The following is a 288358-nucleotide window of genomic DNA, read 5'->3' on the forward strand; positions in this document are numbered from 1 at the left end:
ACAGAAAATATTGAGGATATTCAGAAGGTGAAGAAGCACCTTGTATGATTGAAGAAATATTGTGAATGCATCAGGATGATATCATCCCAAAACATTGACTTTGTTTCACTCTTCACAGATGCAGCCTAACCTGGTCATTATTTCCAACACTTGTTTTGATCCTTTAAGATACTTTTATACTTTTAGTTTGAAGCAGGGAAATTCAGAAGAGTTAAAGGTGGAGAGGAATGTTAGCTTATCATAGTTTCAGTTCTGACTATGCAATAACTTCCTTATTTTGTGAAGTAACTTGTACTTCAAGGGACATATTTTTGTAAGTAAATTAAATTTATCTTATGCCTTACAACATGGATAAAACAGCAGTTCTCATCCAAGAATCTCCTACAATCGAGCAATTGATTAAACACAGTAAAAATGACGACTGTAAAACTGACTGAGCTCACATGCTCCAGACATTCATTTGCTGTTAGTGTCCCAGGCCAATACTGTAAATTACAATTTTGCTTGTTTTTATAAATGCCTCTAGCAATACTGTTTTGTGTTAGGTCAACTGTGCATTTTGTATATAATGAACTGGTCTTTAAATAAAAGTTTTTGTTTATAGTTTATACAAAGATGCAAGTAGCTTTTAAAAATTACAGATTAATTGGACATGTATAAGTCAGAAAAAAAATCAAACTACCCATCACAAGTACTAAAAGCATAAAGAGACCAAGGAAAACATTACTCAAAAATTACCAACAAATACGTCATAATGAGTGACAATTGGAAACTCAAGGCAACTAAATACTCACCAACAGTGGTAATATAGTCCCAGGTTTTCCATTCCCAGAGACCGTACGTCCCCTGAAAAATGTGGAAGGAATCCTGACACCAATGTAATCGTTTGGGAAGGTTAAATTCTCGTGGGCAATTGGCAGTCACCTGAATACTCTGAAAATTTGCCAACCGGGAGTTACAAATCTCACAGCAACAGCTTCATTAGTTTACTGACAGTTCTGCATTTGTACATCATTTAATTTCTTTCCTCTCATAACACTGATAACATTTTTGTAATTTGAAGGCTTAACATCCTTTGTTAGTAACACGATGTTGCAATGTATTTTTGCGTCAGCACATTTACTATGAGAGAACTTCACAGAACGAAAACAACTTGAAAACTTCTCATTTGGCTATGAGATCTATTTTGCAGTGCTATTAAACTACTTGGCTCCTTTAATAAAAAAAGGAGTACGTCAATTCAAAGTACAACATATTTTGTTAAATTTGTAGATTACACCCAAGGACACAGATCACTGACAATCAGGTGATTAAATAAGCACTTAGACTGAAACATTTTTGACACCGGTATCTGTTATGAAGTACAGGAATGTCACACAATCCATTGCTGTTTATTTATGTTTGATTTTTATGACATCAAGTAATTTTATCAAACAAAACAGGGGCTGTTTCCCATAGAAAATACCCAACTCTGAAAATCTTCCTACACTTCGCACAATCATGTCCTGAACTGATGAGTCTACTTATCCAGTTGTAAAGTTGCGTTTTGCATATTTACTCCCCTGAAACTTATGCTTTCCTGGTGCTTTGTCAATTATAAGGCAAAAGCTTGGAGACTCAGTATAAAAGTCTCCATCTGCAGTACATTCATTTTAATGAGCAGCAAATGTTTAATATGGTATCTCCTAATTACATTTCTAACAAAGCTGTTCGTAACGGCTTTCAAATATACAGTACTTCAGAAAAATTAATTTGGAATTTCTGATACATTGAGCATTTTTGATGTAATACCCCTCTCCTGTCCCATAATCAGCATCACTTGAGCAAAAGAAGGTGGAACTTTTAAACACAGATTGTGCCCAGGACACTTTGTCTTAAAGTGCATGGAGTTGGAATCTGGCTGAGCCTGCAGGTGAATGTGACAAGATTGAGTTCCCACTAGTTGCACTCATCTGTTAGCCTTTGAGACAATTTGAAAAATTAAGCTGGGGTTTTGGCAGTGATGATAGTAATGGCTATGTTTTAAAATAATTTTTATGATTTGTAAAGATCACACTACTGTATCCCAATTTATCCAGAAAATGTTTCTACATTGCAAAAAATATATTTGCAGTCACTTAAAATATTACTCACAGGAAACATATTGAAATGGTTTTAAAACGCTCATTTTGTTCTTAGATAAACAGCTGCACTGATTAATCTTTAGCAAGTTACCCCTCTTAAATACATTAAGAAATATGTGAAGTAAAATTTATTCTAAAAGTTTTTAAATGTTGCTAAATGTAGCATTCATTGGAATTTTTTCCTTTGTTAACATGCAAACAAGTTTGAGTGCAAACTTAGAAGTGAAAAAAACTTCAAGAAAACGTCATGATATGCACAGAAATTATCAATTGTAATCAAAACTTAAAATTGTTTCTGTATTATTGTTTTTCTGTCCCGCTCCATGAAAAAGAGGAACAGACCAACTCTAAGTATTAAATAAATAAAACAAAGAACTGTGAATGCTCGAAATCAGAGACAAAAACAGAAATTGCTTGAGAAACTCAGCAGATCTGTAAACGTGGAGAGGGTACAAAGTTAATATTTCAGGTCGAGTCACCCTTCTTCAGAACTAATGCATTACGTAAAAATTCCAGGATATCAAACTGTATTCAGCTGCTCCATCACGTCGAATAAGTAAATCATATATGCACTGTGAAAGTGACTCAATCCAGAAAATGAATATGATTTAGGCAATTTTTTTTCCCCTAAGTTAGGCTCCATCCACTTCCCTGCCACCATCAATTATTATTTCCTAATTTCACAAATTACTTTGCTAATTTTAGCAAATCAGCTTTGAATGAACTCTCAACAGATATGGAAAAATTGCAAATGAAACAAATTCCAAATCTTCAGAGCAGGTTTGAATTATAAAAATATCACCACCTCTGAAATAACATGATAAACATCTCCAAAGGAAAGATAAAACACAAAGTTCAGCTCTATCATAACCAATTAAAGTTTGGGAAATATCACCACCTCTGAAATAACATGATAAACATCTCCAAAGGAAAGATAAAACACAAAGTTCAGCTCTATCATAACCAATTAAAGTTTGGGAATTGTGTCTGCAAGCAGACCACTAGACAACCATCAGGGTAATAATACACATGCAACCTTATCTTTTGGCTGATTATCATTTATTGGCCTTCCCCAGTGCCAGAGATTGGGGAACATGATCTTCACTTGAGACAGTAAAACATCATAAAAATCATTCTGAATCCCACTGGGCTTTCAACCAAATCCCAGAGAGTTGCAGATAAACACATTATTGTCAGAATTCATCATTCTTCCTTTCCAAATGCCACAATTGCTTATTTTCTAGAAATCTAATAATATCTTCATGAAAGATTAGAATAACTTAGTTTCTGATACACATTTCAAAATTTTGTCCCATAAGTTAATTACCTCTGTGAAATGTAAAATGTTAACATGTGCGACCTAATCCCTCTACTTCCTCCAAATTTACATAGCATAGTTTGTTCTACCTGAACTCAATCACTTGGAACACTATTCACGGTTTTAGTCATTGTTGTATTCTATCAAACATTATATTACAGAATCCACATTACGCCAGATTTGTATCTCTGATCTTAGGTAACAGATCATCTTTGTCAACCTTCCTGCCAGTTCTTGAGTCAAACTCTTTAGCTGATATAAAAGTAAATACAATACTTCAAATAAGGGTTGTAGCACTGCCTTTTACAACCTTATTGTGATCCCAGTTTTACAATGAACCACCATTTGAATGTTGCCTAATGCTGCAGCAAACTTGCTGCTGAAACTTCAGAACACATTGAATGATCACACCTAAATCTCACCCACCCATTTAACATTCACCTACATCTTAATCGTTGTTGCCCAAGAATAGTAGAACTTTCAACCTAGTAACCTGTGCCAGCGTTGTCACCCCATTATAGTGGTTCAAAAGACAGGACATTAACACACTCTCATGTTCAAGTAAGGTTGGGCATTAAATTGCTTGTAATACCTACATGTCAAATATTAATTATTAAAAAGCCTGTTTCATTTCGTTAGGACATTTGGAAGTACTTTGCAATCCAAAAACAAATCTGAAATCTTTTTGTATTCAGCAAATATGAAAGTCAATCTATGAAAGTTGATTCAAATCACTGAAGTACAATACCCAAATTCCATGCAATAGTGTACTATGTAAAAGTATTAATGTGCTGCATATGAAAGTTGTAATAACTGTGGTACAGAACATTAACAAATAGATCAATTAGATTAGATTAGATTAGATTCCCTACAGTATAGAAACAGGTCATTTGGCCCAACAAGACCACAACGACCTTCTTAAAATGTAACCCACCCAGACCCATTCCTCTACCCTATATTTACCCCTGACTAATGTACCTAACACTATGGGCAATTTAGCACGGCTAATTCACCTGACCTGCACATCTTTGGATTGTGGCAGGAAACTGGACTACATGGAGGAAACCCACACAGACAGGGGGAGAATGTGCAAACCCCAGGCTGACAGTCGCCCGAGACAGGAATTGAACCCAGGTCACTGGAGCTATGAGACAACAATGCTACCCACTGAGCCACCATGCTGCCCATTAAATGGGATTTGAACCCAGGCCCTCCCTTGCACACTTGTTATCTCTTCTCCCAAGCAAGAATCATACCCTAAGATCAACAAGCCAGCCAATGTAAGGCAATGCTGCACTTAAAGACTCAACAATTACTTATGATACACTGCAGCACAGTACAATGCACCTGTCTGGCACTGGTCAGCATCAGTCATTCTGCACAATCCTGCTGACGTTCAATTTAAATATAACAAGGTACACCATAAACGGTACCCCCCAATGAACACTTCTCCCTCATTTTCTATCCTGGCAAATATGGCTCCCCCACACATCTGTCAACTGATGGAAAAACCAGCAGTTTGTTGAACCCTGCTGAGTTGCACTTTACTTACCTACTGCATGATGACCCGTTCAATCTACAAACTGCCCACCTTCTATCTTGCCCGATATGGAGAAACCTTTCTCAGCAAGATCTATTTTTAAGCATCCTTTGTATCAAGAACGGAAAACAAAGTCACTAACAGGTCCTTGTGACAAACCCTATCTATTCAATGTGTACAGATAGAAACAATTCTGCACACTCCTGAGACGTGTAAAATATACAGACTAAGTAACGGACTAATCACCAGAACATATGTACTTGGGGTAGGAGTATCAATTCAGCCCCTCAGTACTGCTTTGCCTTTTGATACAACCATGGCTGGTCTCACCTGGGCTTCAACTCCACTTACCTGCCCAGTCTCCATAACCCTTCAACTCCTTATTAACTAACAATCTGTCTATCTCCCACTTAAACTCACTCAATGCCCCAGTACTATCACACTTTGGGGTAGTGAATTCCACAGATTCATGACCCTTTGAGAGAAGTAATTTCTCCTCATCTATGTTTTGAATTTGCTACCACTTATCCAAAACCTACGACCTTTCATTCTTTCATACCCCACAAGGAAACATCAGTTAATGAGTCTTGACTTTGTGGATTTGCATTCCTTAAAGAAATAAACATTATTAATAATTTGTATGAAATATATGGAATCTCAAAAACTATAGTAACACACACACACACTAATTTTACTGTATGAATTTTCAATACAAATGAAGGCTTGTAAAGGATAAAAGTTCAAGATTCTTATGTCTTGACTGATCAACATACCAAAATTAAGGAAGATCAAAACAAACTAACAACCCAAAATAAAAAGTAATTTTGTAATACATTTAGAGGTCTTATTTTTAAATATTCAACTGGTAATTAAGGAAGGTCAAAACAAACTGACAAATCGAAAAAAAAGTAATTTTTAATACATTTAGCCAGTCTCATTTTTACATATTAACTTCAACTGGTATAAATCCACACACTCACCATAATTCAAAATGTCTGAAATGGGGCAACTGCGTAAGAAACCCAAAAGCAAATCTAGAAATGGCACATTGTGTGGAAACGGTGGATTAAAGGGATGGTTGGGATAAGGGGGAAAGGAGAATGGGGATTGGTGGGCGGAGGAGGAGAAAGAGCTGATCAGATCATCTTGGAGAGCTCTAGAACTTCAGACTGTGTAGAGCAAACACAAACTTGTTGGTCTCCAACGCTGGGATGTCATCATTTTCTGAAGCCAACCTCATTTCTCACAGTGAGGAATGCCAAAGTTAGTCAGACAACCTTATCTGAACATTTTCTGCATTTCATTACTTTCCATTGGCCAGGCTGAATATAAAATAAATTTCTCAGTTCAATTTAAATGTGTTCATTTGAGTATTTAAATTATTTAGTCCACTTTTGCTTCATTTCCTTGTTCATCTTCATCCGTTTCTTCTGAAAATGGAGGCCAACTTTCTCTCTGGAATCTTGTTTTCTTTTGGCACTGAAGCACAAAAAATGTATATATTGGCCATGTGCTTTCAATTACGAACTACAATTCCTACAAAATAACTTATATTTTGAAATTGGAGGATACCTCACTGAGGTTGAGTTACTAAGGAGCTAGGTTAACCTTCCAGGCAAAGCTTGTTTCCATTTTGAACTGAGAATTGCCATACAACCCTCAATTCAGTTCCTTACATAATCAAAAACAGATTTCTACACTTCCTAAATTGTTTTCTCAAAGAATCAAAGATGCTTTTTTTGGTCATCGTATCTCACATCACTCAGGTTCATTCAATGAACATTGTAATGGTCCAAAGCAAAAGTAATCCAACAAACAGCACATGGGTACGTCTCACCTCTGAATGCTGATAACTGTGGCATTCTGTCCTGCTGTCTTTAACACGTCACTCCATTCATCCTCATTTCCACGGATCGCATACCTAGATTAAAGAAAGGTCAGAAAATACAAATCCTGAATAAACATTACCTCATTATTCAATAGTATGAGGAAAAGCAGCATAAGGAAATATACAATAATCAATTTTCACGTACAATTTACCACAATCCATAATATACAAGTAGCAAACCAAAATTCATGGTACTGGAAAGGCATCTTAAACTTTTTCCGAAGGTCTTCCACGTTCACACAAGGTGAACAATTGAGAGTAAATAATTTATATTTGGATTCGCATATTCTGTAGACAATTACATCCATTTATTCTTCAGTGCTATAATGAACCAATTTGCTACAGAGTACTTTCCAACAATTTGAAATATTTAAGGAATCAAAGAATCTACTTCCAAGGCGCTTTGTTGGCCATGGTGTCGAAAATTGTTCAATCATTAAACTTTTTGTGCAGCCAAATTATCCTTTAAAAAACACAAAATTAATCCTGCATGCCTCTCCAGGTTCAGGAAGTTTAATTGCATCATGTAAATTAGTTATTCCAACTGAGCAAATACACTGCTAGGGATGCCATAACTGTCACAAATACTCATGGGTTAGAGATGAACAACTGGCCAGGACTCCCTCTCCTGATACCCAGCGACCTCTGCTGGAAGAGTGAGGACAGGATTGACTTGGTAGCCACATTTGCGTGCAGCTAAGGGTCATAAACTTAGGATAAGGAATTATCCATCTGAGATACAGATGAGCAAAAATCTCTTAACTCAGAGGGTTGAGAGTCACTAGTATTTTCTACCACTGAGAGCTGTAAATTTTCAGTTACTGTGTGTACTCAAGGGTGAGGATGGAATGCTTTTGAACAGTAAGGGAATATTGAGATGTAGGGATAAGGTGGAAAAGTGGACTGGATCCATGATCTTCATGGAGATGACTTTAAGAATTGTATATCCTCCTATTTCTCATGTCCCAAAGTAAAAACTCCTTTGCTATTTACTATTATGAAGCCTCAAGAAAACTAACTACTTGGTCAATTTCTTTTACATGCTGCGATAGATTCCGATTCCATTACCATTTTCAGCATAGCTGTCAAATATTACAAGAGACAGAAGAATCTCTTAGCCTTGTCCACTATTCTTTTACAAAAGGCTTTACAATACAGATAATCTTGTTTTATTTACATGATGAAACCCCAAATATAATTTTGAATAGCTCTTTCAGACTCTTCTAATGAAAAGATTGTCAGCTGGTACAGAAACTAGCTTCCACTGTTTTTTGCAACTATATACTAACATGCCCACTATTCTGTCTCAGTAACAAGATTTAAAACGATCATTTGAAGAGCACTCAACTCAAACAGTTGAGTGAAGAACTAGATTGAGATAATCCAGCTTACTTTCCACAGGAACCTTGCACCAAATAATTGGAATTATTCGAACTGGATTCAAACATGGATCCCGAAAATGAAAGCAAATATCATTCCTTTTATCAGGTATTTAAGGCACCAGATTCAAGATTGCAGATGCCCTTCCATCTGACAATCCAAGTCAATACATTAAATTTTACTCCTTTTAACTAAAGTATCAACAAGGATGTCATGCACTATGCTTTTCCTGGAGTAGCTCAATCAGTAGTTCAATTCCGTAACTAACTGTAATCTGTAACTTGCATCACATAGTCCATTAACAGCATCTTACTGGGTTAGATCCATTCCTTTCAATTTTTCAACCTCCTGTTTGTGTTTGTCTTGGAATTCCTTTGCTGCTTCCTCCTAGATTAAAAACACAACAGCAACAAACATTATTGTCAAAAGAGTGCTGCATTGACACTGTTCTTCACATCTGTTGCAACAGACTTGTGTATTTTTCAAAGAAGTGCCAGAAATGAATTAATGGAAAATTCCACCTCTCAGTAAGAAAAGTGCTTAATTCTTCAAAAATATTTACTTGAAGTAGTCATCAATTAATGAGTCCCTGAACAGATTTCTCATTCTGGGCATTCACTGTGCGATACCGGTGTTCATGAGTGGTCACTTGTTTATCCTTGTGCAGGGCGACTGGTCACCACGCATCACAGTTGCTGATACGGTCAGTGCTTCAGCCCCAGTTGCTCTCAATCTACATGAACAATTTGGATGCGAGGACCAAATATAATACTTCAAAGTTTACTGATGATACAAAACTAGGTTAAAATCAGAGCTACGCGCAGACTGAACAGAGGTTTCAAAGGGATTTAGACAGTTTATGAGGGTGGGAAAGAACTGCTCAGATCAAATATAATGTGAAAATCTGTCAAGTTAGTAAGAAAAATAGAATGACAGTGTGCTTTTTAAAAGGTAAAAATTTGAACAGTGTTGATATCTAAAGGACATGGATGTGTCACTGTTCATGAGTCAATAAACACTGATATGCAGCTGCAGCAAGCAATCAGGAAACCAGAGTGCTTGCCTTAAAGGAGAAAGTGAGGACTGCAGATGCTGGAGATCAGAGCTGAAAATGTGTTGCTGGAAAAGCGCAGCAGGTCAGGCAGCATCCAAGGAACAGGAGAATCGACGTTTCGGGCATGAGCCCTTCTTCAGGAATCTTAAGGCCAGAGTGCTTGACTTAAATGCAAGCGTTTTTAAGTACAGAAGTAAAAAGAAAGTCTTGCTGAGAAGTTTTGGTGAAATGGCATTTGAATATCGTGATGGTTTGGGATGGCATTTGAATATCATGAAGCAGATCAACCATCATCTAGCTCAATGGTGGAGCAGGCTTCAGGGGCTGAAAGATCTACTTCTGCTCATATTTCCTCAGTGCCTTTTCTTACAATTCCTTCCTGTTGGATTAATCAGCTAACCCAACGTACTTTAGGAATGAACAACCAGTTCATTCTAATGGCTTCTAATGAAAACAGGCAGTCAGCATCAAAAGGTGAAAGGCGGTAGTTCTAAAAGACTTAGACAAATATGACGAACTTGGCATGATGTTGCAAGAACTAGTTCCATGGACAAACAATGATCTTAAAATACAAGCTACTTCTGCAATTAGATAAAAAGCAGACAAAGTACAAATGTTCTTTGCTGCCTGGATGACACTATTTGCATATGCTTATGCCATATTTCAAAGTAAATAATTAATAGTCTAATGAAAGAGTTCACCCATACCAGATCCTCAGAAAGTGATTTGATCGTAGGTTCCATGACTACCGCCTTTGTGGTAATCATCTGTTCTTCCACAGATTTTTCCAGAATCTTGTTAAAGAGCTAACAACACAAGAACGAATAGTAAACTGTAAATTTTCCCAAAGGATTTTTCAAGCTTAAAGTCAGTACCATAATAAAATCATTTTGCTTGATATCTTTTTGTATTCTTTCACAACTTATTTTAGGTAGAATACTTGCCATTTTTGGGCAGATACTGAACAGACATAATGCCATAAATTGGGCTAATGGTCGGATACTTGGTAGTGTGGATGAGCAGAGGGATCTTGGTGTCCATGTACACAGATCTCTGAAAGTTGCCACCCAGGTAAATAGTGCGGTGAGGTAGGCATATGGCATACTGGCTTTTATTGGTAGAGGAATTGAGATCCGGAGTCCTGAGGTCATGATGCAGTTGTATAAGACTCTGGTGCGGCCGCATCTGGAATATTGTGTGCAGTTTTGGTCGCCATACTATAGGAAGAATGTGGAGGCACTGGAACGGGTGCAGAGGAGGTTTACCAGGATGTTGCCTGGTATGGAAGGAAGATCGTATGAGGAAAGACTGAGACACTTGGGGCTGTTTTCATTAGAGAAAAGAAGGTTTAGGGGTGACTTGATTGAGGTGTACAAGATGATTAGGGGTTTAGATAGGGTTGACAGTGTGAACCTTTTCCCACGTATGGAGTCGGGTATTACAAGGGGGCATAGCTTTAAATTAAGGGGGGGTAGATATAGGACTGAAGTTAGGGGTAGGTTCTTCACTCAGCGAGTCGTAAGTTCATGGAATGCCCTGCCAGTAGCAGTGGTGGACTCTCCCTCTTTATGGGCATTTAAGCGGGCATTGGATAGGTATATGGAGGATAGTGGGTTAGTATAGGTTAGGTGGGCTTGGATCGGCGCAACATCGAGGGCCAAAGGGCCTGTACTGCGCTGTATTCTTCTATGTTCTATGTTCTAAATATGCTGAAGATATTAAATAAGCTAACAAATTTAGCAAGTACCAATATATTTGATGCATCAATTTCTTAGGGCTTCCCAACTCTGTACTACAGATACAACTGCAGTTAAACAATGGATTACAGGGAACAGAAACACAAATGTTGTTTTCAGAGTCACATCAGCAACTCTGTCTTGTAGCTCTTATGCTATTGAGAAATCATTAATAACTCAATGTCTGGACAGCAATCATTTGACACTTCAAATGTATCAAATGCACATACAAGCAAGCAAGCTTCAAGTCTGACACATTTTACAATTTCCCAATATCGCTACAATATACAAGATCCATTGTTATATACTGTATAACCATTTGGTCGACTTCAATGCTGTTCCATGGATTCAGTTTACCAAGTTCCTCCTATTTTTAAACAGAAAGAGCACCATGTTACAGAAGATTTAAGTCACATATTACCTGAACAACTTTGCGGATTATCTTGTTGAAAAAGGCTAACAATTGGCTTACTGGAAGAGCAATTTCTTTCTCAAGTTGGTCGATTGACTTGTGCTGAAGTCCAATACCCAACAGCAGTGCCTTGAAACAGGACAAAGATATTGTGAAACTAAAGTTACATTAAAATTACATTTTCAGCAGAGAAAACTTAAATACTTCATAAAATGCTCTAAAGGAACTTCAGGTAATGCTTTCACAAGTCTATTTGGAAAAGTGTTGTATTATTTATAATTCATTTAGAGCTCAAGTAAGTCTTTATTCATAATAAAATACATCCTAAAATCATTTTGTAAAAGACGTAAAATGCCATCTAACAAAGGGTCTCCCCTAATTACGCAGGCAGTGTGTTATTAAGATCAAAGTCTAAATTTGGGCTCTGATTTATGCAGAATTATGTCAAAATTGCTCTCAACAATGATAAAATAAAAAAAGGTAAGCATACTGCCTTTAATGAGACAACTGTTAGAAATATTCCGGTATTTTTGAACTGTCTTTGCAATTCCAGATAGAATGACTAAATTAAAATTGTTGTGTAATGTACGCTAAAATTTTACCTGACAACAAATATGGGTTAACAAGACAGGGCAGGGACAGGGGCAGTGGGGAGTTGAGGCTGACTTACTGAAAATATCCAAGATATTCACACTAGTGGTGAATGGTAAGAGCAATTGCACTGACCGTAGGAAACTGTTAGCCTCCAAGTCTCACAGGGAAGTGATAGGGATGTCAGACTTTACGAATGATTATATTTTAAACTGCCAGTTTAATTCCAAGATAGACTCTGTGTGTGTGTGCGCGTGTCTGTGTGTGCGCGTATGTTGGGGGGGGTGGTTTCTAGAAATACTTTTTAAACACCCCTAAAGTTGACAAGTCTACTACTGTTGCAGGCAGTGCATTCCATGCCCCTACCACTCTGTCAGTAAAGAAACTACCTCTGATATCTGTCCTATATCTATCACCCCTTAATTTAAAGCTATGACGCCTTGTGTGAGCCATCACCATCAAGGAAAAAGGCTCTCACCGTCCACTCGATCTAACCCTGATTATCTTATATGTTTCAATTAAGTCACCTCTCAACCACCTTCTTTCTGAGGAAAACAGCCTCAAGTCCCTCAACCTTTCATGATAAGGCTTTCCCTTCATTCCAGGCAATATCCTTGTAAATCTCCTCTGAACCCTTTCTAGAGTTTCCATATCCTTCCTCTCATGTGGTGACCAGAACTGCATGCAATACACTAAGTGTGACCACACCAGAGTTTTGTACGGATGCAGCATGATCTCATGGTTCCGAAACTCGATCCCTCTACTAATAAAGCTAACACACTGTATGCGTTCTTAACAACCCTATCATATGTGTTGAAAGATAAATAGGAACTTTTCTTCTAGTTTATAGCATACATTGCCTACTGAATATAAATATCTTATAAAATTTGAAATCTTGTCATGTGATCCTTTCAGTTGGTCACGAAAACTTGAAATATCTTAAAAGGTATTGGTCTTCAAGAGATCCTAATCCAACAAATGTCTTCAAACACCTATGGAAAATATTCTCTCATAGAACGGAGTACTTTGACAGTGTGGAGCATTGTGCGAGGGCAGACGATCCCAATTCAAATCCAACCACTGAAAAATTTATATTCTCAACAGTTTCATGCAAGTTCCTATTACAGTTGTACGTTATATTTGCATAGGAAGAAAAGGGGCTCCAGACTGCACAAAGGTGTTATGTAAAACACAAACAATTTTGGGCATCCATTAAAAAAAATTAATAACATTGTGTGGAGAAAGTGACATCTTTATGTCAATGCCTTGTTCACAATCTAAAGCTTGAAAACTATTAGAATACCCACAGACTGTGCAGCAGTTAATGAAATCCCACCAAGTTGATTCAAGAAGTACAGTTGAGAAATACTAGGTATCAAATCCATGATCAGGTGGTAGTCGGCCATGTTTCTCGAGTACATATCCAATCGTTTTAAATCGTATGGTGTAAATTTAGCTTCCAGCTCAGACTTGCAAAGTGCTGAGAGAATAAAGCAGAGAAACAAAATCAACAATGCTGACAGAACATACATATATGTATCCTGGATCCTTAAGCAAATGAAAGGTTCATTTTTATTTGTTGGTCACAGAACATCAATTGTTCAAGAACCATAATAAAAGTGACCTAAACACATGCTTTGTACTCTTGAAAGCCCTTTTGATATGCACCAGGTCAGTTTCAGGTGTCTTTAAAATTCAATCTGGCACTATTAGCAGCTGTCAATGCAAGTGAAGCTACACTCCTTATTATGAAGTTTAGACATGTATAGTAATAATTGCACAGAAACTAAGATTTGCCATCAACATAAACAGGTTTTCACAATCCGAAAACACTTCAGTTAGATTGTAGTCACTGTTATGTTGGCAACATTTCACAATATGGATTTACAGGTTTTGGCTTCAACATGCACGAGAATTCCTAGAGGTCTGGCATTCTAACCGGAACTCCATTGATAAACACATGGATTTAGATCCCATCTATCTTCCCTTACAAAAAAAACAGAAATGACATCACCCACCTGAAGAAACCAAGCCCCATAAATAGAGAAGTGGGACATACCACCAACGCTTCACCACAAACTCTCACTAATGATGTTAACTAGTCATGGTGACAAAACGTCTGAAAACAAACCATCCAGCTCAGCGAGCTAACTTACATCCATACCATCAACCTGAGCTACAAATCTTCTCAAAAATTGCTAACATTTCACAATCTCCAAATAAAATGAAATGCCAGTTAGGTTATTGTGTTGGGCTTACTTGATGGACAAATATTGGTCAGGCTTTGCAATGAGATCACTGGGGTACCTTGCTACAATTGATCACCACATACCAATCATGACGATGGGCATAAGTGATATTTGAATGTGCAAAGTGCCAATTGGAGGTAATATTTTCCAAAATACTGTGGCTACAGAGGCTAAAACAGTAAGTGGGTAAAAGCTGTTAGTATCTTTTCTTCAAAATAATTTTTCAAAAACTTCTGTTAAAAAAAACATTTTTGGAAATGTTTGTATTAATTGTTGAAATAATAAGAAGGCCCACCACTCAGATGTTAAAAGGGCTCAACTGTGAAATAATTTAAACCACAATTTAATAACGTAACCAACTTTTGTCTTCAAGTTGCATTTGTGCTCATTTTAGCCGAGAATCTGTGACTGTGAAGGACTTAAATAAAGACAGGTAATAGGAGAAGGACATTCTCTGCATCATCCCTTTCGTCGCCCAACTATTGTTATCAACTTGAAACTGCACTTACTCAACCTAAAAGATCCATTAAATTTTAAAAAAGTAGTTCATTTTCTCATTTATTTCCATTCATTTACATACTGACTTTAAGTTCTAACTTAGCAAGAAATAAATATTCTGTGTTTCTGAGAATTGCTACAAAAATGGCAGATTTTGTTGTAGCTTTTCACTTGAACACATCAAGACATTTCAACAAACTCAACATTTACATGACAGGAGAGGAAAATGGTGAATGGCTCACAGGTGGATTCTGACAGTTCAAGACATAGCCTTGGAAAAATATACTTATCAATGGCAATCGACAGTTCACAGCCAGGTTTTCTTTGCATTTTTAAAACAGGTAGACTGACTGTGATTGGTCATGACATTACTCTAAGAAATGAACCAGCAAATAATCAATACTTATCATAATATCTGAGTAAACTGTTGAATCGTTTAACATTAAGTGAAAAAATTATGTTCATAAATTGACTATGTCAATGCTCAGCAATTGTAACATGTAACAGTATTTTATCCCTCACCGATTCCAAGGGTGTTTACAAAGTTTATGAAGTTAGCTTCAACTATGATTCTCTATCCTTCCTAATGTGCACAATTATATATCTTTTGGCTCTGAATCTTTCATGCCTTTTTGTTAACCCTTATAACTATTAATGACTATCAACACCTCCTTTACTTATACTGTAGGAAGTCTTCAGGTTTTTGCGATTTTGTTGAGTCTATCTGCCTCTGCAATGATTTGAAATGCACACACCATTACTTAAATAACATATCAACCAAAGATTGTGTCATTAGAAAGTAAATTGGTCACTCACGTGGCTTCAAATCATGTTTTATGTTTTTATTCTGCAAAATATTTTGTGCGACTGACGGAGGGAAACTACTGAACTGGAAAGATAGGAGAGACAGGAATCGTCTTCGGAAATCTGCAAACAGATTTATACATTTATTTGCATGTTAAAGCCAGAATGCTAAGCAATGTTTTTACTTAAAATTGATAGAATTTTATACGCTTAAATAAAATCACCTGTCAGGCATATAAACGCTAGAGAAAATAAGCCCAGTCTCCTCAATGTTAAGTCATTGACCAATCTCTCCATCCCCACAAATTAATCTGGTGAACTTTTGTTGAATTCCTTCCATGTCAGGTATATCTTTTCTTAGGTAAGAGGACCAAACTGTACATAAAACTTCGGGTGTGGTTCTCACAAAGGGTCTAGGCAATTACAGTAAAAACATCTTTACTTAGGTACTCAGATCCTCTTACAAGAAATGTTCCTATGTAACCAGTTCCAAGTATGGCACAAGGAAGTGGAGGAATGCAGATATTGGCTGGGATTCAATAGTTAGGAAGACAGACGTTTTCACAATTGCTGATGTAAGTCCCTTGAGATATCCCCACCTTGGTGCACGAATAACTGGCAGTGAGGGGTTGCAGAACATTTTGTGCGTTTGGTGATGATGATGGGGTGATGGGGGGGGCAGGGAATATTGGTGGCAGGAAGAATGTGGTGCAAAACCATGGTCCATGCAGAATCCACTCACTCAGGGGGAAAGAGGTTGATGTTTTGCAATCAAAGCTTTATATTAGGATTTATTTTTTGAAAATGAATAAGGGTTTAAAATATTACTACTATTTGGAAACTCGGGTTTTAAAGTGGAAAGCACCATACATCTGCTTTAAGTTTGATTTGTATTACTGTATTGAGAGTGTTAAATTTACAGAGTGGAACAAGGTCTCTGGAAATGCATTTAAATTAAGATTTTATTTTTAAAAATCCTTAAGGTGAATAGTGGAGTGCTTTGCGAAAAAAAAAACTTTTATAAAACTGCAGCTGAGGGCTCAGGCCTTCTTACTGGGAAGCAGGTGGATGTGGGGCACAGAGCAGCGAGTGTAAAGCAGCAGCGCAGTAAGACCAGACCCAGAGCACCAGAGACTGGAGAGAGCGCTTCCTGGTGGAGAACAATGCTGCAGAAATAGTTTCAGAGCAGCAGGAGAGACACAGAATACCATTGACCAGATACTGTGCATCTCAGGTGGGGAGCAGAGCAACAGGAATAGTTGCAATATAGTTGTTCTTTTTTTAAAAACACAACAATGCTGCAACTTCGGATCAAAGAACACCAGAGAGAGTCTATCTGGTGAGAACAGCACAGCAGATCAGCAGGATTAGTTTGAACGCAGCAGTGACATCAGAGATTGGGTAAAGAGTATAACAGGAGGGGAGCATTAGAGTCACCAGAAACTGAGAACAGCAGAGATTGGAGAGGCAGCATGCCTGGTAGTGAGTAGCCTCAGAAATTCCTGGAGGCGCCTTCACTTACAATCCTTCTACCTCAGCCACTGGGTCTCATGACCAAAGGCAGCCATGAGTTCTGATAGTAAGAGAGTCATACAGCGCAGAAACAGACCCTTCAGTCCAACCAGCCCATGCTGAACATAATCCCAGACTAACTAGTCCCACCTGCCTGCTCCTGGCCCATATCCCTCCGAGCCTTTCCTATTCATATATTCATCATAGAGTCTTGTAAATGTTGTAAGTCTACCCACAACCAGCATTTTCTCAGGAAGTTCATTCCTCGCATAACCCATCCTCTGTGAAAACTTTGCCCATGTCTTTTTAAAATCTTTCTTCTCTCAGCTTAAAAATGTGCTGCTTAGTGCTGAAATTTCCCCCATCCGGGAAAAGACAACTACCATTAACTCTATCTATATCCCTCATTATTTTATTATCTTCTATAAGGTCTCCTCTCAACCTCCTAAGCTCCAGTGAAAGAAATCCAACCTATCCAGCCTTTCTTGTTGAAAAAGGCAAGAGTGAAATCACAGAAATGCTCTATATACATTGGCTGATGTTGGAAAGGGAGGATTTACAGGCAAGAGGATAAAACCAAACATCAGATCAAGACCTTATCAGGAAGCACTGGAGAGAGTGCAAACGTGGGAGGGAGCAGCACAGGAGAGTAGCGGGAATAGTTTCAAAACAGCAGAGACACAAAGAACATCACAGACTGGATAGAGAGCATACCCGGTGAGGACCAGTATAGCAGAGCAGTGGGAATAGATTAGAAGCAGCAGCACAACACACTATCAGCTCAAAACATCAGAGATCAGTGAGAGAGCGCATACCTGGTGAGCAATAGCGCAGAATAGTGGGAACAGTCTGAAAGCAGAAGAAGTGAGATGAGAGACAGAGCACTCCAGAGACTAGAGAGAGTGTGTACTTGCTGCGCAGCAGTGCAGGGGAATAGTTTAAAAGCAGTGCAATGAAGCCAGACATACAGAGTGCCAGAGGTTAGTTAGGGAAACAGACAATCATTTCTGCAGCTGCAGACGTGACACAACATTGGTGCATTGCCTCCCAGATTTTATTCAAGTAAGGCAGGATTTGTCCAAAGTAGACTAGGAACAGCTGTTAGACGGTAAATCTATAGAACAGTGATCAAAAAAAGTACTGGGAACAGTACCAACAAGTTACCTTTAGGGTTAAATGTAGGAGTGACAAGCCCAGATTATCCTGGCTATCTAGGATTATTCAGGACTAGATAAAAAGGAAAAGAGAGACATATAACAGGCACAAAGGGAGCAAATCAACAGAGGCCGAGAGAAGTGTAGAAAATGTAAAGGGGATCTCAACAAAGCAATGAGCAGAGCACAGAGGAAGCAAGAGAAAATGCTGGTGGGTGAGGTTTGATTAGGGATAGTCAGCATGGCTTTGTCAGAGGACATGTAGAACAATTTTGGGTGAACTTTTCAAGGTGTTGGATAAGTTTTAATTAAAGATAGTGCAGTTGATTTAGTTTACAGAGGAACCTCGATTTTCCGAAGGACACGGACGGGGAGTATTTTGCTCAGTTAATCAAATGCCAGGTAACATAGTTTAAGTTAAGCATTTGGACCTTGTGATCTTGTTCAGATAATTCGAAATTCAGATAATCGAATGCTGGATAATCGAGGTTCCTCTGTATATTGATTTCAGCAAAGCCTTTCATAAAGTCCCACATGAGAAACTGATGAAAAAGATAAAAACTCATGGGATCCAGGTCAACTAGTAAGTTGGATCCAAAATTGACTTAGTGGTAAGGGGAAAAGAGTGGTAGTAGAAGGCTGTGAGACTGGAAGCTGGTGTTCAATAGCATAACACAGGGATCAGTGCTGGATCCCTTACCGTTTGTGGGATTTACAAATGATGTAGGTGAGAATATTGGAGAGATGAGAAGTAAATTGACAGAAGAACAGAGATTGGCCAAGTGGTTGAGAAGGGAGGGAGTAGATTATAGGATATAAACAGATTGGTCAGATGAGCAGATCAGTGGCAGATAGAACTTAACCATGATAGATGTGACATCATTTACTTCGGAAGAACTAACAAGATCAGAGAATATTCAATGAATGGCAGGACAATAAGAAGCTCAAGCAGGACAGAATGACACTGGGGTGCCTGTCTATGGATCCCTGAAGGTGGTAGGCCAGGTTAATAGGGTAGTTAAGAAAGCATATTGGATGTTTGTCAATTAAGGCATAGATCATAACAGCAATGTTTTTATGTTGGAGCTTTATAGAACTTTAGTTAGACCACAGTTGGAGTACTGCGAGAAGTTCTGGTAACCATACTTTAGGAGGGATGTGGTTACATCAGAGAGGGAGTAGAGGAGGTTCAACAGTATGTTGTTTATGATGGACCTTTTCAGCAATGAAGAGGGAGTCCTGACAGAGATGTATAAGATTGAGGGGCACAGACAGAGTAAATAGAAAGTTGCTGTTCTCCTTGGTGGAAAGTTCAATATCAAGAAGGCTGGAGATTTAGAGGGGATTTGAGGAAATTTGTATTTTTTTCCCATTCAGAGATAGCACAGACTTGAACTATATGATTCTATGAGGGGGTAGTGGGAGTCTGGAATGCACTGCCTAAGATGGTAATTGACATGGGAAATCTCTCAATCTTTAACAAATACTTGGTTGAGCATATAAAGCGCATAACATTCAAGGCAATGGGAAAGTGGGATGGTAGAGGTGATGGTAGATTTTTGGCAGTGTAGACTTGATGGGCTGAAGACCCTCTTCTATACTGTATGATTCTAAGAGTAGGAGAAAGAAAAAATGGGCTGGCTCAGTACCAAGGTGCCCTATGACACATTGGTGCAGAAACAGAGACTTCTTTTTTGAAAGAGAGAACAATTCAGAAGGTCAGTAAGTGTGCATATTTCTTTCAGGTAGAAGCAGGTCATTCAGGGTGATAAGCCTATCAATGAAGCAGTGCTGTTTTGCAGTCTCCAAGACAATCAGGGCAGAAGAAAAGAAATCTTGAGTACTTTAATGTCAGTAAGAGAAAGCTTCAGAATCAGAAGGCCCTGGAAGTTGTGTTTAAGGACTCCGTATTAAGAAATGAGTGCACTGTGTTAGCAGTTTGTTTAAGGATCTCATGAAGAGACATTAACTAAGGACATTAGTATTGAGTGAATGCAGACATTTGCCAAATAGCATTAGAATACAGCTGTTAACTGAAGAAGGAGCATTGAGGTACGAAAGGTTGATCTTTCACTGAAGTTTGAGTATGTGTAAGGCTGGTGTTGACAGTAAACGGTTTGAAAGTTTATTTCTGATTTTTGTAAGATAACAGTTTCTGGATAAGGTAAAATACCTTGTTTTTTTTTCCATTTTGTGTGTAATAACCTTTCATAGTCCATTTTTTAAAAAAGGATGTTGCCAGTTTCTTGTGAATGCATTCAGTGATTAGTTTCCATGAAAACCAAATTGCAAAACTTATCATTTTTCAAGCCAGGTCTTCTCTGGATCAGACTCATCCAGTATTACCATTAGCTGGGGTCATAACTATGGGGAGTAACTTCTGGATTACTGGGGAACTACAGGAATAGCTAAATAACTGAGACTTCATGCAAGGCTGAAGAAAGAGTGTAGGAGGGAGACTTCAAAGTCCTGAAGCATCAGGGCTAGATGGATAGGTTAGAGTTAAGATTAGAGTGGTGCTGGAAAAGCACAGCAGGTCAGGCAGCATCAGAGGAGCAGGAAAAGCTTGAGGACTGCAGATGGGGCTAGCACAAGGAAACAACAGAGATGAGAAACAAGACTGGGAGAGAGAAACATTACAACATTAAAGAATAATTCAAGTTTGTTGTCTATGCAGGTAACTGCACATGGCATATTTAATAAAGGCACTGAGCTATAGTTAACCCTAACCCTGTCACAGTTGCCAAAATAGGACTATCAGCTGGAACAGTAGCAGAACTGCCTCAAAGTAGAAGATCAGAAATTTCGTATTGTTGGCTACATGGTGTTCAGCAAAGATTGAGAACTAAAGGTTGAGGGCAATGGCGGTTTTGATTGAAGAAATTATTATAGCATTAGAGAGGGAAAACGTAATATGGAGCCGAAAACAGAATTCATTTAAATAGAATTATGCAATAGAGGAACTATTAAGATAATGGCCTCCTGTTGCGTTGTGCCATACATGATCATAGCTAATAAAAATAACGGGAAACACAGGTGTGCAAAAGGGTCTTCATTTTGAATGCGTTGTTTCACAGGGCTGGATTATACCTGACCAGAAGGCAGACAGCCAATTTTCCTCTGTAGATTCCACATCCTCCTCTGCATTCAGTCTCTTCAACATGATACAGGAATGTTCACCAGTGAGCTCATTCTGCAGTTAACACAAGGCTTTAGTCCAAGCTAATTAATGCACTGAAACAGATACAACATAGATTACTTCACCTGAAAAATCAAATACAAATCTAGCACAGTCTTCTTTACTAATACATAGGAACTTCTTGGAAAATTGAGAGGGCTGACACAGAGAAAAAAAAAACTGCAGATGCTGGAATCCAAAATAGACTGGCAGGAGGCCGCAAGAACACAGCAAGCCAGGCAGCATCAGGACAGAGTCAAACCAAGTAACAGCCCCACATTGACATATTCCTCTGGGCTGGTCAGGACAACCACAACCTTGACATCTATCTGATAATGTAGAAAATCATCTGTCCATGTCCAGTCCACACAAAACAAGGCAAATTCAATTTGGCTGATTACTCGTCCATCAGTTTACTCTTGAGCAACCAAGTGATGTAATATGTAATTAACAGTGCTATCAAGTATTCCCAACACAGAAATAATTTGCTCATTAATGCTGAGTTCAGTTTCTATCACAACCACTCAGCTGCAGACTTCATTGTAACCTTTTCTGAGGAATTCCTACAGAGATCTCCTGAAGGTGAAATAATTAGTCTCCAAACATCCAGTGAAGAATGATCCCCTGAACATTCTAGGAGTTATCATTGATAGTAACCTTGGTCAAGACATTGAGGTGAAACTGAATGCTGTTGAAATCAAGACAACACAGCAAATGTTTTATTAACCGGCACTTATGGGATCAGGAACATACTGGTTGATCAAATATTCTGGTTCATCAAGCAGTCCACATAATCAATGTAAAAACACACACTAATTAACAGAAACCTAATGCAGGGGGTATACAAATCATTATTTTACTTTATTCACAGCATAAATCATAAATAAAAATGCAACTTTGCCTTAAATAAAAATTACCATCAGAGAATATTGTCACTCACACCCTCAAATAACCACTCAGTATTGCGAAGATCGCAACAATACAGTGAACTTCCAATATTTGAGGCATATAACTTTTGCCATTTTATTGAATGTGCCGGTTAAAACAAAGTTTGCTATATTTGAGACAAAAATAGAAATGGATGGAAAAGCTCAGCAGGTCTGAAAGCATCTGTGAAGAGAAATCAGAGTTAATGTTTCAGGCCAAGTGACCCTTCCTCAGAACCGATGGGAGCTAGGAAAATGTTGGTTTATGTGAGGAAGATAGGGTGGGGAATGGGGGTAAAGATTAACTAGGTGGGGATAGAGTCCAAAGAGACAGAAGAACAGTTGGACAGACAAAGGAATAGGTAACGATCTGGCAAGGAGGGTGAATGGCTATTAATGGGGACTGTTCGTGGCGAATAACGGGTTGTGTGTAATAGTAGACCATGTGACAAGAAGGCCGGGTTCATAGGAGTTAGGGTAAAGACATGGAAGACTTCAATTCTAAAGTTAATGAACTCAATATTGAGTCCAAAAGGCTGCAGGATCCTCAAACAGAAAATGAGACACGGTTCTTCCAGCTTGCGCTGAGCTTCGCTAGAGCACTGCAACAAACCGAAGACCATGTTGGCCAGGGAACGTGGAGGTATGTCGACTTGACAGGCAACAGCAAGGTCAGGGTCTTTTTTGCTGTGTTTGCTTGAGAAAGCCATCGAGGAGTGCTCCCAAAATGGAAATGAATAGAAATCCAAGAAACAATTCTTCACAAGTTGAATGACACCTAGCACAAAAAAAGGTGGTTGGGCACTAATTATCTCAGCTCCAGGACATCTCGATTGAAGTTTCTCAAAATACTGTTAAAGGCCTAACAATTTTCAACTGCTTCATCTCAAGGGTGTTCCCTGTATCATAAAGTCAGAGCGGGGACTTTCACCAATTGCACAATATTTAGCACCATTCATGATTCCTCAAGTACTGAGGCAGCTCAAGTTCATAATCAGCAAAACTTGGAGATATTTTCCTGTTTAGAGATGTTATTACACATCTCCAGAATGGGTGGAACCACACCTATGCTTGTGCCGTTGTTGCAAGTAAAGCAAATTCAAAGCAATGACAAACTCCAACATCAGAGAATCTATTTTCTCAGACACTCAACATCAAAGTCCCATGCTCTCAAAATCCTGACAATGTCAATTGAAAGAAACGGAACTGGATTAAATACTGGAAATTCTGTGGCATGTAAAGCACTGATTCCCCAAAGCCAGTCCACTACCTCCAAAGCACAAAAAAAGAATGTGACGGAATCGAGTCCTTTTGCCTAGGTGTTTGCAGCCATCACAATTCTCGAGAAACTCAATTCCACTCAGCACAAAGTAGCTCTCTCGATTGACACCCTATCCATCCTCTTCAACATTCACTCCCCTTCACCATAGATACAGTGGCAGTTGTGTGCACCACAAAAAAGATATATTGCAGCCACATCGCCTTCAATAACATTTTCCAAACCTGCAACCGTACCAACTTCGGCAAGGCAGACATATAGGGATACAGACATCTGTAAGTTCCCTTCAAGCTACACACCATTTTGACTTGAAATATATTATCAGTTCAACATCCCTGGTGGAGTGGACTCGATGGGCCGAATGGCCTTACTTCCACTCCTATGTCTTATGGTCTTATGGTCTAAAATCCTGGAAACGGTGCCTGAACAGCACCCTGGCTTATTTTTACCACATGGACTGTAGCAGTTTTGGTCTCCTCATCTTGCTATCGAGTCTAGCCAAGGTTTACCAGACTGATTCTCAGGATCAGGACTGACATATGAGCAAAGACTGGATCGACTGGGCTTGTACTTGCTGGAACTTGGAAGGATGAAGGGGGGATCTCATAGAAACATAAAATCCTGATGGGACGGGACTGGACAGGCTAGATGCGGGAAGAATGTTCCCAATATTAGGAAAGTCCAGAACAAGGGGTCACAGTCCAAGCATAGGTAAGCCATTCAGGACTGAGATGACGAAGAAATTCTTGACTCGGAGCTATGGATCTGTGGAATTCTCGTCCACAGGAAGCTGTTGGACCCAGTTTATTCAATATATTCAAGAAGGAGCTGGACGTAGTCCTTGCAGCAAAAAGGATCAAGGGGCATGAGGAGAGGGTAGGAATAGGATATTGAGATTACATGATCAGCCATGATCGTATTGAATGGTGGTGTCAGCTCGAAGGGCCAAATGGCCTACTCCTGCACCCCATTTTCTATGTTTCTCTGTTTTCACCACCACCTTAAGGGCGACTAAGATGAGTAATAATTGCTCTCACCAACAGCATTCACATCTTAAAAAAGATTTTTCACAGTTTCAATCCTTTCAAATGCTGGATTTGAAATGTCCAATGGCTTCTGAAAGCATGAAAAGCAGCAGAGTGTTTCCCCCCAGCATACACATTGTTTGGCTAATAATTGATGCAAGATGAGGCAATTACAGTCTGTCAATTGTGATAATGTTGTAATGTCTGAGGAGATTTTTCCTTTGGGGGTTTATGTAATTATTGTTGGGTTATAGCCAGTCAAAAAAAAATCCAGAACAACTGACTAACAACTATTACCCATATTTTGGGACTTGCTTACATCTCCACCTCCTAATTTAAGTCAACCTCCAATCTTTTCCTTCTCCCTGGACAAGACATCATTATTCAATAATTAGACTTTCTCTTTTGGCAAGGCTTTGCTTCATGTTTGCCTTTTGGTTATCCAAAGAGGGGGGAAAAAACCCAATAAAGTTATCCCCACCCCCCAAGTATCACGACCTTCTGCTCTCAGTCTGTATTTTCAAAGTTCTGTTACATCACAATCACTTCCATCGTATCAACAACTCTTTCAGTAATGTCATTCATAATTTAAAGCCATGTCTGTCACAAACTATCTCACTCCAAACCCCAGATTCTCAAATTCTTCCACAGTCTCTTACACTGGTACTTATGATCTCTCATTCTTTTAGCTCTCTCCTTCCCCTCAAGTTGAATATGTCCTCACATTCCCTCATCATGGACATTTGCCTGACTCCTGCTCCTGGGAGACTTTAGAAGATACTTGAATGAAGAGCAAGTATTAATTTCCTTTTCTACTAAGCTTTAACGATGGATGCAATTGTTATTGGAGAGAATTAATATCTATGGAACGTCAAAGATACATGATTATTTATGGAACCACACATGGGTATTATGAATATTACTGTGTTGGTGTGTGATATAGACACATATTTAAACATATATCTTTCGTATGTCAGCTCTACAGCTTTTAATAATGAATGGTAAATTGCCAAAATAATTTTAGCAGATTACAAATCAACAAACTAATTGATGAAGGTGATTAACCATATCAAATCTAGGATGCCCACTTGCCAAACTCAGTCATCTCAACCTCCTGAAGTACACCTTCATTTGAAACGAAGGTTCATTAAGATCTGACACATATTACCATAAAAACAGTATTGCCTACAAGACTTGCTTTTGCAAACTATTAGCATTGTTTTTAAATATTAATAAAGCTTTCATTCTGGTCAGATACTTGGCTTCCCCTGGTTAAAACAAACTTTATTCATTACGAGTACAATTTCTGATTTAATCAGTGCTGCTGATTATAGGAAGTTACTTTTCCAATGAAATAGTTCTCGGAATTGGTAAATACTACCTCTTCCAAAAGTGAACTGTGGTGAGGAGGATTTGCTTTGCGATCTTCACTACATACAAATCTAATGTGACCACATGAGGGCAGTCGTTTATTTTAAAGATCAGCAATCTCAAAAACATCTTTCTCACACCCATCATTGAGTAGAAAATCTCCATACCATTTCTTTGGATCAGGTGGGACTTCAACCTGGGTCTTCGATCTCATAGACAGGGACTCTTCCACTGCCCCACAAGAGTCCCATCCAATCACAGTATACTAGATTACCACTAGTCCAAACCAGCAAGGAGCCAACACCCCTGAAACCAGGGATTTACCATGAAATGAATTTGGTCGAGATATACACCAAATCAACATGTTTTTGCTTCGGTGCTGTTCCAATTGGACAATACAGTGCAGTGCAATTTGCTTAGACAGTAATTCGCTCGATGTATTGTATATTTAGTCAAATACAACCTAAAACATTCTCTTCTCCACCTTGATTACTTTGTACAGACTAAAAGCATTCAAATCCATTGATTATACTAAAAATTGTGAAATTAAGTAACTTACAGATGTCTGTCTTAGATATACTGGAACATATCCAGCTTTCTTCCAGAACCTTAAAAAAAAAACAAAAGTGCAGCTTTGAGAATGGGTTTGCAGGGAAATCACTTTGGTAGAAAAAGTTTAAATCCACTTCAGACCCGTTCCTGAGGACATTTTGGTACTTTAATTTGATAAAAAAAGATTACTTCAGTACACATCAGTAACAATGACACCTTGCAACAGTAGCCAGGTGGACAAAACTTTCACGGTGGACAGCCTAAATGCTCAGCTATTCGCTACAGACGTGATTTACAAGTTGGGTCTACATGATATCTGGAAGATTGAGTCACTGTCACATTTCAAACAGCAGAATTGGAGCCACAGATAACTATTTCAACAATCCAAACAATCCTTTAATTCTGATATATTCTCTGGGATAGGAATAGCGCTACTTTCCCTCTCCATCCAAAATGCCAGGTTTCAGTTATTCAAACATAGAACATTACAGCGCAGTACAGGACCTTTGGCCCTTGACGTTTCGCCGACCTGACGCTCAACCAATCTGAAGCCTGTCTTCACCCATATGGAAAGCTAAAGTCTGGGATTCCTCAAGAGGCCACATGGTCTAGAGGCATGAGACTAGCAATAGACAATTTTATGTGATTATGCAGAATAAACTCTGCAATGTACAAACAGCAATCAAATGTCAATCCATTTGAAACCATTTAAAAATTGGAAGCCTTTAAGTTCCTCTAGTTCAGAGGACATGAGCCCTATGTTGGATAAACTCAAAATTCTATTTATTTTATTAGTTCAACATAATTATACTGATGAGATACTTACAATGTTCTTTAGGAATATGACCTGGGTCATTAGCACTATTGTCTAACAAATACCAAATCTCAAGAAGTGATAGCCTCCAAAACAAACTTGTCCTCATAACCCAGCCTTTGAATAATAATTGAAAAGCATTTGCAGATTTTGAAAGCTGAAAATTAGTGTGCCCAAGAGAGTTGGTTGGAGTACTTACTGTGTTAACTGTTCAGGTCTGGTAACAGACAGCTTTGGAGCAGCAGCTTAATAGTCAGTCTAAATGCCAAGTTTTCCAGATGGGACCTATTTCTGTACAAACTGTAAATACTTTAGCCACAGCATTACTACAAGGCAACAGGGGATCTGCCTTTCATTTCGCAACACCTGCAATTACAAATATTCTAAGCTCTACCCAGAACCTTAAGTTAAACATGCCAGGAAAGTTGAATAAACAACGGAAATTTTTGGAAGGATTTACATCAGTTTCTTCGGCGTTTGAAAAAAGACTAACGTCTCAAAACTTAATTCTGTCAAGGGTTTCTGTGATATTTTCCGAGACGACTTCTCCTCGTACCCTTTGGCATTCTACCTCTGTATATGTGGTACTAGCTAACAGTTGTTTGGGGTAGCTTACTACCAGTAGTCCTCCTTTATCTTTGGCCTGTCTAATGATTAGTGGTAGATAATATGCCAGAGTAGGGTATTACAGAAAACCACTTCTTCAATAACATAAAGGTTTACTGCATAGTAACAATAAGTACAACTCCTAAGACCGTAGAAAGTTGTACAAATTCATCAGCTCCAGCATTTCCTCTCAGTTTCTTTGTGGCTGGGCAGGTCTGACAGGCTCGTGCATCGTCCAGAAGTCAATGCCATGATCAGTGTGCCAATGCTGATTGCCATATGCACAGGGGACATTGATCAGCTTGCTCTGAAAGCTAGAAGAGAGCTCTTGTCTCCACCCTCAAAGATATTTTCTAATTATCTTGTTTAGAGATGTTATTACACTGCAACAGGTCGGACTTGAAATTGGGCCTCCTGGCTACCACTGTGCAAAAAGAGCCCCCTCCACCAACAGATTGAGAGGGGCATTGATAGAGTGGGTGCAGCCAATGTGATATGAAGATTAATCCCTTCAAAAACATTACTTACAGAATAGTTTCTTCCCAAAATAGTATTCCTTTGCTTTTACTAATTCTAGCAGATCAGTCTCCATCTACCAGCAGTTATCACCTTAAATCATTTTATATCTATTTTCATATCTTCGATTCCGCAATAACACATATGATCAAATTAACAGAGGACTTCAAATACTTGCTCAATGATTCCCAAGAGCAGGTTCCAGATTATGCCCGTGCTCAACTGAATATAGTCCAGAGTCGAAAAATGCGGCACCGGAAAAACACAGCAGGCCAGGCAGCATCCGAGGAGAAGGCGAATCGACGTTTCAGGCATGAAGAAGGGCTTATGCCCGAAACGTCGATTCTCCTGCGCCTCCGGTGCTGCCTGGCCTGCTGCGTTTCCGGCGCCGCATTTTTCGACTCTGGTACTCTGGCATCTGCAGTCCTCACTTTCTCCTAACTGAATACAGTCCAGAGAAAGCAAGCAGTTTTCTCTAGCAAAGATGACTCTGTATGCAAGGTTATGACTGTACAAGAAAATTTGGGAAGATTTCAATGAACAATTATTAAGAGAAGTATAGCTTATGCTGGAACAAGTTTGTAATTCCTAGACGAATTGAAGATCAAACAGGAAACATTCTTCTATTTTGGAAAGTTCAATTCCTTAATCACCCAAAAAACATTCACCACCATTAATAAAATACAACCAGTAATTGATTAGTCATAAAATATTTTAAAACATTGAACAAGCATTGTAACTTACTTGAGAAGCTGGGATGTGAGGCCATATGATACTCCAAGATAGTCAAGCTTTTCTGGAGGGCGTTCACTGAGTTTCAGCAGCAACGGTGGCAAGTCTTTGCGTGGAGCCAACACCTCATCTAGTAAACCTACAGCCTGAACAAAAGAGGTATTTTACTACACGAGAAATCAGGGGATTTTATCCTTCATACCCATTCAGAAAACAACATTGCTATGGAGCATATGGTTACACAGCCTGAAAGAAAAATACATATCCCAGCAGTTTAAATAAGTCTCCTTGTGTAAAATCAATCGTGAACATAAATATCTTACAAATCAACATCTTTATCTAAATCATGATGTTTTGAATGAGAGTCAAAATGCCCACACAACAGGGTGAACAAAAACAGAATTAAAAATAGAAATTGCTGGAAAATCTCAGCCAGTCTGGCAACATGTGTGAGAAAAGCAGAGGTAATGTTTCGGGTCCAGTGACTCTTCTTCAGAACTGCAAGATGACAAGACATCATGGTGCTTCACTGATCAATGTCAGGAACATGATCTGAAGTCAGTAGGAAATTGCCCACAACTAAGAAACAAGGCTTGCTTGTGGCGCCAAAGAAGATTTACCTGGGAAAAAATAAATTAGTTATTTTTCTGTTCCAGAATTTAACAAATTTGTTATATAAAGGAACAGGACCAGGAATAGGCCATTCACTCTGCAGTATGTTAGTGGTGATCTTCCTAAACTCCACGTTCCCACACTATCTACCAAACTCTTAATTCCCTCAGTACCCAAAAAAAAGTCAATTTCTGACAAACATATTCAATGACTGAACACTCTCAGCTTTCTGCTGTGAACAAAGATTTCCAACTCTTTGGGTAAAGAAATATCCCCTCAAATAGTCATAAATAGTCACTTTTTTATTCCAAAACTGTGGAATTCTAGACTCCATCATGAGGGGAAACATCTTCCCTTGGTCAAATCTCCCAAAACTATTACTGTGCTTCAATTAAATAACCTCTCATTCTTGCAATGCAAAGGATGATTTTTCTCACAACTGCGTAAGATAATTTGCTTCTGCCAGGAATCTTTCCAGTGAAATTTTGCTTCACATTAAGTTCATAGATATGGTCTCAGGAATACCTATACAATTGTCCTGAGGCTTATTTATTATATTTCAATGCCTTTGCAATAAAGACTGACATCCCATTTGCTTTTCTAATTGTTTGATGTCCTCAATGGTCCTTCGGAATGCCAACATTCTCTATTTTATCTATGTAAGTAGGAAGTTATACACTTTTCCACAAAAATATCATCTGACAAGTCCATTTCACCTGTATCACCCTTCTAAGTTAGAGATAGATCATTTCACCATCAGTAACTTACACTGATTCATGCACTTAACAGCCTGCTAATTCTAAAGTCCTGCTTATTCCTATTTGCTGTTTTCTATCCATTTCCCAATCCTAAATCATGAATGCTAATTTTGGGTAATGAACTCTTGGTCAATTTAATTCCAGCAACTCAGAGAATTCCTCTGCCCTCTTCATAGCATCAGAACTTCTTCCCTCCTGCTTGTCAATTCTTCTGCTCAATACTTCACTCCTTGAACCCTTGCTGTCGCTTTGCTCACAGCCTTCCTCCCATTCGTCACCTCCCTCCTTGACCCTGATGCACATTGACACCCAGTCCCTGTCGTCTCCGTCCTCGTTCCTACTGCTGGCTTCCCCCACTCACTTCCCTCCCAATTTGCTAATTCCATAGAATCACAGAAAAGTTACAGCACAGAAAGACCTCATTCATCCATCATGTCTGCGCCAGCTGAATAAAATCGCAGGAACATAAGGAGGCCATTTGGCCCTCAGGTGTTCAATGAGATCATGACCACCTGTGGTTTAACTCTATATACCTGTGTTTGGCCCATAAATCTCATTACCTTCGCTAAAAAATATTTACCTAACTCAGATTTAAAAACTTAACAACTGATCCAGCAACCATTATCATGAGTGAGAGAGTTTTCCAAACATCTACCACCCTTTGGGGCGGCACAGTGGTTAGCACGGCTGCCTCACAGCACCAGGAACCTGGATTCGATTTCGTCCTCAGGCTACAGCGTGGCGTTTGCACATTCTGCAAGAGTCTGTGTGGAAGTCCTCCGGGCGCTCCACTTTCCTTCCACAGTCCAAAGATGAGCAGGTTAGGTGGATTAGCCATGGTCCATAGCCTTGCTGGTGCAGGTACACGCTTCTTTTACATGGGTTTTCTGTCTCAACCAAACAAAGCATCGAAACCCAAACACACACACCTTCAGTGAAAAAGACTTTCTTCATATCCGCTCTAATTCTTCTACCAATTACATTAAATCTGTATCGCCTCATAACTGACCTCTTCTTATCCACTCGATCCAAACCCCTCATAATTTTGAGTACTTCAATGAAGTCGCACTTGGCCTGCTCTGTTCTAAGCTAAACAACCCTACCCAAAACCCTTTCCTCTTGCCTGCAAATTCCAAGGCCTGGCAACATTGTCGTAAACCTCTTCTGCACTCTCTCCAGAGCAATTATGTTCTTCTAGAACCGTACATGAAACTCGAAGTATTTGGTGTGGATTGGAAAATTACCCTCAGAATATCCCATGAAATCCTCCCTAGTTTCTTCTAGCAACCTAGGATCTAATTCATCCAGTCTGGTGAATTGTCCACTTTAAAAAAAGTTAACCCCTCTAGTATTTCCCTTTTCATTATGCTTATCTAATCTATTTTTTCATACTCCTCCTCATTAATTGGTGCATCTGAATCATCCTTTCCCTTGGTGAAGACAGAGAGGAAATACAAAATAAGAACCCTGTTCACATCCTCTGCACCGATACGTCAGGTTATTCCTTTGCTTAGTTATCTTCTTGCAGTTTGGATAATTTTCAAGTCAACCATTCAGAGATGTTATCATACACCCGGAGAGCTAGTGGGACTTGAATCCAGCCTCCTGGGTCACGATACCACCACTGCACCACAAGAGCTCCTACTGATGAAATATCTTAGGGTTTTGTTACTTTTGATCAATTGATATTTTTCATAGCTTCTTCTTGCCATCCCAATTTCCTTTTTCACTTTAAGCCCGTACTTTCCAGACTTCTTTAAGCTTTGGAAAATAGGATTTTTGAGATGTCATAAGCTTTTATTTTGCATTTCCTGTTCTGTATGCTTCTGGATAACCAGGGGCCTCCAGATTTGGCAGTATCACCCTTTTCCTTTGTGGAGACACTGTGCCCTTGGAATCTCACTTTTGAACGATTTCCATTCATCTCCAATTGAATTTCTTCAAGCAACCAGTTCACTTCTACCAGATCATCTCTCCACTTCGTAAAGTTTGCCTTCTCCCAATTTAAAACTTGTATCTCTATTCCATCTTTGCTCCTTTCCGCAATGATACTAAATCTACTAAATGGTCGGTATGCTAGACCTGAGCTTGGGATCCCGAGAAGTGCTTAGGTTCTCTCTACAGCTTTGCTGCTTTGGCCTCTCGTTTATCTTATTCAGCTTTAGCTTCTTTATGATCACTACCTCCAAAATGATCACCCACTTCTATCTCATCCACCTGTTTCATTTCCAAAGTCTAAACCTAGAATTGCACCCTTTTCTGGGCTTACTGACTGACTACAAAGTTTGCTTGAATGCAGTTCAAGAATATTATGTCTCCTGTGCTTTCATACTGTTTGTATCCCAATTGATATTTAGGTATTTGAAGTCCCCAACTATTACTATCTACAGTTTTTCCACTCAGACATCTACCAATACCTTTACACCTACAAATCTTGCCTACTATCTGGAAGTCTGCAGTACAGACTTGGCAATGTTTGTTTTTTTTTGTTTTAGAGCTTGACCTGCACAGTATAATTTGATGGTACTTTCAGTATTTCATCCCCCTTTTAAATTCTTGAATCAATTACACTACCTTCTGGCATTTCTTTAATTCAGCTTCTTAATGCTGCCTGAAAGCCACAATCTAGAAATGCTGAGCTGACATTCAAGAACTATGTTGTGCCAAGTTAGCAATGATACAATTGCAAACAAAGGCTTAGGAGAGATATAGCAAGCGAGTTGCAAGGAAAGCCTGAGAGAAGCCAAGTGGATACCAGGGGATCACATTCAGGCAGAAAAATGGAGGCTGGTTCAAACACATCCCACAATACTGAGAGACACACTTGCGACAGAGCATAGCATTCTAATTCCATTGCAGGAATATGGTTTGGGCCATGATTCATGCCCTCATTATTGACTCATCAGAGGAGAGCTTGTGACTCAAGTTATTCATTCTGCAGCTCCATTGGTGTACCAACCCATGGTTTGGAAATCTCAGATTTAATGTCAGAATACAGTTAGAGCACACTGATTGGCTCGCAGCAATGACTCTCCTATACATTGCATTAGTCCACAGTAATTTCTCTAACATTCTACACAATCTGGACAAAATGGGATGGGGTCTACGCTAATGGAGCTGCTGCAATGCTAGAAAGAATAATTAAATTCCACTGCGCCTCTCACCACTTGAACATGGATGCTGCCAAAAACAGCTGATCTTTCTGGCCTTAAAAAAAAATTCATTTACAAGAACATATGATGGAACAGTTCATTTCATGTCTAGGGATGAGAAACTTGTTTGCGATTGTCACTGAAGAGCCTCCCTCTATCCTACAAAAAACTATTATGAGCATTCATCAGCATTTCATAGGCAGTTACAATTCTCTAGCCATCTGCAATAGTAAATTCAAACATTGCATACCTCACTGCCAACGGTGGTTATCTCTGTGGGCTTATGGCTTTCTTGCTCCTCTAGACAAGGGAATTTCCCTTCATAGTACATTTGCAGCAACTGCACTGCCCGGCTTCCATATCCCATCTAGCCACAAACAAAAAAGGAAGGAACAACAGACTTTGATGGATTATTATATATAGTACTTAAAATTTGATTGCAATTGATGCTTAGAAGTTTTTTGCCCACCACAGTATATCAAAAACTGTATCATTTACACTTGCATTAAATTTGAACAGTCAATTAAAATGAGTTCTTCTGTTTTACTGCTGAAAGTTTTAATTTAATTGAATATCTGAAGGCTCAACACAATTATTGAAGGCACACTTTCCTAATATAAATGAACCGGTAACTCTTGTGGAAGAAGTCCTCCTCTGGCTGTATGGGTTCAAAACCATGACTGTGAATCGTGGTGGGTTATACGTACCAGTTTAAATACCACCCTTACAACCACAAGGAAAACAGGTGACTGTAACTTTGAGGTCAGCAGTAAATCAACCATGCTTGTCAATGACTTCAAAGAAAGCTACAAGAGAGATCTGGCAACTTCACTTTGGAAGGTCAAATTTGAATGCAGATCACAGTATTCTTGGCAGTGTGGAGGAATAGTGGGATCTTGGGTTCCACATTCAGAAATCCCTTAAAGTTGCCATCCAAGGTGATAAGGTTGTTGGGAAGGCGTATGGTGCGTTGGTTTTCATTAGCAAGGGGATTGAGTTTAACAGCCGTGAGGTTATGCTTCAGCTCTATAAAACCCTGGTTAGACCACACTTGGAATACTGTGTTCAGTTCTGGTTGCCTCATTCTCTGAAGGATGTGGAAACTTTAGAGAAGACGCAGAGGAGATTTACCAGAATACTGCCTGGATTGGAGGGCAAGTCTTATGAAGAAAGGCTGAGAAAAGCCCTAGCTCCCTCATTGGAGCAAAAATGATGAGAGGTGACTTGATAGAGGTTTACAAGATGATGAGAGGCATAGATAGTGGATAGGCAGAGACTTTTTCCCAAGGTGGAAATAGCTATCACAAGAGGTCATAATTGTAAGGTGATTGGAGAAAGGTTTAGGAGATGTCATTGGTAGGTTCTTTACACAGAGAATGCATGGAATGCACTGCTAGCAGTGGTGGAAGAGCCGAATACATTAGGGACATTTAAGCAACTCTTGGATACACACATGGATGATAGTAAAATGAAGGGTATGTAGGTTATCTTGATCTTAGGGTAGGATAAAAGGTCAGCACAGCATCGAGGGCCTGTACTGTCCTATGTTCTATGAATCTCCAGGTATTCAACAACAAAATCTCAGAACGAGAAGCCAATCACATTGTAATGTTCTCACAGTCTGCACAATTAAAAACCACAACTGTTTAACTTTTTTAAATACAAACAGTGAAATAAATGATTAGGACATGTGTATAGAATTAAGGAAGAGGCTGAAACAAAAGCATTATTTGCCAAATAATTTTTAAAAATTAAATTTCAAAATTTATGAAAAATTTAATTTTTCATAATCACTTTTTAAAAAACATATGGACAAACCATACTTTGCACAAACACAAATTAGTTCTTTTTTTCCACATCTATAAAGCATTTTCAGCTGTAATCATAATTATAGCTTTAAAAAAAACACAGATACACTTCAATAAAGCACAACTCTTCCCAAGTTTTCTAAAACTGAAGGAAGACAATGTTAGATGAAGTTCTTGCCACTGCAATGGGTTCCAATTGATGGCACTCTTCAGGAGAACCTCAAAAGTGTATCCTATGAAAAAATATTGAATTACTAATTATACTTCCAGGATTTCCATATTCAACTGCACATGTGCAAATACCAGAAATTCTCAGCAATTTGGTTGTCATTGCTACTGCAAATTTGGCCACTCACTCTGATCTCTGTAAAGAGACTGGGACAAATTTGAACTTAGCAACATAAAACTAACCAGGGATGTAGAAATCATTTGAATTTCAGAATCTATGCAGTGTGACAGAAGCACAAACATAATTATTTATAAATATTAAATTACATGATAAGAACTACAGAGAGAAGTGTACTTTACGCTCTGCGAGCATAATACTTGATTTTGAAAGAGAGACAAAACAAGTGATTTGCCAAGAAGACAAGTGGACACTGGTGGAACAAATTCAAGGCAGAGAATTGGAGGCTGTTTCCATCACATCCCACGATACCAAGATATACTCTTGTAGCAGAATATGCCTGGATAGTTTTACGTTGCTAAGTCAAAATCTGTCCTCGTCTCTATAGAGATCAGTGAGAGTGGCCAGATTTGCAGTAGCAATGACAACCAAATTGCAGAGAATTTCCATCTTTGCATATGTGCAGTTAAACATGGAAATCTAGGAAGTATGATTAGTAATTCAATAGTTTTCCAGCTCGCTCACAAGAATGTGGTTTGGGCCATGATTCAGTCCCACATCATTGACTGCTAATAGGGTGAACTCTTAACTCTCATTATCTGTTCTGCAGCTCTGTTGTGTTAATAAGGGTTAAATTTAAACAGTTCTGATAGTTGACAGTATGTATAACCCACTATGATGCTCAATCATGTTTCTGATATTGCAATTAACCCCATCCTGCCAAAAGCAAAACCCCAAACTCAATTTCCAGGTAGCAACTTTTCAGCACAAAAGCAAATTTACTTTCAAAAATAAATGTTGCATTCATATTCAGTCAGCATCGCTTATTAGTTATTACATAGCCGCAGATTTGAGAGTAGCGCATGACTATATAAATCAGCATATTTTAATATTCTTCCTTTAAAGGTCAAAGACTTTTTGTTTTACCCTTTGGCAATCTGGGTGGACTGCAATTCGGACAATGCGCCCTCCAGACAAGCTTCCAAAGTCTGGATCCTGAAACTAGATTTGAAAAAAGTACTCAGTTAATTACAACAACTAAGAGATCCACAGAGAAGATGAATCAGTTAATTAAAGTTAAAATTACCTCCATTTTGAATATCACAATTACATCTTCTAATAGATAACACAAGTTTCAAAATAAATTAATGGGTAAAGACAATATGTTGCCAGAGCAAAATGTCTATCCCCTCCCCAACTGCTGTACCAAGGCCAACATGAAAACTGCTCGTTTGTTAATGCAGAACAAAATCAGGACTAGCTTGACTGAGATAATCTCCATGTTAACATATCTGCAACCTGCGAAGGATATGGGGGGGATCAGTGCTGGATCATCAGCCACAATTGTGATCAATTTATTAATGAGGAACTGTATAATTTGTCCACGTATGCTTACAATATAAAATTAGAAAGAAAAATAACAGTCAGTGCAAGAAGGTTGCAAAATAGTTCAAATAGGTTAAGTGAGTCGGCAAGGACATAACAGATGAATCTACCGTGAAGAAATGAAGTGTTCTCCCCACTGGGAGAAAAAGCAGATTAAAAAAAGATTAAACTCTGGCATTAGAATTCAAAGGAATCTGTGTTAATGGCATATAACTTGCATGTTAATTGTATTAATGGGATTGGTATTAATTGGGGACTCCCCTGTGCTTAAATATAAAGAAGCAAATTGAAAGGCAAGTTGTTGGGAGGCATAGAATAATATAATCCATGTCTCAATAAATAAAAGCTTTAAATCCATGAAGTGGGTGGGTTGCTGAGAGATCAATGAGATTTGTTTTGATCACAGTTCCCATTTGATATGTTGTAAGGTGTTTGACCACATTTAGATCTATCGCATGGTATTCCTGGATGTTAGAGTATTAGTTGGAGAATATGTGTTGCTGTTCTAACATAGTGTAGTAAGGTTTAGTTTGTTCAATAACCAAAACTCTGGAACCTTGTGACTTAACTCTGAGAAAGTAGTAGGGATCTCAAACTATCTCTACTTGAAACAAAATAAAAGGTCTGACTCTTAGCCAGACCAAGAAATAAATTTGGCCCCTCATTAGTAATCATACTTAAGATAGACAAAAATGTACAAAAGCACAAAAGTCCAATGCATGCAAAAATGTAAAAAACAACACAAGCATGAAAGCAGAACGGCAAATAAATTCTGTGTTATTACGACGGGTTCTAACCTAACTGTGGTGGCTCTTACTAAGATTGTATGCAGTCTTGGTGAAATTATATCTGCAGTACTGCACATGGTTTTGCCCTCAAAGGAAGTAAGGAAGCCACATGCTGTTCATCAATGGTCACAAGGTTCATGAGACATATTCCTGGGGTGAAGAATGGTGTTTGAGTGGTTGATTACAGTAGGCCTACATTCTTTTTAGTTCAGAAGAATGACAGGTAATCTCATTGAAAAGGAGATAACTCTTAAGGGTTTTACACAGCAGAAGTTGCAATGATGTTCCCTTGACTGTGGTGTCAGAAACTTGGAGTCTGAGGAAACTTTTCTTTCTTTTAAGGTCTGGGCTGAAGAGAAGTGTTTTCAAAGAGTGGTCAGTTTGGAATTCTGTACAATAGAGAATTGTGGATTTTCAGTTTTATGTATTCAAGTGCAAGAGACTGACAATCTTCGATTATTAAAGCAATCAAACAAGTGAGACAGAGGTCAGGAAGGTGTAGCAGAATTTGAAGATAGGTTTTGTCCAACTGAGTGGCAGAGGAGGCTTGAGGGGCCAAACGGCATATTTCTGTTTCTATCGAAAATGTCCTTGATATTCTGACTTTTTTGAAAACAGTAAGCCATGATGCATATCTGCTCGGAATAGACAAGCATCACACACACCGTATCACTATCCTACCTGTTCTGACACAATCCATGGAATCAGATCTCCAAATGCTTTCTTCCCACGAGAGAGGCTGTTCATAACAGACTGACGCGAGATCTCTCCTTCAAGGGCCACCTGACAAGGTCAAAGAAAAGATGGCTTACACTTCCATTATCAGCTCCTGAGAAGGATCTTTAGAAGGCGAGTTTTACAGTATTTCTCAAAATACCAACATGCACTCCTCTTTGAAGTGCTTCACATCAGTTAATTGAAACCACGCAGAGGTGAAGCAGTCTTTTAGAAATCACACTTAATGCTTCCAAAGCTGAAATCACGGTTATCCGTATTTTATACGGTCAACAAAAGACAACATGGTCAATGCAAGATGACACCTCAGACAGATAACCAAACAATTGAATCAGATTGCAAATAATATCTGCAGCAGGCCAAAAAGGACGATGTTCCACCTACCCTCCTTTTTAATGTTTCACATCCCAATTAACTTTCGTAAAATAATTCAAATTCTATTCATTACTATTTCTTGATCCCGCATAGAAGTTGTATCTATAAAGAATATAAATTAAGTAAATGCATCCCTTTAAACCTTTGCGCCAGCTTCCCAAGGAACCCCGAAAGGTATATTCTCCTGTTATCAACTGAACTGGGCAATTAATGCAAATGCTATGAGCTTATTTCATTTACAAATCTTTAACATCCTGAAAAAAAAATCCTTACCTTTGCCATGTCCTTTTGACTGAAAAATAATGACTGAGGTCAAATTGCATTTGTTGTACAAATGCTTAACATGTCTGCATGAACTTTAGTGTCAGTGAAAATCACAGCTAAAAAATTCTACACATGACTTCCAGCATATCAGAAAATCATTTTCACACCGTCAATTATCTAAGATAATCAAAAGACTGAAACTGAATGAAAATTTGTCCCTGCAGCTTTTAGTTGGATATCCTTAACTTGTAGGTATGTTATTCAACAGCTCTCATCTTACTTACCTGTATGACAGCAAGTACTTCTGGCAGTGAATTCTGAGTAGGTTGCACAGGGGGCAACAGGCAGAAAAGATGGTGAGCAGGAGCATCGGAAAGTATCTGAAGGTCATTGGGGCTATTCTGTGAAGATTTAATTTTGTAAAAATAACAAAACTTTTTATCACAATGGACTCACATGCAGTGAACAATTAAAAAGGTGTTTTAAATGTAGTGAAACCCTTGGCAACCTTTTTTTTTTTACAGCAAATACATTGTTCGGTAATCATATAGAAAATGTTTACTTTGGACACAATGTTTACGACTCAAAGTACATACCCAAGCTTTGCAGGATTTTTTTTAAAACAATGCTCACTTTTGTGATTGTAATTGGTTAGAATAATCATAAGAAAAAAAACAAAATTGTTACAAAAATATAGCTTCAGCAATTATATTTAAACATGCATTTCCTTGATGCAAACAAAAGCATTATTAAAACTTTTATTGTTGTAAGAGTTAGAACATCAGGTTACAACGCACAGCCTCACCTTGTAATGGGATGCCACATAGAGAGACATCAATCTGTGCAGAAAGGTCTCAGATGCTTTATGGTAACAGAACAACGTGTCCCTTTTCACGTAGTAGCTGTATCAGCAGTTAAGGTAAGAAACTATGAACTTTCAAATCTTAGTTTTAGTAAAGGTTACAACTTGTCCCAGTGATTTATCAAGGATCCACTTCCAGGTGTTAAAACTAGTGGTAGTTTTAGAATCCAAAGGAGGCCAACAGATCCAACCCACAAAATTAGAACAAATCAATTCTCAGCATACACTGTCTTACCCTATTTGAATTTAAAACATCTGAAAACTTAAAATACATTGCAAAGCACTATCACCACAAGCAGGAACAAGCCTTCAAAGTGAAGTTTAAGCGATAATAACATTGGTAACTTCCAGATATGCAAATGCACAAGCACATTGACTCAATTTTGTCTGCTGCTACTTGGATTTTCCATTTCAAGTTCTGGATCCAAGTGGACAAAAACAATTCACTATGTAGCATGCTTAGTTTCAAGGTCTCTTGTGTATCTATTCTAACAATCTTTGTATGCTGGCAGAATTGATGACAGAAAGTCAGCAATCCTCAGGATAATGTCATATTATAAAAGTGGAATTCTTGTAAATTTCCCTTATTAAAATACAGAAGTTCCCTTTAAAGAAAAGAAAGGCAACTAGGGATGGGCAAAAAAAGACTTTCCCAGCTAGTGACACTCATCTCATGAATGAACTTCTTAAATTTCATCTTGTTAAATTTTAAATTTAATATTTAATAGTTTTAGGTAGCATTTGGCACTAGATCCAAAAATAGTCCTGGGATGAGACATTTATTTGCAAGTCATTACCACTAACAAACACAGTTTTCATGTGCCTCATCTAGAATATCCATGATGCCTCAAAATCAAAACCTTCAAGAATAAGTATTCGCGCTTAGATGACCAGAAAACCCAGCTCACTCAGCAGCTTGGACGTAAATGCAGCAGATATATTTAAACATACTTCAGAGAAATTTGAGAAAATTAATTCCAGAGATTACCATGCTGATTAATCCTGAAGTTTAACTATCAAGGGTATTGGTACTCGAACCGTGCAAATATTTACAGGCTGGTGGATACAGATCACACAACTCTGGGAGAGGGTAGCCTGAAATGATTCGACTAATGTTCAGACAGTCTAAGCACAGCAGATCATTCAACCACTTCTCCACTGGATCTCCAGGAGCATATCGAATTGCCTCATGCAAAGAAACTTCATGCAGGGTCCGTACTGTAGTAAAAAAAAGATGGCCTCGTTAACATGTGACTAACTCGCCGCACCGGAAATGCATGCTTCATATCATGTAGTTTCCATCACATCTCATGGAAGAGCTTTAAGCAAACCAGTAATTACAGTTTCGAAGTTGTTGCATTTGAATCTATCACCAGCTACATTGCAACTTTGCTCAACAATGGCCAAATGCAAGCAAATGGGACTTGTTTACTTTGGGAACATGGTCGATATGGACTTGTTGGACCGAAGCATCTGTTTCCTTGCTGTATAACTGTATGACTCTAATAGTGCAGCTCTAGGAATATCCAGCTCACCTCAGCATAAATGCACTTCGTAATCACAATAATACATCACTAGCTATCGTTGTGCTGCATTGCAGCAATGTGTGGTCAGTTTGTCGAATTTAGCAAGCCATAAAAATACACAAAAAATTCAGAACTCAGCATGCTCAGAAAATAAAATCGGCAAACCTACAGGTTTTGCAACAAAACCAGCAATATTAAGCCTAGTTACGAAAAAAAATAGATGTGCTACAAATACCTCAAAGCAGGTCTGCTTTTCTCCATGTAATATAATAGATTAATTACCAAGTTCCTTCAAAGCACTCAACACAGGATTTTATTTTAAGAATAAATTCACAGGTTAAAACTCTCTACACAAAATTTGCCGGTCCAACTTAATAAAGCAAGATTACTTGGGAGAAGCAGGCCATTCGGTCCATCATGTTTTCTCCACCATTCAATGAGATCATAGCAGAACTGATAATCCTTCACTCCACTTTCTTGCCTTATCCCCATGTAATCCTCAATTCCCTTACTGATTAAAAGTCCATGTATCTCAACCCTGAATGTTAACAACTCAACTTTGACAGCCCTAAAAGGTGGAGTATTCAACAGATCCACTACCCTCTGAGAATAATATCCCCTTCACCTCTGTCTGAAATGGGCATATCTTTACTCAGGTTATATTCTCTGGTCTGAGACTCTCCCAAAGGGAAATAACTTTACCACATCCACCCTGTCAAGCCGTCTAAGAATCTTGCATATTTCAATAAAGATCATTAATACATTTGTAATGAGTTGTAGAATAACTGGACTTTGTTCCCAGCATACTCTTTCCATCGGGGTGGAGACACAAACAAAATTAGAAAAATAACAAATTAGACTATTCATGCAAGGCACTGCAATAACCCAAAGATTAGTTCCTTTTATTAATGGAAATGAATGCTAGATGAAATGATTAAGAGCTACGAAACAGGCAAAGACAGCTTCAATACCTGTGCTGAGTTTCGCGGTGGAAGTGACTTTATTCTCTGCAGTCATGGTGATTTGGCTCTGATCATTTTGTTGGCGCAGTTGCTGGATCAGTTTTAAAGACAGTGAACGACCTGTCCCTTCATACCTGAAACAGACAGAATTCAAAATTCAGGGTAAGATAGTTTTACAATACTCGAACATGAAATAAAGAGTCTTGCTGGAGTTTATTATGAATCGTTCAGCCTTTCAGTAAACTTTGAAATTCTAGGTTTTAAGAAATTAACAAAGCAAACTAAACCAGGACATCCTAGTAGTTTGCTATCAATCTTCAGTGATTACAATATTGGCTGAGTAACAGGGTAACAGAGTATATTAACTGATGCATTTCTGTCGACTCGGAAAAAGATTTGTCGTGGAGTTCACCAGGGGTCAGTACTGGCACCCTTATTTTCCTTGATGCATATCAAAGACGTGGACCCTGGAGTGTCAGGATCAATGTTATGGAACTCGGAAGCATTGTAATTTAAGAGTTTTGAAGTGTCAAACTTCAAAATGACACAGACAAGTTAGGGGAGTAGGCAGCTAGGCGGTACATCAAGTTCAATGCAGAGAAGTACAAGGTAATGCTCGTTAGTGATAAGAACATGGATCGACAACATGAAATCAGGGATTCAATACTTCAGGGAATGCAGGAGTAGACAGACCTGGGTGTATATGTGCAAAAGAAAATCACTGAAGGTGACAGGACAGGTGGAGAGAATGGTTAATAAAGCATACAGTATCCTGGTCTTTATTAACACACAGTCGAAGAGCAAGTGCTTATGCTGATATGATACTAGTTAGGTCTCAGATAGAATATCATATACAGTTCTGGGTATCACACATTGTCGATTAGGAAGGATTACAGTGGAGAATGTGGAGAAAAGATTTACAAAAATGGTTTCATGAGAAATTTTGGTTGAGAGAATAAATTGGAGGAGGGTACTGTACTCCTTATATAAAATAAGGCTATGAGGAAATTAGATATGAGTTTTCAAAATCATGAGAGGTCTTGTCAGAATAGATGGGGGAAATAGTTTATTCTTATAAAAGGATTGACAATAGTTGGGTGCAGATTCAAAATCATTTGCAAATGTTGCAAATGTTAAATGAAAAAAATACTTTGTGACGTAAGTGGTTCAGATCAGCAGTGCATTCCCTGGAAGTGTGCAGGATGCAGAATCAATTGAGATGTTAAAGAGGGAAATAGATGATTATTTGAATAGAAGGAAGGGGACAGAAGAACGCTAATAGGTCATAGTATTCTTTGAGCAGCCAGTGCCAGCATGATGGACCAAATGACCTCCATCAGCTTCATAACAATTCTGTGATTTCCTGACACAAACATTGCTAAACTCCGAGACTACACATTACTGGCAGGATGGAAAGCCAAGACAATCCCACTTTGGCTTTTTAAAATCTCAAAACCATATGAAATGCCATTTAAAGCTACCCTACTATTCAATAAGATCATGATTGCTGTCCTTGTGGGCTTGAACTATGTTCCCCTGCCACACACCCTGACTCATCTGTTGACCAAAAACCTACCTAACTTTGTTTTTGCAGACTCCCAGAGAGATTTTGTAGCCTTTGGGAAAATTTATCTATTTGCTGCAGGAGTCCCAGTCCAGACAGCTGCCAGCCAATTGAAGGGCCAGCAGCTCAGCACTGCCACAATGCCCTTGTAGGCATAGAAATCATGTTTGGCAGACTCTTGGGGGGGGGGGGGGGGGGGAGGGGAGAGAAGAGGTGAGCCCAGGGTTTAGGGGTGCCTTCTGTAGTGAGGACTCGGTCATAGAGTTACACAGCACGAAAACAGACCCTTCGTCGAACTTGTTCATGCTGAACAGATATCCAAAATTAATCTAGTCTCATTTGCCAGCATTTGGCCCATATCCCTCCAAATCCTCCATATCCCTTCCTATTCATTTACCCACCCAGGTGCCTTTTACATGTTGTAATTGTACCAGCCTCTACCACTTTCTCTGGCAGCTCATTTTTTTACAAGCACATTGCAAGAAAAAGTCACCCTCAGGTCCCTTTTAAATCTTTCCCCTCTCACCTTAAACCTTTCTTCTGTAGCTTAGGAGTGCCCTACCCTGGGAAAAAGACGTTGACTATTCACCCTATTCATGCCCTGCATGATTTTATAAATCTCTATACAGTCACCCCTCAGCCTCTAATGTTCGAAGGAAAACGCCCCAGCCTATTCAACCTCTCCCAATAGCTCAAACCCTCCAACCCTGGTAACATCCTTGTAAATCTTTTATGTACCCTTTCAAGTTTAACAAAATCTTTCCTGTAGCAGGGAGACCAGAACTGAACACAATATTCTAAAGTGGCCTAACCAATGTCCTGTTCAGCTACAACTTGACATCCCAACTTCGATAGGAGAAAGTGAGGACTGCAGATGCTGGAGATCAGAGTCGAGAGTGCAGTGCTGGAAAAGCACAGCAGACCATGCAGCCTGCTATGCTTTTCCAGCACCACATCCCAACTCCTATACTCAATGCACTAACCAAGAAAGGGAAGTGTACCACAGTCTTCTTCACTATTCTGTCTACCTGCAATTCTACTTTCAAGGAACGATGAACCAGCACTCCAAGGTCTCTTCGATCGGCAATACTGCCCATTAAGTGTATAACTTCAGCCCTGATTTGCCTTACTTCTGTGAACTACAGTTTCTGGGTCTAATTATGAGCTTCAGGGAGAATAGCATCACCAGAAGGATTCCCCACGATTCCACTCACTCCACTCTCAACTCAGAGATTGTAAACACAGGAAAGTGGCGTGTATTCCAACATCAGATCCTCTTCCCCAGCCCCAGTAACACCGTTCCCCTAGAAATAGGGAGGATGGAATGGGACTAAGAACAAAAGGGTAGCTCTCTGATAGTGTGAAGAGCAGGAAAATGAAATGACTGAAGGTGGCATAGTCCTAGCCAAAGGGAAGGATAATGGAACAATTAAATGAGAATTGAAACAAAGTAAAAGCCAAAATGAAACAAAACTGAGACAGATATTGAGGTTTAAAATTGTTGTACTCAATTTTGCCTCTGAAGGCTGTAAAGCACACAATAAAATGACCAGCTGTTCCTCCAGCTTCCACTGGACTTCAGTCTGAATTGTAACCACGTACCCATTAATGGTAGAGGCCATGAAGACAAGATATGGGCCCAGCAGTTTCTTCACCAATGGGAGGGGAATGGCAGCTGCCTCATCAATTACCATCAGCTCAGCCTGGCCCAGTTTAACTGCATCTGCAGGGTGGATGTACTGACAAGGGAGAAGAGAAACGCGAGGCGGCATTATTTCACTCGACATATTCACGTTCAACAAACAGAACTACATAGACGTTCATTCCCCAGTTATGTTTACAGCACAATAAGGAGTAACATTTGAGAAGTACCATTTTACCTGGATGGTTTGCCTGTGCTCCTTGTAGATATTAACGCGAACCACAGCTTTGTTGAATTCCGGATTTAAGGACTGAACTATTTCATAGTCTAAATGTTCCTGAAAGACCCAAGAAATGTTAAACATGCCCTCATGGAGAAAAATTAACTTTCTTTTAAGCAATATAAATGGTTGATCACTTGACAACTGCAATGAACAAATCAAATACATATCATGGAAAAGGAACAGGACCTATTTTCAAACATCACTCAATGATACATATGCAAGTATTATACTGTACATATATACTATTAGCGACTTAAGAGAAAAAATGATTAATTTTTCAGGTACGTTTACTCTCTTACCTGATACTGTAATGCATCAAATCCTTTAAAAACAAATTCAAACAGGGTGTTTAAGTTGTCCGGACTTGGTGAGGTGACAAAGATATTAGAATATCTACAAAGATAGCAAACACATGCATAAGACATATTCATTTCCAATAGCTAAAATAATCTGAAAATTTCCAACTTAAAAGTTGTTTTGCATTCTTTTTCCAAGTTACAGCAAGTTTTGTTTTAACTGGCACCTTACAGACATAAACATGAGGATTAGCAGCAGGACGAGGCCATCGGCCCTTCAAGCCTCCTTCGCCATTTACTAAGATCATCGCTGATCTTTTTGTGGCTTCAGATCCACTAAGCCGTGCTCTCACCGTATCGCTGAATTCCTTTATTGTTCAAAAGCAAATCTACCTTAGCTTTAAAAACATTTTCTGAAGTTCAAAATTTGTGAGAAGATTTGTAGCTCGGGTGCTCATTGTTGTGGTTCAGTTCGCCGAGCTGGGAATTTGTGTCGCAGACGTTTTGTCCCCTGTCCAGGCGACATCCTTAGTACTTGGGAGCCTCCTGTGAAGCGCTTCTGTGATCTTTCCTCTGGCATTTGTAGTGGTTTGAATCTGCCGCTTCCGGTTGTCAATTCCAGCTATCCGTTGCAGTGGTCGGTATATAGGGTCCAGGTCAATGAGCTTATTGATTGAATCTGTGGATGAGTGCCATGCCTCTAGGAAATCCCTGGCTGTTCTCGGTTTGGCTTGTCCTATAATAGTAGTGTTGTCCCAGTTGAATTCATGTTGCTTGTCATCTGCATGTGTGGCTACTAAGGATAGCTGGTCATGTCGTTTCGTGTCTAGTTGGTGTTCATGGATGCGGATTGTTAGCTGTCTTCCTGTTTGTCCTATGTAGTGTTTTGTGCAGTCCTTGCATGGGATTTTGTACACTACATTGGTTTTGCTCATGCTGGGTATCGGGTCCTTCGTTCTGGTGAGTTGTTGTCTGAGAGTGGCTGTTGGTTTGTGTGCTGTTATGATTCCTAGTGATTGTAGTAGTCTGGTTGTCAGTTCGGAAATGCTCTTGATGTATGGTAGTGTAGCTAGTCCTTTGGGTTGCGGCATGTCCTCGTTCCGTTGTCTTTCCTTTAGGCCTCTGTTGATGAAATTGCGCAGGTATCTGTTTTTGGCAAATACATTGTATAGGTTTTCTTCCTCTTTTTGCAGTTCTGGTGTACTGCAGTGTGTTGTGGCCCTTTTGAATAGTACCTTGATGCAACTTCTTTTGTGTGTGTTGGGGTGGTTGTTTTCATAGTTCAGGACTTGGTCTGTGTGTGTGGCTTTCCTGTATACCTTTGTGGTGAATTCTCCGTTAGGTGTTCTCTGTACCATCATGTCTCGGAATGGGAGTTGGTTGTCCTTTTCTTCCTCTCTAGTGAATCGGATTCCTGTGAGCGTGGCGTTGATGATCCGGTGTGTGTTCTCTATTTCTGTGTTTTTAATGATTATAAAGGTGTCATGCACATATCTGACCCAAAGTTTGGGTTGAATTTGCGGTAAGACTGTTTGTTCTAATCTTTGCATTACCACTTCTGCTATGAGTACAGAGATGGGTGAGCCCATGGGTGTGCCGTTGATTTGTTCATATATTTGGTTGTTGAATGTGAAGTGTGTTGTGAGGCACAGGTCCAGTAGTTGGAGTATGCAGTCTTTGTTGACAGGTTCAATGTCCTGTTGTCTGTTCTGTATGTCCAGCAGGTTGGCTATTGTTTCTCTGGCTAGGGTTTTGTTGATAGAGGTGAACAGTGCCATTACATCAAATGAGACCAGGGTTTCTTCCTTGTCTATGTGTATGAGCAAAACCAATGTAGTGTACAAAATCCCATGCAAGGACTGCACAAAACACTACATAGGACAAACAGGAAGACAGCTAACGATCCGCATCCATGAACACCAACTAGCCATGAAACGACATGACCAGCTATCCTTAGTAGCCACACACGCAGATTACAAGCAACATGAATTTGACTGGGACAACACTACCATTATAGGACAAGCCAAACAGAGAAGAGCCAGGGAATTCCTAGAGGCATGGCACTCATCCACAGATTCAATCAATAAGCACATTGACCTGGACCCAATATACCGACCACTGCAACGGACAGCTGGAACTGACAACCGGAAGCGGCAGATTCAAACCACTACAAATGCCGGAGGAAAGATCACAGAAGCGCTTCACAGGAGGCTCCCAAGCACGGAGGATGTCACCTAGACAGGGGACGAAACGTCTGCGACACAAATTCCCAGCTCGGCGAACAGAACCACAACATTTTTTGAAGTAGCATCAACTACCTCAGTGGGCAAGGAATTCCATAGATTAACAACCCACTGGTTGAAGAGGTTCCTTCTCAATTCAGTCCTAAATCAATTCAGTCCCTCTATCAACAGGCACTTTTGATAAATGAGCAAAAATTATATATCTCAAATACCATGATCTATCACGATGTTTGAGCATTTATGCTGCAAATAAAGTATAACAGTTATGTGCATACCCCTGCTTTACATTTCTATTACTGACTGGGTATTTTTGTATTGATTTTAGGTGGTGTGTTGATATTTTTATACAGATTTTTTGAGGGATGTGGAAGTCTTCAAACTTTGCTTGGTCATGGTTTACTGGAATTATGCATATCTCGAATATCTGGAATATTTGATCAATTGATACACTCTTGGTCGCATAGATGCCACTTAATAAAAAGTTGTTATATATTTTATATTAAAATAATTAAGTAGCATCAGAGTACAACATTTTAAAAAAGTAATTAAATGTACAATACACAGGTTTCACATATTAGAAACAGTAGCTTCGATATTCAACCCTCAAGATTTCAATGGTCTCCATGATCCAGAAACATGACAGCAGAATAAGCATTGACAGTTGGAAAGTTATAAAAATACTAACTGTCAAGCTTTGCTTGAGATATGTAGCAAGACAATGGAGAGATTTGTGAAGCTTCCACTCCCAATTACTTGATTAGTTAGTTTCATGACCAGGTGTGGCATGACTTTGGTGACATCTGATCACTTGGTTATGAGATCATTTGGGCCTGGCTACCACATGGCACTTCTGCTGTCTGGAAACAAAGTCGCCCTATCTTATAGCTTTGTCTGGTTAACTCCTCATTTTTAACTATGCCTGGGGTTGCTTGGTTGCTCCCTCAACTGGATTGCAATGATAGAGTGAGGGATATGTAGAGCTACGAATTAAATACTTACCCAAATGCCACAGCTCCTGCAATAGCGAGTCCCAATGCAGCAGATTTACCACGGCCTCTGGCAGCAGTTAGTGTAACCGTGCACCGAAGCGTCTTCTCCGAAATAGCTTCAATGAATTTCAGTACTGCTTTTGCCTAAAAGGGTGAAACCATTTCATTTGCAGACAAAAGTTAACATGGCAATACAGAGACATCCATACCCATAACTTTTTGCAAAGTGGTAAATTTGCTGGTCAAAATAAACAAGATATTCCTCACTGAGAAATATGGAGGTTACAATGAAGTGTCAGCAGACTTGAAACTTTAACTCTGCTTTGTTTGCCAGGGTTGGAAGATTTGGCTAAAGAGAGAGCTTGAACAGGCTTGTTTTCGCTGGAGTGTCAGAGGATGAGGGGTGACCTTATAGAGATGTATAAAATCATGAGGGGTATGGATAAGGTAAATAGACATGCTCTTTTCCTCAGGGTGGGGGAGTTCAGAACTAGAGGGCATAGGCTTAGGATGAGAGGGGAAAGATTTAAAAGGGACCTAAGGGGCAGCTTTTTCAAGCAGAGGGTGATGCGTGTATGCAATGAGCTGCCAGAGGAAGTTGTGAAGGCTGGTACAATTACAACATTTAAAAAGCATCTGGATGGGTATATGAATTGGAAGGGTTTAGTGCTGATAAATGGGACTAGGTTAAGTTGGGATATCTGGTCAGCATGGATGAGTTGGACCAAAGGCTCTGTTTCCATGCTGTATATCTCTATAACTCTGTGCTGCCAGACCTCCTGAGTCTCATCTGCAATATAGTGTTTTTGGTTCAGATCTACAGCATCCACTGTACTTTAAGGCATTTCTCACTGTTATGGCTATTTAAAATTACTTGAGGCAGTACAAGTTCAATGGACATACTGTAAACGATAAATAAAGCAGCTCAGATTTATTACGGAACAGGCAGATAGTTTTAAAGTTACCGAAGTATGGGCTCATTATTTCTGAAAATTACACCGTTCAAGTGTACGCGCACACCACGAAAACTGTTTCAAGAAGGACTGCAAAAACATTGCAGAGAAAGAAAGCCAAGACTTAAATAAATCCTTAGAATTTAACTGTAAGCGACTCATTGATAGGCAAATGGATGATAGTAAATTGAAGGGTATGCAGGTTAGCTTCATCTTGGAGTAGGATAAAAGGTCGACACAACATCAAGGGCAAAAGGGACTGCACTGTTCTGTTGTTCTTCCACTGGACTGGGTTTGATGCTTTTAAAATCAAGATTAATCTATGAATATCTAATGATACATAATGATACAGATTTTGAGAGTCAGCCAGTAAAAGACCACCTGCATTTTGTACATGTTCTACCTCATGGTGCATGAACATGCTTTGAACTGATGTTGTGATCACTTCTATGCTAACGCATTGTTTATCTTGATCTAAGCAGTTTGCAGTTTAACATACAGACTGATGATATTTTCAACATTTATCAGGAGCGAATTAAGAGGAAAGGCTCATCAGATTCTACACATTTTAAATCATGCACTTCAATCAAATATTCCAGAGTACACAATATTTCAGAAAAGCAGATAGATGACATGGAGGAAGGGCAGTCCTGAAAGTAAAGGAATGACATAAGGACATTAGTGAGAAATGATCTAGCCTCAGATGATGACAAAATGAAATCTATATGGGTGGAAATTAGGAATTGCAAGACATTCACTAGCTGTGATTTTCCAAAATGCTATTGATTAAAAACTGGTCACATCAGATTGGAAGTTGGCAAATGTTACACTTCTCTCCACAAAAGAGAGGAGAGAAAAGTGTCAACTACAAGCTAGGTAATCTAACATCAGTTGTTGGGAAAACAGAACATGTTATTAAAGCAGACTAACAGCCCTTAACAAACAACAATTAAAACAAGTCAACATAGTTCTACAACAGCCAAATTAGTTCATCAATATTTTTGCGTCATTTGTCACTAACAGGTTAGATGAAGATATTTTCGAAACTATCTGTTCAGAGATGTTACTACCCATGTCTGGAGCAGTTGGATCTTCAATCTGGGCCGCAGTACCACTGTGCCACAAAAGCCCTTACTGGTTTAAAGGTATGGGAATCAGCACAATACAGTACAGTTGAATTTCCTCGAAGCATTTAATGAGATTGTTATGCTGATCAGGGAATCTAAAACAAGGAAGTCACAGTCCTCTGATAGTGGACCAGACAAAATCCTACCTGGCTCGCAGGCAGGGCAGACTTTAATCCCGCTTAAAAACTGATTTTGGGCGGCACGGTGGCACAGTGGTTAGCACTGCTGCCTCACAGCTCCAGAGACCTGGGTTCAATTCCCGCCTCAGGCGACTGACTGTGTGGAGTTTGCACGTTCTCCCCGTGTCTGCGTGGGTTTCCTCCGGGTGCTCCGGTTTCCTCCCACAGTCCAAAGATGTGCAGGTCAGGTGAATTGGCCATGCTAAATTGCCCGTAGTGTTAGGTAAAGGGTAAATGTAGGGGGTATGGGTGGGTTGCGCTTCGGCGGGGCAGTGTGGACTTGTTGGGCCGAAGGGCCTGTTTCCACACTATAAGTAATCTAATCTAATCTAATCTAATTTAGGACTTTGTTAAAAAAAATTACTTCACTCGAAGAGATGCGAATCTTTGATATTCCTAACTGTGGAGTTCTGGGCACGGTAAAAGGAAATATAGAGTAAGCAGATTTTTGGTGTCTCCAGGAATTAAGAGATATTGGTAGTAAGCAGGAAGGTCGACTTAAAGCTTATGATTTAGTCATGATTGTACTAAATGACAAAGCAAGTTTAACAAGGCATATGATCCTCTCAAACTATTTCCTGTTATGTGTTCTTAAAACAGCCCTACAAAATTAAAATCATGTCTTAAAAATGTATAAAATAAAACATAAGTGTCAGTTTGTATCCAACAGAAATATTCTACTTTTCTATACAGCAGGTCTATTGGAGTCTTCTGTATTACCTGATCGAGTGTTTTACAGCCATCAACAAGCACTCCGACTGGTTGTGTATCATGTAGAGATTCTTTAAGTTCTTTCAGTTCAACCTCATGAGGCATTAGTCTTTCATCCTGAAAAGAATTAGACAAATGCATGACAGATTTGAATGATAATGAGAAGCTTAATTTCAAGACACAACTAAAATTCTCCACATAAATGAACTGATGAAGTAACGAGGGAAATTGACAAATCAGCATTACAAATGCACAGAAATCATCAGGAAGTGAATGTAAGGTCCAGCAGTTTTGGGACGAGATCTCAGAGTTTTGAATTGTTGGACCTGAAGGTTTCAGAAATAATGGAACAAGGCTCAGGATCACAGGGAAAGCAATCAGTAATTTCTGGAGTCAGGAAGCACGAGAAGTCAAATCTCAAACTTTACAAGAATTGAAATAACTCCAAAGTTGCTGGGAGAGGTTCTGGAGTATTGGACATGATGGTTGTTGAGAGAATTTTAATACAGGATATGCTAAAGAGAAATAAACACCATTCCCACCTCAGGTAAAATTTCAAATCTATAGCAAACCTATGAGATCTCATGTTATTAACTACAGGAATAATACGTAATTAACAATAACAACCACCTACATCATGGCACTCTGATCTCTAAAACTCACCATAGATTTTGGTGGAATAGGTTTGATGTTGGAAATGTGGCTAGAAAGTGGTAGTATGTCCAGCTGATCATTTATCACAACACAATTCTTGCAGGATGCCAGGGAAAGTATGAATCTGAAAAAAAAAGTTAACAAACAAGACTGACTGAGACTAATAAACCAGTTCAACAGACAAATATTTAGACTGAGGCCAACAAATAAGAGCAATGTGTCAAGAACTACCTCCTCTTCATCCAGCCTGACGTATTTCACACCTTGTACATTTAACAAACTTCAAACATTCATCTTTTTAATAACTCAATGTTACGTGTATCATTCTGATGCTGTACTTCTGCTGCCCAGGTAGATTTTTTACCCTCACCATGAATTCTATCCTGGTAACAAGCCACTACATAGTTTAGTCAGTTGTTCAAATTTCAGCATACTTTTTGACGCCAAGCTAGTCAATGCCATTTCCTCTTTCTCAAAAAGACCTCCGATGATCAAGTCCACGACATTATCAATTTCTATATCTGTCTCAACGCACCTGTTGCTGAAACCTTTTCCTATACTATCAACATCAGTTCGACTAATCTGGTGCTCTCAGGCCAGTCTCCTATGTTGCTTCAACTATAGTCACAAGTCACAGGACATCAGGTTATAGTCTAACCTTGTGCACTCTTTGCTCCTTTCTTTCTCCAGCCCCCTCCCATCCACATGATCCTCTGTCCTGTACTTGATGACAACTATCAGGGCTTTCACCATCGAAGGCCTATGTTGAATAATTCACACTAGAGCCCTCTGGTTCCTCAACTCTAGATACTCTTTTATGACACTCTTTAAAATTCACTTATTTGGTCAAACCTCTTATGATTCCCTACTTTAATTCAATGTCCATTTTTAGCTGACTATTCCTCTGAAAAACTTATGGACAGTTTCCTACATTAAACATATTGCATAAATCTGATGATTGTAGGACCCTCGCAGGAAAGATTTGTTCCCTCTATGAAAATAAAGGATATTTAACTAAAACTCAAACCTTCCAATGTAGATTCTGCAAAGAAGCACTGAAAATAGTACAGGCAGAGGTCATTTGGCCCTCTGAACTGGCTTCACCAATCAATGTGATCATGGCTGATCCTCTATCTTAAGGTCATAGTCCAACTCTCTCCCATGTCCCTCAACATTTTTAGCCTTAGGAAATAAATTTCCTGAGTTAAACCTATTCAAGGACATGGCCGCCACAATGTTTTTTGGGAGAGAATTCCCACAGGATCAACCATCGAGTGAAAAATTTCTCATCTCAGACCAAAATGACCTATCGCAAATCCTTAAGATTGAGTCCCCTTGTTCTGGACCCACTGAACAGGGAGAACATCATCCCTGCATACAGTCTGCCCAACCTTGTCAAAATTTTACATGTTTCAAGAAGATCCCTTCCCGTTCTTTGAAAAATTTACAACTGATCTATAAAGAGATCCAACTTTGGCAGCAAAGATGGCCCATAGACTTATTACTTGTGTTCAAATTGTTAGGAAGTCCTACGCTTGAGTCCTATGTTAAATTAAGTTATACAGTTTCAAGATGATGTAGACTTCAATCATTGTTATTCTAATATCATAACACAATGGATGACAAAAATAAAACAATATATTATATTATGAAGTGCCAAGATTGCGACTTGAGGTTAAATACATTGCTTCATCAGTGGCTTAAGATAGACTTTATGCTGAGCTGAACTTACAAACATATACTGAGTCCAACATGGCAGCGAGAGAGGTTCCCTGTGTCGATCGCAGCGAGACCGGCCATGAGAGCAGGAACATACAGCCCAAGGCAGCTGGCAGTGCAGGCAGGAACAAGCAAAGCAAGGCAGCCAGCAGTGCGGGCAGGAACAAACAAAGCAAGGCAGCCGGCAGCGAGAGCAGGAAGCTTCACCTGAGATGGTGGCAGCAGGTGCAAGGTCAAGCCCGGAACAGGGGAGGTCGAACCCTTGTGATGAATGTGAGCCCAGCACAGCCAGGTGCTTATAGTCTGTGGTGTTGAACTGTTAACTGTTTTTTTTGGGTTTGTCTGCCTTTAGTAATAATCACTGCAATGTTTAACTTTGCAACTTAATTTTCTTTATTTTACTGCTTTGTGCGAAGATTCAGTACTTAGGTACCTAAGATGGCGCTGTAAGTAGTGACTTGTAACTTTTCACTGCAGTCACATGAGTACATGTCACAATTACCCTAGTTCAATTCAAAATAGAAAATTGTTCCTTTTACCAGCACATTATTTAAAATATCATGGTTATGATGATAACCACATAAATTAGTCAAAATAATTAAAGCTGCACAGGCGAGAACCAATTTAGAAAGTTAAGAAAGAGGAGGAGGATCAGTGTTTTGGTCCTTTGAGCCTGCTCTACCATTCAATATTATCTTGGCTAATTGGTTTACGGTCTCAGCTCCATTTTGCTGCCCTTACGTACGAGGGAAGAGAATCTCAAGATCAATTTTCATTCTTCTCAAATCCAACCCAGGTCTAAACTCCAAGTCTAAACTGTTCAGTCTTTCTTCATAACCACTATAAGTGGATTCACAACATCTTGTATTAAGGCAATAAAAATTCATGACTTTTATATTCCATTGTCCTTGGAATAAACAATTCCTTCTTCATCACTTATTGTTCCTACACACAAAACTTCGTGATTCATGATCCAGGTCGTTCAGGACCACTCAGTCCGAAATCTCTCCCATTAAATTCAAATCTCGGTTACTCCTCCAAACTTCGATTAGCCCAAATCCTGTCCGGAGCTCAGTTAACAAAACATATCCTCATCAAACACCACATACATGTTGTGTACAAGCAAAAGAAAAATCATGATTGTCATCAATTTCGAAAGCTTTTATCCAGCTCAATTAAATTTCTGTTATAATTTCAACAAAACTTGGTACAAATGGGGAATGGGCAAGGAACTACTAATTCATTTTTGATCAAGCTCAGGATCCTGATTTTTGTTTGAAGAATACACAGAGATGGGGTAAATTGACTTTTTCCTTTTGAATTTGTTGGTAGTTTTATTCAGAATGTTGTTGATGGTTTTAGTGTGGTGAAATTTTTGAGTTCCTGTGATGGAATTGGTCACAGGTGTCAAAATATGAGCAGGTTGTTGGATGTGAAACCTCTTCAGTGGGATAGAAGCTTTTAATAAAAAGATTTCTTCTTTAGCTTTGTAATTAAGAACATAAATCAAGAGCTTCATAACTGTAATAACATTGAGTGTCATAGCATTAGTTTGCCCATCTCACTTACTCAGTTACTGTGATATTGGCTTTTTTTAAAAAGAAAGAATTTATGATCAAGGCAATTTTCCCCTCCCTGCCTGCAAAACCTTTAAACTCTATATTTTCAACAGGTGATAACCAACTCTTCAAGCTATCCCTGTAACATTCCAGCTGTTCCTGTATTAAATCCCTAATGCCACTTGCAAAACCAAGTATGCAGCGCATTTCAACAGAACATAAATATTGATTCATGAGATCTTACCTTTCATTGAATCTGCCAACCACATCCTGATGTGATTCTGTTCTGAATCGAGCATGGACATCCTTGAATAGAGGATGGAGAAGAAAAGGTGCATGGAAAAAAGTAGTTGAACACAAAACAAAAAGTCATTACCAAAATAATCAACAAGTTTGGGCTGTTGCACTCCAAGGGATGCAATAGATTTCAGTCTTCTTACTCTAAAATTGCCTTCTCAAAATACAGTGTGAGAAGGATGCAAAAATATATGGAACAAGAGGCCACAAGAGAAATGTGATTAAACTCAAATATAGCCTTTTGAAAGGTTATCCAACAAGTAGAGCATAATTGCTATATATACACAAGACTGCCTTTGGGACTGCTTCCAACCAAATTGATTTTCAAAAGAAAGGAAACAAGGGCTAAATCAACTCAATATTTTGCACTGAAGATTCAACATGCAGGATGTTTGAAAATAGCCTGAACGATTCCACATGCCTTAACATATGTCTAATGCTACAAAGTAAACTCCAACATTATCTATACCACACAGGGACATTACAAACTGCTTGTGTAAAGGAACAAAATTCTGGCAATGTTGCACGGTGATTTATCCAATACAGCAAGAATAGGTCTATCGACCAAATAAGTATATTCTTTTGAACAGTCATTCCTAGATTTCCTCCAAATTACTTAATGTACCAACATCCTGGCATGACATCATGGACTACAATTCAGAAAATATATCATTGGGACAAGCTAAGGTTGTGAAGAATGTCTTTCGTTCTTCTTCCTCAACTGTTCACTCAACAACTGAGATTTCTAGAGATGTGAAAACTGATTTATATTAGTGCACTCATTTGGCACAGAATACGCTCTGTAAACTTAAGTCAATAAAGTATCAGAATATTAACTGAATGATATTTTCAATAAATCTTGGCATTTCCAATGGAAAATATCTACATCAAATTATGTTTAAATGAAAATCTTAGAATATTTGCTATTCCATCTGGTGTAATGCATTTTGGCTTCAATTGAGATGATTAGATTAGATTAGATTAGATTAGATTAGATTAGATTAGATTACTTACAGTGTGGAAACAGTCCCTTCGGCCCAACAAGTCCACACCGCCCCGCCGAAGCGCAACCCACCCATACCCCTACATTTACCCCTTACCTAACACTATGGGCAATTTAGCATGGCCAATTCACCTAACCTGCACATCTTTGGACTGCAGCTTTTGCAGGAAGCCAATTTACAAATGAATGACCATCAAAGGCTTCAGAGGGAAAGAGGTCCACAGTTGCAGCAGCATTTGAGTGAAGATTATGAGGGAACCCAGCGCATCATTCCAGAAGATAAGCCTCAATCATTAACAATCATCTGCCAGAGGTGTCAAGTGAATTACTGCTCTTGACCTCCTTCATAGATGCCAGTCTTCAGCCAATCTGATTCACTCCATATTATATCAAGATATAAAAGAGACCTAAGGGGCAATTTTTTCACGCAGAGGGTGGTACGTGTATGGAATGAGCTGCCAGAGGAAGTGGTGGAGGCTGGTACAATTGCAGCATTTAAGAGGCATTTGGATGGGTATATGAATAGGAAGGGTTTGCAGGGATATGGGCCGGTGCTGACAGGTGGGACTAGATTGGGTTGGGATATCTGGTCGGCACTTACGGGTTGGACCGAAGGGTCTGTTTCCATGCTGTACATTTCTATGACTATACAGCTGCAGGTACAGAATTCTGCAAAGGCTATAGGTCCTGACAACGTTCTGAAGCAAGCACAGGACCTGGAATCAGCAGAAATAGGGTTGGCAAAAGATGGTGCCTGAGGATAGGTGACTTCGCTGTTGTTTGGATCCGGCGTCGGCAGTGGCGACGTGATGGCAGAAGGGCACCACAGCATCATCGATGAGGTCAGCCTTGTGATAAGGAACACGACTCTGACATCAGTTGGTCCATCGCAGGCAGGGGTGGAGGAGTAATGACCCAGTGGCAAACACAGCCCCTAAGGATCTGCGACTTTAATGATGATTGGGTCCAGCGTGGATAACAAGGAAGCAGTTGCAGAGGGATGGCACGGCAGGCGTCGTTGAAGGCAATAAGCTGGCTCAGAACTGATGGACTCTTCTCAAGCCATATCTTTTTTTCCCCTTATTCTAAAATTATTCAACTTGACGCCATATCATGACAACAAATAAAAGCTTTTCCCGGTATTTTATTGTATTCTTACTGTAAAATACATGTGACAATAAATACAAAATCAATACTATTGACAACATGTGCTCCAGAACTTGCTGCACCAGTGGGAAGCGGTTCCTGTACAGCAACACTGACATCTTCCCAAATATGTGGAAAATTGCCCAGGTACCTTCTACACACAAAAAGCAGGTCAAATCAAACACAGCCGATTACTGCCACATTGACCAACTCTCAATTGCCAGTAAAGTGATAGAAGCTGTCATCAACAGTGCTACTAAGCAGCACCAGCATTGGGTTCTACCAGAGCTAATCAGCTCCTGACCCAACTCAGCCTTGGTTCAAACATGGACAAAAGAGCTGAATTCCAGATGTGAGGTCAGAGTGTTTGCCCTTTACATCAAGGCTGTATTCGGCCAAGCACGGCATCAAGTAGTCTTGACAGAAATGAAGTCAATAAGAATCCATTAATTCAAGTTATAACTGGCATCAAAGAAGATTGTTGTGGTTGTTGGTCAGTCATCTCAACTCCAGAACAAGTCTGCAACAGCTCCTCAGGATAGTGTCCTAGGCCCAACCGTTTTCAACTACTTCATCAATAACTTTCGCTCCATCTTAATGTGAGAAGTGGGTATGATCACTGTTGATTACACATTTAACACCATTTGTGACTCCTCAACTACTGAAACAAAGTTCAAATACAGCGAGACCGCGACAATATCCAGGTTTGGGCTGACAAGTGGCAAGTAACATTCCCACCACAAAAGGGTGTCAGGAGTATCAGACAATTACCATCACCAAGAGAGAAACTTAACCACTGCCCCTTGACATTAAATGACATTACCATCACTGAAACCTCAATATCAAGACAGTGAGATTTACCAGTGACCAGAAACTGACGTGAAAGTAAATACAGTGGCTTCAAGAGTCGGCCAGAGGAGAGGAATCCTGCAGCAAGTAACTCACCTCCTGACACCTCAAAGCCAGTCGACCATCTACAAGGCTCAAGTCAGGAGGGAAATAGATTACTTCCCACTGCCTGGGTGAGTGCAACTCCAAAAACAATAAGAAGCTTAACAACATCCAGGAGGAAGCTGCCTGCTTGACTGGCCTGACATCCACAAACATACACCCTCTCCGAAGGTCAGAAGCAGCAGTGTGCACTACCTAAAAGATGGAGAAAGTGAGGACTACAGATGCTGGAGATCAGAGCTGAAAATGTGTTGCTGGAAAAGCGCAGGTCAGGCAGCATCCAAGGAACAGGAGAATCGACGTTTCGGGCATAAGCCCTTCTTTAGGAATGAGGAAAGTGTGTCCAGCAGGCTAAGATAAAAGGTAGGGAGGAGGGACTTGGGGGAGGGGCGTTGGAATTGCGATAGGTGGAGGGAGGTCAAGGTGAGGGTGATAGGCCGGAGTGGGGTGGGGGCGGAGAGGTCAAGAAGAAGACTGCAGGTTAGGAAGGCGGTGCTGAGTTCGAGGGATTTGACTGAGACAAGGTGGGGGGAGGGAAATGAGGAAACTGGAGAAATCTGAGTTCACCTCTTGTGGTTGGAGGGTTCCCAGGCAGAAGATGAGGCGCTCTTCCTCCAACCGTCGTGTTGCCATGGTCTGGCGATGGAGGAGTCCAAGGACCTGCATGTCCTTGGTGGAGTGGGAGGGGGAGTTGAAGTGTTGAGCCACAGGGTGGTTGGGTTGGTTGGTCCGGGTGTCCCAGAGGTGTTCTCTGAAACGTTCCGCAAGTAGGCGGCCTGTCTCCCCAATATAGAGGAGGCCACATCGGGTGCAGCGGATGCAATTGATGATGTGTGTGGAGGTGCAGGTGAATTTGTGGCAGATATGGAAGTGTCCCTTGGGACCTTGGAGGGAAGTAAGGGGGGGAGGTGTGGGCGCAAGTTTTGCATTTCTTGCGGTTGCAGGGGAAGGTGCCGGGAGTGGAGGTTGGGTTGGTGGGGGGTGTGGACCTGACGAGGGAGTCACGGAGGGAGTGGTCTTTTCGGAACGCTGATAGGGGAGGGGAAGGAAATATATCCTTGGTGGTGGGGTCCGTTTGGAGGTGGCGGAAATGACGGCGGATGATACGTTGTACATGGAGGTTGGTGGGGTGGTAGGGGAGGACCAGTGGGGTTCTGCCCTGGTGGTGGCTGGAGGGGCGAGGCTCAAGGGCGGAGGAGCGGGAAGTGGAAGAGATGCGGTGGAGGGCATCGTCGACTACGTCTGGCGGGAAATTGCGGTCCTTGAAGGAGGCCATCTGGGTTGTACGGTTTTGGAACTGGTCCTCCTGGGAGCAGATGCGGCGGAGACGAAGGAATTGGGAATATGGGATGGCGTTTTTACAGGGGGCAGGGTGGGAGGTGGTGTAGTCTAGGTAGCTGTGGGAGTCAGTCGGTTTATAGTAGATGTCCGTGTCGATTCGGTCACCCGAGATAGAAATGGAAAGGTCTAGGAAGGGGAGGGAGGAGTCTGAGACGGTCCAGGTGAATTTGAGGTTGGGGTGGAAGGTGTTGGTGAAGTGGATGAACTGTTCAACCTCCTCTTGGGAGCACGAGGCAGCGCCGATACAGTCATCGATGTAGTGGAGGAAAAGGTGGGGGGTGGTGCCAGTGTAGCTGCGGAAGATGGACTGTTCCACATATCCTACGAAGAGGCAGGCATAGCTGGGGCCCATGCGGGTGCCCATGGCTACTCCTTTGGTTTGGAGGAAGTGGGAGGATTGGAATGAGAAGTTGTTCAGGGTGAGGACCAGTTCAATCAGTCGAAGGAGGGTGTCGGTGGAAGGGTACTGGTTGGTACAGCAGGAAAGGAAGAAGCGGAGGGCTTTAAGTCCTTCATGATGGGGGGATGGAGGTGCACAGGGACTGGATGTCCATGGTGAAGATAAGGCGTTGGGGACCGGGGAAGCGAAAATCATGGAGGAGGTGGAGGGCGTGGGTGGTGTCCCGAACGTAGGTGGGGAGTTCTTGGACAAAGGGGGACAGGACCGTGTCGAAGTATGCAGAGATGAGTTCGGTGGGGCAGGAGCAGGCTGAGACAATGGGTCGGCCGGGGCAGTCAGGTTTGTGGATTTAAAAGATGCACTGCCAACATTCACCAAAGTTCCTGAGACAGTATCTTACAAACCCAGGACCACAACATCTTCAAGGACAAGGCAGAATATATATGGGAATATAACCATCTGAAAGGGCCCCTCCAAATCAGTGAACATCCTGATTTGGAAATAGATCATCCCCGTTTCTCATTGTCACTGGGTTAATATCTTGGAATTCCCTCCAACGACACTGTGTGCTGAATACAGCAAATGGATTGCAGTGACTTAAGAAAACATCTCATTACCATCCTCAAAGGGCAAATATGGATGGGCAAAAAAATGTTTCCCTAGCGAGCAATGCCCACATCCCTAAATGAATACGTGATGTGGAGACGCCGGTGTTGGACTGGGGTGTGCCTGATGAAGGAGCGTCGCTCCGAAAGCTAGTGTGCTTCCAATTAAACCTGTTGGACTATAACTTGGTTTTGTGTAGTTTTTAACTAAATTAATACACGTGCCCTGACATCATTTCAGTCTCATGGTAAGAGTATGCCTCTTTGTTCTGAACTCTGTCATTAGAGGAAATATCCATCCTATCAAATCGCTCATACATCTTATCCGCTTCAATTCTATGATGGCTGAGTCCATCACAGCGGAGGACAAATAACCTCATTTTTCCAGTCATCATAATGTGAGCATCCCAACCAGTGTCAGTGTCATTCTGCCAAGTTGATGCTGCACACTTCATTGTCCAAAATATCCTTTGTCAGGAGAAATTAGGGCATAAGAAATAGGGAATGCAGACTATATGACCCTTTCAAGTTGCTCCATGCTTTGCCACTTAACACAATCATGGTTGATTTCGGGCTTCAATTTCACCATCCTGCCCACTCTTCATATGCTGAATTCCACCAAGATACCAATCTGTCTATTCCAGCCTTGAAATGCATTCAACAATGCAGCATCTGAAAGTCTCTTGTGCTGAGAATACTGTTTGAGTGAAGTAATTTCTCCCCACATGATTTGCCCCTGACCCTCAGATAGTCACCCAATGTTATACATTCACAACCAATAGAAGGTCTCAACAATCTCGCTGATCAGAATCAGAATCTTGTATGTCCAAATGAGGCCAACTCTCATTTTTCAGCGCTGCAGAGAATACAGACCTAAGATACACATAGGATAATCATTGTGAAGATGGGTGCACAATATTTGACCATTGCCAGACAATTTCTCCTGTCTCTGTTTCTGGAGGACCAACACTTACTTTAGCTACTCTCTTCATAAACGCATAAAGGCTCTTGCAATACTTTTAAGCAATCCTTGCTAATTTTCTTCTCAATATTTTTGGGTTTTTTTCGAATGTTTTAGTGGTTCTTTGCAAACTTCTAGAACTCTCCTTTTCCTTAGATTTATCACTATCGTTTGCAACACTGCAAACCTCTTCTTCTAATGTGACTCTACCCTAAGTTGGAGGAGAAAGTGAGGTCTGCAGATGCTGGAGATCAGAGCTGAAAATGTGTTGCTGGAAAAGCGCAGCAGGTCAGGCAGCATCCAGGAAACAGGAGAATCGACGTTTCGGGCATAAGCCCTTCTTCAGGAATGAGGAAAGTTTGTCCAGCAGGCTAAGATAAAAGGTAGGGAGGAGGGACTTGGGGGAGGGGCGTCGGAAATGCGATAGGTGGAAAGAGGTCAAGGTGAGGGTGATAGGTCAGACTGGGGTGGGGGTGGAGTGGTCAGGAAGAAGACTGCAGGTTAGGAAGGCGGTGCTGAGTTCGATGGATTTGACTGAGACAAGGTGGGGGGAAGGGGAAATGAGGAAACTGGTGAAATCCGAGTTCATCCCTTGTGGTTGGAGGGTTCCTAGGCGGAAGATGAGGCGCTCTTCCTCCAACCGTCGTGTTGTTGTGGTCTGGCGATGGAGGAGTCCAAAGACCTGCATATCCTTGGTGGAGTGGGAGGGGGAGTTGAAGTGTTGAGCCACAGTTGAAGTGCTGGTGGGATGGTCGGTGAAGACCAGTGGGGTTCTGTCCTGCGGTTGGAGGGGCGGGGCTCAAGGGTGGAGGAGCGGGAAGTGGAAGAGATGCGGTGGAGGGCATCGTCGACCACGTTGGGGGGGCACATATCCTCTTCGTAGGATATGTGGAACAGTCCATCTTCCGCAACTACACTGGCCCCACCCCCCACTTTTTCCTCCGCTACATCGATGACTGTATCGGCGCCGCCTCATGCTCCCACGAGGAGGTTGAACAGTTCATCCACTTCACCAACACCTTCCACCCCGACCTCAAATTCACCTGGACAGTCTCAGATTCCTCCCTCCCCTTCCTTGACCTTTCTATTTCTATCTCAGGCGACCGAATCAACACGGACATCTACTACAAACCGACCGACTCCCACAGTCCCCTGTAAAAACGCCATCCCATTCTCCCAATTCCTTCGTCTCCACTGCATCTGCTCCTAGGAGGACCAGTTCCAAAAACGTACAACCCAGATGGCCTCCTTCTTCAAGGACCGCAATTTCCCCCCTGACGTGGTCGACGATGCCCTCCACCTCATCTCTTCCACTTCCCGCTCCTCCGCCCTTGAGTCCCGCCCCTCCAACCGCCACCAGGACAGAACTCCACAGGTCCTCACCTACCACCCCACCAACCTCCATGTACAGCACATCATCCGCCGTCATGTCCGCCACCTCCAAACGGACCCCACCACCAGGGATATATTTCCCTCCCCTCCCCTATCAGCATTCCGTAAAGACCACTCCCTCCGTGACTCCCTCGTCAGATCCACACCCCCCACCAACCCAACCTCCACTCCTGGCACCTTCCCCTGCAACCGCAGGAGGTGCAAGACCTGCGCCCACACCTCCCCCCTCACCTCCCTCCAAGGCCCCAAAGGAAACTTCCATATCCGCTACAGATTCACCTGCACCTCCACACACATCATCTATTGCATCCTCTGCACCCGATGTGGCCTCCTCTATATTGGGGAGACAGGCCGGCTACTTGCAGAGCGTTTCAGAGAACACCTCTGGGACACCCGGACCAACCAACCCAACCACCCTGTGGCTCAACACTTCAACTCCCCCTCCCACTCCACCAAGGATATGCAGGTCTTTGGACTCCTCCATCGCCAGACCACAACAACACGACGGTTGGAGGAAGAGCACCTCATCTTCCGCCTAGGAACCCTCCAACCACAAGGGATGAACTCGGATTTCACCAGTTTCATTTCCCCTCCCCCCACCTTGTCTCAGTCAAATCCATCGAACTCAGCACCGCCTTCCTAACCTGCAATCTTCTTCCTGACCTCTCCGCCCCCACCCCAGTCTGACCTATCACCCTCACCTTCACCTCTTTCCACCTATCGCTTTTCCGACGCCCCTCCCCCAAGTCCCTCCTCCCTACCTTTTATCTTAGCCTGCTGGACAAACGTTCCTCATTCCTGAAGAAGGGCTTATGCCCGAAACGTCGATTCTCCTGTTCCCTGGATGCTGCCTGACCTGCTGCGCTTTTCCAGCAACACATTTTCAGCTCTACCCCTAAGTTCCTCAGTGATCTGTAGACGGGAAGCAAACTTGCAACTGGTGAACCTGCACAACGGGGTACAGCAGTACAGACAAAATAAAGCTGTATTTCTGCATCAAGGAAATCGTCCATGTAAAGCAACAAAGAATAGTCTTCCGAATTGATCAATATCAACCTTGCCAGTTAGAGTGTTTGCACCATTAGATAGTTATCATCAGCAAATTTCCACAGACACTTTAATTCTAGTGAAGGTGAGCAAACTAATTGGCCAATGAAAAGAACTTTGGCTTACTAGCACTTACTGCAGTCAAATAACACATACCATTGTCATCGTATAAAGCTGCTTCAACGAGTTGACAGTTCTCAGTAGAATCACAACAAGTCCACCTCCTTCCACTGTCTCAATAGTCCTGGCTAACAGATTTGGAGTCAGGGCTTCAAAGTCCTGTAGCAGAAGATGACACTATGTTCAAGTGTACAGAAATGTTGGTAGTAACAGTGATTGATTTTGTAAAACCAATCTATTGATTAGTACTAATACTATTACAGATTACTTTTTTTTAAAACTAAATCCTTGCAAAATTGAAGAACTCAAACCAATGTGATTGTAATAGGATTTCAATGGTGTCTATAGTGATAATGTAATGGATGTTACTGCAAAGTTGAAGGTGCACGTTAATTATTAACATTTCATGTTAATGAATGTAAATCCGAGAGCATCCAAGTGCTCAATTGTAACAGAAGCCTGTCGACAAGTATTTATCAGAATCTGATGTGACCCTCATGTTTGAGAAGCTGTGCATTCCAGCAGCATACCTGATCAAATGGCGCAGCATCAACCAGGCTTCAATATGGAGTCTATGAATGATATAGATCTTGCAGGATCTTTCCAGAATAGATACCCAAAGTATGACTTTTAAATATTCATGTGCAGCCCATCCACCTAACTACAATTCCCGCCACTAACAGACTTGGACTACCAACTCTTTCCTGGAATACAATTCCACAGGATCTGGAAGGTTTATAATACCTCACTCAAACAGTCATCACTCCAATGTGAGATATGAATGTGATAAGTATTCTCAATAGGTGACGGAAAGTATTATTAAAATAAAAACTAGATCACTAAAGGAATTATCATTGTTACTATTTCAGGAGGTAGGTTTGCTCGCTGAGCTTGAAGGTTCACTTCCAGACGTTTCTTCACCCTACTAGGTAACATCTTCAGTGGGCCTCCAGGCAAAGCACTGCTGATAATTCCTGCTTTCTATTCATATGTTTGGGTTTCTTTGGGTTGGTGATGTCATTTCCTGTGTGGAAATGACATCACCACAGGAAATGACATCAACAACCCAAAGAAACCCAAACATGTAAATAGAAAGCAGGAATTATCAGCAGTGCTTTGCCTGGAGGCCCACTGAAGATGTTACCTAGTATGGTGACAAAATGTCTGGAAAGGAACCTTCCAGCTCAGCAAGCAAACCTACATCCAGAACCTCAACCTGAGCTAACAAATCTTCTCAAAACTTGCTGTTACTCTTTTAATTCAGGAATGCTGCTATGAGGCCACCTATCTCAGTAAGGGATAAGGATCAGTCTTGGGGATCTTTCTGGTCTGAATAGACTCGTCAGCCAAGCTCAAAATATTAATCATAAATTGCTATAATTTCATAGCTAGCCTCAACAACCCTGACCTTGTGTATGCATAAAAAATGAATACATATAATATACACACCTGTAGAACACACATTCCGTAAGTGTTACCCAGGATTTTATGAGTCTCATTGTAATAACAATATCGAATGCTGGTTGCAGCAACAAAAAGCTCAAAAGGATCATCCTGCTTGAGATCAAGTGTTCCACTTTTTATCTTCTTCTGTAACTGCCTCATTCGCTTCTTTCTGTGACTGGAGAAGAACATTAGAGTGAATATTGTTTTATAAATGCAATGACCTAGGTCTCGCTCCATAACCTGTGACTATAACATACTGGCAAGATTTGGAAACACAAGTCCGATCATATTGGAAGTTATTATTTACTTGAGCATTTACCAGTTACAAGGTAAATCAGGGCAACAGGGGACCAGGAATGACAGCAACTGGCAGCACCAACCATGTATTTCACTGACCAATGAGACGGAAGAGTTGAACCAAAAACAGGAATAACGGAGAATGTGGGCATGTAGAGACACACCAGATACAAAATAGAGAAAAACTGAATTGAGAGAACAAAGCAAAAGAAAAAGTTAAAATCACAAAATTAATGACATACTGGAATGAAAATGAAGACTACACTGTGACCTGACTGAGCCACAGTAGATAACTGGCAATTCATTAACAATCATATCGTTACATTGATGTGTGTAACCCTAAGTGCCAACCTTACATGCAAAACACATTTCATTCATCGAAATAATTCAACATTTAACTTGCTAAATTTAATTAGTGTCAAGAGCAAGAATGCAGCATTGTGGCGTAAACAAGACACAGACATGGGTTTTAGAATTCACATTTGCTCAGCTTCTTTCGCAACACTCTTCGCAATACCTGAAATTAATGAGACATGTTATGACACACATCTGGAGTGGGTCAGAACTTGAACCTGGATCCCCTGGCTCAAAGGCATGGTCACTACCACTGTGCATACTGCTATTGTAACACTGAAATAAGAAGTTGCTGATCAATTAGACAATGAGAGATGGGCTTAATTTTTGTATTCTTGTTAATATTATAATGCTCATTTATAAACAGGCAGCAAAAAACTGCCAAAGAAAAACCAAGAAATCATTGCACACTTGGAGCCCCAGTTACAGGGTGCCCTTAACTCATCTAGCAATAATGAATATGGCATTGTATGTTAAGATGAAAACTCTTAAACAATCTACTGTCTTAATGCTGACAGCACTGTATACACACTTCCAATCAAACTCATTACTACATTATGAATTAAATAGATTATAACAACTTTTAATTACAGGGAGTTAAACCCAGATTTGGGTTGAAAAGAAAAGTTCGCAATCATTTTCTCAAATGCTCCATTGATCTTGTCATCGAGTCATCGAGATGTATAGCACGGAAACAGACCTTTCAGTTCAACTCGTCCATGCCGACCAGATGTCCCAACCCAATCTAGTCCCATTTGCCAGCAACCGGCCCATATCTTTCAAAACCCTTCCTATTCATATACCCATCCAGATGCATTTTAAATGTAGCAATTCTTGGACAAGCATATGGACGTACCTGGAATAGTGTAGGTTAGATGGGCTTCAGATTGGTATGACAGATCGGCGCAACATCGAGGGCCGAAGGGCCTGTACTGCGCTGTAATGTTCTATGTTCTACTACCCTCCACCACTTCATCTGGCAGCTCATTCCATACACGTATCACCCTCTGCATGAAAAAGTTGTCCCTTTTATATCTTTCCCCTCTCAATCGAAACATATGCCCACTAGTTCTGGACTCCCCCACCCCTGTGAACAGACTTTGTCTATTTATCCTATCCATACCCCTCATGATTCTATAAACCTCTGCAAGGCCACCCCTCAGCCTCTGATGCTGCAGGATAAACAGCCCGAGCCTATTCAACCTCTCCCTATAGCTCAAATCCTTCAACCCTGGCAACATCCTTGTAAATCTTTTCTGAACCCTTTCAAGTTTCAAAACATCCTTCCGACAGGAAGGAGACCAGAATTGCACACAATATTCCAACAGTGGTCGAACCAATGTCCTGTACAGCCGCAAAATGACCTCCCAACTCCTGCACTCAATGCTCTGACCAATAAAGGAAAGCATAACAAACGCCTTCTTCACTATCCTATCTACCTGCGACTCCACTTTCAAGGAGCTATGAACCTGCACTCCAAGATCTCTTTGTTCAGCAACACTCCCCAGGATTTTACCATTAAGTGTATAAGTCCTGCTAAGATTTGCTTTCCCAAAATGTAGCAGCTCGCATTTATCTAAATTAAACTCTATCTGCCACTCCTCAGCACATTGGCCCATCTGATCAAGATCCCGTTGTAATCTGAGGTAACCTTCTCCGCTGTCCACTACATCTCCAATGTTGATGTCACCTACAAACTCACTAACTATACCTCTTATGCTCACATCCAAATGATTTATATAAATGACGAAAAGTAGTGGACCCAGCATTGATCCTTGTGGCACTCCACTGGTCACAGGACTCCAGTCTGAAAAACAATCCTCCACCACCACCCTCAGTCTTCTACCTTTGAGCCAGTTCTGTATCCAAATGGCTGGTTCTCCCTGTATTCCATGAGATCTAAACCAACTAACCAGTCTCCCATGGGGAACCTTATTGAATGCCTTACTGAAGTCCATATAAATCACATCCACCGCTCTGCCCTCATCAATCCTCTTTGTTACTTCTTCAAAAAACTCAATCAAGTTTCTGAGACATGATTTCCCGTGCACAAAGCTATGTTGGCTATCCCTAATCAATCCTTGCCTTTCCAAATATATGTACAAATATCCAGCCCCTCAGGATTCCCTCCAACAACTTGCCCACCACCAATGTCAGACTCACTGGTCTAAAGTTCCCTGGCTTGACCTTACCACCCTTCTTAAACAGTGACACCACGTTCGCCAATCTCCAGTCTTCTGGCAATTCACCGGTGATACAAATAGCTCAGCAAGGGTCCAGCAATCACTTCCCTCGTTTCCCACAGAGTTCTAGGGTACACCTGATCTGGTTGTGGGGATTTATCCACTTTTGTGCATTTCAAGACATCCAGCACTTCTTTATCGGTAATGTGGACATGTCACCATCTGTTTCCCTACATTCTATGTCTTCCATGTCATTTTCCACAGTAAACACTGATGCAAAATACTTATTTAGTATCTCCCCCATCTCATGCAGCTCCACACAAAGGCCGCCTTGCTGATCTTTGAGGGGCCCTATTCTCTCCCTAGTTACCCTTTTGTCCTTAATGTATTTGAAAAAAACCTTTGGATTCTCCTCAACTTTATTTGCCAAAGCTATCTCATGTCCCCTTTTTGTCATCCTGATTTCCTTCTTAAGTATACTCCTACTGCCTTTATACTCTAAGGATTCATTCGATCAATCTTGTCTATACCTGACATATGCTTCCTTCTTTTTCTTAACCAAACCCTCAACTTCTTTAATCATCCAGCATTCCCTACACATACCAGCCTTTCCTTTCACCCTAACAGGAATATACTGTCTCTGGACACTCATTTCTGAACGCTTCCCATTTTCTAACCGTCCCTTTATCTGCAAACATCTGCCCCCCAATCAGATTTTGAAAGTTCTTGCCTCATACTGTCAAAATTAGCCATCCTCCAATTTAGAACCTCAACCTTTAGATCTAATCTATCCTTTTCTATCACTCTTTTAAAACTGACAGAATTATGGTCGTTGGCCCCAAAGTGTTCCCCACTGACCTCAGTCACCTGCCCTGCCTTATTTCCCAAGAGGAGGTCAGATTTTGCACCTTCTCTGGAAGGCACATCCCCATTCTGAATCAGAAAATGTTCTTGTATACACTTAACAAATTCCTCTCCATCTAAACCCTTAACACTATGGCAGTCCAGGTCTATGTTTGGAAAGTTAAAATCCCCTACCATAACCATTCTATTATTCTTACAGATAACTGAGATCTTCTTATAAATTTGTTTCTCAATTTCCCTCTGACTATTAGGGGGTTTACAATAAAATCCCAATGGAGGGAATGATGCTGTTTACGGTCTGGGTTTTTATCCATTTTGACCAGTTTGAGGGCAGTCTTGATCTCTGTAAGCATGAGTGTTTACTCTCAGGGTAAGTCTACTATCAGTAACCTGGTTTCCTTCTTGCCTTAAGAAATGGGACAGTAAGATTCTCAATGAGCCAGTGCTTACATGAGCCATCCAATTTCAAATGTACTCTGCAACTTAAGGTTAACATTTTAATTTATTTTAATCATAGTCGGCAAGTCCTTAGCTATGAGGTAAGTGCACTGTATTATTTTGCTTTTATAATATAAACTTTGATACCATTTGTGAACTCAGTCTCTTCAGTCTTGCCTGATGATTCAATATCTATCTAATCTGAAACTCCTGGCAATGATTTGAAGGGGTAAATTTGAATTGAATTAGGTTTATTGTCAAGTGATGTGAGTACAGTGAAAAGTTTACAAGTTGCCATTTACAGCACCATTTTAGATACAAAGGTACCTAGACACAGAACCTTGGTACAAAGCAGAAAAATAGAGAAAACAAAGTTAAAAATTATAGTCCTTTTTACTAAAAAGTAGAAAACCAAAGAAACACAGTTAACAGTTCAACATCACAGTCCGTAAGCGCCTAGCCATGCTGGGGTCACACAGCACGGAAGGGCTTAACATCCCCCACTCCAGGCTCGACCTTGCCCCCGCTGCCATCCCTGGCTACCTGCTCTCACCACCTTTCCTTGCATCCTGCTCCTGCCACCAAAATAAACCAATCTAAATAGGCTGTACCTATGTTTATAACATGCACCAATGTAGCAGCTAAGAGGATGCAACATGGTGGTGACACTTACAGCACAGTAGCAATAGACAGGAATGCAATATGGTGGCTGCTGGGATAAAACAACTAAGGTGACTGTGGGGGATGTGGCGTCACAGTTCAGCAGCAGGAGCAGAGCTGGCGTTACAGCACTGACATGGGAAAACCCATTGACATGAAGGAATGCAGTCCAGTGCTTGAGCTATGTGCAAGAAGGAAAAGCTAAATGCAAATATTCTCAAAGATTACATGGGAAGGGGAATAGATAGTCATTTCTGTAACTGTCATTTTGAATCCTGCAGTCCTGCCTCATGGTGGACATTTTTGTAAGCCATCTTGGCATTGGTAACATATATTCCAAAGAATCGCAAGTAATGACAGAGGATAGCATTATAAATTCAGAGAGAAATATTTTCAAACAGCATAAGCAGCAAAGGATAGACAGAACTAAGTGGCCCCACAAACAGCAGAATAAAGCTAAACTCTGCACCTTGATATTCAATAATGTTACCATCACTAAATCCTCTATGATTGATGGTCTGAAGATTATCATTGACCAGAAACTCAATTGGACTCGCCATATAAATATATTGGTTACAAAAGCAGGTCAGAGGCTGGGAATACTGTGGCGAGTAACTCACCTCCTGATTCCCCAATGCCTGCTCACCATCTACAAGGCACAAGTCAGGAATGCGATGGAATACTCGCCACTTGTCTGGGTGAGTGCAGCTCCAACAACATTCAAGAAGCTTGACACCACCCAAGACAATGAGCCCACTTGACTGGCACCACACCCACAAGCATCCACTCTCTCCACCACTGATGCTCAGTAGCAGCAGTGCTTACTTTCTATATGAATTCACCGAAGACAGCACTTTGCAAGCCCACGACCACATCTATTTAAAAGGACAAGGGCAACCAATACACTCGAAGACCACTACCAGCAAATTCTCCTCGAAGCCATTCACCATTCTCACATTCAAATAGATCACCATTGCTTTAATGTTGTTGAGTGAGAATCCTAGACTGCCTTCCCTAAGGGGTCTACCTACAGCACATGGACTTCAGCAGTTCAAGAAGGCAGATCACCATCACCTTCTCAAGGGTAGCTATGGATGGGCAATAAATGCTGGCCAACCAGCTATACTTACGACTGACTGAAAAAAAAAGGCTCAGTGTCAGCTTGGAAGAAGAAAAACTGGCTGCAGGACAGGAAACAGCAAGTCATCATAAAATGATTGCATTTTAGACTGGAGGATGGTAAACAGTGGTGTTTCCCAAAGTCATTGAGGGGCCCAATTTTTTGAAATCTAAATAAAATGCATATTGGAGTAAGGAGTAAAACTTGAAAATGTGCTGAACTTGGAGGAGTGGCAAATGGTGAGGATAATACAAATCACCTGCAACATGACAGATCGGATCACAGAATGGGCAGACAGGTAGGAGGTGAAATGTAATACAGAAATGCAATGTGATGCATTTTGGCAAATATGAAAGCAATATAGACTTAAACGACTAGTTTGACAAACAGTACTGGGTCTCACAGACCAAGGAGCACATGGGCATCGTTCTTTGGAGGTGGAAGAAAATAGTTTATTCTGATATAAAGCAATAGTTGAGTTCGCATTTTCTTATGCAATCCCACGCTATAAGAAAATTGTGTAACAGCAGCAACATTTAAACTGACGGAAACAGAATTCCCTTATAGCCAATAAAGAAAATTTGCGTTCTACAAGTAATGGTCTAAATTATTCAATCGCATGATAGCTAATCTACACTGAAGAAATATAGTAGAATTGACTGTACTGAAAATTGTTAGCAAACTTTATGTGATTCAGGGCTTCATAAAGAAAGGCACTGAGTATAAAGCAGGGAAGTTGTGATGAACCTTTATTAAGCATTAGTTGGACTACAAGAGAATCTCTTCCAGTCACATCAGTTTAGGAAGGATATGATGTTCCTTGAGAAGGTGCAGATTAGATTTAAGAATAGTTGCTGGAGTGAGAGATTTTAAATTAACTTGGCAAAGCTTCTGCTGACAGGAAAGGAAATTGAGGAAAGTTTAAGCGAGATGCACACGATGATGACATGCTGAGGTAAGGCAGACTTTGGAAAGCCTCTTCCCATGTGCTGATGCTACAAGAACCTGAGGGCACAGATTGGGCAAGACATGAAAGGGGAATGTGATAAAGACCTTTCTCATGTAGTGAATGTTAATGATGTAGAATCCAGTGCTCAAGGGGTTGGTGGAAGAGGGAACAATCAATGATTGCAGAAGAAAATTGGGTGGACGCTTGAAGGAAATAAACCTACAGGGCGACAAGGATGGACTGGAGCTGAATAGCTCGATGCACCAAATGACTGTTGTATTTTCCAAATGAAAGGCAAGTTACCTGCTGAAGCCAAGCTCCTTCTTGTAACACCACAGCACAGATGGCCTGGCCTTTACTGTAGCTTTAGACAGCATATGGTGAAGTATAACCACCTGCAGTGAAAATAGACAAAAATGTGTAGTGTAGTCATAAGTGTTGGGCAATTTCCATCAACTAAGTCATAGCAAGCAACACACACTGACCTTTGGTGTAACAACAAACTTTGTGGAGAAACGGAATATTAAGTTGTAAATAATCCTGACAGCAAACATTCAATTGACAAAAGGGAATGAACAAAAAAGTGCACATTTAAGGCTACTGCCTAATATGACAGAGATTAAAAGTCGACATGAAAGTTAATCTGAATAGCTCTGATACAGTCTTTCAAAGCCAGCTGTAAATAAGTACATGCAGAAAATTAACACATTTACTTCACATTCTACCCAATGGCAGCCACCAATTTATTTCTGGTACCAAAGATAATTGATTTTTCCAAATAAAGCAACAAATCCTTCAACCCAGGTGATTATATGTCTCAAGGTCAATATAAAATACCTACAGCTAGGTTTCACATGATAACAAAATTTCTTCCTTCACAGTTATCATCATCCTTTTAACAGAACTTCAATGCACAAGTTAATTTACTACTTTTGAACCCAGTTTGAGGAAAGTGCACAGAGGTAAAGAATTTTTGAAAATCTGCTGACTCCAGAAAACACCACAGCGAAGATTAAAACCATGATGTCAGTATACTGAAGGAAGAATGAAAATCAAACCAGATTATGGAAAAGGTATTTGAATCTTAAGCTTTTTTGGGGAGGAGATGGTGGGGGCTAGCTTAGAAATGGGCTGCCATCTGGGCAGGAAAATCAGTGAGTGCACTGGCTCCCGATTCAGCAGGCAGATATAGAAATGAGAAATTGAACTGCAACCTTTGGGTGTGTGAGAGAGAAATCAGGTTGCTGCATCAGCTCTGTTGCTTGGCACTTTTTAAATGGTCATTTTCATTCATAACTCATTTCAATTACCAATTGGCGGCCTTAGAATTTATTTTTTTGAAAGTCATGCTTGCTACCTGAAAGTTGCTCGCCAGCTACTGTTTGAATTTAAACAGAACAAGGAACTTTAGCCTAAATCAAGATAAAGGCTGGCATATTGTAGAATACTGCTATAAGTTACTTAGTAAAGTTATAACTGAACGCATACAACGTTTAAATGCAGGTAATAACACAAGATATTTGTAAAGATGAAATTCAGTTCTGCCCTTCAGGATATCACTTCAGGCCTGTAGGTTGCAGTTGAAGACTTGATGGTCTGGTGTGAAAGCTTAAAGTTGAAGAGTTGTGTTCAGCAGCTGCGAGTCCTTCTGTAGTCTCATAATCAAAGTTTACCCTTGTCGGAGGACTCTGAGTAGAAATACTTCAGAAAGTGAGTGAAAGTCCCTTTGCCATACTTGTTCTGATGGCATGACACTCGATAACTGCCTGGATTCATTTTCACCAGAACAGGGATGGTTTCTGTCCATCTCCTTGTTCAAGATCAAGACAAAACTGAACTCTCATGCTGAAAACTATTTGTCCAGTGAGGACTTTGGCCTGAAAGCGTTGTAAGGAGCCAAATAATGCTTCCCATTTGGACAATAAATTGCAAATGCTATATAACTAAATGTGCCAAGAGAGATTTTGCAACTTGAAGATCAAGTGGAATTTTGTGGAGTAAACACTGAAACATACAAAATAATAACTAGAGTAAGCCATTCAGCCCTTGAGGTCTGCTCCCCCATTCACGATGATCATGGCTGATCATCCAGCTCACTCGCCTGTTCCTACTTTTCCCCCCATGTGCTTTGATCCTTTTAGGCCAAGATGTGGTATTCAACACTTCCTTGAAATCATGCAATGACTTTTACCTCGACTGCTTTCTGTGGTAATTAATTCCACAGACTCATCACTTTCTGGGTGAAGAGATTTCTCATGTCAATCCTAAATGGCTTACCCAATAGGTTGAGATTGTGATCCCTGATTCTGGAGTCCCCATCATCAGGAACATCTGTTTTAAAAAATTCTCAAGGTCAAGGACCAGGCTCGCAGGAAAGTAGTCTGACACAGAACAAACAGCCAAGAGGCGAGTCTGCTAGAATATAAGTGTTTTATTCCCCGCAGTGTCCCCACAACCAGTCTCGTACTTACAACGGGTCTGGCTTATACTCACTCTACATGTTACCAAAACTGGGAGCCGTCAGTTCTCGTAGAGCGGTTGCCAACAACCCACGCTCGGCGGTTAAACGTAACCCCGGAGCAGACTCTACCGAACTGGAGACTTTTCCAGCTGATATACTCTTTTCGAGATCTAAACATTCATGTGAACAGCAGAGCAAGGCTGAAAAACACATTCCATTCTGGTCACATGCAGATAAGAAGATTCACACGGGAAGGTGTGTAATAAGATTCACACGGGACTAAGCGACACCTTCCATTTTCGGTTAGATTCACACATGTATTGGGACACAATTTTAACCCTTTCACCACATTCCACTGCTTGGCCCAATACATGTGTTACATTATGATTCACACATGTATTGGGACATAATTTTACACCACATTCCACTGCTTGGCCCAATACATGTGTTACATTATGCCCATATGTATTCTTTCTAACAAGCGCCTACGTACACGCCAAATATACAAGCAAGTCAGGACATTACAGCATGTTAAAATCACCAGGACCGCTACCAGGATTGACAAGGGTGGGAACAGGAATGTCCCCGCAGTGGAGGACATACCACTCAATATGTCCCACCAATGATGAGCTGACTCCACGTCCACTACACGGGCAGCATGTACTACCTCCTGTCCATATATAAAGGTAGACACCGTAACCTTGGTGACATTGGTTTGATGCTTTCGTAATATCTGCTGAAGCTCCTCGGATCGGTCCAATGCTCGCTTAAACCGATCCAGGGAAATGTTCCAAGGATTCATCAGCACTTTCCACTGCACCTTGGTAAAGTGGCGAGCACTGCTATAAGTGGTCAACAGATAGGTCTGATTCTGCCAGTGCCACTGATAGACATTTGAGAGGCATCCCGAGAACGGTGCTGAGGGAAGCATAGGATGTGGATTATTGGTAGCCACACAGAGCGTGTGTGGCCCAATCTGCCACATCATGTCCCTTGGAGTTTCAACAGTCCATTCGCACAGGGCCGTTCCCTTAGTCAAGCAAGGGTCCCGATACCTGTCCATCAGTAGGCAAGTTTTCCCCTGATCAGTCTGTTCACAAGCGGACAGATCATAGGTAATATTGGTATCTGGGCTAAACCACTGTCCCCTTGTCTTCAGAAAATAATATCCAGAAGATGTAATCACTGGTAATACATAATATCGACAGACCGTAACAGTGTGGGTTACATTCATGGTAACAAAGTATCCGTTACACATAGTTGCGTTACACCATGTTCGTTCTGGATGGGTTATCATCCACAATTTCTCAGATACATTCCATATTCCCCTCCACGCTTGTACATTGGGGGATGTTACCACACGCAAAAAGCGTTCTTTCTGTATTTGAGCATGCAACATTTGAATATGACAGGCAGTCCAATTTAACTGAGCCGTAATGTTCTCAAACAGTTCCTGAGTGGCACCCCAGACATCCAGTTCCCATTGCAGAGATCGTATCATTATTTCAGCTGTCTCTCCTTGAGTCATCATTACGGATGGCATCCACCTTCCAATAGTATGTAGTCCTTGTGAGGTGGCCTGTCCCGTGTTAGATAATTTAGTACGGGTTACCTCAGAGTCAATGGCATTCGAGATACCCATAACAGTTCCTGCGCCTCCCAGCAGGGTGTCGTACCACGCTCGTCGCCGCCTCTTGGTATGACACTCGGGTATGAGGGGCAACTGTACCCGCCAATGAACATCAGTGTGCAGTACCGCCCGGGCCATCTGTTGATAAGTTGACATAATAGGGGCCAACTGTGTTCGATGCGACCGCACGCCCCCCGTGGCACCCCTCTTCGGTGCTGGCCCGCCCCGCGTGGGGTTTAATAACGCCTCAGACGGGGCGTTCGTCGAGGGCAGTACCATTATTAACCACATGAATCGATGACGATTCCGAATATCGGTGGCATTGCGCAGCCACAGATCTTCCCCCCGAGCTGTGACGCTCCAATGAGTCCCCGTTGTCCCGCATGTCTGGGTGCGTCGGTCCCACAAACACATCTTGACTTGGGCATTCACCACCAGGGTGCAATTAGGCGGTATGAACGATATGTCATATTTTTCCCCATCCCGGCGCATGTAGCACTGTGCACACGTGTACAATTGACAGTCGCTGGTGAGAGTCAGAACAACGCACTGCTGACCGGGTTCACATGTAAAATTGTCCTGCGTCCGTCGCTGGCTACTGGCCTCCCACCGCACCTCATGGCGGGCGACCGGTACCAGCGTCCAGGCCGTGATACCGATGCCCTGGAGTGGCCATCCGATCGCGAACATCGCCAATAGGAGTCGCAATCCCCATGACCACCCCATGTTCAAGGCGGAGGGCCAGCCTGCGGGTGCATAGCAATTACAACATTATTTAGGTCTCACGTAAGTAGCACTAGTTCGCCGGGACGTTTGCCCAGGTCGGGTCCCCGGGGTACATAATGGTGACCAGACTGTCCTTCCCCTGTGCTATGATTTCGGCCGGCCTGGGGGGGCCGGTCGTCTGGCGCACCCATACCTTGGCCCCCTTAGTGTCAGTAGACCCAAATCCCCCCGTCCCACGCTCAGTAACCGTAACGGGAGCTCCCGTCTCTTCCACCGTTGTAAGGTTACATGGCTTAATGACCAATTGCGCTATTCTGTCCCCCTTCTGTATCACGTAAGGTTCAGCAGTGATGTTGACCAGGACCACCCCCAACTCCCCTTGGTAGTCCGCGTCAATTACGCCTGCCATCACATCAATCCCCTTTAGTGACAGTCCCGACCGCGGGAGGATATGCCCATAGGTTCCAGGGGGACAAATCAATCCTAATCCGGTCTTAATCACCGTAGGTTTCTGTTGGATCAAAGTCTGGGCAGTTAGTGCTCGTAGGTCCAGTCCAGCCGAAGCCGGCGTGGCCCTTACGGGAATATCAGCTTCCTCAGCGAATTTCCACATTTTAATAGGCTGAGTCTTTGGGGTATCACATACTCGTATCATCCTATTCAAGGGTGTTACCCCATTTCCTAATGGGCGGTTATTAATTTGTTTCACCACCCGAATTAGTTGCTTCTTCCAACCTGTTAAGTCATTGCAACCTCCTGCTTTTCGTAGTGAGGACTTCAGAAGCCCATTCATTCGTTCTATAAGTCCCGCAGCTTGTGGGTGATAGGGTACATGATAAACCCATTCCACGTGGTTATCGTGACACCACTGCTTTACCACCCTTCCTGTGAAATGGGAGCCATTGTCACTCTGGACCTGTATGGGCAATCCATAAAATTGTTCAATCAAATCTAAACATCGCAAGGTAGCCTGTTGATTGTTGTGACGACAGGGATGGGCTACCAAAACCCCAGACATAGTGTCCACAGCTGTACATATGTGGTTACATCCTTGTGAGGAGGGTAAGGGACCCACAAAGTCCATTTGCCAGCTCTGTCCCGGACCATCCCCCCGATGGATATGTCCCATCATGTGTTGGGGCACTCCCTGCCGCTGATGTTGACACTGCTCACACTGGTTTACTGCAGTCTTAACATCATCTACCATAAGATCTATTCCTCGGTCTCGAGCCCATTGCAAGGTTCCTTGCACTCCCCAGTGCCCAGCCTTAAGGTGTGCCCATCTAGCTAGGTCCACTGAGGTGCCCCTTTGCACAATCATGGTTCGGACGATACCATCCACATATCGGTTATGTAGAGCTTCCACATCATTTCGAGATGTATGGGCATCTACGTGGGTGATGTATATGACCAGGTATTGAGCTTTCTCCCATATATCTTCCCATAACTGTTTACCCCATACTTCCCTATTCTGGATCATCCACTGATTGGCCTGCCAAGTTGGCATCCATTGTGTCATGCCGTTAACCACTGACCACGAGTCAGAGAACAAACAAACTCCCATGACCCCTGCTTGCATGACTACCATATGCACTGCTTTTAATTCTGCCCACTGACTACTTTTTCCCTCCCCTAATTCTTCTAGGGTAGTGCCTTGTTTTGGGTTAAAGGCGGCAGCTTTCCATCTACGCTGTCCCGCTTTCCATTGGGCTGACCCATCCACGAACCAAGCCGTGGCTTGTTCATCCGGGGTCAGTTCATCATACCGTTTTCCCATCTTAACGGGTGATTCCTTGTATTCAATCACCTCAAACCGTTTTTCCCCTTCCTCAGGGGCCTCCGCCACTTGCTCATGTAGGACTGACACTCCTTTCTGTCCAGTCCGCACTCTCTCCGACACATACCATTTCCATTTAATGATGCTGCTCTCTTGGGCAGTTCCTATTCGGTGGGAGTGGGGTCACCAAGTACCCACGGAAGAATAGGGATAGCTGTTCTCACGATCACTTCATGTCCAATGGTCAGGGCTTCGGTTTCCACCAAGCCCCAGTAGCATGCTAATAACTGTTTCTCAAAGGGGGTATACCGTTCCCCTGCCGGGGGTAATTTTCGGGACCAAAATCCCAATGGCTTACGCGTTCTTCCCTGTTTTTGCCATTAGCTCCAATTGGCATAATCCCCCTGTGCTGAGACTTGCAGTTCTACAGGTCCTGACTGTATCTTTCCCAAGGATACAGCTTGCTGTATCGCTTGCTTGGCCATTTCAAATGCAGTTTGATGGACCTCCGTCCATTCGAACGCTGCCTTTTTCCTCGTAACTCGATACAAAGGTTTTAAAATTTGTCCTAAATGGGGAATATGCTGTCTCCAGAATCCGAATAACCCAATAAATTGCTGCACGTCCTTCTGGGTGTGAGGGACGGCAAAGACCTGAATCTTATTTTTAGCTTTCGCAGTGATTTCCCTTTCCCCCTTGTTCCACACGATTCCTAAGAAGTTTACCGTTTGTGAGGGACCCTGGATTTTGGCTGGGTTGATCTCCCACCCATATCCTCGCATATGTTGAACCAGTTGGTCCAGCAATTCCTGAACCTGCTTCTGACTTGTCCCCTGTATCATCATATCGTCAATATAGTGCGAGATCATCACTTCGTCAGGCACTTTAAAGGCAGCCAAGTGTTCTGCAACTATCCGGTGGCAGATAGTAGGGCTATGCAGATATCCTTGGGGCAGTCGTGTGAACGTGAATTGTCTACCCTCCCAAGTGAATGCGAACTGTTCCTGCCTATCTTCGGGAATAGGAATTGTGAAGAAGGCATTAGCCAAATCAATTACTCCGTACCACACCCCTGGATGATGTTGGATTCGTCCTATAATAGTGACGGCATCCGGGACCGCTGCCGTCAAGGCCGGAGTGTGACGGTTTAGTTGCCGATAATCTACCGTCATCCGCCATGACCCATCGGCTTTATGTACGGGCCATAAGGGGTTATTCCACGCCGTGGTGCATGTCCTAAGCACTCCCGCTTCCAAATAATCCTTAATTGTGGTGGATATTTATGTCCGCCGGGAATCCTATACTGTCTAAGACTTATTACGCGATCGGCGATCGGGATGGGGAAGGGGTCCATTTTAACCTTTCCCACTAACACCGTCCTACAGCGCAAAGCCATTTTCGTGATTCCAAATTCAAACTTCCCTTGTTGGAGGTGAAGTGTTAAACCGGCCAGAATGTCCATTCCCAGGATCCATTCTCTAACCGGTGTAATGATAATTGAATAAGTTTTAATGGGCATTGTACCTATCTTTAGGGGCAATTGTACTGTTTTTCCTTCAATCAGATTACCTCCCAGCCCAACCAGCGTGACTGGGGTTCCTTTAAACTTATGGGGCGTCCCATAGATTAAGGTGGCCTCCGCCCCTGTGTCCACTAGAGCCATAACGGTTTGGACGGATTTGCGCCAATAGATAGTCAATGATACATGAGGTCGAATGTCGTCTGCTGACCATTGGCTCGTTCGTGGGCAAACCCTTGGGGCTTGGCCCGATTCCTATTGTTCCTCCCATTCATCTTCCCCAGACAGCACTGGGTAAAGACGTTTGCCTCGCCCTTCTTTGTTCTTGCCTTTCTTACTAGGTTTCCGGCCACGCCTATCCACTTTATAACACTCTCGGAGGGGAGGCCGTACCTCCTCCTCCTCCTCGTCCTCCGAGGATTCCCACCGCTGGGAAGTGGAAGTTCTACCCCTTCGAGGCTCATTAACAACCGGACCCCGTGTCTGACATTTTTGTGTTAGTAATTCCACTAGGTCTTCCATAGTGGGTCGGGACTCCGTCTCTACCCGGGACACCTTCAGTCCCTTTCGTCTGCATAAGTCTTTTAATTCCGGTGTAGGTAGGCCATCAATCTCCGATGCTGGGACCTGCGCCCGTATCAAAGCTTGCCACAAAGCACGCCGTGAGGGGCCTTGGTTACTTCCTTGATTAGGGTTTACTTTTCCCCCTACCCGAGCCTCAGGGCGACGCCCCTCCATGCCCCCCTGAGAAGCACGGGTTGTGGGTCCCCAATCCCCCAAACCACCCATCTCCCTCATCATACTACGGGCATCTCCTAGGGTTTCTCCCCGTCCACTCAACATTATGGTTAATAACAGTGGTTTATAATGGGGGGGGGCAGTCTTCACTAGGTGGTCTCTAGTCTGTCTACTAACATTTGTGTTATCTACCTCGTCCAGCACTCCCAGCAACAGGGCATCCCGCACACACAAACGGGTTAGCCTCTGAACCCCTTCCTTAATTGTTGTCCAAGTTCCTTCCAAGGGGGGCCAATCGGACGGGAAGGGATACTGTTCGGCCACTGCCCTGGCATACATCCCAAATAAGGTCCCCATACTGCGATCTATTACCATATCCTTGGCTTGTCTGCGGTACCCCAGGTCTATGGCAGCATCCTTTGCTAATCCACCAAACTTGGGAGCATCCTGATAGTCTACCTGCACTTGTTGCCCCCCTTCCTCGAGGAGCCGAATTAGCCATAGCTCTAACGGCTCCCCAGGATTACGTCGGGTTTTCTGGGTGATAAACAGCACCTCATCGGTAGTGAAGTCTTCCGTTAATTCAGAGAATTCTGCAGGAGGCTGAGCCCGCGGTAATTCATGCATAATTGCCTCCCCTTGTTCATTCCGTATAGGGTTTCCTTCCTCATCTAACATTACCTCCCGTTGCACTGGGAGACGTCTCTGAACCTGCTTTCTCCTAACCACTGGTTTAGCTTGGAGTACGGGTGGGTCCTCTTCATACTGATCATCTGAATCTCCCCAAATGTTCCCATCCCAATGATCGATATCCCACCGATCCCCGTTATTTAACTGGGCTACAAACGCCCGTACTTGTACTGGGTCCGGGGTTCGAGGGACCTTCCTTTTCTCTTTCCGTTTCTTAGCAGACAGATACATAATAGTTCGTCCTGCTAGTTCAGTTAATGCTGTCAATTCAGCTTTTAACTTCATAATTTCCTGCCTCAACATAGAGGCATCTCCCGAACTGAGTCCCTGCTCATGTTTCAGGAGGGCTAATTCTGCTTCAGCTTTTTGGCGCTTGTCTGACTGTTGTCTACAAGCCGCCGCACAGGCCCACATCCTCCGCTGTACCCCAGGCAAGGGGTTCTTCGGCAGGACTGGGATCCTCTCAAGGGTGGACAGCAGCGACCCTGGGGTTCCTACGCCCTCGGCCTCCCAGTTCTCCGGTCGCCCCCCACCATTTCTCAAACAAACTGCCACGCCATGCCACGGTCCATGCCATCCCGGGACGGTCGGGACCTCCACAGTTTGTTCCTCTGGTTTCTTAGCCTTTTTCCAAAACATTGTTCTGTATCAAAATCTTTCCTCAATTGCGATTGATCCTGCTGACTACGCCAAAATGTTTTAAAAAATTCTCAAGGTCAAGGACCAGGCTCGCAGGAAAGTAGTCTGACACAGAACAAACAGCCAAGAGGCGAGTCTGCTAGAATATAAGTGTTTTATTCCCCGCAGCGTCGCCACAACCAGGTCTCGTACTTACAACGGGTCTGGTTTATACTCACTCTACGTGTTACCGGAACTGGGAGCCGTCAGTTCTCGTAGAGCGGTTGCCAACAACCCACGCTCTGCGGTTAAACGCAACCCCGGAGCAGACTCTACCGAACTGGAGACTTTTCCAGCTGATATACTCTTTTCGAGATCTAAACATTCATGTGAACAGCAGAGCAAGGCTGAAAAACACATTCCATTCTGGTCACATGCAGATAAGAAGATTCACACGGGAAGGTGTGTAATAAGATTCACACGGGACTAAGCGACACCTTCCATTTTCGGTTAGATTCACACATGTATTGGGACACAATTTTAACCCTTTCACCACAACATCTTTCCTGCATCTACCCTGTCTAGTCCTTGTCTAGTGTATACTTCAGCTGGACAAGATTGTTACTCTTTAGAGCCGTGAGATGGACATTTATGGTACATAGTGACACCAAGAGCCTCTGAGTTAAGAAAAACGACCTAATGACATTTCTGGAGTGGTCGAGCTGCAGTCTAAAACAGACCAGAGTGTAATGCCCTCAGATATCCAGAAGCTTGCTAACAAGAAGCATCTCTCATATCACCTCTCTGAGAAAAATAATTTTTAAGAACCTCAAGACTTTAAAGAAATATTCTTCTATACCGGTTTGATACCAGGAAAATTCTTGAGCTTGCACATTTCTGGATTTGTGCACATGCGCAGTTGCAATGTCATGTGTCAGCAGGAACTGGCTTTTTATAATGAATACTTTTCAAACAAAGAAATCTGATTCCAATTTTGTAACGGTTCTCCTTTTGCAAAGAACATAAGCTGTTTGACTGGAATTTGAGAGTTTGGAACATTTCCAGAGGTCACAACCCAGTGAACCTACGACAAAGGAAACAACCTTTGCAGCTGCCCATCCCACACCTTCCCAGCCCCTGTTGTGGAGAAAATATAGAGAATCACCAGGAGACGCAGAGAGTTCTTCAAGAAATAGGTCTTTTACTTGCAAACAAAAACCCGCGACACTGAGAAAGCAGATTCTCGAATGCCCACGAACCTCAGGGTCTGTGGATTTTTTTTTTATTATTATGCTTCTGTTAGCTTATCAGCATGTCCAACTATATTAATCAAAGTACCTCACTCTAGCTACACAATAAACCAGTGATGTTAGTTCCCATTATCTCTTTAGTTGTACATTCTACTTAATGTTATCCTAATGTCATGGTTAGATATTTATTGCTAACTCTGCTACAGTGATCTTCCATCCCAGACTAACCTGTCATGATAAATATTTAGCTATTCCATCTGCTACAATAGCCTCCTGTCTCAAGCTGACTATGCTAACTATTAATTAGATATTTTAATGTCATGTCCCAAATATTTATGGTTCCAATCCTGTCATAATAACACTTAACAGAGAAACTTGCTTTATATTGTGTTATCTCATCTCGCCATAGTGACCTTTCAGCCTTAACCATACTCTGCTAATTGGTGTAAGAACATTCCACTATTCTTAATCGCATCCTGCCTTCCACAGACCACAGATTACCAATGGTCTTCATGCTTTAACTCTTCCCATGCTTTCATGTTCTTTATTTTCCACACCCCCTCAATTCCCTCTAACCAAAGCTTGTGGGTTGAAAGCCCATTTGGAAGACTCCACCAATGCAAGTGGAGAATTCTTAAAGGAGATGTCTAAATAAACATGATTTCTCTCTATCAGGATAAATTGAAGTTAAAATTGATCAAAGAAGAAACTGCAGTGCTAACTGCTTGCATAGTGTTACGGACTAGGCCAGACCATTCAAAAAACATTCTTGAGCAGGAAACCCACACCATAACTTTGCAATTTGTTTGGTAAGGGTACATTGAAAGTTAGCTGGAGTAAGCCAGTTAACTTTCACTGTACACTCACCAAACAAATAAAGTGCATACTGCAGATGCTGGAGATTAGAGTCAAGAGTGTGGTGGTGGAAAAGCACAGCAGGTCAGACAGCATCCGAGGTGGAGGAAAATCTATGTTTCAGGCAAAAGCATTCATCAGCCACTCTTGATGAAGGGCTTTTGCCCGAAACGTTGATTTTCCTGCTCCTTGGATGCTGCCTGACCTGCTGTGCCTTTCCGCCACCACACTCTTGACTCTAAGCTAGCAAGGTTGACTACCAGAGTTTAAATCAACTAGGAGAAAGTGAGGACTGCAGATGCTGGAGATCAGAGCTTAAAAATACGTTGCTGGAAAAGAGCAGCAGGTCAGGCAGCATCCAAGGAGAAGGAGAATCGACGTTTCGGGCATAAGCCCTTCTTCAGGAACTCCTTCTCCTTAGAAGCTGCCTGACCTGCTGCGCTTTTCCAGCAACACATTTTTAAGTACCAGAGTTTAAAAACAGACAAAACATTTATTCACAAAATTACACAATAAAACACAAAGAACAGAATAAAAATAAAACCCCTACAAAATTCAATCTATCCAAACTAGACTTTAATTATACTGTTCTGAATATACACAACAGTCCCAATAAGCAAACCTCCTTCAAAAACAGTTTAAAAAAAGGAACAAATGCTTACAGGCTGAAGTTAGAAGGGCAAAAAGAGAGAGTTTCCACACAGCTCACTGTGGAACTCCCAACCAGTTCTGGACTGATCTGCTCAGCTAGAGAGCTGACCACTCCCCTTTCATTATACAGGTCACCTCTAAAACATGACCACTTTGGCCTGAAGTCTCATCAGTTTACATATAAACAAAAGACCTCTCAAAATCCTTTTTATCTCTGTACCAACCAGTCTAATTGGCACCGGGAGCATTTACGACCACTCTGAAAAATACCAAGGACACAGTATCCTTGAGAAAAGGAACAGCTTTTAGAAAACAAGGAACCAGTTTTATGACAATAAAAAGTGACTTCAGCCTCAGAACAGCATTCAAACAATCTGTGCATAAGTCGTTTTCCTGAATGTCACTGTTAGTTTGCTGAAGCACTTCTAAGAAAACACTGCAGATTTCTTTTCAGGATTGAACGGCTTTTTTTCAAATACTAATTGCACATAGTTAGAATCATAGAATCCCTACAGCGTGGAAACAGGCCCTTTGGCCCAACAAGTCCACACCGACCCTCCAAAGAGTAACCCACACAGACCCCCTCTCCTATCCTATTTCTCTACATTTACCCCTGACTAATGCACCTCATCTACATACCCCTGAACACTCTGTGCAATTTAGCTTGGCCAATTCACCGAACGTGCACATCTGTGGACTGTGGAAGGAAGCCGCAGCACCCAGAGGAAATCCATGCAGAACGCCTGTGTGGAGGATGCACAGTCACCCAGAGGCTGGAATTGAACCCGGGTCCCTGGCACTGTGAGGCAACAGTGCTAACCACTGAGCCACCATGTTGTACGTTTTTTCCCCTTGTTCTTAATCTTTACAGCTTTGCTTGAGCATTTTGCAATTAAAAAGCTCCACCTTTATTAATTTGAGAAATCTGGCTGAATTGTTTCCAATTCTGAGCTACAGACACTGATATTGCCTATTATAAATCTAACAACTCAGTTTTAAATTCAGAATTTGTTCTAGCCAGTGGAGGAGTGGGACAAAAAAGCAATTAATTCGTCTCTCCTAACATAGAATTCCTACAGTGCAGACAGAGGCCATTTGAGCCATTGAGTCTGTGCTGACCCTCCAAGCGTACCACCCAGACCCAGCCCCGACCCCATCCTTGTAATCCTGCATTTACCATGGTTAATCCACTAGCCTGCAGGGGCAGTTTACCAGGGCTAACCCACCTGTCCACAGGAATCGTCTCCAATAATTTCCCTACCACTAATGTGAGGCTCACCGATCTGAAATTTCCCAGATTATTCCAGGTGCTCTTTTTAAACCAAGGAACAATAGTGGTTATTCTCCAGTTATCTGGGACCTCGCCTGTGTCTAAAGATGATACAAAGATTTCACACAAACCTGCTGCAATTTCTTCCCTCACCTCCCTCAGTATTCTGGGATGGATCCCATCAGGTCCTGGGAACTTGGCAACCTTCATGCTTTTCAAAACATCCAATACCAGCACCTTATTTTTCATATCGATATGCCCTAGAATATCAACATATCCTTCTCTGGACTCACCATCCACCACGTTCTTCTTCTTTGTGAATACCAATGCAAAGTATTAAGGAGTTTACCCACATCTTCCCACTCCACGCATAAGTTTCTTTCTTTGTCCTTGAGTGCATCAACTCTTTCACTAGCTACGTTCTTGCTCTGTTTCTACGTATAAAAAGCCTTGGGACTTTCCTTAATCTTGCTTGCCAAGGACATTTCATGGCACCTTCTACCCATCCTAACTCACTGAAACCATATCAAAACGGAGGAAAACTGAAGTCAATACGAACTGGGGAAAATGCCCCACTGGCTGAAGACACTTAACACAAGGGAATCTGGCTTGGGTAAACCGCCCGAATGCATGGTAGTTAAATTTATCAATGACACAAGAAAGTGAAACAAGTTGTCAAGAGAATCATAGATAGGATAAGCAGGCAGGCAGAATTTGTAGGTGGAGCACATGGGAAATCATTGTCTTGGCAACTTTAGCAAGAAGAACAGTACAGAAAATTTTGATCTGTACATGAATCACAAAAAGGATGGATATAAGGTGAAAAGCTCCTTTTGGAAGGAAGGAAAGAACACAGGAGTGCAGTTTAATATAAAAGGTCTCATTGTTAAGACAGAGATGAGGAGAATCTTCCCTGAGGGTCATTAGTCTATGGAATTCTCTATCCCAGAAAACAGAAGAAGCAAGGAGCACTGACTGTCTTCAAGGCTGAGTTAGATGAATTTAGATCGATCAGTAACTTAAGCATTATGGGTGACAGAAAAATGGCGTTGAAACCACAACCACATTAGGCATAATTTTATTGAATGGCAGAAGAGACCTAAAGGACTGAACAGTCAACCCTTGTTCCCTATTTGTATGTGCCTAAGCTTGGCATCATCCATGACAAAATAGCCTAATTGATTGGCACCCAAATTACCACTTTAAAGACTGAATCCATTCACTATAAATGCATAGTGCCTACTGTGTTTGCTATCAAGTCACCCTAAATATATTTTAAAATGCCAATTGTGAACCACACAAAGACATAGCTGGTCAACTGAGCAAAACATGGACAAAAGTAGGTTTTAAAGATCGTCTTGAAAAAGGAGGTTAAAAATGTGTTGCTGGAAAAGCGCAGCAGGTCAGGCAGCATCAAAGGAACAGGAGAATCGACGTTTCGGGCATAAGCCCTTCATCAGGAAACAGGAAGGTGAAAAAGGTGGCGGCGAGTTTGCGTAGTTGATGGAGATTAAGTACTGGGGAGTTGAATGCAAGCCACAAAGTGGTGGAACAAAAAAAATCAGCGGGTACAAAAGGCTTGATCAGAGCACTTAAAAGATCCAGAAGGCTGTTCCGGAACGATGTTCCGGAACCAGCAAGAGAGGTTTGTACTCGAGGAGAATTTTATCTTGCAGCTACTATTGGACCTGGAGTTAAATGTAGGCCAGAAAGCAGGTGACGAATGAATAAGTCTTTTGGCAAGTTAGCATTAGCACAGCAGTTTCAGGTGAGTTTAAGTTCACGTATTATGGAAAGATAAAGTGGCCAGGAATTACTTCAAATAGTCAAGTCCTGAGACTTGATGAGTTTCAGAAAGAAATGAGCTAAGGCACAGTCAATATTACATGAAGATAGACTTGATGAATAGGAGGTTGGTTAGTCAGAAAGTTACCTCAGGATCGACAAGAAAATAACCTGGAAATGATCTATTTCAACTATTCAAGGAAACAAATGGAATGAGAGCCAGTCAAAGGACTGAGGGATAATCGTGGCGAGAGACACCTAGCGGCAGTTAATGTATATGTCTAAGTAGAGTCTATGATGGCAGATGAGGAGCTGGAAGAAGAGGTAAAAGGGTATCCTCTGGAGAATTCTCAATTAACTGATAGCATCAAGGGATGCCCTTGTTGAAGATATTCTGGTCATAACTGGATAGTCAAATCTAGATCCAAGTGAATGTTGTCTCATCAAGATGGACAATGGAGATAATGCTGTGATCAGTTGTGTTGAGAAGGATAATGCAGCATTGTTACTATTGTAGATTGTGCTCTCAGTGACTTGGCTGAATGTGAAATTCACATTTCATTGCTTATTCAAAGAACATGAGCTTAATTTGAAATAAATTTTTACAAAAGTACAAGCTTCTGAAGCTGAGCTCAAGTACAATCAGTAAACTTCTTCCTTAACTTCATCAAAGCTGAGTTATTGAACCTGTGAATGGTTACAAATATTGTTTCTGCTAATTCTCTCAACTGCAATGCTATTGCCGACACATCAATGACCTGTGTATTTTACAACTTATGTCAATACTGCCCAAATATATAACAGTGTAACCTGAGACAAGAACAAGTGGAACCCCTGTGATCCAAACGGCATATTGTCTTTCCTGTGCCATCTTGGTTTTGTTTGATCGTTCAAGAGGAGCTAATAATACGTGGTTGGCTGAGTTCATCCTTCCATTCCTTCTTAAAATGCTGATATATCACAAGCTATTCTCCAATTCCATTGTATTTACATAACTGAGGAGGACTGAACCAGTGCTCTCTCCTTTATACCAAAAGTTGGAATGCAGGCATCAGACTCCTGATGATGATTCACTTCTTCAACTTTTCTCCTTCACAGAACTTCTATTCTCATGATTATTCTAAAGAGATCATTCATTCCCTCAAATAAAAAACAAATTTACAACCCATAGTACATACAGAATAGAAAGTAATCATTGATTCATATCAGCACCTCACCTGATCTCTGCCATGATCTCCGACAATGATGAACATAGTCCTTTGGCGCTGCGTTACACCATTTTCAATTTGGACACGGATGCGATTATCGAGTTTCTTCCTGAACATGATGAAGCCTCCGTTACAGGAAGATGCCTAATAAGATTTGAAGATATTTTAACAGATTGCTTGTACATATTCGAAGCTCACAACATGAAAAAATTGTAACATTTTCCTCTGTCAGCATTTTGGCATGCAGTAAAACGTCCAGAAACCCAAACTCCAGGACACAACTAATGCACGACTTCCAACAGAGTCAAACTGCCCTTGAAGCTTTGGAATGCTACTAAATTTGGCACAAAAATATTCAGACAGGTGACCAAAAGCTTAGTGAGAGATGTTTAATGAATGACGAAAAGGAGGAGAGAAAACAAAGGAGAGGACAGATTTTTAGGGTTTAGGGCTGAGATGATACCAATAAAGAAAAATCGGGAAAACACAAGAAGCCAGAATTGGAAGAGCAAAATATCATAAGGGATGTCAGACTGGCTTAGCAGAGACAGAGACAGGCAATACATTTAATCCATGAACCACACAGGCAAATGGAGAGGTTCAAGCCAGTGGTGCAGGTCTTATCTGATCTCAAGCAGATTCTATTACAATCAGAGAACTTCAAAAAAACAAATGGAGACAATTTTATCCACCCCGTGGGCCAGTTCATGGCTACGGCAATCCAAGTTCAACTGATCAGAACCAGTCAGGGTGATAGAACTATATTGAGGGAAGCACAGCACACCGATGCTTCAAGATGAAGCCTGAAGCATAAAACTGTAACAAATTCACCAAGTTACAGGGATTTAGAGAGGCCATTCCATTTTCTAAAACTGCCAAGGCCTCAACTCCGTTTGGGAGGCTGTCACAGACAGGTCTGCACTTGAGATCGCTATCACTCCCACTTCACTTGAACTAGGACTGCAGAGACAACTTTGAACTAAGTGGAGTGGGGAAGGGAATTCTGGAGAGGGATACTTGGCTGACAAAGTAAAAACGTACAAACAGGATTTCAGGACATCTATTTAATGATACCCAGAACGTGCCAGGGACAATGTACAAAGAACAAAAAAAATTAAAACAGATCAAAGGATAAAAATGATAAAAAAGCAAAGTTAAAATCTCTTTACTTAAATGCATAAGAGCCCATAGTATTGAAGAAAAAAAAGGTGCCCTCAGTTCATCATGGGTATAAAGTGTATTGCTTGACAGAAGCTGAGTAAGTTGGACATGTACTCATTGAAGCTTCAGAGCTTATCAAAATACATGCTGAAAGGTGGTTTCCCCTTGCAGGAGAGTCTAGGACCAGAAAGCAGATTCTCAGACTTAAAGGTTACTCATTGAGAGAGATGAGGAAGAATGTCTTCTTTGAGGGTAGTAATCTGTGGAATTATTTACTGCAGAGGGCTATTGAGGCTTGGTCATTAAGTATATTCAAGGTTCTGAGATAGAAAGATTTTTAAACATGAAGAGGTTTAAGAATTATGGGGAAAAGGCAGGAAAGTGGAATTAGACATCATCAGATAAGCCATGATCTCATTGCATAATGAAACAAGCTTGATGCTGGAATGCCAATCTTTGATTCAACATTTATCTTGCTTGGGGTTCATGTGCACCATAGTGGGGGCCACTTGAGCACATACTTGTCAAAACAGGGTCTTATACTGCACTCACTTGCCATTCTCAGGACAATTTACGTACTCACCCCAATCTTCACAGGACAACTAATGATGGGCAATAAGTTCTGACCCAGCCAGTGCCCACTTCCCATGGATCAATTACTTGGGGAAGGGGGGGGGGGGGGCGCAGACAGATTCTGTTTATAAAAGGGCGTGGGCGACGGGGGGAGACACTGTCTCGCCTGTCACAACAGGGACACGCACACTCTCCATGACTGAGGGCTGTACGTGCAGGGACCCACTCTATATAGGTGGGGATATACATGGTCCCTATCTCTATCTCTCCCTAATTGTGGTGCGCACAGACATTCTCTCTCTAACAGGGGGGCGCAGAGGCACACACTCTCTCTCTCTCTCTCTAACAGGGGGGCGCACAGGCACACTCTCTCTCTCTCTCTCTCTCTCTCTCTCTCTAACAGGGGGGCACACAGGCACACTCACTCTCTCTCTCTCTCTCTCTCTCTCTCTCTCTCTCTCTCTCTCTAACAGGGGGGCGCACAGGCACACTCTCTCTCTAACAGGGGGCGCACAGGCTCTCTCTCTCTCTCTAACAGGGGGGCGCACAGGCACACTCTCTCTCACAGGGGGGCGCACAGGCACACTCTCTCTAACAGGGGGGCGCACAGACACACTCTCTCTCTCTCTAACAGGGGGGCGCACAGACACACTCTCTCTCTCTCTCGAACAGGGGGGCGCACAGACACACTCTCTCTCGAACAGGGGGGCGCACAGACACACTCTCTCTCTAACAGGGGGGCGCACAGACACTCTCTCTCTAACGGGGGTGCACAGACACACTCTCTCTCTAACAGGGGGGCGCACAGACACACTCTCTCTCTCTAACAGGGGGGCGCACAGACACACTCTCTCTCTCTCTCGAACAGGGGGGCGCACAGACACACTCTCTCTCGAACAGGGGGGCGCACAGACACACTCTCTCTCGAACAGGGGGGCGCACAGACTCTCTCTCTCTCTCGAACAGGGGGGCGCACAGGCACACTCTCTCTCTAACGGGGGGGCACACAGACACTCTCTCTCTCTCTCTAACAGGAGGGCGCACAGGCACACTCTCTCTCTCTCTAACAGGGGGGCGCACAGACACACTCTCTCTCTCTAACGGGGGGGCGCACAAACACACACTCTCTCTCTCTCTAACAGGGGGTTGCACAGGCACACTCTCTTTCTCTCTAACAGGGGGGCGCACAGGCACACTCTCTCTAACAGGGGGGCGCACAGACACACTCTCTCTCTCTCTCTCTCTAACAGGGGGGCGCACAGACACACTCTCTCTCTAACAGGGGGGCGCACAGACACACTCTCTCTCTTTAACAGGGGGACGCACAGGCACACTCTCTCTCTCTCTCTAACAGGGGGGTGCACAGACACACTCTCTCTCTAACAGGGGGGCGCACAGACACTCTCTCTCTAACGGGGGTGCACAGACACACTCTCTCTCTAACAGGGGGGCGCACAGACACACTCTCTCTCTCTCTCTCTCTAACAGGGGGGCGCACAAACACTCTCTCTCAAACAGGGGGGCGCACAAACACACTCTCTCTCTTTAACAGGGGGACGCACAGGCACACTCTCTCTCTCTCTCTCTCTAACAGGGGGGTGCACAGACACACTCTCTCTCTAACAGGGGGGCGCACAGACACTCTCTCTCTAACGGGGGTGCACAGACACACTCTCTCTCTAACAGGGGGGCGCACAGACACTCTCTCTCTCTCTCTCTCTCTAACAGGGGGGCGCACAAACACTCTCTCTCAAACAGGGGGGCGCACAAACACACTCTCTCTAACGGGGGGGCGCACAGGCACACTCTCTCTAACAGGGGGGCGCACAGACACACTCTCTCTCTCTCTCTCTCTAACAGGGGGGCGCACAGACACACTCTCTCTCTAACAGGGGGGCGCACAGACACACTCTCTCTCTTTAACAGGGGGACGCACAGGCACACTCTCTCTCTCTCTCTAACAGGGGGGTGCACAGACACACTCTCTCTCTAACAGGGGGGCGCACAGACACTCTCTCTCTAACGGGGGTGCACAGACACACTCTCTCTCTAACAGGGGGGCGCACAGACACACTCTCTCTCTCTCTCTCTCTAACAGGGGGGCGCACAGACACACTCTCTCTCTAACAGGGGGGCGCACAGACACACTCTCTCTCTTTAACAGGGGGACGCACAGGCACACTCTCTCTCTCTCTCTAACAGGGGGGTGCACAGACACACTCTCTCTCTAACAGGGGGGCGCACAGACACTCTCTCTCTAACGGGGGTGCACAGACACACTCTCTCTCTAACAGGGGGGCGCACAGACACTCTCTCTCTCTCTCTAACAGGGGGGCGCACAAACACTCTCTCTCAAACAGGGGGGCGCACAAACACACTCTCTCTAACGGGGGGGCGCACAGACACACACTCTCTCTAACAGGGGGGCGCACAGGCACACTCTCTCTCTTTAACAGGGGGGCGCACAGGCACACTCTCTCTCTTTAACAGGGGGGCGCACAGGCACACTCTCTCTCTCTCTCTAACAGGGGGGCGCACAGACACACTCTCTCTCTAACAGGGGGGCGCACAGACACTCTCTCTCTAACGGGGGTGCACAGACACACTCTCTCTCTAACAGGGGGGCGCACAGACACACTCTCTCTCTCTAACAGGGGGGCGCACAGACACACTCTCTCTCTCTAACAGGGGGGCGCACAGACACACTCTCTCTCTCTCTCGAACAGGGGGGCGCACAGACACACTCTCTCGCGAACAGGGGGGCGCACAGACACACTCTCTCTCTAACAGGGGGGCGCACAGACACTCTCTCTCTAACGGGGGTGCACAGACACACTCTCTCTCTAACAGGGGGGCGCACAGACACACTCTCTCTCTCTAACAGGGGGGCGCACAGACACACTCTCTCTCTCTCTCGAACAGGGGGGCGCACAGACACACTCTCTCTCGAACAGGGGGGCGCACAGACACACTCTCTCTCGAACAGGGGGGCGCACAGACTCTCTCTCTCTCTCGAACAGGGGGGCGCACAGGCACACTCTCTCTCTAACGGGGGGCACACAGACACTCTCTCTCTCTCTCTAACAGGAGGGCGCACAGGCACACTCTCTCTCTCTAACAGGGGGGCGCACAGACACACTCTCTCTCTCTAACGGGGGGGCGCACAAACACACACTCTCTCTCTCTCTCTCTAACAGGGGGTTGCACAGGCACACTCTCTTTCTCTCTAACAGGGGGGCGCACAGGCACACTCTCTCTCTCTCTCTAACAGGAGGGCGCACAGACACTCTCTCTCTCTCTCTCTCTCTAACAGGGGGGCGCACAGACACTCTCTCTCTCTCTCTCTCTCTCTAACGGGGGGGCGCACAGACACACTCTCTCTAACAGGGGGGTGCACAGGCACACTCTAACTCTCTAACAGGGGGGGCGCACAGGCACTCTCTCTCTAACAGGGGGGTGCACAGGCACACTCTCTCTAACGGGGGACGCACAGGCTCTCTCTAACAGGGGGGCGCACAGACACACTCTCTCTCTCTAACAGGGGGGCGCACAGACACACTCTCTCTCTCTAACAGGGGGGCGCACAGACACACTCTCTCTCTCTAACAGGGGGGCGCACAGACACACTCTCTCTCTCTAACAGGGGGGCGCACAGACACACTCTCTCTCTCTAACAGGGGGGCGCACAGACACACTCTCTCTCTCTAACAGGGGGGCGCACAGACACACTCTCTCTCTAACAGGGGGGCGCACAGACACACTCTCTCTCTAACAGGGGGGCGCACAGACACACTCTCTCTCTAACAGGGGGGCGCACAGACACACTCTCTCTATCTCTCTCTCTAACAGGGGGGCGCACAAACACACTCTCTCTCTCTAACGGGGGGGCGCACAGGCACACACTCTCTCTAACAGGGGGGCGCACAGGCACACTCTCTCTAACAGGGGGGCGCACAGGCACACTCTCTCTCTAACAGGGGGGGCGCACAGGCACACTCTCTCTCGTACAGGGGGGCGCACAGGCACACTCTCTCTCGTACAGGGGTGCGCACAGACACACACTCTCTATCTCTCTAACAGGGGGGCGCACAGGCACACTCTCTCTCTAACAGGGGGGCGCACAGGCACACTCTCTCTCTAACAGGGGGGCGCACAGCAACACTCTCTCTCTAACAGGGGGGCGCACAGGCACACTCACTCTCTAACAGGGGGGCGCACAGGCACACTCTCTAAAAGGGGGGCGCACAGGCACACTCTCTCTCTAACAGGGGGGCGCACAGCAACACTCTCTCTCTAACAGGGGGGCGCACAGGCACACTCACTCTCTAACAGGGGGGCGCACAGGCACACTCTCTCTAACAGGGGGGCGCACAGGCACACTCTCTCTCTAACAGGGGGCGCACAGGCACACTCTCTCTCTAACAGGGGGGCGCACAGGCACACTCTCTCTCCAACAGGGGGGCGCACAGGCACACTCTCTCTCTAACAGGGGGGCGCACAGGCACACTCTCTCTCTAACAGGGGGGCGCACAGGCACACTCTCTCTCTAACAGGGGGGCGCACAGGCACACTCTCTCTCTAACAGGGGGGCGCACAGGCACACTCTCTCTCTAACGGGGGGCGCACAGGCACACTCTCTCTCTAACAGGGGGGTGCACAGACTCTCTCTCTCTCTCTCTAACAGGGGGGCGCACAGACACACTCTCTCTCTAACAGGGGGGTGCACAGGCACACTATCTCTCTCTAACAGGGGGGCGCATAGGCACACTCTCTCTCTAACAGGGGGGCGCACAGACACACTCTCTCTCTAACAGGGGGGTGCACAGACTCTCTCTCTCTAACAGGGGGGCGCACAGGCACACTCTCTCTCTAACAGGGGGGCGCATAGGCACACTCTCTCTCTAACAGGGGGGCGCATAGGCACACTCTCTCTAACGGGGGGCGCACAGACACACTCTCTCTCTAACAGGGGGGTGCACAGACTCTCTCTCTCTAACAGGGGGGCGCACAGGCACACTCTCTCTAACGGGGGGCGCACAGACACTCTCTCTCTCTCTAACGGGGGGGCGCACAGACACACTCTCTAACAGTGGGGTGCACAGACTCTCTCTCTCTCTAACAGGGGGGTGCACAGACTCTCTCTCTCTCTAACAGGGGGGCGCACAGACACACTGTCTCTCTCTCTAACAGGGGGGCGCACAGACACACTCTCTCTCTCTAACAGGGGGCGCACAGACACTCTCTCTCTCTCTAACAGGGGGCGCACAGACTCTCTCTCTCTCTCTCTCTAACAGGGGGGCGCACAGACACACTCTCTCTCTCTCTCTCTCTAACAGGGGGCGCACAGACACACTCTCTCTCTCTAACAGGGGGGCGCACAGACACTCTCTCTCTCTCTAACAGGGGGGTGCACAGACTCTCTCTCTCTCTCTAACAGGGGCGCGCACAGGCACACTCTCTCTCTCTAACAGGGGGGCGCACAGGCACACACTCTCTCTAACAGGGGGGCGCATAGGCACACTCTCTCTCTAACGGGGGGTGCACAGACTCTCTCTCTCTCTAACAGGGGGGTGCACAGACTCTCTCTCTCTCTAACAGGGGGGCGCACAGGCACACTCTCTCTCTAACGGGGGGCGCACAGGCACACTCTCTCTCTCTCTCTAACGGGGGGGCGCACAGACACACTCTCTAACAGGGGGGTGCACAGACTCTCTCTCTCTCTAACGGGGGGGCGCACAGACACACTCTCTCTCTAACGGGGGGCGCACAGACACACTCTCTCTCTCTAACAGGGGGGTGCACAGACACACTCTCTCTCTCTAACAGGGGGGTGCACAGACACACTCTCTCTAACAGGGGGGTGCACAGGCACACTCTCTCTCTAACGGGGGGTGCACAGGCTCTCTCTCTCTCTAACAGGGGGGCGCACAGACACACTCTCTCTCTCTCTAACAGGGGGGCGCACAGACACACTCTCTCTCTAACAGGGGGGCGCACAGACACACTCTCTCTCTCTCTCTAACAGGGGGCGCACAGACACACTCTCTCTCTCTCTCTAACAGGGGGGTGCACAGACTCTCTCTCTCTCTCTCTAACGGGGGGGCGCACAGACACACTCTCTCTCTCTCTCTCTCTCTAACAGGGGGCGCACAGACACACTCTCTCTCTCTAACAGGGGGGCGCACAGACACTCTCTCTCTCTAACAGGGGGGTGCACAGACTCTCTCTCTCTCTCTAACAGGGGCGCGCACAGGCACACTCTCTCTCTCTAACAGGGGGGCGCACAGGCACACTCTCTCTCTAACAGGGGGGCGCATAGGCACACTCTCTCTCTAACGGGGGGTGCACAGACTCTCTCTCTCTCTAACAGGGGGGTGCACAGACTCTCTCTCTCTCTAACAGGGGGGCGCACAGACACACTCTCTCTCTAACGGGGGGTGCACAGACTCTCTCTCTCTCTAACAGGGGGGCGCACAGACACACTCTCTCTCTCTAACAGGGGGGCGCACAGACACACTCTCTCTCTCTAACAGGGGGCGCACAGACACACTCTCTCTCTCTCTCTCTCTCTCTAACAGGGGGCGCACAGACACACTCTCTCTCTCTCTCTAACAGGGGGGCGCACAGACACACTCTCTCTCTCTCTCTCTAACAGGGGGGCGCACAGACACACTCTCTCTCTCTAACAGGGGGGCGCACAGACACACTCTCTCTCTCTAACAGGGGGCGCACAGACACACTCTCTCTCTCTCTCTCTCTAACAGGGGGCGCACAGACACACTCTCTCTCTCTCTCTAACAGGGGGGCGCACAGACACACTCTCTCTCTCTCTCTCTAACAGGGGGGCGCACAGACACACACTCTCTCTCTAACAGGGGGGCGCACAGACACACTCTCTCTCTCTCTCTCTAACAGGGGGCGCACAGACACACTCTCTCTCTCTCTAACAGGGGGGCGCACAGACACACTCTCTCTCTCTCTCTCTAACAGGGGGGCGCACAGACACACTCTCTCTCTCTAACAGGGGGGCGCACAGACACACTCTCTCTCTCTCTCTCTCTCTAACAGGGGGCGCACAGACACACTCTCTCTCTCTCTCTAACAGGGGGGCGCACAGACACACTCTCTCTCTCTCTCTCTAACAGGGGGGCGCACAGACACACTCTCTCTCTCTCTCTCTAACAGGGGGGCGCACAGACACACTCTCTAACAGGGGGGTGCACAGACTCTCTCTCTCTAACAGGGGGGCGCACAGACACACTCTCTCTCTAACAGGGGGGCGCACAGACACACTCTCTCTCTCTCTCTCTAACAGGGGGGTGCACAGACACACTCTCTCTCTCTAACAGGGGGGTGCACAGACACACTCTCTCTCTCTAACGGGGGGGGCGCACAGACTCTCTCTCTGTCTCTCTCTCTCTGTGTGTGTTTACTGGGGGTAGAATCTGACTCCACGTGGATCTCTCACTGGGACAGCCGCTCGCCCGGCGCCATATCGCTTCGTCTGATGTTATTTCGTTGACTTTATACTCTCACCTTCAGCCGGAGGTTTTCTTTAATTGTTTCTCCCTTTGAGGAGGGGGGGGGGGGGGGGCGGGGGAGGTTGAACTATTCTCACGCCGGGAAAAACGAGGGTTATCCGGAACCGAAAATCAGGAGCCCGTCCACTTCCGACCACTGCTGATGACGTGGAAAGGTCAGAAGTGAGAAGCTGCTTCCGTTGGGAGCGACCTGTGACGTCATGAGGAACCAACAGATGGATCTGTCTCCAGGACACTTGGTTAAAGGTGGGTTGACGGCCACAAAAAAGTGTTAATGTCCTAAATTTCTGCAATCCTGGTTGTGTAGTTTGGCATCTATTAACATAATTTTATATCAGTCGTCATCAGTTTATGATTCGGAGATGCCGGTGTTGGACTGGGGTGTACAAAGTTAAAAATCACACAACACCAGGTTATAGTCCAACAGGTTTAATTGGAAGCACTAGCTTTCGGAGCGACGCTCCTTCAGCAGGTGGTAGTGAAGAGCTCAATCCTAACACAGAATTTATAGCAAAAATTTACAATGTGATGTAACTGAAATTATACATTGAAGAAAGACTTAACAATCAATTTTTCAAAGACCGCAATTTCCCCCCAGACGTGGTCGACGATGCCCTCCACCGCATCTCCTCCACTTCCCGCTCCTCCGCCCTTGAGCCCCGCCCCTCCCATCGCCACCACGACAGAACCCCACTGGTCCTCACCTAGCACCCCACCAACCTCGTATCATCCGCCGTCATTTCCGCCACCTCCAAACGGACCCCACCACCAGAGATATATTTCCCTCTCCACCCCTATCAGCGTTCCGTAAAGACCACTCCCTCCGCGACTCCCTCGTCAGGTCCACAACCCCCACCAACCCAACCTCCGCTCCCGGCACCTTCCCCTGCAACCACAAGAAATGCAAAACTTGCGCCCACACCTCCCCCCTCACTTCCCTCCACGGCCACAAGGGATTCTTCCATATCCACCACAAATTCACCTACCCCTCCACACACATCATTTACTGCATCCGCTGCAGCCAATGTGGCCTCCTCTATATTGGGGAGACAGCCCGCCTACTTGTGGAACGTGTCAAATAACACCTCTGGACACCTGGACCAACCAACCCAACCGCCCCGTGACAGAACACTAACTTCCCCTCCCACTCCGCCAAGGACATGCAGGTCCTTGACCTCCTCCATCACGAGACCATGGCAATGCGACACCTGGAGGAAGAGCACCTCATCTTGCGCCTAGGAACCCTCCAACCACAGGGGCTGAATGTAGATTTTTCCGGCTTCCTCATTTGCCCTCATCCCCCCCCCACCTTGTCTCAGTCCCAACCCTCGAACTCAGCACTGCCTTCTTGACATGCAATCATCTTCCCGACCTCTCTGCTCCCACCCCCTCTCCAGCCTATCACCCTCACCTTAACCTCCTTCCACCTCGCGCATTCCCAACACCCCTCCCCCCAGTCCGTCCTCCCAACCTTTTGTCTTAGCCTGCTTGGCACACCTTCCTCATTCCTGAAGAAGGGCTTATGCCCGAAACGTTGATTCTCCTGCTTCTTGGATGCTGCCTGACCTGCTGCGCTTTTCCAAAGTACAATGTAACCCTGCAAGTACAAATTCACCCCACAAAATGTGTGCGCATGTTGGTCTTTGTCTGTGTGTGTGTGTGTCTCTGTCTGTCTCTGGGTTGGGGGTTGAGTGGGAGAGAAGGTGTATATGTGTGTGTGTGTGTGTGTGTGTGTGTGTGTGTGTGTGTGTGTGTGTGTGTGGAGTGTAGAGTGTCTTAAGTCTGTGAGGGGGTACATGTGGAAGTGCGTGTGTCTGTAAGGGTGTGTGTGGGTGCCTGTGTGCACATCTGTGTATATGTATGTCAGTGTGTGTGTGTATGGGAGTGCTTGTGTGTGTGTAGAGTGCATTGGTGGTCACCTGTAATGTGACGTGAACCCAAGGTCCCGGTTGAGGCCCTCCCTATGGGTACCAAACTTAGCTATCAGCCTCTGCTCGGCCACTTTTCGCTGCTGCCTGTCCCGAAATCCGCCCTGGAGGATGGTCACCCGAAGGTCCAAGGTCAAATGTCCTGGACCACTGAAGTGTTCCCCAACTGGGAGGGAACACTCCTGTCTGTTGATTGTTGTGCGGTGCCCATTCATCTGTTATCGTAGCCTTTGCTCGGTTTCCCCAATGTACCATGCCTCTGGGCATCCTTGCCTGCAACGTATAAGATAGACAACATTGGCTGAGTCACATGAGTACCTGCCATGTACAAGGTGGGAGGTGTCCCCACGCGTAATGGTGGTATGTCCACACTCTGACACATCTTGCAGCGCCTACCGCGACAGGGTTGTATGAAGTTGTCCTGAGAGCTGGGCAGCTTGCTACAAACAATGTTCTGTTTTAGGTTTGGTGGTTGTTTAAAGGCAAGTAGTGGGGAAGGTCTTGGTGAGGTGCTCATCTCATCCTCATTGATAATGTGTTGCAGGTCATGAAGAACATGGTGTAGTTTTCCAGCTCCTGGGAAATACTGAACCACGAAGGGTAGTCTGTCGGTTGCAGCACGTATCTGTCTCCTGAGGAGGAGATTATGGTTCCTTGCTGTGGCACGTCGGAACTGGCGGTCGATGAGTTGGGCATCTGAGTACTTCCAGGTGTCCGTCACGTTCCTCCTCATCCGCACAGATCCGGTGAACGTGTAGGGCTTGTCCACAGGGGTTGGCTGTTTTAATGTGTTTTGGGTGGAAGCTGGAGAAGTGTAGCACTGTGAGGTTGTCTGTGGGTTTGTGGTAGAGTGTGCTGCTGAGGTGTCCATCCTTGATAGAGATGCATGTGTCCAAGAATGAGACAGATAGTCGAGAGTAGTCCACGGTGAGTTTGATGGTGGGATGAAACTTGATGTCACTGTGTAGTTTTCTCAGTGACTCCTCGCCATGGGTCCAGAGAAGAAAATGTTGTCAACGTACCTGTTGTATAACATTGGTTGGAGATCCTGCATCGAGAAGAAGTCTTGTTCAAACCTGTGCATAAAAATGTTGGCATATTGGGGTGCATATTTGGTCCCCATGGCTGTTCCATGTGTCTGGATGAAGACCTGGTTGTCAAAGGTGAAGACGTTTTGATCAAGAATAAAGTGGATGAGTTGTAGGATGGTGTTTGGAGATTGGCAGTTGTTGGTATTGAGTACTGAGGCTGTTGCCGCGATGCCATCCTTGTGGGGGATGCTGGTGTAGAGTGCGGAAACATCCATTGTGACGAGGAATGTTCCCGGTTCGACTGGTCCGTGGCTGCTGAGTTTCTGTAAAAAAATTCAGTGTCGCTTCAGAAGCTGGGGATCCCCTGTACAATAGGTTTCAAGGTGCCTTCAACATAGCCGGAGATTTTCTCACATAGGATCCCATTGCCCGACTCAATGGGACGTCCTGATGTGTGTTAGCTTTGTGTACCTTTGGAAGGCAGTAAAAATCATCTACACGAGAAGTACGTACGCTGAGGGCACGTTGGGAACTCTGAAGGCCTGGATCCAAAGTTCTGATCACTGTGTTTAATTCACAGGTGTGTTCTTTGGTCGGATCAGCTGGTAGTTGCCTGTAGTGTTCCTGGTTGTTCAGTTGTCGGTACACTTGCTTGCAGTAATCTGTTCTATTCTGAATGACAATGGCTCCTCTTTCATCTGCTGGTTTGATGACAATGTGATTGGTTTTGAGAGCCTGGATGGCATTGCGTTGTGAACGGGTGATGTTTTGCTCTACCTTGTGGGTACAGCTGATGAATCTGGCATTTATATATTTCCTGACGGTTTGAGCATACATGTCAAGCCCATGGCAGTGGCCCTCCGGTGGGTTCCAAGTCGACACCTCCTTTGGTCGCTCCTCTGCAGATCCCGGTGATGACTGTTCCAGTTCATCAGTAGGCTCATTGGGATCACCTTGAAAGAATTCCCGGAGTCTCATTCCATTATCTCACTTTTTAGATTAGAATCAATCTAAACATCATGGCATAGACAGAGAACACAGGAGGCTAACACCTTCAACATATTGTCTAGCTATCACCCATTGTTAACAGCTAACCTGAAAATGCAACTTTTTAAAAAAAGGTCTTTCATGTGAAAGAAGTGAAACTATCATGATATTCACAGATGAAAGGCTTAACAGACAATTTTTCAATGTATAATTTTAGTTACATCACACTGTAAATTTTTGCTATAAATTCTGTGTGTTAGGATTGAGCCCTCCACTGTCACCTGAAGGAGGAGGGACGCTCCGAAAGCTAGTGTGCTTCCAATTAAACCTGTTGGACTATAACCTGGTCTTGTGATTTTTAACAATATAAAATTAATTCACTTTATCAGTTATTAATTGCGACAAAGCCACTGCCTCAGTCAGCCTGTGTATATTCCAGCTCCAGGTGCTTGTGCTACTCCCCAGGCTCAGGAAAATGACACATTTGCAGCAGCTGCACAAACATCTCCCGTCTCGGCGATAAACAAATGGAACAGCTTCCAACAACATGCACCCTGCTAAGATTATGAGAGTGCAGGATAAAGGAGAGTGCAGCAACCCTAGAGGCGTGGCCTCAAAGCAAAGTATGAAAAGCTTTTGCCCACGTTGGCCTCATCAGACTGCAGATTCTAACTAAGCAGATCCCGTGTGAACTCCAGTGTGCTTACAGAACCGGGCCAATTACTTTCAAGATCAGTCCAGTCCAGCAGCTGCATAAAAACTGTCACTTAAAGACCACCACTGTACATTATAGTCTTCAGTTCTCACCACAGCATTTGACGTGAGCAGCGGCAGGCTATTGAAGCTTCTAAACAAAATTGACTGCTATTTAATATGATCTCGTTCCAGTGACATGATAGGTAAGGACAACATCAGAAACCTTTCAAATTGGAAGGCATAATTGCATTCTGGCATTGAAACTCTTTGGCACAGTCTTTTCTTTCTATTGTCATGTCCTTTCAAGCTGTCTACAGAAGATGTTAAGTTGCAACCCAGAACCAACAGCCTTATCCACTAGAGATACTAACCAAAATCCCCAAATTCACTTAACGTTTATATCATTTTGATATCATACTCAGTCAAATGCTGCCTCGATATTAAAGTAGTCACGATCTCCCATTGACTAGAATTCAGCCTTAATGAATGTTTGGACCAAAACTGTTAAAAAGGCCAGGAACCTCAGTCATTTCAGTGTTTTTTGATAATAGATTGGTGATTGGAGTTTTTGCTTTGGGTAACAGTTCATATCTGAGTCTGTTTTGAAACAGTATTGGAACTTGGCAAGTGGCACTGCTAGTTCAGGAACACTTCAGCATTGCAGTTGGGATATTGCAAATCGCTATGGCTTCTGATGTGCCCAGTACACTTCCCTACAGCATTACCTGAATTGACTGGAAAGCAGCTTATGATAGTGGAGAGCTCATGAAGATCCCAAGATCAATCACCAGTCTAGCATTTCTGCATGATGTTTGAAGTCACTTCAACATTGACTTATGCCATAGAATCATACAGCAATGAAACAGACCCTTCAGGCCAACTCATCCATGTCAGCCTTCCTAAACTAAACTAATCCCACTTAGCTGCATTTGGCCCACATTCCTCTATGAAAAAGACCCTCAGGTCCATAGAACCCCTACAGCGTGCAAAGAGGTCGTTCGGCCCAACAAGTCCACACCAACCCTGCAAAAAGTATCCCACCCAAACCCCTACCCTATTATTTCTAAGTTTACCCCTGATTAATGCAGCTCAGCCACAGTATTCAGGGATGTGTAGGTAAGTTAGCATGGCCAATTCACCTAACTTGCACATCTTTGGATTGTGGGAGGAAACTGGAGCACCCAGAAGAAAGCCACGCAGACATGAGCTTTCTCCCCTCACCTTAAAAATATCACCCCCCTAGTTTTGAATTCCCTCAGGAAAAAACTGTTGACCTTCACCTTATCTATGCCCCTCATGATTTTATAAACCTCTAGATTACAACTTAACAAAATCTTGTTCAAGGTCACTCCTCAACCACCTCCAGTCCAGTGAAACAAGTCCCAGTCTCATCCCCAATTACTCAAACCCTCCAGTCCTGGCAACCCCCTGCTAAATCTTTTTCTGAACCCTCTCCGATTTCATAATATCCTTGTGATAGCAGGGCACCAAAACACACAACTGTAGGAAATGGAGGAGCAGATTTTGAGGAACATCGGTACAAATTTAAGTGAGGGTTCAAAATATGGATGGTGCTGCTCCTTCACTCTGCTTATTGAACCAGAGTTGATTTCTTGACTTGATAGTAACAATATTGAGGAATATGCCTGGAATACAATTTTAATTATGATAGCACACAAAGCCTCACATTCCTGTTCATAGGACCACACAACACAACTGATGGAGTCTTTCTTGGACTTGGTCTCCAAAAACTGTGGTGGTTACCACTACTACACTGATTTGATTTAGTATTGTCACATGAACAGAGATACATGGTATATAAGGTATATTTTGCTTATTAATCAGACAAATCATACCTTACATAACTACATCACAGACACAAGTACATCAATACACACTGGAGGAGAAAGTGAGGTCTGCAGATGCTGGAGATCAGAGATGGAAATGTGTTGCTGGAAAAGCGCAGGTCAGGCAGCATCTAGGGAACAGGAGAATCGACGTTTCGGGCATTAGCCCTTCTTCAGGAATGAGGAAAGTTGGTCCAGCAGGCTAAGATAAAAGATAGGGAGGAGGGACTTGGGGGAGGGGCGTCGGAAATGTGATAGGTGGAAAGAGGTCAAGGTGAGGGTAATAGGTCAGACTGGGGTGGGGACGGAGAGGTCGGGAAGAAGATTGCAGGTTAGGAAGGCGGTGCTGAATTTGATGGATTTGACTGAGACAGGCTGGGGGGAGGGGAAATGAGGAAACTGGTGAAATCCGAGTTCATCCCTTGTGGGATGAACTTTAACGACGGTTGGAGGAAGAACGCCTCATCTTCCGGCTAGGAACCCTCCAACCACAAGGGATGAACTCGGATTTCACCAGTTTCCTCATTTCCCCTCCCCTCACCCTGTCTCAGTCAAATCCATCAAATTCAGCACCGCCTTCCTAACCTGCAATCTTCTTCCCGACCTCTCCACCCCCACCCCAGTCTGACCTATCACCCTCACTTTGACCTCTTTCCACCTATCACATTTCCGACGCCCCTCCCCCAAGTCCCTCCTCCCTATCTTTTATCTTAGCCTGCTGGACCAACTTTCCTCATTCCTGAAGAAGGGCTAATGCCCGAAATGTCGATTCTCCTGTTCCCTAGATGCTGCCTGACCTGCTGCGCTTTTCCAGCAACACATTTCCATCTCATCAATACACACTAACTGCTATGGAGATATGCATCAATGATAGGTGGATTGGTGAGGATGATGTAGGTTTTTCCCTCATTGGGCTCTCACCATCTTCCTCAAGCTCAACTGAACAACAGCGTGCTTTAGGATTCAGCATCAGTACTGATGTGGGAAGTGGGTACTACAGATACTGGAGATTAGAGTCAAAAATAGAGTAGTGCTGGAAAAGTACAGGTCAGGCAGCAGCCAAGGAGTGGGAAAATCATGTTTCGGGCAAAAGCCCTTCATTGGGAAGGAGGCTGGGAGTTTCGGGGGGGGGGGGGGGGGGGGGGGGGAGAGAGAGAGAGAAGAGATAAGTGGGAGGGGGGGTGGCGGAAGGTAACTGAGAGCGCGATAGGTGGATGGAGGTGAGGTAAAGGTGATAGGACGGAGAGGAGAGTGGAACGGATAGGTTGAAAGGAAGATTGTCAGTTGGGACAGGTCATAAGGATGGTGCTGAGCTGGAAGTTTGGAACTGAGGTAAGGTAGGGGGAGGGGAAATGAGGAAACTGGTCAAGTCCACATTGATGCAATGGGGTTGGAGTACTAATGCTATCAAACTCCTATGATGATAGGCAATGATGTCTCCCACCCAGTGTAGAATCTGGTCCCATAACTTAGTATTGTCCCCAGTTCTATGAATTAGTCATCTCAGATGTTTTGTAGGCATCAAGTGGAATGGGGGTGACATGGAATTTTTAAAAATGTATTGCTTAGGGCAATGGGAGTTTTGATTTTTTTATTTTAGGAAAATGTTCCCTAACTTGTTGCGAGTGTTGTGACCAAGTCAGCATTTGTTGCTTATCACTAATTGCTGAGAATGTGGTACTGTTCTATTTTACAGCTGATCACAAAAATTGAGACAACTGATTGGCTTGCAACTGACTTAAAAATAGCTGAGTGCGAGGCAATGACCATCAGCAAAGAGAGAATCTAACTATCTGCCCTAAATACCAAATTGCATTATCATAAACAGAATCCCTCACGGTCAACATCTGGGGGAACTTAACGATTGATCAGAAATTGAACCGAATTAGCTGTATAAGTACTGTGGCCACAACAGCAGGTCAGACGCCCAGGAAATTAGCGTTAAGTAACTCACTTCTCGACTTTCCAAAGCCTGTCCAAACATACACGATTTACATATTAATGAACCAAAACTTGCAACCCATTCTAAAAGATGAAAGACTTAACAGCAATGTAGTTTGTTCATTGCAGGACACTAATTTTTTGCTATAAATTGTGTTCTGTGATCCTGCTCCACAGCTACCTGACGAAGAAGCAGCACTCCAAAAGCTAGTGTGTCCAAGTAAACCTGCTGGACTATTACCTGGTGTTGTGATTTGATTTTATTTTAAACTTACAAATGTTAAGAATAGTCCATTTGGGCTGTTGCAGAATTTTTATCATAAAAAATATCAATGGCTTCAAGAAAAAAACAAAAAAATACAGAAATAAAAAAGTCAGAATTCAAAGAAAATTACACTTTTATCTTCCTTCCTAATTTATTTTCAAAAGGCCAGATGAGTTTGCAGTACCTACATCAATCACCAGAGGGTGAAAATTTGTTTACATTTTTGGTGTTGGCAAAAACCTATTTCTGGACTTTGCAAGATCGGATGGGCCCAGCTTGTAATGCAATCTATTCCAAGTTAAGAAATCTACTAAGCAAGCGTAAAGACTGAAGGGAATATCTTCCATGTTACAGGGATAGAAATTATTAAAGAAACTCTGCAGGGCTGGCTGCATGTGTTGAGAGAAAGCAGGGTCACTATTTCAGATCCAGTGACGTTTGAAGAAGGGGGGCAGAGGAAAAGGTAGGAGTTTTTTTTCCCCTTGTTTATCTGATGAAGTTGGGTCAAGATTTCTGTACACTTAGTCTGTCTAGCAGGTATGAAATTACTCTTGAGGACCTTCTTTGTAAGTTTTGGTTCCAGCACAAGGCTCTTGGTCATAAATTAAAGATATGACATAGGGGTTTACAAATGAATAAATTGAACCCATTGGTAGAAACCAAAAACGGAAACATCTTTCTCAAACTTAACAGCTCAGATACTTGGTTCATGAGATAGAGTTGAACTTTAATATTCATCCTTGCCAACTAAGAATGCACTGTCCTATATTCAAACTATTATCTGTTCAAAGTTAATCAATTTCTACTTGGGATTAACTGACGAAGATACAAATCCTGCTTTCACTGTCTGAATTTGTGTAACATATACATCTCTCTCAGTTTGGAAGACCACCTTGACAGAAGGCAAATTAAACAATGGTGTCAGCATTTATGGAATGGAGTGAAATGGAAGGACGTCCCCATTCCTGAGAAACACACTTTCACCTCTCCAAAGGAAACTCAAGTTAAAAATGTCAAAACTGGAATTCAAACTATAATCTCTGATGTAAAAATAACACTTTTGCTGTCAAGTATTGAACACAATTTCCCCTCCCGCCCCCACTAAAGAAACGTCCCACAAATGTAATGTTTTCTGAAGATAAACATTTCTGATCATACTGATGTTCAGTTTCAGTTCAACTTAAATTTTTTCTTTGAATTAGAACTCAATTGCAAATTAGCAATCTGGAATAATTTTACAGACTGTTTAGAAATGTACCTTAGAAAATACTTGCTACATTTATGTGAATCTATGTTCCATATCATAATTTATTTTGGAAGAGCAGCAAGGAGAATTAAATGACTTGAGTAAAAGCCAAACACATACCAAGAAAACACACTGAAAATAATAATACAATTTTTGTAAAAAGTTTTATTTCTCTTGTTACAGTTTTTGCTTATTTTAGGGTATTTTTAGTTTTTTTTAAAAAAATCACATTGTGCAATCATTGCCACAAAGGGGGCATTCGATTCCACTGTCTGGGACTAGTTGGATGTTACAAGTCAGGTTGCAGAGGGTATAATAATCCATAAATTCATGTGGTATTTATGATTGCTGTTTGAAATACTTCACAGTTGCACAAAAACCCCCATCATCAGGCATGGGGAGGGAGGGTCCAGTTTAAATCACTTCCTGAGGTGTCATCTGAGTCGCAGTTACAATCTTTTTATTCATACCTCTGGGCCTGATCAATCCTCCCCGGCCTGCAAAATAAGACCAAAAATAAATAAAATTTACCTCCCAGCAAGTACTGAATAAGAAAGCATAAAAGCTTCAGAGTGGGGTATAACTCACCCAAAGTAGTAAAACAAAATTTGGAAATCATGTAATCTACCAGAGAGGTTGGTGCAAGGACTGCTAGGATCTCCATTGTTATCCTTCAACCCACCCAGGTTGTATAAAGTTTAAACTTCTATCAAGTTTTATTTTAAAGAACAATTCTGTTTGCACACTTCACATTCCAGAATCTGAACCACAATGCTTCACTTATCTGAAAGTTCATGCCTTTGATGATACCATTAACTACGGGCTCTTGACCTCCGGACCATATGCATTTCCCATAATTTAGTGAAGCACTTAATGTCATTTTACTACATTAAGCAAGAAGTGCTTTCATGAACAAGTATTTGAGTCTTCTATAAAATAGACTACAAAATAAAGTGTAACAATCAGATGTTCTTCACAGTGATGAAAGCATCCCAAAGAGTCAGCTGCATGCCAAGCTGTAACTTAAATCCTGCTCACTAAAAAACCTGCTGTCCATTTTGACATCATTCAAGTCATGCTAACCACCAGAAACAACACAAGCTAAATCTTGCAGTTTAAAACTCATCTTGGAATCACCATTAGCACACTGTACTTTATGAATGAAAATCTAACTCAAATTCAGCTCAAAGTGCAGGGTTGAGCAGAATTTTGAGTTGGCAGTAACAACGCAACACGATGGAGATGTACATCATTTCCTCAATTAAATCACCAGATGAAATATTTTACTTTTATTAGATGCACAAAACAAGCAAAACTGAATGCAATGTCTTGATGCTGCAACTGTATTTTTTGACAAATGAAGCACCTCAAACTTTCCATTAAGTTCCATTTATTAAAATAATGCTCAACATGCAGCAACCAGTTAGCTACAGTAAGAAAGCCCATTTCAATCCAGACAAATCAGTAAAATCTGATTGTATAATATTCCAATCCATGTTATCACTTTGCAATTAGGGTATCCACTGATCATTTTCAGAGTCAGGGAGAAAAACAGGTTAAATCAATACTTGCAATGTCCATTGCATGTTCCTTCTCTGCATTTCAGTAAATTGTGCAAACTCACTCACTAATGGCATTAATATTAATTGCTTTTTCTGAAGAATAACAGTTGTCTTGAAGGGGCTTAAAAATTGATGTTCTTGCATTTTACAGGTGGACTAATGGAAGTTCTAAAGTTGGCAGTCAGATGTACAGCATATAAACAGACCTTTCAGCCCAACTCGTCCATGCCAACCAGAGATCCTCAACCAATCTAGTCCCATTTGCCAGTATTTGGCCCTTATCCCTCTAAACCCTTCCTATTCACGTACTCATCCAGATCCCTTTTAAATGTTGTCATTGTACCAGCCTCCACCATTTCCTCTGGTAGCTGTTTTCCAGACATGCACCACCCTCTCGGTGAAAAGGTTGCGCCCCCCCCCCCCCCCCCCCCCAAAGTCCCTTTTAAATTTTTCCCCTCTCACCTTAAACGTCTACCCTTTCGTTTTAGTCTCCCCCACCCCAGGGTAAAGACCTTCACTATTTACTCTATCCATGCCCCTCATGATTTTATGAATCTCTATAAGGTCACCCCTCAGCCTCCAATGCTCCAGGGAGTATAGTTCCAGCCTGGCAGCTTCTCCCTAGAGCTCCAACCCTGGCAATACCCTTATAAATCTTTTCTGAACCATTTCAAGTTTCACAACATCCTTCCGATAGCAGGGAGAGCAAATTGCACGCAGTATTCCAATAGTAACCGAATGAGTGTCCCGTACAGCCGCAACATGACCTCCGAACGCCTATACTCAATGCACACCAAACTCCTCCACTATCCTGTGACTCCATTTTCAAAGAAATATGAAACTGCACTCCAAGATCTCTCTGTTCAACAACACTCCCCAGGACCTTACCATTAAGTGTGTAAGTCCTACTCTGAATGCAGACCTCACATACATCTAAATTAAACGCCATTTGCCACTCCTTTGCTCATCTGATCAAGATCCCGTTGTGTCTTGAGGTAACCTCCTTTGCTGTTCACTACTCCTCTACTTTTGGTGTCATTTGCAAACTAACCATACCTATATTCATATCCAAATCGTTTATGTAAATGTCTAAAAGCAGTGGACACAGCATTCATCCTTGTGGCACAATGCTGGTCACAGGCCTTCAATCTGAAAAGCAACCCTCCACAACCATCCTCTGACTTCTACATTCGAGCCACCTGGAACAATTAATTCTGTTTCATATCCAGAAAACTGTAAAATCAAAACTAGCCTGACATCCAACAGCTACAAAAAAAAAGTGCAGATGCATTGAGTGGATTACTAGCCTATTTCAGTGGACATTTAAGAGTCAACCATTGAGAGTTTGAGGGTCAGGAATCAGATGTACATTAGATTCGATCTAGACCAGGTAAGGGTGTTTGATGTCCTTTCCTAAAGGATCAGTGAACTGCATGGGTTTTTATGACAATTCATTGTGATCACCATCAGATTAGCCTTTTTTATACCAGATTTTTCATGTTTTTCACCATTTACCTTGGTGTGATTTGAACCTATATCCCCAGAACATTACCCTGGGGTTCGGGATTACTAAGCCAGAACCTTTTCATGAGGTATAGATTGCACAATGTTAACCCAATGGGACCCAGCAAAGTCCTAGGCACATTTTGCAGCCTAGGCACATTCTTCACAGGAGCTAAGAGAATGTCAAATAGGGCCATTGGGGTAAATGACAAAACACACATCTTCAATAATATTTTCAACTCCAAGCAAAATCAGCTCTTTTATGTCACACAACAGGTGGAAAGAAAGAGGATGCCCAAATTACTCAAAAGCCAAGGAGAAATATGGCATAAATGTGATTTATGAAAAGAAAGACTGGAAACAATCATGTCACCATTAGAGACAAGGATGTGATTAAGAGAACACTTCTCGCAGCGGTAGTGTCCTGGTCTTGGGGCCAAGAGTTCTGGATTCAAGTCCCAACTGCTCCGGGATATATAATATTTCTTACAGGTTGATTAGAAAACATCTACAAAAGGTGATTATAACAGATGAAAACTATTTGTGTTGGTTCTCTGTAGAAATGTACGCAAACAGACATTTACGAAATTAATTGTTTCAGTCCTAGAAGGTACGGGGCACATACACGTGCATGCTATTTCGTTTCAAAGCATAATGGTAGAACTGGAGATCAAGAACAAATATAATGTCTCAGATTTGACTAATTCCTTTAGATTATTTACCGCCACAGGCAGTAAGTGATTCTGAATAGCAAATTAGTGCATGTAACAATGGATACATCCATTGATATTTACTTACAGAAGAGAAAAATGCTTCGTATTGAAACATTACAAAATATTTAACAGGTTTAATTTCCAGCTGCAGAAAATGGATATACCAAAATTTAAAATCTGAAGCTTGAATCAACCAATCAAATGTGTTGAGGCAGTGATGCAATTTTAGACCATTGTATATAGCTATGTTAACTATTGCATACAAAAGTAATCTCGGGTTCAGTAATCATTATTAATGCATCTCAGTGTTACATTCAAACTGTTCTAATCAAATAGTTCTTTTTAAATTGAATTTCTCCCTCAGGCACAAATCAAGTGGCATAATATACATCGCAAGGCTTTACCAATCGTTGAATGTTCCCAAATTCAATTTGGAAGAATTTCCTCAATCACTAATAGCATGTAATTTTAATTAAGAAAGCTTTTATAATGATTGTGAGCTCGAATTTTTTTCATACTATTTCTATACAAAAATATGAAATATGTGTATACAAGACACTCAAACTAGACCTTAAATATGGTAGAGTAAGGCACAGTAACTGCTCAGTCTAGGGTCAGAGGAATATATAAAGTACACTACAGTCAGTTCTGCTATAATGCGGTAGTTCCTTTCTTGTACAAACCTGGTGTTACAAGAAAATCGCAGAATAGCAGCACTATTTAAACTCATTGGGCTGGAATCACATTATAACCAATACGTGCTTTAAAACATTGCGTTTTAGAAACAGTGTCCCCAATTCATCAATCATGTTATTGTGAATTCACGTTAATGAAACACGCATTTAGCAGAATGACCTGTAGTGCTCAAATCAAGCAACATAAATGCCTGTGCAATAACTGATAATCCAACAGTTTATCTTTCAAGAACAAATGGACAAAAAAGAATCTTTTGGATTAAGTCTACATTTAAAAAAAAAACAAATAAATTGCACAACAAAAGATGTATTTCACCCCATCTTCTCATTTCTGCCTTCCTGAAAATCTCAATGATAGAGAGATGGTTTTACATGCTAGCAACATTCCGACAGTTTGTCCAAATAGTGAACTTTGACCTGATGTTTTGAGCGAAGAGGCACTTTTAAACTTGGTAGATGGCGATATTCCCGATCCGAATGTGGCTGTGCATTATACCACCAAAGACATTTCTTTTTTTTCTACTTTCACCATAAAGCGAGGTGGCAGTGTGTTGTGTACTCTCAAAAGGTATTTGCACTTTCTTCAACAAATTGGCATGTGACGTTCTAGTTTAGAAAACATTATAACTTTTTACTTACCTGAATCTCTAGTCAGTGTTACAAACCACATCCCTATCTTCAAATAATATGTACCAAAACAGAAAACTCAAACCCTGGACAGTTAGTATCTATGAAGTTAACAACAGCATACAGATGAGCAATCCAGAGGTCTAATTTTACATCTCACCACAATAAAGGCTGAAAACAAGATAATAAATCTGGGTACCATTAGGCAAAAAAAAAGCAATAGATGTTTTTCAGAAATCCAAAACTCAAACATCGCACATTCAGAATAAGTCAGTCTGCCATGCCTACAAACTCAGACGTGACACCCTGCAGCTTGTGTATCATTTGAGATACCATACAATTGCATAGAAGAGATGTCTATGATTCTGTCACCAGCAGACTGATAATCAAAATATGAAGCAATTTAACTGATGGGAACTGCAGTCCACATTAAAGTGGTCAACAAATAGTTTCACCTGCTTTTCAAAAATACAGTACACCAAAATAGCCATGTTAATTTTTCACAACTTTTGATCAGGTAATTATACCACTGCTTTGAAATAGAGGGGTTGAGATAACAAGATTTTTGAAAAAATTGAGACGATTAGCAATCTTGTGTCGAGATTGATTTAAGATCTGATCCTTCAAGCATCTTCTATGAACTGTACAATTAAAAACTGCTGAATGAAATTGATACCATAAGGGGAAAGAAATCCTTCTTTGTATTCCAATTGTGGTCTTACTTGCACCTGGTACAGTCTTAGAAAAAAAGCTCATTTTTATGCTCCGTTTCCTTTTAAATAAAGGCCAACTTTCCATTTGCCTTCTTGATTACCCGCTGCAGTTGGATACTAGGTTTTTCAAATTCACGGACAGACAAGGGTTCCCAAATTCCTGTTCAGTAGCTTTCTGCAGAATTTCTTCATTTATGTTCCAGCTCTTCTATTCTTCCTGCCAAACTGCCGAGCCTTACATTTCCCAACATTATATTCCATCTGCCAAGTTTTTGCCCATTTGCTTAACTCATCTATGTCCCTCGACAGACTCGTTGTGCAACCTTGCATACCAATTGTCAAGATTATTTATACATGTCCTTTAGCCAGTTGATCTGACCAAAAAGAAATTCACAGACTACCTAGATTCTGTGGAACAGACTTGTGTTTTCACCCACTTTAAGTGCCGAGACAATAATTAAAACAAACCACTGAATATTACAGACTCAATTGTGTCCGTATACTTCCTGTTTGCGAATTTAGTTTTGTATACTTATGAACAAGACATCATGTCTAGTAGTGATAGACTAAAAATAACCAGGTTCTGATGTTAATATAACAAAATTCTATAGTTATTATTGCTATTACAATTTGTTCAACACTAACAGATAAAAAGTGTTTAAAATAAATTTGTCTCCATTCAGAACAATTGAGAAAAATAATGAATTCACACCTCCAACTTAGCAGGCAGTGAAATAGTTCTTAACAAGGGGGAAAAATGAACTTGTCTGAAATCACGATTTACTTGGTCAATGATTGAGTGATAAATGTTGTAGGCAAACTTGAGTTGCCATTTTAGATGTCTACACACCTCCCATAATGACATTAAGTTATGTCAAAGATACAGGAAGAAAATATAATGCAAAGCTCAAATCACAATGATTGGAGGAACAGGATTGTATTTCCATCAGAACCAGAGCTAAAACTCATCTCGAGACAATGATGCTAACAAAACATAAGTAGGTAAATAAAATTTGACTACAATCCTCTTTATTATTAGGAAGGATTTAACATGTTAAATGTGTTTAGACGGACAGGGAAGAGCTTTCTTTAATGCATGTTTAACTTAGCAAAATCATCTTGGAAAATGTAAACCAAATAAAATGCCAGTTGAGCTAATTTATACTGAAAACAGTATCTCCACTGAACCAAACTCATCACTCTGGTACTATGGCACAGTACTATTAACTACTTTAACTATAATTCTTTCTTCACACTAAGAACATGAGATTGTAATGACAGAAAAACTACCTTGTGCAGAAGCCCATGGTATAAAACAGTACTTAATGTAGTTAAGCGTTCCAAAGAATATTCAAATGAAGACATATTTAGAAACATTTAGACTGCACACTAAAATACATTATCGTATCCAGATTATTCTTCAAATCAACTCAGGTCAGTCATTCAAACCACAAAAGTACAGGTAATAGCCATTCCCACAACACTAGAGAAACAATACTAAGTATGGATGTAGGTTTGCTCACTGAGCTGGAAGTTCATTTTCAGATGCTTCATCACCATACTAGGTAACATCTTCAGTGAGCATCCAGACGAAGCACTGCTGGTGTTTCTATTTTTGTTTGGGTTTCCTTGGGTTGGTGTCATTTCCTGTGGTGATGTCATTATCTATGGTGATGTCATTATCTATGGTGATGACATTTCCTGTTTTTTTTCGGGGGGTGCTAAATGGGATCCAAGTCACTGTGTTTGTTGATAGAGTTTAGTTGGAATGCCATGCCTTAGGAATTCTCGTGCATGTCTCTGTTTGGCTCATCCTAGGATGGATGTGTTGTCCCAGTTGGAGTGGTGTCTTTCCTTATCTTTATGTAAGGATACTAGTGAGAGAGGGTCATGTCTTGTTGTGACTAGTTGATGTTCATATATCCTGGTGGCTAGTTTTCTGCCTGTTTGTCCAATGTAGTGTTTGTTACAGCTCTTGCAAAGTATTTTGTAAATTACATTAGTTTTGCTTGTTGTCTTTCAAGTTCATTCGCTGCTGTTTTAGTGTCTTGGTGAGTTTGTGGGCTACCATGATGCCAAGGGGTCTGAGTAATCTGGCAGTCATTTGAGATGTCTTTGTTGTAGGGGAACCAGAACTCTATCAACAAACACACAGACTTGTATCCAGTTTACCACCACCTGAGAAAAAGAACAGGAAATGACATCACCATAGGAAATGGTGTCACCACAGGAAATGACATCACCAAGGAAACCCAAACATATAAATAGAAAGCAGGAAACACCAGCAGTGCTTCGTCCGGAGGATCACTGAAGATGTTACCTAGTATGGTGACGAAATGTCTGAAAACAAACCTTCCAGCTCAGCGAGCAAGCCTACATGCAGAACCTCAACCTGAGCTACAACTCTTCTCAAAACTCGCGAGTACTAAGTATACTATTCTCATTATTCATTAGAAACCTCACATAAATCTAGTTCCTGTATAGAGCTAACCAATCACAAAGCTTAAATTACACAATGTATACATCAGCACAAAAAGAAAATCAAACACTTAGTTCCTAACAATACTACATAAATACTTAAGTGGGTGTCTCTAGTTTCAATATGCTAGCAGGTAGGGATATTGATTTATTATATTCTTTTTTGACATAGCAGCATTAGAAGATCCATTGTCCCTTAAAGCTCAAGACTGCTGTTTCTTTCAACGAATATCAGTTTAATACTGGTCGCTAATCTGGACAAAAACTGAAAGCGGAGTAATATTGAGTATTTACTGCATTGCACAAAATAGTTTGAAAACACATTGCACAACATATTTATTTTCCTGAATGGTTAACCAATCCATGCAATCGTTGTCACAGCAGCTTCAAACAGCTTGCACGAGGATCTTAGTTATCTTGGTATTCCATTTCAGGATCACTTACCAAAAAATTGCAGAATAAATGGTTTCAAATGTCTGAGATGTTTGAAATGTTTTATCACCATTTCAATTAATTACAGACACACATAAAAATCCCACAAATATCGCTGGGGCATTATTTTCAGCACAAGTGTGAACAGTTACAATTCAGTCAGAGAATAGTTATTATTGGAATTTAGAATTCATTTCAAAACATCATTCAAATATGGACAGTATTAAATATTCTCATAATGTCCAAATTGAGTATTAATTACTCCTGGAGATGACAAAGCAACATTGTACATGAGATGTGCAAATGCAATGTTCATTTAAATGCCCTCAAGATAAAGGACATTCATAGAAGAGCTCTAGATCACAACCATTGGCTTCCTCCCAAAGTAGATAATATGCTGCAAAAATGCAAGCTTGTTTTGATGATTGATACTGTTTCCATCAAACCTCCCAGTGCAAGTTAGCTATTAAGTGCTTGCATCCTTTCAACCAAAGGACAGCTGGGGCAAAATTGGCAATTCACAAGACACATATCTAACATGAACTGGTATAATATTCAGCATTTGAAAAAATGCAACTGGTGTTTTATATTGTTCTTCAAAATCGGCAATATCAAATTGTTTCATAAATGTGTACCTCTAACATCATATTCATAGTACATTAAGCACTCAAATCTAAGTTCAAAAGCATTATCTCAAGTTCAGTGTAGCAGTTCAATATTGAGATGGGAAGGCTTGAGAAAGTGGAAGAGAATTAACAGTTCAATTCTGATCTGGCTGTAAACCAGTTTCAATTGGAGTTGACAAAGTACAACACTGAAAACAAAACTCCAATGAAAATTGCTTAAATTCGTTAAGACAAAAGCAAAGTTCTGAATAGGGAACCAGCTCAGCTTCAAGGTTAATTCAATGTAGGTCTCACTAATGTTATTAACCATTAGCAATTTAGAAACAAGTATCCAACCATTTAGGTGGATTTCAGTTAATAAAACTTCTCAATCTTGTGATATTGACAAATCAATTATTCGATTTGCAATAATTTTACAAATTCTTATGACCAGAATTAGCTTTTGCATGTTTTGTTTCTCTATTCCTCAACATAAATTCTGATGATCAAATTCATTTATGCTGCGTTCCATTGGGAAGGTGTGAACTGAAAATTTAGATGAGGAACATAAAATTGGTAACTTTCTGTATGGGTTAAGTTAAATAGAATTCCGCTGCAAAGGAGCATTAGTAGATAAGACAAGTTTGGCAATGCTGTACAAAGATTATAGGACAGATCAAGCTTATACAAACTGTTGTGAATTCCTTGTCACTCAATTTTCAGTTAGCCATGAGGACAGAATAAGCAGAAGTTCCAAATGCTGGGATGTAAATGCAAAATGTAATCATGTCAGATCTCAATAAAATTAGCTGCATTTCCTGCAACAGTTCGCACTAAAATATCATGTGTCATTCAAGAAAAATCAATTACCTGTTGAATTTTCAGAATTATATCCTTTAACCAAGACTTAAGAAATTCTACTTGTTTCTGTACTCAAGTGTACAGAACCAGTACAACAGGTATGTACAAAATAAGCTACACGTTGCACGCTGCTGTAACTTCATAAAGTAAGTGTACTCAGATGACAAAAAGTTATCCAACTGACCTCAAACAGTATAGAAGTTTTTTCAACAATACCAAATTAGACCTTACAAATGCCTTTCTGCAGTTGGCCAACAGAAGTCCTGGTAAAACATGGAACTAAGATTAACATTGAATTTCCATGTACTTATCAACTTATATTGGCTTAGAATAATTTTAAGAATTGGTCATTCACAAACATAACTGCACAACTGAAACATCATGGGACATTTTATTATCAGGCATACTTCAAAAGACATGCAATTTGTTAATTTATGATCCAAACATGAGAAGGTTTTGTCTTTGATTGTTCCAATAATCAAGAAAATATTGTAGTTGTGTCCCATCAATTTAAATCACGATCCTCAGTAAAGCAAGCCAATAAATTAAGCAAAATGTACATCACACTTCAGATGACATGAGACAGGATTACAAATGGTGCATTTCTCAAAATGAGATAACCAAATGGTTATGTTTCATTCCTAATTGATATCCTATAAACACTCGCTTAAGATGACCATTATCAGACCAAAACCACTAACAAGTTTACCAGATTTGTTATAAAGGTTGTCCTTGCCTCCAAAACACAACCATTGAGGAATGCACTTCATAAAAACAGATACCTGTGTACTGCTATTTAAATGCTTAATTTGACTGAGATATATCCTTATTTTGGACTGCTCAAAGGGTCATGCTTGCAGCTCAAAATATCATGTACTAATGTTCTGGCCTTTAACTAAAAACTACCTAAAAGTTTAGAATCAGTTCAGAAACCAAGAATTCCACAGACGTTCCTATCCATAAATGAGCTAGTAAAATAAGTTACTCAGGTTACTCAGCGAGACAGTGATTTCGCGCTATAATACTGCTAGAATTTTGAAACTTGCAAAGACAAACTGTGCATTATTGCTTGAAATGCAGCTAATTTCCCCAGAAAGCTAGAGTGACAGCATGGAAACAGACAGAGGAAAAGGCAGACTCCACAAGACAAAAAGAAATCAGCAACAAGCTGCAAGTGTGCAACACATCTTTATTGAAACTTTCTCTGATGCAGCAACATCAATTTACAAACTCAGACTTCTCGGGAGCTCTGAAAGGCAGAGAAGAAAAAGAAATACAGCCTCAAGTTTAAAAACCAGTGAATCAAACATCCGCAAATGAACTTTATCAAAATATTCCCAGATAGGGACAAGTGGCGGTAGCATAAAGATGGTAGTAAGAAACTTTTTTTTTTACAAAAAATAAATTAAGGAATTTTCAAGTTTTCAGGAACAAAACTGACATACCATTTGCTCTCTTAACACAGGCGTCTCTCTCTTTCGCGCTCTATGTAGGTGCAAACTACCAGGAACAGTTTCTGCTCAAGAATTGAAGGTGGTTATTTATAAAGCTGGGTTATTTTTGTTCGAAGCTGACAGAGTGAAAACAAAGATTAAAGCTTCAACAAATATGTTCTGGATGGGACATTTGAATAAGAGTTTGTGTGGCCTACTCATACAAATAAATTTTACTTCGTCAACTCCCTCTAGAACGGAGCAGCATTGTAGCTGTCAAAGACAAATTAAACAGTGCCCAATATTTCACTTTCTCCAGTCCTTCATTAGGAGCGCATCACTTGAGCATTACCTCGAGGAGTGCCCCGAGGTCCACCAGGTCCAGAGCCACGCTTGAAGTTTTGTTGGTATCCATCCTATAAAACAATGTACACTCTTAAGTTCCTTTTTTGAAATCAGAAAAACAAACACTAAGTACTGTAGCAAGTCAGAAGGTCTGGCACGATCTGTGGAGACAGAAACCAAGTTAAGCTTTCAAGTCCAACATGACTCTGGTTTAGACCTCTATTTACATCTCCACAGATGCTGCCAGAAGAACTCAATAAAAATAGAATACAAATCACTGAGAAATGCCAACAGGGTCAGGTTAATCAGCACTAACTGATTGGGTTGATAAGAGAACCAGGGACCTTGAACATGTACAGTTATCACAAATCATTTTGACCAAACATGCAATTTCGTTCAAGCTAGAATGGTTATAGATTCAAACATTCCAATCACTCCACTTCATTCAAACATTAGTTCACAGGGGAATGTTCTAAGTTTAAAACATCTTCAAACTCATGTATTTTTTCAAAAATTGAACAGCTCCCATTCTGCCAGGAAGAATATCATGGAAGCTAATTCACAATTAAAACAATTAAAATGGACATTGCAAACAAGGTGAAACCTGCAGACTTATCAAAAATAAACACTGGTTAGAACTTCAACAAAAACACAGGCCTTTGACTTAGAATTTAAGTTGGCATAGTGCACTGTAAAGCAATCCACCCACTGGCAAAAATAATTTGCTCTAAAAATGCAATATTAAAATTTATTTAGAAAGTGAATTGACTACTCGATCTTGGAGAAGAGTTACATCTTGTTAAATGCATCTTTATTTGGTTGCTCATCTTACAATTTTTCCTACCTTCACCAAACCTACCCTGGAATCAATTATTGACAATTATTAATTACAACAGGGGTAGGGTGTTTGAGAGACGGAACTAGCATCTGCGGAACTAACAAGTGTTAGATATTATTAGATAAACTATTAATGAGACATTGAGAATATCCGGTCTAATAAATTACAGGCCAACAAGTAAGCTGGTGTCTCGACAGCTTCAATTATCTCAAAAAAAAAATCAGCTAGTGATATTTTCAATTTAACATACCAATTACTTGTTTTGCAACTCTGTATGTTATCAACTTCTCCCTCAGGAGTTGATCAGTTTTGTAAATTACTCCTGTAAAATTTTCTGTTCTTAAACATGGTTTTTCGTAAACTTCATAGCAAATATTTGAATAACCAATAACTGTGACAGATGTCAATAGCTTGTCCAAATTCTAACAGGGTGTCAATTCTGTGAAAGCATATGGTACAACCGTTTCAAGTCTATTTCCCAGAGCACATTCTCTCCTAACTTCAGTCCTTCTACAACTAGATTGGGTCTTGGTCCTTTTTTTTTCAATAATTCCAATGCTAAAGTAGACTGGTGCAATTGAGTTATATGCTTCAACTTATGCTCATGTACCGATAAGCACAAGAGTGATCGAACAGACCTTTTAAAATAATCGGTCTCCTCAAAAACTAGCAAAGTTAATTTATTCTATAGGGATTAATACAGAGTACCATAAACATATGGTGGTTACATGTAGAATTGTGGGCAGAAGGGCTTTGTGCTTCAAAAGGTCTAAGACCTAACTTCAAGCTCTCCTCATTCTTTCGGAAAACATATGAATATAGGAGATATGGTTATTAAGTTCGCAGATGATACCAAAATGAGTGGTATACGTGGACAGTGAAGGCGGCTAACTCAGAGTACAACAGGACCTTGATCAGTTAGGCCAGTGGGATGGGGAGTGGTAGATGGAGTTGAATTTTGGCAAGGCTAATCAGGACAGGACTTATACACTTAAGAGTAAGGGTCCCAGGGAGTGTTGCCAAACAAACAGACCTAACGGTACAGTTGCATTGTTCCTTAGAAGTGGAGTTGCTGGTTGATGGAAGCAACATTTGGCACGTTTGCCTTCATTGGTCAGTGCACTGAGTATTGGAGTTGGGAAGTCATGTTGCAGCTATATAGGACATTGGTTAGGCCACTTTTGTAAAACTGTATTCAATTCAGATCTCTCTGCTACAAGTAGGATGTTATGAAACTTGAAAGGGTTCAGAAAAGATTTACAAGGATATTGCCAGGGTTGGAGGGTTTGAGTTATAGGGGCAGGCTGAATAGGTTGGGCTTTTCCCTGGGAACACTGGCGGCTGAATGGTTTGTAAAATCATGAGGGCATGGATAGGGCAAATAGACAAGTTCTTTTTCCGAGGGTAGGGGAGTCCAAAACTAGAGGCCATAGTTTTAAGGTGAGAGGGAAAGATTTAAAAGGGAACAGAGGGGCAACTTTCTCTCACAGAGGGTGGTGTGTGTATGGAATGAGCTATCAGAGGAGGTGTGGAGGTTGGTACAAATAGAACATTTAAAAGGCATCTGGATGGTATCAATAGGAAGGGTTTAGAGGGATATGGCCAAATGGGACTAGATTAATTAACCTGATGAAGCAGCAGTGTTCCAAAAACCTATGATTTCAAATAAACCTGGTGGACTACAACCTGGTGTTGTGTGTCACTTCTGACTTTGAACAGGCAGAAACCTTTTCATGAGTAATATCTCATACAGCATTGAGCTGGCATGCCTTTATAACAATTAACTTAAGGTATTCTCCAACACAAGACAGACTGCACTTTGCCTAAGCATGGTTAATACTAACTTAAAAGAAAACACTTACACGTTGGTAGCCAGAGTTCGAGTAGTCACGGGGGGCAGAAAATGGAGATTGTCCATAACCACTGTTTGGAGTGTTTGAAAATGTAGGGCGATAGCCTTCATATGTACCTGAAAGAGAATTAACAATCAAAAGTTACGCACAACGATTTTTGACATGAATGAGATACGTTCAGCCTGACTATTTGACGCAAATCAAGACTCTTCATTTGTGTTAATTATAAATATTTCAAAGAGCAACTTTAACTTAACAATAGGTACCAAGGCACTTCACATAAAGAAGGGTGAAGTAAAAATTAAAGTTTGAGCTACATTCAATTTTTATTTATTCACACACACGGAGCATTAATAGTATGACCAGCATTTGTTTCCTGATATGAAAGAAAGTGGCTAAAAACTGGGCAAAAGATGTAGGTTTTCAGAATTGTTTTTGAGGAAAAAATAAAATGTGGAACTAGAGATGGTTAGGAAGATAATTCCAGGGCTTAGGGCGTAAGCAGTTGAAGTCAGGGCCACAAATGGTGATTAAAATTACGATTGCCAAAGAGGCTAGAATTAGTTAAGAGGTATTGTAATAGAAGTGACAGATATAAAGAACAGAAGCAGTCCACTATGTAATGAAGATCACAGAATCATTCTGTGATTGTGAAAACGATAGGGAGGACTCAGGAAGGGAGGTTAGAAATGGTTGTGAAAATACTTTACAAATTGAAGGAAACTTATTAGAGACCAATGAAAAAGATCATGCAATAAAACTAATATCCTATTTATAGCATGTAAGTTATTAATTAAGTAACTTAAGTCCAGGTATCATTTTCAATTTTTTGCTAGATTAATTTAGCCTCAATGCTCAGACAATTATGTTTGACTTTTTCACATAAAGTTAGAACTGCATAGGTCTTGCTCTTTTGTCCCAAACACTTAAAACAGAACAGCTTCTGTCACCAACATAGCTGATTAATTAAAGAATGTTTACACAAAAGAGAGGCCTTGACTCTCTCTAGGAGCAATTCCTCACATGCCAAACCCAAGCCTTGCCTCAACCACCAGCCTTCAACTCACTTCAGCAGTGTATTCAAATGCTTGGGGAGCCTGTGAGATTGTGGTATTCTTGCAAGATGACTAATCCAGGAACCATGGTGAAGGTTTTGAGGATCCAGGTTCAAATCCCGGCCATTGCAGACAATGGTAAGTGAATTCAATAATCAAAAAAATCTGGAATTAAGGAGTCCAATAATGACCATAAAACAGTTGTTGAATCTGCTTAACCTAGTGACACTGGTTCACTAACATCTTTCACAGAAGGAAATCTGCCAACCTCACCTCGTCTTGCCTACATGTGACACCAGACCCACAGCAATGTCATTAACTGTTAACTGTAATTAGAGATGTACAATAAATGCTGGCTTTGCTAGTGACCCACATCCTGTGAATGAATAAAAAAATGCCACACACTGTTTCTTTTGTCAAAATATGTGCCCTCAACCTTTACACCAATGAGAACAGTTGCTCCCTTTCTGGCGAGATCCATAGAGTAATCGAGATGTACAGCACAGAATCAGATCCTTCGGAACAACTCATTCATGCCGACCAGATACCCCACCCCAATCTAGTCCCATATGCCAGCACCTGACCCATATCCCTCCAAACCCTTCCTATTCACATACCCATCCAGATGCCTGTTAAATGTTGCAATTGTACCAGCAGACATGCTAAAGATCTTAAACACAGACATCAAAACAACATCTCAGCCGTTTTTCATGAATGTATGACAAGACTCAATCACAGAGCAATAGCACTGTCACAGCTTTCTAAACTTTCACTTCACTAGTTTTCCAGTTGCTTTCCTTGGGATTGCTGAGGTAGTTTATTTCTGCTGATTCATTTCCAAGTCTATTGACATAATCCTCTCAATTCAGAGGGCCTGAACTTTCTCAGTTATAACAACTTCAAGATCCCTATCCAAACTGACCTGGCTTGGAAGCTTGACAAAAAAAAACACTACAACTCAGGCAAGTGACTCACCTGAACAAACTTGATTTTCTGCTTTGAGAAACTGTTCTACTGTCTCAACTGAATTATAGTTTGAGTCTCAAACAGAAGGTCTCCAAACTAATTGCCCTAATGGGTTTACTGTGCTGGTCATCAACTCAACAATGTACACATTGTATTAATTCAGACTATAAGGGTTTCCCAGACACAATGCAGTCACATGATTTCTTGGAACTCATCTATTTAGGTCACTGCTCCAAATGGACTTTAACCTTTTGGGGAAAAAAACCTTCACAGAACATTACCACATCCAACAGTATTTTGAAATCAGAATCCAACAATAATAATATCCTAAGCTGAGTGCAAGTACAGCTATTCCAAGGCTCTGTGCTTGGCAATTAGCATGAGCATGCTGTTCACAGCACTGATTTCCAGGTCTGAAAGCCATTGCCACTCATACACCTTGGAGATTCATGCAGAAAATGAGAGTGAATGGTAATCATACACCTTTTCAACACGATGTCAAGCTCAGAATGTTACGATAGCTGTGTTCACCAAACAAATGGAGATTTTTCCATCAGATTTGGTGCCTTGCAGATGTTGGAAAGGCACTGACAAGTCAAGAAGAGAGGTATTCACTGCAGGATTCCTAGCTTCTGCCATGTTCTGGTCGCCACAGTATTTACGTGACTGGACATGTTTTATTTCTGATAAAAGGCAATTCTCAGATTGTTGATAGTGGGAGTTTAAGCCATGTTAATGCCACCGAGTGTCAAAAGGAGATGGTTAAAATTTTGTTACTGCAGATGGACATCTACAGCATAGAAGTGCCAGGCAATGTTATGTGCAATCTATCAGCCACACCCAAATCTTCAGATTTGTATACATGGACTTCAGTAAAGCCTGTGAAAAGGTTTTGCATGGTAGACTGATTTGTAAAGTTAGATCACATGGAATTCAGGGAGAGCTTGTTAATTAGATACAAAATTGGCTTGACTAGAAAAAGAGGGTAGTGGTGGACGTTTGTTTTTCTGACTGGAGGCCCATGACAAGCTGTGTTCCTCTGAGGTCGGTGCTGGATCCACTGTTGTTAGTCATTAATGTAAACTGTTTGGATGTGAATTTAGGAGGAATTGTTAATAAACTTGCAATGACACCAAAATTGGCAGCATAGATAAACATCTTCAATGTTGACTAAGATTATAAAGGAATCTTGATCAAATGGGCCGAGTTGAGGAGTGGCAGATGGAGATTAATTTTGATAAATGCAAGATACTACATTTTGGCAAAGCAAACAAAGACAGTACTTATACAGTTAATGGTAGGGCCCTGGATGGTGTTGTTGGACAGACACTTCAGGGTTCAGGTACACAGCTCTTTGAAAATTGCATCACAGATAGAGGCAAGGTTGTTGAGAACACTTGCCTTTATTGCTCAGACCACAGAGTATATTGGGATTTCACATTTAAATTGCACATGACATTGATGGAGCAGTGTGCATAGTTTTGGTCACCCTGCCATTGGAAGGATATTATTAAATTGGCGAGGGTTCAGAAAAGATTTAGCAGGATGTTACTGGGACTGGAGGGTTTAAGTTTATAAACTTCATGATAAAGTCCTCGGGAGTGCTGCTGAACAAAGAGACCTCGGAGTGCAGGTTCATATTTCTTTCATTGTGGAGTCGCAGGTAGATAGGATGGTGAAAGCAGTGTTTGGTATGCTTTCCTTCACTGGACAGAGCATTGACTATAGGATTTGGAAGGTCATGTTACGGCTGTATGAGACAGTGGTTAGGCCACTTTTGGACTATTACGTGCAATTCTGGTCTCCCTCCTATTGGATGTTGTGAAACTTGAAAGGGTTCAAAAAAAGATTTAAAAGGATGCTGCCAGGGTTGGAGGATGTGAACGACAAGGAGAGGCTGAATCGGCTGGGGCTGTTTTCCCTGAAGTGTCAGAGGCTGAGGGGTAACGTTATAGAGCTTTATAAAATCATGAGGGGCATGGATAGGATAAATAGACAAAGTTTTTTCCCTGGGGCGGTGGAATCCAGAACTAGAGGAAATAGGTTTCAGGTGAGGGGTGAAAATTTTAAAAAGGAACCTAAGGGGCAACTTTTTCACACAGAAGGTGGTGCGTGCATAGAATGAGCGGTCAGAGGAGGCTGGTACAACTTCAACATTTAAAAGGCATCTGGATGGGTATATGAATAGGAAGGTTTCAGAGGGATATGGGCCAGGTGCTGGCAAATGGGATTAGATTAGGTTAGGACATCAGCATGGAGAAGTTGGACCAAAGGGTCTGTTTCCATGATGTAAATCTCTATGACTCTATAAGAGTTCAAAAGAAGGGGTCATATCTTAAGGTCAAAGGCGAAGGATTTAAAAGGGACCGGAGGGGCAACTTTTTTCCACAGAGGTTTGTATGTTGAATGAACTGTCAAAGGAAGAGGTGGGTGCAAGTACAATTACAGTGACATCATTAAAAGACATTTGGACAGGTACATGAAAAGGTGAGGCTTAGAGGGATATGAACTAAATTCAAGCAAGTGGGACGGGTTGATTTTAGGGAAATATCGTCAGCATGGAGGGGTTAGACCAAAGATTTTGTTTCCATGCTGTCTCACTATGACACGGATTGCTTCAGTATCTGGGAACTGCAAAAGATGCCGAACATGTTGCAATCAACAGCAAACATCTAACCGTATGATGGAGGGAAATGACACAGCTGAAGTTGCCTGGGCAGAAAATATTATCTTGAGGAACTCCTGCAGTGATAACCTGGGACTAGAGGTTACTTTCTTCAATACCACAAACATCCTCTGTACAAGGTTTGACTCCAACTTGCAGAAAATATTTCCATTCAGTTCGATTTCACCAAGGTTTCTTTCTGTCTTAATGTCAAGGACAATTACAATAGGCTTATATCAAGGTCAGTTCTTTTGTCTCTATCTCAATGATGCCAGGATCTGTGACTAGTTTATTGGTGCCCAAGTGTCAGTTGATAATGCTGTTGATGACAATATCATTTTGCTGATTATAGATAGTGTTGACTAGATGATAATTGACTGGCTTAGATATATCCTGCTTCTTGTGGACAGGACATAACTGCACAATTCTAACTGTAATAAAACAGCTTCACAAGAAGCATGGATATTTCTGAAGCAGAAATCTTCAACTCTGTTCTCAGGATCTTGTCAGGGTCCAGTGCCTTTCCAGTAAACAGTAGCTACAACCATTTCCTGACAGCACGTGTGGCATGTGAGATTGCCTCAAGATTGGCATCTGTGATGTGGGGACTTGAGGAGGAGACAGAAATCGCTGATGCACTTAGTGCTGTTAGCTGGGCATAGTTGCAAATGACTTTGTCTCTTCTTGTAAACTGACAAGCTGCATTCTCCCATGAAATATGGGGTTTTTGCGAAGCTGCCTTCTGTTAACTGTCCACCAATTTTCACAATTGGATGTGGCAGAAGTGCAATGCTTTGATCAGATTTTTTGGTTGTGGGATCACTTAGCTGTTTATCACATGCTGTTTTCACTGATTAGAAGGCAAACTACATTGCAGCTTCATCAGGTCAGCACATTATTTAGGTATGACTGAAGAGCATCCCACGCCAACCAGATGGTTGGTGTGGACTTCATGGGATTCTATGATGCTGCTCCTGAAATGCCTTCCTACACTCGCATTGAATTAACGTTAATCACTTGGCTTGATTGTAATGGAAACAGTGTGCTATGTCAGATAGTCTCTTCATTACCTAATCACCACGGCCTCAACAGCATCATCTTCCTCAGCAAAGACAGATGCAAAATATCTCAGCTGTGCCCCACGTAAAAATCCTCTTCTACAAACCAACTTGGTTCTATTCAATGGCCAAGAGAAGGCTTTTAGGTTTCCTTCCATGTTAGCTGCCTGTCTTTTCTTAAATGGGCCCTTTTATTTTTGCTTTATCTACTCTGCTTGGAACCTTCCAGATTCAGCCTGGTTCTAGTTTTCCTCATCCAACTGACACCTTTGTTCTTAAACAATCCAGTGGTAATACTGGATTTAACATGACAACTGTTTCTCTCTCCCCACTTAACTGTTGAGTTTTTCTAGCACTCCATTTTTACTTTAATTCTTGCCCCTCCCTGACCTACCCGACAACAATTCCAGCCAAGAATCAGATAAAATTCCCTCAGTTACAACTACTCCGCATTCCTGCATCTTGTTCCTAAGCTATAGCCAAAAACATTCCATCCAAGGCTCCACTGGGGAACAGACACTCTCCAACATTGCAATACTCTTACAATTAATCGATGTTGTCATTCTCCCTGTTTCCTAGCCTTCCTTGAATACAGCATATACACAGTCCTGCCCTGGTCTCCATTGTAGCCACATCATTTTGCCCAAGCTTCCCAAATTAAACTAGTCCCACTTGCCTGCATTTGGCCCATACCCTTTGCTATTCACGTATCTGTCCACATGTCTTTTAATGTTCTAACTATACCTACACTAGCCTCTTCCTCTGGCAGTTCATTTCACATATGAACTATACTGCATGTGAAAAAGTTGCCTCTCAGGTCCTTTTTGAATCTTTCTCCTCTCACCTTAAAATATGCTCCCTAGTTTTGACAATAATAATGATCTCAGGCAAAGAGCAATCTTGTGGTTAAATGCAAATATCGCGAAGACGCTGAGCTGCACCACTCCATTCTTAGGTTGGTTAAAAATGGCATTTCTGTTTCATGATTGACAAGCACTGAATCCATGGCTGTATTTACTCAGCAGATACAAATTAAACATACCACAGATATTCAAAGATACTGATCAGTTATTGACCGTGTTGTTTTAACATGTTAATCATTGACAATCAACCTTGCTGGCACTGTAAGCTAACTTGTTTAGGTTTCAACTTTTCAGGCAGGCCTTACAAAGGTCAATTTTACTTTTAAAAAAGAAAACTGATTCATATTTATGCCATTTTTCCTTTTTTAATACAGTCTTGCTTTTATTTTCTATCCATGCTTCTTTGCTATTAGGTTGAACACTTATCACAATTCTTGAACCTCAGTTAGGAAGGACATAAAGTATCCAATGTTCTGTTCATTCATGTTTCAATGAACCTGCTTCCCTCACTTTACTAAGACCAGTTTGCATCTTCAGCACCTTCATGCACATATTTATGAACTGAAGGGTGCAAAGAGAGTTTTAATGAACGGATCCTCTTAGATGTCCTGCTACAGCAAATTCTGGGCCAACATTTGTATATTAGCATGTTTTTTTTCATCAGAATGCAATTTGTGATAATCTAATATGTGCACAAAATGCAAGTCAGAAGACTCAAAGTTATTTCCTACCTCTGAATCCATTAGCAGGTCCACGATAGCCATTCATTCCTCCTCGTGCATTGCGTGGGCCACCACGTGACACGCCCCTGCTGTTGTAGAAAGCCTGTCCTGTACGTGCAAAGCCTGCGTTCTGTTGAGGCTGTTGAGATAGTTGCTGATGAGTTGCTCCAGCAGGGTGTGTTTGGTCTTGAGGTGCATGGTAAGGACTAACCACTATATAGGGAAAAAATAAACAGGAGCTCAACACCATGCAATTTAAAATGAAAGCTACAAGTCTCCAAAACAGAACTAAAAGGAACAACGTAACTAAGTTCATTTATTGTGTAAAACAGGGATGGTGATCATAAAATGAATTTATAATTAGTTCAAATTAATTTAAAGATTTGACCAGGCAGATATAGAAGAATTTTTAATTCCTTGGTGGGAGAGTTAAACCTTTCAGAAAGGAGGTTAGAAATTACTTTACACAAATGTTAACAGAATTTTTAAACTTTCCCTAAGGTCATAAGAAATAGGACAGGAGTAAGCCATTGGCCTCACAAGCCTGCTCTGTCATTTAATAGAATCAAGGCTAATTTGGCATGCCTCAAAAGTCCCCTTTCCCCATAACTTTTAACTCTCCTACTGATCAAGAATCTCAGCATATATAAAAAAAATACACAATGACTCTGCCTCCACAGTTCTCTGTGGCAAGGAGTTCCAAAGACTCAAACCTCTGAGAAACAAAGTCCTCCTTATATCATTGTTAAATTGACATCTGTTTATACTTAGATCATGCCCTCTGGTTGTAAACCTGAACCAGCACAAGACATAATAAGCATTCTGGTTTTCCACATAATGGTTATTTTGATTTTTGTCAATTAAGTGAATTAAAGGACTGTAGTAAAATTTGTTTCCCTTCACTAAAAATCAGTGATTCAACTCCACAGATTCCTCAATATTGGTGTTAACCTTTCCATGTTTGAAATAATGATCACACCCATCAAAATTCTACTGAGCCCAAATACAGAATAATAGAATAGTTACAGCACCCAGGAAGCCCTTATGGCTGCACTGGCTCACTGAAGTAGCAATTCAACGAGTGCCACTGTTTTTTTCTGGCATATGATTCATTTTAACCAACAGATGATCAGTTACCTTTTGAAAACCTCACTTTGAAAACCTCAACTGATGCTGTCTCCACCACAAAGTCATATAATGCATTCCAAATCTTAAGCAGTCTTGAAAGAAATTTTTTCCTTAGGCTGCCTTACTTCTGTCCTTAAAGCTCCTCCTTCTGCTTGTGTCTAGGTCAATTGTAAATGCCACAACTAGGGTTCATGTACTTTTGATAGGGAAGGGTATTGAATGGTAGAACTACAGTTAAGATAAACATCACCATGATCTCACTGAATATCTTAACAAGCTTGAGGAATTCAATGAACCCATGTTCCAAGGATTCTGTAAGTGGTAAAATATCCAATCCATTGTAAAATCTTAAAGCAAGGTACATGGCCAAAAGTCAGAACATCTTTGCTTTGGCTCACAGGATGAAATCACACTTGATGCCATGGGTTCCAAGTTTTAAAATGAATCCTCACAACAACCATTCTCATGAGTCGTGTTATATCATGCAGTTCTGTAATTAGAAACCATTGAGTTCAACTCAACGTGTTTGTCATGAGTATCACTGATCTTACCATCCAAGTTAGCAAATCAACAGTAATCAATGAGACGTTTGTGCAGTATCTTAGGAAAGGTAACTTCCTGTATTGCATAACTGTTTTACTCCATAAACAAGCTTTCACACAATAACTTTAAATGCATCTTTCTTCTCACTCCTCAACTTCCCCACTTCTACTTTTGCTATCAAGTTCACAATTTGGAAATCTTTCAGTGCCGCACTCTTACAGACCTCCCACGTCTCAGCCTGGACCAAAATCAGTAGGTGACTTGTCCATGAAAAAAGACCCCAAAATTCGAACACAAACAGTTCAAGCATTTAATGGCCAGTGACTACAGCAGGTATACTGTAAATTTATCTCATGCCTGAAGCAGGCAGAAATAGCTCAGATCATGAAAAATATAAATGCCAGGACTGTTAATATACAGGACTAAATAAATTAGAGCAAACTTAAAGAGCTTGAAACTCACTGGAAATACTGAAACAGAGTACAACTGTTTAAGACAAAAACAGTCAAGGATTACAAAAATGAAACTTCGTGGGAAACAAAATTAAGATCCCAAGGCATTAAAGATAGAACAGTTCGTGATCTTACACATGCTTAACAGATGAAGGCCAGAATTTTCCATCCACACAAACGTAAGATGACGAGTGAGTGAATAAACTGCCCCTACTTGAAGGCTCAATAATTGATGAGGAGGTGGAGATATTCTGGACAAACTGCAGCAAAAAATTGTTTGCCTTAGTTTCAAAGCAACCATGGAATATTAGGTTTTTTTTAAAACGTGTAATACAAGTTCCTAGTGGTGGCAGTGTTCCAAATTCAAATGTTCTCACACTTGCTGAAAGATCATGATGCCTTCGACAGCTCAAGTGTCAGCTTCAATTTCTGGTGGAATACTTATTTGGATAGTATCTAGCAGATCAATTTCACCCAGGATCTCAAGTATTCAGGGCTTTTGGGCAGCTGAGGTAGAAAACACATCACGATTGCCCCATTCCTTATCAAACAAGCCAGTCGATAGGACCACATTTTTGATCAGCCACTTGACATACCATGACTCTCACTTATACAGTCCACCTGGTGATAACAGATCGCAGAAGACACTCACAATCAGTGCTTTGAATGAAGTAGTTTCAAACTTGTGTACAGAAGTATTCTGCTCATTGGAGCATCAAGTGTCTGCCCTAAAAGCACATGTAGACTCAAAAGCAAAGCAATATAATAACATGCACTGGGGGCCTCTTTTTGTAACTATAATCCACCATTCCTGTTACTATTCAGTGAATCTTTGTTGTAAGCATGTAATTCCAACAGTTTCTCGATGACTGTACACAACACTTTTTCAAACGCAAAGCATGAACCAAAGCAGGCCTTGCATATCTGTCATATCTCATACACTGGCAGCCATGTCTTCAGCTATCAAGACTTCCTGAACCTTCCTAATCCCTGATTCCACAGCTCCTTCCTTGAAACTTTTGTTTGTCCCCATTTCTTGCAAAAAGGAAGCTATTTTCATTTGTCTGAAGGTTATCCCTTGCATTGTCTGACTAGTTCTGATAGCATCCTTTGTCCAACCATGCTCATGAATCATTTTCAGAAATTTTACATTCAAGTCATAAATTGAATAAGCTTCACATCAGTCCTGAGCTTTCATGTTTCTTGCTACTACACACGAAAATGCAGCTACCAATTTATTTATGGCTTATCTATCGCTCCTCCTAGAATAGAGACTTCATTTGGATGACACCAGGACTGCACTGAATGGGTTAACTTCAAAACAGATCTAGCAATTCTAAACTCTTGAGGGCCATGAACTGAACGGTTTTCAACCATCAATCTTTAAACATACGGTTCAACATATCTCTTACCCACCTGTGGCATCAAGCCAGGTTATCACAGCTGGCTGCAAGACAAGAACAGGAGTACACATCAGCGCCAGCACCAGGCATACAGAGAAGGCTCCAACCTTATAAAGCTACAAATAGGACAACATGTAGGCCAAGCACAGGACCTATCAAGCAATGGGTCAAGCTAAATGATATCATAATTAGTGGATCGAACCAAAGTACCTTAAGTCCTACTAGGAGAAAGCGAGAACTGCAGATGCTGGAGATCAGAGCTGAAAATGTGTTACTGGAAAAGGAATTACTGAAGAAGGGCTCATGCGATTCTCCTGCTCCTTGGATGCTGCCTGACCTGCTGCGCTTTTCCAGCAACACATTTTCAGCTACCTTAGTCCTTCAACATCCATGGTCCATAAATATCCACATCCTGAACTGGGAACAGCCAGAACCTAAGTGCAAAAGACAAAGCTGAAGCATTGGTAACAAACAGCATGTTCAGTGCATGAGACCTCAACATCCTGCACAGATTGCCAACATTCCAGATGTTCAAATTCAGCCTATTTAATTTACTCCTGACAACAGTCGACCAATGGTTCCAACAGGACCAACTAAAGCCCTCATATCTGGCAGCACATTACGACTTGGGCTCCAAAACCAAGTGTCTTTAGCCAAATGTTTTCAGCATGGTTGTAATATCAACGTTTATCCCACAAATGTACTGTCTACATGAAACTGGACAAATCCAATCCAACAGTTACCTCTTCAGTCTAAACTCCATCATCATAAGCAAAATTACAGAGTTGTGTTCATTCTTGTTTACAATCTCAGTTTCCTTGCTACTAATTTCACGGGAAAGTCTCCAAGGTCAAAGCATAATGCAAACTTTGTTGTCTTATCTGATCCAAGATACACTTCAAATCACATATCACACCACTATAATTTCAAATTTTGCAACATCACTCACACTGGCCTCAGCTCAAATCCCTGTCCCTGCCTCGATTATCTACAAATTATATTACTTAAATGAACTTATAACTAGGATCCTAAACTGAATAACCACAAGCACAAGGTGATCCAAACTTCAGCAGCCTGTGTATGTATGTGCAGCATTCCCATACCAACTCAATCACTTTTTCAAACCAAATGGCCTCACTCCTCCCTATCTCTGTAATTTCTGCCAGCTTTAAAAACCAGAAGTCCCTCTCTATTGGACTAATTCTGCATCATGACCACTGCCAATTTTAGTTGCGCTATCTTTTGTGGCGGCACAGTGGCTCAGTGGTTAGCACTGCCGCCTCACAGTGCCAGGGTGTCAGGTTCAATTCCAGCCTTGGACAACTGAGTTTGCACATTCTCCCGGGTGCTCCAGTTTCCTCCCACAATCCAAAGATGTGCAGGTCACGTGAACTGGCCACGCTAAATTGCCCATAGTATTAGTTGCATTAGGCAGAGGGAAAATGGGTCTGGTGGCTCACTCTTCAGAGGATTGGTATGGACTTGTTGAGCCGAAGGGCCTGTTTCCTTGCTGTAGGGAATCTAATCTAATCTAATCTAATCTTGGGCCCAAACTCTGAAGTTCCCTGTCCATACTCAACCTTTAAAGGGCTTCTTGAGAACTAGTTCCTTCACCAGACTTGTATCCCAACATCGTATTCCTAAATCTGTGAATTGCTCAGGAGACATTTTATGATGCTAAATGTACTTCAGCAACACAGTTTGCTGTTGGTTAATATGGAACCAAGTTGAACAGTTTCAGATTAGCAGAAAGAAGAAAAGGCAAAGAAGCCTTAGCTTGTGGCAGCAAAACTTTAAAAAGAAAACAAAACAACCACAACCAAAGCATGAACTCTAACTTTCTTCCTCTTTCACTCCTGACAAAAGTTGCAATTGAAATATCAAATTATTTTGTCCTCTTTACAGCCTCAGCTTCACTGTGTGCTTTTGTTTCAGATTTCCACCATCTCAAACATGTTTTTTATTTTTTCCTTTCACTCACTGCAGTACAAAGTACAACAAAAGTGTGACAAGGTTGCTCTGTGGTTAGCACTGCAGCCTCACAGTACCAGGGACCCAGGTTCAATTCCTGCCTCGGGCAACTGTCTGTGTGGAGGTTGCACATTCTCCCCAGTGTGTGTGTGGGTTTCTTCCCACAGTGCAAAAATGTGCAGGTTAGGTGAATTAGCCATGCTAAATTGGCCATTGTGTTCACAGAAGTGTAGGTTAGATGCATTAGTCAGGGGTAAATATAGGGTTGGGGAATGGGTCTGGGTGGGTTACTCTTCTGAGGGTCAGTGTGGACTAGTTGGGCAAAATGGCCTGTATCCATACTGTAGGGAATCTAACCTAAGCAAATATCAAGGTGGAATTAAAAATTATACATGTACACACCAGATTTAATACAGCACCAACAAATGTCATGAAACATACAAAACAAGAGTACAGGTGCTCATGCCATCTGAAGAATAATTCCCAGTGCTGCTCCATAATTCTTGCTGGCTTGAGCACTTCAAGTGCATTAAGCAATATTTTGGAATGAAGTGCACCTGTCTTGATAAGCCTTTAAAAAGGTAGCCAGGTTAAGTGCCTTCCAAATGACAAGTTCACAACTCCACTCTACTTATACCAATTGCTCAAGGGTGTGCACCCTCTAGTAGTCAATCTCTCTGCTAACAGCAACAGATTCTTCAAATCCACTCTTATCTAAGCTCTTCAATTCTGTGTAGCTCAAAATCTCCCCTCAGGGGCTTCGGAATTCCATACAAAATGTCAGCAATTTCCCATTTCTGGCTACATCCTCATTAATCCATTCTGTGTCCTCCCCTTCCAATCATCTTTACTGTAATGTGACACAAGCTGCTGTCTAACTCCAGCTTTAATCTGTGACAGATAGGACTAAAGTTATACATGATACAGAGACCCTGCCTTACATATGCCCTGAGCTCTCCATATCTTAAGCCACAAAACAGAATGCATGAGCTGTGTTTTCCTTGATATGCCCAGCTATGTTTTGACATTAACGAACTTAATTTCATGCCCCTGAAGGAGAGCTGTGACATGCAAATCCGCAACTCTAAGCAAATCTTGAGCATTTTTATTCAAACATCTTGTCAATCACAACAATAAAAGTTGAAACTAAAATTTCGAACAGTAGATAATTCAGACAGAAATGTAAGAACTGGCCATATTATTCAGGAGCATCATAATTTGGACAGAAAGTTTTCATGTGCAGACAATCAAAAATAGCAGCACAAGAACCTTTGCAGATTACAAATCCCGACTCAGCAGTTCCTTTAAGATGGAGCTGTCATCATGTCACACAACACTTGCATTTGGCATTGACAGATTCTACACACAGTTTTACCTCAGGGCAATATATGACTGTGATTAAACCACAACTAAAAATGAAACGACTGGCAAGCAAACATGCTCATATTAAAACGGACTCAGCTCGGACCAAACTACACAGAATTCATATTGTCAAAAATTCTAACATGCTTCTTGAAAGCATTATAAAAGAATGACAGAGACACATAAAAATATTAGGGGAGGTGTCAAAGGCTCGCATGAAAATGTAGGTTTAATAAATATTTTTGGAGATAAGTGAGGTAGAGTCACAAAATAGTATGGGGAGGGAATTCCAGAGTTTACAATCTAAGGAAATTAAGACAAAACCATCACTAGCGGAGCAATTAAAATTTGAAAAACTAAAGATCACAATTAGGTAGATGCAGCTTTCTGAATATGTAACAATGAATGAGGAGATGGACAATTTTGAAAACGAGGATACAAATGATAAAATCAAGGCTTGAATTGATTGGGAGCCAACATGACATTGAGGTAATATGGGAATGGGCCTTCACACACAGCAAAAATGCCACTTCCAAGCTTACTACAGAAAATAGGTCCTCTGATGTAGAAGTGGGATATTAGCATTGATAGTGTATTCGTTAGCTAACAAGACGCACAATGGGGGGAGAAGTCACTTTGAAGTTGGCAGGATGTACTACCTTTGTCACAAAGAGCAATGCTGGGGCTGAATTATTTACAAATTTAACTAAAAATGCATGATATGTCACCTTGCTGCTGGTAGAGAGCTAGCGAAGAAACCAAGATGGCAAGTGTCTACAAACTGATACAGATGGTTAAGTGACAGTTAATGCAGCACAGTGATTAGTGCCAAGGACCAAGGTTCGATTCCAGCTTTAGGCGACTATCTGTGTGGAACTTGCACATTGTTTCCAAGTGTGTGTATCTCTTATGGGTGCTCCAGTTTCCTCCCACAGTCCAAACATGTGCAGGTGAGGTGGATCGTATGTTAAATTGCTGCATAGTTTGCAGGGCTAGGTGAGTTGACTCTGGTACATGGGGCATTGCGGAGAAAGGGTGGGATGCTCTTCGGAGGCTCGGTGCAGATTCGATGGGCCAAATGGTCTCTTCTCAGATTATGTGATTCTATGAAAAGAGGGAGCAAAAATTTGGCTAACTAGTTTTTTTTTTAAATTTTCATTAGGGCACATGGGAGTCACTGGCTGAACCAGCATTGATTGCCCATCCCTGAGTTCAAGATGTTGAACTACCATCTTCAGCAACTGTTGTCCATCTGGTGCAGGTATAGCCACAATTAGTGAGGGAATTCCAGAATTCAACTCAGCAATAGTGAAAGAACATCATATTTGGCCAGCTTAAGGATGATGAGCAGCTTCTTAGGGAACTTGCAGGTGACAGTGCTCTCATGTATCTGCGCCTTTGTTCTTCTAAATGGTCATAATTAAGGGCCGAAGGACCCTGGTAGTTTTCTGCAGTACAACTTGTGTATGGAACACATTGTTGCTTCAGAATGTCAGTGGTAGAGGAAATGACTGCTTCTAGATGTGGTACCAAACAGATGCTTTGTCCTGATGGCGTCAAGTTCCGTGTGTCTTGTTGGAGCTCCACTCATGCTAGTAGGTAGTGTTTTATTCTTATAGATGGCAGATAGGGTTTGGAGAATCAGGAATAAAATTATTCACTGCAGGATTCCTAGCCTGAGATCTACTCTTGTCGTCACAGCATGAAATATGCTCAGTTCATTGTCTGTTCAAGGGTGCCCCAGTTTGTGGGAAGTGAGAGAAAACATACATTTGTCTACTTTGACAGAAAGAATAGAAAAACAGCATGTGCAATGAGAGAGACTGTAGAACTGAGGTACAAGCTATCTGGGTGACACAGAAGATAAACAACATAATTTACTCTATAGGTGCAATAAATGATTCAGAATGCAGAAGGAATATCAACATTTATGGCAAGGATGTCAAGTAGGGAAGTGTGGCTATGAAGGACCTTCATTAAATGCATCTGGAGCACTGTTGACTGTTTTCATCTCCTTATTAAGAAAGGATATAACTGCCTTCCAACTAATTGAATGTCCATCCATAAGGAAAGAGTGAGCACAAGGGTCCATTACCCATGAGAGTTTAAAAGGACAGCTTATCTTATTGAAACATGGAAGATTCCTGAAGTGTCTGAACAAAATGGATAGTCAGTGAATGGTCCTCTAGCAGGCAATCTAGAACTAGGGACCATTTAAAAATTACAAGCCTCCTACTTTAGACTGAGATGGAAGGGTGAACGTTTCCACTCAGTAGGCTGTTATTTGTGCAAGTATCGGAGGCTGGTCACTAAATATATTTGCAGTTGAGTTAAATGGATCTTAAATTGACAAAGGAGTTGAGTGCTAAGTGGAGCAGATTGATAACTGAAGACAAAGCCACAACCAAATCCATAATGATCTTATCAAATGGTGGGGCAGGTTTGAGGGATCAAATGGCTTTCTTCTAATCCTAACTCTTGTGATGTTACGACCGGTAACAATTGAAGACAGTGATGGTAAAATTTTGAATGACTTCAGGTTTACAAAGATTGGAACATGGGAGACAGAATATAAAATAAAAAGTCAGACTTTGAGATAAGTGAGGAACGAATCTTTATATTTCTATCCGATTCAGATATATTACCCAAATTTAACACATTTTCATACTCAAAATTACAACCTTCACACCATTCAAAACAAAAGCAAGTCATCATGATTATCTGGAAGGTTATCTTACCAGTTGTAAGTGTTTCCTGTTGTAATTCAGGTTGCTCGACCTGATGCTGAGGCTGGCTGCTGAAACCTTGGCTGTAGCTGGGCTGATATGGACTCTGTTGCTTGAGTGTGTCAGGGTCACTGGCAGGAGGCACTGGCGCATTCATATTAAACACCTTTAAATAAAACGTTGGAGGTGATAAAAGAGTTACATTTGAAAACTAACTCTACTGGGTCCTGCAAAACTGCACTTGCACGCACACACTTTGGGTAGTACTCTGATTCAATTTTTTCCATATTGCCTTAGCCCAATCAAAAAACAGTTAACTTGCATAAATCAACTTGGATGTAGAAATAGGTCAGACACTGCTGTCCACGCAAACATTTCAAAATTTGTATTTTCAAGCAAAACTTGATTTGAAAATTTATTCAAAAATGTAATTTCTGCGTGCTTTAAAACTGACATCCAAGGTAAGTCAATTAAAATATCAGAGAAATTCTGATCCAAAGTTGACAGGCTAAGGAAGAGAAAAAAAATGGGCCAGTCCCATATGATTGACTGGCCAGGACAACATTATACACATTCACCTCTCTCTCTCCCTCAGATGAGTTGGCTTGAAGATCTTCCTGAAAGTTGGGAGATAGAGTATGATTAGAAAGACAGACCAACTCGTTTCGTACTAAGCCAGAACCAGGAGCAACTCTGTGATCAAAAACAAATTCCCTTCAGGAACTTGTTACACTTCTGTTGCAGAGATGTGGTGAATAGAAGAGCAGTCATTCAACAACTGCTACAAGATACAGGCTCTAAAAACAACAGAGGTTATAGATTAGATTAGATTAGATTAGATTACTTACAGTGTGGAAACAGGCCCTTCGGCCCAACAAGTCCACACCGACCCGCCGAAGCGCAACCCACCCATGCCCCTACATTTACCCATCGCCTAACACTACGGGCAATTTAGCATGGCCAATTCACCTGACCTGCACATCTTTGGACTGTGGGAGGAAACCGGAGCACCCGGAGGAAACCCACGCAGACACGGGGAGAATGTGCAAACTCCACACAGTCAGTTGCCTGAGGCGGGAATTGAACCCGGGTCTCTGGCGCTGTGAGGCAGCAGTGCTAACCACTGTGCCACCGTGCCGCCCTTATGTTCCAGCCACTGCCAATTCTTGTGATTTAAGTCATCCACCCACATGTAATGTAAGCAAAATAAGATGAGCGAAACAGCTGATGTGACCCAAGTCCATCCAACATGCATCCAAAGAGAGAATGGGAATAGTGGCTTATAATCAATTTATGACACTATATTTTCAAATTATAACGAAGTTGAATTTTGTAATAGCAACTGACATTGGGTCAAATATGAAGAAACAGAGTCTGGTTCATCCTCAAGTGGTTGGGACAGGATCAAATTGGTTGTAAGGGAACAGAATTTATGCTAGGTTCAATGGCCTGTCTTCCCAACCCTCAAATGAAGGGAATTTTTCCTCATCTACTAGATGCCAGATAGGCACCAAGGTAATTGAGAAACACTGGGTGAGTTAAAAACTGTATTGTCAGAGCCTATGTGGAAACTAACATTTGCAGATGATTGCAAGGTGCAGAATCTAAGAAATAACTAGGAGGGACTAGAAGATAAATGTTCAGGGCAACATGACACTTATTTAAAAGGTCTTGGGAAGTGATGATGGCTATTCTTCAACTCAGATTAAATCACTATGAATAGAAACAGTCGCATGCAGACCCACTTCTGCACAGTAGTGGAAATTAACTGGAGAAAACTGTAATGATCACCTGCGTCAAAGGATTGACAGAGGAGGAGAAGGAGGAGGGATAAGCTTGCTTGTCAGTCACTTGGGATCCATTTGAAATTAAACAAAAAAGTTATTTCATTACTGCTGAAGAATCAACAAAAATCTATTTTCTTTAAAACATTAATGGGACATGGGCTCAGCCAGTATTTACTGCACATGCTTGGTTACCCTTGAGAAAGTAATAGTGAGCTACATTCTTGAACCATTGCAGTCCATTTGGTGGAGATTACGCACAATGCCAATAGGAAAGGAGTTCCAGGATTTTTCACCAACCAACAGCAAAGGAACAGGTATCTGTTTCCAATCAGACTGTTGAGTGGATTGGAGGGGAACTTGATGGTGGTAATGCTTCCATCAATTTGCTGATCTTGTGTTTTTCGAGGAGTATGGTCCAGGAGCTTTGGTCAAGTTCAGCCACGCATCACATAGCTGGACATATAACTGCAATTAAGCACTGATGGAGAGAATCAATCAGCTTTTGCCGATGTGATGCCAATTAAACATGCTGCTTTCTTATGGATAGTGTCAAGCTTCTTGACTGTTGGTGCCGTATTCATCCTGGCAATTGGGCTCTATTCCATCACATTCTTGACTGATGCCTTGATGACGACTAGTGAACTTCAGTTTATGGTCAGTGGTAACTAAAATGATGCTTATTGTGAGCAATTTAGCGATGATAATGCTACTGCACATCAAGGGGTGTAGTTAGATGCTCTCTTGTTCTCATATCACTACTGAAGTATACATTAAAATAGGAGGTATTCTCACAAAAGTTATGCCTGTGATTTCACATAAACCTGCTGGACTACAACCTGGTGCCATCTGATGTTCAAACACCTGCATCTCCACTCCTTAAGGACTATAGTGATCACTCTAACCCAATACAATCTTGGACAGATACATTTTGCAGCAGGCAGAGTGGTGAGGACAAGGTCAATGTGTTCTTTGTTGTAGGATCCCTTACCATCTGTCACATACCCAGACAAGCTGTCTCTGAGGACTCAACAAGCTCAGTCAGGAATGGCGCTGTCAAGCTATTCTTGGTAATAGACACTGAAGTCTCCCAGCCAGAGCATACTGGGCCACATTTCCACCTTCAGTGTTGCCTCAAACCAGTGTTCAACATGAATATCAATTCATCAGCTGAGGGGGGTTGGACCAGAGAAATATCCTGCTAGTGCACTAACACAGCAAGTCAATGACATATCTGTCAGCAATCTGTACTTTGAATAGGAACTATGAACCGACACAGCACGTGTGCCATTGATGTCCAACGAACATTCAGCACACTCAACCCACTGACATTGCACTCCTCAACCCTTCTCAGACTGCCTCACACTCACCAAAATCCTCTCTCACTCCTGGGGATTGGGAATAGAAAGGGAGACAGATGGGATTTCAAAATGGGAAAGGCAAAAGGCAAACTGAGACCCCAGGATTTGAATATGTTTGAAATGGTGAAAAACACACCCAATAGATTGTCAGGGCAGCAAACAATCCAAACGAAAACCAGTTCGTAACTTCTGTGGCAGGTATAAAGAATTATTTTATCCCTTAATATTTTTGATGTTTGAAATTTGGCCGAAGGTTGGATTTAGCTAATAGCTGTCAAAATAAAGGCCATCTTACCGTTTGCATTGACTGGAATGGAGCAGCATTAACATTTATGCCACTGCTATGGAGGGGTTTGTTAGGGGGAGCCTTGAAAGCTTGTGACTGGGAGACAACAGGAATTGCTGTTGATGCTGGTGGCTGTTCAGACGTCAGTGACATTGCAGTCTATAGGGACACAGAAGTTTGAAGACAAAATGCACATAAAAATCAACAAAGCTAATCAATCACAAAAATGCAACTATCAAATGCTTCAAAAGAATATTCAATCTTAAAATTATATTCAGCTCACAATCAGATGCTGCCATAATAAACAAAAAATTATTGTCGACAATTTGCTGTACTATTCCCAGAACAGTTAAAATAATTCTGGAAGACAGGAATAATTCTATGTGCCAAAGCTACACTATGGTCTCTGATTTAGAGGTGGTTACATGCACAGGTTAAAACATGAAGATGCTTGGATAACAGAATGGAAACAAGACAAACATTAATAAATTAATTACATAAGAAGTGAATGAATTATTGTGGATAATGGATTCTATGTAACAGCGAGTTGTTTTGAAACAAGTTTATGCATTTTTCAAGGGTAATCAAAATAGTACTTTTTTGGGAGTGAACCATCGTAATTTGATCACGCTTACTACTCAAAAGGAGACAGTACTCGAAGTTCTAATATCAATACTTAAGTGTACTTTAAAATACTGGGTATTCTCGCAAAAATTATGAATGTGATGTGGACATCAACTTTTCTGTATAATTTTTGTGCACTCATATTGCAGTTACCTGAATAGACTCCATAGATTCTTTCTGAGTTCGCTGCTCTGACACATGGGAAGGCTGGTACATCGGCTGAGATGGTGTGTATGGTTCATTTGTGGAAGATACCAGAGGTACCTGAAATGACGAAAGGAAATAGAATGGGGGAAACATAAATATCTATGGATTGCACTACATCCAAGAATGGGAAAATATAAAGGTTTGGCTGTCTTTCTTACAATGTGTGGAAACAAGTTTCCAACCCAGTACAGAAGATATCCTACCGACTCAAAATCCTTGATTTACCTCTAATCCTAATTATATATGGCCTAATAGTATTCAAAACAAAAGGCAGCATTTGTTTCATGTATTTATTGTTCAATCATTCCTCCCTAAACATGTTATGCTGCACAACTAGAATCTAGAATTATTCTTGCAGGACCTAAGTTGACATGTTTATGCATGGAAGAGTATATTTACATGAATTGTATTGTGTGTGTAGTACAACTGCACATAATGAACCCTGACAGTATATGCAGGTAGATTAATTCTTTCTATTGGTGCACTTGGGTGTGCTTCACGAAGCCAGAATCACCAAAATCAAAGACTTATTTCCAACAAAGATGAGTCAAATAAAATACATTACACAGCAAATACAAAATCATGGAGATTAAGAACTTTATTAATGTCCATGGTAATGCAACAAAACAAAATTTCAAGAACATACTTCAGACCCTTTCTTTTCCTGTGAAATATTCCTGAAGACAAGAAAGCTTGCAGTATGATATTCAACAGGTTTGAACAATTACAAGCCAAGTCAACAAAAAAAAATACACAGCTAACAGTTTCAAAATGAAGGAAGACTGGCCAAAGTTGTCCTGAGGGAAGGGAAATGTGGAAGGGGTTAGAAATAGGTAGCAGGCAGTATAGCGGCTTAAGCCCTTCACTCTGTCAGATTGATGAAGCTCAAGCAAATCAGAGGGATTTCACTGCCAGTAACTCAATGCAATTGGAACGTCATATTCAGCTCCAAGAGTGTAACAAGGTAGAAAATGGACAGCAGAAACAAGAAAGTGTTTGAACTAACTTGTGTTACCAGCCATATTAACATTGATATTAATTCCACAAAAATACTGTTTCTCAGAAATAAAGCATCTATGTTAACTATACTGACTGAAATTAAATGCCTACAAGTGAAGATAATGCTTGGACAGCTACTTGATAACCTTCGAAGAGAGCCCTGTTGACACAGGTGTGCAGTAGATTCGAGTAGTATTCCTGTTGTGTTTCAATATGAATAAATGTATCTCAAGTAAAGACTAGCTTTGATTTCCTTCTTCATCGAGTGGCTCTCAGGAATATGACAATGCATGGTACATGACTCCAAGGAAACTCTGACATCACAGAGTCATAGTCATACCGATGTACAGCACAGCAACAGACCCTTCGGTCCAATTCGCCCATGCCAACCAGATATCCTAAATTAATCTAGTCCCATTTGCCAACACTTGGCCAAACCCCTCTAAACTCTTCCTATTCACGTACCCATCCAGATATCCTTTAAATGCTGTAATTGTACCATCCCCCATCACTTCATTCCATACAATCACCACCCTCTATGTGAAAAATTTGCCCTTCAGGTCCCTTTTATACCTTGCCCTCCTCACCCACAACATATGGCCTCGAGTTCTCGGTCTCCCCCATCCCAGGAAAAGACCTTTCTATTTACCCTATCCATGCTCATGATTTTATCAAACTCTGTAAGGTCAACCCTCAGTCTCCAACGCTCCAGGGAAAACAGCACCAGAGTATTCAGCCTCTCACTATTGCTCAAACCCTTCAACCCCAGCAACGTTTTTGCAAATATCTTATGAACCCATTCAGGTTTCACAACATCGTTCCTCCAGGAGGGAGACCAAAACCGCACACCAATGTTCCAAAAGTGGCCGAACCAATGTCCTGTACAGCCGCAACGTGACCTCCCAACTCCGATACTCAATGCTCTGACCAATACAGAAAAGCATATCAAACGCCTTCCTCACTATCCTATCTACACGAGACTCCACTTTCAAGGAGCTATGAACCTGCACTCCAAAGTTTCTTTGTTCAGCAAAACTCCCTAGGACCTTACCATGGCTAAGATTTGCCATTCCAAATGCAGCAGCTTGCACTTACCTAAATTAAATTCCATCTGTCACTCCTCAGCCCAGTGACCCATCTGATCAAGATTAGATTAGATTAGATTAGATTACCTACAGTGTGGAAACAGGCCCTTCAGCCCAACTAGTCCACACTGACCCTCTGAAGAGTAACTCACCCCAGACCCATTTCCCCAACACTATGGGCAATTTAGCATGGCCAATTCACCTGACCTGCACATCTTTGGATTGTGGGAGGAAACCGGAGCACCTGGAGGAAACCCACGCAAACACAGGGAGAAATGTGCAACCTCCACACAGACAGATGCCCGAGGCTGGAATTGAACCTGGGGCCCTGGTGCTGTGAGGCAGCAGTGCTAACCTCCCATTGTACTCTTGAAGTAACCTTCTTTGCCGTCCACTGCACCTCCAATTTTGGTATCATCTGCAAACTTACTAACTATACATCCTATGTTCAGATCCAAATCATTTATATAAATGACAAAAAACCCCCGACGCAGCACAGATCCTTGTGACACATCACTGATCACAGGCCTCCAGTCTCAAAAGTAACCCTCCACCACCACCACTCTCTGTCTTCTACATTTCTGTTTCCAAATGGCTAGTTCTCTTTGGATTCCATGAGATCTAACCTTGCTAACCAGTCTCCCATGGGGAAACCCTGTCAAATGCCTTAGTGGAGTCCATATAGATCATATCCAGCGCCCTGTCCTCATCAATCCTCTGACATTTTTTGAAGTAACGAAATCACGTTGGTGAAACAGGATTTCCTACACACAAAGCCATGTTAACTAACCCTAATCAGTCCTTGCCTTTTCCTTAAGATTCCCTCCAAAAACTTGCCCACTAGCAATGTCAGACTCACTGGTCTATAGTTCCCTGGCTTTTCCTTACCACCTTTCTTAAATAGTGGTATCATGTTAGCCAATTTCCAGTCTTCCGGCACCTCACCTGTGACTATCGATGACACAAATACCTCAGCAAAGGGTCCAGCAATCACTTCCCTAGCTTCCCACACAGTTCAAGGGTATACCTGATCAGATCCTGGGGATTTATTCACCACCAAAATCTTTAAATCAGTGCCCTCTTCCTTTCATACTCGTACAATAATCCCAATTCCTATTCAAGTATTTGAATCAACAAGAATTGCTGGACAAACTCAACAGGTTTGACAGCATCTATGGAAGAAAACAGAGTTAATGTTTCCAGTCTGATATGACTTCTTCAGAACTCTTTACAGAGGAACCTCCATTATCTGGCATTCGATTACCTTAATTTTGGATAATCTGGCAAGATCGCAAGGTCCCGATGCTTGGCTAAACTGTGTTATCCAGCATTTGATTATCCACCAAAATATTCCCCACCTGTGCCATTTGGATAATCGAGGTTCCTCTGTATAAGGAAAATGCTACACGATTTGTTGTCCTATGTCACAAGGAAACGGAATTTAAATCATACAAAACTTATTGCCTAAGAATATTCAGGAGAGATTTCAGAAAGCACTTCGATGTGCAAAGAGTAGACGTTGGGAACTTGCTTCCTTAAATGGCAGTTAATGATAATTCAACTGTTAAATTTAAATCTGAGATTGATAAATTTTTATGAAGCGCTGGTGTCAAGAAATATGGGCCAAAGGCAGGTACAGGGAGTTAGGAAACAATTCAGCGATGATCTTACTGAATGGCAGAGCAGGCTCAATGGGCTGAATGTTTTATGCTCTTAGGTTTTCCTATAGACCAAAAGATTAACTTAATTTTTGGTTTTGATTTGAATTCAATCAAAAATTTCAAAACACAATGGTTTAGCTCAACTTGTTAACCTTTACTTTAGTGCCAAAAAGCAACCCTAACCCTAACCCAACGTGCAATTAAACAGGGTCAAAGTAGTGAAGTGGCCTGCACAGCAGGGATCACTGTATGGTGGAATTTCACTTCTGTCTAAATAAAACAGTGAACACAAGGATTTTAAGTTAAATAAGACTAATTATGAGAGAACCAAGATTGAACTGACTAAAATGAACTAGAAAACTAAAGGGTTAGATTGGTGCCGATGGAACAGCAGATATTGCAGAATACTCTGTTTAAAAATAACTCCCAATGACACAACCACATGTGGCTAACTGAGGAGGTTAAAGACAACCTTAAACTGAAAGAAGTGTGTAATTCTACCAAGGTAAGTGACAGGTCAGAAGACTGGACAAAAAGGACAAAAAATGGTTAAAGGATTAAGAAGATATGTTAAGAATTTGAGAGAAAGCTCATGAGTTGAATAAAAAGTGGATTGAGTGTTCCACAGGCATCTCAACAAGACAGAAGTAAAATGAACGTACGTCCTGCAGAATGTGTGCCTGCGTAACTAATAATGGTAAGCAGCAAAATGGCAGGTGAATTAAAAAGATATGTTGCATGTCTTCACTGTAGTGAGTACAAATAAATCCCAGAAATCTTGAATCATAATGTGAAAGGGAACCCAGAACCTAAAATAATGACAATGACTCGCACTAAGGAAAATCAATCAAGATAAAATTCAACAAATCCATGCCCTGATAGACTTAATCATCTGGAGTTACTAAAAGTGGCTGTTGAGACAGTACATGCATTGATGTTATTTTTCTAAATTGCTTTAGATTCTGGGTGAACCCATTGTTGAATTGAGAATTGTCATTCAAAGAAGTGTGACACCAGGTAGGAAACTACAGTACATTTGTTGGTGTGGAAAGCACTGGAACAAATCATCAAGCTTATAGCAAAGCACTTGGAAAATCTTCAAGGAATCAGGCAGAGTCACCATGATCATACAAAAAGAGATTATGCTTCACAAGCTTATTAAAGTTTTCTGAGAAAGTAACAAACAACACAAAAGAATCATAAATAGATCCTCAATGGAACCACAAATAATCCTCTCAAATCTCCTGAAGGCACTTGACAAGATGGCAAAGATTACTCCAGAAAAAAACAGCTGATGGTATGGGGTTAACATATTAGCATGGGCAGAGGATTTGGTAGTTCATAGGAGGCGCAAAGTGGGCATGAATGATCTTATTCTCCACAACCACCTGATGAAGGAGCAGCGCTCCAAAAGCCAGTGCTTCCAAATAAACCTGTTGGGCTATTGCCTGGTGAGAGATTTTTAAATATGAATGGGTTAGTTTCAGATTGCAAAATGTGACAAGTGGCACGTCATAGCACCAAATAGTGAGGCCTCAGTTACTTATTAATCCAATTCAGAGTATGAATATAAGACCAAATGCATGGTTGCTAAATGCGCTGATGACAAAACGTTGGATGAGAAACTTAAGCTGTGGAGAAGACTCAAGTCTTCCATTTAACAAAGCTAGCTTGATTAAATTTAGCAGAACAATATGTGATCTTTAGGCATATAAAATTCAGAAACACTTGTCAGGGCAGATGCTGATAAATACATGTCAAGTAACAAGGATTTCAATGGTTATCAGGACTATGCAGGAATGCGGCGTTGAAGCCATTATCTCTAAGAAAGGTAGAAGTGCTAATGGCCTACTCTCGCTCTAACATCATATGTTCACACCTTTTTCAGCAAATGTTTTATCCTTATTTGTCAACCAGGTTATAGTCCAACAGGTTTATTTGGAAGCACTAACTTTCAGAGTGCTGCTCCTTCATCAGGGAGCTGTGGAGCAGGACCAAAAGAGACAGAATTTATCATGAAAGATGTGTCTTGCAACTGAAATGACATATTAAACAAACCTAGATTGCTGTCAAGTCTGATCTTTTAGAAAGGGTTGTAGGTTTTGGTTCATTAATGCAAAACTTCTATCAAATCACATTCTCGAGATAACAATATTTTATAAAAAGGAAGGTGACATCTCAGCTCAGACAATGTATTAAATGCGTGAGGTTAGAATTTGTCTGTATCCCAATCTACAGTCAGACTGGTTCTATTTCCAAAACAGGAATTTATAAAATGTCACATGGAGTGACTGCCTGCAGATGGTGCGTGCTTTTTGAGCAAAATAGAATGTATCTGTAAATCTAATTATGAGATATAATTACTTGTGTGCACGAGAGAGAGAGAGAGAGAGAGAGAGTGTTTGAATACATATTTGTGACAGAGCATGTGTGCTTGTCTGTGTGCATCCTTAGACAAAGTGGAGACTGCAGATCAGAATCAAGAGTGTGGTGCTGGAGTAACAGGTAAGGCAGCATCCAAGAAGCAGGAGAACCGACATTTTGGCATAAGCCTTACATCAGGAATACATGCTTGGTTAAATGTGAGTGCGATGGTGAATAGGCATGAGTGGGTGCGGGGTTGTGTGCACATGCCTGTGGGGAATTGTGCACTCTTGTGCGAGAGCGTGTGTATATAGCGTTGTGGTGTCACCTGTAATATGACATGAACCCAAGGTCCTGTTTGAGGCCATCCTCATGAATACCAAACTTGGCTATCCGGTCAGGGACATTCGGCCTCGGATCTTTGGGTGACCATCCTCAAAGGCAGACTTAATGGGCGGCACGGTGGCACAGTGGTTAGCACTGCTGCCTCACAGCATCAGAGACCCGGGTTCATTTCCCACCTCAGGCAACTGTCTGCGTGGAGTTTGCACATTCTCCCCGTGTCTGCATGGGTTCCCTCCGGGTGCTCCAGTTTCCTCCCACAATCCAAAAATGTGCAGGTTAGGTGAATTGACCGTGTTAAATTGTCCATAGTGTTAGGTGAAGGGATAAATGTAGGAGTATGGGTCTGGGTGGTATACGTTTCGGCGGGTCGGTTTGGACTTGTTGGGCCGAAGGGTTTGTTTCCACACTAAGTAATCTAATCTAAACTTCGGGATATGCACCAACACAGACTGGCTGAGCAGAGGCTGATAGCCAATTTCGGAACCCATGAGGGTGGCCTCAACCAGGATCTTGGGTTCACATCACACTATGGGTGACTTGACTACAATACACAGTAGTCTCTTTCTCCCTCATACATGCTCTTATATACTCTCACACTCATGCAGAGCCTCTCTCATACACACGTATGCACCCCTCACACTCTCATAGGTTTAAACTCCATCACACACACCCACTTTACCAAGCATGCACACACACAAACACTCATTTTTACACACACACTGTCAAGCGCACACATACACAGGTCTATGGGGTGAATATGCATTTGCAGATTCATTCTATTTTGCTCAGAAAGTGCACAATCTGCAAGCAATGTATTATTTTATAAATTCCACTTTGGAAAAGGCAGCACAGTGGCTCAGTGGTTACCACTGCTGCCTCACAGCACCAGGGACCCAGGTTCAATTCCTGCCTTGGGCCACTGTCGGTGTGGAGTTTGCACATTCTCCACCTGTCTGCATGGGTTTCCTCAGTGCTCCGGTTTCCTCCCACAGTCCATTTCCGCCACCTCCACAAAGACCCCACCACCAGGGATATATTTCCCTCCCCACCTCTTTCCGCCTTCCGCAAAGACCGTTCCCTCCGTGACTACCTGGTCAGGTCCACGCCCCCCTACGACCCATCCTGGCACCTTCCCCTGCCACCGCAGGAATTGTAAAACCTGCGCCCACACCTCCTCCCTCACCTCCATCCAAGGCCCCAAAGGAACTTTCCACATCCATCAAAGTTTTACCCGCACATCCACCAATATCATTTATTGTATCCGTTGCTCCCGATGCGGTCTCCTCTACATTGGGGAGACTGGACGCCCCCTAGCAGAGCGCTTTAGGGAACATCTCTGGGACACCCGCACCAATCAACCACACCGCCCCGTGGCCCAACATTTCAACTCCCCCTCCCACTCTGACGAGGACATGGAGGTTCTGGGCCTCCTTCACCGCCGCTCCCTCACCACCAGATGCCTGGAGGGAGAACGCCTCATCTTCTGCCTTGGAACACTTCAACCCCAGGGCATCAATGTGGACTTCAACAGTTTCCTCATTTCCCCTTCCCCCACCTCACCGCAATTCCCAACTTCCAGCTCAGCACTGTCCCCATGACTTGTCCTACCTGCCTATCTTCTTATCCACCTATCCACTCCACCCTAACCTATCACCTTCATCCCCTCCCACACTCACCTATTGTACTCTATGCTACTTTCTCCCCACCCCCACCAGCTCATCTCTCCACCCTTCATGCTCTCAGCCTTTATTCCTGATGAAGGGCTTTTGCCCGAAACGTCGATTTTACTGTTCCTCGGCTGCTGCCTGAACTGCTGTGCTCTTCCAGCACCACTAATCCAGCATCTGGTTTCTAGCATCTGCAGTCATTGTTTTTACCTAGACTCTAACCTCACACTCTGAGTTGACATGTCACTTTTTTTAACCTTAAATTATCTTGGGAATGTGACTTGAAAGAATATCTGGGATCTACATATTCATGAATCGAAACCAACAACCCATTCTAAAAGATGAATGACTAACAGTAATCTAGGTTTGTTCAACATATCATTTCAGTTCCATGACACTAATCTTTTGCTATAAATTCTGTCTTATGGTCCTGCTCCACAACCATTTGATGAAGGAGCTCCTATTTTGTTCAAATTGGTAAAGTACTTATGTGCTTTCCAGCTTCCTTTCATTTAAAAAATACAAGTGATAATATAGTCTATGAATACTACCACAAATATTTTGTACTGCTGTTGTATATTAAGTTCTTGCTAAGATATTACATCATGCATAATCTCTTAAGTACCTGTACGTCAACTACCAGTGACTCATGAAAAGGACACCCAAGTCCCTTGGAAATCCAATCTTCCATTATTGAAGAATGATGAAGATCAAGCCAAAATCCACATCGTCTAAACCACTGGACAAGATACTGGACTTCACAAAACTTTTAAAAGTAAATAGGAGAGCTGGACTGAGCTCTGGGGAAAACACAGATGACCTTCTCAAACTACTGATTGGCCTGGAATCCCAATTTTCACCTCCTCTCTAAAAGGAACAATCAACCAAACTTAACAGACTCTAGCCCAGAGAGAGATTTTACACCTCAGGCTATCCAGCACAGACAGTATGGGGCCTGCAGCAAGAACAGGCATTCAACTTCAGTCAAAATCAATTCACACATACTCTAACCATCAGAAGGCCAATTAACTTCACGACCACCTGATGAATTAACACTCCGAAAGCTCGTGCTTCCAAATAAACATGTTGGACTATAACATGGTGTTGTGTGATTTTTAACTTTGTACACCCCAGTCTAACACCAGCACCTCCAAATCATAACTTCAGAAGACATGAAGAGCATAAAGAAAACTACAGACTTGAGGGTCACACAATCGATATAACTGATCCCAACTGACAGAACCTTTTGCACAAGCTTCCCCGTTACCTTCTATCAGTACCAAGACAGGCACTATGCCCCAACTCTTGCACCCTTTCTCCGCACCAACCCCAAGTTCACCATCAAACCTGCTGACAAAGATGGGGTGATGGTCAGGAGAACAGACCTGTATGTCACACAGGCTGAATGCCAACTCTGACACCACATCCTACCTCTCCCTTGCCCATGACCTCACCACGCCCATCATGCCAAAACCACTCTCATTGTCCATGCCCACAGTGCCTCCGGTGATCTCCCCTCCACTGCCTCCAATCTCAGACCCCAGCACCTAACTGCCCGGTTCTACTGACTCCCAAAGATCCAAATGCCCAACTACACAGCCCACCCACCGTCTTGGCATGATCCTGCCCCACCGACCTCATCTCATCCTATCTTGACTCCATCCTCTCCCCCTTGCTTCAGGCACTTCCCACCTACATCCACGACACCAAACACTCCCTCCATCTCTTAAAAACTTGCAGTTCCCTGACCCTCAGCGCTTAATCTTCACTATGGATGTGCCATCCTTACACATCCATACTCAACAAGGATAGCCTCCAGGCCCTCAGCCTCTTCCTCTCCAATAGACCGATCTAGCCCCTCTCCACCAATACCCTTCCTCCACCTCACTGAACTAGTCATCGCCCTCAACAACTTTTCCTTCAACTCATCACATTTCCTCCAAATCTCAGATGGGCCCCAGCTCTGCCTTCCTCTTTGTTCGCTATGTCAAACAGTCCCTCTTTCGCACTTACACAGGCAGTGTGCCCCAACTCTTCCGTCGTTACACCTTGCACTGCACCGATGCAACGTCCTACACCCAGGCTGAACTGGAGCAGTTCATCGACTTTATCTACAACCTCCACCCCACCCTCAAACTCACTTTGTCCATCTCAGACACCTCACTCCCCTTTCTTAACCTCTCCCTTTCCATTTCTGGTGACAGTCTCCAGATGGACGTTTATTACCAACCCATAAACTCCCATGACTATCTGCACTACACCTCCGCCCATCCAGCATCCTGCAAGAATTCTATCCCATTCTCCAAATTCCTCCACCCCCAACACATCGTCTCAGATGAGACATTCCACTCCCAAAGCATCCCAGGTGTCTACCTGTTTCAAACAACATGCTTTTCCTCCCTCTATCATCCAGACAGCCCTCCACTGCACTACCTCCAATACCCATTCCACTGCTTGAAACCCTCCCCCCCCCAACCCCAATCTCTGCCAAATGCAATAAAGACAGAGTCCCCTTGTCCTCATCTACCACCCCACCAGTCTCTGCATCCAACTCATCATCCTGAAACACTTCCGCCAACTCTAATTAGACCCCAAGAACATCACCTCTTCCCCACCCCTCTCTGCCTTGCACAAGGACCGTTCCCTTTGACAGCCCTTGGTTTGTGTCGCTCTTCCCATTGAATCCTCAGGTACCTTCCCCTGCAACCAGAAAAGATGCAAGACGTGCTGGCACATCACCCTCTGCACCCCCACCACCGCCCCCCTCACCTCCATCCAGGACTCCAAAAAGTCCTTCCAGGTGACAGAGGTTCACCTGCCTCTCTTCCAGCCTAGTTTACTGCATCAGGTGCTCCCGATGTGGTCTTCTTTACATTGGGGAGACCAAACGAAAATTTACAGAACAGTTCACTGAGCATCGCAGCCGGGCCTGCAGGGGCCAACCGGACCTCCCACTCATCACCCATTTTAATTCCCCTTCCCACTCCCTTTCCAACATGACCATCCTTGACCTCCTCCATTTCCACAATGAGCCAAACCGCAAATTGGAGGGACAACACCGCATCTTCTGCCTGGGTAGCCTACAGCCCAGAGGATGCAACAGTGAGTTCTCCATTTTCAAATAACCTTCATCCCCTTCCCTCGACACCCTTCCCAGCCCCTCCCCCACCCTTCCACTCCTCCCAGCCACCTACTGGATTCATTCCTCCCATTGACCAACCAGGTCATACCTTCTACCTGTCTTCACATATCCCCACTTCATCACCCCCTTTATTTGCAGCTCCTCTTACACCCAACCCCAGTCCTGAAGAAGGGCTATGTCCGAAAAGTTGACTTCTCCACCTCCTGATGCTTCTTGGCTTTCTGTATTCTTCTAGCCTCCTGCTTGTCTATCTTCCATCCCAAAAAAAGCAGCTTCAGAACCACAGGCCAAACAGAAGCTGATTCGGGAAGCCAAACAAAGAGCATCATCACAACAAATACATCCAAAAAGGGGGAGGCCAAACAAGTGCGATCCCAACAAGAGCTTCCAGACACTCGCCTGCTCCAAACTAAGAGAACTGACACTAAGAGAACTGACGAGAAGCTCAGCAACCTGGCGCAGTTCAAAATCTCATTTTCCTCCATAGTGAGCTGAAAGTCCCGAGACCCTAATGTTAGCTAGCATGGAGGGGAAAACAGGTGGTGACAGTGCATTTGGACCAAGGGTAGGAAGTATGATTAAAGTTTCTGTAATTAGAACTATTGCCTTTCGGGTCAATTGTGTTTAATACTGTACTTAAACTATATGGAGGACTGTAACTATTATGTCAATTTCCCTGTTCATTGCATTTACCTATATTTCTTGTGTCATACTTGCTTTTGTCTTGTCTACTGCCTTCATTTCACATTCCCTAACTAAGTCCAGTGTCTGGAACCAGGGGTCTGGAAGTGGTTGGAACTGCTTAAAAATCCGAAAATTAATGATTGTGACCCAGAACCCTACGTTATGTTTTCTGTCTTGGCTACCAAAGTATTTTTTTGAATTAGATTAGATTACAGTGTGGAAACAGGCCCTTCGGCCCAACAAGTCCACACCGACCCGCCAAAGCGTAATCCACCCATACCCTTACATTTACCCCTTACCTAACACTTCGGGCAATTTAGCATGGCCAATTCACCCAACCTGCACATCTTTGGACTGTGGGAGGAAACCGGAGCACCCGGAGGAAACCCACCCAGACACGGGGAGAACGTGCAAACTCCACACAGTCAGTTGCCTGAGGCGGGAATTGAACCCGGGTCTACTGGTGCTGTGAGGCAGCAGTGCTAACCACTGTGCCATCGTGCCGCCCACTACCACTGTGCCACCGTGCCGCCCTTAGTAGATAACCTTCTAATTCGCCCCACTGTATTCCATTTTCCAATTTTATTTTTACTCACTGACTGGACTTCAAATCCTCTTGAAGCACCCATTCATCTTTCTGACAAGTCATATTTTGACTAAGCGTTTTCTTTGAATTCACTCATGGTATGTGAGCATCACTGGTTGGATCAGCATGTGTCTACAATTTGCAAATATTTTACCTCAACATCAAATCCTTGATATAAATTGTGAATAACTGGTGCCCAAGCACTGATCCTTGCTATAAAAAACATAACATTTGAAATAGGAGGGGAAGGCCAACTGGCCTGTTGAGCCTGCTCTGCCATTCAGCAAGATCATGGTTCATGTTTTCGTGGACTCATCACACCCTGCCAATGTCAAAATGACAAATTTATTCCAATTCCCTACATACTGTTTATTAACCAGTTTTCAAATGCATGGCAGTATATTTCCCCTAATCCCACATCCTTGAATTTTGGTGACTTAGCTTTTAAATGGAACTTCAAAGTTATATGCATGTCTAAAGATACAACACTGGCCCTTCTCATCTATTCTGTTAATGTGACATCAATAAAACTCACGTTTTTGAGTTTGTACAAAGTTGGCTTCATCTAATCCTATCACTTTTCGTGAAAGTGTATTCTTATCACATCCTTGATTATACGCTCCAGCATTTCCCTACCTGTACTGTTAGGTGCTATGTCAATAATTCCCTTTTCTTTTCACTCCCTTTCGTAAAGGGCAAGTTACATTGTTAAAACTTTCAATCTGCCATGACTATTTTCAAGTCGATACATCTTTGAATACAAGCCCTATCACTATAGCTACCTGTTGCACCACTCTGGGGTGGAGATCATCAGGCCAAGGGGACTTAGCTACTTCAATTCAAATTATTTTTTCTTGCATCCATTTTCATAATAATCACTTATAAGAGCTTACAGTCCACTTTATGTTTCTCACTAATTGCCTCTCATTTTATTTTCTCTTGCTTAATACTTTTGTGGGTCCTACTTCATAGATTTCCAAGGTGCTCCCAATCCTCAGGCTAATCCTTTATTTTGGCTTCTTTTTGTTAATGCTCCTTAGAACTAACAGTGTGAATTTCTTAGTTAGCCCTTGTTGAAACAGTTGTCCTGATGGTTTCCTTGAGCATTAAAGGAATACATTTTTGTTACATATTATGGGCTAGTTTATGAAGTTCAACCATTAGCTGTCTACTGTCATACCTTTTACAAAAGTGCCTTAAACCAAATTAACCAATCTGAGACTCATACCTTCAATAACTTCCTTTGTTTAGATTTAAAACTCTAGTTTCTGACTGAAGAATTTTTGAGCATTCGTACAAAATTTTATATTATCATCAATCTTTTCTGCAGGCTTATTTACAACATTACTAGCCCTTATATTGCACTTAATCTAAACTAGCAAGTTCCCTAACTGGTTTCTCAAGAAAGCCATCTTTCATACAGTTTCAACACTTCATCTTTTAAATCGCTACTACCCATTTGGTTTATCCATTTTACATGCAATTTCAAATGCCTTGTGAATACTATAGTGCATACACATCTAATTTTCTGATTTTGGTTTGATGGATAACTGTCACATGTACTGAGGTACAGTGAAAAAAGGGTTGCCTTACGGGTTTTATAGGCAGTTTGTAATATACAAGTGCATCAGGATAACAGAATAGAGTGCAGGATATAATGCTGCAGCTGTCAAGAAGGTGCAGAGAGAGATCAACATTAACATCAAAGAGGTCCATGCAAAAGTCTAATTTATACTGTGATTTATGTGAACAGCCCTGTTTGGTCACCTATAAAATAAACTCTAGCAGTTTTATGCCTCTCACCGAATATGAAGAAGGCAACACAATCTTCTGAATTCTTGCTACTGCTGCACATGGTACTAACTACCCCCCTACTTTTCCTGGCCTCGTCACTCACAACATTTATTTTTAACTACCTGCATCTTAATGCCTTCTGGATCATAGTTAACATGCTTATGTACACTACAGCCCTTACGTCTACTCCATACAAGCTGCAAGAACCTTAAATTTGTTGCTCAACAATTAGGGATGAGGCTCCTCCAACTCCTCCCTTCTCAATTCCCTGCATGTCATCCGTGATCTTTCTTTATGTTTAACTTCTCTTTCTGTTCACTTAAAGTAGGTATGTTAATATTTTCGTCAGTGTTAGAATTCAAATGTCAGCCTATTAGAAAGATTAAATTACCGGTGTAGCTTCAGACTGAACAGGAACAGCATTAGGTTGACCATGTCTGGATTCACTGTGCACTAGAGAGAAAAAAAGCACTTGGAATTACAATTAAAATATTACAAGATCAGTAGGCACAGATTAGCATGAGAACTTGAGTCTCTAATTTCAGAGTAGGGTAATTAATAAAGTAAAATGCAAATCATATTATTGAATGAGTGAATCTGACGCCATGATAACTATGTTTTCTTAACATACTTGGGATGACAGAATTGTAGAAATTTTTATCTCAATGACACCTTTAATTTCATAAAATTCTCCAAGTGCTTCATGGAGCCTGATAAAGCAAAATTGCAACTGCACCATATATGGAGTTTTCAGAGATTATGGCCCAAGGTTTGGTCAATGAGAGGGGTTTTAAGAAGGGTCTTTAAAAGGAAAACGGTGAAAGGTTCTGGAGAGTTCCAGAAAGGTCCGACTAAGGCATGGGCAGTGAAGAATGAGAATTTCAAGCTGACTTAATGTTATACATCATCGGCTCATCAGTATATTTAAAAGTCAAAAGGCTGAGGTAACAAAGGTTTGGGTAAGGGTTTAAGCAAGAGATGAAAGGAAGCAGGACTGAGTTGTGCCATATTTAAGATAGAAACAAGCATTCTTAGGGATAGTGTAACCATGTAGTCAGTATCTTAACACAGGATCAAATAGGTCAAGATCAGAGACAGTATGTTGGCGCCGAGGAGCATCTTGAGTGTCATCAAGGAGAATGATAGAATGAGAACCAACAATGATACTTAACTGAAGAAACGCTCTGCTCATCGACAAGTAGTCTGACAATTTACTGACAGGGAGGAGTTAACAGCAGTGGTGACGAGAGAGTTTAAATTCGCTTGTGTATTTGAGAAAATGGATGATGTTTTGGATCATTTTACAAAGGGGAAAGCACATGAAATGTAAGACCAACAAAACAGACATAGGAGTTTCAATTCTCCATGCCATTAGAAACCTAACTGATAGTTTCACAAAAGTTCTGAATTGAGGTTTTCTTCAAAAGGAAAAAAAGCATTTTCTGGTTTACTGTTCAAACACAAAGCCTGCACAATCAACTACCTTGTGTACACATCATCTGAGGAATCTCCATGGATTGTGCTGTATTCATAGGTTGTGCTGAAACAATAGCAGGGTCAATTGTTTGACTCTCAAACTCGATCATCGATTCCTATTGGGGGAAAAAAAATACAAGTATGTGAAATATGTCCTGAAAAAGTACAGCTCCAAACCATACAATCCATTTGGCATATTCAGCAAAGCTTTAATAAACAACATAAAATAGGATATCTTTCCCAAACTATATAACACAGGCTTTGGGACCTGCTCAATTTCAGAACTAGAGAAATACTTAAAAAAACTCAACTTTGCAATATGGAAGAAAAAACCCACCAAGTGAGATCAAGTGGATTGCTTTTGTACCGAATCAGCACAGATATCCCAAGAGCCCAAATGGTCTCCCTGAATGCTGTATTTGGTTTGCGAGATGAAACACACCACTTAGGCTAACTACCAAATCATTTTCCTTCCAAATCTAGATAGAGAAGAACGGGCCGACATGCTTTCCAGTTCGAAAATATTCGATCCCGTTGAAACAATTACTGTTACGATTGGACTATAAAGTTTTTTTATGTTATATACAATATTTTGCAGTTTTTGCTGCAAAGTGAAAATAAAACATATATTCACCATGGCCTTGAAACACATCAACATTTTTCTTGCCCTGAAGGCAGTATCCAATACTAAAGTATACTTCTGTGGTTTGTAAAAGTTAATAATGCTCAAACTTGAAGTGGAAACTTGAATCATGTGACTTCCTTCCAAGATCTTACTTCATAGTTTTATCTTCATGTGTGTATCTGCATGCTGAAAATCAGATTCTAACTTGGAAATTATCACTGAATCTAATCTTGCCTCAAAACGACTGCTTTTTAGCATTAACCTAACTGATTTTCTCTTGCTCCATTTTAAGAGCAATTCTTGAAATGCTGTAACCTACCTGTTATGCTATCCAATTTCAGGTGAACCTGAGCTTACAATTAAACCTGCGACCTTCCTATTTTGTGCACCTCAGCCTCCCACTAATCGATTAGAGCAACAAACAGGTAATAGAACTGAACAAGTCATGTAACTCACGTTGTGCATCTGGACATTCAAAGCACATCTGACATACAATAGACTGCTAAGTGAAATTAATACAAGTAGGATTAAAAGTTCAGTTAAAAATGTATTACATTTACAATCTGAAAGAAAGTAGAAAGCAAAATGGACTTATTCTTTTAAAGATTGGACAATAGTTATTGTTCCATTTGATGAGCCATTCCAGAACTTAAGGAATTTTTCAAACATGGAACAAAATTCAGCAACCACTTAAGTTCCTAGCATCAAATTCTTCAGGATCTGGAGGAGAGTCAGCTCTCAAGTGTAATAACCATCTTGGTACTCCTTCCTTGATTAATTTAACTATCTCAATTTTCATGACTTGCACACCGTCAGGCACAAGTACATCTCGGATCCCTTTTTGCCTTTTGGTCAAGGGAGGCACAAAATATCCATTTAGTTCACCTGCTCTCGCCCCACGTTTGACTATAAATTGCTCTGATTCTGTCTCAAGGACCAAAACACACTTAATCTTTGTGTTTAAAAATCGGCAGAAACTTGCAAAATCTACTTTTCTATTCCCAGAAAACTCTCTAGTAGTCTTTACCCTACTTATTGAACTTTTTGTCATTGCTTGCTCCTCCACAGATTCTGTTGCATGTTGTTGCTCATCTATCAGATAGCCTTTTCTTGCTATCTGATAGATGTTCGCAGGTAAAGGGACGGCTGGAAAATGGAAAGCCTTCAGAAATGAGTTAACAAGAATCCAGAGAAAGTATATTCCTGTTAGGGCGAAAGGGAAGGCTGGTAGGTATAGGGAATGCTGGATGACTAAAGAAATTGAGAGTTTGGTTAAGAAAAACCAGGAAGCATATGTCAAGTATAGACAGGATAGATCGAGTGAATCCTTAAAAGAATATAAAGAAAGTAGGAGTATACTTAAGAGGGAAATCAGGAGGGCAAAATGGGGACATGAGATAGCTTTGGCAAATAGAATTAAGGAGAATCCAAAAGGGTTTTTACAAATACATTAAGGACAAAAGGGTAACTCGGGAGAGACTAGGGCCCCTCAAAGATCAGCAAGGTGGCCTTTTTTTAGATTAGATTACTTAGTGTGGAAACAGGCCCTTCGGCCCAACAAGTCCACACCGCCCCGCCGAAGCGCAACCCACCCATACCCCTACCCCTACATTTACCCCTTACCTAACACTACGGGCAATTTAGCATGGCCAATTCACCTGACCTGCACATCTTTGGACTGTGGGAGGAAACCGGAGCACCCGGAGGAAACCCACGCAGACACGGGGAGAACGTGCAAACTCCACACAGTCAGTCGCCTGAGGCGGGAATTGAACCCGGGTCTCTGGCGCTGTGAGGCAGCAGTGCTAACCACTGTGTCACTGTGCCGCCCACAAAATGGGCGGCACGGTGTGGAGCCACAGAAAATGGGGGAGATACTAAATTAATATTTTGCATCAGTATTTACTGTGGAAAAGGATATGGAAGATATAGACTGTAGGGAAATAGATGGTGACATCTTGCAAAATGTCCAGATTACAGAGGAGGAAGTGCTGGATGTCTTAAAACGGTTAAAAGTGGATAAATTCCCAGGACCTGATCAGGTGCACCCTTGAACTCTGGGGGAAGCAAGAGAAGTGATTGCTGGGCCTCTTGCGGAGATATTTGTATCATCGATACTCACAGGTGAGGTGCCAGAAGACTGGAGGTTAGCAAACATGGTGTCACTGTTTAAGAAGGGCGGTAAAGACAAGCCAGGGAACTAAAGACCGGTGAGCCTGACCTCGGTGGTGGGCAAGTTGTTGGAGGGAATCCTGAGGGACAGGACGTACATGTATTTGGAAAGGCAAGGACTGATTCGGGATAGTCAACATGGCTTTGTGCGTGAGAAATCATGTCTCACAAACTTGACTGAGTTTTTTGAAGTAACAAAGACGATTGATGAGGGTACAGCATTCATATGGACTTCAGTAAGGCGTTCAACAAGGTTTCCCATGGGAGACTGATTAGCAAGGTTAGATCTCATGGAATACAGGGAGAACTAGCCATTTGGATATAGAACTGGCTCAAAGATTGAAGACTGAGGGTGGTGGTAGAGGGTTGTTTTTCAGACTGGAGGCCTGTGACCAGTGGAGTGCCACAAGGATCGGTGCTGGGCCCTCTACTTTTTGTCATTTACACAAATGATTTGGAAGCGAGCATAAGAGGTACAATTAGTAAGTTTGCAGATGATACCAAAATTGGAGGTGTAGTGGACAGCAAAAAGGGTTACCTCAGATCACAACAGGATCTGGACCAGATGGGCCAATGGGCTGAGAAGTGGCAGATGGCATTTAATTCAGATAAATGCGAGGTGCTGCATTTTGGGAAGGCAAACCTTAGCAGGACTTCTACGTTTAATGGTAAGGTCCTAGGGAGTGTTGCTGAACACTGTTGGAGTGCAGGTTCATAGCTCCTTGAAAGTGGAGTCGCAGGTAGATAGGATAGTGAAGGCGGCATTTGGTATGCTTTCCTTTATTGGTCAGAGTATTGAGTACAGGAATTGGGAGGTCATGTTGCAGCTGTACAGGACATTGGTTAGGCAACTGTTGGAAAATTCCGTGCAATTCTTGGCTCCTCCCTATCGGAAAGATGTTGTGAAACTTGAAAGGGTTCAGAAAAGATTTACAAAGATGTTGCCAGGGTTGAAGGATCTGAGCTACACGGAGAGGCTTAACAGGCTGGGATTGTTTTCCCTGAAGCGTCGGAAGCTGAGGGGTGACCTTATAGAGGTTTACAAAATTACGAGGGGCATGGATAGGATAAATAGACAAAGTCTTTTCCCTGGGGTCAGGGAGTCCAGAACTAGAGGGCATAGGTTTAGGGTGAGGGGGGAAAGATATAAAAGAGACCTATGGCAACTTTTTCACGCAGAGGGTAGTACATGTATGGAATGAGCTGCCAGACGATGTGGTGAAGGCTGGTACAATTGCAACATTTAAGAGGCATTTGGATGTGTATATGAATAGGAAGGGTTTGGAGGGATATGGGCCAGGTGCTGGCAGGTGGGACGAGATTGGGTTAACTATTCAAGGTTGATACATTTAATTGAGAAAGAACTTGAAGTAATGAATGTACCACTTACATACATTCTGAAATATCTCCTGAAATTTCTGCCATTGCATATCTACTCATGTATCCCATACCCGAATACACCAGTTCACTCTACAACTCAAATTCATGCTTTCATAACTGCCTTTAATTAAGGTAATCCATACAAAATGTAGCGTCAACATTAAATGCCATCTACCAAGTAATCCTGAGGACGCAAGAATTATGCTAATCAACATAGCACCGCCTATTAGGCCTGCAGTGTGACACACTTAGACTACTGCCCTTGGTAATGTTCTGTGCAGATAGTAAGAACATCTGCACCCGAGTCTGTTTCAACTCAACAAATAGGTGACAATCATTCGCAATGCACCAGAGTCAACTTTGGTTAATATTTCAACAAAGATATTATTCATCACTGACTGACGGCTTCGCCAGGGTAACATCTCTATCAGAGCCCATTTGCAACCCAATCAGCACTCTTCTTTCACCCAACACAATTTTTGTTTTTGGTTTACCTTGCTATTTCTTGCAAATTGTCCTGAAGAGTGCAAAGTGAACAGTTTCGACAAACCATCTTTTTTTTCAGCAATGTTTACATTTGATATGACTAAATACAAAGTTAAAATACCAGCCTCAGACTCATTCTTCTCTCCCTCAAATGTACAATGATACTCAACCATATAAATGACCACCATAACCATGCAGAATCTCTAATGTGATCATGAATTAATCTTGTCTCATCGCACAGAAAGACTTAACAGCAATTTAGATTGGTTCAATATATCATATCAGTTGCATGACACTATGATCTTGTGCTATAAATTCTGTGTCTTATGATCCTGCCCCACTAGCTACCTGACGAAAAGAGCAGCGCTCCGAAAGCTAATACTTCCAAATCGACCTGTTGGACTATAACCTGGCGGTGTGAGATTTTTAACTCATTGCACATGAGCTGATCTAGTATCTGACTCTATGGTTGGCTCTATAACATGCAGCTCTAAGAAACTCTCAAAACTACCATGCACACCTTTGCCAACCCAAGTCAAACAATGTTTATTAAAATCACCCATGATTATTCACTGCATTCCCAATTCCTTCGTCTCCGCCGCATCTGCTCCCAGGAGGACCAGTTCCAAAATCGTACAACCCAAATGGCCTCCTTCTACAAGGACCGCAATTTCCTGCCAGACGTAGTCGACGATGCCCTCCACCGCATCTCTTCCACTTCCCGCTCCTCCACCCTGGAGCCCCACCCCTCCAACCACCACCAAGACAGAACCCCACTGGTCCTCACCTACCACCTCACCAACCTCCACGTACAACGTATCATCCGCCATCATTTCCCCACTCCAAACGGACCCTACCACCAGGGATATATTTCCCTTCCCTCTCCTATCAGCGTTCCGAAAAGACCACTCCCTCCGTGACTCCCTCGTCAGGTCCACACCCCCCACCAACCCAACCTCCACTCCCGGCACCTTCCCCTGCCACCGCAAGAAATGCAAAACTTGTGCCCACACCTCCCCCCTTACTTCCCTCCAAGGCCCCAAGGGACACTTCCATATCCACCACAAATTCACCTGCACCTCCACACACATCATCTATTGCATCCGCTGCACCCGATGTGGCCTCCTCTATATTGGGGAGACAGGCCGCCTACTTGCGGAACGTTTCAGAGAACACCTCTGGGACACCCAGACCAACCAACCCAACCACCCTGTAGCCCAACACTTTAACTCCCCCTCCCACTCCACCAAGGACATGCAGGTCCTTGGACTCCTCCATCGCCAGACCATGGCAACACGACGGTTGGAGGAAGAGCGCCTCATCTTCCGCCTAGGAACCCTCCAACCACAAGGGATGAACTCAGATTTCTCCAGTTTCCTAATTTCCCCTCCCCCCACCTTGTCTCAGTCAAATCCCTCGAACTCAGCACCGCCTTCCTAACCTGCAATCATCTTCCTGACCTCTCCACCCCCACCCCACTCCGGCCTATCACCCTCACCTTGACCCTCCACCTATTGCAATTCCAACGCCCCTCCCCCAAGTCCCTCCTCCCTACCTTTTATCTTAGCCTGCTGGACACACTTTCCTCATTCCTGAAGAATGGCTTATGCCCGAAACGTCGATTCTCCTGTTCATTGGATGCTGCATGACCTGCTGCGCTTTTCCAGCAACACATTTTCAGCTCTGATCTCCAGCATTTGCAGTCCTCACTCTCTCCTATCACTGCACATGTCCCAAGTCCCAACCATTACTTCCTGAATACTCCCAGCCTACACCATAGTTGCTGTTCAGAGACCACAACATTGATCATACTGACCAGTGACAATTTTCCTGCGGCATAGATAGTAATACAGAAATTATCTTTAATGCTTTCCAACTAACTGCTCTCATACACCCAGCAAATCTCTCTTAGTGTTACCTAGATAGAGCACAGATCAAAACTAGATCCATTTCCCCTCGCTCCAAATTTGATTTACAGATTTGAGTTATCCTAAACGATGGCCTCTGCGAGACAGGCCCTTTGCTGTGAAAGAGAGTTTGTACCCCACCCCCCCCCCTTGACAAGCACACTGGCCTGGACCACTGCGACAGGCCTTTTAACTCACCCTACGTTGATGACACCCTGCAGCACAATATGTTCAGTTTACTCATGCGCCATGGACTTCTTGATATCACCAACCAAGCTACAGGTTCCTCATAACCATGCTACAAATTGAATCCACATATCTACCCACACATATTTTCTCCTTGGAGGAGGAAGTAACTGTCAAATATTTAACCAAGGAGTGTGACTAAATCTGCATCATGGTACACCATTTCCAAACCTTGGACTCCAACTCAACAAATGAGTCCAAGTTCTTCAAGTTGCATACACTTGACAATGCTTTCTGCATATCACACTACTATCTTGCTGAGTATTACACATTTAAGAAAAATTCAATGTTTTCAACATTGCTTTTAAGCCCTTTAATGATAGAAATCAGAATGTTGTTTACCTGTATGAAGTTGAAAGTTCCTTGCATTTGTGCCATAAGGTCTTGTACTCTCTGCCTTCTCACCAAAGGGTCTGAGGGAGGAACAGTGTTCAGTGCATGGTTTTCAGTTACTATAGGTGGCTGTACCTGTTGTTGTTGTGGCTGTTGTTGCAGTGAATTTATAACCTACATAACAGAAGGTGCATAACAAAGAATTTATTCCATTCTACTTTGATCAACAGTAACTAATCCCTGAATTAAACACACAAGAACAAAAGATAATTTTGCAATGCCCTAGAAACAAATCTGACTTATTATCCAACATCAAAATGAGAACCTTAACTTTTCAATATGTTTCTTTGTTGATCATTTGAAAGATGTAGTCATTTTAATATTTTAGCACAAGTTTCACAAATTTAAAATCCGAGATGCAACATGTTTGAATTACGCATGAGCCTAGCTAGTTTTACAGCAAAGATTTACTAAGATTTCAAATTGGCAGTCATCCCAAATGGCCTCATGCAAAGACTTGGTACAGCAGTTACCAATGAAATGCATAGATCTACAGATTCAGGCACACGGTGCTATCACCTGATCTCAGCAGCTGCACTACAATTTGTAATGTAAATATACTTGCATGACACAAGGCTTAAAAATCCACAGATCCTATTTCAGATTGCTATTCAGTCAGAACGAAAATGAAACACAAGAAAGAATATTCCACAGATAACGGTGCATGCTATAGAAAAATAGCCAACCACTCACCATCCACTTGCACATTTTACTACAGTAATACAGCACAGAAACATTCCTTTCAGTCTAACATATCCTTGCTGACCAGGTATCCTAAAACAAAGTTGTCCCACTTGCCTGCATTTGGTCCATACTCCTCTAAACTCTTCCTATTCATGTGTGTCATACAGCATGGAAACAGACCCCCGCAGTTGAACCAGTCCATACCGAACACAATCGCAAACTATATTAATCCCACCTGTCTGCTCCTGGCCCATATCCCTTCAAACCTGGTCTATTCATGTACTTCTTCAAATGTCTTTTAATCATCGTCATTGTATCCACATCCACTACTTCCTCAGGAAGTTCATTCCACACACACACACACATACACATAAGACCAAATTTTCTTGTTTTATTCACTCATGGGACCTCTGGTTACCCCTGAGAACATGGCGGTGAGCTGTCTTCTTAAACCGTTGCAGTCGTTGTGCTGAAGGTTGACCCACAATGTCCTTCAGAATTCCAGGATTTTGACCCAACAGCAGTGAAGGAATGGTGATATAATTCCAAGTCAGGATGGTAAGTGGCTTGGAGGGGAACCTGCAGATGATGGCAGTCCGATGCAACTGCTGCCCTTGTCTTTCCAGAGGGAAGTGACTATGGGTTTGGATGACACTAAGGATCACTGGTAAATTTCTGCAGTGCAACCTGGAGCTGACACACACTGTTGCTGCATGTCAGTGATGGAAACAACGGATTTTGTCAATCTGGTGCCAATCAAGCTGATTGATTTGTCCCGGATGATGATGATGATGATGATGATGATGGAGTGCTGCTGGAGCTGCACCCATCCAGGCAACTGGGGACCATGCTGTCATAATTCTGGCCCGAGCCCCGTAAATCGTCCAAATATCTTTCACATGTTGTAATTGTACCCATTTCCACCATTTCCTGTGGCAGCTCATTCCACACACTCACTACACTCTGTCAAAGAAGCTGCCCCTCAGGCAACTTTCCCCTCTCACATTAGACTTACACCCTAGGGAAAAGACTTCAGCTATTCACCTTATCTATGCCTCTCGTGATTTTATAAACCTCTACAAGATCATTCCTCAACAGCCCAAAGACTCAAAGCGCTTCTGGAATTGTAACCCCATTGCCCCAGCCAAATTATAAGCAGCCACAAAGAAAACACAGGCAAGTTAAAAATTAAAAAAAACAATCCGTGATGAGTACAAGACAGCAAATTGATAACAAATATAAAAGATAGAAAGGAAAACATTTGCAAAGTGATGCTCTCTCTATTACAGGAAAAACAGGCTGAGGTACTGCACCACAATGTTTGGGGGATAATTGCTCCTTGTGTGTTCCTGATGGCAACGTCTCCACCAACTACATCAGCCTACTTGCCAAACAAACCCCTCGTTCAGACATAGCGTCATCGAGATGTATACCACAGAAACAGACCCTTCAGTCCAACATGTCGACCAGATATCCCAACCCAATTTAGTCCCATCTGCCAGCACCTGGCCAATATGCCTTGAAAGCCCTCCTATTCATATACCCATCCAGATGCCTTTTATATGTTGCAATTGTACTAGCCTCCACCACTTCCTCTGGCAGCTCATCCCATTCATGTACCACCCTCTGCATGATAAGATTGGCCCTTAAGTCTCTTTTATATCTTTCCCCTCTCACCCTAAACTTATGCCCTCTAGCTCTGCATTCACCCACCCCAGGAAAAAGAATTGGTCGAGTTATCCTATCCATGCCCCTCATAATTTTATAAACCTCTATAAGGTCACCCATCAGCCTCCAATGGACAAGGGAGAACAGCCCCAGCCTATTCAACCTCCCCCATATAGCTCAAATCCCCCAATCCTGGCAACATCCTTGTAAATCTTTTCTGAAACCTTTCAAGTTTCACAACAACTTTCCAATAGGAAGGAGACCAGAATTGCACGCAATACGCCAAAAGTAGCCTAACCAATGTCCTGTATAGCCACATGACCTCCCAACTCCTGTACTCAATACTCTGACCAATAAAGGAAAGCATACCTTCTTCACTGTCCTATCAACCTGCGACTCTACTTTCATGGAGCTATGAACCCGCACTCCAAGGTATCTTTGTTCAGCAACACTTCCGAGAACCTAACCATTAAGTGTACAAGTCCTCCTAAGATTTGCTTTCCCAAAACGCAATACCTCGTATTTATCTGAATTAAACTCCATCTACCACTCTTCATCCTCTTGGCCCAATTGATCAAGATCCCATTGTAATCGGTGGTAACCTTCTTTGCTGTCCACTACAATTTTGGTGTCATCTGCAAACTTACTAACTATACCTCTTATGCTCGCATCCAAATCATTTATATAAATGACAACAAATAGTGGACCCATCACCGATCCTTGTGGCACTCCACTGGTCACAGGCCTCCAGTCTGAAAAACAACCCTCCACCACCGCCCTCTGTCTTCTACCTTTGAGCCAGTTCTATATCCAAATGGCGAGTTCTCCCTGTTTTCCACGAGATCTAACTTTGTTAACCAGTGTCCCATGGGGAGTCTTGTCGACCGCCTTACCGAAGTCCATACAGATCACATCTACCACTCTGCCCTCATCAATCCTCTTAGTTACTACTTCAAAAAACTTCTTTTTGCAAGTAAAATACTGTGAATGCTGGCTATCTGCAACAAACACAGAATGCTCCAAAAACTCAGCAGGTCTGGCAGCATCTGTCAACAGACAATTATTTTAGACATGCAACATTACACCAGCATTATGTGTGTTACTACCCTCTATTTCTTTCCTACACAGTATAAATCATTCTTCCGTTTTACATTTTATGATCTTTGTCTGGAGTGCAAAATGAAAATCTTCAATAGCATGCCAATTCTTTGAAAAAAAAACAAATATTAGCTTAAAGTCTTTCAAAAGCTCCATAAAGACATCTGAAGATAGATTTTATGAAATCTGTAATCAAAACAAGGAACCCAAAATAAACCCACGTCATACAATAAAAAAACTTGAACGTCACTGTAGTTAGTTTCAGCCTTGTAGAAGAAACTGAATCGACTTGAACGCAACAAATTTTCATCTATTTTTCCAAAGCAGCCTATTTGTTAATTGCAAAATCAGTTACCTCAACAGTTTCTGTGTTCCATTCATCAGTTTGCTCTTTCTGACTGCTGCTGAACTGCGACTCTGCAATGAACTGCCTGTTCACAAACTGGAAAACAAATTGACTTGTTTTAAAAATATAACATCAACCAAACTATTAGGGACAGTAATTCCCAACACCACGTTGTTTAGTGTGTACAGGATAATTTTACACCCAAGGAAAACACAACAAAAGTTAATTATACCATTTGCTTAAAGCATGGGGTCTTAACACTACCATACAAAAACCTTACTTATTTTCCTTTTGTTAGAGGAGAAAACAGGAGTTCTCTTATTAAGAAGGGGAATGATATGCCGCAACTCTCTTACTTCAGGTTAAAGCTCGACATACAATTCAACTTTATTTCAATGAATCAGTGCAGTTTTTACTGCTTAACACCTCTCTTGATAATGAAATAACGTGGTTTATTCAACATGTCCAGTGCCGTTTGTTTCAGTGAGGAATGACACATCACAAATGTGATGCAAATTAAAACCACAGCCAAATCAGAAGAAAAATCAAGAGCTAAAAAATTTGTATGTGGAGGCGCTCCGGTCCTTATACTGATGGACTAATATCCTATGTTTTTGTGGCTTTCATACCTCGACATTCTATACCAAAGTTTACAATTGATCTTGACTTATACAGTAATTGCCACTCACCTCTCTTGCTTCAACATCAGTTTGCTCCACATATTCTTCAACTGCTTCAGGTTCTGCAAAAGTATTAAAATAATGCAAACTTTAAAGTTTTAAAAAAGTCACACTGAAAAAGAACAAAAGCAATGAACTGCTCACCATGAATCAATGCAATGTAACATTGCAGAGTACAAAAGCAGAGTTAAGACAATTTTGTTGTTTTTGGACTCTCTCAAAAGGAAAAACATGGAATGAACATGGACAGAATTCTTTGTAAGTTACATACCAAGAAACCTGGGAGACTTGTTGGTTATGTGACAAGAAGGACTCCCAAGTCCTGAGACTCAGTGGAACAAAGGCAATGTTCACTGCTGTCAATAGTGCAAAGATCATTGTTCTGACTGTGGAGAGACTGTTAGTTTCTAAGATTCACATGGAAGGATCAGTGTTGTCATGCCTCAATCAGTTGGAATTAAATCTACAGTTTAAACTACAAGATGGAATGCAACTGAATTCTAGAGAGCAACTAAGTAACATTTCTACCTGGATGTAAACTCCTGTGATTCTGATGACCATGGAGAAGGACTTTTGAGAGGGGAAAAGAGTCCACAAGTCATTTCAGTACAGGATTACCCAAAATATTGCATAAACTCAACAAAGTCACCAAGAATGTGACACAGTGCAAATCCTGCACTCTGAGCAGAGAAAATACCATTTGATATGGTTCACCACCCACAACACAACTTGGAGCTCACACTCAGAACAAAGAGACCACGTTCATGAGAATTTCAAGCAAGGCAAAAGATTATCCATAGCTTCAGCTAAAGAGGAGGAACTTTACATGTAACCTTCATAGTAAAACTCAGGCTGGGAAGAATAAGTTATCTGGACGCAACTCATGTCAAGTCAACAACAGCTTCAGAATGGTTACAGAAGAAGTAAGTATTCACTTAAACGGCAAAGATTTGTGTAACTGTGAAATGGGGAATATAAAAGACAGATTTGTTTTCGTAATTGAATCGAGGTTGCCAAGAAATATTGCATACCCCAATGTTTTATACAATAAAAGTGAAAGTTACAAGGTGCAGAAAATAAAGCCTCCATGTATGGGCAGAGACTATGCCTAAAAAGGGTCCTCTGATTGGCAAATGCGAGTGGAGTCCTGCAGGGATCTACACTGGGGCTTCAACTTTTCCAGTTTTATCAATCACTTCAACGAGAGCATGGGAGCTAAATTTTGATATAATAGAAGTAGGTGGGAGACCATGTTGCAAATAAAATTCAAGAGCTTGCATACAGATTAAGTGAGTCAGGTAAACTCTGGGAGATGAACTATGGTGCAGAAAACTGCAAAGTTGTTCACTTCAACAAGAATAATGAAAAACAGAGTATTCTGTTAAAATGAGGAAAAAAGTGAAAATCTGAGATGTTGAGGGATTTCAGGATTCTCATACTCGAGTCACAAAAGCCATAATCCAAACACGTGCAGGTCGGTGATGTGTAGGTTAGGTGCCTTAATCAGGGGAAAATGTAGAGTAAGAGAGTAGGGGAATGGGTTTGGGTGGATCACTGTTCAGAGGGTCGGCGTGGACTTGTTGGGTCAAATGGCCTGTTTCCACACTGGAGGGATTCTCCGAAAAGGTTAGCATGCAGGTAGAAAACACAAACCAGGGCAACTAACAAGATGCTGATCATTATCACAAGTCGTAGTGATTGTAAAACTAATAAGACAAAACCCAAAAGAGCTGCAGATGCGGGAAATCTGAAACAAAAGCAGAACTAACTGAACATCTCAACAGGCCTGGTAGCATCTGTGCAGAAAAATCAGAGTTAACGTTTCAGGTCCAAAGGCCGTTCCTCAGAACTAATGGGAGCTAGGGAAAAGATTTTTTTTTTTGAAACAGAAAATGGAATGGGTGTGGGTGAGAGAGTGGTGGGGAAGAAATAAACAATAGGTGGATATCGAGCCCCAGAAGAGACAGAAAAGACATTTGGACAGACAAAGGAGTAGTTGATAGTTAGACTGGGGGAATTAACAACTGCTAATGGGGACTATTATTGGCTGACAACAATTAGTGCGTGGTAGCAGCCCATGTGATGACAAGGTCTGGTGTGTGAGGGTGAGGGGAAGCATGCCTAAAATTGTTAAACTCAATAAGAAGTCCCAAAGGCTGCGGCTGGAAAATGAGGTCTTGTCCTTCCCACTTGCACTGCGCTTCACTGGAGCACTGCAGCAAGCCTGAGACAGAGATGTTGGCCGGAGAACACGGTGATGTGAAGTGGCTAGCAAATGATAACTCACGGTCTTTTTTGTGGACAGAATGTAGGCATCCTGCGAAGTGGTCACCAAATCTGTACTTCATTTCCCTCATATCAAGGAGACCACATTGTGAGCAGTGAATACAGAAAACTGGACTGAACAAAGTGCAGGTAAACCACTGCTTCACCTACAGGTGGTTTGGGGCCTTGGATCGTGAGGAGGGAAGTCGTAAACAAGCAGGTATTACACCTTCTGCGATTACAAAGGAAGATGTCATGTTTCAGTTATACAGTGCACTGATGAGACCTCATTGCTAATACCGTGTTCAGTTTTATCTGTCTACTTTTAGATTAGATTAGATTCCCTACAGGGTGGAAACAGACCCTGCGACCCAACCAGTCCACACCGACCCTCCGAAGAGCAACCCATCCAGACCCATCTCTCACCAACCAATGCAACTAACACTATGGGCAATGTCGCATGGCCAATTCACCTGACCGCACATCTTTGGACTGTCGGAGAAAACCGGAGCACCCAGAGGAAACCCACGCAGACACAGAGAGAATGTGCAAACTCCACACAGACAGTCGCCAGAGGCTGGAATCGAACCTGGGGCCCTGATGCTGTAAGGCAGCAGTGCTAACCACTGAGCCACCGTACTTGAAAGGAGGACGTCAACATTTTGGAGGCAGTTCACAGGAAGTTGACCAGATTAAAACCTGAATCGAGCAGGTTGCCCTCGGAGGTTAAGTTGGACAAATCAAGTGCTTTTCCAGTGGATTTTACAAGAGAGGGATGACCTGCTTTTACTGCAAGAGATCCCAAATGGTCCTGACTCTACAGATATAGAAGTGTTCTCTTATGCATCAGTCCAGAGGGGTATTGTTTTAAAACCCCAGGGACTGCCCTTTTCAATTAGAGACATGGAAAATTATTTCTCTCAGAACTGCCCAAATTTGGAATTTTGCCTCAGGTGATGGAAACAAGGTCATGAAAATCTCAGCAGAAGTGGATCGATTCCCTTGCCCAACAAAAAACTATGGAGAGTAGATGGGAATGTGCTATTCCAAATGGAAACTGATCAACTATGATCTTATGAAACCATGGAAGAGGATATACAAATGGATTACTTCTGCTCCAATCTTGTCCAGTCTGTTGATGTGCAATCAAAGCTTAAATCTTGTCATGTGGTCCTTTTGATCAGTGGAGATTTAATGTTTTTCTGAGCTTTTGACTTTGATATTTAACAAATTGGTGGGACTCCTCCAGGATTTGAATACATGGGCTGATAGAAGTACATATATTAAAACACTTGGTTAATGTGTAAAAGATTAATGATTAGGAACGATGGCGTAACTGATTTTCTCATTCCAAAAACTTAGTCAACCATGGCATTAGGTTAGTGACTGGCTTTGGAAAATATTTTGTACTCAGCTCAATGAGCAGATACTATGAAACCAAGTGTTGCGTACACTCAAACTCAGACATTTAAAATGTAAGTATCCTATATAACAACAAATGATCATATTTGTTTTATACCTGGTTCTGGAGGCTGTTCTTCAACAGGTAAGGGCGATGGTTCTTCTTCTTCTTCACACACGCCATTCTGATGATTATGAATGCTGTCAAAGTAGCCACTCTGTAGGAGTCTGTTGACAATGGTCTTCAAGCTCTTGTCTGGAAATTAGAGAAATTGTCTCAGTTTTTCACTACTCCACAGAAAATCCCTGACTAATTTATCAGACTCAAAGGGCCGAACAGCCTACTCTTGCTTCTAATTCTTATGTTCTTTTTCAGCACACCTTCAGCTAATGGACTTCATTCGACCATGCCTAATTGTTAGACTGTGTTCTTATTTGCAATTTTGGACCATGAAATAGCATCAAGCTCCAAGTGAGCTTGATATAACTTCATACAGCAAATGGCATGTGCTGTGAAAAGTAATAACTATCAGTTCAAATGATAATCCGTTGCAGTCTTTTACATTCAAATTACAGACCCAGTTCCAAAACTAAAAGCCTGACCCACTCCATTTCTCCAAAAGGGGAAAAGATTGCAACAAATCTAAATTAAAGCTCAATCCTGGAAATGTTAGCCAAATTCTCCAGTGAAAAAGGTATTGCAGATCGCAATATACACACACATCAAAATGTTACTTTAAAAGCTTAACTAAGCTCATTACAGTGGCAGAGCTTCAGCAATTAATATCAACCTATTTTGTGGAACAACTTACTTGAGGCAGCAACACTTTCTCATTGACTAGAATTAGAGAAATGAAGTCGACAAGCCAGAAGTCTGACATGAATACAATGAGCACCGTGCAAAAAAAAAAACTTGCAAAAGATAAACAATATTCAAATTAAAACCCAAGTATTGTAGATGCTGGTGTTCTGAAATAAAAACAAAAGTGCTATAGAAATTCAATTGGGTCCAGCAGCATCGATGGAGTAAGAAATAAATTAGCCTTGACCAGTCAACATGGCTCTTTGAAACCAAGGTTAAGTTTCACATTGTTGATTGGATAAAACATCTTAATTTATCTTCTAGAACAAGTTTCTCGTAATGAGGACACCGAGGTTGACCTCAGAATATAAATTCCCTGGTTAGGGGTGTTCATCTGGTTCAATCAGGGAGCCCACACTCAAGATTTTGCTCTCAAGGAGCTAGACTAGTGCCAAGGCCTTTCCATGTGTAAATAAAACATAACTTGGAAAACGAGATATCGGTCTCTGGAAGTATTTCAGTGACACCAAAAGTAAAGCTCACTCCTGAAGCAACTCACTCACAACGGTCATCTGAGATCGGTAAGCATTTCTGCCATTATTTGGGGAGCTTGACTCATTCGACCCTGCCAAAGACTGGGCCCAGTCTGTGGAAAGAATCCATTATTTTCTGGCGGAAAATGTCTTTGGGGGTAATGAAAAACAAATCATTCTGCTGACAGCTTGTGGATCCACAGCCTTTTGCATTATTAGGAGCCTAAATTTTCTTTTAGATACCAAAGCTTTTCAAGAGTTAATGGATTCTGTGAAAGAACATTATGACCTCAAACCACCTCTCATTTTGAGATGCAATTGGTTTTACTCAGCAACTCGAGAACCAAGGGAATCTGTAATGGGATTTCTGACTTGGTTCAGACAACTGGTAGAGGCATTAGACTTTGGTTTAACTCTTAATGTACTGACACAAGTTGGTATGTGGGATTCATGATGTAAACATCCAAAAGCACCTACGAGCTGTAGCCCAACCAGACTTCTAAGCAGGCACTACAACCAGTTTTATCACTCGAAAAAGCACATGGAGCAGGGTATTCCGATGGAAGTGAACACCCTTGCCAGTTCAACTCAGCTTGGAAAACACCATTTGAGTGAAGGCAAAATTCCAAAACAAGGCCAAGCCTCAGCCGAACTTGTAAAATTTTCTTCAGGATCTGGGCTGGCAAGCCAGTATAACTGCTGTTGGTATGCGCTCTTGAGATAGCTAGAGTCCAACTATACCAAACGAGAACTCATCGCCCAGTACTCAGCAGTGCATACCCTGGAAAATCCACCTACATCTAGTTTGGAACAGTTAAGTGACTTAGCAACATCCAAATCAGAACCAAAATAAACAGCTGGTTAAATGGTCACCCAGTTTTAAAGGAGATGGATACCAGCATGGCCTTTTGGTGATCGCAAAACCAGTTTTTAAACAAAATTCACTAGGTTTGTGCAAGATCTCTACTAGACTGAGAACCTATACTGGAGAAGCTTTACAGACTAAGGAAACAACTTTGGTTTTGGCCTCTGATGAGATGCAACTGGTTCAATTACCACTAATAGTAGTAAAAGGCTCAGGTCAAGCTTGATGGAGTGAAATTGGTTGATATAAGTTCATCTCAGTTGACTCAACATTTAATGATTAGAAATTGGCTGTCTGAGTAATGTCTTAATACCCAGAAATCCTTCATGAAAGTTGAGGGACTATCAAAAGAGCTAAAGCCATCTTGCATGTAGACCAGGACGTAATTCACAATTCTCCAAGGCCTGTCAGTGCCATTTACCTGATGGACAGAAGTCGAGGCAGAAATCAGAACAATGGAAAGCCAAGGAATCATCAAGTAAGTCCAGTTTGTGAAATGGCAGCACCAGTAATACCGACTTTGAAGCCTGACAGATCAGTTCACCTTTGGGTTCATTCCCAAGAAAAGAAAGATTAACCGGGGAGGGATTAGACAACCTTGGCTGACAAAGTAAGTCAGGAAATGTATTAAAGAAAAAGAGAGATCCTATAAAGTGGCTAAGAACAGTGGGAAATCAGAAGATTGGGAAGGATACAAAAGCAAATAGAGGATAACAAAGAGTGTAATAAGAAAGGAGAGGATCAAATATGAAGGTAGGCTAGCCAGTAATATTAGAAATAATAGTAAAAGTTTCTTTCAGTACATAAGAAACAAACGACAGGCAAAAGTAGACATTGGGCCACTTCAAACTGATGCAGGAAGCCTAGTGATGGGAGATAAGGAAATAGCAGGAGATTAACAAGTACTTTGCGTCAGTCTTCACAGTGGAAGACATGAGTAATATCCCAAAAATTAAAGGGTGTCACGGGGCTGAGTTGAGTATGGTTGCCATTACAAAAGAGATAGTGCTAGAAAAGTTAAAAAGTCTTAAAATTGATAAATCTCCTGGCCCCGATGGGATACACCCTAGAGTTCTGAGAGAGGTGGCTGAGGAAATAGCAGAGGCATTGGTTGAGATCTTTCAAGAGTCACTGGAGTCAGGAAAGGTCCCGGATGATTGCAAGATGGCTGTTGTAACCCCCTTGTTCAAGAAAGGATCAAGGCAAAAGATGGAAAATTATAGGCCAATCAGCTTAACCTCAGTTGTTGGTAAAATTCTAGAATCCATCATTAAGGATGAGGTTTCTAAATTCTTGGAAGAGCAGAGTCTGATTCGAACAAGTCAACATGGATTTAGTAAAGGGAGGTCATGCCTGACAAACCTGTTGGAATTTTTTGAAGAGGTAACAAGTAGGTTAGACCAGGGAAACCCAGTGGATGTGGTCTATCTAGACTTTCAAAAGGCCTTTGATAAGGTGCCACACGGGAGGCTGCTGAGCAAGGTGAGGGCCCATGGTGTTCGAGGTGAGCTGCTGGGATGGATTGAGGATTGGCTGTCTAACAGAAGGCAGAGAGTTGGGATAAAAGGTTCTTTTTCAGAATGGCAGCCGGTGACGAGCGGTGTCCCGCAGGGTTCGGTGCTGGGGCCACATCTGTTCGCATTATATATTAACGATTTGGATGAGGGAACCGGGGGCATTCTAGCGAAGTTTGCCGATGATACGAAGTTAGGTGGACAGGCAGGTAGTACTGAGGAAGTGGGGAGGCTACAGAAGGATCTTGACAGGTTGGGAGAGTGGTCCAGGAAATGGCTGATGGAATTTAACGTGAGCAAGTGCGAGGTCTTGCACTTTGGCAAAAAGAATAAAAGCATAGACTACTTTCTAAATGGTGAGAAAATTAATAAAGCCAAAGCACAAAGGGATCTGGGAGTGCTAGTCGAGGATTCTCTAAAGGTAAACATGCAGGTTGAGTCCGTGATTAAGAAAGCGAATGCAATGTTGTCTCTTATCTCAAGAGGGTTGGAATATAAAAGCAGAGATGTACTACTAAGACTTTATAAAGCTCTGGTTAGGCCCCATTTGGAGTACTGTGTCCAGTTTTGGTCCCCACACCTCAGGAAGGACATACTGGCACTGGAACGTGTCCAGCGGAGATTCACACGGATGATCCCTGGAATGACAGGTCTAACATATGAGGAACGGCTGAGGATACTGGGATTGTATTCGTTGGAGTTTAGAAGATTAAGGGGAGACTTAATAGAGACGTACAAAATAATACATGGCTTGGAAAAGGTGGATGCTAGGAAATTGTTTCAGTTAAACGTGGAGACTAGGACCCGTGGACACAGCCTTAGAATTAGAGGGGGTCATTTCAGAACAGAAATGCGGAGACATTTCTTCAGCCAGAGAGTGGTGGGCCTGTGGAATTCATTGCCACGGAGTGCAGTGGAAGCCGGGACGCTAAATGTCTTCAAGGCCGAGATTGATAGATTCTTGTTGTCTCGAGGAATTAAGGGCTACGGGGAGAACGCTGGTAAGTGGAGCTGAAATGCGCATCAGCCATGATTGAATGGCGGAGTGGACTCGATGGGCCGAATGGCCTTACTTCCACTCCTATGTCTTATGGTCTTATGGGGAGATTTTAAATAAACAGCAAATCGCTTTACGCGGCTGGATAAAGACCCAGTCCCTTGCATAAAGGTTTTATACCCAAAGTCCTTCAGAAAGCTGAATATCAGCCACGTGTACTTCAAATTGTGGTTCCCCTAAGATTCCCCTAAGCATGCAACAATCGATTTGTACCAATATACAAGCCTGCCACTTGGACCATTTTCAGCCTGAATAATTTTTCAGCAGATGATGGAAAATATTTTGCAAGTTCTAGCCTAGGTTGCCATTTGTCCAGATGACTTGCTAATAACAGGGAAGACCTGTAAGGAACACTTAAGAGAACTTGGACATCACCCTTGGACGTTTTTCCTGGGTTGGTGTATAACCTGGAAGGGAAAAATATCTGCTACAGACACCCCAAATGCCCTCCTTGAGCTACATAGCCAATTACAGCCGGTTACATCCTTTCACTTTATCTTCTGAGGGCAATCAATGGGGCCCTGGCTCCCATGTATGGACTGGTATGTGGGTCTTTCCTTGGGCTGGTGAATTATTACACAAAGTTCATACATATCCTGGCCTTCACCCTGACACTTTTGCATCAACTCTTCAAAAAGGGTCAGCCTTACAAATGGTTGCATAGCCAAGCCATAGCTTTCAAGGAAGTGAAGAAACTATCGTCGTCTAACATGTTGGGCACACAACAATCCCAAGTAAAAGCTGGTACATACATGTGATGCCTCCCCTTATGGCATTCCGGTAGTATTAGTTCATACTTGACCCCATTGAAAGGAATGCCAAATAGCATATGCATCTAGGAGTTTGGCTAACCCGGAGCATAAATATGCCAAGGTAAGCAAGAAAGGTTGGGTGACCATATTTGGAGTTGGAAAATGTGGTGCTGGAAAAACACAGCAGGCCAGGCAGCATCCGAGGAGCAGGAGAATCGACGTTTCGGGCATAAGCCCTAAGGGCTTGTGCCCGAAACGTTGATTCTCCTGCTCCTCGGATGCTGCCTGGCCTGCAGTGATTTTCCAGCACCACATTTTTCAATTCTGGTACTCCAGCATCTGCAGTCTTCACTTTCTTCCAGTTGATCATATTTGGAGTCAGGAAGTTCCACCAATACCTTGATGGACATAAATTTGTAATAACAGACCACAAATCCATACTAGGTCTACTTAAAGAGGGCAAGGGCAGTGCCACTCAAAGCTTCAGGCCAAATTCAGCTGTGGGCTCGAATACTGAGTGCATACAATTACAAGTTTGAAAACCGTCTGGGAGGCCAAGTTGCAAATTTGGATACATTAAGTCACATTCGGCTCGCAGATAAAATACCAGTGGTACCACCACCGGAAGAGTCTAATCGTTTTAAATTTTCTGGACACACTTACAATCACAGCTGGCAATCAGACTTTGAACATACAATGTTCTGGCATTGGCAAAACTGAAACAGCTAGTGATGGGGGAAACCAAGGACTGTCAGAACCAGAACTGAAAAATATTTGGACCCAAAGAGACCACATAATAATGGAGGTCAGCATACTATTATGGGAAGCAAGAGTGATTGTCCCGAGCAAAGGTTGCTGCCAGATACTGACTGATCTCTACCAAGGTCATCCAGGATTTGCCAAAGCAAAGATGTTAGATCGAAGTTATAGCAGTTGATCAGGAGTGGATGCAGACAGTTCTGTTGGTGTAGTGCCAAGAGTGGCAACATGGACAAAATGTACCTGCAGCAACTCTTTGACATTCTTTGGAATGGCCGGTAAACTCTGGACTGGGTCACACATTCACTGTGCAGCTCCTTCCACGGGTTCAATATTTTTCCTTATTGTGAATGACTACTGCAAGTGGTTGGACATGCAGAGTTCATTCTTGAAACACAAGATGCCAGTATGAATGCCAGACTCGACCAAGCAAGACAGACAACTCACAATGTTTGGTACAGGAACAACAGAAATTACCCTGCATGGCGAAGAGGTTTGATCAAAGCAACGTCAGGACAAGTGACATGTAAAGTTTGGGTAGTAACAACAGTCCTGAACACAAGCACGTGGACCATGCAAAAGCCGCAAACTCACAAGTGGTGCCATGTTTCTTGTAACAGTTGGAACCAGATTTCTTCCCCTCTGTCAAGCATCAAAGAGATCTTTGAAAGTGAGACAGACACAGCACATTTCACCACATCAACACCTTTGCCACTGAAAGAGGAGAGTGTATTATTCCCAAACTCCAGCTACAAGAGGCGGGTTGTAACTCCTGAGTTACATGCCACCCATATCCAACGCAGAGTCGGAGGTACCTGACCCAGTGGTCACATGCAACAGAAAACGCTACAAGAGGACCAGCCTATATCCTCAAACTCAGAGGGTGTGGAATGTAGTGACTGGAATGAGGTCAGCCAGGTAGACCTCAGAGAATGAGTTCCCTGATTGGAGCTGTTAATCTGGTCCAATCAGGGACCCCTGGCTGACAGATTAAAAAAAGGAATGCGTTTCCACTGTGTCTCACACCTGCGCACACACACAACATGGGTGCTGGGGATAAAATAAGCACTACCGCAGTTAGGCGGTAGTGTGGGGGGTTTAGGGAAAAAAAAATAAACAGGAGTGTCAGAGCTGGCTCTGAGGGAGTGGGACCAGTGAGTAAAGGACTCTCCACTTTTCTGTATTAAGGAGGAGAGAAGACTGACTTCTGAACAGGAAGAAAAAGGAATGCCTTTTCACTGTTTCCTACACCTGCACATGCATGACATGGATGCGGGGGAAAAATAAACACTACCACTGTTAGGCAGTAGTGTGGGAGAAAAAAAAAACAGCAAAAAAAAGGGGAAAGAAGGAATGCCCAACATTCTGTTCACTCAGATCTGGCTCTGAGGGAGCTGGATTAGTGTCAAGGACTTTCACATGTAAATAAAGGGTGACTTGGTGACAGAATACAGGCAAGAGGTGATCACAGTGAGTGTTCAAAATTATGAAAAGCTTTGATAGGGTAAAGATATCCAGTTTCCACTCACTAGTGTGTCAGCAATTTGGTCACAATTTCAACATGCAAGCAAGGGAACCCAAATAGCTTCTTAGCCACCCTCTGTTTTTCAATCTTAAACAGTTCTATTAAGTCCTATCTATACCTTTGTTGTTCCAAGGAAAACAACCCCATCAATCCAATCTTTCCTCACATTTCAGATCTTCCAGATAAATTAGCATTTCTATATCCTCACAAGCATATCGTTCCTGTACTGTGATGACCAGAACGAGACATAATACTCCAGGTGTGAATTAATCAGTTTTATATTGTTTCAGCACAACCTCCTTGCTCTTACAGCCTATGCCACAGTTAATAAAGACGTGGATCCTGTATGCCTCAACACCAACGATCTTCCCTGCTACTATGAGGGATCAAGGGATTTGCCACACCAAGGTCTCCTTGATCCTCAGGACCTGCCTGGTTCAACCGCTTGCACTGTAATTCCATTCCATTGTTAGTCACCCCAAGTGCATTACCTCTCATTTTTCTCAGGTGAATTTCTTGTTCACTACTTCATTAATATCCTTCTGCAATTTGCCTATTTACCATTCTACCAATTCCCATGACAGCCAAATATTTGATCATCTCCCCTAAATATCAGTTCAAACTATTAATAAACATCACAAACAACAAGGGCCGCAACCATATGAAATTCACCTGGAAACAGACTTCCAGTCACAGAAACATTCTTCCATCATCACCCTCTGCTTCTTGCTGTTCAGCTCATATTAGATCAACATAGCACTTTGCCTTGGATCCCATCATCTCAGTCTGCTGTACCAAAAGTCTTGCTAAAATCCACGTAGACCACATCAAATGCATTATTCTCACCACCACTCCTGGTCATCTCAATATTTAGAGCTGAAAATGTGTTGCTGGAAAAGCGCAGCAGGTCAGGCAGCATCCAAGGAACAGGAGAATCGACGTTTCGAGCATAAGCCATTCTTCAGGAATGAGGAAAGTGTGTCCAGCAGGCTAAGATAAAAGGTAGGGAGGAGGGACTTGGGGGAGGGGCTTTGGAAATGCGATAGGTGGAGAGAGGTCAAGGTGAGGGTGATAGGCCGGAGTGGGGTGGGGGCGGAGAGGTCAGGAAGATGATTGCAGGTTAGGAAGGCGGTGCTGAGTTCGAGGGATTTGACTGAGACAAGGTGGGGGGAGGGGAAATGAGGAAACTGGAGAAATCTGAGTTCATCCCTTCTGGTTGGAGGGTTCCCAGGCAGAAGGTGAGGCGCTCCACCTCCAACCGTCATGTTGCCATGGTCTGGCGATGGAGGAGTCCAAGGACCTGCATGTCCTTGGTGGAGTGGGAGGGGGAGTTAAAGTGTTGGGCTACGGGGTGGTTGGGTTGGTTGGGCCGGGTGTCCCAGAGGTGTTCTCTGAAACGTTCCGCAAGTAGGCGACCTGTCTCCCCAATATAGAGGAGGCCACATCGGGTGCAGCGGATGCAATAGATGACGTGTGTGGAGGTGCAGGTGAATTTGTGGCAGATATGGAAGTGTCCCTTGGGGCCCTGGAGGGAAGTAAGGGGGGAGGTGTGGGCGCAAGTTTTGCATTTCTTGCGGTTGCAGGGGAAGGTGCCGGGAGTGGAGGTTGGGTTGGTGGGGGGTGTGGACCTGACGAGGGATTCACGGAGGGAGTGGCCTTTTCGGAACGCTGATAGGAGAGGGGAGGGAAATATATCACTGGTGGTGAGGTCCGTTTGGAGGTGCTGCGCTTTTCCAGCAACACATTTTCAGCTCTGATCTCCAGCATCTGCAGCCCTCACTTTCTCTCATCTCAATATTTAAATCAAACGTATTGAACATTGTAAATTCTTGGCAATTATCGCAGATTATTCATGGTCTTTCCAAGCATAAAAATATTTAGGTCCTCAGTTTTTTCGAATAACTTCTCACCAGCAAGTTTAAAAAGACAGGTTTGTAATTTTATCAATCCCTTCAACCCTTTTATAATAATGGGAAAACTTTAGCAATCGACATGTGGCCAAAGAAAATTTCAAAATTACTGTCAGGACCCCTTCTATCTACTACTTACCCCTTACAACAGCCTGGAATAAATTTCATTCTGGATCAGTGGTGCTGCAAGAGCACAGCAATTCTGGCAGCATCCGACGAGCAGCAAAATATTTCACCCAGGCCCGCAGGCATACACCCTTATAAAGGCTGCCAAACACTCTAGTACCTCCCTCTCTGTTCATTTCTAATATTTTGCCATCTGATGTCAACACTTGGTCTGTTCTTTGCCACTATGAACATCAACACTAAGTCGTCATTTAGGACAGTGCCTAAATCTTCCATGTCTGCACACAGTTCAGTTCTACGATCCCTAATGGGCCCGACTGTGTTTCCCTCTTTATTGTCTTGGTCTTTGTGTTTTAAAAACCCCTTGATATTTCCTTTATTCTACTCACTGAAGCTTTCATAGAGTCATAGAGGTGTACAGCATGGAAACAGACCCTTCGGTCCAACCCGTCCACGCCGACCAGATATCCCAACCCAATCTAGTCCCACCTGCCAGCACCTGGCCTACATCCCACCAAACCCTTCCTATTCATATACCCATCCAAATGCCTCTGAAATGTTGCAATTGTACCAGCCTCCACCACTTCCTCTGGCAGCTCATTCCATACACATACCATCCTCTGTGAAAACGTTGACCCTTAGGTCTCTTTTATATCTTTCCCCTCTCACCCTAAACATATGCCCTCTAGGTCTGGACTCCCTGACCCCAGGGAAAAGACTTTGTCTATTTATCCTATCTATGCCCCTCGTAATTTTGTAAACCTCTATAAGGTCACCCCTCAGCTTCCGACGCTCCAGGGAAAACAGCCCCAGCCTGTTCAGCCTCTCCCTATAGCTCAAATCCTCCAACCCTGCCAACATCCTTGCAAATCTTTGCTGAACCCTTCCAAGTTTCACAACATCTTTCCGATAGGAAGGAGACCAGAGTTGCACGCACTATTCCAACAGTGGCCTAACCAATGTCCTGTACAGCTGCAACATGACCTCCCAACTCCTGTACTCAATACTCTGACCAATAAAGGAAAGCATACCGAATGCCGTCTTCACTGTCCTATCTATCTGCAACTCCACTTTCAAGGAGCTATGAACCTGTACTCCAAGTCACGTGCTCTCTTTTTGCTTTCTAAAATCATTTTCTAAGATACCCCCCTCCACATCTTGTATTTCTCTAATAACTCTGCTATACCGTGCTCTTATTACCGGTCAAATTTTTCAGCTCAACCTTAATCTTTATGTCCCTTGATATCCACAGCTCTCCAGTCTTGGTACCACTCCTTTGTGTTTAGAGGAAGGCATTTTCCCACTGCTCTGGTTATTGCCTCCTTGCTGGTCTCCTACTGCTCCATGTAACTGCTCCCCCAGTCCACTTGGGCCAAATTATATCTTATCTTCCTAAAATTGTTCTTTCGTCACTTTCCAACTTTTTAAAACCTGGTCTATCCATACTCATTTCCATAGTGATCATAACTTTGTTAAGACTTACAAATAATCATCTCAAGATGCTCCCCATCCTGACACCTTCCACCTGACATAGTTCAAAACTACCCCCAGTCTTGTTTGGCTCTGTGTTGGGGATGCAATCAAAGAATTTCACACCCTCTTTGCCTTGCACACTGAAAAAACATACAACTTCATATTTAGGCAGTTGAAAGCTTGTACTATTTCTGTAATTTTCTTATATGTCTCTGACTGGCGCCATCATAGACACCCAAGGGTGCTTGTTTCTTTACTGCATACAGCCTCATTTGAAGATCCTTCCAAGCCATCACCACCCTCCACTATAATTGATTCCTGCTTGACACTGTGACATACCCACCTCGACTCTGGCCCGGTCTGTATCATCGGAAAACTCCATAACCACAAACATGGAGCTGTCAATCCTGCACATCTTTCATCCAAGTCACAGATATTGCTTTGATATACCATTCCACTCACGTATTTACAGGTGTCCTCAGGTCATCTATCATATTTCACAGACTTCTTGTATTAAAATACATTCTATTTAGCCTTATTAAACTAACTTCTTTCTTATCCATCCTTTATTTCTCTGCCATTTCGGCTTGTGTTTTAACTCCGAATTTCACCTCAGCTTCTGTCCGCTCAGAACTACCTTGTGAGGATCTCATCCTTGCCCATCTAGTTTAAATCCAACTCACAATAATTAAGCAGAGCTCCTACAAAGACAGTTGATTTGCTGGAATAGTACTGTTCCTTCACTGTTCTGCGGGTCAGAATCCTGGAAGTTCCTCACAACCAGCATATTGTACGCAGCTATGTCACAAGCACGACACAGTGGTTCAAGGAGGCAGCTCATCACTGATCTGAGTTAATTCAGGAGAGGCAGCAAACTCTGGCCTCTCAAGCAATACCCAAATGAAAAAGTCAACTGAACTATGATGGCGTACAATTTCAGAAGATCACACAAAATGCTGCAATGGATATTCAGGCAGCATATGAAATCCAATGCTGAGAAATGAGAGGAATCATTCTGATAATGAAAACACAGATAGACAATGCAAATTAAACTGTACATCTCTAAAGGGGTAGGGAATAGAGGGACACAAGTAAATATGTGTATAAGTCACTGACAGTAGGAGTGGCTGAGAAAGCATATTAGTTAAGGGAATGTCCCTTTTATATAAAAACTCTTTTGGGACACCAAATGCAACACTAGCCAACTGAATGGCACAGTGGCAAGGAAACAGAGATAGTAAGCTTGGAAACTTGCAGAATTCACTACCAAATTTCATCAGGGCAGACAGATATGCAAACCATTACCTTGGTTTACTGTAGTGAATAGGTATTGATAAAACAATACAACAAGGTTGCAACCAGTTGGGAAATTACACGATCCAATACTGCCTTTTGTAACCGACCCCAGGCTTTGTGAATAATCAATTCTAGACCCCTGGTCAACAGCTTAACCAAAAGACTTAGCAGTTTAGCAGCAATACAGTGACTTTAGCCTAGCAAAAAAATTAAACAAAATATCAAATTCACGTCGACAATTTAAGTCCAGTAACTTTGGTTTTTATCCTATTCACACAAGACAAACAGACCAACAAATCTCTCAAACAGACCAATAAACACAGTTCACTGACAAATTAAATTTTAACAAAGGCGAGATTACATAAGCAGTTTTCACTAAATCTTGTTCCACAGGGATGCATAATGGTCTCATGTTTGATTTTCTGAAGACATGAAACAGTGTCACCTTTGCAAGTCATTCTGAAGTTTCAGTCACACTTATAACTTAGGTTCTAAGCTCTGGACTTCCAATAGCTGAGGATGAAGGGTTAGGCAGCAAGCTTCAAATCTTCACGCTGTAACATAACAGCCAAACTCCTCACAGAAACAGTCCAAAACCAAGTCAAACTCTGGCGCTCTCTCTCTCTGTTTAACCATCATGCTCCCTACAACTTGCTCGCACTAATTCCAAGATAGTGATCTCATTAATAGCCAAACATCTACATTCTAGTTAAACACACTGCTTTCCATCAGTATTGAAAAATTAATGGAATGCTTTGATCAAGAACCAACCTGCAATTAAATGTCAGGCCTGGCCTCACAAACAAGTTGTTTGTTCCTTTTCTTAAAGGAAGACAAGTTGTTGCACACCGTTCAAAGGTCACATTCAGCTCACCCTTGCAAACCAAAATTGACAAGAGTAAAACAAACAAAGGGTAAAATCAACAAGGGTTTCAATAACGTGAAGGTATTGGCAAGAGTGCAAAAAAAGATACATCAGAATGCTTCCAGGGATGAGCAACTTCAGTTACAAAGACTGAAGAATTTCGAATGATCTTCTCTGCCGAAGAACAATGGAGAAGAGAGTCGATCCAAGTAATCAAAGTCATGAAATGTCCAGAAAGAGCAGACAGGGAGAAAATAACATCACTGTGAAATGATCAAGAATGAGGGGGTCACAAGTAATTTAAAAATCAGTGATAAGAGCAAAAACGTTTTTCCCGCGCAAGGAATGATTAAAGTTTTAAATGCACTACTTCAGTGTGTAAAAGAGAGGTTCAATCAAGATATTTAAAAGGGATTGGATTATTATCGGAAAAGAATGTGCAAGTTTATCAAAAGGCAGCAGGGAAACCGCTAAATGACTTGGAGAGTCAGTGCAGAAGCAATAGACCATGTAGGTTCCTTCTGAGCTGTAATGATTCCACGACCAGCTTCAAACACTGGTGGCAAATATTTAGAACTAGTTTTAGAGTGGCAGTGACATAATTGCAAAAAAAAATTAAAATCAAGACTCTCACGTGGAGCATTATTTTTACTTTGAGATGTGAAAGTTAACTAGACAATCATATCAAGTCCTTGTGACTAAACCTAAACATCTGTCGAAGCTTCACTTTGCAAGCCTGATAAAAACACAAATTTGGATTCAGATACTCACAAGTTGTGGCCCCAACTTTTTTGTCTTTTCCTTCCAGTAGGTCCCATAAGTGCACTGAAGCTTGTTCAAATTGTTCACACAACCTATAAACCAGAAAATAACATCAGCACAAGCTTGTAAAGCGAACATTTAATTAGATTAGATTAGATTATTTACAGTGTGGAACCAGGCCCTTCGGCCCAACAAGTCCACACCGCCCCGCCAAAGCGCAACCCACCCATACCCCTACCCATACATTTAACCCTTACCTAACACTACGGGCAATTTAGCATGACCAATTCACCTGACCTGCACATCTTTTGGATTGTGGGAGGAAACCGGAGCACCCGGAGGAAACCCACGCAGACACGGGGAGAACGTGCAAACTCCACACAGTCAGTCGCCTGAGGCGGGAATTGAACCCGGGTCTCTGGCGCTGTGAGGCAGCAGTGCTAACCACTGTGCCGCCCATACTACATCTTTACCGTCTTGACACAAGCCTGGAGGGGTCCAAAACATGGATTAAGGAAGGGACGTGAAGAATACAATAAGTGCAAAATTAAGTACTTGCAATTACATGTACCTCCCACAATTCAGAATATGCTAATGAATTTTGTAGCGAACAAACCTTTCTCAGACTGTTTCTACTGAATTACCCAAATTTCATAAACAAATTTGCAATCAACTTCAAATGCCAGCTGGCTCTGTCACACAAACTGATGTCATCAGTTGAGGCCTCAGGTTAACAATGCAGCTGACAGAGTAACAAGTGCAGTGCCAAGTAACAAAACTATACCTCCCAAGCAAAGTCAATAAAACAGGGCTCACTGGTTCCAAGTAGCTTATGACTTGAATATAAACCATGAAGTAATCCATAAACAATTCATACAAAAGCAAAATAATTCAGATACTGTAAGTCTGAGATAAAAACTGTATAGTACCAGCAGTCAGGCAAAATTTGAGAAAGGAGACATTTGGAACAATGACCTTTCAGACTTTTATACGTTTTCATATAATGCAATGAGCTTTACGAAAGTGTTGGAGGGATGAAGTGGTAAAAGGGAAGGTCTATGTTAAGAGAGAGACAGAAGAAACTAAATGACAAAGAACTGGTCATGCACAGCTAAAGAGGCAGGAAAGCGAAAGCTGTGCTCAGAGGTGATGTGAATGGTAGAACGACAAACAGCCAGCACCTGGAAGCAAAAGCAAGACTGAAACAAAATCTTACCAATAAAACAAGGGCAAAGATTGTGGGTTTAAATTGTCAAATTAGATTATTAATGCAAAGGTGTCATGTGCCTAAGCACAAGGTAAGTGCTGCCCCTTGAACCTGTATTCAGTTTCTCTGCCATACTTCAGGATATTGAAGACAGACATCAGCATGATGGTAAATGAGATGAAAATGACAGGCAACCGTAAAGCTGGAGTCAGCTTGTGGACTGAATGGAGATGCTCACATGTAAACTGGTCTTTCAGCTGAAAGGAACATTTGGGGCCTTGGACAGTTTAGACAGAAAAAGGTTAGAAAGGCATCTTTTGTACCTGCCTGCTAAGGTGACAGGAAGAAATGTGACCAAGAAATGAACTGGGTTGTCAAGAGAATGATCCCCTGGAGACCCTAAAGGGAGCAAATGGATGAGTATGATCCCCTGCAAATATCCAACAGGTTCTTGCAGCTTGTGCGGACAAGAGCAGGGATTGCAAAAGTGCAGGTAGCCATTCAAGTATGGAGTAAAAAGGAACACTGTTTTATTACTGCAAACCACAGTTACATTGTTCAATAATGTTCTCTGCAGCTGCTCATCTGGTTTAAGGAAAGAAAGTTGAGTGGAAAAACGACCCCATCATTGTACCCGTGACATAGGTGGGAATAAGAAAGAGGTTCTAGTGAGGAGATAAATAACTCTGAGTTAAATTAGAAAGCCAAACAGCTAAATTCATGATCTTTGGAATTAATACCAGAGTCAAGAAATCAATAATAATTAGAAAAAACATCCCATACTTGCTCAACCTTCAACAAAATACTCAACAGTTTGATATCAAGATATTCTGGTTGCAATACTCAACATAGGTCCAGGTGGATTAAATTAATGATATAACAGCTAAAGGCCAATAAGCAAGATTTTTCTCAGCTAAATTTGAAATATCAATGTACAAATGTTGTCTTAAATTAACTGAAATACTTTATCTGCAAATCCGGCAACCTTGAAACGACACTGGAGTTAGTCAAGTGCTTATTTCCGAATTGTGGTCCTGTACTTGTTAACAAAGTGACCCAATAGCTTGCCTGCCACCCCAAACTGTCTCAAACAGTTACAGTAAATTCAGAATTGCCCAAAACGAATCTGCTGCATTAATTACCAAATTAATTCGCCTGACACCGCCCCTTAGTTATGCCACTTAGCACTGAAAAGAAGCAAAGAACTTTAATGCAAGTGCTAAGGCACAGCTCAAAATATTTTTTAAAATGAATAGACATTATGTTGGTTTTTCACAATGGCATTGTATACTTTTAAAATGATAAATGTATATCTTTTTTCTCCACCATCCTTATGTAGCTTTTTGTTAAACTGTTTGTCTGTAAACATTATCTATCAAAAATACACACAGGTTGCAAACTTACTACACAGACAGAATATGACCAAGAACAGAACTTAATGGCTTTGGGTGAAGTTGCAGGTTAGATCAGCAAATTTTTCCAAGGATCTATTGAGTGTAAAGCAAATTTATGGATGATTAATTTAGAATTTTGTGAATTGTATAAGCCGCTGTGGTGGAATGTGTCAGAGTTGCCAATGCATGAGTGCAGATTTTTGTACAGGTTGGACTGAAGCCTCTTTTCAGATAAATGTTCTTCATGAAATCTTTTTTGCAGCTGTTGTAGCAGCATTCAGAGAAGGAAAAGGCTCAAGGGACATGTTGATCAATGTCATAAAATTGTTACTACATGGCAGGTGTGAACACTCGTCAGTGCCCTCCTCGGTTGTCTTAGCCTGTCAATACTTGGTCATTACACAGACTTGCCTTAGGCAATTTTTTTTGAACCAAACTGTAATTGTCCTTAAGAATATTACATCAAGAAGCTAGCCCCACAATTAGACGTAAACTCTGTTACTTCAACGAGCACATTATCGTGTTAGATACAATAGGAATTCACGGTTGCAACTCTGTTCGACAACTTCTAATTTTACTTTGCTTTCCAAGCGGTAACTAAAGAAACATAAATACTTCTGTTGTGCAGTAAAATAAACACACCATGTTGTTTTGCAACGCAAGATTCCAATGCTGCTATGGCACTGTCTTTGTCATCAGTACCAAAATCCAGATAATAAATGTATACAATGCAAGATTACAAAAAGATAAACTTAGAACTGACTTAGAAATGAACACTGGATTCACAAGACACAATAAGAAATGGGATTAAAGGCTTATTATTAACGTACTTTCAGTCACCTCCTAGCCCTACATCTCTCTGCAACACAGCTTGCTGACCACTTTATTCAGCTCCTTTCACTCAGAAATTAACACCCTGGAATGAAGGAATTATATTATGAACAAGGATTGAACATGTTGGCCCTTGAACCACTGGAGCTGAGAAAAGCGGAGGTCTTGTTATTGAAACATGCAAGATCTTCCAGGGATTTTACAGGGTGGATACAATGAAGATCTTGCCTCTTGCTTGGAACTCTGCAAGTGGTGATACAGTTTATGAATAAGTCTGCCTTTAAAAACAGAGGTGAGGCGGGGTGAACAAAACAAAGCATGAGGATTGTTCGAATGTGGAATTTTCTTGCCGAGAAGCTATGGAGGCTGGTCATTGAATTTATTGAAGGCAGATTTCAAGAGATTTTAGATAAGTCGTGAATTATGAGGGTCAGATAGGCAAGTGGCATTTTGACCACAACCACATCAAGTATGGATTTTACTGAAAGGTACTTTGAGCCTGGCCCCCAAACAAACAGCCTACTCCTGAGCCCTAAGTTCCCAAGTGTCTGTGGCAGTGGAAGATGTCAGTGTCGTACTAAGGTCACCAGACTACTAATCCAGAGTTCCAAACTAATGCTCCGGGAATATGGCTTCTAACTATGTAGTGGCAGCTTGTAGAATTAAATTCATTTGATAAATCTGAAATTCAAAGATTAATCTAATGGTAACCACAAAACTATAATCTATTGTTCTAAAGTCCCATCTGACCCTACCTGTTCTGGTCTATTAGTGACTCCAAACACGAATGTGGGAGACATCACCCTCTGAAATGGCAAAGTAAGCCACTCAGTTTTATCAAATGGTTACAAATTAACTAAAATGAAATCAATAAGGACCCAACATCGCTGGTACTGATTACAGTGCCTTGGTAAAACTATGGGCAATGAAATTAGTTTACTCAGGTTATACCTCTATTTTTAAGAAGCAACAGATACTTCCTTAACGAAGAATCAGGAATTATAACAACTCGGTACCTGAGGTTCATGTCCCGTTCAGGTTGTACCAGCTTGTAGAATTCATCCAACATTCCCAGTTCTTCTTCAGTAAGCACAGGAGACCCATTCCAACCTTGCTTCAAGTCAGTGCGTGTATCATCATCACCCAATTTGTCCAAAACAAACTGTAGTTCAAGAACAGTTTTTAATCGCTTCTGTTCTGCTTCCTCTCGCATTAGCTGTTCCCGTCGAGCTGCTTTCTTCAGCGATTTCTGAATCTGTAAAAATAAAGCCCAAATTAATTAGGTCAATTTGTAAAACTAAAGCTTAAATACACAGAGCAACAAACCTACTCATGGAAATAAATAGTGCCAAAATGATGTACAACTTTTTTTTAATTTTATTGACATACAGTAATCCCTTACTGAATATGGCTATTTTACTCCTGACATAAGCAATTTCAAATAACATATCGTAAAGCAAATCAGATTTTATCCTAACAACCAGTGGAAAAACTCAAGTTCTGTAGAACGTCTCTTGCGAAAAAGAAAACTTCAAAACATTAGTATGTATAGGTTGGTACGGAGGAGATCAAGAGCAAAATGTTGCTGAACCTCTGGCATTATCTTCCCATCTTCTTTGGATACAAGGGTGATGCTGAAGGACTGGATAATTGCAAGTGTTACACCCTTGTTCAAACAACAAAGTAAGATCAGCAATTACAGGCCAATTATTTGAACCTCAGTGCTGGCAAAGAAACATTGCAGAAATTCTCACTTCATACAATACAAAGAGTTAATTAGCCAACATGGGTTCCAGAAAGCCAGCATTGATTTTAGGGAAAATTGTGTTTTACAATAGTAATTTCAATTGGAGTTATATTAGAGTAATGTAACCAGTTTAACATCCAACCACTTTCAAAAGCCATCAGAAAAAGTGCCACACAATAGCACTGTCAATAAAGCTAAAGAAGAAATTGAACAGCCTCAACAAGGATGTGAGTTGGCATCCCTGAGACACAAAACTTGGCAACATTGTGAACTAAGAGAAGGACTTCAAGGAGGCACAGACCAGATCGCAGAATGGGCAGAGAAACAGCACATGAAATTTGATACAGATGTATGAAGGGTTACACTTGGATTAGAATACATAATATACAGCACAAGGTACAAAAGAACATGTATGTGAAGTTTACACAAACAGATTATTCAAATACATTGGGTAGATTCAGAAGGCATAGAGGACCCTCCACTTGATAAAACAGCATTCGGTACAAAAGCAAGAAGGATATACTGGTCATTTACAACTTGCCTGGCTCAACAATGCCCTGTCCGATAATAAATCTGCCCTCCTTCTCTGATCTGAAAACGTGACTGGCTCTCATCTGCCTTATCCAACATCTCAGCAGGCTACTTATTTGTGGCAATTTGGTAGCAGTAGCATATGCTGACGTTGCCAGTGATGTTCATATCCCAAAGGATATGTAACAAATCAACAAAAAACAAAAGCAAGTGAAACAAGGAACAAGCATATCTACAACAAGGAAAGAATGCATCTATGTAGTATCATATATTACCATATGTGGATAGACAGTTGGCGACACTCACCTTAAATATATAACAGTTATTAATGTATTAACTGCCTCCTCATCCCAAATATCTCTTGCATACTTACATCTTGGCCCAGTGAAATGAAGCTCCTCTGCAATTCACGAGCAAACTCCAGGTTATTTGCAACCTCCTGTAATTTTCCAACAGCTTCCTACAAGAAAATTAATAAGTATTTTACTCATGGTTGATACCCATCAACAAAACTAATTATATCGCACAATGCTTTCCTAAAAGCATGTTAGGAATCGGTTCGTTCTACTTGGTGAATCTTACAAGTGACAAACCATTAAAATGACATATTCCCAGCAGAGTAAACTGCAGAATATTTGACAGACAGGGATGTAATTCATGCAGCTAAAAATTCAACTGCCCACATAGAATAAAAAAAAATTGAGGTGAGCTTTTCTGGCAAATGGTTAAATATAGGCAACACATTTTTATTGACTACCTAAATGTCTGTGGATTTATTAATCAGGAAGCAGCACCTGAAAATCAAAGAACTCTGCAATGCCACTTCTTTAAACACTTAACATCCACTTTTCAAAAGTGTTAAATCTTCCACAGACAATTGTAGAAGACATGCCTTGATGTAATCTGTGGAAGCAAGTGGATAAATGTGACTCATGAAAATTTTCTTCATAAAGCTTACAAATTTGTCAACCTGGAAAATACCAGTATCATGCCATCAAAAAACCAGTTTTATAAATCTGTAACAAACTTTAATATTTCCCCCCGCAGGTAAAACAAACTACAATAGTGCGACCACATTGACAACCGTAAAGTGCTGAAAGGTAGTTTTGAATTTGTCATTCCCGACTTGAAATGCCAAGAGTTTCTCTCTCCACAGACGCTACCAGGTAAGAGTTTTTCCAACATTGTGTTTGTTTCTACATATACATTTGCTGTACCGATAAAAATATCTACATCAAAACATCAATATCAATTTTCTACTATTTCATATCTTCGCGTGCTATTTTCCCTCTTTGGGCAACAGTGGCTCTGTTCAAAGGATGACAACACCGATTATCAAACATCAAGAGAAAATAACTAGCATGTCATTCAAACATATGGGTTTGATTGGCAGAGCTAATAACCATCAAGATTCAGTCATCCTGACTGAAGTCAATAACCTATTATAAAACAATTCATATATTTCTAATATTACAATTGTTTTTTTCTCAGGACACACAGGTCACAAGGCAAAAGTCAGCCATGTGATAAAATCACTTCCACTTGCCTATTAAAATGCAGATTCAACAAGAGTGAACGTAATAAAGGAACAAGTTGCTGAATCTGATCAATCCCTATCCACCACATTAAACATTCACGCCCTTGAAAGGGATTTGAGCTGACACATTCACAATATCGCCATGATTTCTTTGGTGTACAAACATACTAAGTTGAAGCAGTAAGCTACGTGACCCCTTCAGTCTTCAGCATTTTGCAACATGGCATGACTCATGTAGTTACCCCAGATTCCCACCTTTCTATAAAAAGATGTCATCTTCTTGCTCATCAAGCAAACAGCAACCTTCACCGTAACAATATTGAAAGTTTCTGCCTCAACCATCTGTAGGATGAGGATTTCGAAGTCTCACCATTCAGAAAAAGTTCTCACTTGTCTGAAATGGACAGTCTTATTTTTCATGTGACACCTGGTTTTAACATGACCAGTGTGTGACCACAGTGAGGAATAATCAAGCCCCGCTACATTCAAGTTAAATGTTAATAATTATGCAGAATTCCACAATTTACCAGTCTCTTAGATCCAAACTGATAAAACAGATGGACCAAGTTTCTACACTCAACAAGAATTACTATTTATTATAAATAAAGTTTGGAACTACAACTAATTATGAACTATTACTATACAACTGGACCAGTTAAAACAGACCCCGACTGACCTCCACCAATCCGCACACAGAGACACAAACAGGAAAAAAAAAAGTGGATGAGATGGGTCAATGGCAAGACTAGAAAAGCAATATAATGGTCCCTGTTGACAGGATCCACTGAGATGACCATGTTGATTTGTGAGGACATGCTGCTCCTCTATTCTCTTACTCCAGATACTGTCACTTGCTTGGAGAAGGTACAGGGTGGCTGATTCAAATTTGCTAAGTCTCTCGCTTATTGATTAAGAGACATATCTGTCACCAACTGCTGAGGGAAAAATAAACTAGCTTTCTCAAAGCTTAAGATGGATTTTACAACAGAGAAGACAGAGGTTGGGCCTTTGCAGAGATCTAATAACTGACCAAATATTCACACTCCCAAAGTGTTTGGCTACCGGAGAACCAGATAGCTGTTGGCAGGAATAAAAGTCTTTCATCACTGATAATTGGGTCACTCGGCCTGATCTAGTACTAGTTGCCAGCCAAAGCTCCTTTTATACACCACCTGCCAGGTCCAACTTAACTGTCACTTGGCTTCCACTAGTACTTTAACAAGTGGCTATGTCAACAGCATTTCCACAAAGTAACAGCTAACTTGCTTTTAAAAAGCTTAGTAATGTGTGACTTTTCAAACCATACTTTTCCTACTTCAGTCCACAATCAGATATGTAGAAAAGTTAAAAGAAACCATCTTTCCCTAAAAACTCCCACAATGGGAAACATCCTTTTCACATACTAGCAACAGTCTTCAGAATCTTGTATGTTTCAAGTAAGTGATATCTTGCTCTTGTAAAATCCAAAGAATACAACCCCAGCTATTCTAACATTTCTTCCTCTAAGCTGTGCATTCCAGGTATTAGACTAATAAACTTTGTCTGAACTGCTTCCAAAGTATCTACATTCTTTCTTAAATAAGGTGACCAATACAGCAGTGCACACAATATTCCAAATATAGCCCAAAGAACTAATCATGATCTCTACTCTTGTATTTAGATCACTTCTAACAAAAGAGATACATGCTGTCAGAGTCCTAAGTCCTTGCTGGACCTACTAAGATTTACTGATTCATGAATGACACCCAAATCTTCAGATCACAGGCTCATTTGCTTCGGAGATGAGTGCCCAGATTCGAAATTAAACAAACTATAATGGTATTCAACACAAGCTGACCATGATAAATTGGGGAACGTTACTGAAAGGGATGACAGTGGATAGGCAATGCCAACCATTTCAAGGGTACATGGAGGAAATGTAACAATTGTTCATTCCTGCCAGGCACAAAAATAAAATTGGAAAGATGGCCCAACCATGGCTAGCTAGGAAAATCAGGGGCAGTATTTGATCCAAAGAAGGAATAAACAAACTGACCCAAAAAGCTAACAGACTGATGATCCAGTGCAGTTCAGTTTCAGTAAACACGGACAATGGGTTTGATTAAGAAGAGGGCAAAAAGGTTGACGGGTTCACCTGCAGGGTACACAGGTGATTGCTGAAGTTCCTTTTGATATAGAATCATAGAGATGTACAGCACAGAAATAGATCTTTCGGTCCAGCCCGTCCATGCCGACCAGATATCCCAACCCAATCTAGTCCCACCTACCAGCACCTGGCCCATATCCCTCCAAACCCTTCCTATTCACATACCCATTCAGATGCCTTTTAAATATTGCAACTGTACTAGCCTCCACCACTTCCTCTGACAGCTCATTCCATACACGCACCACCCTATTCATGAAAATGTTGCCTCTTAGGTCTCTTTTATATCTTTCCCCTCTCACCCTAAACCTATGCCCTCTAGTTCTGAAATTCCCGATGCCAGGGAAAAGACTTTGCCTATTTAGCCTATCCATGCCCCTCATGCGTTTATAAACCTCCATAAGGTCACCCCTCAGTCTCAGACACTCGAGGGAAAACAGCCCTAGTCTATTCAACCTCTCCCTATAGCTCAAAACCTCCAACCCTGGCAACATCCTTGTAAATATTTTCTGAGACCTTTCAAGTTTCACAACATCTTTCCAACAGGAAGGAGACCAGAACAGCACACAATATTCCAACAGTAGCTTAACCAATGTTCTGTACAGCCGCAACATGACCTCCCAACTCCTGTACACAATACACTGACCAATAAAGGCATGCATACCAAACGCCTTCTTCACTATCCTATCTACCTGTGACTCCACTTTGAAGGAGCTATGAACCTGCACTCCAAGGTCTGTTTGTTCAGCAACGCTAGCTAGAACCTAACGATTAATTGTATAAGTCCTGCTACAATTTGCTTTCCCAAAATGCAGCACCTCACATTTATCTAAATTAAACTCCATCTGCCACTCCTCAGTCTACAGGCCCATCTGATCAAGATCCTGTTGTAATCAGAGGTAACCTCCTTCGCTGTACACTACACCTCCAATTTTGGTGTCATCTGCAAACTTACTAGCTATACCTCATATGCCCACATCCAAATCATTTATGTAAATGATGAAAAGTAGTGGACACAGCACCGATCCTTGTGGCACTCCACTGGTCATAGGCCTCCAGTCTGAAAAACAACCTTCCACCACCACCCTCTGTCTTCTACCTTTGAGCCAGTTCTGTACCAAATGGCGAGTTCTCCCTGTATTCCATGAGATCTAACCTTGCTAATCAGGCTCCCACTGGGAACCTTGTCGAAGGCTTTACTGAAGTCCATATAGATTGCATCTACCACTCTGCCCTCATCAATCCTCTTTGTTACTTCTTCAAAAAAACATGAGACATGATTTCCCATGCTGACCATCCCTAATCAGTCCCTGCCTTTCCAAATACATGTATATCCTGTCCCTCAGGATTCCCTCCAACAACTTGCCCACCACTGACATCAGGCTCACTGGTCTATAGTTCCCTGGCTTGTCCTTACCACCTTTCTTAAACAGTGGCACCACGTTAGCCAACCTCCAGTCTTCCTGTGACTATCGATGATACAACTATCTCAGTAAGAGGCCCAGGAATCGCTTCCCAGAGTTCTCAGGTACATCTCATCAGATCCTGGGGATTTATCCACTTATGTGCATTTCAAGATATCCAGCACTTCCTCCTCTGTGATATGGACATTTAGCAAGATGTCACCATCTATTTCCCCACATTCTACATCTTCCATGTCCTTCTCCACAGTAAATACTGATGCAAAATACTCACTTAGTATTTCCCCATCTCCTGCAGCTCCACACAAAGACCACCTTGCTGATCCTTGAGATGCCCTATTCTCTCCCTAGTTACCCTTTTGTCCTTAATATATTTGCAAAAACTCTTTGGATTCTCCTTAATTCTATTTGCCAAAGCTATCTCATGTCCACTTTTTGCCCTCCTGATTTCTCTCTTAAGTATACTCCTACTTTCTTTAGACTCGAAGGATTCAATCTATCTATCTTGCCTATATCTGACATATGCTTCCTTCATTTTCTTAACCAAACCCTCAATTTCTTTCGTCATCCAGCATTCCCTACACCTACTAGCCTTTCCTTTCACCCTAACAGGAATACACTTTCTCTGGATTCTCATTATCTCATTTCTGAAGGTTCCCATTTTCCAGCCGTCCCTTTACCTCCAAATATCTGCCCCCAATCAGCTTTTGAAAGTTCTTGCCTAATACCATCAATATTGGCCTTCCTCCAATTTCGAACTTCAACTTTTCAGTCAGGTATATCCTTTTCCATTACTATTTTAAAACTAATAGAATTATGGTCGCTGGCCCCAAAAGTGCTCCCCCACTGACACCTCAGTCACTTGCCCTGCCTTATTTCCCAAGTGGTCAAGTTTTGCACCTTCTCTAGTAGGTACATCGACATACTGAATCAGAACATTTTCTTGTACACATTGAAATTTCTCTCCATCTAAACCCTTAACACTATTACAGTCCCAGTCTTTGTTTGGAAAGTTAAAATCCCCTACCATAACCACCCTATTATTCTTACAGATAACTGAAATCTCCTGACAAATTTGTTTTTCAATTTCTCTGATTATTAGTGGGATCTATAATACAATCCCAATAAGGTGATCACCCCTTTCTTATTTCTCAGTTCTACCCAAATAACTTCCCTATATGTATTTCTGGGAATATCCTCCCTCAGCACAGCTATAATGCTATCCCTTATCAAAATCGCCATTTCCCCTCCTCTCTTGCTTCCCTTTCTGTCTTTCCTGTAGCATTTGTATTCTGGAACATTAAGCTGCCAGTCTTGTCCATCCCTGAGCCATGTGACTGTAATTGCTAAGATTTCCCTGCCCCATGTTTCAAACCACGCCAGAGTTCATCTACCTTCCCTGTGAGGCCTCTTGCATTGAAATAAATGCAGTTTCATTTATCAGTCCTACCTGTTCTCTGCTTTGTCCCTGCCTGCCCTGACTGTTTGGTTCTCTTCTGTTCTCAAATGTACCAGTCTCAGATTCATCTCTTTCCTCACTATTTCCCTGGGCCCCCCGCAACTGACTAGCTTAAATCCTCCCGAGCAGCTCGAGCAAATCTCCTTGCCAGTATATTAGTCCCCTGCCAATTTAGGTGCAATCCGTTCTTCTTTTACAGGTCACTTCTACCCCAAAAGAGTTTTCAATGATCCAAAAATGTGAATCCTTCTCCCAGACACCAGCTGCTCAGCCATGCATTCATCTGCTCCATCCTCCTATTCCTGCCCTCACTAGCTCGTAGCACCGGGAGTAACTCAGATATTACTACTAGAGGACCTCCTTTTTAAATTCCTGCCTTACTCTCTGTAATCTCTCTTCACAATCTTAACCTTTTCCCTTCCTAGGTTGTTGATTCCACTTTGTACAGTGACCTTCTGCTGGCCCCTCTCCCATTTGAGAACATTCAAAGAAAAAGTGCAGAGAAATATTGGTCCTTTAAAGTCAGAAACAGGGGTAGTTATAATGGGGAGCAAAGAGAAGCAAACCAATTAAATATGAATTTTGGTTCTGTTTTCACAAAGGAGGTCACAAATAATGTCCCTGAAGTTTTGAAAATGACAGGATATCATGAGAGGAATGCACTGAAGCAAACGGTGTTGGGGAAATTGATGGGATTAAAAGGCTGATAAATGCCCAAGACCCAATAATCTACACCACAGAATACTTGATGAAGTGGTCCTGGAAACAGTAGGATACAGAAGTGGTCATCTTTCAAGATTCTGGAAGACCCAGCAACAGTTCCTCTGAATTAGAGAGTAGGAAGCTAATTTAACCTCACGATTTAAAAGAGGAGGGAAATAAAGTTATAGACTGGTTAAGGAGTGGAAAAAATACTGGAGTCCATTATAAAAGATTTGATAGCAGAACACTTCACAAACAGTAAAAGGACTGGAGAGATGAGTATAGATCTATGAAAAGTAAAGACATATTTGACAAAACTTCCAGACGTTTTGAAGAGGTTAACGAATAGGGTCAATACAAAGGAACCATTAGAGTCAGAGATGTACAGCATGGAAACAGACCCTCTGGTACAACTCGCCCATGCCAAATAGATATCCTAAACTCAGGGTTTGGCCCACATTCAGCTAAACCATTCCTCTTCATACACACATCTAGATACCTTTTAAAAGATGTAATTGTACCAGCCTCCATCACTTCCTCTGGTAGCTCATTCCATACATGTACCACCCTCTGCTTGAAAAGGTTGCCCCTTAGGTCCCTTTTAAACTTTTCCCATCTCACCCTGAACCCACGTCCTCTAGTTCTGGACCCCCCCCAACCCCAGGGAAAAGACCTCATCTATTTAGCTTACCCATGCCCCTCATGATTTTAAATACTTCTATAAAGGTCACCTGTCAGCCCCCAAAGCACCAAAGAAAATAGCCTATTCAGCCACTGCCTATGGCTCACGACATAGTTTACTTGATCTTTCCGAAGGCTCTCAAAAAAGTCTCCTTTATGAGATTGGCCTGTAAACTTTAAGTAAAAGCAATGAGGGGCATTGTATTGATGTGGATAGAGAATTGGTTCACAGGCAGGAAGAACAGAAATGAACCAGCCTTTGAGTGGCAGTAACCAGTGGGTTACCACAGAGGCCAGTGCTTGAACCCCAGTTACTTAGAATAAACATTAATTATTTATTGAAGTGAAATAAATGCAATATTTCCAAGTTTGCAGCTAATATAAAACTAGATGGGATGGTAAGCTGAGGAGCACAGAAAAACGCTGATTTGGACAAGTTTTGACTAACATGGAAGATGCATTGCAGGTGAAATATCATGTGGATGAATGCAAAGTTTTCTGTTTAGCTCAGTAAAACAAAGGCAGATTATAATTAACAGCAATAATCAGGTACGAGACCTGGGTGTCTTGTGCACCAGTTGTTGAAACTAAATATGCAGGGGCAATGGGAGCTGAAGCAAGTCAATGCTATGTTGGCTTTCATAGGGCCTTGCAAAATAACAACTAAGTATTGTGTGCACTTGTGGTTTATTTACCACACAAAGGGTGGTCTGGAATGCGAGTGCAACTGACGTTCATCAGGCTGATTACTTGGATAGCACAACTGACATATTGAGAGACTGGATCAGTGAGGGCTCGATTCACAGGACTTTACAACAATTGGGGGGGGGGGGGGGGGGGGGGGGTGTCATTGAAACATGTAGAATTCTAACAAGACGAGACAGGACAGGGTAAATGTAGAAATGATCCTCCCAATGATCAGACAGTCCAGAACTCGTGGTCTCAGACTAACAATACGGATCGGCCATTTAGAACTGGGAGATGAGGAAAAATTCCTCGTGCAAAAAGTGGCAAGCCTATGGAATTCTGTACCAAAGAATGCAGTTGAAGAGCTAGATATACTTCTTAGAACTAAAGGGAGCAAAGGGATGGGAGTAATACAGAAATTGCAAGGCTGGGGCAAATAGCTTACTTCTGCTCCTATTTTATGTGTTTTTCGCCCTGTGTCTTTCAGAGCTCTGCCATCTCTCACTGTTTAGATCATTTTGTTTTTATTCCCCCTGTCAAAATGAATGTCACATTGGCCTGCATATCTTCAATTGCCACATCATTGCCCACTCAGTTATTTGTTTGTAGTTTTCTCATGCCCTCTTCATAACTTAGTTTCTGACTCATCTTTGCTTCAACATTACATTTAGCAACCACTCCTCAGATAGTTCATTCAAAACAGTTTTTTAAAACATAAATTGAGAAAGGTTGAGGCTCTAACACTGATTCCATTGGCACTACCTTCTAAACTAGTAACATCAACCACAGAGAACAGACACCATCACTGCAAACATCCCTTGCAATTCACATGCTATCTTTAATTAGAATTGCATTTCTGTTCCTCAATTGTATGGTGGGATGGAGAGTGGATCTATTCCTTCAAAAACAATTGCATGAGTATTTGACTGGTACACACACCAATAAAAGCCCTCCGCCTCAGAGGGGAGTGTGTGTAGTTCCCATATTTATGTGTTTTTTTAAGTTAAAAATCCAGAAATCACTTACCAACTGGTCTTGGTTAAGGACTTCCCCTCGATCAAGCCTTTCTTGGTAGTCATCCAGCTTACCCTTAAACAAAAGGGAAATTTCTGATTAAAAATTGCTGAACACAACAGCTGTAACAAATGCACACAAAGTGCCAACTCTAAAATCGAATAACAAGACAACACAAGATTCAAAATCACCCACTCAGCACATTGTCATTTCCATTTTACATCCCATGTTTCTTGGTTTCAAAGATGCATAATTCAGATTCTGCAAAACTTGCCTAAACATATCACTTCCATGGAGTTTCATGCTCCAACTTGATCATGGCAAAATACAACGCTAATATAATCCACAAACACAGCAGGGTACTACAATTATAAAAAACACTATTAACTGTATTCATGCCTTATGAAAATAGAAGTGGCATCATCTGCTCTGTATAACTGCAATGCTTTCGTTCATCTGCTGTAAAAGCTTTTAACAGTTAAAAAGTTACTTTTTTCCAGTCTTAACCAAATGCTCTGTTTTGTCTGTATTAAAACTAAATGACACAAATGTTTTTGGATTAACAATTGCATTGCACATTTACTGTGGGGGTAGGGGGTAGAGAGAAGAGAAAAACCTACAAATAAATGTGAAACGAAATAGGAGACAAGGTGAAAGCACATTTGAACAGATTTAGCATTTTCTCATGCATTGTTGACACTTAAATTTGTGATCAAATCTTCACACAAAGACAAGCAAATACTTAGCCCAAATTCAAATGAAACTGCCTAACTTCATTACTTTATGCTGATATTTCTTGCCCTGTCGAAAGCATAATACCCACCCAGTGGGTGAAATGCAGCCGGGACACAATTAAACTTGAGTGTAGACCCATCTGAAATTACATCCAGCACAGGCAAGTATCCCCCACGTGATAAAAGCCAAGCAGTAGCAGTTTCTTTAGAGGCACTGAGGTCCTCCTCAGCAGATACTTTCACTACATGTCCAGAAGCAAAGGCTGCCACAAAATGTAAAGCACAAGTACCAATTGCCTCAGCTTTGCAATCCGAATGCTAAAATCACATAGCTACTTAAATGTATTTTCACAATTCTTTCAAATTCCCCTCAAATCTTTCAATAAATCAAATTTTACAAATCATTCCAAAATATTGGATCCACCTTCAGACCAAGATTTTAAAAAAGATATCTCAGAATTAGTGACCAAAGGAGAAGAGAAATGAAGAATGGGGTGACCTTATAGAGGTTTACAAAATTATGAGGGGCATGGATAGGATAAATAGACAAAGTCTTTTCCCTGGGATCGGGGAGTCCAGAACTCGAGGGCATAGGTTTAGGGTGAGAGGGGAAAGATGTAAAAGAGACATAAGGGGCAACTTTTTCATGCAGAGGTTGGTAAGTGAGCTGCCAGAGGATGTGGTGGAGGCTGGTACAATTACAACATTTAAGAGGCATTTGGATGGATATATGAATAGGAAGGGGTTGGAGGGATATGGGCCGGGTGCTGGTAGGTGGGACTAGATTGGATTGGGATATCTGGTCGGCATGAAGGGGTTGGACCGAAGGGTCTGTTTCCATGCTGTACATCTCTATGACGAAGAAAAAAGGGTGGGTTCGAGAAATTCAGGAGATTGAAAGGTCCTGACGTAAGTGTTGGAGGAAATGACTTCTGCGATGCTGAACGCATAGACAGACATCTTTCAAAATTCTATACATTCTGGACTGGCAGTGCCTACTGCGAAGTTACAAATATCACACCCCAATTTAACAGGTTAAGGAGAAAGAAAGCAGGGAATTTATACATGAGATGGGGTGGTGTTGCTACAATGTGTAAAGAAGAACATAAGTGGATGCTGTAACTGACTGAGCATAATCAGCATTGACTTGTGAACAAGAAAGCTGATGTAAATAAACCTATTCAGAGTTCAGTGAGGATATGACTAGGGCTGTTGGAGGACATAGCATTCTTGAAGTTTCAAAAGACTGGATAAAATAGATTGGCAAGGAGAAATTAAAGCACACAAACTGGACTGCAGAACAGCAGTGAGTATCTTAAAAAAGAGATTAACAGATTTCTCTATGCCAGTAACAGATAGGGAATCGGTGTGTGTGCACGTGCGTGCGTGTGCATGGGGGGGGGGGGGGGGGGGGGGGGGGGGGAGAAGAGAGAGAAGAAGTGTTTGAATGTGAATGCTCACCCATGATTGTACTGAATGGCAGAGCAAGCTCAATGGACTGAATTGCCTACTCCTGTTGGTGTTCCAAATACACTTAGCCTTATATAGAAATCCTATGGATAATGAGACTAGATTAGATTCACTATAGTGTGCAAACAGGTCCTTTGGCCCAACAAGTCCACACTGACCATCTGAAGAGTAACACACCCCCAACTAATGCACTCAACAACTGTGGACAATGTAGCATGGCCAATTCACCTGACCTACACATCTTTGGAATGTGGGAGGAAACCAGAGTACCTGGAGGAAACCCACATGGAGAATGTCTCTGTGGAGTTTGCACAGTTGCCCAGGCTGGAATCGAACCTGGGACCCTGGCACTGAGCCACCGTGCTGCCGGATACAAGCAGCTAAATTAAAACTTACTGATATTCTGCTCAAAGTTTGACAACAACTGCTGACCAGTATGAAGTTTGGAGTGTGGAGCAAGTCAGCATCATTGTTAAGCCAACTCAGGCAACAGACCTGCATTAGAATGGTGGAAGTGGCTGAAGATACAAACCAGCAACAAAGAACCACTTCAATCTTTTTCTCTACGCGTCAGAGTCAAAGTGTGACATCAGAGGAAAACAGCTAAGTGAGTTGTGGCTATTTCTTCCACATCTTATTGGATTTTTTTTTTTAAGATTCGGATTAGATTAGATTCCCTACAGTGTGGAAACAGGCCCTTTGGCCCAACCAGTCCACACCGACCCTCCAAAGAGCAACTCTCCCAGACCCATTTCCCTTTGACTAATGCACCTAACACTACAGGCAATTTAGCTTGGCCGATTCACCTGACCTGCACATCTTTGGACTGTGGGAGCAAATTGGAGCACCTGGAGGAAACCCACGCAGACACGGGGAGAAATGACTAAGTGACTAAAATCAGGAGACATTATTACAGTTAAAGAAAAAAAATTATGGAACTTACTTAAAATATTTAGCAGCAGAACTAATTACAACACGATAGCAATGGCAGGGCAGGCAATGTGTTGCAGTTGACGTATTGGCCTGTAGTCATGGTTCAGAGTGTTTGACTAAAGTGAGGCAACCAATGTGATGGTTCAACAGTCGAGGATTTATTTCCAGGTTGGAGGGCACATCAGTTAACTCAGCAAAGCGGGCTGCCATTTGAGCTGGGGGAGGAAAAGAAAGAAATGGGGTGGTAATTGGTGATACCATAGCAAGGGGAATAGAGCATCTTCTCTGTAACAAAGGCAGTGTCTTGTGGGCTGTGCTCCCAAATGTGCCGAGATGTACAACATTTGTTATGGTTCTCGACAAGAACTTCGAATGGGAAAGGAAGGACCCAGTTATTGTGGTTCACTTGGATACCAATGACAGATGTAGAATGAGGAATAAGATTCTGAGGTATTTCAAGTAGCTCAGAGGTATGTTAAAAAGCAGAACCACAAAAGTAATCATCTTAGAACTACTAAGTAAGACACAAGTTGACAGCACAAAACGAAAAATTAACACAACCTGATAGCTACTAGCGTGATTATGTGTTTTATACTGTTTCTCTTGCAGAGGCATGCTGACAGTGGTGCAAAAATGTCTCTTTCAGACATTCAGCTTTTGGACAGCTTTCAAGCAAGTTAAGATTTCTGCTAGTTGCTGGAGGTAAAAGCTCCAGGTTACCTGCTGCAACAGTGGAGTCTTCCTTTTTTAAAAAAGACAGATTGCTTCTTTTAGCTTCCTTTCTACTGGACTGGAGAGTGACGGGTGTTTTGATTAGTGCTTAGTTATGGACCAATCTAATCGTACCTTGAGCGCAAAACCAGCTGGGGGATGGGGTTCTTGGTCCGACTATTACAGGTAAGGCAACAGAGGAACCAGGACTGGAAACACAATATATAGTACAAGAGAGGGTAGCATTGTGAACAATGGAAAACTTCAGTGCAGTGGTAAATTGGAATATTGGTGCAATTCTCTGTTTCCTCTTGAAGGAGTGTCACGGAGCAGAGGGGATAATCTCAGACTAAGAAGTCACCCTGTTAAGACAGAGGAGGAGGATTTTCCTTCCCTCTAAGAGGGTGGCGATTCAGTGGACTTCTTTTCACCATAGGGTTGTGTCAAATGGAACATGAGATGTCTATTGCAGCCTTTCATCGACTTAATCAGTTAGGGGATAAATCAGGGATGTGGAGTTGAGGAATATCGGTTCTGCAGCATCTCAGTGAATGGCAAAGCAGACTCAATAGCCCAAATATCCTACTTTTGCTCTTATGGTTACAGTCAATTTTATGATGATGATGAGGAATCAGTTTGGGTGAAAATAAAAGACAGCAACAGAAGGAAGTCATAGCAGAAGCAGTCTTCCTGTTCCCAAAAGAAATGCCTTACTATTAGACAAAGCATCAGTAAATAATAGAGGCATGCAAAAAAAAAAGGAAAATTGTCAGTGTTTTTCAACTGCATATTGACTGGGCAAATCAGATGTGCTAGGTTAACACAGTAGTAGTAGCCGTGGACTGCTTCAGCAACTGTTTCTTTTGAGCGTTATAATGCAGAACCTCTCTGGGAACAGTCTATGTTTGATCTAGCAACATGCATTACATAATGTGTAATGAGGTAGAATTACTAACATGTCTTTTAGATAAGGATCGTCGAAGAGAGCAATTGCAACATGGCAGAATTTCAAATTCTGTTGGAGGGAGGGCAACTCAGTTCTCAAACAGGTATCTATCACTTTACTGAAGATAATTGAAGACACATGAAGAAAGACTGCCCATTGTAGCTGGGATAAATCGATTAAGGGGAAGGTTAGTATATGTGCAGTTGCAGACATTTAACCAGACATTTCATTACACTCAGCTAAAAAAGGTTTCGATGGGAAGATGGTCATGAAGATCAGCCAAACAGGCAGCATACAAAGTGGTAAAAACCAAACGGTAAGCCAGAGGACTGGGAATCCTTTTTCTCTGCGAAAGAGAAACAAAGCAAGCAGGAACACTAGTGAAAGTCTTAAATTCTCTGCCTGCAAGAGTTGTGGACATGATGTCGTATTTTCGACAACAGATAGATACATTTGAGAAATATCAGGAGGTTGAGACTGATGATGGATTGGAACGAAGGAAAAGTTGAGGCCTGAGCAGATCAGCCATAATCTTCTGAATGGTATGGTAAGCTTAAGGGCTTGAATGGTCTACCCCTGTACGTCTTTCTTATCTTTTGTCAGTACAAAAGTTATTCACACCATTTAAAATGATCACATAAACAGTGAATGTCAACAGATTCTAAGTTTAAAAAAAAAGCTTGAAGCTAAAATAACAGTTATATTTGTTTCTGATGAAGATCAACACTGTTTCAATTATGGATAGTATTCTCTAAACATAGTTCACATGCAATAATGAGACTCGCCATAACAATTTCAGTTCAAATCTCAAAGCTCGATGGCAAAAGCCAGAGTCAAAGCGAGATGTGAGGAGACGTGGCATTGTGACATCCACGGCTCAGATTTGACTAAGCGAGGAAGAGAGAACAATCACTTTTCTGAGCAAGTGAAATATAAAACTGTCAGGTGGATCCATTTAAAACCAAGCACTCTCTGCTGCTTCTTTTACATAAGTTCTGGGACGATACAGCGTGCAAAACAAAGCTCGCACTCTTGATCCTTCCCAGTTCCAAAGTAGTGCATTTAGTGCTGAAGATATTAACTCTCAAAAAGCAAATCGAACGTGCATTCACTAAAGCAGCACTTTCAATTACGAAGTCTCCTCCCTTTATGAAATGCAAGAGAAAGCAATGACAAGTCACAGAAGTTTTACTGAGGTATCCTTTTACACGTGTCCATAGATTTTCTGTTCATCCAAGAGATCGTGGGAGCAGATGAAACACAGACAAGAGAAAGAAGTTGACACAAGTAGTGTTACTACCTGCCACTAGAAAAATAACTTGGTTTGGTTAAGTAGAGAAACTGCACATTGCATTTGTCGCATGATTTAAGGAAATCTGTTCGAATAGAACATCTGTTTCATTAATGGCCCATGTGAAAGTAATCTGACTTGTCTGGTCTCCATGTCAACTCCTGACCAAAGTAATGTGACTGACTCTTAACTGCCCTCAAATAGCCTTTCAAGACATTCACTTGAAGGGCAAGTAGGAGTGAGGCACAATTGCTGACCAGCAATGGCTGCATTCTGTGAGAAAAGTGACAAAGTATACAAAAAAATTGAAATGGAGGTTCGACTCATTATCTAGAAAGATTTAACACAAAAAAGCTTGTTAGAAACAAAAGTGTTCAATGCCTTACTGCAAACAGATGATTCACAATGCATTTAATCCTAGTTTCAATTTATTGCCTACGCTTTTTTTTAAAATTTAGTTTGTCAGCAGTCATAAGCAAAGTTCACAGTTCAGTGCCTCCCAAGTCCAGTGTGCATTCAATACTATTTGAACAACTTATTAAGTCGAGCCTCAATTTTGATTTGCTCAGCTCGCAACAAAAATAGCCATAAACATACAAACTCCAGCCAGAATTTGTCAAATACATAACTCGAATAATTGTGCTTACTGTTACTCACAGATATAGTAACATAGGTGAGGAACAGATGCACGCTTGAATAAATATCCAAAGGTTGCTGTCTGAGTTGCACTACTCCACTGTTGCCATCCCAAAGTCAGTAATGTGACGTCCATCTCAATGCTGAGATGCATTGAATGTCAAGGTGTTTCTAGATTTGTTGAGTAAATCCAACAGGTAGTTATTTAAGTACACTTTTAAATGTGAATTATGACAGAATTGCTCTGACACTGAAAATGAGTTACAAATATGGACCCTCATTCCTTCAGAAATTGTGGTCTAATCCCATGCTTTTTCACCAAGAGTGACAGTCTGTGTAGTTTTGGTTTGCACTGCAGCTTTGCAAACTGTCCCATCAGCATGCGAGTGAGTGACATGTAAACAGTGTTATCAGTATGCTGACTGGCTCACTTTTCACAAATAAGCAATATCAGTTTCTTTCAAGCTTTTCCAGTTCAACCACAACTGAGATCAATTGATTCAAGCCAGATTATTTTGCCATGTTTCAATCCATGTTAACTGAAAGGGGTGCCCTCTCTTTTGCTGCTGATTTCATGAAATATGCCAAGAGTGCTAGTTAAAAATAAAGAAAAGAACGTGGCCATTAAAATACTGTTCGTAGCATTGTTACCACTGATTATACATTCAATCCTCATTGTCTACTGATTTGCTGTCTGAAGGTACTCAAGAAATCAGCCCCAGACCTGACTTTTTTTTCTTCTCACTGACTCATGGTACATTCAAGAATTGCAGACGAGTAGCAGCAGAATGTCCATAGGTCAATACCTCATGGATAAGGATTTAGTGAGGTGAGCACACTGGTATTACAATAACTTGGCTGCAACAGAATTCATGTAAATGTAAGCACATTAAAACTAGCAGCTCACAAAAAGATGCTGAGGACTCAATCAAATCAATTACAAAAGTGTTGTCACTGACATTAATTTTACTGCATTTTCCCCAACATATTTCGAAATGCATTTCAATTTCGTATGCTTCAAAAACAGTGGCAGTAATCCTGGAATTGTTGAAATTGGATAACTCTCAATCATAGGCATGAACAGCCTCAATATTCCTTTTGGAGCACCAATGGTGTCAACCTCACAAATGATGTGAAATTGGTAAATTTCTAAGAACATCACAACTAACACTCCAACTCCATTTTGACCGTATCATGCAAAGCCAAACAGGAACAGACAAAGGAGTCAACATGCAACTGTCCAGGCTTCCAAAAAAAAAGCAGGTTCAGACATTGTCATATTAGACTTGAAACGATGGCTGATGCGCTCTTCACAGGTAAAACCAGGCCTGCTGACTTCCTCCAGCACTTGGTTTATATCTCAGATTGCCAACATCCACCACACTGCATTTATTTCAGTTAATTTAATCTTTTGATATCCAGTTTTAAATGGTAAACAGATAAAAGTAGCAGACAAAACAGATAAATAGCGCAGTTGCACTTTTTTTGTGGTGCAAAAGGCTTTCTCCTAAACAGCCAGCATATTCAGTATATTAAGTACTGTCATTGTGATTCATTTCGGTGATGGAAAGTTACCTGCATGGTCAGTTGCATAATTTAAATGTGGATGGTGTAAACAACCATAGCTTGAATTGATTATGTATTTTAGTGTCTTAATATTTCAAGAAAAACACCAAATGTATGATTCTTTGTGCCTCACCATATTGTTTTGCTGCATGACATTGTGGGTAGAGTTGAGGTGGGGCAGTTGGTGTTAGCATTAGTGAGAAAATTCAAACATAAAAGAGACACCAAACAAAATAATGCATCTTTTCTCTACTTGAATGGAATGTCAATGTTGCGAGGGAGGCCAGAACTTGTTACACATAAACCCAGTGGCTCACTCAGTGATTTCATAGGGCTGTTTATGAGGGCAAGCAGATTTTATTTCGAGCTTACTAATAAACTAGTTTTCTCTAAACAACAAAATAGTTTCATAGTCACCAACAGAAGCGTAATTATGATCGGCAGGTCAAGAATCCCAAACATGTTTGGCAACTGTTTTAAATACAACCTAAAACTCTGGAAGTGATGTTCCACCAGCTATTTGGTGAAATGTGAATTCTTATGCCCTGGCCTCTAGATTCTCAGCCCAAAACACTACTATCTCTCCTTAAATAGACAAGAGTTTGGCCTTGATGTAATATTTTATTTTGTACATTTCCATTTCTTCGCACAGAAATTCAAAGGCTCCATTCTAGCTACAAAGTGGCTCATGGAGAAAATACTGTGTCTGACTAACATTTTAGCCCATTAGGTAAATGACCTATTCAAAAGCAGAACAACATTTGTCAAAAGGTTTCTTAAAAACAAAAGGTTGTACAGAGAAGCAATTTAAAAGTTAAGTACAGGTACACAATCCTTTATCTGAAATTCCAAAATCTGAAATTGTTTTCATGGGGTGCACAGCATCATTTAACTACACGCCCCAACCAAACCCTGTCACTCAGATGTGACGTGGCTGTGTGGTTGAGTACTGGCAGGCTTCAACTGTGCCTCAGTGCTCGTACTATTGATACTCTCCTCTGCTGTGAGGCAACTTTTTTTTAATTTCCCTGTGAAAATGTATTTATTACGAATTCCGAAAAGTTCCAAATTCCGAAAAACAATTGGCCCCAAGGATTTTGGATAAAGGATTGCGTACCTGTAGTACCCTAGAAAGCTGTGGGAAACAATTGCTGGGCCCCTTGCTGAAGTGTTTATATCATGCATGAGGTGCCTCAGCTCTAGAGATTCTACCATGCCTAGAAACATGGCATTCCAACCGGAACTCTATCAACAAACACATTGACTTGAACCCCATTTACCACCCTGAGAAAAAGAACTGGAAATAACATCACCAGAAGAAATGACATCACAACCCAAGGATATCTGAGCACATAAATAGAAAGCCTGTCATTAACACCAGTGCTTCACCAGAGGCTCACTGATGTTATCTAGTATGGTGACAAAACTAACCTTCCAGCTCAGTGAACAAACTTACCTAAGGGTAGCTAACATCATGACACTATTTAAGAAAGGTGGTAAGGAAAAGCCAGGGAACTATAGAACAGTGAGCCTGACATCGATGGTGGGCAACTTGCTGGAGGGAATCCTGAGGGGCAGAAAATATATGTATTTGGAAAGGCAAAGACTGATTGGGGTAGTCATCATGGCTTTGTGCATGGGAAATCATGTCTCATTAATTTGATTGACTTTTTTTGAAGAAGTAACAAAAAGAATTGATGAGGGGAGAGCGATGGACATGATCTACACAGACCCCACTCAAGTATTTGACAAGGTTCCTCCTGGTAGACTAGTTAGCAAAGTTACATCACATGGTGAGAACTGGCCAATTGCATACCGAACCGGCTTGAAGGTCGAAGACAGAGGGTGATGGGGGAAGGCTGCTTTTCAGACTGGAGGCCTGTGACCAGTGGTGTGCCACAAAGATCTGTGCTTGGTCCACTGCTTTTATATAAATCATGAAAAGATTTGGATGTGAACGAAGGTAGTACAGTCAGTACATTTGCAGATGGCACCTCAGGTCACCTCAGATTACAATGGGATCTTAATCAGATTGGCCAATGGGCTGAAAAAATGGCAGAGTTTAATGTGAGGTGCTACATTTTGGAAAGGCAAATCAAGGTAGGACGTATACCCTTAATGTTAAAGGTACTGGGGAGTGTTTCTGAACAAAGATCTTTGAGTGCAGGTTCATAGTTCCTTGAAAGTAGAGTCGCAGCGAGATAGGGTATGAAGGCAGCATGGCATGTTTTCCTTTAGTGATAAGAGCACCAAGTATAGGAGTTGGGAGGTCATGTTGCGGCTGTAGGGACCACTCATTAGGCCACTATTGGAATACTATGTACAATTCTGGTCTCCCTCCTATCGAAAGGAAAGTAAAGTAGGAAACTTCAAAGGGTTCCGAAAAGATTTACAAGAATGTTGCCAGGAATGGAGGGTTTGAGCTATTGGAAAAGGATGAATAGACTGGGACGGTTTTCCCTGGAGCAGAGACTGAGATGTGACCTGATAGAGGTTTATATGGTAATGAGGAGCACGGATAGGGTAAATAGACAAGGTATTTTCCCTAGGTTAGGGGAGTCGAGGACTAGAGGGAATAGATTTTGGGTGAGGTGGGAAAAAATTTAAAAGGGACCTAAAGGGGCAACTTTTTCACGCAGCATGGAATGAGCTGCCAAAAGAAGTGGAGGAGGGCGGTATAATTACAACATTTGAAAGGCATCTCAATAGATTATTGAATATCAAGGATTTAAGAGGGATATGGGCCAAGTGCTGGCAAATGGCAGTAGATGAGGTCAAGATATCTGGTCGGCGTGGACAAGTTGGACTGAAGGTTATTTTCATGCTGTACCTCTTATGACTATTTAATGGTCAGGATTTCTTAACTGCACTCTGGCAGTGGGCTTGTGAAATTGAGGAGGCTCCCTTTGATGCCTGTCTTCAAAACCTCAAATTCTTTCCAACTGAAACAAGCTCCAGCATGTCTTATTGCAGATATACAGAGAAGTTTATTATATTTCTCGATAGCAAGTTACGTATTTTAATAGGCAATTCTTGCGTCAAGTGAATTAGATCTGTTGTGATCCTTGAGACATGTTTTGGTTATTTAAAACAGTACACTTTTGTAGAAATGCATCCACACACGTGACTTTGTTACTCAGAATTCAACTTCAGTTTAAAACTTGGAACAGCTGGCACCTCAAAGGTATTCCACCCTTCATGTCTGATCTTAAACACCATTTTTTTTTGTTTATTCACATATAGGATTTGGACATCAGTAGCTTCATGTCCATCCTTAGCTACCCTAGCGAAGGTGGTGTCAAGCTGTCCTGTTGAATGGCTGAAATCCATTTGTGTACGAACATCCACAATGCCATTATTGAGACCTCCAGGATTTTAACCCAGCCACACTGAAGGAAGGGTGACATGATTCCAAGTCAGCATATAGAATAATTTGGAATGAAACTTGCAGGTGGTAGCACTCCTATGTATTGCCTGCCCATGCCCTTCTAGATGATAATGTTTGGAAGGTGCTGTCTTCAGAGACTTGAGTTTTTGCATCTTGTAGGTAATACTCACTGACTGTTGGAGGAGACTACTTGGAATATTTGTGGATGTGTGCCCATGAACTGCTTTGGTCTGGTCAATATCAAGCTTCTTGGGTATCATTGGAACTACACTAATCCAGCCAAGTGGGAATTAATTCATGATATTCTTGACTTGGGTCTTATCAACGAAGGCTAGAAGAAGATTGGACGTGAGCTACTAGCCTTTGACCTGCTCTTATAGTCACTGTATTTATATGGCTACACCAGTTCAGTTTATCTTCAATGGCAAACTTCAGAATGTTGACAGTGAGGGGAAATTCAGCGGCGAGAATGCTATTCGATGCCTAGGGTTATATTCTATGTTGTTGGAAATGGTCATTGGCTGACACTCCAGTGTGCCAATGTCTACCTATGTCTACCTCAGCAATCTAAACATTTTTGCTGAGTCAGTACAAACCAATTTCCTCCTCTATTTAACCCGACCTAACATCAAGAGATTGAGACTCGAATTATAAATTTCCATTCACCATTACACAAAACGATCCTGGCTATGTTTCTTGAATGGAACAGCATTTGTTTACTTTCCTTGTTTCAGGCCATTTAAAAAAATTCAAAATTGCCCATTAACAATTGAAAACTGTCCCAGCCCTTTCTTCAATATACATTTAATGCAAAAAAATACAAACTGCTATGTGCTTGAATAAAGCATAACTTGAGACAACGATCATCCACTGATGACTTCACAACTAAGTTCAGATATTTTAGTTAATTTAAACGCAGGTTAAAAGAACTTTACAGCAGGAACTGCTGAAGTACAGGGCCTCTTTCCTGTATTGTATTTACACGAATAACTGAATTGGGGCGGAGGGCGAAGAGAAGGCTGATATATCCCTTCCAGATCACCAACTCGAGATGGAAATGGGGTAATTATTGTTCCAAGGGTTGGGACTCGGGTTAGTTTTCTTTTTGTGTGAAGGCCGAAGCCTCCTGTGCTGCAGCGGGGCCTCTGCTCTCTCCTACCTTCTTCTTCTCCATGTTCCGCACTTTCTTGTCGATGACATTGAGGACCTGTCTGAGTGCTTCATTCTGCGGCTGTGTCGCCTGTCCCTGGCCGGCCTGGGCACTCACCGCTGCGGCAGCGGAGGCGACGGCGGCCGCCTCAGCTCCGGCGGCGGAAGACGATCGCGATTCGGCCGCTTTTGTGGCGGTGGCTGCGGGCATTTTCTCTCCTTCTCCTGGGGAGCGGCTCAGCTTCGTTTAAAGAAGGTGGTCGGGGGGGTGGAGTGAAGGAGGGGGGGAACCCAGCGGCAAGAAGCGAGATACAAACCGGGAGAGCAAACGGCGGCGGAAATAAAGTTGTGAGTTTGATTGAAAAGGGAAAAGGTGAAGAGACGCGGCCACTTCTCTATCCGCGCGACACCAGCAGCACCGCCGAGACTGAGGGCGGGGGCGCGCCGCGAGAGTGCGCTTTGCGCCCCCGACAAAGGACCCGGGCCTAGGCTGGCCGCACCGCGCCTGCCTGGCCGCAGCTTTCACACCTTCCACGACAAGCACATTCATAAGAGTTACGCCATTTGTCTGCTGGAAATTGGATTATTTTTTCCCGATGACTCACGAGATTCCAGAAAATCTTTCCGACGTTATTTCGGAGATTGGAAAAGGACTCTCAGCAGCAGCAAAAGTGGGAGCTCAGATTCGTTCCCTATTGACTATAGGAACATAGTTTTTTTCATATTGTCGGCCACCTCCAACATTTATCTTTGTCTGAATAAAATACCAAAGTGTGGAGCTTTGAAACAGAATTTGGAATTGGAATCTGCCGCTATACAAACTTGTTAGAGAAAACCAAAGCACAAATAAACTTTTGGGCCTAGTTGAGGGCTTAAGATGTCCCGTTTATTCGGTCCCTCTCAGCCCCCAGACTCCCTGAACAGTGAGACATGGGCATTTCTGTTATTGATTATCTAAAAATGATAACCAGGAGAATTAAACAATATTAAAAAGATGATAATTTTTTTTTAAACGTGCATGAGGGGTTTTTGACAAGTGAGTTAACACCTCGGAAAAGCTGTACATTTGGAATAATGAAACTGTTTGACGATCTTAATAAGGATATATTCAAGTAGAAAATGCTTTTAATACTGTTTAAGGGGAGGAAGATCTTAAGCCCTCAACCAGACCCAAAGCTTACTTTTGCTTTGGTTTTCTGTAACAGTTTGGAATAACAGCAGATTCCAGACACTTTTTTTGGTCTGAATAAACAGACCGATTTTAGAAATGGCAACAAAACAAAAACTATGTTCTTATCGCCAAACACACACCAAACAAATTCTGGATCAGTGGTGCTGGAAGAGCACAGCAGTTCAGGCAGCATCCAAGGAGCTTCGAAATCGACGTTTCGGGCAAAAGCCCTTCATCAGGAATACAAAACCAAGTCGTCTGTACTTCAGAATGGACTACCATAAAAGGTAAAGTCACCACAGTCCCAAACTGTAAGGTTACTCTCATTAATTGGTAGTGAGTTTAACCTGAGAATCATCAGGTAAGGGGTGAAGTTGTGAAGGCTGAGAAGACTACCAATACAATTAATACAACGATCTTATTTTGCCTTCGATAAATTCAAAGGGTCCTGGATGTATCTTATCTATTGAGATTTCTTCCCCTGTCCGAAATGTTCATGGTTTAAAAGGGGATTCCAGCAGTTCAGATACCTTCTCCCATGGGCAAGAGACCCCACTGACCACCAATAAAAGTAAAAGTATTCAGAATAGCAATCCAGATGCCCAACCTAATTTTCCACGTTTAAGAGTTCAAATACCACCACAACACTTGGAAAGGTTTAATGAAGCCGACACTTGTTAAACAAAATACCCAACTCCAAGTGACCAAAACCTTTGTCCACCTTTATCCAAAATTAACAGCTGCACAGTGGCTCAGTGGTTAGCACTGCTGCCTCACGGGCCACTGTGTGTGGAGTTTGCACATTTTCCCCATGGCTGCGTGGGTTTCCTTCAGGTGCTCTCGTTTCCTCCCACAGTCTAAACATGTGCAGGTCAGGTGAACTGGCCATGCTAAATTGCCCATAGTGTTAGGTGCATTAGTCAGAGGGAAATGAAGGGGAATGGGTCTGGGTGGTTTATGCTTTGGAGGGTTGGTGTGGACTTGTCAGGCTAAATGGCCCGTTTCCACACTATAGGGAATCTAATCTACTGTCCTTACTTACTCTGGCTAACATGATTCCACATTGTGGTTTACTCATAACTACCCTTTAATGGCTGAGCAAGCTTCTCAGTTGTATCAAGTAGCTACAAAACAAAAGACCACCCAACATTTGCCTCAGCAGTAGAGACAAAAACTAGCACACAAAGTCATCATGATGAATGACTGTGCTTGTGACAAAATCTTAAGAGGTGTTCCATAGGCTAGACAAACAAAGTCTTGGAAGTCTGACTCATCAAATCATATCTACAATGTCCCAAACACTACCAAGCATTATTTCTGTACATCATCTATACCAACAGTAGGACAGCTCCCCCAGAGGTGACAAAGTGGTTTACAATAAACATTGACTTGCCCTGAGAACCACGACTCCAAGTCACATAACACTTCATGGCTTCAGGGCAAACACAGGGAAGGGAATTTTGTGACGACCCACTGCATCCATCCTCAACTCACGCATCAGTATATGGAAGAAGCATTGATGGTGGCAAAAGCAGTTCATGTACTTTGGGTGGACAGTTTCCATGTCTATAAGAGAGGATGGCTCAGTAGCTCCACTGGTCACTCAGTAGACAAGAGACACAAGGGACAGAACTGCTAGACTAGGTCTGTTGCAGATTGGCTGCAGCCACAAGACGAGAAAACTTATTTGACCTCAGCCCCAACAATTTACCAACAAATACGTCAGTCTGTCAGAATACTATTAAAAGTGACCACCACAGGGGGTGGTGGAATCACATATCGCCTCTTTTTATGTCCAGCCTTCGTCACTGGTTGTGACACGAAACACAACAACTGGATTCTTCCTCTCCCACTGCACGGTCCTGTCCAACCCTGAGCAGATGTCCTAAAAGTGGCACAGAGCTTATTCTTCAGCCATCTGGACTCACTCTTAGCTGTGGAAAACAGTCAATTCCCCCTTAGACCACTGAAAATCACACTAGATTAAGCTGTTAACAGAAATTAACCATTTATTATAACACAATTAACTTCTAACAAATGGCAGAGAAAAGGACTCATAATCTACAACTATGCAACTTAAAGTAGATCCATTTAAAAAGCAAAATGTCCTCAACTGTTGAACTCTCAGTGAAAATCTGCAAAGTAATATCATCTTGTACAACTAGAATTACACATCATTTGATTTTTCCAAGTTGCAGACTCTCTGGATATTTCAGTGAAATAGCAATCCAACTTCTTTTTCAGGTTAAAATACTCCCAAACATCTGGCCCTTCACAACTACTTATCTGCTCCTCAACCAGAAACAGCAAGGTATTGGTTGATTTCCTTCTTTTCCTTACTGAGATGGACCAAAGGATATTCCCTACATCGGTGTTCAGATTGCCGTTTTTGAAATAAACGTCACACATTGTGCTTGTTAAAATTTGGCAAAATGATATGTTCTTTCTATCAGTAAATACTAGAGCCCTGTTTTAATACATTGCTTCCACTGCATGCAAATGCACCACATTGTGAGCTCAACATACTTTAAATTAGTTCAAATTTGCATAATTTATGCCAATAGACTGCATGTTTCAGCAAAAATTGGTAATTTGTTCATTTCTCAGATGAATACCTTGATGAGTCAACCTTTTAGGTTTAAAGTTTAAACCAAGCTTGGCAGTTAATTGCCACATGAATTCTTCAAAATCAACTTACCATCCAATCAGCACTCTCCACTCTCTGTGCAATTGCTGGTTCTCCACTCAATTTTGGTATTCTTGTGAACTGTTGTTTTTGAATGCAATTAAAATGCTTGCGTAAATGATGCACTTTTCTCAGCACCCAGGTCCATTAACACTTTCAGACCCAAGTTATGCCTAGCAATTTCATCCTTGCAGGCAACTGTATGCTTCTTTCGATCCAGCAACTTGGGAGACAGACATGGAGCATCCGAACAGACTGCCAACTGAAGCCTGTCCTGCTTTCCCTTGAGTCCACATAGCAACTGACTTGGAATGCCAGAACAGTATACAACAACCAGTTCAGGTCAATGACATATGACCAACAGAACCAGAAAGTTCATTACAAATCGCTTGCTTCAACACAAGCAAATGATTGTCAATGATATCCATTCTGGCAAACCGACAGTTCCTAAGACCGAAAATAAAGAGAAAACAAACAAACATGTACAAAAGAACACTACATGTCGTGACAAATTTGGCTTCAGGCTTCTGCAGGTGACAAGGAAAGGCACTTCAGGTGCTGATGGTCTCTCAGTGGACTAATTACTCTGACACTAAATTCAAAATAACTTTACCAGCCCCATTAAATTTTTCATTAGGACTTGGCAAGGTAATTGTCAAAGTATTAGCATTCCTTTTGGCATGATGGGTTTTGATGACTCTCTTTTGTACAGAACTGTTTCATGGCAGATTCCCTATCTCCAAGTCAGCTTCAGTGAGAATGTCTAAACATAGCAGACAGATCAGAAGCTTCTGGAAATACAATAATCCAATCAGCCATTTTAGAATCCAGCAAGTTTGTACATTTTTTTCAAAAAAATACAACTTACACATGAAAAGTATTAATTTCTTTGGGATTGCTCATCATGCCATCTGCCCATGACACAATGAATGTAAATTATTCAATTCTGGGAATGGGTCTTGACTGTCAGTAAGATTCTACTTTCCATGCATGTTATCAGGACCAGTCAGATACACCATATTCTTAACTTCTGTCAGATTGAAACAGCTTTTGCAGTTAAATTTTCCATTAACAGAAAATTTCAGTTGCTGTCACAGCCGGATTAATTTGGCGTTAAGTCAGAAATCAGGGGTAGTTCCACCACGCAAATCTTAAGTCCCAAATGACTTGCATTTTATATTGCAGTCCTGCTAATTGAGGATTTTATTCGAGGCACAGAACTGCTTCGAAACCCTCATTCAAGAACCAACCCATGAACAAAAAAATCACAATTGCATTTTGATTCACAATTGCATTTTGGGCTACTTGATGAAATCGTGTGGGTTACAAACAAACATTCTGAAAAGTCCAGCAATGAAGTTCACAACATCAGGGTAAATGAACAAAATGCAAAACATACATTATCTTTATTGTAATTACAAATTCCACCAGTTAGACTTAGCAGCAACTTGCCTTTACAAATCCTCTTATGTCAATCAAATAGCAGTTCACTCATGCAAAAACAGAGTAAGCAAATGATTTGACAACTAACTAGAATGGGTCATTCATGCTCATTTTTGCACAGGGATCATTTGATAAAAAAAACCAAACAACTGCAGGAATTTGAAATTAAATGAAAACAGAAAATGATGGTAAAACTCAGCAGGTCTGGAAGCATCTGTGGATAAAAAAGACCAAGTTAATATTTTGGGTGGGGTGACCCTTCATCAGAAAGACAAAAGTAGGTGGAGTTCTGAATTTCGGATCTCTTGAGAAACGTTTAGCCTTGTCAGTGCTATTTTGGCTTTTCCCTCTCCTCCTTCACCCAGTCATTTATACATCAATTAAAATATCAGGCTGATTTCTTTAAAGTGGAAATCCTAATTGATAATTACAACAATTCAATCCAATGCACAAGAGTACATCCCAAAAGAAACAACAGCAACAAGGAAGCAGCCACAGCTCACACTGACAGAAGCGGTGAGGTAGTGAGAGTTTAAATGTCTAATTGAAATAATTAAGAGATGGGAATTAATGTTCTGATTAATCAGTTGAGTACAGACAAACTGATGACAAGAGACCTTTGCTTGCCAATAACTATGTGATTGCTTCAAATAACTGAATTGCTTGGAGTCAAAAGCTGTTCAGTTTGTCCCCATCAGTGTCTCCAACGTCTACAGTCAAAATTCAATGAAAACCTGAAGAAAGCCAATTTATCTTGCCTTTATAGTTGTTGCAATGTGTCACTGCCCAATAATATATTTACTCTGTCTCTCTGTCAAGAGTGTGTCACGGGAATTTAGAAATGGATTTGACTTTTAATGAGTTATATGCCAATGGTTTATAACTGTTTATCTGCAGCTAGAGCCTAATTACTTGTGAAAAAAAAAATCTAGTTTTGTTCTCGACAAAAACCTGGTGCATACTTTCCGTCAACCTTAGTCCAAAAGTCAGCTAAATTGGCAAACTTGTAACTTGCGCGGCAGCTACCGGAATAGTAGGGCTCAATTTCCAACACTACCCCAGTGAGTCCGTGTCATTTAGATCATTATTAAAAGGTAATGAACAAAATTTCCCTCTGCCCAGTAAACTATTTATCCTGTCTGAGTGTGTAATGGTAGTTTATAAATGGATTAGAACTTCAGTTAGTAGAATTATAGGCTAATGGCTTTTGAATTGTTTACTTGCAGCTGGAGTGTCTAATTACCAGTGGTAAATAGTAATTCTTATTCAGTATGGAGATCTGATTCAAAAGGGACTTTCATGGCAATAAATAGGGCGATGGTGAAGGGTGTTTTTGTGACTAAGTCTGCATACAACGGCATATACAGGAATTGGTGCTATGAGAGACAATACACCTCTTAAAGCCATGATATATTGTCCTTTTTTTAAAATGAAGGAAGATTGAGACAGAGGTACCCAGTCTGCTCAAAGCGAATAAAGTAAACAACTTGTTAGGCTTTGGGTATTTATTTACAAAAGTTGGAAAAATAGAAGCAACCTGAATGGGTGAGGTCAAGCTCCGACGGAACAAGGATGTTTAGTTTTAGTTTTCTGCTGTTGCTGGGGTTTTAAAGCTTGAAGTGAAGCTCTCATCCCTCTCTGTTACAGTTAAAATCTAAGATTCTCTTTCTGCTGCTGGAAATGCATGTGAGAATTTATTTTCAGCAATTTGCCTTTGCCAAGGGTGTGTTTATTGGATGTTACTACATTGGAACAGTTAATTACTAGTAGTCAATAAATCTATTCATTTGTTAAACATTTCAATAGTTAAGACAATTCTTTCATTTTTATTTTGTCTGTATTTTAACTGCGGTGTAAAAATTAAGTGTGGAGACAGTGAGGTCTGCAGATGCTGGAGATCAGAAGTGTGTGCGCGTGTGAGAGAGTGAGATTGGAAAAAACAGACAGCATCTGAGGAGCAGGAAAATCAACTTTTCGGGCCTGAGCTCTTCATCAGGAATGAGGCTGGGAGGGAGGGGGGTGGAGTTGGGGAGAAGGTAGGAGAGAGTGCAGTAGGTGGGAATGAAGGTGATAGGCCAGAGAGGAGGGTGGAGCAGACAGGTGGGAAGGAAGATTGACAGATAGGACAGGTCATGAGAGCAGTGCTGAGCTGGAAGGTTGGAACTGGGGTAAGGTGGGGGAGGGGAATTGAGGAAACGAGCGGTCCACATTGATGCCCTGGGGTTGAAGGGTCCCGAGGTGGAAGATAAGGCGTTCTTTCCCTCAGGGCTGAACAGTTCAACTCCCCTCTCCCACGCTGCCGAGGACATGCAGGTCCTGGGCCTCCTCCATCGCCACTCCCTCACCACCCGGTCCCTGGGAGAAGAATGCCTTAGTAATTAGTATCTAGGCTATTTTCTTAACATATCTTGAGGGTATTTGGTGTGGCCCATACCTTTGGCTCCTCTTGCTTTTTCTTGTATGCTTAACGATTCACGCATGAATGAAAAAGAGGTATCATTAAGTGTGAATGTGACATGACAATGAGGGGTGTGGTCAATAACGAGAAGAAAAGCCTTTAAGCTATACAGCAATATAGATGTGTTCATCCAATGGCAAATTGAATTTAATCATGACAAGTGTAAGGAGATAGATTTTGGGAGGTCTAATAAGACTCGGGATGACTGCCTAGGGGCCTACTGTTCCAAGTGTAAAGAGGATTAGGTGAACTTTTGTGTGCATGTTAATAGATCTTTGAATTAGGCAGGGAGGAGGCTGGAAGAACACAGCAAGCCAGGCAGCATCAGCAGATGGAGAAGTTGACATTTTGGGTGTAACCCTTCTTCAGGTAGCAAAATCGGTAGGATAGGCTATTAAGGAGGCATATGGGTTACTTACTTTTTTTAGTCAAGGCATTGAATGCAAGAGCAAGGAGGATATGATAAATATAACTTTCGTATTCAACCCAAGTTCATTCCCAGCTGGAATACTGTGTCACCATATTATGTGAACAGAGTGGTTGCACCAGAAAGGGTGCAGAAGAGATTCATCAGGTTGATAGCTGGACTGGAGGGATTCAGCCATGAGGAGAGACTAGATAGGCTGAAAATATTTTCCTGAGAGCATAGAAGGCTGGGGAGGGATGGTGGCAGCAGCAAGATCTGTCTAAGATGGACAAAAGATTTGATTGAGGTGCACAAAGTTCTGATGGGCATGCACAAAGTAGGAAAGGACAAAGTATTCCCCTTAGTAGAGTGGTCAAAATCAGGGAGCAGTGTTTTAAGGTAAGAGTAGGAAGTATAAAGGGGATTTAAGGAAAAGCTTTTGCACCCAGAAGCTTGTGGGTACTTGGAACACTGTCTGAAAGGGTGATAGAGACAGTAACACTCATAAAACGAAGTATTTAGATAAGCGAAATGCGATAGCATACAAGGCTAGTGCTGAATACTGGTTAATGCAATTACAATAGATAGATGTTTGATTACAACTTCCAATTGGATGTGCATGAGGCTTCAAGGATTTGATTCCTGCATAGATAAAAATTTAAGATTGCATGATTGTGTCACCATTTTGATTTGGAGGGAGGAAATTCTGCAGAAGTCACACTGTTTCAGAATGAGCTCACCTCAGCCACTCATTACTGACTCATACAGTAGTCCCCACCGTACCCACAGGGGATATGTTCCAAGACCTACCATGGAAGCCCGAAACCACAGACAGAAGCGAACCCATTTATTTAAATGGGAAACTTACCTTCCTGGCAATCTCCTGGTCCCTGGCTCTGGAAGATTCCCTACAATATGTTCAGGCCGCGATAAACCATGGAAAACGATTTTGCATATACAGAGGTCGCCCTGTACATCCATGTTGCTGGAATTAGTATGACCAATGGTTATTTCTGAATGAGAAATAAATCAGTCATGGCATAGGCATGACAACGTACACTTCCTGGCTTATTCAGGAACTTTAAGAATCTCAATCATTGTGAATGAGCCAATTCCAACCACACAACACAATTACATGGGCTGTTTCATTCCATTACTAAAAGTACTTTTGCATTAAGGACTTACAAATGCCTGCATAGTATTCACTTCAGCTCACATTCCAGAGGATTGACAGGAATGTTGACCTGAGTTTTCATGAGCACTTTGGAAAAGGAACAGAGCTCTTGATTGACCGAAGTCAGATGTTTGACAGCATAATGGGCAGGAGATTTATTTCACAGTGACATCTTCAGAAATGGGTGAGCATTTGGCCCGAACAGAACTTGTTCCCAGTCTCAGTGATTGTCATTTTTTAAGTTCTTGGAAAGTCAAGCCCAGCTGGTTTGAGGTTGCAGTAATGATTGTATGGTTAGAAATAACACCAATAAAGGTTTATCTTCACACCAAAAACTCAGATATACCAAATACAAATGAGGAGGCTTGTGCTTTTTAAGAGGCCAATCATCTTAACTTCAGGAGAACCTCAGGCCAGATATTTTCAGATATGCTATAACACAATTCTGAAGCAGTTGAGACTTGAAACCAGCCATGTGAACCTAAGGGTAGTGTCCTGAGCACAAGCATTCAGTTGCTTCATTGACTACCTTCCCTCCAATTAAAAAGGCTTCTGTGGCACAGTCATATTATCCTTTCCTCTGAGCCAGGAGGTTTGGGCTCAAATCCCACTAACTGCAGAGGCAACTAAGAGTTTATTTTGAATATATGCAAGGTGTTACATTTTGGTAAGACAACCAAGGATGGAACTTAATAAAGTTAATGGTACGGCCCGAGGGAGTGCTTTTCGAACACAAAGGCCTCTGCCCTTAGGTTCATGGATCTTTGAAAGGGTGGTGAAAGCAGCATTCGGTACTTAAGCTTTATTGCTCAGACCATTGATTAGAGGAATTGGGTTGTCCTATTGTAATTGTGCAGGATGTTGGTGAGGTTATCCTGCAATAGGAAGGATATTATTAAATTGGAGTGTGTGCAGAAAAATTTGAGATGGCACTGGGACTGGTGGGTTTGAGGGGCCTGGACATTTTTCACTGGAGTATAGGATTTCAAGGAATATCTTATAGAGATTTATAAATCACGAGTGGCATAGATATAACAAAGATCTTTCCCTGAGATAGAAGAGTTCAAAATTGAGAGTATATTTTTAAGATGAGAGCAAAAAGATTTAAAAGGGACCCAAGGGGCAATGTTTTCACACAGCGGGTGATTAATGTCTGGAATGAGCTGCCAGAGAAGTGGTAGACGCAGGTACAGTTACAACATCTAAAAGATATTTGGACAGGGACAAAAAATAGGAAAGATTTAGAAGGGGATTGGCCAAACACATGTAAACAGCACGAGTTTAGTTTGGGGAAACCTGGTCAGTGTAGACGAGTTGGACCCAAAGGTCTATTTCCGTGCTGTCTAATTCAATGTCTGTGGGACCAACAAACAAAATTGGGATAGGAAACAGTAATGGCTAATGAATGACTTTTGAGCCAGAGCAAAAGATTTGGCATTAAGCATCCAGGCAGTCAGTATTGAGGTTCTAATCAAGAGCGTGGTGCTGGCCTGCCTTCTCCTCATAATTAATTGCCTCTAAACAAAATTGCAACCTGTCTTCAAAAAAATATCTCCAATCCGCAAACTAGGAACACTGGGTAGCAATTCCTGCCCTTCTGCTGGCCAGCTTATACTTCAATATATCCAGTCTATGAAATAATTTCATTGTTGAAGATTCAAGAGATTTCTCCTTTGCTACCATTTTTCAATAACTTTACTTGGTATATTTAGCTCCCACCCCGATGCCTTGTCATATCACGACACTGCAAACTCCCCAGCCATTTTCATGTGTTTCATGAAATTATACAACAAGTTTTCACTGACTTGACAGATAAGCAGAATGGCATGATACTGAGCTGGCCAGAGAAGAAGCCACCAATTAACTTAGATTGAACCAAATGCCCAAAAGCTGGTTAGAGGTAGAATCTCTAATTCTAGATCAAAGAACAAAATAGCCAAATGTCCTCTCCTGCCCAACACACAGTACTGCAAAGTGAACAAAATTTTGTTTCAACAACAGATTTACAGACAGTGAATACTATTAAGTTAACGCATGGAATTGCAGTCATTGATTCACAAGCTTTTCCAGAGGTTTATCCAACTTTTGCCTTGTACGAATTACAGCCTGGAAGGTCAGACATGTTTGTCTTGTCTGCTTGTATGTGCTCCTTTGGACAAGACTTTTTTTTGTGCTATTGCCTTACAAAAAGAAGTTAAGGATTAAATCTCCACAACCCATAACTAAAAAGAAAAGAAAATGTTCATAACTGGGAATATCTATTTCACCACTACTTAAAGGACTATGCTCTGAGCGCTGGCAACCAAAATGCACAGTAGCAAAAATTAATTTAACCTGGGGCAGTGTTTTGTCGAGGAATAAGATGGTGTTATTTTCTGGGTCTGTAGATTGTGAAGGAGCAAAAATGGCCTTTAATAGAGTGATGTGTGCTACTTGTCTGATGTGGGAGTTTAAAGAGAGTTTAAGGGTTACTGCGGATTATATCTGCCATAAATGTTGTTGGTTGCGAATCTTATCAGATCGAATAGATCGGTTGGAGAGACAGTTAGAAGCAATGAGGAATTTGCAACAGCAACAGTATGTGATGGATGGCAGTTACAGGAAGGGAAGGGGGGGGGGGGGGGGGGGAGTCTTAAATACAGTCACATAGATGGGTTAACTCCAGGAAAGCTAAGAGAGGCACCTAATGCAGGAGATTCTGTGGCTATACCCATTTCAAACAGATGTGCTGTTTTGGAAAATGTCAGGGGTGATCGATTCACAGGGGAACATAACACGAACAGCCAAGTTTCTGGTATTGAGACTGGCTCTAATGCAATGAGGAGTATGTCAGCTTCCAAGAGATCAATTGTGTTAGGGGATTCTCTAGTTCGAGGTATAGACAGACATTTCTGTGGCCAGGAAAAAGCAGGATGGTGTGTTGCTTCCCTGGTGCCAGGATCAAGAATGTCTCAGAGAGGGTGCAGAATGTTATCAAAGGGGAGAGAAGCCAGCAAGACGTCATTATCCACATTGGAACCAACGACATAGGAAGGGAAAAGGCTGAGATTCTGAAGAGTGATTAGAGAGAGTTAGGCAGGAATTTAAAAAACAGATCCTTGAGAGTGGTAATATCTGGAATAGTCCAGTGCTATGAGCTAGTGAGAGCAGGAATAGGAGGAAAGAGCAGATGAATGCATGGTTGAGGAGCTGGTGTATGGGAGAAGAATTCACATTTTTGGATCATTGGAATCTCTTTTGAGGTAGACGTGACCTGTACAAGGACGGATTGCACCTAAATTGGAAGGGGACTAATACACTGGCAGGGAAATTTGCTAGAGCTGCCCGGGAGGATTTAAACTATTAAGGTGGGGGGTGGGACCCAAGGAGATAGTGAGGAAAGAGATCAGACTGGTACAATTGAGAACAGAAGAGAGTCAAACAGTCAGGGCAGGCAGGGACAAGGGAGGACAAATAAATTAAATTGCATTTATTTCAATGCAAGGGGGCTAACAGGGAAGGCAAATGAACTCAGGGCATGGTTAGGAACATGGGACTGGGATATCATAGCAATTACAGAAACACGACTCAGGGATAGGCAGGACTGGCAGCTTAACGTTCCAGGATACAAATGTTACAGGAAGGATAGAAAGGGAGGTAAGAGAGGAGGGGGACTGGCATTTTTGATAAGGGATACCATGACAACTGTGTGGAGGGAGGATATTCCCAGAAATACATCCAGGGAAGTTAATTGGGTGGAACTGAGAAATAAGAAAGGGATGATAACCTTATTGGGATTGTATTTATAGACCCCCTAATAGTCAGAGGGAAATTGAGAAACAAACTTGAAAGGAGAATAATAGGGTGGTTATGGTAGGGGATTTTAACTTTCCAAACATAGACTGGGACTGCCATAGTGTTAAGGATTTAGATGGAGAGGAATTTGTTAAGTGTGTCCAGGAAAATTTTCCAATTCAGTATGTGGATGTACCTACCAGAGAAGGTGCAAAACTTGACCTACTCTTGGGAAACACGGCAGGGCAGGTGACTAAGGTGTCAGTGGGGGAGCACTTTGGGGCCAGCAACCATAATTCTATTAGATTTAAAATAGTGATGGAACACGATAGACCAGATATAAAAGTTGAAGTTCTAAATTGGAGAAAGGCCAATTTTGACAGTATTAGGCAAGTACTTACAAAAGCTGATTGGGGGCAGATGTTCGCAGGTAAAGGGATGACTGGAAAATGGGAAGCCTTCAGGAATGAGATAATGAGAATCCAGGGAAAGTATATTCCTGTACGGGTGAAAGGAAAGGCTGGTAGGTGTAGAGAATGCTGGATGACTAAAGGAATTGCCAATATGGATAAGGAAAAGAAGGAAGCTTATGTAAGGTATAGACAGGATAAGTGTGTACTACAGGGCAAGAGTTATAGCTGGGGTCAGAGAAATTATGATGCGGTGAGGCATGACTTAGGATGTGTGGCTTGGAAAAGTAGACTCCAAGGCAAGAGTGTAAATGATATGTGGAGCTTGTTCAAGGAGCAACTATTGAGTGTCCTTGATAATTATGTACCTGTCAGGCAGGGAGGAAAGGGTCGTGCGAGGGAGCCGTGGTTTAATAAGGAATTGGAATCCCTTGTTAAATGGAAGAGGGCGGCCTATCTCAAGATGAGACGTGAAGGTTCAATTGGGGCGATTGAGAGGCATAGGGTAGCCAGGAAGGACCTGAAGAGAGAGCTAAGAGCAGCAAGGAGGGGACATGAAAGGTCCTTAGTCGGTAGGATTAGGGAAAACCCTAAGGCTTTCTATAGGTATGTTAGGAATAAAAGAATGACTAGGGTAGGAATAGGTCCAGTCAAGGATAGTAGTGGGAAGTTGCGTGTGGAGGCGGAAGAGATTGGGGAGACACTGAATGAATACTTTTCTTCAGTATTTACTCAGGAACAGGGCATTGTCGTCGATGTGAATACTGAGTCACAAATAAGTAGAATGGATGGCTTTGAGGTATGTAGAGAAGAGGTGTTGGAAATCCTGGAAAAGGTGAAAATAGATAAGTCCCCTGGGCCTGATGGCATTTATCCTAGGATTCTCTGGGAAGCAAGGGAGGAGATTGCAGAGCCATTGGCCTTGATTTTTATGTCCTCTTTGTCTACAGGAGTAGTGCCAGAAGACTGGAGGATAGCAAATGTGGTTCCCTTGTTCAAAAAGGGGAGTAGGGATAACCCTAGTAACTATAGGCCGGTGAGTCTCACTTCTGTTGTGGGCAAAGTCTTAGAGAGAATTGTAAGGGATAGGATTTATGCACATCTGGATAGGAATAATGTGATCAAGGATAGTCAGCATGGTTTTGTGAAGGGCAGGTCGTGCCTCACAAACCTTATTGAATTCTTTGAAAAGGTGACGAAGGAGGTTGATGAGGGGAAAGCGGTAGATGTGGTATATATGGATTTTAGTAAGGCGTTTGATAAGGTTCCCCATGGTAGGCTACTGCAGAAAATACGGAGATATGGCATTGAGGGTGAGTTGGAGGTTTGGATTAGGAATTGGCTGGATGGAAGAAGACAGAGGGTAGTAGTTGATGGCAAAGTTTCTTCATGGAGTGCCATCACTAGCGGTGTTCCGCAAGGATCTGTTTTGGGACCATTGCTGTTTGTCATTTTTATAAATGACCTGGAAGAGGGGTTAGAAGGTTGGGTGAGCAAGTTTGCGGATGATACGAAAGTCGGAGGAGTTGTTGACAGTGAGGAAGGATGTGGCAGGTTACAGCAGGATATAGAGAAGCTGCAGAGCTGGGCAGAAAGGTGGCAAATGGAATTCAATGTAGCTAAGTGAGAGGTGATTCACTTTGGGAATAATACCAAAAAGATGGGGTACTGGGCTAATGGTCGGATACTTGGTAGTGTGGATGAGCAGAGGGATCTTGGTGTCCATGTACACAGATCTCTGAAAGTTGCCACCCAGGTAAATAGTGCGGTGAGGAAGGCATATGGCGTACTGGCTTTTATTGGTAGAGGAATTGAGTTCCGGAGTCCTGAGGTCATGATGCAGTTGTATAAGACTCTGGTGCGGCCGCATCTGGAATATTGTGTGCAGTTTTGGTCGCCATACTATAGGAAGGATGTGGAGGCACTGGAACGGGTGCAGAGGAGGTTTACCAGGATGTTGCCTGGTATGGAAGGAAGATCGTATGAGGAAAGACTGAGACACTTGGGGCTGTTTTCATTAGAGAAAAGAAGGTTTAGGGGTGACTTGATTGAGGTGTACAAGATGATTAGGGGATTAGATAGGGTTGACAGTGTGAACCTTTTCCCGCGTATGGAGTCGGGTATTACAAGGGGGCATAGCTTTAAATTAAGGGGGGGTAGATATAGGACTGAAGTTAGGGGTAGGTTCTTCACTCAGCGAGTCGTAAGTTCATGGAATGCCCTGCCAGTAGCAGTGGTGGACTCTCCCTCTTTATGGGCATTTAAGCGGGCATTGGATCGGTATATGGAGGATAGTGGGTTAGTATAGGTTAGGTGGGCTTGGATCGGCGCAACATCGAGGGCCAAAGGGCCTGTACTGCGCTGTATTCTTCTATGTTCTATCTAGTGAATCCTTAGAGTATAAAGAAGTAGAAGTATACTTAAGAGGGAAATCAGAGGGCAAAAAGGGGACATGAGATAGCTTTGGCAAATAGAATTTAAGGAGAATCCAAAGAGTTTTTACAAATACATTAAGGACAAAAGGGTAACTAGGAACAGAATAGGGCCCCTCAAAGATCAGCAAAGATCTTTGTGCGGAACTGCAGGAGATGGAGGAAGCTACTAAATGAGTATTTTGCATCCGTATTTACTGTGGGAAAGGATACGGAAGATATAGAATGTAGGAAAATAGACAGTAACACCTTGCAAAACGTCCATATTAGAGAGGGGGAAGTGCTGGTCTTGAAACGCATAAGGTGGATAAATCCCCAAGACCTGATGAGGTGTACCCTTGAACTCTGTGGGAAGCTAGAGAAGTGATTGCTGGGCTCATCGATAGTCACAGGTGAGGTGCCGGAAGACTGGAGGTTGGCTAATGTGGTGCCACTGTTTAACAAGGGTGGTAAGGACAAGCCAGGGAACTATAGACCGGTGAGCCTGACGTAGGCGGTGGGCAAGTTGTTGGAGGGAATCCTGAGGGACAGGACATACATGTATTTGGAAAGGCATGGACTGATTAGGGATAGTCAACATGGCTTTGTGCGTGAGAAATCATGTTTCAAACTTGATTGCGTTTTTTGAGGAAGTAACAGGGTTTGATGAGAGCAGAGCAGTAGATGTGATCTATATGAACTTCAGTAAGGCACTTGACAAGGTTCCCCAGGGGAGACTGGTTAGCAAGGTAAGATCTCACAGAATACAGGGAGAACTAGCCATTTGGATACAGAACTGGCTCAAAGATAGAAGACAGAGGGTAGTGGTGGAGGGTTGTTTTTCCAGACTGGAGGCCTGTGACCAGTGGAGTGGCGCAAGGATCGGTGCTGGGTCCTCTACTTTTTGTCATTTACAAAAATGATTTGGATGCGAGCATAAGAGATACAGTTAGTAAGTTTGCAGATGACACCAAAATTGGAGGTGTAGTGGACAGCAAAGGTTACCTCAGATTACAACAGGATCTTGACCAGATGGGCCAATGGGCTGAGAAGAGGCAGGTGGAGTTTAATTCAGATAAATGTAAGGTGCTACATTTTAGGAAAGCAAATATGAGCAGGACTTATACACTAAATGGTAAGGTCCTAGGGAGTGTTGTTGAACAAAGAGACCTTGGAGTGCAAGTTCATAGCTCCTTGAAAGTAGAGTCGCAGGTAGATAGGATAGTGAAGGAGGCGTTCGGTATGCTTTCTTTTTATTGGTCAGAGTATTGAGTACAGGAGTTGGGAGGTCATGTTGCGGCTGTACAGGACATTGGTTAGTCCATTGTTGGAATATTGTGTGCAATTCTGGCCTCCTTCCTGTTGGAAAGATGTTGTGAAACTTGAAAGGGTTCAGAAAAGATTTACAAAGATGTTGCCACGGTTGGAGGATTTGAGCTATAGGGAGAGGCTGAACAGGCTGGGGCTGTTTTCCCTGGAGCGTCGAAGGCTGAGGAGTCACCTTATAGAGGTTTATAAAATCATGAGGGGCATGGAAGAGTAAATAGACAAAGTCTTTTCCCTGGAGTCAGGGAGTCCAGAACTAGAGGGCATAGGTTTAGGGTGAGAGGGGAAAGATATAAAAGAGACCTAAAGGGCAACTTTTTCACACCGAGGGTAGTACATGTATGGAATGACCGGCCAGAGGAAGTGGTGGAGGCTGGTACAATTGCAACATTTAAAAGGCATTTGGATGGGTATATGAATAGGAAGGGTTTGGAGGGATATGGGCCAGATGCTGGCAGGTGGGACTAGATTGGGTTGGGATATCTGGTCGGCATTGGACCGTAGGATCTGTTTCCATGCTGTACACCTCTCTGACTAATTTCAGTGACCCACATGGTCATTTCCAGCAACAAGAATTTTACAATCACTAACTTATTGCAGGATAACTCTGTTTCTGTACATTCCTAAAACAGATGTCAAACCTTTTACTTGACAACTCAAAAACAAACATACATTCGTGGCACTACCATTACATGCCAGTGTTTTGCAGTCAATAACATTTGTGAAGTGCACAAACATTTTAGGATAAGCAAATGCAGCAGCTAACTTGTGCACAATCTTCACAAACTACAGAGAGATAAATGACGACAATCAAGGCTGGTAATCAGTTTAGGTAGCCGAAGAACTTCATTGCTCCTCTTGAAATAATGCCAAAGCATCCTTTACACCCACCTGAAGCAGCTTTGGTTAACATCTAATTAGAAACCGACACCTTGACAAGCTGCATTTGTTGGTACTCCATTGGGATGTGCTCAATCTGAGACAAAATGAGGACTGCAGATGCTGGAGATCAGAGTCGAATGTGTGGTGATGGAAAAGCACCAGCAGGTCAGGCAGTATCCGAGCAGCAGGAGAATTGACATTTCGGGCATAAGCCCTTCATCAGGAATGAGGATTGTGAGCCAAGGCCCACACCGAACACTTGAACCCCCTCATACTCCACCAAGGTGCTAGGCCTCCTCCACTGCCAAACCCCAACCACCAGACGCCTGGAGGAGGAACGCATCTTCTGCCTTGGTACACTCCAACCACACGGGATCAACGTGGACTTCAACAGTTTCCTCATTCCCCCTCCCCCTTATTCCAGATCCAATATTTTAACTCGGCACCACCCTCATGACCTGTCCATCTTCCTTCCCATATATCCACTCCACACTCCTCTCTGACCTATCACCATTACCCCCACCTTCACCTACCTTAGCCCTAGCCCCACCCCCCTCCCATTTATCTGTCCACCCACTTGGCTCACAAGCCTCATTCCTGATGATGGGCTTATGCCCAAAATGTTGATTCTCCTGCTCCTCGCATGCTACCTCACCTCCTGTGCTTTTCCAGCACTACACTATCGACTCAAGCATAAATCCACCAATGACCATCTAATTCTCAGTGAATCAGCCATGACACTGAACACCAGATCCATTCCGTAAAATTTGAATGCCATTTAGCGAAGTGAAGTGTGGTAGCAAATATCATTTTTAATATCAATAAACAGACGAGCCAGTTAAGAATACCATTTACAGACTGACTGATACTCCCGTTTGAACGAAACACTCCAATCGCCGGACTAAAACTATTTGACGGGCAAAACAGGAAAAGCAACTTAAAGGGAAAACAAAATCATTGCGCAGCGTACACACAACACTGACCCCAAATCCATACCCAACAACAAAAAAACACAACACGGGTCGCACTGTGAAGTTAGTACAGTGGAGTTGGGCTGTTTTTACAAGAGTCCAGTGATCAGGGCCCTGCCCCCAGTCAGAAGTACAGTGCATGGTGCTATCCGCTTCCCCTCCACCCCCCACCTCCCGGAACCCGAGGCTTCACCATGCAGCAAGGCCTTCCGCACATGCCCATCTTTCAGAGACTGGCAGTGAGCCAGCACCTCCCCACAGCCAGGCCCAGGCCCAGACCCGGCCTCGCGGTCCCCGCTGCCGCCCTCTCCCTTAGGCCTCTGCTCTCTCCTACCTTCTTCTTCTCCATGTTCCGCACTTTCTTGTCGATGACATTGAGGACCTGTCTGAGTGCTTCATTCTGCGGCTGTGTCGCCTGTCCCTGGCCGGCCTGGGCACTCACCGCTGCGGCAGCGGAGGCGACGGCGGCCGCCTCAGCTCCGGCGGCGGAAGACGATCGCGATTCGGCCGCTTTTGTGGCGGTGGCTGCGGGCATTTTCTCTCCTTCTCCTGGGGAGCGGCTCAGCTTCGTTTAAAGAAGGTGGTCGGGGGGGGGGAGTGAAGGAGGGGGGGAACCCAGCGGCAAGAAGCGAGATACAAACCGGGAGAGCAAACGGCGGCGGAAATAAAGTTGTGAGTTTGATTGAAAAGGGAAAAGGTGAAGAGACGCGGCCACTTCTCTACCCGCGCGACACCAGCAGCACCGCCGAGACTGAGGGCGGGGGCGCGCCGCGAGAGTGCGCTTTGCGCCCCCGACAAAGGACCCGGGCCTAGGCTGGCCGCACCGCGCCTGCCTGCCTATCTACCGACCGGGGCTACCCGCCGACACCGTGCACTTTTGGTCGCGCTCGCAGACACAGAGTAACACCGGCCGGGCATTAAGCATCGACGAACCCAAACTGTAAATATTTGCAGGCACATTGAAAGACAGCATAAGTCCCGGTACGCATGCGTAGTCGGGATTGTGTGCAGAAGAGTCAAATAAATTAAAATTTATGAAAGTTTGTACTTTACAAATATCCAATTCGATACAATGTGCAACTTTAATTTTTTTTGTTCATAACTTGCAGTTTGAGTGTGTTATATCAGGTGTGTATTTTATATTTATAAAGGTAAGATATTTCTGAATTTGGATTTTTGAATTTGATCTGGAGGTAATATGGGTTTTCTGTGAGTTTGTAGGTGGGTTAAAGAGGAACATAAATTTTGTTTTTTTTAAAACGCTGTGTCAAAGAAAGACATCCTAAGTGTAATGGAATTTTATTTACATTGAAAATTTGAGAAGCAAATAAAGTGCTAACCCTTGAGGGACTTATTCCTTTGAAATAAGGGAAAACACCCATAGCTTGGAAACAGTTGGGTGAAATCAGTTTGGCTAGTTTTGCAAGGTTTTTGAGTGAAGCCAGATGTGTAAAACAGTTGATGTAAGTTTAGTTTTCTTAAAAGGGGTTACCTCAGTGTAAAAGTTTAGTAGCTTTTAGTAAACGTTCCAGACCAGAAGTGTTTGGTTAAAATCCTGAACAGTTCGTTGTTCGAAAACGTTATGATTTCTTGTAGTTTTAACCATTGTTGGTGCCTGGCACCAAGTTTGAAGCTGGATGGTGTTGCTCACTTAGGTTGGGCGGGAGACTACTTTTTTTTCTCGCCACAAATTATATTCTATAATCATTTTCTATAATGAGCTGAAGGATGCATACCTCAGGAATAAGGAAGGTTAAATATTTTCAAAGATAATATTGATCATTCGCATTGTGGTTCCAAATTGGCAGCTACATGGTCCCCAGTTGTCCTGCAGTCAGTCATTTAGATAGGTGCAGCTCTGCAGCTGAACCCCAATTGACGGGTGGCGTTCCATATCTTGGTTTTATGGATTCACTGATTAATTGTCTTTGCAGCTCAGATTCTGGCTGTGGTATAGTTTCTCTGCCCACCCCATCCAATCACACACAGTTTTCCGGTGAAGTTCCATTGAAGAGTAAATTACTCAGAATTAATTTAATTTTTAATTATTCTTACATAGGATGTGGATGTCACCAGCAAGGCCAACATTTGTTGCCCATCTCTAATTGCCCTTGAACTGTGGCTTGCTCGGCCATGTCAAAGGATAGATAAGGGTTAACTGCATCACTGTGGAACAGCGTCAGCTGTACTGTTTAGAGCATTTGAGGATGGCAGATGTCCTTCTTTGTCTAACATTAGTGAACCAGATTGGTCACCATTATTGATGGTTGTTTTTAGTTTTTTGTATAGATATTTTTATTGGAAATTTAACATTTTTACAAGTTTACAAAAATAAACAAAAATCTCAAGTACAAACATTAATATACAATTAAATCTTAAATAAATAATAACCAATATTTAACAAAAGAAAACTCCCGAGAGAAAAAAAACTCAACTAACTACTAATCTAATCTACAACTAACCAGAGTGTATAATAAAGTCTCTTACATTATTCAACTAAGAGAAAAAAAACAACGGATAACACAGAAATTGGGTAGTGAGATACATGTTCGGAATGTGTTAACATCAAATGTAACAAAACCCGTATTCGTGCGGGATTCCTCTCCAAAGGGGCCCCAGGTTCGCAATCTCAATTAAATAAAAGCCCTTGTTAGGATAGCCAAAATATCTGTATTTATATAATTCAAGAAGGGCTGCCATATTTTATGAAATAATTCGGTCTTTCGGTGCACCATATTTGCAAGAAAGTCAAGGGGAATACATTCCATAATAAATCTGTGCCAATTTGAAAGTCCAGGGAGCCCTCAGCCACCCAGTTTACCAAAATATTTTTCCTTGCACAGAAAGAGAGAATAGAAAATAATCTCTTCCCGTGCATATCCAGGGAGGGTCAGTTCGAAAAGCCCAAAAGGAGAGATACAGGGTCCACTTTACTTTCCGTTTGTTTTTAGTTTTAAGTTATCAAGTGAATTCAAATATCACCAGCTGCTATGATAAAATTTAAACACAAGTTCAGAACACTAGCTGAGGCCTTGGGATTCTTGGTCCTGTGACATCACTCTTGTGTCACCATTGGAGGAATAACAGTTGATTAGTGTTTGCCAGAGGAACAAGCAATATCTGGAGCCAGTCCAGTTGGTTTTCCAGGAGCTCGATCAGATTACATTCTGTAACTTCTGGTGCTGTTGTGGTGCAGTGCCAGTGGTCCAGAAGATCTGGATTCAAGTCTCATCTGCCTGAGACGTGGGTCTGAACAGAAACAGCAATTGCTGCTGAAACTGAGCAGGTCCAGCAGCATCTCTTGGAGGAAAGCAGAGTTAATGTTTCGGGTCTGGTGACTCTTCATCAGAACTGTGTACATCTTGGAAAATGTGGGGGCCCATAGAGAGTAAGATATGAAAGGGATAGGTAAACAGGAGATTATGAAAAGTAGGCCAGGACAAAACAAAAACTCGATAGGTGATGATAAGAGCTAAGAGAAAGAGAGAATGAGTGAACACTCCTGAAAGTAACCCATGTGATAGTAGGCTGAGGAGGAGGTCAGGAGTTGTTATGATTGATTTGATTTGATTTATTGTCATGTGTACCGAAGTATAGTGAAAAGCTTTGTTTACAAGCAGTACAGGCAGATCATAGTAAGCAAGGATGCACAGATCAAAAAGACTTAGACAGAGACGTACAGGTTACATTGTACAGGGCATGCGCTCGGCGAAGTCAACGTTAGCAAGGTCACTATTATTTGAGGCTAGAGAGTCCATTCATCAGTCAAATAACAGCAGGGAAGAAGCTGTTCCTGAACCTTCAATCTTCTCTATCTTCAGAATGACAGAAGAGGTTGGAGGAGATCATTACCCGGGTGCGATGGGTCTTTGATGATGTTGCCAGCCATAGCAGCAAGCCATACAAATGGAGTCCATGGATGAGAATTTGGCTTTCGTGATTGTCTGGGCTGTGCGCTCCACCTTCTGTAATTTCTTGTGGTCCTGGGCAGAGCAGTTGCCATACCAGGCCGTTATGCACCCAGACTGTATGCTATCAATAGTGCACCTGTAGAAGTTGTTGAGGGTCTTTATGGACATGTCAAATTTCCTGAGCCTCCTGAGAAAGAAGAGGCGTTGTTGTGCCTTCTTCACCATCACAACAACATGGAAAGTCCAGGACAGGTGATCAATTATTGTCACTCCGAGGAACTTGATGCCCTTCACCCTCTCAATCTCAGTTCCATTGATGTAAATGTGGCATGTTCTCCATCTTTCTTTGTGAAGTCAATGATCAGTTCTTTAATTTTGCAAATGTTGAAAGAGACGTTCTTCTCATTGCACCACGTCACCAAGCCCTCTATCTCCTTTCTATATTTTGAGTTGTCATTGTTAGATATCCATCCTATGACAGTGGTGCCATTTACAAATTGTTTGGAATTTGGCAACACAGTCATGTGTGTACAGGGAGTACAGTAGGGGGCTGAGGATGCATCCTTGGGGGACAGCAGTGTTGTGTGTCATTGTGGAGGAGGTGCACTTCTCAATCTTCACTGATGTACTGAAAGCAAACATGTCATAACAGGACCCACTGTGGAGTGGTTAAAAGATGTACAAGGATGGAATTAGGCTGTAAAGTTATTGAACTCAATTTCAAGTCCAAGAGGCTGCAGGATTCTCAAACAGAAAATGAGATATTGGACTTTGAGCTTGTGTTCTCGCTTGCTGGAACACTACAGCAGGCCTGTGACAGAAATGTTGCTGGAGAACGTGTTGGTTTGAAGTGGCAGGTAACTGGAAGCTCTGTAAAAATAATCAGACAGAATGTTGGTGTTCTGCTCAGCGGTCCCCCAGTCTCCAATGTAGAGGAGACCGCACTGTGAACTGCGAATACAGTAGACTGGATTGAATGAAAAGTGCAGGCAAATCACTGCTTCATTTGGAAGATGTGTCTGGGGCCTTGGATGGGTTGAAACGAGGAGGTAAACGGGCAGTGGTAAACTTTATTTAATTGCGTGGCAAGGTGTAAGAGGATGTTGGGAATGGAAAAGGAGTGGACCAGAGGGAACAGTTTCTGCAGAATACTGACAATGGAGTAGAGGGAAATATGTGCCTCATCACAGTATCCATTGGAGCTGACAGTAATGGCCGCTTGCTATCTTTTGGATGCGGAGGCATGTGGGATGTTAAGTGAGGAACAGGAGACCCCATCATTGTTTTGGGAAGGAAGGGAAGGGGTGAGGGAGATGGGTCGAACGCGGCTGAAGGCCCGTAGTAGGAGTTCCTCGGTTAAGGAAAAAGGTGGACATTACTGATGCCTCAAAAATAAACAAGTTGAAATCTAAATTAAACATTCTAAGCACTGTGAACCCCTACCTCACCTAAGGGGCAAATTAAAATATATCACGGTTCAGAAGAGAGTGACCTAGGTGTTGCCGGGTATGAAAGTATCATAGAATCCCGATAGGGTGGAAACAGGCCATTTGGTCCATTAAGTCCACACCGACCCGCCAAAGAGTATCCCACCCAGACCCATTCCCCTGACTAATCCACCTAACCTACATGTCCCTGGACACTATGGGCAATTTAGCATGGCCATTTCACCTAACCTGCACATCTTTGGACTGTGGGAGGAAACCAAAGCACCTGGAGGAAACCCACACAGACATGGGGAGAATATGCAAGCTCCACACAGACAGTTGCTTGAGGCTGGAATTGCACATAGGTTCCTGGCAGTGTGAGGTAGCAGTGCTAACCACAAAGCCATCAGATGAGTTATAAAGGAAGGCATTTTTCACTGGAGCATAGGAGGTTGAGAAGAGACCTGATAGAAGTTTACAAAGTAATGAGAGGTAGAGACTCGGGGGCACATATTTAAGGGGAGAGGAACGAGATTTAGAAAAGACATAACAGACAGAGGGTGGTTCACATGTGGAATGAACTTCCTGAGGAAGTGGTGGATGCAGGTACAATTACAATGTTTAAATTTACATCATTTCGATACATGAATAGTAAAGATTTGGAGGGATTTGGGCCAAGAGCAGGCAGGTGGGACGAGTTTAGTTTGGGATTCTGATCAGCATGGACTGGTTGGACCGGACGGTCTGTTTCCGTGCTTATGACTAAATAAAATGCTATATATGATCAAACAGTGTTCTTGCCAAAGTGACAGGGGTTAATTGATGCAGATTTCAGCTCAGACTACCTGCATTGAGCAGCTTCTGCCACCAGATGGAGACCAGGACTTCAGTACAAGCTCTGGACTCCATTAAGTCTCAGGGCCTCAGGTTAAACATGGGCTCGGAAACCACTGTCATCCCTCGGCTGATGAATCAGTCCTCCTCCATGTGGGACAACACTTGGAGGAAGCATTGACAGTGGCAAGGGTGCAAAATCTACTCAGTTGGGGATTTCAATATCCACCACCAACAGTGGCTTGGCAGCAGCTCTCCTGATTGAGCTGGTCAGGTCCTAAAGGAAGTAGCTGCTTGACCTGACAACATTCCAGCAATACTACTAAAAGATTTGTGCTCCAGAACTTGCGGCTCCCCTCGCTAAGCTATTCCAGTATACAGAAGAACCTCGATTATCCGGCATTCAATTATCCAAATATCAGATTATCCAGCAAGATCGCAAGGTCACAATGCTTGGCTAAACTGTATTATCCAGCGTTCGATTATCTGGAATTCAGTTAACCGACAAAAAATTCCCCGCCCCGAGTCCTTCGGATAATCGAGGTTCCTCTGTAGGTACAATATTGGCATCTACCCAACACTGTGGAACATTTCCAGGTTTGTCATGTACAACAAAAGCTGGACAAATCCAACCTGGCAATTACTACCCCCTCTGTCTATTCCAGATCATAAGTAAAGTGATGGAAGTTGTCATCAACAGTGCTATCAAGTAGCACCTGCTCAGCGATGCCCAATTTGGGATCTGCCAGAGCCACTCAGGTCCTGACCTCATTACAGCCTTTGTTCAAATAGGACAAAAAATTTGAATTCCAGAGGTGAGGTAAGAGTAACAGCCCTTAATGTTAAGGCCATAGTTGACTGGGTGTGGCAGCAAAGAGCCCTAGCACAAGTAGAATCAATGTGTACCAGAGGGCAAATTCTCCACTGGTCAGAGTCATATCTGACACATAGAGAGATGGTTGTGATTGTTGGAGGTCAGTCATCTCAATTCCAGGACATCTCTGCAGGAGTTCTTCAAGATAGTGTTCTAGGTCCAACTATCTTCATGTGCTACATCAATGAACTTCCCTTCAACAGAAAGTCAAAATGGGGGATGTTCGACAATGATTGCACAAGGTTCAGCACCATTCATGGCTCCTCAGATACTCAAGCAATCCATAGTCAAAGTCATGCAACAAGCTCTGAATAGTGTCCAGGCTTGGGCTGGCAAGTGGCAAGTAACACTTGCACGACACACATGCCAGGCAATGACCACTTCCAATAAAGGACAATATAACCACCACTCCTTGACATTCAACCGTGTTACCATCATTGCATCCCTCACTATCAACATTGTTGGTTACCATTTACAAGAATCACAACTAGACTCACCACGTAAAAACAGTAGCTACAAGAGCAGGTCAGAGGCTCGGAATATTGCAGTGAGTAATTCACCTCCTGACTCCACAAATCCTGACCACCATCTACAAGGCGTAAGTCAAGATTGTGATGAAATACTCCCCATTTGCCTGAATGGGTGCAGCTCTAACAACACTGAAGAAACTTGACATCATCCAGGACAAAGCAGGCTGTTTCATTGGCACCACATCCACAAGCATCCACTGCCTCTATTGCTAATTCTTAGTGATTGCAGGCTGTGTGAACTACAGGGTGCACTGCATAAACTCATCAAAAATCCTAAGACAGCAGTTTCAAAACCCACAAGCATTTCCATCTGGAAGGACAAGAGAATTCTGGGGCGGCATCGTGGCTCAGTGCTTAGCACTGCTATCTCACAGCACCATGGACCTGAGTTCAATTCCATCCTCAGGCAACTGTGTGTGTGGAGTTTGCACATTCTCCCTGTGTCTGCGTGGATTTCCTCCCATAGTCCAACAATCTGCTGGTTAGGTGAATTGGCCATGCTAAATTCCCCATAGTGTTCCAGGATGTGTAGGTTAGGTGCATTAGTCAGGGGAAATGTCGAGTATTAGGATTACTTTTTGGAGGGTCAGTTTGGACATGTTGGGCCAAATGGCCTTTTGCCACACAGTCAGGATTCTATGATTCTAGAACGGCAAATACATAGGAATGCCACCACCTGCGAGTTTCCCTCCAAGGGACTCACCATCCTGACTTGGAAATATATCACTATTCCTGCACTGTTGCTGGGTCAAAATCCTGAAATTGCCATCATAACAGCCTAAAAAACATGGACCCCAGCACTTCAAGATGTCAGCTCACCACCACCTTCTCAAGGGCAATAAATGCTGGCCTGGCATGACATCCACGTGCTGTGAATGAATTGATAAAACATTCGGGAAACAACAGTAAATCGGGTTGGGAGTGGGAGAATTGTAAAAATGCAAAGTTAATAGCTCATTACTTAAATGCACAAAGTATTCTAAACAAAATTATTGAATTAGCCACACAAAGGTTAAAGAGTGTGATTTTTATCGCCATTATGGAGACGCAATATCAAGGAGATCAAAGCTGCGAATGAAATACTCATGTGACCTTCCAGAACAAAATGTGGAGGGATAGCTTTATTAGTACAAAATGCAATAAGCACAATAGCAAGAAATGATCTTGGATCAGACGATATAGAATCCATATGGGTACAGGTGAGAAATAACAGCAAAGACACAGATGGGAGTACTCAAGAGCCCTCCCCACATCAGTATCTACCCGAGAGGACAGAGAATCAATCAGGAAATATCTTGGACATACATAAATACAGTACATTAATCATGGGTGATGGTAATTTTCATGTGGACTGGGAAAATCAAATAGCCAGGAGCAAGAATTTTTCGACATTATTTTGTGGATCTAACCAGGGACTAGGCTATTTTGAATTTGGTAATATGTAATGAGGCAGATTTTAAATATGACCTCGAGTAAAAGATGCTTGAGGAAACCATAACCATAACATGGTACATTTAACATTCCGTTTGAGAGTGAGAAACTCGAGTTGGATTCAACATTTGAATAAGGTTAATTACATTGGGATGAGGGCTGAGTTGGCTGAGTGATCTGGAAAAGGGTCAGGGTGAGAAAAGGAAATTAAGGCATAACAGTAGATATTGAAGAAAATAGCTTATGACTCACAAGAAAGACATGTCCCAATGAGGAAAAAGGATTCTTGGAAGGGGGTATACCAAAGAAGTTAAGAATGATATGAAATGCCACATGCAATGTGGCAAAGGTTAGTGGTAAGCCAAAGGATTGGGAAATTTCTTTAAAACTACAGGACAACCAAACAAAGGCAGAAAATAAGGGAAAACTTGCAAGTAAGAAAGAGACAACTCATTTAAATATATAAAATGAAAGGAACATGGATCCCTTCGACAATGAGGCGGAGGAAAAACTAATGAGGAACCATAAAATGACACAGGAGTTGAATAAATACTTTGTGTCAGACTTCATGGTAGAAGATAACAATAGCATTCCAAAAATACCCCAAGTGACCAAGAGGCAAACAGGAGAGAAAATAAATATAATAGCTATAACTGGAGTAAAATTACTAATGGAATTGAATTGTCTAACGTCAATACCTGACTGATTGCTTCCTTGGATATTAAAGAAAGTAGCAACAGAGACACTGGATGCATTGGTAGTAAGTTCCAAGAATCCTTAGATTCGAGAAAAGTGTTGCTGATCAAAGAGACCTTGAGGTACAGGTTCATAGTTCCTTGAAAGAGGAGTTGCAGGTAGACAGGATAGTGAAGAAAGTGTTTGGCACTTCGCTTTATTGTTCAGTGCATTGAATATAGGAGTTGGGATATTATGTTGCAGCTGTACAGGACATTGGTTAAGCCACTTTTGGAATACTGTGTGCTGTTCTGGTCTCCCTACTATAGGAAGGAGGTTGTGAAACTTGAAAGGGTTCAGAAAAGACTTACAAGGGTGTTGCCAGGATTGGAGGATTTGAGCCACAGAGAGGCTGATTGGGCTGGGCTATTTTTCCTGGAGCATCAGAGGCTGAGGGGTGACCTTACAGAGGTTTATAAAATGAGGGACACAAATAGGGTGAATGGATAAGGTCTTTTCCCCATGATCACGTTGGACCCAAGGGTCTGTTTCCATACTGTATAGCTCTATGACTCTGTGCAGTAATATGCATGATAGATAAAGGGCTACCAGTGATGCAATATGTTTGAATTTCCAGAAGATTTTCTAAAGAACGGTGCTTGAGTAGACTGTCCCTATATTTATTAGGGTTAAGAAGAATGAGAGGTGACTTGGAGTCATAGAGTCATAGAAATGTACAGCACGGAAACAGACCCTTCAGTCCAACTCATCCATGCTGACCAGACATCCAAACGTAATCTAGTCCCACTTGCCAGCACCTGGCCCATATCCCTCCAAACCCTTCCTCTTCATATACCCATCCAGATGCCTGTTAAATGTTGCAATTGTACCAGCCTCCACCACTTCTTCTGGCAGCTCATCTTATCCGCGTACTGCCCTCTGCATGAAAAAGTTGCCCCTTAGGTCTCTTCGATATCTTTCCCCTCTCACCCTAAACTTATGCCTTCTAGTTCTGGACTCCCCAATGCCAGGGAAAATACCTTGTCTGTTTATCCTATCCATGTCCCTCATGATTTATAAACCTCTATAAGGTCACCCTTCAGCCTCCAACGGTTCAGGAACAACAGCCCCAGCCTATTCAACCTCTCCCTATAGCTCAAATCCTCCAACCCTGGCAACATCCTTGTAAATCTTTTCTGAACCCTTTCAAGTTCTACAACATCCTTCCGATAGGAAGTAGACCAGAATAGCACAAAAGTGGCCTAACCAATGTCCTGTACAGCTGCAACATAGGTGTTGAGCAAGTTATTGGAGGGACAGGATGTAGATGTATTTGGAAAGGCAAGGATTGATTAGGGATAGTCAACATGGCTTTGTGCGTGGGAAATCATGTCTCACAAACTTGATTGAAGTTTTTGAGGAAGTAACAAAGAGGATTGATGAGGGCAGAGCAGAAGACGAGATCTATATGGACTTACGTAAGGTGTTTGACAAGGTTCCCCATGGGAGACTGGTTGGCAGGGTTAGAGCTCATGTAAGAGAGGGAGAACTAGTCGTTTGGATACAGAACTGGCTCAAAGGTAGAAGACTGAGGGTGGTGGTGGAGGGTTGTTTTTCAGACTGGAGGCCTGTGAACAGTGGAGTGCCACAAGGATCGGTGCTGGATCCACTACTTTTCATCATTTGTATAAGTGAGCATAAGAGGTAAAGTTAGTAAGTTTGCAGATGACCCCAAAATTGAAGGTGTTGTGGACAGCGAAGAAGGTTACCTCAGATTAAAACAGGATCTTGACCAGATGGGCCAATGGGCTAAGAAGTGGCAGATAGTGTTTAAATCAGATAAATGCGAGGTGCTGCATTTTGGGAAAGCAAATCTTGGCAGGATTTATACACTTAATGGTAAGGTCCTAAGGCGTGTTGCTGAACAAAGAGACCTTGGAGTGCAGGTTCATAGCTCCTCTAAAGTAGAGTTGCAGGTCGTTAGGATAGTGAAGAAGGTATTTGAGTACAGGAGTTGGGAGGTTAATTGAAGGATACAAGATTTTTCTTTGAAGCTTCATGAGTTAGAAGCTAAGAAGTCATTTCCCCTTGAGGAAGAATCCAGGGACAAGAGGACATAACTTGAGGGTTAGTATCACCCGGTTAGGACAGAGAGGAGGAGAAATATTTTTCTTTCAATGGGTGGTCAATCCTCCACCACAAGGGGCTGTAGAGGTTGTGATATCATGTGTATTGAACGCTGAGATAGATTTTTAATCACGAAGGGAATCAAGGGTTAGGGGAAAAGGCAGAAAAGTGAAGTTGAGGATTATTGGATTAGCCACGATCTCATTAAAGACAAAGCAGACTTGATGGGCTGAATGACCCACTTCTGCTCCTTTGCTGTATGGTATTACCAAGTAGGGTTGTTTCTGTCTCCAGGGATGCTGCCTGGCTTGCTGAATATTACCAGCATTCTTTGTGATATTTCACCCTTCCCTCATCTATCAGACTTTGCTTTCTGATGGTAAGCTCCATGTTTGGTATTTGCAAAGTTGATCAGGCTCAGTTTAAAATGATTACATGATTATTTGTCAATGCAGCTAGTAAGGTTTGTGTTCACAAAACCAAAGTTTTGGATGTTGCTGTCTGTACATTGCATAAAGCTGGGTTCAAAAGAGCTGAGCTAATTGCATAATATGAACAACCAAATTCTGTGTAATTGTCTGACAAGGTTGTGAATGTACAGCCTTATTATGAATGGCTGCGGTTGTGGTTTGGGTTCCTGGTTGCATCTGCTTCTACTGCAGGTTCATGAAAGTGGTGGCATAGGCGAGTTTTGGGCCCATCACGAGACCCGGCAGCATCAGCAGTGGATACTCTAGCAAGGTGGGCCCGAAGTAGACTCACGGCAGCGGCAGAGTTAAGTTTGGGCTGGTGCAGTACCCAGTGACATCTGCACTGTGCAAGGTCCAGCAAGGATTCATAATGGTGAGGGCATCAGTGGAGGTGACAGGGCACTGAAGAGTGGTGACTTTTGTTCCAGTGAGGCTGATGTGTTGAAGGGGACTCATGCCTGGCCACCAAGCCCATGATGGAGCACTTAACAAGAAGGACTTTAAAGTTGGACACTTTTCCTTTTTTTTGTCATTTTTCTGCCATTATATTCTATGTTTTGGTTGATTTTTCTGTGTTTAAGATGGCACTAGAGAGTGGCGACGCTATAGAACACTTTCCAGTCTATTTTGTATTAAGCTACACGTGGCAATAAATAAATCAATCAATTAAATAACGAATCCTGCACTTTCAATGGGCTTTAAAATAGAAGTTTTTATAACCCTTCACAAACATTTAAACCCCATTGTGACCATAGTTCCCAATTCTGGGTGCCTGAAGAATGTGAAGGGGAGAATTGAAGTGAGGGATGGGAGGATTAAATAGGAGAAAATGTTAGGCCCACAAACAGCCAAAACATTGTTGCCCATGATGTCTCTTGCTAGCTCAGGTTGACATACATGCAATGGTAATTAATCATATCTTGTGTGGAAATCCAATGAAGGGAAGTGTAGATCAGAGGATTGACACAACAGCATTTACCCATTGCACTTTTGAAAAGTTTTCTCGTTATGTAGAGGGGAGCATGGAGCTGTTGCATTTGCAATACTATCAGTTCACACTTCCAACATGGAAATGTATTACTGAACTTGTCCCAGTATAAATTTGTAAAACCTGTAAGTATGTTCTGCAAGGGTCCCCAAGATGCTCTGCAGCCTCATCCAACTGCTAACTGACTGACTGCATGTTGCCATGGCTGCAGCTATACAAGAGCCTGGAGTCCTTAACCCCACCATACTCATGAAACCACACAAGTAGGCTGGCTCCTACATGTAGGAGAAAGTGAGCATTGCAGATGCTGGAGATCCGAATCGAAGAGTGTGGTGCTGGAAAAGCACAGCCGGTCAGTCTGCACATCGACCCTCCTGCTTCTCGGATGCTGACTGACTGGCTGTGCTTTTCCAGCATCACACTCTTCGACTCGGGCTGCTATATGTGCAGAATCTGAAGTGTGAGCAACAACAATGTTGATTTATGAAGAAGACATATGTTACTATTTGAAATACAATCACAATATCAAATTTTCAACAATTAGCAGCAGAAACCAAAGAGGAGGAGTTGGGTTAACAGGGAGCCAGACTTAAGGCTGAAAGATTCCAGTTTGAAACAATATCTCCTCTTTGGTGCCTCATCAAATGCAGCGACATTTATCCCATTCATTTTGATTTTTATTTCTGTAGTGGAAAGTGGAAGCATATTTGGTTGTATCAGCAAGTAGTCTATTGCTGCATCGAGGTGGATTGTGGGAAAAAATGTTTGAGAACTAGTGAATTTCACAGTCAAACAAACATGTAAAGCTATCAGCTTACACATTTAAAATTTTGGCTGACTTATAGTACCAAATTTTCCCACTGATATGCAAGTGCTCTGTGGCCTTACCCACTGAGGGTGTGAGGCGACAGTGCACTTGCATATCAGTGGGATATCCACTGTTTATTTGGTAAGTGCATAATCATGGATGATAACCCAAAATCCCATGCAAGGACTGCACAAAACACTATGTAGGACAAACAGGAAGACAGCTAACGATCCGCATCCACGAACATCAACTAGCCACGAAACGACACGACCAGCTATCCCTAGTAGCCACACACGCAGACGACAAGCAACATGAATTTGACTGAGACAACACTACCATTATAGGGCAAGCGAAACAAAGAACAGCCAGGGAACTCCTAGAAGCTTGGCACTCATCCACAAACTCCATCAACAAACACATAGACCTGGACCCAATATACCGGCCACTACAGCGGACAGCTGAAACTGACAACCGGAAGCGGCAGTGACAGGCCACTATAAATGCCGGAGTAAACACCACAGAAGCGCTTCACAGGAGTCCTCCCAAGCACTGAGGATGTCACCTAGACAGGGGACGAAACGTTTGCAACAAAAACTTCCAGCTCGGCGAACAGAACCACAGCAACCCAATGGCTTCCGAGAGGACACTGCAGGTAAAGCTCCTCACTCATTGCGTGTTTTCACAAATCGGAGATAACCTTTCAAACTACATTATTCCTGTGAACATTTGTGGTCATTTCAGTTTTTACTCACTAAAAATCTATTTGCATACAACACATCTCATTTAAAGGATGAAGTCTTTCTTTCCTCCATTTCATTCATTCACCTATTGATGAGTTCAAACAACAGTAACCAAAATCATGAGAATCATGCTGATCTGCCTGCCTAAATGCCCTTTCCATATCAATAAAAATCCAAGTTATGCCTTTTGCAATGCTAGTGATAACTGTATAAAATATCTCTATTCAGATTAGAAATGTTCTCAAAAATGGCATTTCTTAATGTAATCTAAGGAAGTCCTATTAACCAGGTAATTATGTTTCATATATGTGATAAACAGGGCACATATGTTGTGTGAAGATCTAGTCCCCTTATTTTTCTGAGACTAATACTGATAAAGGAAATTTTCCTGTGGATTGTGAGAGGAGTCTTTGATGCTTGAGTCATTTCCTTTGGCTGGTGTATTTCAATGTGATATGAGTCAGTTTCAAATGCCCGCCCACTGTATTGAGAGTGGTGACTTCATCAGCTCAGACCTCAAGTTAGTAGGCGATTTATTCAGTGTGTGGACCCTACAGCAGAAATGAAAAGCAGATTAAGAACACAACGAGGAGGTACAAAAAAGGAGGTGGCTATTTGGCCCATTATGTCGATTTGATTTCTGAAGGAGAGATTCATTTAGTGTTACGTACCTCTCTTCTTCCTGTAACTCTGGACATTGTTTTCCTTTACAGATAATCATCCAATTCCCTCTGAAATTCCTCAATTGACTTTGCCAAACTCCGAGGTAGTATTCTCAATTATGGAGTCATAGAGTTATACAGCACGGAAACAGACTTTTCGGTGCAATGCATCTGCACTGACCAGACATCCCATCTGACCTGGTCCCATTTGCCAGCACTTGGTCCACATCGCTAAACTCTTCCTATTCATATAACCATTCAGATACCTTTCTTAAATGTTTCAATTGTACCCATCTCCACAGCTTCCTCTGGTAGCTTATTCCATATACGCACAACGCTCTGCATGAAAAAATTACCCCTCGGGTCCCTTCAAAGTCTTTCCCTTCTCACCTTAAACCTATGACCTCTAGTTTTGGTTTCCCCCATCTCAGGAAAAAGACATTGTCTACTCACTCTATCCATGTCCCTCATAATTTTATAAACTTCTTTAAGGTCACCCCTCAGTCTCCAAAGCTCTAGGAAAAAAGCCCCAGCATTTTCAGCCTCTCCCTATAACGCAAACCCTTCAGTCCGAGCAACATCCTTGTAATTCTTTTCTGCACCCTCTCAAATTGAGCAACATTCTGCAGACGGGCGACCAGAATTGTATGCAGCATTCTAAAATTAGCCTCACCAATATCATGTACAGCCACGACGTGATATGCCAACTCCTAAACTTAATGTTTTGACCATATAAAAATGTTTTCCCTCATGTCACTACTGCAACGGTTGCGAATCACATTAAATGTGTGACCATTTGTTCTTGATCCTTCCACCAATATGAATTTCTTTTTTCTCCATCTGTCATAGGAAGTAGCTTGAGGACATGTGCTGCTGATTTTACTGGGTTGGGAATGAGAGCAGGCTGGCTCTGACAAAACAGATTCTGGATTAGTGGTGCTGGAAGAGCACAGCAGTTCAGGCAGCATCCGAGGACAAGCAAAATCCGAGGACAGGCGAAATTGACGTTTCGGGCAAAAGCCCTTCAACAGACCTTTCCCTTCTGTGTGGTGATGGTAGTGTAGGTGTGCTCTGATGCACTCGAGCCTCTCACTGCTCAGGCGAAACTGGGTATTGCAGAAGCTGGAGATTAGAGTCAATATTGGAGTGCTGCTGGAAAAGCACCGCAGGTCAGGCAGCATTCTTAATGAAGGGCTTTTGCCTGAAATGTCAATTTTCCTGCTCTTCAGATGCTGCCTGACCTGCGGTGCTTTTCCAGCACCACTGTAATCTTGAAACTCACTGCTCAGGCCTATCCATTGCCAGTGATATCAGCTGGCTGTGTGCCGGCTCCACCTAGTGGAGGCATTCATAATAAATGTGGCCTTCCTGAAAATCTTTCTTTCTGTCCTCTCCCCAATGTCTTTACATTAATGCGAACTTGTGGCACCAAAAAACGATCGTTATACTGCAGTTAAGGCCAAACCAGCAGTCTATACACATTTAACATAGCTTCCTTGCTTTTTTTACTCTGTGTCATTATTAATGAGCAAAAGGATGATGGAATCATAGAGGTCTACATCACAAAATAAGACCTTTGTCTATTTTATTAAGCAAACTTTCCCACCATCAGTAATTTATCTACAAGTACATGTGCCTGCATTCCCTCGAGAATTGTGCTTCTCAGTTTATATTGTTCTTTCATGTTCTTCTTACATAGATGAATCAATTCACACTTCTTTGCATTAAATTCTTTTTCTCACTTTTCTGCCCACTTCAGGCTGCTGATGTTCTTTTGAGGTTTCACACATTTCACAGGCCTTCCAGGTTTTTGTCATTTGCAGGTTTAACCTGTTGGAAACATCGATTAATCACAGCCCTCTATTTCATGCCAGTCAGCCCATTTAGTACCCGCCTTTCTGCTGTCTCTTTCATTCCAAAAACTCCAACTTTGCTCAGATCTATTTTCCAGCAAATGATCTAATCCCCTTTGATATTTATGTGCACCACAACAACAATATTAATCTCATGAAGCCTCTGCAAAGAAAAATCCATGAAATTCATTCAAAATATTTTGACTTTATTAAATATGTGCTGTTTTTCCTTTATGAACTTACATTTGCCCACATGAAAATTCATTTTATCCCAAATAATCACTTCAAGAATGTTCCTCAATACTGAGATTAGACACATTGGCCTGTAGTTGCTGTAAACTAATTTATTCACCCTTTTTTGAACAAGGGAAAACATTTAGAGTTCTCCAGTCCTTGGGCAGAGTCTCAGGAAGTCAAAAGACTTATGGCTTGGTTCTCTGCAATTTCCACTCACTCCCTTTGTGTCCTTGGATGCTTTCACATCCAGCCCTGGTGCCTTATCTGTCTTAAATGCAAACAGCAGATCCAAAACAATTTTCCTCATCAATTTCAAACCCTTCTAGTGTCTGAATTATCTTCTTCTTCAGCATAACCTGTGCAGCAGCATCTTTATTGGTGAAGTCAAATGCAAATAATCACTCACTGCCTGAACTATGCCTCATGTTTGCAAGCACAAATCTCCTTTCTGGTTCTGACTCCTCCACACTACTCATTTTACTCCTCTTTTCCTATTATTTGTAAACCTTTTACATTTACTTTCATACTTGCTGCAAGTGTCTATTCGTACTTGCTCTGTCATTTGCTTTCTCAATCCTCCTCTGTACCTTCTGTTGGTTCTTGCTTACATCTGTTGTAAGTGCACCATTTCTTCTTCAGCTTGCTGCTCATACAGCTTTGTTCATCTAAGGAACACCAGGTTTCTTTGCCCTACCTTTCCCCATTCTGGAAATAGATCATGACTATGCCTGAATCATCTCTCGTTTAAATGTAGCCCATAATACAGTTATAGTTTTGCATGTCAAATCTTGATTTAACTTTATCTTGGTCAGATCGATTCACAACTATTGAAGTTGATTTTCCCCCATTTAGTTATTCTCTTAGGGATGAGTAACTTGGCAAGTCGTACACAATGAAAGGTACAACTCTAGGACACACACAAGATCTGAGGAACCTTGGTATGCACAACCAGAGATTCTTGAAGGCATGAGGACAGGTGGATAAGTTGTTAAGAAGGTATATGGGATACTTGCCTTTGTTAGTCTGGGCACTGAATACAACAGTAGAGAGGTTATGATCAAGTTATTCAGATATTAGTCAGGTTACAGCTGGAATACTGCGTACAATTCTGGTCACCATACCAAAGGAAGAATATGGACACATTAGAGAGAGAGCAGAGGAGATTCACCAGTGTGTTGCCTGGGTTGAAGTGTTTCAGCTATGAGAGAGACTAGATAGGCAGTCAATAGAATAAACATTATTGGCACGTGCACTTGAATGAGTGCAGTGAAATGTTTGTAATGTCGCTACTCGACACCATCTTAGGTACAGAGTACCGAGGTACAAATACTTCAAGTGTTGTGGGAAATAGGTAGGTTAGCATGGGAACAGAATTTAAAAATTACAGAATAATAAGTGACCATAAGCACTTACGATCCACTCCCTCTCCAACAGGAGTCTGTGAACCCAGAAAACAAGGCTTCACAGCCTTCACATGCTGGACGCAATCCATGACTTGCTCTGCCAACACAGGACCGAGCCCACAATTCAGTCCGTGCTCACTCTACTGTGAGACTCGGCCCGAACTCACTCTGCTGTGAGACTCGGCCCGTACTCACTCTGCTGTGAGACTTGGCCTGTATTCACTCCGCTGTGAGACACGGCTCGTGCTCAATCCGCTGTGAGACTCGGCCCGTACTCACTCCGCTGTAAGACTCGGCCCGTGCTCACTCCGCTGTGAGACTCGGCCCATACTCACTCCGCTGGGGGACATGGCCCGTGCTCGCTCCGCTGTGAGACTCGGCCAGTGCTCACTCCGCTGTGAGACTCGGCCCGTGTTCACTCCGCAGTGAGACTCGGCCCGTGCTCACTCCGCTGTGAGACTCGGCCCGTGTTCACTCCGCAGTGAGACTCGGCCCGTGCTCACTCCGCTGTGAGACTCGGCCCGTGCTCACTCCACTGTGAGACTCCGCCCGTGCTCACTCCGCTGTGAGACTCAGCCGGTGCTCACTCCGCTGTGAGACTCAGCCGGTGCTCACTCCGCTGTGAGACTCAGCCGGTGCTCACTCCGCTGTGAGACTCAGCCCGTGCTCACTCCGCTGTGAGACTCAGCCCGTGCTCACTCCGCTGTGAGACTCAGCCCGTGCTCACTCCGCTGTGAGATTCGGCACGTTCTCACCCGCTGTGAGACTCGGCCCGTGCTCACTCCGCTGTGAGACTCAGCCCGTGCTCACTCCGCTGTGAGTCCCTGTCCGTGCTCACTCCGCTGTGAGATTCGGCACGTTCTCACCCGCTGTGAGACTTGGCTCGTGCTCACTCCGCTGTGAGACTCAGCCCGTGCTCACTTCGCTGTGAGTCCCTGTCCGTGCTCACTCTGCTGTGAGACTCGGCACGTTCTCACCCGCTGTGAGACTCGGCCCGTTCTCACCCGCTGTGAGACACGGCCCGTGCTCACTCCGCTGTGAGACTCGGCCCGTGCTCACTCCGCTGTGAGACTCGGCCCGTGCTCACTCCGCTGTGAGACTCGGCCCGTGCTCACTCCGCTGTGAGACTCGGCCCGTGCTCGCTCCGCTGTGAGACTCGGCCCGTGCTCACTCCGCAGTGAGACTCGGCCCGTGCTCGCTCCGCTGTGAGACTCGGCCCGTGCTCACTCCGCTGTGAGACGCGGCCCGTACTCACTCCGCTGTGAGACTCGGCCCGTGCTCACTCCGCTGTGAGATTCGGCCCGTGCTCGCTCCGCTGTGAGACTCGGCCCGTGCTCGCTCCGCTGTGAGACTCGGCACGTTCTCACTCCGCTGTGAGACTCGGCCCGTGCTCGCTCCGCATTGAGACTCGGCACGTTCTCACTCCGCTGTGAGTCCCTGTCCGTGCTCACCCCACTGTGTGACTCGGCCCGTGCTCACTCTGCTGGGGGACAGCCCGTGCTCACTCTGCTGGGGGACTCGGCCCGTGCTCACTCCGCTGTGAGACTCGGCCCGTGTTCACTCTGCTGGGGGACTCGGCTCGTGCTCACTCTGCTGGGGGACTCGGCCCGTTCTCACTCTGCTGGGGGACTCGGCCCGTGCTCACTCTGCTGGGGGACTCGGCCCGTGCTCACTCTGCTGGGGGATCGGCCCGTGCTCACTCTGCTGTGAGACTCGGCCTGTGTTCGCTCCGCTGTGAGATTCGGCCCATGCTCACTCCAGTGTGAGACTCAGTCCGTACTCACTCCGATGGGGGACTCGGCCCGTGCTCACTCCGCTGTGAGACTTGCCCGTGTTCTCCGCTGTGAGATTCGGCCATTGCTCGCTCCGCTGTGAGGCTCAGCCCGTGCTCAGTCCGCTGGGGGACTGGGACCGTGCTCTCTCCTCTGTGAGACTCACTTCGTGCTCACTCCGCTGTGAGACTCACTTCGTGCTCACTCCGCTGTGAGACTCGGCCCGTGCTCACTCCGCTGTGAGACTCGGCCCGTGCTCACTCCGCTGTGAGACTCGGCCCGTGCTCACTCCGCTGTGAGACTCGGCCCGTGCTCACTCCGCTGTGAGACTCGGCCCGTGCTCACTCCGCTGTGAGACTCGGCCCGTGTTCACTCCGCTGTGAGACTCGGCCCGTGCTCACTCCGCTGTGAGACTCGGCCCGTGCTCACTCCGCTGTGAGACTCGGCCCGTGCTCACTCCGCTGTGAGACTCGGCCCGTGCTCACTCCGCTGTGAGACTCGGCCCGTGCTCACTCCGCTGTGAGACTCGGCCCGTGCTCACTCCGCTGTGAGACTCGGCCCGTGCTCACTCCGCTGTGAGACTCGGCCCGTGCTCACTCCGCTGTGAGACTCGGCCCGTGCTCACTCCGCTGTGAGACTCGGCCCGTGCTCACTCCGCTGTGAGACTCGGCCCGTGCTCACTCCGCTGTGAGACTCGGCCCGTGCTCACTCCGCTGTGAGACTCGGCCCGTGCTCACTCCGCTGTGAGACTCGGCCCGTGCTCACTCCGCTGTGAGACTCGGCCCGTGCTCACTCCGCTGTGAGACTCGGCCCGTGCTCACTCCGCTGTGAGACTCGGCCCGTGCTCACTCCGCTGTGAGACTCGGCCCGTGCTCACTCCGCTGTGAGACTCGGCCCGTGCTCACTCCGCAGTGAGACTCGGCCCGTGCTCACTCCGCTGTGAGACTCGGCCCGTGCTCACTCCGCAGTGAGACTCGGCCCGAGCTCACTCCGCAGTGAGACTCGGCCCGTGCTCACTCCGCTGTGAGACTCGGCCCGTGCTCACTCCGCTGTGAGACTCGGCCCGTGCTCACTCCGCTGTGAGACTCGGCCCGTGCTCACTCCGCTGTGAGACTCGGCCCGTGCTCACTCCGCTGTGAGACTCGGCCCGTGCTCACTCCGCTGTGAGACTCGGGCCGTGCTCACTCCGCTGTGAGACTCGGCCCGTGCTCACTCCGCTGTGAGACTCGGCCCGTGCTCACTCCGCTGTGAGACTCGGCCCGTGCTCACTCCGCTGTGAGACTCGGCCCGTGTTCACTCCGCTGTGAGACTCGGCCCGTGTTCACTCCGCTGTGAGACTCGGCCCGTGCTCACTCCGCTGTGAGACTCGGCCCGAGATCACTCCGCTGTGAGACTCGACCCGTGCTCACTCCGCTGTGGGTCCCTGTCCGTGCTCACCCCGCTGTGAGACTCGGCACGTGCTCACCCCACTGTGAGATTCGGCCCATGCTCACTCCGCTGTGAGACTCGGCACGTTCTCACCCGCTGTGAGACTCGGCCCGTGCTCACTCCGCTGTGAGACTCGGCCCGTGCTCACTCCGCTGTGAGACTCAGCCCGTGCTCACTCCGCTGAGAGTCTCGGCCCATGCTCACTCTGCTGGGGCACTCGGCCCGTGCTCACTCTGCTGGGGGACTTGGCCCGTGCTCACTCTGCTGGGGGATCGGTCCGTGCTCACACTGCTGTGAGACTCGGCCTGTGTTCGCTCCGCTGTGAGACTCGGCCCATGCGCACTCCAGTGTGAGACTCAGTCCGTACTCACTCCGATGGGGTCTCGGCCCGTGCTCACTCCGCTCTGAGACTTGCCCGTGTTCTCCGCTGAGAGATTCGGCCAATGCTCGCTCCGCAGTGAGGCTTAGCCCGTGCTCAGTCCACAGTGGGACTGGGCCCGTGCTCACTCCTCTGTGAGACTCACTTCGTGCTCACTCCGCTGTGAGACACGGCCCGTGCTCACTCTGCTGTGAGACTCGGACCGTGCTCACTCTGCTGGGGGACTCGGCCCATGTTCACTTCACTCCGAGACACGGTCCGTGCTCACTCTGATGTGAGACTCGGCCTGTGTTCACTTCACTCCGAGACATGGTCCGTGCTCACTCTGATGGGAGACTCGGCCCGTTCTCACTCCGCTGTGCGACTCGGCCCGTGCTCGCTCTGCTGTGACTCGGCCCGTGTTCACTCCGCTGTGAGACTCGGCCCGTGCTCACTCCGCTGTGAGACTCGGCCCGTGCTCACTCCGCTGTGAGACTCGGCCCGTGCTCGCTCCGCTGTGAGACTCGGCCCGTGCTCGCTCCGCTGTGAGACTCGGCCCGTGCTCGCTCCGCTGTGAGACTTGGCCCCTGCTCGCTCCGCTGTGAGACTCGGCCCGTGCTCGCTCCGCTGTGAGACTCGGCACGTTCTCACTCCGCTGTGAGACTCGGCCCGTGCTCACTCCGCTGTGAGACTCGGCACGTTCTCACTCCGATGTGAGACTCTGCCTGTGTTCCCTCCGCTGTGAGATTCGGACTATGCTCACTCCGCTGAGAGACTCGGCCCGTGCTCGCTCCGCTGTGAGACTCAGGCCCGTGCTCGCTCCGCTGTGAGACTCAGGCCCGTGCTCACTCCGCTGTGAGACTCGGCCCGTGCTCACTCCGCTGTGAGACTCGGGCCGTGCTCACTCCGCTGTGAGACTCGGGCCGTGCTCACTCCGCTGTGAGACTCGGCCCGTGCTCACTCCGCTGTGAGACTCGGCCCGTGTTCACTCCGCTGTGAGACTAGGCCCGTGCTCACTCCGCTGTGAGACTCGGCCCGTGCTCACTCCGCTGTGAGACTCGGCCCGTGCTCACTCCGCTGTGAGACTTGGCCCGTGCTCACTCCGCTGTGAGACTTGGCCCGTGCTCACTCCGCTGTGAGACTCGGGCCGTGCTCACTTCGCTGTGAGTCTCGGCCCGTGTTCACTCCTCTGGGGCACCTGGCCAATGTTCACTCCGATGTGAGACTTTGCCTGTGTTCCCTCCGCTGTGAGATTCGGACTATGCTCACTCCGCTGTGAGACTCGGCCCGTGCTCGCTCTGCTGTGAGACTCGGCCCGTGCTCACTCCGCTGTGAGACTCGACCCGTGCTCACTCCGCTGTGAGACTCAGGCCGTGCTCACTCCGCTGTGAGACTCGGCCCATGCTCACTCCGCTGTGAGACTCGGCCCGTGCTCACTCCGCTGTGAGACTCGGCCCGTGCTCACTCCGCTGTGAGACTCGGCCCGTGCTCACTCCGCTGTGAGACTCGGCCCGTGCTCACTCCGCTGTGAGACTCGGCCCGTGCTCACTCCGCTGTGAGACTCGACCCGTGCTCACTCCGCTGTGAGACTCAGGCCGTGCTCACTCCGCTGTGAGACTCGGCCCATGCTCACTCCGCTGTGAGACTCGGCCCGTGCTCACTCCGCTGTGAGACTCGGCCCGTGCTCACTCCGCTGTGAGACTCGGCCCGTGCTCACTCCGCTGTGAGACTCGACCCGTGCTCACTCCGCTGTGAGACTCAGGCCGTGCTCACTCCGCTGTGAGACTCGGCCCGTGCTCACTCCGCTGTGAGACTCGGCCCGTGCTCACTCCGCTGTGAGACTCGGCCCGTGCTCACTCCGCTGTGAGACTCGGCCCGTATCACTCCGCTGTTAGACTCGGCCCGTGTTCACTCCGCTGTGAGACTCGGCCCGTGTTCACTTCGCTGTGAGACTCGGCCCGTGCTCACTCTGCTGTTAGACTCGGCCCGAGATCATTCCGCTGTGAGACTCGACCCGTGCTCACTCCGCTGTGAGACTCGGCCCGTGCTCACTCCGCTGTGAGACTCGGCCCGTGCTCGCTCCGCCGTGAGACGCGGCCCGTGCTCACTCCTCTGTGAAACTCGGCCCGTGCTCACTCTGCTGTGAGACTCGACCCGTGCTCACTCCGCTGGGTGACACGGCCCGTGCTCACTCCGCTGTGAGACTCGGCCTGTGCTCGCTCCGCTGTGAGACTCGGCCCGTGCTCACTCCGCTGGGGTACCCGGCCCGTGCTCACTCCGCTGTGAGACTCGGCCTGTGTTCACTCCGCTGTGAGATTCGGCCTGTGTTCACTCCGCTGGGGCACTCGGCCTGTGTTCGCTCCGCTGTGAGACTCGGCCCGTGTTCACTCCGCTGGGGCACTCGGCCAGTGTTCACTCTGCTGTGAGATTTCGGCCCGTGCTCACTCCGCTGTGAGACTCGGGCCGTGCTCACTCCGCTGTGAGTCTCGGCCCGTGTTCAATCCTCTGGGGCACCTGGCCAGTGTTCACTCCGATGTGAGACTCGGCCCGTGTTCACTCCGCTGGGGCACTCGGCCAGTGTTCACTCTGCTGTGAGATTTCGGCCCGTGCTCACTCCGCTGTGAGACTCGGCCCGTGCTCACTCCGCTGTGAGACTCGACCCGTGCTCACTCCGCTGTGAGACTCGGCCCGTGCTCGCTCCGCTGTGTGACTCAGGCCCGTGCTCACTCCGCTGTGAGACTCGGCCCGTGCTCACTCCGCTGTGAGACTCGACCCGTGCTCACTCCGCTGTGAGACTCAGGCCGTGCTCACTCCGCTGTGAGACTCGGCCAATGCTCACTCCGCTGTGAGACTCGGCCCGTGCTCACTCCGCTGTGAGACTCGGCCCGTGCTCACTCTGCTGTTAGACTCGGCCCATGCTCACTCCGCTGTGAGACTCGACCCGTGCTCACTCTGCTGTTAGACTCAGCCCGAGATCACTCCGCTGTGAGACTCGACCCGTGCTCACTCCGCTGTGAGACTCGGCCCGTGCTCACTCCGCTGTGAGACTTGGCCCGTGCTCATTCCGCAGTGAGACTCGGCCCGTGTTCACTCCGCTGTGAGACTCGGCCCGTGCACACTCCGCTGTGAGACCCGGCCGGTGCTCACTCCGCTGTGAGACTCGGCCCGTGCTCACTCCGCTGTGAGACTCGGCCCGTGCTCACTCCACTGTGAGACTCGGCCCTTTGCACACTCCGCTGTGAGACTCGGCCCGTGCTTACTCTGCTGTGAGTCTCAGTCCGTGCTCACTCCACTGTGAGACTCGGCCCGTGCTCACTCCGCTGGGGGACTCGGCCCGTGCTCACTCTGCTGGGGGAATCGGCCCGTGTTCACTCCGCTGTGAGACTCGGCCCGTGCTTACTCTGCTGTGCGACTCAGCCCGAGATCACTCCGCTGTGAGACTCGACCCGTGCTCACTCCGCTGTGAGACTCGGCCCGTGCTCGCTCCGCCGTGAGACTCGGCCCGTGCTCGCTCCGCTGTGAGACTCGGCCCGTGCTCACTCCGCTGGGGTACCCGGCCCGTGCTCACTCCGCTGTGAGACTCGGCTCGTGCTCACTCCGCTGTGAGTCCCTGTCCATGCTCACTCCGCTGTGGGACCCGGCCCGTGCTCACTCCGCTGTGCGACTCGGCCTGTGCTCACTCCAATGGGGGACCCGGCCCGTGCTTACTCCGCTGTGAGACTCGGCCTGTGTTCGCTCTGCTGTGAGACTCGGCCCGTGTTCACTCCGCTGGGGCACTCGGCCAGTGTTCACTCCGCTGTGAGATTCGGCCTGTGTTCACTCCGCTGGGGCACTCGGCCTGTGTTCGCTCCGCTGTGAGACTCGGCCCGTGTTCACTCCGCTGGGGCACTCGGCCAGTGTTCACTCTGCTGTGAGATTTCGACTATGCTCACTCCGCTGTGAGACAGCCCGTGCTCACCCTGCTGTGGGACTCGGCCCGTGCTCACTCCGCTGTGAGACTCGACCCGTGCTAATTCCGCAGTGAGACTCGGCCCGTGCTCACTCCGCTGTGAGACTCGGCCCGTGCTCACTCCGCTGTGAGACTCGGCCCGTGCTCACTCCGCTGTGAGACTCGGCCCGTGCTCACTCCGCTGTGAGACTCGGCCCGTGCTCACTCCGCTGTGAGACTCGGCCCGTGCTCACTCCGCTGTGAGACTCGGCCCGTGCTCACTCCGCTGTGAGACTCGGCCCGTGCTCACTCCGCTGTGAGACTCGGCCCGTGCTCACTCCGCTGTGAGACTCGGCCCGTGCTCACTCCGCTGTGAGACTCGGCCCGTGCACACTCCGCTGTGAGACTCGGCCCGTGCTCACTCCGCTGTGAGACTCGGCCCGTGCTCACTCTGCTGTGAGACTCGGCCCGTGCTCACTCCGCTGTGAGACTCGGCCCGTGCTCACTCTGCTGTGAGACTCGGCCCTTTGCACACTCCGCTGTGAGACTCGGCCCGTGCTTACTCTGCTGGGGACTCGGCCCATGCTCACTCTGCTGTGAGTCTCAGTCCGTGCTCACTCCACTGTGAGACTCGGCCCGTGCTCACTCCGCTGGGGAACTCGGCCCGTGCTCACTCTGCTGGGGGAATCGGCCCGTGCTCACTCCGCTGTGAGACTCGGCCCGTGCTCGCTCCGCCGTGAGACGCGGCCCGTGCTCACTCCTTTGTGAAACTCGGCACATGCCCACTCCGTTGTGAGACTCGGCCCATGCTCACTCCGCTATGAGACTCGGCCCGTGCTCACTCCGCTGTGAGACTCGGCCCGTGCTCACTCCGCTGTGAGACTCGGCCCGTGCTCACTCCGCTGTGAGACTCGACCTGTGCTAATTCCACTGTGAGACTCGGCCCGTGTTCACTCCGCTGTGAGACCCGGCCCGTGTTCACTCCGCTGTGAGACCCGGCCCGTGTTCACTCCGCTGTGAGACCCGGCCCGTGTTCACTCCGCTGTGAGACCCGGCCCGTGTTCACTCCGCTGTGAGACCCGGCCCGTGTTCACTCCGCTGTGAGACCCGGCCCGTGTTCACTCCGCTGTGAGACCCGGCCCGTGTTCTCTCCGCTGTGAGACCCGGCCCGTGTTCTCTCCGCTGTGAGACTCGTCCGTGTTCTCTCCGCTGTGGAACTCGCACGTGTTCTGTCCGGTGTGAGACTCGGCCCGTGCTCACTCCGCTGTGAGACCCGGCCCGTGCTCACTCCGCTGTGAGACTCGGCCCGTGCTCACTCCGCTGTGGAACTCGCACGTGTTCTCTCCGCTGTGAGACCCGGCCCGTGCTCACTCCGCTGTGAGACTCGGCCCGTGCTCACTCCGCTGTGAGACTCGGCCCGTGCTAATTCCGCAGTGAGACTCGGCCCGTGTTCACTCCGCTGTGAGACTAGGCCCGTGCTCACTCCGCTGTGAGACTCGGCCCGTGTTCTCTCCGCTGTGGAACTCGCACGTGTTCTGTCCGGTGTGAGACTCGGCCCGTGCTCACTCCGCTGTGAGACTCGGCTGGTGTTCGCTCCGCTGTGAGACTCTGCCCGTGTTCACTCCGCTGGGGCACTCGGGCTGTGTTCACTCTGCTGTGAGACTCGGCCTGTGCTCACTCCGATGTGAGACTCGGCCCATGTTCTCTCCGCTGTGAGATTCGGCCTATGCTCGCTCCGCTGTGAGGCTCAGCCCGTGCTCACTCCGCAGGGGGACTCGGCCCGTGTTCACTCCGATGTGAGACTCGGCCCGTGTTCCCTCCGCTGTGAGATTCGGCCTATGCTCGTGTGACACGGCCTGTGTTCACACCATTGTGTGACCCGGCCCGTGTTCACACCACTGTGAGACTCGGCCCATGCTAATTCCGCTGTGAGACTCGGCCCGTGCTCACTCCGCTGTGAGACTCGGCCCGTGCTCACTCCGCTGTGAGACTCGGCCCGTGCTAACTCCACTGTGAGACTCAGCCCGTGCTCACTCCGCTGTGAGACTCGGCCTGTGCTCACTCCGCTGTGAGACTCGGCCCGTGCTCACTCCGCTGTGAGGCTCGGCCCGTGTTCACTCCGCAGGGGGACTCGGCCCGTGTTCACTCCGATGTGAGACTCGGCCCGTGTTCCCTCCGCTGTGAGATTCGGCCTATGCTCGTGTGACACGGCCTGTGTTCACTCCATTGTGTGACCCGGCCCGTGTTCACACCACTGTGAGACTCGGCCCATGCTAATTCCGCTGTGAGACTCGGCCCGTGCTCACTCCGCTGTGAGACTCGGCCCGTGCTCACTCCGCTGTGAGACTCGGCCCGTGCTAACTCCACTGTGAGACTCAGCCCGTGCTCACTCCGCTGTGAGACTCGGCCTGTGCTCACTCCGCTGTGAGACTCGGCCCGTGCTCACTCCGCTGTGAGGCTCGGCCCGTGTTCACTCCGCTGTGAGACTCGGCCCGTGCTCACTCCGCTGTGAGACTCGGCCCGTGCTCACTCCGCTCAGATCCGGCCCGTGCTCACTCCGCTGGGGTACCAGGCCCGTGCTCACTCCCCTGTGAGACTCTGCCCGTGCTCTCTCCGCTGTGACACCCGGCCCGTGCTCTCTCCGCCCTGGGACTCGCCCGTGTTTTCTGCGCTGCGAGACCCGGCCCGTGTTCACTCCGCTGGGGCACTTGGCCAGTGTTCACTCCGCTGTGAGACTCGGCCCGTGCTCACTCCGCTGTGAGACTCAGTCCGTGCTCACTCCGCTGTGAGACTCGGCCCGTGCTCACTCCGCTGTGAGACTCGGCCCGTGCTCACTCCGCCGTGAGACTCGGCCCGTGCTCGCTCCGCCGTGAGACTCGGCCCGTGCTCGCTCCGCCGTGAGACTCGGCCCGTGCTCGCTCCGCTGTGAGACTCGGCCCGTGCTCGCTCCGCTGTGAGACTCGGCCCGTGCTCGCTCCGCCGTGAGACTCGGCCCGTGCTCGCTCCGCTGTGAGACTCGGCCCGTGCTCACTCCGCTGTGGGACCCGGCCCGTGCTCACTCCGCTGTGCGACTCGGCCTGTGCTCACTCCGCCGTGAGACTCGGCCCGTGCTCGCTCCGCTGTGAGACTCGGCCCGTGCTCACTCCGCTGTGAGTCCCTGTCCATGCTCACTCCGCTGGGGTACCCGGCCCGTGCTCACTCCGCTGTGAGACTCGGCCCGTGCTCGCTCCGCTGTGAGACTCGGCCCGTGCTCACTCCGCTGTGAGTCCCTGTCCATGCTCACTCCGCTGTGGGACCCGGCCCGTGCTCACTCCGCTGTGCGACTCGGCCTGTGCTCACTCCAATGGGGGACCCGGCCCGTGCTTACTCCGCTGTGAGACTCGGCCTGTGTTCGCTCTGCTGTGAGACTCGGCCCGTGTTCACTCCGCTGGGGCACTCGGCCAGTGTTCACTCCGCTGTGAGATTCGGCCTGTGTTCACTCCGCTGGGGCACTCGGCCTGTGTTCGCTCCGCTGTGAGACTCGGCCCGTGTTCACTCCGCTGGGGCACTCGGCCAGTGTTCACTCTGCTGTGAGATTTCGACTATGCTCACTCCGCTGTGAGACAGCCCGTGCTCACCCTGCTGTGGGACTCGGCCCGTGCTCACTCCGCTGTGAGACTCGACCCGTACTAATTCCGCAGTGAGACTCGGCCCGTGCTCACTCCGCTGTGAGACTCGGCCCGTGCTCACTCCGCTGTGAGACTCGGCCCATGTTCACTCCGCTGTGAGACTCGGCCCGTGCTCACTCCGCTGTGAGACTTGGCGCGTGCTCATTCCGCAGTGAGACTCGGCCCGTGCTCACTCCGCTGTGAGACTCGGCCCTTTGCACACTCCGCTGTGAGACTCGGCCCATGCTTACTCTGCTGGGGACTCGGCCCGTGCTCACTCTGCTGTGAGACTCGGCCCTTTGCACACTCCGCTGTGAGACTCGGCCCGTGCTTACTCTGCTGGGGACTCGGCCCATGCTCACTCTGCTGGGGGAATCGGCCCGTGCTCACTCCGCTGTGAGACTCGGCCCGTGCTCACTCCGCTGGGGAACTCGGCCCGTGCTCACTCTGCTGGGGGAATCGGCCCGTGATCACTCCGCTGTGAGACTCGGCCCGTGCTCGCTCCGCCGTGAGACGCGGCCCGTGCTCACTCCTTTGTGAAACTCGGCACATGCCCACTCCGTTGTGAGACTCGGCCCATGCTCACTCCGCTATGAGACTCGGCCCGTGCTCACTCCGCTGTGAGACTCGGCCCGTGCTCACTCCGCTGTGAGACTCGGCCCATGCTCACTCCGCTGTGAGACTCGACCTGTGCTAATTCCACTGTGAGACTCGGCCTGTGTTCACTCCACTGTGAGACCCGGCCCGTGCTCACTCCGCTGTGAGACACGGCTCATGCTCTCTCCGCTGTGAGACCCGGCCCGTGTTCACTCCGCTGTGAGACTCGGCCCGTGTTCACTCCACTGTGAGACCCGGCCCGTGTTCACTCCGCTGTGAGACCCTGCCCGTGTTCACTCCGCTGTGAGACCCTGCCCGTGTTCACTCCGCTGTGAGACCCGGCCCGTGTTCACTCCGCTGTGAGACCCGGCCCGTGTTCACTCCGCTGTGAGACCCGGCCCGTGTTCACTCCGCTGTGAGACTCGGCCCGTGTTCACTCCGCTGTGAGACCCGGCCCGTGTTCACTCCGCTGTGAGACCCGGCCCGTGTTCACTCCGCTGTGAGACCCGGCCCGTGTTCACTCCGCTGTGAGACCCGGCCCGTGTTCACTCCGCTGTGAGACCCGGCCCGTGTTCACTCCGCTGTGAGACCCGGCCCGTGTTCACTCCGCTGTGAGACCCGGCCCGTGTTCTCTCCGCTGTGAGACTCGTCCGTGTTCTCTCCGCTGTGGAACTCGCACGTGTTCTGTCCGCTGTGAGACTCGGCCCGTGCTCACTCCGCTGTGAGACTCGGCCCGTGCTAATTCCGCAGTGAGACTCGGCCCGTGTTCACTCCGCTGTGAGACTAGGCCCGTGCTCACTCCGCTGTGAGACTCGGCCCGTGTTCTCTCCGCTGTGGAACTCGCACGTGTTCTGTCCGCTGTGAGACTTGGCCCGTGCTCACTCCGCTGTGAGACTCGGCCTGTCTTCGCTCCGCTGTGAGACTCTGCCCGTGTTCACTCCGCTGGGGCACTCGGGCTGTGTTCACTCTGCTGTGAGACTCGGCCTGTGCTCACTCCGATGTGAGACTCGGCCCATGTTCTCTCCGCTGTGAGATTCGGCCTATGCTCGCTCCGCTGTGAGGCTCAGCCCGTGCTCACTCCGCAGGGGGACTCGGCCCGTGTTCACTCCGATGTGAGACTCGGCCCGTGTTCCCTCCGCTGTGAGATTCGGCCTATGCTCGTGTGACACGGCCTGTGTTCACTCCATTGTGTGACCCGGCCCGTGTTCACACCACTGTGAGACTCGGCCCATGCTAATTCCGCTGTGAGACTCGGCCCGTGCTCACTCCGCTGTGAGACTCGGCCCGTGCTCACTCCGCTGTGAGACTCGGCCCGTGCTAACTCCGCTGTGAGACTCAGCCCGTGCTCACTCCGCTGTGAGACTCGGCCCGTGCTCACTCCGCTGTGAGACTCGGCCCGTGCTCACTCCGCTGTGAGACTCGGCCCGTGCTCACTCCGCTGTGAGACTCGGCCCGTGTTCACTCCGCTGTGAGACTCGGCCCGTGCTCACTCCGCTGTGAGACTCGGCCCGTGCTCACTCCGCTCAGATCCGGCCCGTGCTCACTCCCCTGTGAGACTCTGCCCGTGCTCTCTCCGCTGTGACACCCGGCCCGTGCTCTCTCCGCCCTGGGACTCGCCCGTGTTCTCTCCGCTGCGAGACCCGGCCCGTGTTCACTCCGCTGGGGCACTTGGCCAGTGTTCACTCCGCTGTGAGACTCGGCCCGTGCTCACTCCGCTGTGAGACTCAGTCCGTGCTCACTCCGCTGTGAGACTCGGCCCGTGCTCTCTCCGCTGTGAGTCCCTGTCCGTGCTCACTCCGCTGTGAGTCTCGGCCCATGCTAATTCCGCAGTGAGACTCGGCCCGTGCTCACTCCGCTGTGAGACTCGGCCCGTGCTCACTCCGCTGTGAGTCTCAGTCCTTGCTCACTCCGCTGTGAGACACGGCCCGTGCTCACTCCGCTGTGTGACTCGGCCCATGTTCACTCCGCTGTGAGACTCGGCCCGTGCTCACTCCGCTGTGAGACTCGGCCCGTGCTCACTCCGCTGTGAGACAGCCCGTGCTCACTCCGCTGCGAGACTCGGCCCGTGCTCACTCCGCTGTGAGACTCGGCCTGTGCTCACTCCGCTGTGAGACTCGGCCCGTGCTCACTCCGCTGTCAGACTCGGCCTGTGCTCACTCCGCTGTGAGACTCGACCTGTGCTAATTCCACTGTGAGACTCGGCCTGTGTTCACTCCACTGTGAGACCCGGCCCGTGCTCACTCCACTGTGAGACTCGGCCCGTGCTCACTCCGCTGTGAGACTCGGCCTGTGCTCACTCCGCTGTGAGACTCGACCTGTGCTAATTCCACTGTGAGACTCGGCCTGTGTTCACTCCACTGTGAGACCCGGCCCGTGCTCACTCCGCTGTGAGACACGGCTCATGCTCTCTCCGCTGTGAGACCCGGCCCGTGTTCACTCCGCTGTGAGACCCGGCCCGTGTTCACTCCGCTGTGAGTCCCGGCCCGTGTTCACTCCGCTGTGAGACCCGGCCCGTGTTCACTCCGCTGTGAGACCCGGCCCGTGTTCACTCCGCTGTGAGACCCGGCCCGTGTTCACTCCGCTGTGAGACCCGGCCCGTGTTCACTCCGCTGTGAGACCCGGCCCGTGTTCACTCCGCTGTGAGACCCGGCCCGTGTTCACTCCGCTGTGAGACCCGGCCCGTGTTCACTCCGCTGTGAGACCCGGCCCGTGTTCACTCCGCTGTGAGACCCGGCCCGTGTTCACTCCGCTGTGAGACCCGGCCCGTGTTCTCTCCGCTGTGAGACTCGTCCGTGTTCTCTCCTCTGTGGAACTCGCACGTGTTCTGTCCGCTGTGAGACTCGGCCCGTGCTCACTCCGCTGTGAGACTCGGCCTGTGTTCGCTCCGCTGTGAGACTCTGCCCGTGTTCACTCCGCTGGGGCACTCGGGCTGTGTTCACTCTGCTGTGAGACTCGGCCTGTGCTCACTCCGATGTGAGACTCGGCCCGTGTTCTCTCCGCTGTGAGATTCGGCCTATGCTCGCTCCGCTGTGAGTCTCGGCCCGTGCTCACTCCGCTGGGGGACTCGGCCCGTGTTCACTCCGATGTGAGACTCGGCCCGTGTTCCCACCGCTGTGAGATTCGGCCTATGCTCGTGTGACACGGCCTGTGTTCACTCCATTGTGTGACCCGGCCCGTGTTCACACCACTGTGAGACTCGGCCCGTGCTAATTCCGCTGTGAGACTCGGCCCGTGCTCACTCCGCTGTGAGACTCGGCCCGTGCTCACTCCGCTGTGAGACTCGGCCCATGCTCACTCCGCTGTGAGACTCGGGCCGTGCTCACTCCGCTGTGAGACTCGGCCCATGCTCACTCCGCTGTGAGACTCGACCCGTGCTAATACCGCAGTGAGACTCGGCCCGTGCTCACTCCGCTGTGAGACTCGGCCCGTACTAATTCCGCAGTGAGACTCGGCCCGTGTTCACTCCGCTGTGAGACTAGGCCCGTGCTCACTCCGCTGTGAGACTCGGCCCGTGTTCTCTCCGCTGTGGAACTCGCACGTGTTCTGTCCGCTGTGAGACTCGGCCCGTGCTCACTCCGCTGTGAGACTCGGCCTGTGTTCGCTCCGCTGTGAGACTCTGCCCGTGTTCACTCCGCTGGGGCACTCGGGCTGTTTTCACTCTGCTGTGAGACTCGGCCTGTGCTCACTCCGATGTGAGACTCGGCCCGTGTTCTCTCCGCTGTGAGATTCGGCCTATGCTCGCTCCGCTGTGAGGCTCAGCCCGTGCTCACTCCGCAGGGGGACTCGGCCCGTGTTCACTCCGATGTGAGACTCGGCCCGTGTTCCCTCCGCTGTGAGATTCGGCCTATGCTCGTGTGACACGGCCTGTGTTCACTCCATTGTGTGACCCGGCCCGTGTTCACACCACTGTGAGACTCGGCCCATGCTAATTCCGCTGTGAGACTCGGCCCGTGCTCACTCCGCTGTGAGACTCGGCCCGTGCTCACTCCGCTGTGAGACTCGGCCCGTGCTCACTCCGCTGTGAGACTCGGCCCGTGCTAACTCCACTGTGAGACTCGGCCCGTGCTCACTCCGCTGTGAGACTCGGCCCGTGCTCACTCCACTGTGAGACTCGGCCCGTGCTCACTCCGCTGTGAGACTCGGCCCGTGCTCACTCCGCTGTGAGACTCGGCCCGTGCTCACTCCGCTGTGAGACTCGGCCCGTGCTCACTCCGCTCAGATCCGGCCCGTGCTCACTCCGCTGGGGTACCAGGCCCGTGCTCACTCCGCTGTGAGACTCTGCCCGTGCTCTCTCCGCTGTGACACCCGGCCCGTGCTCTCTCCGCCCTGGGACTCGCCCGTGTTCTCTCCGCTGCGAGACCCGGCCCGTGTTCACTCCGCTGTGAGACTCGGCCCGTGCTCACTCCGCTGTGAGACTCAGTCTGTGCTCACTCCGCTGTGAGACTCGGCCCGTGCTCTCTCCGCTGTGAGTCCCTGTCCGTGCTCACTCCGCTGTGAGTCTCAGTCCGTGCTCACTCCGCTGTGAGACTCGGCCCGTGCTCACTCCGCTGTGAGACTCGGCCCATGTTCACTCCGCTGTGAGACTCGGCCCGTGCTCACTCCGCTGTGAGACTCGGCCCGTGCTCACTCCGCTGTGAGACAGCCCGTGCTCACTCCGCTGTGAGACTCGGCCCGTGCTCAATCCGCTGTGAGACTCGGCCCGTGCTCACTCCGCTGTGAGACTCGGCCCGTGCTCACTCCGCTGTGAGACTCGGCCCGTGCTCACTCCGCTGTGAGACTCGACCTTTGCTAATTCCACTGTGAGACTCGGCCTGTGTTCACTCCAGTGTGAGACCCGGCCCGTGCTCACTCCGCTGTGAGACCCGGCCCGTGTTCACTCCACTGTGAGACCCAGCCCGTGTTCACTCCGCTGTGAGACCCTGCCCGTGTTCACTCCGCTGTGAGACCCGGCCCGTGTTCACTCCGCTGTGAGACCCTGCCCGTGTTCACTCCGCTGTGAGACCCTGCCCGTGCTCACTCCGCTGTGAGACTCGGCCCGTGCTCACTCCGCTGTGAGACAGCCCGTGCTCACTCCGCTGTGAGACTCGGCCCGTGCTCACTCCGCTGTGAGACTCAGCCCGTGCTCACTCCGCTGTGAGACTCTGCCCGTGCTCTCTCCGCTGTGACACCCGGCCCGTGCTCTCTCCGCCCTGGGACTCGCCCGTGTTCTCTCCGCTGCGAGACCCGGCCCGTGTTCACTCCGCTGGGGCACTTGGCCAGTGTTCACTCCGCTGTGAGACTCGGCCCGTGCTCACTCCGCTGTGAGACTCAGTCCGTGCTCACTCCGCTGTGAGACTCGGCCCGTGCTCTCTCCGCTGTGAGTCCCTGTCCGTGCTCACTCCGCTGTGAGTCTCAGACCGTGCTCACTCCGCTGTGAGACTCGGCCCGTGCTCACTCCGCTGTGAGACTCGGCCCATGTTCACTCCGCTGTGAGACTCGGCCCGTGCTCACTCCGCTGTGAGACAGCCCGTGCTCACTCCGCTGTGAGACTCGGCCCGTGCTCAATCCGCTGTGAGACTCGGCCCGTGCTCATTCCGCTGTGAGACTCGGCCCGTGCTCACTCCGCTGGGGGACTCGGCCCGTGTTCACTCCGATGTGAGACTCGGCCCGTGTTCCCACCGCTGTGAGATTCGGCCTATGCTCGTGTGACACGGCCTGTGTTCACTCCATTGTGTGACCCGGCCCGTGTTCACACCACTGTGAGACTCGGCCCGTGCTAATTCCGCTGTGAGACTCGGCCCGTGCTCACTCCGCTGTGAGACTCGGCCCGTGCTCACTCCGCTGTGAGACTCGGCCCGTGCTAACTCCACTGTGAGACTCGGCCCGTGCTCACTCCGCTGTGAGACTCGGTCAGTGCTCACTCCGATGTGAGACTCGGCCCGTGCTCACTCCGCTGTGAGACTCGGTCAGTGCTCACTCCGATGTGAGACTCGGCCCGTGTTCACTCCGCTGTGAGACTCGGTCAGTGCTCACTCCGCTGTGAGATTCGGCCCGTGCTCACTCCACTGTGAGACGGCCCGTGCTCACTCCGCTGTGAGACTCTGCCCGTGCTCACTCCGCTGTGAGACTCGGCCAGTGCTCACTCCGATGTGAGACTCTGCCTGTGTTCCCTCCGCTGTGAGATTCGGACTATGCTCACTCAGTGTGAGACTCGGCCCTTGCTCGCTCCGCTGTGAGACTCGGCCCTTGCTCGCTCCGCTGTGAGACTCAGGCCCGTGCTCACTCCGCTGTGAGACTCGGGCCGTGCTCACTCCGCTGTGCGACTCGGCCCATGCTCACTCCGCTGTGAGACTCGACCCGTGCTAATACCGCAGTGAGACTCGGCCCGTGCTCACTCCGCTGTGAGACTCGGCCCGTGCTAATTCCGCAGTGAGACTCGGCCCGTGTTCACTCCGCTGTGAGACTAGGCCCGTGCTCACTCCGCTGTGAGACTCGGCCCGTGTTCTCTCCGCTGTGGAACTCGCACGTGTTCTGTCCGCTGTGAGACTCGGCCCGTGCTCACTCCGCTGTGAGACTCGGCCTGTGTTCGCTCCGCTGTGAGACTCTGCCCGTGTTCACTCCGCTGGGGCACTCGGGCTGTGTTCACTCTGCTGTGAGACTCGGCCTGTGCTCACTCCGATGTGAGACTCGGCCCGTGTTCTCTCCGCTGTGAGATTCGGCCTATGCTCGTGTGACACGGCCTGTGTTCACTCCATTGTGTGACCCGGCCCGTGTTCACACCACTGTGAGACTCGGCCCGTGCTAATTCCGCTGTGAGACTCGGCCCGTGCTAATTCCGCTGTGAGACTCGGCCCGTGCTCACTCCGCTGTGAGACTCGGCCCGTGCTCACTCCGCTGTGAGACTCGGCCCGTGCTCACTCCGCTGTGAGACTCGGCCCGTGCTCACTCCGCTGTGAGACTCGGCCCGTGCTAACTCCGCTGTGAGACTCGGCCCGTGCTCACTCCGCTGTGAGACTCGGCCCGTGCTCACTCCGCTGTGAGACTCGGCCCGTGCTCACTCCGCTGTGAGACTCGGCCCGTGCTAACTCCGCTGTGAGACTCGGCTCGTGCTCACTCCGCTGTGAGACTCGGCCCGTGCTCACTCCGCTGTGAGACTCGGCCCGTGCTCACTCCGCTGTGAGACTCGGCCCGAGCTAACTCCGCTGTGAGACTCGGCCCGTGCTAACTCCGCTGTGAGACTCGGCCCGTGCTCACTCCGCTGTGAGACTCGGCCCGTGCTCACTCCGCTCAGATCCGGCCCGTGCTCACTCCGCTGGGGTACCAGGCCCGTGCTCACTCCGCTGTGAGACTCTGCCCGTGCTCTCTCCGCTGTGACACCCGGCCCGTGCTCTCTCCGCCCTGGGACTCGCCCGTGTTCTCTCCGCTGCGAGACCCGGCCCGTGTTCACTCCGCTGTGAGACTCGGCCCGTGCTCACTCCGCTGTGAGACTCAGTCTGTGCTCACTCCGCTGTGAGACTCGGCCCGTGCTCTCTCCGCTGTGAGTCCCTGTCCGTGCTCACTCCGCTGTGAGTCTCAGTCCGTGCTCACTCCGCTGTGAGACTCGGCCCGTGCTCACTCCGCTGTGAGACTCGGCCCATGTTCACTCCGCTGTGAGACTCGGCCCGTGCTCACTCCGCTGTGAGACTCGGCCCGTGCTCACTCCGCTGTGAGACAGCCCGTGCTCACTCCGCTGTGAGACTCGGCCCGTGCTCAATCCGCTGTGAGACTCGGCCCGTGCTCACTCCGCTGTGAGACTCGGCCCGTGCTCACTCCGCTGTGAGACTCGGCCCGTGCTCACTCCGCTGTGAGACTCGACCTTTGCTAATTCCACTGTGAGACTCGGCCTGTGTTCACTCCAGTGTGAGACCCGGCCCGTGCTCACTCCGCTGTGAGACCCGGCCCGTGTTCACTCCACTGTGAGACCCAGCCCGTGTTCACTCCGCTGTGAGACCCTGCCCGTGTTCACTCCGCTGTGAGACCCGGCCCGTGTTCACTCCGCTGTGAGACCCTGCCCGTGTTCACTCCGCTGTGAGACCCTGCCCGTGCTCACTCCGCTGTGAGACTCGGCCCGTGCTCACTCCGCTGTGAGACTCGGCCCGTGCTCACTCCGCTGTGAGACTCTGCCCGTGCTCTCTCCGCTGTGACACCCGGCCCGTGCTCTCTCCGCCCTGGGACTCGCCCGTGTTCTCTCCGCTGCGAGACCCGGCCCGTGTTCACTCCGCTGGGGCACTTGGCCAGTGTTCACTCCGCTGTGAGACTCGGCCCGTGCTCACTCCGCTGTGAGACTCAGTCCGTGCACACTCCGCTGTGAGACTCGGCCCGTGCTCTCTCCGCTGTGAGTCCCTGTCCGTGCTCACTCCGCTGTGAGTCTCAGACCGTGCTCACTCCGCTGTGAGACTCGGCCCGTGCTCACTCCGCTGTGAGACTCGGCCCATGTTCACTCCGCTGTGAGACTCGGCCCGTGCTCACTCCGCTGTGAGACAGCCCGTGCTCACTCCGCTGTGAGACTCGGCCCGTGCTCAATCCGCTGTGAGACTCGGCCCGTGCTCATTCCGCTGTGAGACTCGGCCCGTGCTCACTCCGCTGGGGGACTCGGCCCGTGTTCACTCCGATGTGAGACTCGGCCCGTGTTCCCACCGCTGTGAGATTCGGCCTATGCTCGTGTGACACGGCCTGTGTTCACTCCATTGTGTGACCCGGCCCGTGTTCACACCACTGTGAGACTCGGCCCGTGCTAATTCCGCTGTGAGACTCGGCCCGTGCTCACTCCGCTGTGAGACTCGGCCCGTGCTCACTCCGCTGTGAGACTCGGCCCGTGCTAACTCCACTGTGAGACTCGGCCCGTGCTCACTCCGCTGTGAGACTCGGTCAGTGCTCACTCCGATGTGAGACTCGGCCCGTGCTCACTCCGCTGTGAGACTCGGTCAGTGCTCACTCCGATGTGAGACTCGGCCCGTGTTCACTCCGCTGTGAGACTCGGTCAGTGCTCACTCCGCTGTGAGATTCGGCCCGTGCTCACTCCACTGTGAGACGGCCCGTGCTCACTCCGCTGTGAGACTCTGCCCGTGCTCACTCCGCTGTGAGACTCGGCCAGTGCTCACTCCGATGTGAGACTCTGCCTGTGTTCCCTCCGCTGTGAGATTCGGACTATGCTCACTCCGCTGTGAGACTCGGCCCTTGCTCGCTCCGCTGTGAGACTCGGCCCTTGCTCGCTCCGCTGTGAGACTCAGGCCCGTGCTCACTCCGCTGTGAGACTCGGGCCGTGCTCACTCCGCTGTGCGACTCGGCCCATGCTCACTCCGCTGTGAGACTCGACCCGTGCTAATACCGCAGTGAGACTCGGCCCGTGCTCACTCCGCTGTGAGACTCGGCCCGTGCTAATTCCGCAGTGAGACTCGGCCCGTGTTCACTCCGCTGTGAGACTAGGCCCGTGCTCACTCCGCTGTGAGACTCGGCCCGTGTTCTCTCCGCTGTGGAACTCGCACGTGTTCTGTCCGCTGTGAGACTCGGCCCGTGCTCACTCCGCTGTGAGACTCGGCCTGTGTTCGCTCCGCTGTGAGACTCTGCCCGTGTTCACTCCGCTGGGGCACTCGGGCTGTGTTCACTCTGCTGTGAGACTCGGCCTGTGCTCACTCCGATGTGAGACTCGGCCCGTGTTCTCTCCGCTGTGAGATTCGGCCTATGCTCGTGTGACACGGCCTGTGTTCACTCCATTGTGTGACCCGGCCCGTGTTCACACCACTGTGAGACTCGGCCCGTGCTAATTCCGCTGTGAGACTCGGCCCGTGCTAATTCCGCTGTGAGACTCGGCCCGTGCTCACTCCGCTGTGAGACTCGGCCCGTGCTCACTCCGCTGTGAGACTCGGCCCGTGCTCACTCCGCTGTGAGACTCGGCCCGTGCTAACTCCGCTGTGAGACTCGGCCCGTGCTAACTCCGCTGTGAGACTCGGCCCGTGCTCACTCCGCTGTGAGACTCGGCCCGTGCTCACTCCGCTGTGAGACTCGGCCCGTGCTCACTCCGCTGTGAGACTCGGCCCGTGCTAACTCCGCTGTGAGACTCGGCTCGTGCTCACTCCGCTGTGAGACTCGGCCCGTGCTCACTCCGCTGTGAGACTCGGCCCGTGCTCACTCCGCTGTGAGACTCGGCCCGTGCTAACTCCGCTGTGAGACTCGGCCCGTGCTAACTCCGCTGTGAGACTCGGCTCGTGCTCACTCCGCTGTGAGACTCGGCCCGTGCTCACTCCGCTGTGAGACTCGGCCCGTGCTCACTCCGCTGTGAGACTCGGCCCGTGCTCACTCCGCTGTGAGACTCGGCCCGTGCTCACTCCGCTCAGATCCGGCCCGTGCTCACTCCGCTGGGGTACCAGGCCCGTGCTCACTCCGCTGTGAGACTCTGCCCGTGCTCACTCCGCTGGGGCACTCGGCCAGTGTTCACTCCGCTGTGAGATTTCGACTATGCTCACTCCGCTGTGAGACAGCCCGTGCTCACCCTGCTGTGGGACTCAGCCAGTGATCACTCTGCAGTGAGACAGCCCGTGCTCACCCTGCTGTGGGATTCGGCCCGTGCTCACTCCGCTGTGAGACTCAACCCGTGCTCACTCCGCTGTGAGACGCGACCCGTGCTAATACCGCAGTGAGACTAAGCCAGTGCTCACTCCGCTGTGAGACTCGGCCCGTGCTCACCCGGCTGTGGAACTCGGCCCGTGCTCACTCCGCTGTGAGACTCGACCCGTGCTAATACCGCAGTGAGACTCGGCCCGTGCTCACTCCGCTGTGAGACTCTGCCCGTGCTCTCTCCGCTGTGACACCCGGCCCGTGCTCTCTCCGCCCTGGGACTCGCCCGTGTTCTCTCCGCTGCGAGACCCGGCCCGTGTTCACTCCGCTGTGAGACTCGGCCCGTGCTCACTCCGCTGTGAGACTCAGTCCGTGCTCACTCCGCTGTGAGACTCGGCCCGTGCTCACTCCGCTGTGAGACTCGGCCCGTGCTCTCTCCGCTGTGAGTCCCTGTCCGTGCTCACTCCGCTGTGAGTCTCAGACCGTGCTCACTCCGCTGTGAGACTCGGCCCGTGCTCACTCCGCTGTGAGACTCGGCCCATGTTCACTCCGCTGTGAGACTCGGCCCGTGCTCACTCCGCTGTGAGACAGCCCGTGCTCACTCCGCTGTGAGACTCGGCCCGTGCTCAATCCGCTGTGAGACTCGGCCCGTGCTCATTCCGTTGTGAGACTCGGCCCGTGCTCACTCCGCTGTGAGACTCGGCCCGTGCTCACTCCGCTGTGAGACTCGGCCCGTGCTCACTCCGCTGTGAGACTCGGCCCGTGCTCACTCCGCTGTGAGACTCGGCCCGTGCTCACTCCGCTGTGAGACTCGGCCCGTGTTCACTCCGCTGTGAGACTCGGCCCGTGCTCACTCCGCTGGGGTACCAGGCCCATGCTCACTCCCCTGTGAGACTCTGCCCTTGTTCTCTCCGCTGTGAGTTTCGGCACGTGCTCACTCCGCTTTGAGACTCGGCCCGTGCTCACTCCGCTGTGAGACTCAGTCCGTGCTCACTCCGCTGTGAGACTCGGCCCGTGCTCACTCCGCTGTGAGACTCGGCCCGTGCTAATACCGCAGTGAGACTCGGCCCGTGCTCACTCCGCTGTGAGACTCGGCCCGTGCTCACTCCGCTGTGAGACTCGACCCATGCTAATACCGCAGTGAGACTCGGCCCGTGCTCACTCCGCTGTGAGACTCGGCCCGTGCTCACTCCGCTGTGAGACTCGGCCCGTGCTCACTCCGCTATGAGACCCGGCCCGTGCTCACTCCGCTGTGAGACTCGGCCCGTGCTCAGTCCGCTGTGAGACTCTGCCCGTGCTCTCTCCGCTGTGAGACACGGCCCGTGCTCGCTCCGCTGTGAGATTCTGCCCGTGCTCTCTCCGCTGTGAGACTCGACCAGTGCTCACTCTGCTGTGAGACTCGGACCGTGCTCACCCTGCTGTGGGACTCGGCCCGTGCCCACTCCGCTGTGAGACTCGACCCGTGCTAATACCGCAGTGAGACTCGGCCCGTGCTCACTCCGCTGTGAGACTCGGCCAGTGCTCACTCCGCTGTGAGACTCGGCCCGTGTTCACTCCGCTGGGGGACTCGGCCCATGCTCACTCCGCTGTGAGACTCGGCCCGTGCTCACTCCACTGTGAGACTCGGCCCGTGCTCACTCCGCTGTGAGACTCGGCCCGTGCTCACTCCGCTGTGAGTCTCGGCCTGTGCTCACTCCACTGTGAGACTCGGCCCGTGCTCACTCCGCTGTGAGACTCGGCCCGTGCTCACTCCGCTGTGAGACTCGGCCCGTGCTCACTCCGCTGTGAGACTCAGCCCGTGCTCACTCCGCTGTGAGTCCCTGTCCGTGCTCACTCCTCTGTGAGACTCGGCCCGTGCTCACTCCGCTTTGAGACTCGGCCCGTGCTCACTCCGGTGGGGAATCGGCCCGTGCTCACTCCGCTTTGAGACTCGGCCCGTGCTTACTCCACTGGGGAATCAGCCCGTGCTCACTCCGCTGTGAGATTCGGCCCGTGCACACTCCGCTGTGAGACTCGGCCCGTGCTCACTCCGCTGTGAGACTCGGCACGTGCTCACTCCGCTGTGAGACTCGGCCCGTGCTCTCTCCACTGTGCGACTCGGCCCGTGCTCACTCCACAGTGAGACTCGGCCCGTGCTCACTCCCCCGTGAGACTCAGCCCGTGCTCACTCCGCTGTGAGACTCGGCCCGTGCTCGCTCCGCCGTGAGACGCGGCCCGTGCTCACTCCTCTGTGAAACTCGGCACATTCCCACTCTGCTGTGAGTCTCGGCCCGTGCTCACTCCGCTGGGTGACACGGCCCGTGCTCACTCCGCTGTGAGACTCGGGCCGTGCTGTCTCTGCTGTGAGTCTCAGCCCGTGCTCACTCCACTGTGAGTCTCGCCCTGTGCACACTCCACTGTGAGACTCGGCCCGTGCTCACTCCGCTGTGAGACTCTGCCCGTGCTCACTCCGCTGGGGCACTCGGCCAGTGTTCACTCCGCTGTGAGATTTCGACTATGCTCACTCCGCTGTGAGACAGCCCGTGCTCACCCTGCTGTGGGACTCAGCCAGTGATCACTCTGCAGTGAGACAGCCCGTGCTCACCCTGCTGTGGGATTCGGCCCGTGCTCACTCCGCTGTGAGACTCAACCCGTGCTCACTCCGCTGTGAGACGCGACCCGTGCTAATACCGCAGTGAGACTAAGCCAGTGCTCACTCCGCTGTGAGACTCGGCCCGTGCTCACCCGGCTGTGGAACTCGGCCCGTGCTCACTCCGCTGTGAGACTCGACCCGTGCTAATACCGCAGTGAGACTCGGCCCGTGCTCAATCCGCTGTGAGACTCGGCCCGTGCTCATTCCGCTGTGAGACTCGGCCCGTGCTCACTCCGCTGGGGGACTCGGCCCGTGTTCACTCCGATGTGAGACTCGGCCCGTGTTCCCACCGCTGTGAGATTCGGCCTATGCTCGTGTGACACGGCCTGTGTTCACTCCATTGTGTGACCCGGCCCGTGTTCACACCACTGTGAGACTCGGCCCGTGCTAATTCCGCTGTGAGACTCGGCCCGTGCTCACTCCGCTGTGAGACTCGGCCCGTGCTCACTCCGCTGTGAGACTCGGCCCGTGCTAACTCCACTGTGAGACTCGGCCCGTGCTCACTCCGCTGTGAGACTCGGTCAGTGCTCACTCCGCTGTGAGATTCGGCCCGTGCTCACTCCACTGTGAGACGGCCCGTGCTCACTCCGCTGTGAGACTCGGCCCGTGCTCACTCCGCTGTGAGACTCGGCCAGTGCTCACTCCGATGTGAGACTCTGCCTGTGTTCCCTCCGCTGTGAGATTCGGACTATGCTCACTCCGCTGTGAGACTCGGCCCTTGCTCGCTCCGCTGTGAGACTCGGCCCTTGCTCGCTCCGCTGTGAGACTCAGGGCCGTGCTCACTCCGCTGTGAGACTCGGGCCGTGCTCACTCCGCTGTGAGACTCGGCCCATGCTCACTCCGCTGTGAGACTCGACCCGTGCTAATACCGCAGTGAGACTCGGCCCGTGCTCACTCCGCTGTGAGACTCGGCCCGTGCTAATTCCGCAGTGAGACTCGGCCCGTGTTCACTCCGCTGTGAGACTAGGCCCGTGCTCACTCCGCTGTGAGACTCGGCCCGTGTTCTCTCCGCTGTGGAACTCGCACGTGTTCTGTCCGCTGTGAGATTCGGCCCGTGCTCACTCCGCTGTGAGACTCGGCCTGTGTTCGCTCCGCTGTGAGACTCTGCCCGTGTTCACTCCGCTGGGGCACTCGGGCTGTGTTCACTCTGCTGTGAGACTCGGCCTGTGCTCACTCCGATGTGAGACTCGGCCCGTGTTCTCTCCGCTGTGAGATTCGGCCTATGCTCGTGTGACACGGCCTGTGTTCACTCCATTGTGTGACCCGGCCCGTGTTCACACCACTGTGAGACTCGGCCCGTGCTAATTCCGCTGTGAGACTCGGCCCGTGCTAATTCCGCTGTGAGACTCGGCCCGTGCTCACTCCGCTGTGAGACTCGGCCCGTGCTCACTCCGCTGTGAGACTCGGCCCGTGCTCACTCCGCTGTGAGACTCGGCCCGTGCTAACTCCGCTGTGAGACTCGGCCCGTGCTAACTCCGCTGTGAGACTCGGCTCGTGCTCACTCCGCTGTGAGACTCGGCCCGTGCTCACTCCGCTGTGAGACTCGGCCCGTGCTCACTCCGCTGTGAGACTCGGCCCGTGCTAACTCCGCTGTGAGACTCGGCTCGTGCTCACTCCGCTGTGAGACTCGGCCCGTGCTCACTCCGCTGTGAGACTCGGCCCGTGCTCACTCCGCTGTGAGACTCGGCCCGTGCTAACTCCGCTGTGAGACTCGGCCCGTGCTAACTCCGCTGTGAGACTCGGCTCGTGCTCACTCCGCTGTGAGACTCGGCCCGTGCTCACTCCGCTGTGAGACTCGGCCCGTGCTCACTCCGCTGTGAGACTCGGCCCGTGCTCACTCCGCTGTGAGACTCGGCCCGTGCTCACTCCGCTCAGATCCGGCCCGTGCTCACTCCGCTGGGGTACCAGGCCCGTGCTCACTCCGCTGTGAGACTCTGCCCGTGCTCACTCCGCTGGGGCACTCGGCCAGTGTTCACTCCGCTGTGAGATTTCGACTATGCTCACTCCGCTGTGAGACAGCCCGTGCTCACCCTGCTGTGGGACTCAGCCAGTGATCACTCTGCAGTGAGACAGCCCGTGCTCACCCTGCTGTGGGATTCGGCCCGTGCTCACTCCGCTGTGAGACTCAACCCGTGCTCACTCCGCTGTGAGACGCGACCCGTGCTAATACCGCAGTGAGACTAAGCCAGTGCTCACTCCGCTGTGAGACTCGGCCCGTGCTCACCCGGCTGTGGAACTCGGCCCGTGCTCACTCCGCTGTGAGACTCGACCCGTGCTAATACCGCAGTGAGACTCGGCCCGTGCTCACTCCGCTGTGAGACTCTGCCTGTGCTCTCTCCGCTGTGACACCCGGCCCGTGCTCTCTCCGCCCTGGGACTCGCCCGTGTTCTCTCCGCTGCGAGACCCGGCCCGTGTTCACTCCGCTGGGGCACTTGGCCAGTGTTCACTCCGCTGTGAGACTCGGCCCGTGCTCACTCCGCTGTGAGACTCAGTCCGTGCTCACTCCGCTGTGAGACTCGGCCCGTGCTAATACCGCAGTGAGACTCGGCCCGTGCTCACTCCACTCAGATCCGGCCCGTGCTCACTCCGCTGGGGTACCAGGCCCGTGCTCACTCCGCTGTGAGACTCTGCCCGTGCTCTCTCCGCTGTGAGACTCGGCCCGTACTCGCTCCGCTGTGAGACCCGGCCCGTGCTCTCTCCGCTGTGAGACTCGCCCGTGTTCTCTCCGCTGCGAGACCCGGCCCGTGCTCACTCCGCTGGGGCACTTGGCCAGTTTTCACTCCGCTGTGAGACTCTGCCCTTGCTCACTCCGCTGTGAGACTCGGCCCGTGCTCACTCCACTGTGAGACTCGGCCCGTGCTCACTCCACTGTGAGACTCGGCCCGTGTTCACTCCACTGTGAGACTCGGCACGTGTTCACTCCACTGTGAGACTCGGCCCGTGCTCACTCCACTGTGAGTCCCTGTCCGTGCCCACTCCACTGTGAGACTCGGCATGTGCTCACTCCGCTGTGAGACTCTGCCCGTGCTCTCTCCGCTGTGAGACCCGGCCCGTGCTCACTCCGCTGTGAGACCCGTCCCGTGTTCTCTCCGCTGTGAGACTCTGCCCGTGCTCACTCCGCTGTGAGTTTCGGCCCGTGCTCGCTCCGCTGTGAGACCCGGCCCGTGCTCGCTCCGCTGTGAGACCGGGCCCGTGTTCTCTCCGCTGGGGCACTTGGCCCGTGCTCACTCCGCTGTGAGTCCCTGTCCGTGCTCACTTCGCTGTGAGACTTGGCCCGTGCTCACTTCGCTGGGGGACTCGGCCTGTGCTCACTCCGCTGTGAGACTCGGCCCATGCTCACCCGGCTGTGGAACTCGGCCCGTGCTCACTCCGCTGTGAGACTCGACCCGTGCTAATACCGCAGTGAGACTCGGCCCGTGCTCACTCCGCTGTGAGAGTCGGCCCGTGCTCACTCCGCTGTGAGACTCGGCCCGTGCTCACTCCGCTGTGAGACTCGGCCCGTGCTCACTCCGCTGTGAGACTCGGCCCGTGCTCACTCCGCTGTGAGACTCGGCCCGTGCTCACTCCGCTGTGAGACTCGGCCCGTGCTCACTCCGCTGTGAGACTCGGCCCGTGCTCACTCCGCTGGGGTACCAGGCCCGTGCTCAGTCCGCTGTGAGACTCTGCCCGTGCTCTCTCCGCTGTGAGACACGGCCCGTGCTCGCTCCGCTGTGAGACCCGGCCCGTGCTCTCTCCGTCCTGGGACTCGCCCGTGTTCTCTCCGATGCGAGACCCGGCCCGTGCTCACTCCGCTGGGGCACTTGGCCAGTGTTCACTCCGCTGTGAGACTCGACCAGTGCTCACTCCGCTGTGAGACTCGGCCCATGCTCACCCTGCTGTGGACTCGGCCCGTGCTCACTCCGCTGTGAGACTCGGCCCGTGCTCACTCCGCTGTGAGACTCGGCCAGTGCTCACTCCGCTGTGAGACTCGGCCAGTGCTCACTCCGCTGTGAGACTCGGCCCGTGCTCACTCTGCTGTGAGACTCGGCCCGTGCTCACTCCGCTGGGGGACTCGGCCCGTGCTCACTCCGCTGTGAGACTCAACCTGTGCTCACTCCGCTGTGAGGCTCGGCCCGTCCTCACTCCACTGTGAGACTCGGCCCGTGCTCACTCCGCTGTGAGACTCGGCCCGTGCTCACTCCGCTGTGAGACTCGGCCCGTGCTCACTCCGCTGTGAGACTCGGCCCGTGCTCACTCCGCTGTGAGACTCGGCCCGTGCTCACTCCGCTGTGAGACTCGGCCCGTGCTCACTCCGCTGTGAGGCTCGGCCCGTGCTCACTCCGCTGTGAGACCCGGCCCGTGCTCTCTCCGCTGGGGCACTTGGCCAGTGTTCACTCCGCTGTGAGACTCTGCCCGTGTTCTCTCCGCTGTGAGTTTCGGCCCGTGCTCACTCCGCTGTGAGACTCGGCCCGTGCTCTCTCCGCTGTGAGACTCGGCCCGTGCTCACTCCGCTGTGAGCCTCGACCCGTGCTCACTCCGCTGTGAGACTCGGTCCGTGCTCACTCCGCTGTGAGACTCGGCCCGTGCTCACTCCGCTGTGAGACTCGGCCCGTGCTCTCTCCTCTGTGAGACTCGGCCCGTGCTCACTCCGCTGTGAGACTCGGCCCGTGCTCACTCCACTCAGATCCGGCCCGTGCTCACTCCGCTGGGGTACCAGGCCCGTGCTCACTCCGCTGTGAGACTCTGCCCGTGCTCTCTCCGCTGTGAGTCTCGGCCTGTGCACACTCCACTGTGAGACTCGGCCCGTGCTCACTCCGCTGTGAGACTCGGCCCGTGTTCACTCCGCTGTGAGACTCAGCCCGTGCTCACTCCGCTGTGAGTCCCTGTCCGTGCTCACTCCACTGTGAGACTCGGCATGTGCTCACTCCGCTGTGAGACTCTGCCCGTGCTCACTCCGCTGTGATACCCGTCCCGTGTTCTCTCCGCTGTGAGACTCTGCCCGTGTTCTCTCCGCTGGGAGTTTCGGCCCGTGCTCGCTCCGCTGTGGGACTCAGCCCGTGCTCGCTCCGCTGTGAGACCGGGCCCGTGTTCTCTCCGCTGGGGCACTTGGCCAGTGTTCTCTCCGCTGGGGCACTTGGCCCGTGCTCACTCCGCTGTGAGTCCCTGTCCGTGCTCACTTCGCTGTGAGACTTGGCCCATGCTCACTTCGCTGGGGGACTCGGCCTGTGCTCACTCCGCT

The 288358-nt window shown here is 44.4% G+C and overlaps 2 protein-coding genes and 1 long non-coding RNA gene across 3 annotated transcripts; 1 reads left to right on the forward strand and 2 right to left on the reverse strand.

Annotated features, from left to right (window-relative positions):
• Positions 1-5878: 5878 nt before the first annotated feature.
• On the reverse strand, positions 5879-100824 carry nat10 (N-acetyltransferase 10). Its single transcript, XM_087996330.1, has 29 exons — positions 100774-100824; positions 91513-91647; positions 74629-74720; positions 67464-67635; positions 66051-66173; positions 56996-57057; positions 53483-53597; positions 52829-52936; positions 49860-49993; positions 46621-46714; positions 46277-46375; positions 45999-46135; positions 42842-42966; positions 41412-41562; positions 40288-40384; positions 39767-39883; positions 38790-38891; positions 36862-36936; positions 34031-34147; positions 29271-29404; positions 26598-26646; positions 21350-21452; positions 15606-15716; positions 13350-13522; positions 11461-11580; positions 10011-10109; positions 8563-8636; positions 6819-6902; positions 5879-6460 (listed from the first exon to the last, which is right to left on the reverse strand). Exons 2-29 carry the CDS (start codon positions 91618-91620, stop codon positions 6361-6363), a joined length of 3075 nt encoding a protein of 1024 aa, XP_087852456.1. The 5' UTR covers positions 91621-91647; positions 100774-100824; the 3' UTR covers positions 5879-6360.
• Positions 100825-100922: 98 nt separating this feature from the next.
• On the forward strand, positions 100923-119487 carry LOC122557679 (uncharacterized). Its single transcript, XR_015760121.1, has 3 exons — positions 100923-101024; positions 114061-114301; positions 118657-119487. It is a non-coding gene; the product is annotated as an uncharacterized LOC122557679 (long non-coding RNA).
• caprin1b (cell cycle associated protein 1b) lies at positions 110865-220540 on the reverse strand. Its single transcript, XM_043705513.2, has 18 exons — positions 220135-220540; positions 207313-207375; positions 198030-198116; positions 196395-196633; positions 191956-192038; positions 177826-177963; positions 174051-174103; positions 173371-173457; positions 169515-169679; positions 162364-162472; positions 161272-161333; positions 146500-146610; positions 145732-145881; positions 142304-142457; positions 132716-132919; positions 125387-125493; positions 122694-122757; positions 110865-111216 (listed from the first exon to the last, which is right to left on the reverse strand). Exons 1-18 carry the CDS (start codon positions 220333-220335, stop codon positions 111134-111136), a joined length of 2160 nt encoding a protein of 719 aa, XP_043561448.1. The 5' UTR covers positions 220336-220540; the 3' UTR covers positions 110865-111133.
• Between the last annotated feature and the right edge of the window lie 67818 nt (positions 220541-288358).

The sequence above is a fragment of the Chiloscyllium plagiosum genome, unplaced genomic scaffold, assembly GCF_037043375.1.
Source record: "Chiloscyllium plagiosum isolate Xiang-an unplaced genomic scaffold, Cpla_swu_hap1 HiC_scaffold_18, whole genome shotgun sequence".
Classification (NCBI taxonomy): Eukaryota; Metazoa; Chordata; class Chondrichthyes; order Orectolobiformes; family Hemiscylliidae; genus Chiloscyllium; species Chiloscyllium plagiosum.

Excerpts from the sequence above, each read along its gene's own strand:
- nat10 (XM_087996330.1), bottom strand. The coding sequence starts at position 91,620 with ATGTTCAGGAAGAAACTCGATAATCGCATCCGTGTCCAAATTGAAAAT. Across the intron at positions 40,385-41,411 it reads CTCCCAGAGTTGTGTGATCT|CTACTACGTGAAAAGGGACA; the intron begins GTATCCACCAGC and ends CTGCTGATACAG. Across the intron at positions 11,581-13,349 it reads CATTAACTGCTGCACAGTCT|GCACTGCTGTTGGGTATTGG; the intron begins GTGGGTATTCTA and ends TCCTGTTTCAAG.
- caprin1b (XM_043705513.2), bottom strand. The coding sequence starts at position 220,335 with ATGCCCGCAGCCACCGCCACAAAAGCGGCCGAATCGCGATCGTCTTCC. Across the intron at positions 198,117-207,312 it reads TCCTTAACCAAGACCAGTTG|GAAGCTGTTGGAAAATTACA; the intron begins GTAAGTGATTTC and ends ATTTTCTTGTAG. Across the intron at positions 162,473-169,514 it reads GAACTTTCAACTTCATACAG|GAATCGATGATCGAGTTTGA; the intron begins GTAAACAACATT and ends TTCCCCCAATAG.